General features: G+C 42.0%; 1 protein-coding gene across 1 annotated transcript; it reads right to left on the bottom strand.

Moving 5' to 3' along the window:
• Nucleotides 1–56973: 56973 nt before the first annotated feature.
• Nucleotides 56974–184213, bottom strand: LOC126092554 (vesicular inhibitory amino acid transporter). The gene is made up of 2 exons (XM_049908213.1): nt 184122–184213; nt 56974–59946 (listed from the first exon to the last, which is right to left on the bottom strand). The coding sequence occupies exon 2, from the start codon at nt 59941–59943 to the stop codon at nt 58780–58782; it is 1164 nt and encodes a 387-aa protein (XP_049764170.1). The 5' UTR covers nt 59944–59946; nt 184122–184213; the 3' UTR covers nt 56974–58779.
• Nucleotides 184214–246504: the final 62291 nt, after the last annotated feature.

Raw genomic sequence — 246504 nt, forward strand, 5'->3', positions numbered from 1 at the left:
GATTGGAACATAAACAAGACTGTTTGCTATCTTTCAGAGGAAGAGGCGGCAGGCACACAGGATAAAAATGCATGTTTTTTAATGTGCTATCATTTTCACACAAAAAAGTGTGTCGTAGTCTGGGCACCCATGATCAACGAATCTACAGTGGCAGTTAATTCCTTCCCCACTATGCTGAGGGTCTCACTAAGATCTCCATAGACAGGCATTAGGCACCCAAACCTAGTCCACAAACAGCTGTCAAGGAGAATACCCCACCCCCTCCTCCTCCTCCAACCATTGTAACCCCAGGCTGGGATTTGCCAAAGCTTCAACTACTTATCATCATGCCCAGAACTGAGGGGTAATGGAAATGCCATGTGGCTAGGGCCTCCCGTCGGGTAGACCATTTGCCTGGTGCAGGTCGAGTTGACGCCACTTCGGCGACTTGCGTGTCGATGAGGGTGAAATGAGGGTGATAAGGACAACACAACGCCCAGTTCCTGAGTGGAGAAAATCTCCAACTCAGCCGGGAATCGAACCAGGGCCGTTAGGTATGACATTCCGTCACGCTGACCACTCAGCTACCAGGGGCGGACAACTGAGGGGTGTCCGACACCAATCATTTCCACCCATCACAAAGTTGTATTCCGCCACCCAGCCAATCTTCATACCTGGGTCCATCCTGCCACACCTATTCTCAAAAACGCCTTGCCACATGGGTCGTATCTCTGTGCATGCCCCATATGCAAGATTTGTTGATACACGCTCACAGCATGTCATATGCGAATTCCATCACAAGATATCCTATCCTACCAGAGGCGAAACATAATCAGTACCTTCACTGCATGATAGCAGTGGTTATGTTACTGATGACAGTGCCACTAAAACAAATTTAGTAACAAGGTTTTCTGAAATTCCTCCACCAAAGAACATGAAGTAAATGTTCCAGAATTCTAATCAAGAACACTGCCAAAGTGAATAACTAGAAGATATTCTCAGTGTAGTGAAGCAGCTCATATCACTTGATAAAGGCAATACGTTTGGCCCAGATCCTGTAACAATTAGGCTCCTTTCAGAGTATGCTGACACTATAGGTCCATACTTAGCAATCATATATGACTGCTCATTCGGCAAAATATCCATACTTAAAGGCTGGGAAGTTGTGCAGGTCACACCAATACTCAAGAAAGGAAATAGAAGTAATCCACTGAGTTATGGACCCATATCACTGGCTTAGATTTTCAGTAGGATTTTGGAACATATACTGTGTTGGAACATCATGAATTACCTTGAAGAAAATGATCTATTGACAAATAGTCAGCATGGATACAGAAAATTATCATTCTTGTCGAACACAACTAGCTCTTTATTACAAGAAGTAATGAGTGATATTGAAAAGGGATCTCAAATTGATCCCATAGTTTTAGATTTCCAGATGACTTATGAAACCTTTCCTCACAAGCAACTTTTAATCAGATTGCATGCCTACAGAGCATTGTGTCAGTTGTTCAACTGGATTCATAATTTCCTGTTAGAAACATCTCAGATCATAATAATTTTCAGGTCATTGAGTAAATCTGAAATGATATCTGACGTTGCCAAAGGAAATTTTATAGGCCAGCTGCTGTTCTTAATCTATATCATTGATCTAGAAGACAATCTGAGGAGCTGACTTAGATTGTTAGCAGATGATTCTGTCATTTATCATCTTGTAATGTCATCAGAAGGTCAAAATCAATTGCAAAATGGTGTAGACAAAATATCTTTGTGGTGCAAAAGTTGCCAATTGACTCTAAACAGTAAAAATTGTGAGGCCATCCGTGTGTGTACTAAAATGAATCAGTTAAATTTTGTTTGCACACAAAATCAGGGAAATTTAAAAGGTTGGAGCAAACAGTGGTAACTCCATGTTGGAATATCAACAATATTGCAAAAAGGATAGATTGCTAATGGTGATCATGTGTACCTGAGGTGTACTTTGTGTGTGTGTGTGTGTGTGTGTGTGTGTGTGTGTGTGTGCGCTTGTGCTTTTCTGAAAAAGGCTTTGACCAAAAGCTAAATGTGTAACAGTCTTCTATTTTGTGTGCTTACAACTCAATGTGTTGTCTCTAGGGTTAGTAGAAGTTTGAAGGTTGTAAATTGAACTAAATACCTAGGGATTACTATTACGAACAACTTGAACTGGAATGATTACACGGATAATGGTGAGGGGAAAGTGAACGAAGAAACCGTTTTTTTTTTGTAGAACACTTAGAAGATGCAACAGGTCTACTAGACTGCCAGCACTACAGTTGACCATCTTCCTACATAGTACAGTTGCAATTTATGGGATCTGCATCAGATCAGATTGACAGACAACATCAAAAAAGTTCAAAGAAGGGCAGCTCGTTTTGTGTTATTCTGAAATATGGAAGAATTTGTTGTGGATATGACATGTGAGTTGGTGTGACAATCATTAAAACAAAGGCATTTATCATTGTGACAAGATTTTTTCACAAAATGTGAAATAGGGAGGAATGATCTTGGAAGTAAAAGAAAAGAAATCAGAAGCCGTACAGAAAGATTTAAGTGTTCATTTTTCCTGTGAGCTTTTTGAGAGCAGAATGGTAGAGAAATAGTTTGAAGGTGCTTTAATGAACCCTCTCCAGGCACTTAGTTGTGAATTGCAGAGTAGCTATGTAGATGAGGCAGGGCTATTTGTGAAAGTAGTCACATATCAGCTTTCTGTAATTTGTGCACAGCATTTTGTGTGAGAATGGCCATCACCCAGGTGTCAGCTCAAATGAACAGCCACCCAGAAGCTGTGACCAAGAGCAGAGTTTACTGACCAGTAGTGCAACACACTGCTGAACACAATGTTCTAGATGTCAGTAACTGCTTCAAAAAATCGTGTCATTTGGTTTCTTTAGCCACCACCCAACGCCAGCTCGTGTGAGTTACATAGATGGGAATTGTACTTGCAACACATCATTTGATCCTCCAACCCTACTTGCTCATTGGTGCCAGATTCCTGTGTCGTACACCTTGTTGCCTCTCCATCTCCATCTGCTCAGCTGCAGTGCTGGCAATATGTGATCAGCTGGAATAATTTAGCTGTACAGGTGCTCATTCAATTGATGTGTCACTAGTGAATTACAGATTTTCTTTGTAGTACTTGTCAAACTTCAGACTAGATAAAATCTTCTTAAATATTGATTCGATAGTATTGTCTACTAAATCAGCATTTGTTGGGAGTTACTGTCAGAATTTATTGTAAATTGACTATACATCAAACAAGAGATTAGTAGTTAGTGTGTCTTTATGTTAGGCTGACATCCAGTTCAGAGTCTGACATTCAGTCACCTAGACAAGATCCTTTTTCAAACATAGTCAATATACACTGACATTATTGTAATACGAGGATTGACTGAAAAGTAATGCCTCCGCCTTTGTAACTCTTCAGCTGTTGGCAGCATTGGTATGCAGCAGGTACTGGCTTGTTCCGTAGCCTCTTCTCTACAGCTCCTGTTGGCAGGAAGCCTTAGCATAGAACGGTTGTGTTGTTACAATGTAAGGTATGGAAACTTGCGCAGACGTTCAGTCAATGCGATTTAAGCAACAAGCAGTCACTGAATTCTTGACAGCAGAAGGTATCACTCCAAAGGAGATTCATCAGAGAATGAAAGCAGTTTGTGATGATTGTGTTGATGTGAGTCCCGTGCATCTGCATTCTCATAATACGAGACGAGTTCCTGGCAAATTTCAAGTCTGTGCACTTTCATTTCAGGAGTCAGCGTCCGGCGTACCCATCGTGCACAGATCTTGCGATAGCCAAGCAAAGCAATAATGTGACCCACACGTTCGTGTGAAATGCTGATTGTGCTTACAATTTCTCTCTGAGTGATACGACGATCATCCTGAATCAATCCGTCAACATTTTGCTTGTGAAACTCGGTGGTTGCTGTCACAGGCCGTCCAACTCTGTGTTTGTCATGCAGGTCAGATGTTCCTGCCTCAACATCTTAAAACTTAATCACCCAATGACATACAGTACTCACATCAACACAATCACCACAAACTACTTTCATTCTTTGATGAATCTCCTTTGGGGTGACACCTTCTGCTGTCAACAATTCAATGACTGCATGTTCCTTAAATCGCATTGACTGATGTCTGCGCAGGGTTCCATACTTTACACTGTAACAACACAACTGTTCAATGCTAAGGCTTCCTGCCAACTGGAGCTATAGGTAAGAGGCTATGGAACAAGCCACATACCAATGCTGCCAACTGCTGAAGAGTTACTTAGGTAGAGGCAGTACTTTTCAGTCAACCCTCATATAAAGTTCGAGTCATTGATATTCCTTGGAGTTGTGTATGACACAACATTCTCTTTGCTGCACTTGTGATGACAGTCAAGCACAGTGCCAGAGCTCTCATTGCCACATTGAAGCCCATAAGTAATACCTCAGACAGATAAATAGAACAACCACAACAGAACATGACCTAATAAAGATAGTTCCAGCTCTCGAAATGATTTTCCTACTCAACTTTACCCAAACATATTTATTTTTTATTTGTTTACATTTTAGCCTTCATTGTACCACTCTAACCAACTTTATACAAAGAATTTTTCAGTTTCCTGTCAGCCCAGTACTACTTCATTCTCTTGGATCTCATCCTTCTTTCTTCATCAAAAATCACCCTTCCTGTTTCCAGAATGAGATTTTCACTCTGCAGCGGAGTGTGCGCTGATATGAAACTTCCTGGCAGATTAAAACTGTGTGCCCGACCGAGACTCGAACTCGGGACCTTTGCCTTTCGCGGGCAAGTGCTCTACCAACTGAGCTACCGAAGCACGACTCACGCCCGGTACTCACAGCTTTACTTCTGCCAGTCTCGGTCGGGCACACAGTTTTAATCTGCCAGGAAGTTTCACCCTTCCTGTTGTCTGTCTGTTGATTCTCATTGACAGTCTGGTTTGTTTGTCTGTGTGTTTCCTGATTTTGTCAGTTTTGTTTCTTAGGTCTCCCAAAGTGATCTGTAGCTCATCCATATCTTCCTTGATTTCTGTAATCCACTTAATGTTGCACTTACTATTCCACAATTTTTCTATTATTCTCTTTACGATCCTGTTCTCTGGTGTTATGATTAGATATCCAAAAAAGGAAATGCATTTCTTCCTGATTGTACTCATTACCGGTTCTATTTCCTTGTAGACTGTTTCATTTGTAGCTACTCTCCACTGTCCATCTTTCTGGTACAATTTGTTGATGCACATTCTGATGAGTCTGCTCTCTGTTTTGAGTATTTTGTCTATTTGTGCAGTGTTAGTTGTTTTGAAGATGGTTTACCTTGCATATGTTATTTCTGGTTAAGTGACTATTTTGTAGTGTTTTAATTTTGTTGCTATTGACAGGCTCTTTTTGTTGTAGATGTTCTAGGTGATATATTGTGCTCTAGTCAATTTGTTTATTCTGTTATCCCATGTTTGCTTTTCATTGAGGTTATATGTTATGATTTCTCCCAGATATTTAGATTTATCTACAATTTTCATTTCTCGGTTTCCTATGGCAATTTTGTTTATGGGTGGTGGGTCAGTTAACATGATGACTGTTTTTTCACAGGATATTCCAAGACCAATTTTCTGAGCTATTTGCTGTAGTGAGATAACTTGTTGTTTGGTTTCCTGAACACTGTTGGACAAGAGAGCAAGTTCATCAGCAAATCCTAGACAATTTAAACTTATGTTGTCTTTGGGTCTTCCAATTTGGATGTTCTTTGGGTTAATCTTGTACCATTCCATCATTATGTATTCTAAAGCACAATTGAACTGCAGGGGTGCCAAGCAATCTTCTTGTCTTAAACCTGTTTTTATGATGAATGGCTCAGAGTTTTCCTCCCTGAACCTTACTTTTGATACAGTATTGGTTGAGGTGAGTTCCATCAATTTGATTAATTTTGTATGGAGCCCAAAATTTCTTAAGATTTTTAACATTGAAGGTCTATTGGATAAACTCATATGCTTTTTTTAAAGTCCACAAAGGTTATTACAAGAGGTTTATTTAGTTTCTTGTAATATGCTATGGCTAATTTTAAAGTGATGATCTGTTCTGCACAGCTTCTCCTAGGTCTGAAGCCTCCTTCGTATTCACCTAATTCTTCCTCTACTTGCTCTTTGATCTTCTTGTATAGGATTATGGAGAAAATCTTGTATGTGCAGTCTAAGAGAGAGATACCTCTGTAATTATCTGGGTTGCTTTTATCTCTCTTCTGGAGTGGGTGGTTTATGATGGTGGTTCAATGTTCGGGAAACTTTTCTGTTGGTCTTCTCTGCATGCCTTATAATTTTTCATCTCTCTGAGTGCCATTTCCACCTCTTGCATTGTTGGACGATTTATGAGATCAGGTGGAGTCTTGATAGGTGTGTGTGTATTAATTGCTAAAAGTTCCTGGGGTTCTTCACAATTCAAAAGTTTACTAAATGCTTTTGCCATGATTTCAGTATTTTCCTTGTCATTATGTGCCATTTTTCCATCTTCCCTTTTCAGCATTAACGTGGGTGGAGCAAATTTTGTAATTGGCTTCCAAACATTTTGTAAAAGTCTCTGGAATTGGTTTTATGGTAATTTTCTTCTATTGAGTCGATTAGATCTTTCTGTGATTGTCTCTTGGTTTCCCTGATAATTTGTGTGAACTTTTTCCTGATATTTTTGAGGTTAGTTGCATTTTCTTCTGTCTTGTGTGTTTGAAACTTTTAACCATGCATGATTTCTTTTGTCATGATTTTTTTCACTTTCTGAGTTCCACCAGACATGTCTTTTACATGGGTTCAATGGGACTAAATTTTCTGCTTGTTGCCTGAGAATTTGAACCAGATCTTCTAAATTATCTGTCAGTTTTATGTTTTGTGTGACTTCTCTATATTTATCATTTCTAATTAAATGGTGAGGAGCGAAGTTTCTTTTTCATTTATTGCATTTTGGTTTCTTTTTTAATGGTGTGAACTTAATTTTGATTTTGACAATGTAATGATCTGAACCTGTATCTACCCCTCTTAATACTTTAACATTGTAGATTTGTCTGTGGAAATACATGATCCAGCTACAATTCTCCTTTTCTCCAATCAGGATGTTTCCAAGTTTTATGTTTGTTTGGCCTCCTTTTGAAGTATGTGGACTTTGAGATTAGTTTGTGTTCCCTACAGAGTTCAACAAGTCTTTGGCCACTCTTATTTGTTTTTGTTACTGTATGCTTGTTCATTTATACATCAGACTAGTGTGGGATCTTCATTGTAATCGTTTTTCTTTTCTTACCAATAAAATAGCAGAAAAGCTCATATTCTGTGACCTGCCACCCACATATAAATGAACAAGCAACAGACTAATTAACCAAATTTAATTAGTAATAAATTAATGTGAAAACACCATCAGTTATCTACATTACAACTGTTCACTGTAGTCCAGTACATCTTCTCTTTACAACTATATGTTACAGTTGTTTACATTAATTTTTTTTCCTGGGTCAACATAAGTCTGTATGTTTTACACACAAAAATGTATATCTATGTAATTTGTTTTGTTATCACACAACCTTCATCAGTAAAAGAGAGACACACACCATTCGTACACAGAAGCAAGTGTACCTCATGCACACATGACCACCAACTCCAGCATCTCTGGCCAGAATGCAACTATCATGTAGGATGCAAACAGCAGCCTGGACGGTGTGGGGAAGGGGAAGAGATGGGTAATGTGCAGGTGGGAAGAGAGATGAATGCTGTCTAGTAGTGTGTGCAGGGACTAGAATGCCAACAGGTGCAGTCAGAAGGTTATTGGGAAGGGAGCTGGGAAAAAAGGAGAGGAGCAGGGAGAGACAGGTGGATGTGTTGGCAGAGAGTGACAAATAAATAGATTGGGAGATGAGAATGAGGAGGAGATAATAAGACAGAGGGGGTGGAAACTGTTGTGTGGAGTGTGTGGGGACAGTATGTTACTGCAGGTTGAGGCTGGGATAATTACAGGAGCAGAGAATGTGTTTTAAGGATAACTCATATCTGTGCAGTTCAGAAAAGCTGGCAGTGAAGGGAGGATTCCAGATGGCTCGGGTAGTGAAGCAGCCATTGAAATCAAGTATGTTCTCTTCAGCTGCATGCTGTGCCACAGGGTGGTCTACTTTGTTCTTGGCCACAGTTTGGCTGGGCCGTTTATCCTGGTGGACAGCTGATTGGTAGTGATACCAATATAAAAAGCTGTCTAAGGGTTGCAGCATAGCTGGTAAATGACATGGCTGCTTTCACAGGTGGCCCGGATCGTGATGGGATAGGATGAATGTGACAGGACTGGAATGGGAAGTGCTGGCAGGGTGGATTGGGCAGGTTTTGCATTTGTGTCTTCCACCGGGATATGATCCTTGTGAGAAGGGGTTGGGAGTGGGAATGGCATAGGGATGGACTAGGATGTTGAGTGGACAACAGAACACCACTGGAGGGGTGGGAAGTATATCAGGGTGGGAAGTACCTCGAGTAGGATGTCTGCCATTTCAGGGCATGATGATAAGTAAGCAAAACTGTGGCTAAGGATGTGGTTCACTTGTTCCAGTCTGGAGTGGTACTCATTTTGTGGCTGGTTCTTGGGGGTGGTGGGAAGATTGGCGGTGTGAGAGGAAATGGCTTGGGAGATCTGTTTGCGGACTAGGTGTGGTGGGCAGTGCCTGTCTGTGAAGGCCCTAGGGAGACCCTCAGCATATGAGCAAGGGTGTTTTTAAAACTTCCTGGCAGATTAAAACTGTGTGCCCGACCGAGACTCGAACTCGGGACCTTTGCCTTTCGCGGGCAAGTGCTCTACCATCTGAGCTACCGAAGCACGACTCTCGCCCGGTACTCACAGCTTTACTTCTGCCAGTACCTCGTCTCCTACCTTCCAAACTTTACAGAAGCTCTCCTGCGAACCTTGCAGAACTAGCACTCCTGAAAGAAAGGATATTACGGAGACTTGGCTTAGCCACAGCCTGGGGGATGTTTCCAGAATGAGATTTTCACTCTGCAGTGGAGTGTGCGCTGATACGAAACTTCCTGGCAGATTAAAACTGTGTGCCCGACCGAGACTAGAACTCGGGACCTTTGCCTTTCACGGGCAAGTGCTCTACCATCTGAGCTACCGAAGCACGACTCTCGCCCGGTACTCACAGCTTTACTTCTGCCAGTACCTCGTCTCCTACCTTCCAAACTTTACAGAAGCTCTCCTGCGACCTTGCAGAACTAGCACTCCTGAAAGAAAGGATATTGCGGAGACTTGGCTTAGCCACAGCCTGGGGGATGTTTCCAGAATGAGATTTTCACTCTGCAGTGGAGTGTGCGCTGATACGAAACTTCCTGGCAGATTAAAACTGTGTGCCCGACCGAGACTCGAACTCGGAACCTTTGCCTTTTGCGGGCAAGTGCTCTACCATCTGAGCTACCGAAGCACGACTCTCGCCCGGTACTCACAGCTTTACTTCTGCCAGTACCTCGTCTCCTACCTTCCAAACTTTACAGAAGCTCTCCTGCGAACCTTGCAGAACTAGCACTCCTGAAAGAAAGGATATTGTGGAGACTTGCCTTAGCCACAGCCTGGGGGATGTTTCCAGAATTCTCATTCTGGAAAGGGTGTTTTTGTCACTGCAGATATGCATCCCTTGGTGGCCAGGCTGTATGGGAGGGATTTTTTGGTGTGAAAGGGATGACAGTTGTCAAAGTGGAGGTACTGATGGCAGTTGGTGGGTTTAACGTAGGCAGATGCGTGGATGGAGTCATTGGAGAGGAGGAGGTCAACATCACCACATGAAGTGGATGGGGGAAAAGGTGTTGACATTGTGAAGGAACGAAGAGGAGGTGTCTTGGCTCTGAGTTTTATCCTACCTCACCATGGGCCGGGCGACCTGTGACAGCAGCCATGTCATTTAACAGCTCTGCTGCAATCATTGCACATCTTTTTATACTGGTGTGACTACCAACCAGCTGTCCACCAGGATGAACAGCCACTGCCAAACTGTGATCAAGAGCAAAGTGGACCAACCTGTGGCACAGCACGCAGCTGAACATTATGCAATTGATTTCAATGGCTGCTTCACTACCCTTGCCATCTGGATCCTTCCGTTCACCACCAGTTTTCTGTACTGCACAGATGGGAGTTATCCTTAAAACATATTCTCCGCTCCCATAACTATCCCAGCCTCAACTTTGGTAACATACTGTCCCTACACCCTCCAGCCAGCATTTTCCACCCCATCTGCCCTGTCATTTCATTCTCATCCCCCATCCTGTTTATCTGAAACCGTCTGCCAACGCATGTGCCCAGCTTTCCCCACTCCTCTCCTTTTTTTCTCCAGCTCCCTGCCCCAAAAGCTCCTGACACTGTGCGTGTTGGCATTCTAGTCCCTGCACATTCCACCAGACAGCGTTTGTCTCTCTCTCCCCCCACCCATACTCTGATATCCATTCCCCTTCCCTGCCCCATCCAGATTGGTGCATGTATCCCACAAGATAGTTGCATTCTGGCCTGAGAGGCTGGAGTTGGTGGTCATGTGTGCATGTGGTGTGCTTGCTTGTGTGTATCAATGTTATGTCTCTCTCTTTACTTATAAAGACTGTGGCTAAGAGCTTTATGTAAGTGTCTTTCAATTCTGCCTGTATGTAACTTAGCGCACCAGTCTTTAAATGTTTGAATTTAAGACTAGTACGGTAAATCAACATGTATCATTCTAATCTTATTATGGTATGTAGCAGTTCCGCCTGCTTTTTTTATTTCGTTTGTTGTCCTCGGTGTCGATGTACTGCGTTGCTACACTGGCTTAAAAATTGGTTGTGGATTCTGACACTGACTATCATAAATCATGTAGCTGATAGGTGCACAGTTGCGTTTCACAGTACTTTAATTTCACTGTTCACAACCCCCTAATAATACACAGTTATATGGCTAGTGCACTACTGTTTAACTTTCAATAAGCTTCATTAATAGTGTGCAGGCAAACCTCCACATACTGCTACAATAGTCCACTATTGAACGTCTACGAGCAGTAAAAACCTAACCACAAAGTTCACAGTTCTTGAAGAATAGAAAGGTACGTATGGAGCAGACACTGTTCTTGTTTTTGCACATGGCCTAATTGTTTAACAATTATTCCACAGTTAAGTTGAAGCATTGTTGTTCGAACCAACAATGGTTTCTCGTCTGAAACTCAGCTGTGGAGTGACTGTCTCGTGAGCAAAAACCAGGCCCTTATATATCCTCACAATAATAGGTACTGAACTTACATATTGTTGGAAGTTAAAATTACAGGAATTACAATTAAAACTTACTTCAAAAGATTAACTGAATGCATCAAAAATTGGTTCTTTTTAACAGTTTCTTCTACTGTAAGTGTTAAGCCAAATTATTTGTTTAAGTCATGAAATTAACAAATATTATTACGCAAACAATACTTTTGACAAAAACTATTAATTACTTTGGAATTAATTCAGGGTTGGTTTTGCTAACATGTTTTCGAATAGAGCTAAATAGATACTTTAAGATTACTAGTATTTCATCTTCCAAATGTTTATGATTAGTACAGAATTTATATTTGTTTATAGATCAACAATAGAATTTAAGTTATGAAACAATTACTGATTGTGAATGAAAGATGGTAACTAGGAATAGTTGAAATAAATTAGAAAATCAAACAATACATAAAACTAGATCTGGTGTTAAACTCTTTAAAACTAAGGGCCAATCTTTCTCTTTTATGAAAATGCAGATTCTATTCACGTATGTTAATGGTAATCGGCTAAAATTGAAAAAACGAATTTAAGGAGGCAGATGGCAAAACACAAGGGGAATTAAAATCATCCCAGCTTGCTTTGTGACAGTTAGTGACCACCTATAGAAAGTAGCTACCTATTGAAAGTTATCTATTTGTGTTAGACTGCCTTGGGCAAGTCTTGTTATAACAGCTTGTATAGAGTGGGTATAAGGAAGGGTTCACACAATGGAACTATTGCATATGATAGAGAGAGGATAGAATTTGCACCCCAGTAGGACAAGAAAGGAAGGGCTATTTCATCCGTTATGTATATTCTCATACAGGTCAGACGTTGCACTTGAAAGTCGCTTGCCCGGTATCTGCAGAGAAATATGATATTGCAGTACCCATGTTATTCTAATTATAATGCAAAGTTCCTTTGGATATGCATGCATGTCCAAAAGAGCAGGCACTGCAGCAACTACAGCTGTTATGAAATACATTAAATGTATTCGCAACTGCTGTAGAATGGAATGATGACAATGAAAATTTATGCCGCACTGGGCTCAAACCCGCATTTCCTGCTTATTGCGAGAAGTCGCCTTACCATTTGGCTATCCATGCACGACTCATGGCCAGACCCAAATGCATGGTTGACGACACATGGAAGGTTGGGTCTGGCTGTGTCATGCACAGATAGCCAAATGGTAAGGTGACCACTCATGAAGGTTGTCATTATTCACAATTGTGAATACATTTAACATATTTCATATCAGCTGTAGTTGGCACAGTGCAGAACATTGCATCTTGATTAGAATAACACAGTCACTGCAGTATCATATTTCCTTCGATGCACTGACACTGTGTGAAACTTATTCATTGTGGAGCAGAGCGGTATGTTTTGCTGTTCACATCCGACACATTGCACTGCACTGAATCTCTTGTTGGTTTTGTACAGTGCAGTCGGTGTGGACACCTTGCTCAAACTCACAATTATGCAACCTTCTTGTCAATTTGACAATGCTACACCAGGCGCGCTGGCCGTGTAACCACAAGGATCAAGGTGCAGCACTCAGCAACCAGTCACATTCATAGCTAATAATGTGGATACTTTTCTCTATGCAGCTATATTTTTTAAGTAAATTTGTGATTGCTGCTCATGTCCTGACAGTTAAGATGTTATCTAAGAACCATGAATATGAAGAAGAGAATGGTGTGTTTAATAAAGAGTGAGAGGAGCAATTCCTTTTTGTAGAGTTAAATGGTAAACCAATGTGTCTTTGCGTCAAATGACATTGTCACTGTACAATGGCAGTAATCTCAAATGACGTCATAACACTAACTACAGTTGTTTCTGGAAAGAATTTCATCTAGGTTCTCAGTTAAGGAAAGCTAAGTTGACATTAAAGGAAAAATTTAAAAGGCAGAGCAGGGTTATGACCTGTCTACCAGGAAAGCAGATTTAACGACCAAATCTAGCTTTGTCTTGGCTTTTAATATTGCAAAATCAAAGAAACCTTACAAAGAGGGGGAGTTTTTCAAGCTCAGTACTGTGCAAGTTGTTTCTATTCTAGATCCCAAAAATAAGATACTACAAAAACTGCCCACTTCTGGACATAGAACAGAGAGGCTAGTTTGTGCTATTAGAGATGATACTGTAAGCAACATGTAAAAACTGTAGCTGACTACTAAGCGAAGAGTCTGGCTTCGGACAAGTCTACAGATATCCAAAATAAACCACAACTTTCCATATTTGTAAGATATGTATCAAATGATTGGGAGGTGGTGGAAAAGCTCTTAAACTTTGTTACACTGAAAGATACTACATTAAAGAAGTACTCGTGAAACGCTCAATGCCTACTGGAAAAATTGACGGTATTGCTACTGATGATGTACTGTCTATGACAAGTAAAAAAAGCCCTTGTGGGGCTTTCCAATGCTGTCACTTCATATGCTGAATCCTTATCAGTCCATTGGATAGAGAACATCTGTCATCTTAATATTTTCAATATCAACAGGTTATGCTAGGAGTGCTAAAAATTGTGAATTACATTCGCTCAAATGCCAAAACACGCTGACAGTTCAAATCCTTCGTAGGAGAAACCAGCAATGATGACCTTCCTTACAATGTGCCTTGGTACTGTTTAGTGAGAAGGCAATCAGTAGGTAATGGTCTAGGTTGATTTTTTCTAGTTACTGGATCCAATCAAGAAATTTCTATAAGAAAAAGGAAAATCTTTCCCTCAACTTGATGAGTTTCAGTGGCTGTTAGAGTCGGCCTTTTTTACTTACGTTCACCATTTACAAACCCAAAATGCATCATTAGAAGGAAGAGAGAAACTTATTTCTGACTCAGCACAGGCTACATTTTTTCATAACAAATTAAGACTCTTTTGGAGAGACTGTGACTAAAACATTTGCTCATTTCATATGCCCAAAGAAAATTACTGGTAGCATTCTTTTAGTTCATGTGCATATACAAGATTATTTAAGTAGAATGTATGCCCTTTCTGAAGAAATAAATGTCAGGTTTAGTGATCTGAGGGCACTAAAACTTTCATTTTCATTCTTCAAAAATCCTTTTCTTGTTGATTATGTGGAAGATGGCTATCCTGTTTCGCTGCTAGTTACTAAGGATTCAGCAGCTATACGGCTGGAACTGCTGGAACTTCAAGAAGTTGAAGAATGACCTGAAATATACCAGTTGTGCAACTGTTGAATTTTGGAAGAAGATTCCAAAAGAAAAATATCTTCTAACAAGAGAGTGTGCCAAGATACTGATCTCTATTTTTGGGACCATTTGCATTTGTAAATCACTCTACTCAACACTCAGATCTAAATATTGATGTGTTCCATTTGATGAACATTTAAGTGGACTTCTGCAAATTGTGGGCACCAATTATCAGGCAGATTTCAGACAGTCTCACAGCATAATAAACACTTGGAAAAGTGTAATACAAATATAACTTCAATCTCGTGTTGTGTGATAAATTAGTTCAATAATGTAATTTTTAAAGTAGTGTTTCTTCCGTGATGTTAATTATTAGCCTCTAATAAATTTGACATGCTTTAAAAGGTCTGTATTTTGCAGCTCCCAAAGATGAGGTAAGTTGCCACCATGCTACATAAGATTTAATATTTTAGGAGGTTCGAGATGGAGTTTAATTGCATCAAATATGTGTGGATCAAGTTTAATTTCTACTGTATTTATAATGTGTCCACAAAACTTGGCTGCGTGGAGTGGCCACGTTGTTTGAGGTGCCATGTCATGGAATGCACGGGACCCCCGCTGGAGGTTCGAGTCCTCCCTTGGACAGGGGTGTGTGGTTGTTCTTAGCGTAAGTTAGTTTAAATAGTGTGTACGTCTAGGGACTGATGTCCTCAGCAGTTTGGTCCCTTATGAATTCACACACATTTGAACATTTTGTACCAAACTTAACTTTGTTTCTTCCAAATATTGATTTAAACTGTTTAACTGCAATACCTTGGGAACTTAATCTAAAGGAAAATTCATTCACTATTTTGAGATGTTCCTTCCATGTTGTGAATACCATTACTATACTGTCCTTGTATAATAACATTTTATTCCTTAATTGATTTCCTAGTACTCTTATGAATACTGATATGGAAATATTTAAAACAAAGGGTAGTACTTGCAGTTGGTATGATTATCCTTCAAATAAAAACACCATATATTTTCTTGAATCATTGTGTAGTGGGATTTTCTAATATCCTGCATTAGATCCATTGTGCTTGTGTAACTTGCCCCTGCAAACTTCATTAACTCTTCATCTGCACTGGACTCGTAGTCAGTAGGACGATGGTTCAAACCCGCACCAAGCCATCCTTATTCAGGTTTTCCATGATTTTCCTAAATCGCTTCAGGCAAATGCCAGGATGGTTCCTTTGAAAGGGCACAGCCGCCTTCCTTCCTCATTCCTCCCTAGTCCTAGACCTTGCTGTTTGCTCCCTTCCCCCAGATCAACCAACCAATTAACATTTCATCTATTGTGGTTGGCCTGTCCCTTTCTAGTTCAATTATTTCATTGTCAATGCGTGCTTCTAATACCAATCCCATAGTTCTGTCTGTTTCTTTAATGACTTCTAAAGTATTGTTGTAACAACTATCAGATGACTCAGTTATATTCCATTGTAACATTCTATTAACTTCCTTTTGTGCCAATGGCTTTCTGGACACCAGTATAGAGTATAGTCTCATGTAGAATGGGCTGTGAGGTTTAATCTTTAAAGTCTGTTAGAAAAGTATCTGACCCCCCTCCCTCCCCAAACACCTGATGGATTTGATTCTAGTTTTTCCTACTTGTCAATAGCATCAGTTCCTGGAAAGTAGCAGTTGAGTGACATAGTGTGTAGTGCTCATGTCAGTTTTCATTGCAAGGGAAATGATGGAATGACTGGAGCAGCAGTACTGCATCAAATTTTGGCAGAAACTGGGTGACAGGCTGGTAGAAACCATTCCGAAGATTCAGACACCTTTTGGTGACAGTGCTATGGGCATCACACAGATCAAGGAGTGGTACAACCGCTTTAAAGATAGCTATCATCAGTGGAGAGTGAGCCACACTACAGTCAGCCATTAACTCTATCAGAGAAATGGCAGAAGAGGTGGGCATCATCGCTTTTTCAGCAAATTCCATTGTGACCGAAGAGTTGAGTATGAAGAGAGTGTCGGTGAAATTCGTGCTGAAGTTGCTGATAGTGGAGCAAAAGCAACTTTATGTTGAAGTCTCACAGAACCTGGAAACCAAATCCCAATCATCACAGTGGAAGCCGTCCCCATTACCAAGACCAAAGAAGGCCCACCAAGTGCGCAGCAATGTCAAAGTGATGCTGGCTGCTTTCTTTGACTCTCACTGTGTGATACACTATGAGTACACACCGCACGGTCAAACAATCACCAAAGAATACTACAGGCTTGCCCTCCATTGCCTATGTGATGCTGTGTGGCGCAAGAGACCAGATATGTGGTCAACCTCCATCATGACACAGCTCCAGCATATTCCTTGCACTTGATTCAGATTCTTTTGGCAGGAAACCAGATTCCTGTGCTTCAACGGGCTCTTTACTTTCCAGATATAGCCCCCTGCAACTTCTGGCTGTCCCTTAACTAAAGACACCGTTGAAAGGAACGTGATTTCCGAAAAGAGAGGACATTACAGCAGTGACGACAGCTGACCTAAACTCCATTTTGAAAGCGGCTTATTCAGCATGCTTCTGACAATGGCAGCACCACTGGCAGAAGTGTGTGAAGTTCTGACAGAACTACTTTGAGGGTGATTAGGTATCCAACGCTCCAGGTAGCCAGTTTTTCTTTTCACTGCCAAAGGTCGGATGCTTTTCTGACAGACCTCATACATGCAAAATCTTTAATAATTCCTTCTCTCATTGAAAAGAAATTTATGTGTTTGCATAATAAAATAATCAGATCCTCTTTTTTTGTTTGCATTAAGGTCTTTTGATTTAATTATATTCTTGATTATATAATTTTTGTCTACCTGTACATCATACAGGGTGTTTGGTATTTTGTCCTCATTCAGCTTATTTTGTAAGAGTTAAACTTAATCTATGTGCCGTTATCTGTTCCAAGTACATCAGAACTTGATTGAAGTTTCTTATAATGAGAAAGAGTGATCTGTATGTAATCTAAAGAAATTTTTTATAGCCTTGATCACATTGAAAACTATTTTTTATTGACTGGTTTTGACAGGTAAGACTGTCATACTTCAGAACTGTACCATTATGCATTTATATATACTTCATCTACCATCATTAATTTTGTTAGACATTACAATAAACAAGTATACATTTACATACATTTAAAAACTTTTTTGGCTGCATGTCATGCTCCATTGTATGTTCATTACTCATGCCACGTTAACATTTTAGTGGAGAGTATGTTGTACATTCCACACAGGTTTGTCAAAAATAAAATTACAAACAGGTTTGTCACAAATAAAAATAAACACAGCTAATATGCACCTTGTGAAACTTGTCATGTCTACATATTTAGTGCTCCGTTGATGCTTATCAGTTTTTAAAAACCACAATATATTGTAAAAGTGGACAATTATGCCAGTGTTTACATTTATGTGACAAATGAAGCACATCTTCAAATCTTCTCATTTGAAATACATAGTGCAACTATGCTGTTCAGTTTATATATATATATATATGTGTGGACAAATATGCCAGTGTTTACATTTATGTGACAAATGATGCACATCTTCAAATCTTCTCATTTGAAATACGTAGTGCAACTATGCTGTTCAGTTTAGAGAGAAGAAATAAGCTTGAATTTTGTGCGTATGTTTGTGTTTGTGTGTCTATCGACCTGCCAGTGCTTTTGTTTGGTAAGTGTCATCATCTTTGTTTTTAGATATATTTTTTCCCACGTGGAATGTTCCCCTCTATTATATATAAAAAAAACAAAGATGATGTGACTTACCAAACGAAAGTGCTGGCACGTCGATAGACACACAAACATACAAACAAAATTCTAGCTTTCGCAACCAACGGTTGCTTCATCAGGAAAGAGGGAAGGAGAGGGAAAGAGGAAAGGATTTGGGTTTTAAGGGAGAGGGTAAGGAGTCGTTCCAATCCCGGGAGCGAAAAGACTTACCTTAGGGGGAAAAAAGGACGGGTATACACTCGCACACACACGCATATCCATCCACACATATACAGACACAAGCAGACATATAAAGAGGCAACGACTTTGGGCAGAGATGTCAGTCGAGGCGGAAGTGCAGAGGCAAAAATCTTGTTGAATGACAGGTGAGGTATGAGTGGCGGCAACTTGAAACTAGCGGAGATTGAGGCCTGGTGGATAACGGGAAGAGAGGATATGTTGAAGAGCAAGTTCCCATCTCCGGAGTTCAGATAGGTTGGTGTTAGTGGGAAGTATCCAGATAACCCGGACGGTGTAACACTGTGCCAAGATGTGCTGGCCGTGCACCAAGGCATGTTTAGCCACAGGGTGATCCTCATTACCAACAAACACTGTCTGCCTGTGTCCATTCTTGCAAATGGACAGTTTGTTGCTGGTCATTCCTACATAGAATGCGTCACAGTGTAGGCAGGTCAGTTGGTAAATCACGTGGGTGCTTTCACACATGGCTCTGCCTTTGATCGTGTACACCTTCCGGGTTACAGGGCTGGAGCAGGTGGTGGTGGGAGGGTGCATGGGACAGGTTTTACACTGGGGGCGGTTACAAGGGTAGGAGCCAGAGGGTAGGGAAGGTGGTTTGGGGATTTCATAGGGATGAACTAAGAGGTTACGAAGGTTAGGTGGACGGCGGAAAGACACTCTTGGTAGAGTGGGGAGGATTTCATGAAGGATGGATCTCATTTCAGGGCAGGATTTGAGGAAGTCGTATCCCTGCTGGAGAGCCACATTCAGAGTATGATCCAGTCCCGGAAAGTATCCTGGTACAAGTGGGGCACTTTTGTGGTTCTTCTGTGGGAGGTTCTGATTTTGAGATGATGAGGAAGTGGCTCTGGTTATTTGCTTCTGTACCAGGTCGGGAGGGTAGTTGCGCGATGCAAAAGCTGTTGTCATGTTGTTGGTGTAATGGTTCAGGGATCCCAGACTGGAGCAGATTCGTTTGCCACGAAGACCTAGGCTGTAGGCAAGGGACCGTTTGATGTGGAATGGGTGGCAGCTGTCATAATGGAGGTACTGTTGCTTGTTGGTGGGTTTGATGTGGACGGACGTGTGAAGCTGGCCATTGGACAGGTGGATGTCAACATCAAGGAAAGTGGCATGGGATTTGGAGTAGGATCAGGTGAATCTGATGGAACCAAAGGAGTTGAGGTTGGAGAGGAAATTCTGGAGTTCTTCTTCACTGTGAGTCCAGATCATGAAGATGTCATCAATAAATCTGTACCAAACTTTGGGTTGGCAGGCCTGGGTAACCAAGAAGGCTTCCTCTAAGTGACCCATGAATAGGTTGGCGTACGAGGGGGCCATCCTGGTACCCATGGCTGTTCCCTTTAATTGTTGGTATGTCTGCCCTTCAAAAGTGAAGAAGTTGTGGGTCAGGATGAAGCTGGCTAAGGTAATGAGGAAAGAGGTTTTAGGTAGGGTGGCAGGTGATTGGCGTGAAAGGAAGTGCTCCATCGCAGCGAGGCCCTGGACGTGCGGGATATTTGTGTATAAAGAAGTGGCATCAATGGTTACGAGGATGGTTTCCAGGGGTAACGGATTGGGTAAAGATTCCAGGCGTTCGAGAAAGTGGTTGGTGTCTTTGATTAAGGATGGGAGACTGCATGTAATGGGTTGAAGGTGTTGAACAGACATATATGTCTATATATGTCTGCTTGTGTCTGTATATGTGTGGATGGATATGTGTGTGTGTGCGCGAGTGTATACCTGTCCTTTTTTCCCCGTAAGGTAAGTCTTTCCGCTCCCGGGATTGGAATGACTCCTTACCCTCTCCCTTAAAACCTAAATCCTTTCGTCTTTCCCTCTTCTTCCTTCTTTCCTGATGAAGCAACCGTTGGTTGTGGTTGTGAAAGCTAGAATTTTGTGTGTATGTTTGTGTTTGTTTGTGTGTCTATCGACGTGCCAGCGCTTTCGTTTGGTAAGTCACATCATCTTTGTTTTTAGATATATTTTTTCCCACGTGGAATGTTTCCCTCTATATATATATATATGTGTGTGTGTGCGAGTGTGTACCCGTCCTTTTTTCCCCCTAAGGTAAGTCTTTCCGCTCCCGGGACTGGAATGACTCCTTACCCTCTCCCTTAAAACCCACATCCTTTCGTCTTTCCCTCTCCTTCCCTCTTTCCTGATGAGGCAACAGTTTGTTGCGAAAGCTTGAATTTTGTGTGTATGTTTGTGTTCGTTTGTGTGTCTGTCGACCTGCCAGCACTTTCATTTGGTAAGTCACATCATCGTTGTTTTTATATATATATATATATATATATATATATATATATATATATATATATATATATATATGGGATGTAATCAAATTAAATTAGGAGATGCTGAGGGAATTAGATTAGGAAAGGCTACAGTTTGTGGCAGTGTAACATCTCTAACTGTGTAAATGAGGATCACTGCCCCGTGGGGCAGTAGAAGTTAGTATGCTCTGTAAATTCAAAATGCTTACATGTGTTATGTTTATGTGCTTAAAAATAGATAATGTGGAAATTATATCTCTATGCTGTGTCAGTATTCTGCTACCACACTGCCAGTATCCCATTTCCCACAATGATGACCCCAAATTTTCACGTTGTGCCACATTTTGCTGTTAAATCAAAAACCTGCCATGCTGGTTACACCATGGAGAATGCTGTTTTACAAATGGTACAACCCCACTGTTTCTTTGGCACTGTCATCAACTTCTCTCATACATGTGCTCATGAGTTCCATGAACATCCCATTTGCAAAATCGCTAAATATCAACCCAGATTTGGATACCACTACAGTGCCAAATGACATAACAACAATGCCTTCATTGTTTGTCATATCTATGGATCAGTCTCACATTGCCACCAAGCAGTGAACTGTGCCATGATGAGTGTTGAATTTACTGAGTGAATTCATGATAAACATTCCAGATTTGACACTGACTGAATCTATTCCTGGCATTTCAGGTAAAAGGGCAGCAGAGAGTCGTAATAAACAATGACCACCCACCTCCACATCAAATGTTAATCTAAGTGCCTTCAACTTTAGCACAGGACAAATCATCATGTGTTCCAGGGCTAGTGATTATGAGTGTTATGACACTCGGATTAATGACTAGAAGATGCCTTCCACAGTGCCATTACAGTTAAACAACAATGGCCTGTGCCATACCACTCCATAATTCTGTTTTGTCATCCATCTGCTGACGGACCATGGTATCAAGATTTACATCATGTTTCAGTATCTTTGCATTCCAATTTTCCAAATCCCGTTCAGACCATTGTGTCTAAACACAAGTTCTGCAAGACAGACTATCATGTCACTCGTATACTAGCCACACCAACTGTACCAGGCATCACAATGAATTTGTTTCCAGTCCAGCACCTTGCTTCGCATTTGTATCCCCCACACCCAGCAGCAAAACCAAATGTGGACTTCAAGAGTGCGTTTTTGCGACCCTGCCCTGGCAAAATCAGATATCACTGCCTCCCAGTTTGTGTGACATCACACTCACCATCAACCATGCCACAAACGACTGCACGTCCTCATGAACTCCAAGGGACACAGACAATGCCATTGTGTAATAAATGGACTAAAGGACTATGCCTTCCTTCTTTATAGTGCCAAGACCTCATGTGAACTCTCACCTGCATTTTAGGTCACCTTGGACATCTGACAATGGGAAAGTTGTACCTACTGCACCTTCCCCAGAACTTCATTCACATTCATGGCCATTCTTTGAACAGCCACTCAAGTTCTGTGCACATTGCTGTGTGATGCTGACACCACCTGCATTATGGCATGACCCGTCTCATTACATGCAGCCCTACATTGAGCTGCATTTCCTTCTCATTATACAATGAAACCACTGACGGCCATCACACTGTCAACCACCATGTGAAACTAACATTGTTCTGCACGGATTCTCCGATGATGTGGTTTGTCCTCAGTGAGTATTTGATGTCACCCAGTGGCATCATTAGGGATGACGGAATCACCTTGTAGGCAGTGCAGAATTTATTAGGGACTTGCTTTGGACATTCCAGTTCCTTACAAGACACGACTGGTACAATGACTAACATGCACACCTGAGCATCAGCCACATCTCATCATCAATGGGTTTACTTTGGGCAACAGCATGCTTTCTTTGCTCTGGCACCACCTGTGACTTCTAAATTGACCCAATGCCCGGCCTGATTGCTTGCTATGGATGCTTTGTCCCCTGAAACTGCCAGAGAACATCCAAACAGCGATGCTATCACATAAGAAGACTCCACTGGAGTTTAAATTTTGACTCATTGACAATGCAGGCACTATTGCAACACCACATTCTAATCAACAACTAACAGTGCTACTCTGCAGTCAAGGCCCAGTACACGTACGCTGAAACCGATTTTGCATGATTCCATCTGAGCTGCACCGTCATTCCGTGCAGCTGCAGACTACCTGACAACAGCTGAATCAAACCAACCCGAACTGGGCCGTGCACCCCACTTCCGCCATCCTGAGTGTCTTTCATGGCTCCGATGGACAATAGTCACTTACCACAACAGTACTGTTGTCACCCTCACAGCTGGCCACTGCCCTGACTCTGTTTATAAACAAAAGCGATGCCGACCAAGTGTGTCACCTGCTTCCACACCTAACACACAACAACACTACTGCTAGTTTCACACCAAATTTGAGCAGGACGAACAGTGCTGCAGACAACATTGTGCCTACCAAAACTAGTAGACAACTTGATGCAGGTTCACCAGGCCACTCTTCATTGACAAGATGCCTCTGCACATCACAACAAAGCAGCACCGATGCAGTGTTGCAACAGGCAGGAACATGTACTATTCACACATGACAAGCACCTGTGCACATATTTCCCCAGTGATACTGCAGCCTACGTGAGCACTCCACTGCCTACTCTTGAGCCTGCTACACTGTTGCCATCGCCGCTGCATCTGCGCACAGCTAATGACACTGTAATTGCAGTTGCTGAAACTGCTTACATCACGCTTGACCTCAGCACAGATATGGAAATGCCTTGGACATTTCCAGTGGGAGAGACAGTTGAACCAGTCCTGGGAGCCAACTTCATCCAGCACTACCAAGTACTGCCAGATTTAAATCGTGCCTTCCTATTATGACAGGATGACCATCAGTTGATCCATGATGTGGTTAGCGATACACTATCTAGCAGCATTGCAATGCCCTCAGTCATGCTGCCACCACTCAACATGGAGCTACAAAGCATAGCACATTTCAACCACTTACACCTAAAGGCAGCTGAGTATTCATCATCACATCATGACAACAAGGTCACGTGTTTCACTAATGAACAACTACGGAGATGAATCTGGGATGTCACCACATCGCTACATGCAGCACAACAGCATCTCAACACCAATCACTACTGTGGCACCGCTACTATCGACACTTCTCAGGTAAGTGAAGCATCACAACCCCCACTCGAGTGTGCTACTGAGACAATGCTGTATGACGTTAACAGTGACAGAAAATCATCTCACACACCGCTTTGTGGACTCACTCCATGCTCCCCCATTAGACCACATACAATCTTTGCTGTGCAGGACGGTACAGTCCACCACACTACAACCACACCAGGTCCATCTTTCCATTGTCTAGCTTCCCATAAACTTAATGTGACTAAGGCTGTGTTAGATGAACTTTTGCATGCCAGCATAGTCAGGCCATCAGAGTGTCCTTGGGCCTCCCCAATTAAACTAGTTCATAAAAAGAATGGTACTTGGTGGGTATGCAGTGATTACTGCTGCCTCAGCAGCCATACAATCATTGGCTGCTACCACATTCCATGATTGCATGATTTTACCCCCATCTTGGCTGGGGCAAGAATTTTCAGTATTTTTGATTGCAAAACAGCTTACCTACAAATTCAGATGGCAAACAAAGACGTACCAAAAACTGTGGTAATCACATCATTTGGTCTTTTTGAATTCCTCTACATGCTATATGGACTAAATAACATGACACAGACATGGCAAAGATTTATTGATAGCTCACTGTTCAATTTGTCTTTTTATGACATCTTTGTAGATGATGTCATAATCTTTAAGCAAAACGAGTGAGACCACGATGACTATATTGTCCTCGATAAGCTGGTCTCTCATGGGGTTGTGATGTCCACCTGCTTTGTTTCTTCACGATAGTCCTCAATGTCAATGTACTGCATTGTTATACTGGCTGAAAAATGATGGGTGGAAGTTCAACACTGACTACGTACTGTAAATAATGAAGCCGGCAGTTCACAGTTCACAGTTCTTTACTTACACTGTTCACAACCCCCCAATATTACACAGTTATATGGCCAGTTCACTATTGGTAAATGTAGATATTGCCTCGTTAATAGGATGCAGGCAAACATCAGCATACTGCTACAATAGTTTGCTGTTGAACATCTATGAGCAGCAAAACCTAACCAGACAGTTCTTGCAGAATAATATGGTATGTGTGACACTATTTCTCAAATAAATTGAACAGACATTGTCATTAATTGTTTTAACACACGGCCTATTTGTGTTGCACATATTCCACTGTTAAGTTGATACATTGTTCATAATTTAACCAATACATAATTCCCGTCTGAAAATCAGCCGTGGACTGACTGCCTCAGGACCAAAAATCAGTCCTTTATAAGTCCTCACAATAGCAGGCACTGAAACTATACATTGTTCAATATTTAAGTTACAGAAATTACAATTAAAACATAGCTCAGTCAATTAACTGAATACATCAAAAAATTCCTTCTTTTTAACAGTCCCTTCTACCATAAAGGCTAAGCTGAATTACTTGTTTAAATAATGAAATTATCAGATATAGTTATACAAAAAATATTTTGACAAACCTGGTAATTATTTTGGAATTAAGTAATGGCTGGCCTTGCTAATATGTTTGCAAATAGAGCCAAATAAATATGTTAAGAATCCTAGTAGTTCTTCTTCCAAATTTTTATAATTAGTACAGAATTTATATTTGTTTATAAGTCAACAATAGAATCTAAGTCATGAAACAATTACTGATTTCACCCTATAACAAAACTGTTAACTAGGAATGGTCAAAATAAATTAGGAAATTAATTACATACACAAAACTAAGCACAAAATTAAACCTGGTGCTATATTCCTTAAGTCTGAGGGCCAACCTTTCTCTTTTATGGACATACAGATTATACTCATGCATGTTAATGGTAATTAGGCAAAAATGAAAATAAAGTGAATTTAAGGAGGCAGATGGCAAAACAAGAGAGAAAGTAAAGAGATCCAAGCTTGCTTCATCACAGGGTCATGATAAACGATGAAAAGTGCCAGTTTTGGCAAACCTGTGTGACTTTCGTCGGACAACAAGTTGACACATCTGAGGTGCATCCTACTCCTGAGAAAACTGACAACGTACACCTCCTTCCACTCCCAACAACTACCAACAGCTGTGTAGATTTTTGGGGGTCATAAATTTCTACAGCAACTAATTGGCACACGCTGGTTAGACTTTGCTACCACTCACGCAAGTGTTCCATTGCAAGAATATATGTGGTAAACAACCACTCGATTGGACACCACTAATGCAGGCAGCCTTCAAGAAAATAAAAGAATACCTATTATGTGGCACAACTCTTGCCCACCAATCACCTAACACACATCTAATTATCATGTCTCATGCTATCAACCATGCGATCAGGACTGCTTCACATCAAGAGAGTGGTGGACTCACTCAGCTGCTCAGGTTTTTCTTGTGCAAACTTACTGACACCCAGAAAAAATGGTCCAGATTTGACTGCAAACTGCTAGCCATATGTGAAGCAGTTCACCACCTTCAGGATGATGTTGAGGGGAGACCCCTTACCATATATACAGACCATTTCCCATTGGCAGATGCATTTCACAAACTGTCAGTGGATTCTGCACCCAGGAGATTCTGCCACCTAGATTTTGTGATACAGTTCACTACTGGTATGCAATATGGTAAAGGTGCTGATAATATTGTGGCAGACTATCTTTCCCATACTGCAGCTACCTCTGTCCAGTTGGACTTTTATAGAATCGCAGATGGACAAGTGACAGATTCCAATCTCCACAGTTTGTTTAACAAACCAGACACCAGATTACAATTGTAAGAATGCACACTACGAGGTGTGACCAAACAAGTTTGGTGTGATGTTTCAAATGGATGGGTCTGACCGATCATCCCAGATCTGTATCGCAGGACAATTTTTGACCTTCTCCAACACCTTGCACATCTGGGTATGTGCTCTACCATATGCTTCATCAAGGAACTGTTTGTTTGGCCTGACATTAGAAAGGATTGTGCCATGTGGGCTAGGATGTGCATTCCATGCCAGCAGGCAGAAACTGGCTGCCACGCACAGTCCCCCTTTGGTAAATTGCCAGTTCCAAAACGTTGGTTCCAGCATGTCCACATTGACATTGTAGAGCCACTCTCCAAATCATGTGGTTACAGTTATATTCTGTCAATGATAGATCACGTGACATGATGGGTGGAGGCCACGCCAATTTCCAACATATGAGCAGAGACAGTAGCAAAAACTTGTCAACAGTAGGATTGCCAGATTCAGCAGCCAAGCCTCCTTAATGTCAAACCAGGGTCGGCAGTTTGAATCCCAATTGTTCAGCAACTTATGCCATCTATGCGGATGCCACCATTTCCACACAACCATTCACCTCTCACAATCCAATGACCTTGTGGAATAGTGGCATCAGACAAGGAAAGCTGCTCCCATTTTCCACTCAGAATCATTGGTGGAGGCCGTTCTATGGCTTCTCCTAGGTATTTTCATGGCACATATAGATGACCTTGATGCGCTGCTCACTGAAATACTATACAGCAAGCCCCTCACTCTACCCACTGAATTTGTAGCATATGAAACAGTCCCCACAGAGCAGGACTTACTGGAATTAGTGATGCGCATGCACGCACATATACAAAACATCTGTGTGCCATCCCCCTCCCATCACATGGCTCGAATTTTTATTCATAAAAACCTAATGATGTGTTCTCATGTGATGTTACATACAGACACAGTGAACCACATCCTACAATCACCATTTACACAATACAAACACTTCTGATATAGCAATTTCTGGAAAAAAACCAACAGTATTGGTGACCAGCTTAAACTGGCATGAACTTTAGTGGACTTGCTACAACAGATGCTCCCTACCCCGCTGTCTCCTATGCATCCATTAGTCAATTTCCAAATATGTGCGAATCTCCACAATTTTCTGCCTGATGACGTATCTGTCATGTTACATGATACCAACCTCATGTTTGCCGCTACCTACATGAATTGGTGGTCAGGAGCAAGCACTATCACACACAGTTTCACGCATACCACTCCCACCAGAAATTAACATGAGAGAACTCACCTTCCATTTTTCACCAGGCAATGCTCTCACCGTCACCATCCCAGCTTACACCACCACCAGTCTCGCTATGCCTCCTGTGGATACAAAAATGCAAGGCAACATCGCCAACAAGGCTCCCTCTTCAAATGCCTCTGCCAAGCCAGCAACAATTAAAGATGCCACTGAGACTACTTCCTTATGTGCTAATGCCACAGTTGGCATCCCATTAATTGCACCACTGATATTGTGCTTTGGGCGTGCCCTGTGCCCCTGGTGCACCTTGCTGACTACAACGTGTCTTCCATAACATCCCGCATCATTCACCCACCTACATCTTCAGACAGACGATGCCCCACTGCAGCCTCTCCTCACATGTGGGTTGGCGGTGTAACATCTCTCACTTTGTAAATTAGGATCATTGCCCTGCGAGGCAGTAGGAGTCAGTATCCTCTGAATGCTCATAATGCTTATTCTTGTTATGTGTATGTGCTTACTAATAAATAGCATGGATATCATATCTCTATGCTGCATAATAAGTCACAGCTGCAAAATACTAACGTGAATTTTTTACAGATGAATGGAAAAACTGGTAGAAGCCGACCTCGGGGAAGATCAGTTTGGATTCTGCAGAAATGTTGGAACACGTGAGGCAATACTGACCCTACGACTTATCTTAGAAAATAGATTAAGGAAAGGCAAACCTACATTTCTAGCATTTGTAGACGTACAGAAATCTTTCGACAATGTTGACTGGAATACTCTCTTTCAAATTCTAAAGGTGGCAGGGGTAAAATACAGGGAGCAAAAGGCTATTTACAATTTGTACAGAAACCAGATGGCAGTTATAAAAGTCGAGGGGCATGAAAGGGAAGCAGCGGTTGGGAAGGGAGTGAGACAGGGTTGTAGCCTATCCCCGATGTTATTCAATCTGTATATTGAGCAAGCAGTAAAGGAAACAAAAGAAAAGTTCGGAGTAGGTATTAAAATCCATGGAGAAGAAATAAAAACTTTGAGGTTCGCCGATGACATTGTAATTATGCCAGAGACAGCAAAGGACCTGGAAGAGCAGTTGAACGGAATGGACAGTGTCTTGAAAGGAGGGCATAAGATGAACATCAACAAAAGCAAAACGAGGATAATGAAATGTAGTCGAATTAAGTCGGGTGATGCTGAGGGAATTAGATTAGGAAATCAGACTCTTAAAGTGGTAAAGGAGTTTTGCTATTTGGGGAGCAAAATAACTGATGATGGTCGAATTAGAGTGGATATAAAATGTAGACTGGTAATGGCACGGAAAGTGTTTCTGAAGAAGAGAAATTAGTTAACATCGAGTATAGATTTAAGTGTCAGGAAGTCGTTTCTGAAACTATTTGTATGGAGTTTAGCCATGTATGGAAGTGAAACATGGACGATAAATAGTTTGGACAAGAAGCGAATAGAAGCTTTTGAAATGTGGTGCTACAGAAGAATGCTGAAGATTAGATGGGTAGATCACATAACTAATGAGGAGGTTTTGAATAGAATTGGGTAGAAGAGGAGTTTGTGGCACAACTTGACAAGAAGAAGGGACCAGTTGGTAGGACATGAGCTGAGGCATGAAGGTATCACAAATTTAGCATTGGAGGGCAGTGTGGAGGGTAAAAATCGTAGAGGGAGACCAAGAGATGAATACACTAAGCAGATTCAGAAGGATGTAGGTTGCAGTAAGTACTGGGAGATGAAGAAGCTTTCATAGGGTAGAGTAGCATGGAGAGCTGCGTCAAACCAGTCTCAGGACTGAAGACAACAACAACAACATGCTGCATCACTATTCTGCTATCACAGCACTGATACCCCATTTCCCACAAGTTAAAGCAGTAGATGAGTTTGGCTATTTGGGCAGCAAAATAAGTGAGGATGCCTGAAGTAAAGAGGATGCAAAATGTAGACTGGTAATAGGAAGAAAAGCATTTTTGAAAAAGAGCAATTCCTTAACATATAATATAAATTTCAGTGGTATGAAGTCTTTTCTGAAGGTATTTGTCTGGAGTGTAAGCTTGTGTGGAAATGGAGGGGGGAGGTTGTAAAAAATTGTAAAGGGAGATTAAGGGATGAATACAGTATGCAAGTCCAAGTGAATGTAGGTTATAGCAGTTATTCAGAGATGAAGAGGCTTGCACAGGGTATACAAGTGTGGAGAGCTGCATCAAGTCAGGGTTAGATAAACCATTAATCATTCGTGCTGTTCTTTTTTGTGCTACCCTTGTTAGACCTATTTGGAACAGGTCCCACACAACTAAGCATCATTCTAGAGTGGGTTGCATGAGTGCTCTTAAGACCAACTGCTTTCTCCCAGTACCCTACTAATGATCTGAAATCTGCCACATGCTTTTCCTGAGGATAAGCAAACATTTCATTTCATATACCCAAGAAGTGTTAAACTCAGGACTGTTTCCAGTTGTTCCTCATTGTTATTGTAATCAAGGAAATTACATATGTGCATTTTGAGAAGTTCACAATTTTACATTTCTGAACATTTTAAGCAAATGTTAAAGCTAATTGCCAATATTTTCTCAACTTTGAACTCTTATATAAAGATCTGACATTTGTGGAATTACAACATTGCATTATCAGAAGAGTTAATAACTGTATTCTATCTTATTTTGCCTTTATTATTTTATCTCAGGTGCAATGACAACATGAATTAATGGTGACTAGTTTCGAACATGTCTGTCCTTGACTGAACCATTACATTAACATTCTAAAATGAGTAGTGAAATAACATTTGTATATTTTGAGATATTCACAGCTTTTCAACTTAGAAAATTCTGTTTCCTGTATGCAGTGTAGTAGTCACTTGTATTAAGGACACAGAATGTACCAATGTTATTTCATTAATAATTTCAGAACCACTCTGGTAGTGGTTCAGTTGCGAATGGACATGTTCATAACTAGTCACCATTAACCCAAATTGTCAGTGCAACTGAGACATATAAATGAAGAAATAATAAGACTGAAAATTTGTGCAGATTTCTTCAGATAGTAGTTCATTGTAGATACCTGCATCATCTGCAGAAATATCTGAGATGGCTTTTAATGTTGTCTGCCAGAGTATTAAAATACTACAATTTATTGGAGAAGCAAATAAAATGCAAATATCATTTGTTCTGAAAATTTTAGATGCACTTGATTTATTTCCTTAAATTTACTTATCAGTTGAGATATCCATGTTTTTATGATACACAGGGGTGCAGAAACCAAAGAGAAATTATTTTACTCCATACTGAGGTTGTGTACATCGACAGTATTACCTAACTAACAAAGAGTGTCATTGTGAAATACTTGTGGGGTAAGCTACCAGTCTTCATCTGATTGCAAATTAATTACCTGTGGTGTTCCTCGAGGCTGCATCTTGGGTCTGTTGCTCTTTCTTGTGTTACATTGCCAGATGCTAAGATTGTTTTGTTTGCAGATGATACAAACATATCAATAAATATCAAGTCAAGTACAGATTTAGAAATGGCTGCTGATCAAATTTTCACTGACATTATTAAATAGTTAAAGATAACATGCTGTCATTAAACCTTGAAAAGGCCCACTACATGCAGTTCAGATCCTGTAAGAGATTTCCTTCCACTATATGTATAACATATCAAGGCAAGTAGAGAGAAGAAGTTGACAGTGTTACCTAACTTTCTGGGATTACAGCTCAATAATAACTTCAGTTGGGAAGGACATACCACAGAATTGCTGAAGTGCCTAAACAAGTCTATATTTGTAATGTGAATTATGTCAGATTAGGAGATATAAACATAAAAAAGACTTGCATACTTTGCTTACTTTAATTCTATTTACACTCCTGGAAATGGAAAAAAGAACACATTGACACCGGTGTGTCAGACCCACCATACTTGCTCCGGACACTGCGAGAGGGCAGTACAAGCAATGATCACACGCACGGCACAGCGGACACACCAGGAACCGCGGTGTTGGCCGTCGAATGGCGCTAGCTGCGCAGCATTTGCGCACCGCCGCCGTCAGTGTCAGCCAGTTTGCCGTGGCATACGGAGCTCCATCACAGTCTTTAACACTGGTAGCATGCCGCGACAGCGTGGACGTGAACCGTATGTGCAGTTGACGGACTTTGAGCGAGGGCGTATAGTGGGCATGCGGGAGGCCGGGTGGACGTACCGCCGAATTCCTCAACACGTGGGGCGTGAGGTCTCCACAGTGCATCGATGTTGTCGCCAGTGGTCGGCGGAAGGTGCACGTGCCCGTCGACCTGGGACCGGACCGCAGCGACGCACGGATGCACGCCAAGACCGTAGGATCCTACGCAGTGCCGTAGGGGACCGCACCGCCACTTCCCAGCAAATTAGGGACACTGTTGCTCCTGGGGTATCGGCGAGGACCATTCGCAACCGTCTCCATGAAGCTGGGCTACGGTCCCGCACACCGTTAGGCTGTCTTCCGCTCACGCCCCAACATCGTGCAGCCCGCCTCCAGTGGTGTCACGACAGGTGTGAATGGAGGGACGAATGGAGATGTGTCGTCTTCAGCGATGAGAGTCGCTTCTGCCTTGGTGCCAATGATGGTCGTATGCGTGTTTGGTGCCGTGCAGGTGAGCGCCACAATCAGGACTGCATACGACCGAGGCACGCAGGGCCAACACCCGGCATCATGGTGTGGGGAGCGATCTCCTACACTGGCCGTACACCACTGGTGATCGTCGAGGGGACACTGAATAGTGCACGGTACATCCAAACCGTCATCGAACCCATCGTTCTACCATTCCTAGACCGGCAAGGGAACTTGCTGGTCCAACAGGACAATGCACGTCCGCATGTATCCCGTGCCACCCAATGTGCTCTAGAAGGTGTAAGTCAACTACCCTGGCCAGCAAGATCTCCAGATCTGTCCCCCATTGAGCATGTTTGGGACTGGATGAAGCGTCGTCTCACACGGTCTGCACGTCCAGCACGAACGCTGGTCCAACTGAGGCGCCAGGTGGAAATGGCATGGCAAGCCATTCCACAGGACTACATCCAGCATCTCTACGATCGTCTCCATGGGAGAATAGCAGCCTGCATTGCTGCGAAAGGTGGATATACACTGTACTAGTGCCGACATTGTGCATGCTCTGTTGCCTGTGCCTATGTGCCTGTGGTTCTGTCAGTGTGATCATGTGATGTATCTGACCCCAGGAATGTGTCAATAAAGTTTCCCCTTCCTGGGACAATGAATTCACGGTGTTGTTATTTCAATTTCCAGGAGTGTATATTACATGGGATCATATTCTGGGGTAACTTGTCAAACCGAACAAAAGTTTTTAGAGTGCAAAAGTGTATAATAAGACAAGTAAGACACATTTGTGGTGTAAATTCAAGAGCATCATGTAGAAACCTGTTCTAGGAACTGGGTATTCTAAACTCGGCTTTTCAGTATATTTATTCCTTAATAAAATTTGTTACAAAAATATGTCTCTATTTCCTACCAATAGCTCAGTAAATATTACCAATACAAGGAATAAGAACAATCCACTTAAAGACTTAAAATCACTTCCTTTGTCCAAGAAGAGGTCCAAGATTCAGGAATGTGCATTTTCAATAAATGTATAGCAACCATTAAAAACTTGGTTGCAGATAAAGCACAGTTTAAACAGAGTTTGAAAGACTTTTTGGTAGACAACTCCTACTTTAAAGAGTAGGATATGTTAACAGGGACTGTTAGACCAGCTTAAGTAAAAATTTCTGTTAGATTTCAGTTTTTACTGCACTTGGTCACAGTAGTCAAGATTATGTGTTTTGTGTATGATAAATTTATTAAAACTGCATAACTAAATTTCATGCTGGCAGTGTATTAATTCTGTAAATATTAGCAGTTCCAGTTTACTGTAATGTTCTCATGTATCTTTATAATCTCCCAACAAATGATCATGGAAGTGAGTATTACATTCAAATGTTCTACATTTTTTATGTTATACTTTCAGACATGTTCTGCACCCACAAGAATCATCTCAATTTTTGGCCTATGGAATGAAAACTGAATCTTATTTAATCTAAGATCTAAGTGTTTTTGTTTTCAGATGACATAAACGTTGCAACGAATAGTAAATCAAGTATAGTTTTAAAATGAATGGTTAATGAAATTTTCACGGACATTGATAACTGACTTACAGCCAGTTCTTTGTCAGTAGACCATGAAAAGACACTATGTCCAAAGGAAATTTCAGTTTAAAAACTATAAAATTGTGAAGCACTTTTGCTAGTAATCACTTGCTTTCAGGAGCAAAATATTCAGTACTGCCTATACACACCTCTAGACTCTTTATTTCTGTCCCCAGGGGATACTGTCTGATGTGACTGCTTCATTGTTGTCTCCCACCACCCTCAACCTCACAACAGGTGGGTCCATCTCATCCTGAAATTTGAGTGACCCACTCTTCATTTCAATCTTCCCCTTCATTTCAATCTTCACCTCCTCGTGAACTAATAGTTCTGAAAACTAGAAGAAGTGTCCATTATTCAGGAATACATATTTTCAATAACTTTCTAGCACCCATGTCAAGTTTAGCTACTCTCTCTCTCCCCTTTTGTAAATATGCATTGTGTATTCTCATTTTATGATGTGTTCTATATTCATGAGAAAATCCTCACTGTGGACCTATGGAACAAAAAGTGTAGGTAATCTAATCTTGCAGTGCATTTGAAAGTAATCTTATTTTTCACTGAATATGGTTAAAAGTAAATGAACTGACCCATAATCATCAGAATACTATGGACTTTCAAGAGCCCCTGCAAATAATTCATTTACCACCCCTCATCACTGTTGACACCAGCTCCCTATACACCAACATCCCTCATGCCCATTGTCTTACCACTACTGAACACTTCCCGTCCCAATGTCCTTCAGATTTCAAACTCACTACCACATTCCTCATACACCCCACTAACTTTATCCTAACCCAAAACTACTTCCCCTTTGAAGAGAAGGTATACAGATATTGCACCCACATGGCATCATCCTATGCCGATCTGTTTATGAGCCATTTAGAGGAGACCCGCCCAAAATGCTAAACCCCTAGTCTGTTTCAGATTCATCAATGATGTCCTCATGATCTGCACTCAGGACCAAGACACTCTATCTTCAATCCTTTACAACCTCAGTACCTGCTCTCCCATCCATTTCACTTGGTCTTCCTCAACCAAGCATGTCATCTTCCCAGACATTGACCTCCTTCTCTCTGATGGCTCCATCTACACCTCTGTCCACATTAAACACACCAACTACCAACAGTACCTGCATTTTGACAACTGTCATCTCCTTCACACCAAAAAAATCCTCCCATACAGCCTGGCCACCCAGGGATGGCATATCTGTAGTGACAAGAGCTCCCGTGCCCTGTAAGCTGATGGTCTCATCAAGGTCTTCATAGGAAGGCGGCACTACCCCCAGACCTAGTGTACAAACAGATCTCCCACACCATTTTCCCTCAAACCCCCAATCTTCCGACATCCCCAAGAAACAGCCACAAAGGAGTTCTGCCCTCATCACCCAGTACCATCCTAAAACTGGAAAAACTGAAACACATGGTAACATACTGCCCCACACCCTCCACCCAATAGTTTCCACCCTCTCTGTCCTGTCATCTCCTCCCCATTCTCATCTTCCACCCTCTATGTTTGCCACCCTCTGCCAACAAATCCATCCATCTTTCCCTGTTCCTCTCTCATTTTGCTCCTTTTCTCCACACCTCCCTGCCACACAACCCCTGCATACTTCGCCTGGTGGCATTCTAGTCCCTGTATACTCCACCAGACAGCATCCCTCACTCCCCTCATCCATACACTTCTACATCTTCCCCTTCTCTAACCCCTCCAGATTGCTGCTTCCATACCACGTTATAATTGTTGGAGTTGTCAGTCATGTGTACATGCGAAGTGCTTTCATGAGCATACGACCAGGGTGTGTTTCTCTTTTGTTGATGAAGCCTCTGGCTGTAAGGTTTGTGTAAGTGTCTTTAATTGTGCCTTTCTGCATCTTAACATGCCTTCTTTATGGTAAGTAGCAATGGATCTTTTCCTAAATTGTTGATATTCCTACATGGAGGTTCCATTGTGTTACTTTGCCAATCAGCTTTTCTTCCATTATACAGTTCTGTTATGTTGTCCTTTGTTACTCTGCTTTATGGCATTATTCTTCTCAGTGTCCATTCTTTCTCTTCTCTTCTGTGTTTATTCACTGTCTTTGAAACTGCATGTACTTCGAGTCACACTGTATCAATGATTGTCCATACACAACACAGGATTTGTGACCCCACCGATTTGTGGATGTAACACCTGACACACCAGATTCTTTCTTCCAATAGTTATAATTATATTTATTCCTATTGATCCCACTACATCCCTCTTCCTAACGTACTTCAGCATTTTATTTTCCACACCTGCCTGTGCCACACAGACGTCTGATCCTCAACCTAGCCCATCCCCCCTCCCCATCTCTTCCCTTATTGCAACATGCACACACTCCAATACCTCATCCATTCCTTTTCTCCTATATCTCTGTAAGTCTTTAAAATATATGTGCATATTTTTACGTGGTTTCACACAGTTTCACCTATTTTTGCATATTTTAACATATCTGTGCATGCATTTGCATATCTGTGTGTGTTTATGCATGTCTTTATGTATTTTTTAGATTTTTTTCTTTTATCCATCTCATCTCACAGCCTTTGACACCTGTTTTGCCCATTTCTGCATCATTCCTGTTTCCTTATATCATTTCTGGTGCAATGGATCCCTATTCTGTTTTTCTGCACCAGTTCAGAAAAGTATCCCTTTCCCATCCTGTTTCTCAAATGCTGCATAAACCATGGAATCCCTACAAAAGACCTACCATAAAAATTCCTTTCTCTAGATCCCATCCCTCCTTTCAGAGTGATCTTCACTGTTCCAGAATCTGCCGGTTCCTGGCCCTTACAAACCAAAAACCTGATATCGCAAAAACATGTCTCCATGGCACAGGCATCCCAGAATCACCTCTGCTCTCTCTCCAAAATATCACTACTGTTCAGTACCTGTTTCATACATCACATCTCTGAAACTGAATCCCTTGCTCTATAACACCTGGAGAAGCATTCCAGCCACCACTTTCTTAAGTTATCCAACCTACTGACATCCTACTGGCACGTTGGGGCACCACAAACCAACCCCTATCCTACCCACAGTGTTCCTCCTCATTCACCCCTCATAGCACTGAAACTCTGCCTAGCTAACCTTTCCAACTTGCCACATCCTCCAGAACTCCCTACCAACACTCCACCAAATCCAGAGCCAAAGCATTCCCATAACACTGTTGCTAACCTTTCCACCAAAACTGTAGCTCCACAGAAGTTTCAGTCCTATCCAAAGGCCTCACCTTCAGTCCTATACCCAGATTTAACCATGATGGACTTGTAAAAGACCTATTCCACTTCTTCCAATCGCTGCAATGGAAGCACTTTTTTGCTGCCAATCCCTCAAACCAAAATCAACCTAATTCCAACATTGAATCTGCCTCACCAAGTTCATACCACCATCCAACCATGATACTAGCCACTCCCACCTAATCACCCACTGGTCACCTTCCAGGAATTCTGTACCTCCAACTTAGCCTCACCATACTTGCCACGGTCGTTTCTCCAGGTCATCAACCTTTCAACAAAAGGAAGAACAGCCATATACAACCTCAAAACAAATCTTGACATAATCATCCCACCTGCAGACAAAGGTTCAACCAATGTTGTTATGAACTGCAGTGACTGTCTGGCAGAAGGCCTCCATCAATTATCTGACTCCACCACCTATTAACTCTGCCATAGTAATCCCATCCCAGAAGTCCAAGACAACCTCCAACCCCCACTTAAAGGCTTAGGCCCTTCCCAGAACCTCTCCCCTGAATCCATTCCTCTCCTCACTCCTATGACACCCCACACACCCACCTCCTAAATGCCCCCCAAAATCCACAAACCAAATATTTCTATACTCCCCATTGTGGTTGGCAATTGTGGCCCCACTGAAAGAATTTCGGCCATCATTGACCAACGTTTCCAATTACCTGTAATCTAGCCTCCCAAGTCAACAATATCAACCACTTCCTTCAACAACTCTCCACCGCCCCCTTCCCCCACTGCCCCTTCACCTCCTGGATCCATACTTATTACTGTTGATGTCACCTTCCTATACACCAAGATCCCTCATGCCCATGGTGTTACCCCTGTCAAATACTATGTACCAAATGTCTTTCAGATTCCAAACCCACTACCTCATTCTTCATACACCTCACTAACTTTATCCTAACCCACAACTACTTCTCCTTTGAAGAGAAGGTATACAGAGAAATCTGAAGCACAGCCGTGGGCACCCGCATGGCACCATCCTGTGCCAATCTGTTTATGAGCCATCTAGAGGAGCCTTTGTCAGCAGTAGACACACAGACACACACACACACACACACACACACACACACACACACACACACACACACACACACACACATTCATGCAATCGCAACTAGCACACATGTCTGCAGTCTCAGAGAACTGAAACCACACTCCAAGCAGCAAATCCAGAGCACGATGGGAGTGATGACTGGGTGGGGGTAAGGAGAAGGCTGGGGTGTTGAGGGGAAGGGATAGTATTGTAGGAGTGGCGGCCAGTGAAGTGTTGCAGTTTAGACGGAGGGCAGGACAGAAGATGTGGAGGGGGGAGGGGGGTAAGTAGCGGAAAGGAGAGAAATAAAAAGAAGAGAAATAAAAAGAATTAATCAAAAGACTGGGTGTAGCAGTTAAATGATGGCTGCGCAGTGCTGGAATGGAAACAGGGAGGGGGCTGGATTGGTGATGAAAGCGACTAACGAAGGTTGAGGCCAGGAGGGTTACAGGAATGTAGGATGTATTGAAGGGAGAGTTCCCACCTGCGCAATTCAGAAAAGCTGGTGTTGGTGGGAAGGATCCATATGGCACAGGCTGTGAAGCAGTCATTGAGATGAGGGATATTATGTTCGGCAGTGTGTTCAGCAACAGGGTGGTCCACTTGTTTTTTGGCCACAGTTAGTCAGTGGCCATTCATGTGGACAGACAGCTTATTGGTTGTCATGCCTACATGGAATGCAGCACAGTGGTTGCAGCTTAGCTTGTAAATCACATGACTGGTTTCACAGGTAGCCATGCCTTTGATGGGATAGGTGATGTTAGTGACCGGACTGGAGTAGGTGGTAGTAGGAGATTGTATGGAGCAGGTCTTGCATCTAGGTCTATTAACAGGAGTATGAGCCATGAGGTAAGGGATTGGGAGCAGGGTTGTGTAAGGATGGATGAGTATAATGTGTAGGTTTGGTGGACAGCGGAATACCATGGTAGGAGGGATGGGAAGGATAGCAGGTAGGATATTTCTCATTTCAGGGCACGACCAGAGGTAATCGAAACCCTAGCAGAGAATGTAATTCAGTATGCTCCAGTCCCGAATGGTACAGAGTTACAAGGGGAATGCTCCTCTGTGGCCAGACTGTGGGACTTTGGGAGGTGGTGGGAGACTGGAAAGATAAAGTACGGGAGATTTGTTTTTGTACAAGGATGGGAGGATAATTACTGTCAGAGAAGGCTGCAGTGGGACACTCGGTATATTTAGAGAGGGACTGCTCATCACTGCAGATACAACGACCACGGATGGCTAGGCTGTACAGAATGGACTTCTGGGTATGGAATGGGTGGCAGTTGTTGAAGTGGAGATATTGCTGGTGGTTAGTAGGTTTGATATGAACAGAGGTACTGATGTAGCCATCTCTGAGGTGGAGGTCAACATCTAGGAAGGTGGATAGTTGAGTTGAGTTGGACCAGGTGAAGCAAATGGGGGAGAAGTTGTTGAGGCTCTGGAGGAATGTGAATAAGTTGTCCTCACCTTCAATCCAGATAGCAAAGATGTCATCAATGAATGTGAACCAGGGGAGGGGTTTAGGATTCCGGGTTTTTAGGAAGGATTCCTCTAGATGGCCCATGAATAGGTTAGCATAAGATGGTGCCATGCAGGTGCCTACAGCCATACCTTTGATTTGTTTGTAGGCAATGCCTTCAAAGGAGAAGTAATTGTGAGTGAGGATATAGTTAGTCATGGAGACTAGGAAGGAGGTTGTTGGTATGGAATCCATAGGGCATTTGGAAAGGTAGTGTTCGATAGCAGTAAGGTCATGGGCATTAGAAATGTTAGGGTAGAGGGAGATGGCATCAATAGTGACCGTGTGGTAAAGGGACAGGAACTGTGAAGAGTCAGTCAAGTAAATGGTTGGTATCTTTTATATAGGAGGGTAGGTACAGGGTAATAGGTTGAAGGTGTTGGTCTATGAGAGCAGAGATTCTCTCAGTGATGGCACAGTAACCGGCCACAATGGGGCGTTCTGGGTGGTTGGGTTTATGGACTTTAGGGAGCATGTAGAAGGTGGGAGTGCGGGCAGTGGTAGGGGTAAGTAGAGAGGTGGACTCTGGGGAGAGGTTCTGGGATGGGCCTAAGGATTTGAGTAGTGACTGGAGATCCTGCTGGATTACTGGAATGGGATCACTGTGGCATGGTTTGTAGGTAGAAGGACCTGACAGCTGATGGAGTCCTTCTGCCACGTAATCCTTGTGTTTCAAAACAACGGTGGTGGAGCCTTTGTCTCCATGTAGGATTATAAGGTCGGGATCAGTTTTTAGATGGTGTACTGCAGTTCTTTCTGCGGATGTAAGGTTAGTTTGCATGTTGCGGGATTTAGGGAATGATGTGAGGCAAGGTTCAAGGTTAAGAAATTCTGGAAAGTCAACACGGGGTGGTTTGAAGGCAGTGAGGGTGGAGGAGTGAACTGAGTTAGGCAAGGTTCAATATTGGTCTTTGGTTGAGTATGATTGGGCAGGTTGGTGGCAGAAAAGTGTTTCCACTGTAGGGACTGGGAGAATGAGAGAAGTTCTTTAACTAGTCCTGCATGGTGGAATTTGGGAGTGGGGCAAAAGGTGAGGCCTTTGGAAAGGACTGATATTTTTGTGGGACTAAGGCATCTGGAGGAAAGGTTCATAACTGTGTTTTGGATCTGTTCAGATTATGGGTTCTGTGTGGTTATGGGAGGGAGCTTTGGAGGGTGGGGTAAGTGTAGAAAGTCTGTGAGACAGGGTTTGTCAGCTATGAGGGGGTGTGGGGGAGGTTTGGAGGTTGTTGTGGAATTGGTGGACAGTGGTATTCTGAGGCGGGAGTAGGAAGTGAGCAGGATGGAGAGCTTTTTGAGGTGGCATTGTGCATGTTGCTCAAGTTCCTGCAGGGCAAGAGTTTTAATGTGTGTTGTGGTTTCCAGGAATTTGGGAATACATAGCAGAAGAATTTTGCGGATGGAGAGAAGGTACTGCAAGGAGGATTGGGCTTGGTTGATATGGTTTTGTAGGACTATGTTGGTGAGGGCTAAGTATTGGTGGAATCTGAACAGGTGGAGGTCATTGTGAAAGGAGGGGTGGCAACCAGAGATGGGTAATTTGATGGTAAGGCCATTAGGGGCGATTACATGAGCCAAGCAACAATGCAGGAACAGTATGTGGGAGTGGGATCTGGCTAGGGATAAGGAAACTTTCCTGTATTGACTCAGATTGAAGGAGTAAGGATCCATGGTGGTGCATAAAATGCGATGGATTTTCCACTGTTTCATTTAAGCATATTTTAGACAATCAGGAAATGTTCCAGCATTAAATGGATGTTTACATAAATAATGTATTGTGTTATTAAGACTCATAGAAACATTATTTAATTAGCTTGTTGATGTGTTTTCATTATGATAGAATGCTTTGGCTTTTAATATTTAATGGGAAATGTTACTTCTTAGTGAATTTATTTGTGAAGTTTGGCCTCAGATATTCCAAAGCATTACTTGTTGAACCTGAAAATTACTTCATCAGTAATGTTAAAGAGATTTATCACACTAAATACTCATGTTATCAAGGGGACATTTAATTTTTAACCTATGTGTTTCTCTTACCTTCTGGGTGTAGCAGCCTCCAACTTCATACCTTTTTTTTAATTTTGTTACTCGCTTATATGCCTGAATTACTTCCTTCAGGGTTTTACAGTACACCTTGCAATGAACTGCAACATCAGAGCTGTTCCTGGTTGACAGATACAATTTTGTTTCTGTGCTATAAGATACCCTTGATTTATTCATAACTTTTTTATTCAGTTATTTTTTATAACTGTCTCTTTACTTCTAGTTACTTTTAGTAGAAAATCTTTAAACAGTATGTTAACATTTTTAATTAATGCACTGTATTTTTCATTTAAACTGAGAGTTGTGTAAACATCTTTCCAGTTTATTTCTTTGAGCTCTCATCTAAAAAGGGTTTTTAAACTTCACTCAAACTCATAGTTAATAGACTTTACATCCTGGTGTTTATTACTGTATGACTTTTGAAACTGTGTATCATGGTGATTGATAGTTGGTTTTGTGATTTGGTTTTGTTCATTAGACAGTGTTACTGATGCTAATAAATGTTAAAAACAAAGTACCAGCATTTAAGAAAATCTGTATTAACATTATTAGCAGCCACATGTGACATAGTTTTTATCGCTAAACATAACATTAGAGCTTCAAGATGATTTATGACCAGGTTAAAATGTCCTCCACATGTTCTGTATACAGTTTGTATTACAAAAAATTTGTCATTAAATTCTGCTTTTGTTGTACATGTTTCTGGATGCTGTTACAAGTGAATTTTGTTAATGTCAGTGTTCTTGAATTTGTGACATTGTATAATAAATCTGCTATCTCCTATTTTTATCATATTATTCTACAGGACTAGGATACTAAATTAATTTTTGTTGCACTCAACATGTCTATACCAGTAATCACATGACGACAGAGGTCAAATTGTCTCAAGTGGGTTAGATGAATCTAATTCATCTACAATGATAGTTACTTCACTTGTTTTACTCTTCAGTTTAAGACTTTTATGATGCAATAAGGATATTGCTTTTATACTGTGTACAACTTTAATTGGTTGTACAAAATGCAACTCTAAGGGGAAAAAATGAGCCATCATGAAGGAGTTATCAGAATCGGGCAGAAATCAGTAAATGTGATGTACAACACTGTCCAGGGTGTCTCCAGGTGCATCTTTGCTGGGCATTGGGAGTCAGTTTGAAGCAGGACACATCATTGAAGACATTTCTACTCCAGTCAATGAGATTCCAGGCTGAAGCTGTGTCTGGAGATGCCCCAGATAATGGTGGGGTACCACCTTAAGTGTCACCCACTATACAGCTCGGCAGCCAGGAGTGATGGTCTGGGGTGCAATATCTTTTCATGGCAGTAGCCCTTTGGCTGTCATCTGCATTACCCTTACAGCACAGTGGTACATCAATAACATTCTGCATCCTATTTTCTTGCCCTTCATGGCAAGCCATCCTGGGGTTACATTTCAGCAAGATAATGCCTACCTGGACATTCAGTGTTTTTACTGTTTGTCTTCAGGTTTGCCAAACCCTTCTTGGCCAGCAAGGTCATCAGATCTCTCCCAAAATGAGAATTTTTGGAGCATTATGAGCAGTGTCCTCCAACCAGCTCAGGGTTTTGATGATCAAACTCATCATCAACTGGTCAAAATTTGGCATGATATCCCTCAATTGGACACCCAACAACTCTATCAATCAATGCCAAGCTTAATAACTGCTTGAATAAGGGCCAGAGATGGACCAATGTGTTACAGACTTGCACAGTTTGTGAAGCTCTTCCCCTTGAATAAATCATCCAATTTTTCTGAAGTTGTAATCATTTGTTTATCTGTATATGTACATCACATCTACCAGTTTCCATCCCATTCAGATAATTCGTTTGTTGTGTACCCAGACTTTTTTTTGTCTTAGAGTGTATCCTCTCACAATTTCTGAATGTTTTGCAATTAAGAGCTATTGGCACAAATTGTTTAAACTATAACCTGCCTGAGATTTGCGTATTGTTTGGTACTGAATTTTTTCCTTCAGTTATAATACCTACTAATATTGTTGTGTTAATGCCCACATACCACCAGTATTTAGTACCACCAGCAATTCTGACAAATCCCTTTTCTGAGTTTTCTGGTACAAGCCCTTAAAAGCTTCCTTCTTCTTTCCACCCAAGGTAAACTGGTGCTTAAGTTAAATCTCAGGACATAAATCAAGAAGCAGCATGGTTCAAATCCTTACTTGGCAATCAAAATTTAACTTTCCTGTGGTTACTCTACATTGAGGTGACAAAAGTCATGGTATACCTCAAAAACTTGTGTCGGACCTTCTTTTGTGGCAACTCGATGTGGCATTGACACAACAAGTTGCTTTAAGTCCTCTGCAGGAATATTGAAACATGCTGCCTCTAAAGCTATTCATAATTGTGAAAGGGTTGCCAGTGCAGGATTTTGTGCACAAACTGATCTCTCAATTATGTCCCATAAATAATCATTGGGATTCATGTTGGATGATCTGCATTGCCAATGGCTGGAATTGTCGAGAATATTCTTCAAACCAGTCATAAACAATTGTTACCTTGTGACATGGTGAATTGTCCTCCACAACATGAAGTCCATGAATGGCTGCAAATGGTCTCTGAGTAGTGGAACATAATACTTTCCAGTCAATGATCAGTTCAGTTGGACCAGAGGTCCATTCCATGTAAGCACAGCTACACCACTATGGAGCCACAACCCGCTTGCACAGTGCCGTGTTGACAACTTGGATCCATGGCTTTGTGGTGTGTGCACCACACTTGAATCATAACATCAGCTCTTACCAACTGAAATCAGGATTCATCTGACCAAACCATGGTTCAACTGATATAGTCACAAGCCCAGAAGAAATGCTGCACACAACGTCATGCTGTTAGCAAAGGCATTCACAACAGCCATCTGCTCTCATAGCCCATTAATGCCAGATTTTGCCGCACTACATTCGTCATATGGCCAAATTGATTTCTGCAGTTATTTCATGCAGTTTTGCTTGTCAATTAGCACTGACAACTGTATGCAAATGCTTCTACTGTTGGTCATTAAGTTTCTTGTCTGTGGTGAGAGGCAATGCCTGAAATTTGGTACCTTTGGCACATTCTTTACACTGTGTATCTTGGAACACTGAATTTCCTAACAATTTCTGGAATGGAATGTCCTATGCATCTAGCTCCAACTACCATTCCATGGTCAAAGTCTGTTAATTCCTGTTGTGTGGCCACAGTTATGACAGAAACCTTTTCACATGAATCACCTGAGTAAAAATGACAGCTCCACCAATGCACTAACCTTTCATACTTTGCGTATGTGATACTACCGCCATCTGTATTTGTGCATATTTCTATCCCATGGCTTTTGTCACGTCAGTGTAAACTGCTTCTATGTTGAATTCCAGAATTTGTCATTTGAAAGGAATACAGCTAGCTAAGACTGTAATGATTTTGTCATAAACAGAATTTTCTTCTGTATTTTCCTTTACTCTTAAGATGAAGGCCATACCTAGTGTATTTCCAGCTACTGATAGAATATCCAAAAACTACACTAATGTGAGACTCCTCAACCAGTTTCAGCAGCTGTTACATTTCAAAGCTACTTCTCCTGACAAAGGAGTTAAAATGAGGTCAATCATGGTGATTCCAAACAGGTGCAAATTCCACACTGCTATGCCTTGATACTGATGCTGTCTTTAGTGGGCTGCTCTTAAGGACTCAAAGGGTAGCTGTCAGTAATGTTAATGGTACACATGCTACACTCACAGTATGAGCATGGTTCTTTGTGAAATCTATCACATGACTCAGATCTACATAAGGTTTTAAAAAATTTGTTACCTTCAGCTGTTGGTAAATACTTCTAGCTTGAGAACTATGCAATAATGTTTTATTTCTCTTTACAAATTTGTTTATATTCCTACATCTCAATTTTTTTTTAGAAAGAAGGAGGCTCATCTAGGGAATTGTAAAAGAACACTGTTTGTATTTTGAATTGTAATTTATCCATCTCATAACATACAGGTGCTAATTATTTGATACAGGAAACAACTCATAAATGGGTAATATAACTTCACTGATATAAAACTGTTATGAGTAAGACAGAGTGATATTTCAACATTAATGTATCTTTTCTTGTGAAAAGATAGCATAGCAAAACTGTTGATGTTCTACCCTGTACATCCTGCTGAAATATTCAGTTAATCCTTCATGAAGTCTTTAAATTAGTAGTGGCAATGCTGGAGGGCAATATAATGTAGCCTTTCTTTTTTCTCCCAGTGAATCCAACTTCATATTCAGAGTGTTCTTGCCTTTTTGGTTTGTTGTAAATATTCATTCCCATATACTGGGGAGTCTGATTATATAAGCTTAAACAATGGGCACAGAGCATCAAATAATCTTTATTCTTATATTATATGAATTTTCCTTGAATAATTCTAAATTGTTATGTAAAAAGATGATCATGTCATGGATATATAGGGAGGGAACAGTTAATAAATGCAGATATTTAATTAATGGGCTATTTAATTTTCCTGGGTGTATAGGATTTGTTTCTGACAATACTTTTCTGTAGTTTCAGTATATTCTGTAGGTATATCTTTATATATTGCCAGGTACTGTGGTAACAGTAATCAAATTTGTTTGATAAAAAATACATATTTTTCATCAGTTTAATTCTTTTTTGAAATATTTTATTTGAGTTTCTAGTCCCTGATCCCTTTATTTTTTCAGTTTAGATGGCTGATAGTACTCTCTGAAACTGGCAAGTTATAGAGAAACAGATATAAACAGCAGTTAAGAATTCTAAGAGAAAAATAAGTGTTTTTCTTCTTTTTCCAGTAACTGTTTTTCTGCTGACATTCATAATCTCTTATTACAAAGAGACAGTAGTTACTTCAAAAGGTAAAATTCTTGTACTGCTGAGATACACATTTAAAAGTAAATAAACCTAATCCTATCTATGGGAGCTGTTAGTTCCTTCTTCAGAAAGAAAAGAGGGATAGGCTGGGGAAGTTTAGAAAGGAGGGCACGTCACACAGACTACAGGGTGACAGGAAAGGGACCCACCAGTAGTGAGAATCAGGAGAGACAAAGATGAAGGCAGAGGCATCTGAGGGTGTGGGGGATTTAAGACAGTACACTGGTAAACACTGTTCCAGATACAGAGATCTTGTAAGTACAGACTGAAGAATAAAGAGAGAGAAACAAGATGTGAAATGAATAGTACAGTTAAAAACCAAGAAGAAGGTAGAGAAAAACCAAAGATAGAGGTGACATGGAGGAGGGGAGAAGAGGAGTGAATAAAATAATTCAGAAAGTAAATATATAAATAATGATAATAATAATGGATGCGAGGAAATTGTCTGGTAATGGAAGCTAATTGCAGGAAGGTGGCAGGATGTGAGGATATGCTGGAGGGAAAATTCAGGAAAATAAGTAACAAGAGGGAGGATCCAAATGGCCTGTGTGGTGTAATAGGCAATTTAAGACCCTTGAGTCATGCTGCAGAGTATGGAGAACAAATAGGTAGTGTAAGGTGGAAGGCACCATTTACAACCACTAGTCATTTCCTTTCCTGTTCCACTCACAAATAGAGCAAGGGAAAAATGACTGTCTATAAGCAGCCGTATGAACCCCAATTTCTCTTGTCTTGTTTTCACAGATATTAGATGAACTATGCAGTGATGGCAGTAGAATTGTTCTGCAGTCAGGCACAAATACTGGCTCTCTAAATTTTCTGAATTGTGCTTCACAAAAAGAAAATTTGTCTTACCTCCAAGGGTTCCAATTTGAATACATGAAGCATCCCTATAGTAATTCCTCAAGTAACTGCTTTAATACCCACACAAGATTGACTGAAAACCATTTCAGTCTTTCTGCCAAGGGATAATCCTTGTCAATACTAGGGATCAAATTTAGGTCCTCTATGTGGCAGGTGGACTTGTTTATTGAAGAATCTTTTTGTAAAATGTATAATAAGTTAATAAAATATGAATGGGACTTAAAAGTGAGTGAAATGAAGTAATTTAGAAAGAGTCCAAAGAGATGTGGTCTTTTCCAAGTAAAATCTTTCCAGTTATGCTCACTTGGATCAAGATATATGTCATTAAAGCAAGAAATGGTACAGTTCGTTATTTGGTATTGCTCTCAGAATAATAATACCAAATATTTCATTGTTCTGATTTCAGATTAGAAAAATGTCTGTTTCACTCACACAGCACAGTTCATTGCACACTTTGACTGAATTTAGGTAAGCTAACTTGTGGATGAGCATTATTGTAATTTTAGTACATCTAATGTTATCTCTGTTAGTCATATCCCTCCAGGTATTGCATATAATATGAACAAGATTCTATTTTTTATGGAAGTACTGAATGTCAGTATAACATTCTATGACAGCTGAAAGAAAAAAATTCATTTCCTTTTCCACAGAAACTCTTTGGAACTCATTTCCATGCAAAGTAAACGCCTGCTCTCCTGTGGATTTAGGAGTCTGCCTTATATCATCCATCACATTTACAAACTGTTTTCATATAAAAGTTATGGAACAATATCTTGTTCGTATCAAATATATGGTTGGAGAAAAGAAGTCATACATTCTCATTCGTTGTAATAATTTAACAACAAATTATTTTAATGGGAGAATATAATTTTTTCTTCGACTAGTGAATATGTTGATTACTTTGCTCATGATGGCTTGAAATTCATCTGCAAATGAATAAAAATAGAACAAAGAGAAGAAACTAATCTTGAATGGCTAATGGATTTTTTGATAAGTTACTTTTTGCCTAAATCTGTCTATAAACATTCTAGTAGCAGTGCCTTCTCTCATTATCACAGTATACTGTTACCTCAAATGTATCATGTACCAAGTGCAAGGGAAACCTGAATGACTACTGCAGTAATACATCAAGGAACCAATGAACTGACATATTAAAACATACCTTCAAGCTTTATTCATGAAACTGGAGGAGGTGGCATTGTGACTGAGATGCCACTTGTTTCCTTCAACTCCTGTCTGAGTTTATGGTTTCTCTCTGATAGGATATTAAATCCTAATCCTTGTTTCTTTTTAATCTAGCAATTAAATGAAGTTGGCAGTAATAAGCCTTCTACAACATCAGTTTCTGTACATTATGCAGTTGCCATCATTCAATGTTTATGGCATGCAATTCTTTAATTTCAGAGATTCTAGTGAATTATTAATGTGAATAATCTTCAAAATATTGTCTTTAACTTTTTATTTGGATTGTGTTGTACTAGGATCCACAGGATTTTTAGCTGTTACGTTTCATTTCCTAAAATTTACTCTGCTGTCACAGAGCTGGTTGGCAGAAGAACAAAATGCAAACATGATAAACAACAGAAAATTTCTTAATGGAACAATACATAAAAATAAAGGAATGGCATATACTCACCTTTAGGAGACTGATTGATGTGTAGACCAATCCATAAAAAACGCAAAGGCAACCATTCACCTTTAGCAGCCATCTGGTGCACAGGCATGATAGTATGTGTTCAAGTGTCTGTGTGGTTGTATGTGTGAATGTGTGTATTTTCTGCCAGAAGAAGAACCAGGACTAAAAAGCTAGTTAATACTGTGTATTGTTATGTGAGTTTATGTGTCACACATCAGTCTGATAAAGGTGAGTCATTGCCTTTCCTGTATTTTACGTAAAACACGAACTTGAGTCTTAAGTTTAAAATGCTCTTTTGGTAATTGGTACAATTTTGTAATTTAATTGGTGACAATGTGACTGTGAAAATGCAGCAGAAGCAGCAGTCAAGTTATAAAATTTTTATCTTCCTTTTTCAAAGTTGTTCACAAGCAAATTAAGGCTTTTGCTAGCATAAACTTACATGACCATATATGTATGGGTTATTTGCATGTAATAATCACAATTTGTATAATCAACAACTCTGTATTTATTTCAAAATTCTAACTACACATCAATCTTTCATGTCATGTAAATGGGATCTAAAAAAAAGAGGTACACAACAACATAAAACTTAAAGCTTATGGCTGCTTCTAATACAGGAAACAGTTAGTATAACTCACTGTAGAAACTACAGTTGGAAGACATTTAAAAGTCTGTAAGTTTAATATTATTGCTTTTAGAGTCCAGTACATACAACATACAGATATAATCTCAGTTCCTTATACTTAAGTACACACACAAATTATCAAGCAATGTAGCAGTGTTGCACATGTACATCTCTGCTGTGTTTCAGCTCTTTTGGTAATTAGTACAATTTTGTAACTTAAATGCTGATCACTGTCAACAGCAAACATAAACTACCCATAATTGATGTCAATCTAAATAAAAAGAAACGTGTTTTTAGTAATGGCAGTCATGTTATTTTCACGTCATTGTAACTGAAAGAAACTGAAAGAAAAATAATGCCTTCTATTTTATGCAACATTTAAATATAGTGATATGAATTCAGTAGCATATTTTTGGATAGGAAGGAGAAATATGTACTAAGAAAGCTGAAATAGATTATTAGTCTTTTAGTTTGCTACCACATGAAAAATAATTTTATTTTTGTTAATGTATTTTGAAAATTGTTTAAGTTCAAAATTAACTCATTTAGATTTAATATCAAAGCTATTCCTTTTATGTTAGTAATACCTTTCTCTGTGTAGCTAGTAAAAACTACACATAAATTAAAAGAAATTTGTAACTGACATTTAAAATAACACATAATTCTTCGGTATTTCCAAATAAAAGATGCATTGCTCCCATTTCATTGCAATAAATATATACATATATCTGGTAACTTTGTGTAAAATAACTTTGAATGGTGTGTGAAAAATAAGTGCGTATCAACTGTATATTGTCTTATTTATGAAACTACCACACTTGCTTTTTATTGGAAGACAGTGGATTCATCACTTACTAAGAAATGTGTATAAAATTACATTTTCCAATAGAAGGCTCATAATAGATATCTTTTCAGTTAATATTTAAAATAGTATGATTCATTTTTGTTCACAAGAATATAAAATATAAAAAAGTATGTTTTACACAATAATGGGGAACATATATCTGTAAATAAATTCAAATGTAAAACAGTATTTTTGAAGTGTGTATCAAATGACTGTTTTGTAAGACACAAAGGTGTCCTTAACAGTACCAATGTTATGGTCAAACAACAGTTCCAGCTGCATGTTGGTTTGATCCTACAAGTGGTATCAGCTAATTATTAGCTGTCATTAGGTCATATAAGGAACTGCACCTGCATTACAAATAAAGTAGTCCCTGCTTCTATTCACAGTGTACAACAAATGTAAGAAATTATGTGTAGCAAATACACACCTGCATAAAATTTACTTGTAATCCATGCATCTATTCAGCATTGCTCATCAACACAATGATACATCTTTACACACTTTAAAAATGACTATTTAAACACTGATTATGAAATAATTCTTTGAGGGTTCCATCTGCCTGTTATAAGTTTTTGTTAAAAATTTTTTTTTTCTATGATGTGGCAATGAACAATGAATCTATCACACAAACTATTATCTGTTTTTGGGCAACATAAGCAGACCTTGGTAATGGTGTAAACTGTTTGGTCATTGACTACAATATGGAACTGTTCTGGCTACAGTGATGGTACAGAAGTTATATGTAAACTTCATACATAATGTATACTTGTTACATGTATTTTGTTTTATCTTTAGTTAACTGTGAACATAAATAATGACATTGTATTTCCAATGCAAGTGCAGCTTATTATACAAGCTAATGATAATGAGCCATTAGCTGAAACCATTCATGGAAATAAACAAGTGCACTATGGAGTTGTTGGTTGTTACAATGTAAATAAACTTCAGTTTGTGTGTTATTACCATTGCAAAGAAAAGAGAATTGATGCACAGAAGTACAGGAAATCAAAATCTGATAATTCTTAACTTCTTATCATGAGTCTGGTGGTATACAAATGATTATAGTAGTAGCAACAATTTTTAACCATTAGAAAATTTGGTACTGTATAACAAAGAAATTATGGGAGAGAAATTAGATCAAATTTGTCCCCAAAATTGTGCTGTGATATTGGAAACACAAATATCTCCCACATTTATTCTCAAATAAATGGCTACAGATTGTGTAAAAGATAGGCCTACAGGGCATTAATAAGTTGCTTTAAATTATAGTTTCAAAAGTACAATGATCTTGTGAAAATAAGCAAAACAAATGAAAGCTACGGGAGTGATAATTAAGAGAAAAATGTCATGGAGATGCTTTTCCTTTAAGAATGGACAGTCATAGCCTTTTTTAAATTCTTTTCTTCAGCTTTGCACTCCATAGTTGTGAACTAACAGGAGACGTCAAGCAGGATGTGTTTGCAATGTTTTCACAACCTTTGCAATAAACTATGCAGTGGGAGCCTTAATCCAGTTATTGTGTAATGGTGTTTGACTTTTTATTGTGTTGCATGGTAATATTTGGTGGCAGAAAGTATTCCAGCCAACACAATTTTTTTTTATGTTAATTGCCTATTGAGAGCAGTTTTAAGTTGACTGTTGGTCAAAACAAAGAAAATGAAGTAATTATTTATTAGGTTTCCACCTCTCCATGAGAGAAATGGCACTTGCTATGTTCCTCTCTCTTACCTTTAGGAACCAGTGACATGTGGTGCATGATGAAGATGATGTGATAGTGTGGATTGAGAGGGGCTGACATGACGGAGAAAATGGAAATTGTCCCCATAAACTCTAAAAAAAAACAGTTTTCCCTTCCTCTGTCCTGTCACTCCTTCCCAGTTCATGCCTCTATGTCATTTTCATTGTGTATAACACCTCACTGGCTCCAGTACCCATGTGCCACATCCATAACTCATGAGCTGGCCACCCCTCCCTTTTGTGTGCTTATCCTGCACACCTGCTGTCTCCCTCCAAGATGCTAATTACCTCCCCCCACCCCCTCTCCCTGCTTACCGCTTCTTTCTCCATCTACCCACCTCATCTGACACAACCCTCAGCCCAGTTCACCTGTCAGACTACAATCCCAGCACTCCATATGTACAGCCAACACAATGTAGATGCACAGATGTGTGTGTGTGTGTGTGTGTGTGTGTGTGTGTGTGTGTGTGTGTAGTTATATGGAGGAAGACAATAACTCACTATCCCCTCACACACACCTATCCATGATTTGCTCTCATTCCCAAAACTTCCTCTCTCTCTGATGAAGAACACAAGACTTTTATAGCTGAGTTACTGTGTACAATTTTTTATGTACCTGTCCAATGTCCAGTGCCTTGTCTATGTGATTAGATGATTATTTCCATATTACATTGCTTATATTCCTCCCAGATTTATCTGACATTGTATTAAACATATTTACATATACCCCCTAGCAGAAAATTATATATATGTTTGAGTCTCAGTTTTAAGTTCTGTTATAACATTCAGGTTAGATTGATGTAGTTTATCCACAAAGAGGTTTATCTGAAAATGTCCATTTCACCAATTCTCAGTAGATTTTTCAAAAGAAGCTGTTGCTGTAATAGCAGCTTGCATTATATTTGATTTAAAACCAGTCTGGATGTAATATGATGACTTGTTTGAGAGTATTTAAATGGATTAGGAAAGAATATAAATGCTGTAACATAGAAAGAGAGTTTAGTACAACTTCAGAATATAAATATGACATATCAAATCAGACCTAATTTCTTTCTTACATTAATAAAGGTTTTGTGAGAAATATTCAAGATAAAAAATGGGGAAATAAAAAAAAGACTGCATTCCCAATATCACAGCTTTCCTCCTACACCTTAAATGAATCAGAATACAAGTATTTTCTGTCCTAGAGTAGGCCGTAACTCAAATTTCCTATTACCCCAATTAGCCTCCAAAATACACAAAGCAAACAAAGTTTTTGAACATTCACAACATCCAAGGGATCTTATTTTCTTTTGCTGTTTAGTGTGTGTTTGTGGTTGCTAGTAAACCTTCTCCTATATACTTATAAGATATCAGACTGTAATATAAGCAGACTGTCAAATCAATTTCCATTACAATTATTTTCCAAATATAATAAACAATTTGTTTTATCTTTGGATAATGAGTTTGGTAACTGTCTTCATCTGAATGTAGTATTCACAATGTAGTCCACTCATCAAATGACAAGTTTAGCATTTTTTGCATACAAACCATTATTTTGACTGTATCGGTTCTTTTAAATTTAATGTTATACTCATGATTTGATTGGAATGGTTAATCTGGAATGAAAATAATAGCTGTGCATTTGACACATGTGCAAGTATGACACCTGCTGATATTATCATTATGAGCACATCAAGAAATCTATAGACAATAGAAAACAGAAGTCCTAATAAAACTAACGACATGGTGCAGAGACAGCACTGCAATTGCTGCAAGATTTCAGAAAGTTCTCCTTTTCAGTAGCAGGCAGTTTCAGCAAATAATGAGACTAAAGTAACAATAACTCGAAGCCACCTGCTTTGTTTCATTTTCCCTTTATAGTGAAAATTGGAATCATAAAATGTTCACAATGGCTATTTTTATCAGTTTGTTACTTTGATCTTCAATCAGTCATTGCTGTTAATAATGAATGTTTGCAGTAATTATTTTGGATTAATTTCAGTAATTGTCAATGGAATATTGCTTCAATAGTCTCCCCCAATAGACGCAAATTAAAGTACAATGTAACTTCACAACAATATAAAAATATACAGTCCATTTTCATTGGATATAACTATAACACATGAATGGATAAAGTATCATTTTTAAACATTTTACCCCCTTGCTTTAGCTCAAATACAATAACATCAATTCCATCCACATAAACAGATTAGTACTAATAGCTCAGTCTATGTATGTAATACTTAGCTCAACATGGATTACATCTCACTGTCATTACATTGTTATTTACATGGAAATACTATCAACCACTTTCTTTCTGCATTCTATTGCACTTAACAACACCAATAATTTCATGAAAACTTTTGCAGCAACAACTGGAAAGGAAGCTCTACATGCAAGCTGTGCTTCCAAAACTCTCATCATGTGGAGAGACATGCTGTAATATTTAATACAGAAATCTATTTTAATTCTAACATTAAATTCTATGTACATTATACCACTTCATCTTAAAATAAGTGCTATTCAGTATGTTAGGATTTTTACCCAGGCAGAGTAGAAGGTGCACCCTCATTTTATGTTTGCTGGAAACACAGTTGTTATATATCTGATGACTTTTACAGAATTACACACATTATATTATTTGTCTGCTGTGTTAAAAAATGTTTATGTATTAAAATCGATGTCTGTCACACGAATTCATCCTGAGCACTATTCTTTCTTTCACATAACACAAAAAATATCATATCATTATATGAAATATGGCACAGTTTAAATGGAAGACAATGTGACATAGGCTATTGTTCATTTTGTAACACTTCACTATATCTACAAAAACAAGCTATTTTCTTTGTAAATATTTTAACAGCATATGGAAGACATCATCAGTCACTGCAAACAACAAATTGACCATATTCTGGAAGACTTACAAGTGAAAGATATATCACATATATTTGTAATAATTTGATCACACAATATTAATGGCATAATATGATATACATCTATCACACATTGGTTGATGGAATATATTATGTATGCATTATGAAATGTAAACATTGCAATGGAAGACTAGATTTTTTATGGGCAGTCATACATAGTCTTAATTTTATTGCTTCTGCAGAAGCTGTTATATCCTAACAATAGGAAGACATATCACACCTGACATTTTAGCAAAATTTGTTTTTTTTGTACAGATTATAGAATATTATTTTAAAAGAAACATGGAGTGATCCTAAAGATCTACATTTACATTACTGTTTTGTTTTGTATCATTCCTGGTGAAAGTCAATAACAACAAATAATTTCAGATTCGTGTGAGGCCAATTCCAAGAAATGTAGCAAAATTGAAAAGATACCTATACATGTGAAAGTTCCTCGAGTGTTCATGTTATCACTAACTAGGTTCTAGTTTCACATGACAAGAGCAGTTCCCTGATGTAAGAATTCTGTGATCAAACGAGTCTCTATATTACTACAAATGTTATGGAAAGGATCTTTTCGTGAATTCCTCTGTTGAAAATGAAGTTCTTATTGCAATAAAAAATAAGCCAGCTGTTAGAACTGAATATTATCTACAAAAGCACAACCAGAATGTATTAAAACTGTGTACTGTATATAGCCACATTCACAGTCCAGATTATACACAAATGTATTCTTAATTAAATAAAAGAGAAAGAAATTGAGTTAGAAAATATATGATTTGGAAATAAAAGTATGTATTCATGCAAGTAAGAGGGTGGACTGCATGGGTTTTTTTTTATTAGTTAGTAATTCATGTCAACTGTAATTCTAAAATACAGAAGAAAGTATGTCTGTCAGTAAGTGTACATTTCAAAGAAAGTGATGAAGGCATTCATGATTATTATTTACAGAACTAAGAATTTCATGCACAGTATGTAGGGAAATAAAGTGTTCATTGAGAAAGAATGAAAAAAATCATGAAATACCTTTCTTTGCAGTTAAGTGGTATGTAATCTTCCAAATTACTGTCAGTGAAAACTTACATAATTTTTTAATAATGAGGCCAAAAGAGGATAAAAACTGGAGACTAGATTTCTTTGTCACTTCTTGATATACCTATTGGAGTGTTTTTTATATTATGGCACTGTCATATCATGCATGCAAGATAGAGATGAAAAAGGAAATTGAAGAAATTCCATTGAAATCATAAAGCAGCAAAAACTTCAACTTACATAATAACTGTGTGTAATTTCTGTGAGAAACAATAAGATAAAAGCAAAATAAAAAAGAAAAACAATGACATTGAAAATCAGGAAAGATTTATTTTAGAGGAATCACTATCCTTTAAGAATAATTCAACTCTTCTGTGTGTGTCCATCTGTCAAATAATTCAAAAACTTCTCTTAGTACACTTCTTTTCCTACAACCGCATTTCACATGTGTTACATAATCTGCCCAAATAGCTGTTAAATTAAAATTAAATATCAAAATTTTTGCCTATTCCAATTCATTTTAGAAACACAACTGTTAAATAACTTATTGAACCTAGAACCATAAACATTTAGCACAAATGTGAAAATTATTTAAAAGACTGAATTGTTATTAACAGAAGATACATTAGAATGTTCAACATATACATTATCAGTTGCTTGCTATGTTCTGCAAAAGAACTGAAGCCAAACCATTCTAAAATGAACACATTATATCTTGGTTTTTATTTTATTTATACTGCGAAGAACATCTATATTATCTTATTATTTTGCATGACATTTACTTCAATGTATCACACCTTGTTTGCTCGAGGTTATCAGCATGTTTTTTGTCCATCTGAAAAATACTCTTAAAAGGTATTATACACCAAAAATGCATATAACCATACAACACTCCAACCGTTATCTAATAGCCACAATTATTGAAATTGTATTACTTTTTTTTTCATCGCAGTTCATCAGATAATGGCTTCCTGCATAAAATGCTATAATATATTCTTTTATCAAAGCAGTTGTATACATTCACCTACTTATTTATCATAAATAGTCACTTATAGCGTAACTGCTAATAAAATGGAAGACTTGAGATAATACTGAAGACCTGTACTGGCAATCTGACATTTGCAAAGTAGACTTATATAATTATACAATGGCGAAGTTAGAAATCTGTTCTCCTTTTCTCTCTGGTAAGTCTTTTTCAAGGTATGTAGTCAGTCATATTGTATCTCTGCTGGAATAAAAACAAGCAAATAACATGTAGATATATGGAGGTGAATGTGGAGTCAGCTTAATTGAAAAGATACAAATTGTTCCATGGAGCTGTCTTACTGTTTCCCCTTCAAGTAAATTATGTGCACACAATGACAACAGATAAAGAGCTGGTGGCTGATCTATGAAATATGATTTAGATCTTTAACTTGTTATCTGCATAGACTTAACTACCTTATTCAAGAAAGAAACAGAAATGAGAAAGTATGGTCGATGTAATTAGGAACATGGAATATGGAAAAGAAGAAATATGTCCCTTAGAGCTCAAAATTGAGGTATATATAGTGAGCAAGTGGAGAGAAACATGAAAAAAATGTCCACATTCGAATAAACATCTCCTGTGAATAACCATGTAAGCACGTAATTTCTGAGTATTGTCTTCCTGCTTCAGCAAAAACATGTGTTATGGATACTGTAGTTTATTTTGCCATCTATGGCAGACCTTGTAAATTTCTTGACTTAGATGGAAAATAGTGCAGAGGTGTTATCGAAAATGCACTAATGTTGGATTAGTAGTTAAGTAAATTCATAGCTGTGGGAACATGACGTGATAAAATTTAAACCAATGCCTCAGCTACAAGAGACTAACTCTGATGAAAGCTGTCTGCAACAGTATCAAAAGTGCCTCTTCCATTTGCGTAGTGATGCAGTTATATTCACAGAAGAATTTCATTGAATTTAACTCTGGCTGAAAATGTGGTGTTCATAAATTGGAACAATGGATTATATTTTCATTTTGCTCCACAGGAAAAGAAAATGAAATAGTGGGTAACCCGTATATGAAGCATAACCTGTAAAATGCAGTATGAAAAATATTAATCACTACTACATTTGCTCTCTTATGTTTTATCAAAATTTCTCCCAGGTTTTTTTTTGTATGCCTTAACAAATTGGGTTGAATGTCTCCACTTCAATGTGATAAGATGCAAAAAGCAACACACAAAATGTGCCACATTCAGCTTACAATATTGTGTCTTCAGTTCTGCTTTCCAAATGTCAGATTCCACAGGTAGCCCAACATATATCTTTATTATTGTCAACAGCACTCAGTGACTCCTGTTTTCAGGCTTTGTATTAAAATTACAACTTGTTAATTAAATACATTAAAATTAGTGCATATACATATTTATATGTATAATATATTATACAATATTTTCGGCAGACCACATTTAGCTGGCTACTGACAGACTCACTACAACTTCAGAATGGCAGGCCTATTTCAAAGGCCTTGATGAGAGCAGAGCCAGAATCATATACTCCAATAATACCAAAGAGGACCCCAAGGAAAATGACAAAGCAGTCATAGGCAACTGTACCCCAGTCTAGCATCGGCCTCTTCAGTTTCAGATGGAAGTAGCATGGCCAGATGAAAGACAACATTGTGCCTGTGAAGCTGCCAATGAAACCCATTAGTATGGCAAAGTGTGGAATGGAGATGGCCATAAGAATAGTGAAGGTGACAACACCAACACGGAAGGCCAAGCCCCAAACCTTGAGTTCACCATCAAGTGCCCAGATGGTCGGGAACAGAGTCTCGGGTCGGCCGCGGAAGAAGGCACGTTCCAGGAGCTCACAAGCAGCATAGTATGGCAGTGGGTAAGATAGCACTGCCTTCACCACCAAAAAGAAGTTAACAAAGCCCTTGAAGCCCTGGGAATGTAAGTTATTGGTGATGACCTGCTGCGTATTATTCTGGAAGGTCAGAAAGCACACATAACCAAACAGGGACTTGAAGATGGCAGCAGCAATATGGCTCCAGTTGAGCATCCAGTTGAACTTGGAGGGGTCTATGAGGTTGCCCTCAAGTGTTGGCAGGAAGATCTGTGACGTGTAACTGAACACGATGACACCCAGGGAGATGGGGAAGTTTTCGAAGTCAATGCTCCACTTGACCTTGGACCATCCCCAGTCTCCGATGTACAGCAGGCAGTAACCGAGGATGACAGCATTGATAACAAGATGGGACATAGTGCACCAGAAGCTGAGCATGGAGACGTGGTGCAGAGACTTGAGGAAGCCGAGCGGCACGAGCAGTATGCCGATCAGCATCATCCAGCTACGCGTGTCGATGGCACCCTCAGGAAAGGTGCCCACCATAAGGTCGCCGCAGACCACCACATACAGGATGCATGTCATCAGCAGCTCGATGATCTGTGCCACATTGACAGCTCGTGCCCCCCACTTGGGCCCAAAGCACTCACTCGCGATTGAGACGTAGGAGTCCCGCACGCGCACCCCGTCCTCGTACAGGCAGTCCACCAGGATCTTGCCCGTGTAGCAGCAGATATATGCGATGCCTATCATGGCAACAATTGCCCAGTAGCCACCACGGAGCACTGCGAATGGTAGTGACACGATGAACATTCCCTGAAAAATAACATTGTTTTATGGTGATTATGTTCTCCATCATCATTTCAAAATACTTGGTAATGTGTAAGTTAGTTAAAGGTAAATATTTAAAAGAATGGATATCATTAGCAGAATGTATATAAATTGTTGGTACTACTAAGTGAACTATTATGTGCTTTTCTCGAGTTCCAAAATTTATGTATATTCTGCTCATTGTACTCAAATGGCATACAGCAGAAAGAGGGAGAAACACATGTTACTTTAAAATGGTTCAGCTCATATCATACAAATAGGAAACAGAAACTAACAATAAACTGCAGTTATAGAGGGTATACCAAAACTTTTTATTATAATTAGTTAGTTATGTGTTCTGCAGATCATTTGAATAATTTTTTTGTTGGAATGATGTAGAATGAGTCAGTTTACAGGATATGTATATGTGATTAGTATTAACATTAATGTACATATAATTTTTGAGTCCCTGGGATAGAAGGCATTGTTCAGGAGAAATGACTATAGGTTAGATTTAAAACTTACTTTGCTACCTGTCAGACATTTTCTGGTACTGGGCAAATCATCAGAACTTTTTGTTGGTGTATGTTGAACTCTTTCTGAGCCACTGACAGTTTTAGTAATGGATAATAAATGTTATTTTTTTCCTCTTGTGTTGTAGGTATGGACATTACTGTTCTCAAATTGTGATGGAATATTGTGATGAATTTCCTTAGCAAACATTTGTACCATGATGGTTCGCCTGCCCAGCTAGCCATGCGGTCTAACGCACTGCTTCCTGAGCAGGGATGCGTGCCGGTCCCCAGCACGAATCCACCTGGTGGATTAGTGTCGAGTTCCAGTGTCCAGTGTGCCGGCCAGCCTGTGGATGGCTTTTTAAGGTGGTTTTCCATCTGCATCAGATAATGTGGGCTGGTTCCCCTTATTCTGCCTCAGTTCCACTATGTCAGTGATAACTGTGCAAACACTGTCTCCATGTATGTGCCTACACCATCATTACTCTACCACTCAAACATTGGGGTTACACTCATCTGGAATGAGATGTTCCCAGGGGCAGGGGGGGGGGGGCTGAACCTCAAAATAACCCTGGGTTCAGTGTGGGGCAGCAGTGGGGTGAGTGGAATGCTGTAGCCTTTTGTGGGGTTGTGTACCATAACACCTTGGCAAACAATTTGATGAAATGACATTCACTGATGCACTGATGCAAGATTACCAGAAACGTTGTGGTGGGATTTAATACATGGACCTGACGATTGTCTTGAACAATTTTTACGATATGTTGACAGGCTAGATAGGGCAGTAGGAAGAAGTATGTACCACAATAATTGGAAGGATAGAAATCACAATGGGAATAATTACAGAAACGGAGATAATAGTAACTTCTACCAGGATCAAAGTGTAAATAGAGAGAGAAATTTTGAACATTAGTGGGATGGGAATAATGGGAATAACCATTGGCATTTTGGTAGAAGAAACAGCAGTTCACCTCAATGAAGGTCCACAGTTTTGGGGCAAGGAAACACAACACGCACAGGACCTCCAAGTTATATTTGCAATTAGACAGTAATAACAGTGTTAATGATATGGCACCTATATCTAAAACTGAAGAAATATCAGATTTCTCATTTATGTTTTGATCAAAAGTTTTGGGATACTATGTTTAATTATGGTGATGTAGGTACTAATCACAAAACAGAATGTGAGAAGAGTGAGAATTTTGATGTAGTATGTACTATTGATTTCTTCTCTTGGTCGGAAAACAGTGCCATTGATTTATGTAAAGCAGGCGATGACTGTATTGGATCTGAACTAGGTGATATTTTTAATGCAGATGTGAGTGAGAGCTGTGAAATAAATGACATTGGTAACTCCAAGACTGGTAGTTTATTGCAAATGAATGTAGGTCAGGTAAGTGATTAGCATTCCTTGTAGACATGACATTATCCCCACTTTGTGTATAAACGCTGAAATTAGGGAAGCCAACTCACAATTTCAGGAAATATGCAAAATGTATCCAAATACAAACTTTCTTTGTACATATTTTCTTAAGAGAGACTGCTTCGCGAAACATGGGATGCATCTGAACAAAAAGGGCAAGAAAGTTTTGTGTGGGAAAATCAGTGAAATGTTACAGAGACTGAACAAACATAGTGACAGCATGTCATTACCATTAGCTCCAACAGTTTTAAAGCAAGCACAAGCAGAAGTATTTCCACAAAAAATGCTAAAAGCATCAGAAAAAATCACAGCAACAACAACAACAAAAGCAGCAACAGCAGCTACATCAACAGCAGAGCCACCTCTGCTACCAGCAACGGCAACAGAATCAATGGCAGCTGGACCCACTCCGCCAAAAGTAGTAAAAGCATCAAGAACGGTTACACTAACAACAACAAATGCAGTAACAGCTCCATCAACTGCAGAGCCATCCCTAATACCAGCAGGAAAATCAACAGCAAAAGCAACAGAACCATCATTAGCTACAGCAGAACCATCCACAATAGCAGCAGAATCAACGCCAACATTAGCAGGACCAGTACTTTCAACTAAAAAAACTTCAGACAGCAGACGGAAGCCAGTGCCTCCATCTCATCTAAATGATTTTTTAGTGGAAACCAGAAAGAGGAGGAAGCCCACAAGAGAAACAGAGATTTGACCTTATTTAAGTCAGTGAAGCAGAGAAATCTACAACAAGATGTTTACAACTTTAAAATAATTCACCAGAATGTACAGGGCTTGAGCAAGAAATATGAACAATTAGACGTGTTTGTAAATGAAACTATGCCTGATGTGCTTGGCATTAGTGAACACTGGCTATCTGATGCCAAATTAAAACTTTTTAAACCTCTAAACATGGTACTAGCTAATAAGTTTTGCAGATCTACTATCCATGGTGGGGGTGTATCAATGTATGTAAAGAGCACATTTGATTTTAATTCTGTAAATGTAAGTAAATATTCATTAGAAGGAACAACTGAATTATGTGCAGCACGTATAAAGATACCAAATAATGAAATTTATGTTACATGGTTATATAGACTGCCAGGTGGAAACTTTGAAGTTTTCTTAACAAAGTTTTGTGACATGATAGAGAATGTTTTTATATCACACCTGAACAAGTTAGTAACTATAGGAGATTTCAACATAAATGTATTAGCAGATAAGTTACACACTAGACTATTCAAGAATACTCTGCTTGAATATAATGTCAGATACCTGATAAACACTGCAACCAGGGAGACTGAAACATGCCAGTCTGCATAGATAACATAATCACTGGTATTCATCTTTACGATCTTACATCTTCTGTTATTATAAGTGCTTTGTCAGACCACCATGCAGTAGAACTAAGTGTGCACATAAAAAAGGTTCCTACACACAGTTGCTATAGATATATTAGGATGAATACAGACCAAAATATAACTCAGTTGAATAATATGCTAAGGAATGTCGATTGGAACAGTGTTCTAACGACACTTCATAGTTATGGCAAATTCTCAACTACATTCTTAACCAAGCCTGCCCATTAATAAAAAAGAGAATTCAGTCACATGCTGTAACCCGAAACTGGATATCAAGTTCAGTCACTGAGGGTAGAGAAAAACTAAGATGGTATGAGTATGCTATGTTAAATGAAAAATTAAAATAAAAAATTAAAAGAAGAGTTCAAAAAGTATCAAAAATTCTATGTAAACCTCCTAATTTCATAAAAACAGAAACATTTTGAAAGCGTCATTCAGAACTCAAATAATATCTCCAAAACATCATGGTCACTAGTAAATAGAGAAATAGGTAAATCTGGGAACCATACAACTGAAAATCACTTGCTGATAAACGGCACAATATAAACTGATCAGAATAAGATAGCAGATCCATTTAACAATTACTTTGCTTCTGTTGGCTCCAACATAAACAATCAGCTTAAAAATCATAAATACAAATGCAGAGGAACACCAGTGTCAGGAAGTATATTTGTGATGCCAACAAGTAAAGGAGAAATAATTAAAATAGTGAGTAGCTTAAAGAATTCCCATGTTGCAGGATATTATGGTCTTAGTCTGGACACTCTTAAGAAATGTATACATAAAATTGCATCACCTTTATCAACAGTTATCAATTCTCATATGGAAGATGGTCTATTTCCAGATGAGTTGAAAATTGCCCGAGTTGTGCCTATTTTCAAAAAAGGAAACAGGAATTTAGTAGAAAACTTTTGACCCATTTCTGTTCTTCCAATAATATCCAAAATCTTTGAGAAAGTAATATACATAAGAATCTGGAACTTCCTGGTATGCAAAAAAGTGATTTCTAAGGGGCAGTATGGGTTTGTCAAGGAGTTATCCACCATTACAGCAGCATCCAACTTAATCAAAGGTGTCACTCAAGCAATAGATAATAAAGAACATGTATGTGGCATCTTTCTAGACTTACAAAAAGCATTTGAATGTGTTGATACGACCATATTGCTGGACAAACTGTGGAACTATGGCATTCGAGGCACAGCCCATAATCTGATGAGGTCCTACTTGACAAATAGGAAGCAGTTTGTGTCTATTAGCACTACAGAGGGAGCATACAAATCAAACACCACTGATAAATTTTGGTATTCCACAGGGGTCAATATTAGGACCACTTCTTTTTATTATCTACACTCCTGGAAATGGAAAAAAGAACACATTGACACCGGTGTGTCAGACCCACCATACTTGCTCCGGACACTGCGAGAGGGCTGTACAAGCAATGATCACACGCACGGCACAGCGGACACACCAGGAACCGCGGTGTTGGCCGTCGAATGGCGCTAGCTGCGCAGCATTTGTGCACCGCCGCCGTCAGTGTCAGCCAGTTTGCCATGGCATACGGAGCTCCATCGCAGTCTTTAACACTGGTAGCATGCCGCGACAGCGTGGATGTGAACCGTATGTGCAGTTGACGGACTTTGAGCGAGGGCGTATAGTGGGCATGCGGGAGGCCGGGTGGACGTACCGCCGAATTGCTCAACGCGTGGGGCGTGAGGTCTCCACAGTACATCGATGTTGTCGCCAGTGGTCGGCGGAAGGTGCACGTGCCCGTCGACCTGGGAATGGACCGCAGCGACGCACGGATGCACGCCAAGACCGTAGGATCCTACGCAGTGCCGTAGGGGACCGCACCGCCACTTCCCAGCAAATTAGGGACACTGTTGCTCCTGGGGTATCGGCGAGGACCATTTGCAACCGTCTCCATGAAGCTGGGCTACGGTCCCGCACACCGTTAGGCCGTCTTCCGCTCACGCCCCAACATCGTGCAGCCCGCCTCCAGTGGTGTCGCGACAGGCGAGAATAGAGGGACGAATGGAGACGTGTCGTCTTCAGCGATGAGAGTCGCTTCTGCCTTGGTGCCAATGATGGTCGTATGCGTGTTTGGTGCCGTGCAGGTGAGCGCCACAATCAGGACTGCATACGACCGAGGCACACAGGGCCAACACCCGGCATCATGGTGTGGGGAGCGATCTCCTACACTGGCCGTACACCACTGGTGATCGTCGAGGGGACACTGAATAGTGCACGGTACATCCAAACCGTCATCGAACCCATCGTTCTACCATTCCTAGACCGGCAAGGGAACTTGCTGTTCCAACAGGACAATGCACGTCCGCATGTATCCCGTGCCACCCAACGTGCTCTAGAAGGTGTAAGTCAACTACCCTGGCCAGCAAGATCTCCGGATCTGTCCCCCATTGAGCATGTTTGGGACTGGATGAAGCGTCGTCTCACTCGGTCTGCACGTCCAGCACGAACGCTGGTCCAACTGAGGTGCCAGGTGGAAATGGCAAGGCAAGCCGTTCCACAGGACTACATCCAGCATCTCTACGATCGTCTCCATGGGAGAATAGCAGCCTGCATTGCTGCGAAAGGTGGATATACACTGTACTAGTGCCGACATTGTGCATGCTCTGTTGCCTGTGTCTATGTGCCTGTGGTTCTGTCAGTGTGATCATGTGATGTATCTGACCCCAGGAATGTGTCAATAAAGTTTCCCCTTCCTGGGACAATGAATTCACGGTGTTCTTATTTCAATTTCCAGGAGTGTATGTAAATGATATTCAGTCCATAACAAACCATGCAACAGCTATCTTATATGCAGACGATACCACGTTAATATGCAGCAATCCAAGCTATTCACAGCTGGAAGTGGAATCCAATACTGCAGCAGGCTTAATTCTGCAGTATTTTAATGAAAACAAACTAAAATTAAACACAAATAAATCTGTCTATATTGAATTTGATCTTGGGAGGCAAAAAACTCATGAAACCCAAATCTTAATGGGTGACGAATACATTAAAAAACAATACTTGACCAAATTTCTTGACCTGACACTAGATGCAGAGTTAAACTGGTCTGATCATGTGAATGATATTTGCAAAAAGCTATGTACTACCATATATGTCCTAAGAAAACTGACACCTTTTTGTAACATCACCACTCTGAGGCAAATATATTTTGCACTATTTGAATCCCATCTAAGATATGGGATAGAGGTATGGGGATCCAGCAGTAAAGGTAATATGAAAAGTGTACTTACCTTACAAAAGAAGGCACTTAGAATTATGGGAAAGAAATGTGCCAGGGAGTCCTGCAGAAATTTGTTTAAGGAATTTAAAATACTAACTGTTCATAACCTGTATGTGCTGAAGATAATCATTATGGCAGTAAACAGTAACAAAACACTTAATAAAGAAATACACGATCATAACACTAGAGGTAGAGAGAGACCCCACATCATCTCTCATAGAACAACACTTTATGAGAAAAGCCCTCACTATGCAGGCATAAAACTACTGAACTGCTTCCATGCTAGTATCTCCAAATTGCCCATCACAAAACTAAAAATGAAATTAAAATTATGCTCCTAAACAATCCTGTATATTCAATAGATGAGTTTCTAGATTTAGTACACTCGTATGATGGAAGACCATCTATCTACAAATATATGTAATCTCAGATCTTAGACTGTGTCACAAACTGTAAATATTTGAATGTCAGATATGAATACTGTGTTACAAACAGTAGATTCCTTAATCTAAGTATGGCAATAACAATTTTTTATGTATAGTCCATATATGTAACTCTGTTCTCTCAACTAAATTTAGAAAAACTTGTGTAGATAAAAGTGCCAGCCAATAATATGTAACCCTAGTAAGTAAGGCTCTGACTTATCCAGAAGACTGGAACAAAAACAAAAAAAAAAAAAACCTTTTTTTGTAATCAGTTGATGTTGGATCAAAATGAAATAAATAAATAAATGATGGAGATGAGACCTGTATTATTAGTAATGTTTCTGATGAAGTAATTTTGGAGAAATATGATGATGACGAGTATCAGGTATTTGTGGAGTTCAAGAATAAGGAAGTTTCAGAGTTATCTGTGAATGATGTGGGCAATAAAGGTAAGATAAGTGACTTATGTGATATTGTAAATGTGAGTCGTGGAATACCAGTCCAGTCAAAACAGTTTTTCATTAATGTCATGCAGAGTAAACATCCAAACAGTAAAGTTGAGTTATCCGTGAGCCTAGAGAATAAAGGTGAAAACTTTTTGAAGTTTGTTTCAGACCAGATTGATGATAACATAGATAAATGTGCATTCTGGAATAAGTTAGCTATGGTTAGTCAGAATTTGTGAAAATTGGTGGAATGAAGTGAAAGAAGATCTAAGCAGGAAGTGTAATTTTGACAGTAATATATTTTGTGTTCCTAATGTAACAAGTGATATTGGCTGTGCCATGGAATCCATTCATTGTGTTCAATCTTTACCTGATAACATGAGTAATCAAAGTTGTGCTATGATACCAGTAAAGTTGATAAAACCAAGTAAATACAGTGTGGATGTATCATTTGATGAAATTGAAAGTGATCTTTTGCCTGAAGTATTGGAAAACAGAAAAGATGATTCAGATTTTGGGTGTCTTTACATTGAGATTAAGACTGATCAGTGGGAAGATAACTATTTGACTGATACAGGAAGCCCAATTTGTGGTATTTGTGAACAATTTAGAGACAAGATCAAGAATAGTAAGAATTTTTTGGAAATGTCCATCGTACATGTAAAGTTAAGAGGAGCTACTGGTAAGCAAAGCAAATTGGTAAAATGTCAAGCACTGCTAACATTTAGTACAGAAGACAAGACCTTTGAACATGGCTATATAATGATCCCTAGTCTGGAATAAAATATACATTATGTTTGCAGATTTATACGGCTATATAATTGTTTTTTTGTTTGTCAGGAATGTAGTATGTAAGATCATGTGATTTCTCAAGTTCTGTCTTATCTATTGACTGAGTTTAATTCTATGATACACTATGTTTGGAGGTTCATACAACTATACAAATTGTTTTGCAATAGATTTGTGCTTTATCACCTTACTAGTTCATTTTTTTCATTGCATTTAACTCTGTTTATTAAAGTTTAATATGTGAACAATTTTTAATTATATCTTATGTAAATCCTATATACTTGCTTTTGTAATATAAATAGGGAGAGCGCATGCTGTGTGATGTGAGGAAGGTATTGAACAGCATATTTAGTACACAAAATAATGTTTCAGGATTTGATGTGAATGCTAGACAAGAAGCTACCTATCCATTGGACTGTGTGATGAGAAATGGATGGATCCACTTCCACACTGCTGTACCCTGCTGACCCAGTCGGCTTACAAGAGATCATTGGGTGCTGGGTAACGTACTCAAGCATCTGTCAACTACAGAACTAGGGTTCAGAAAAGACCCTTTTATAGGGTAGGGAGGACAGAGAGAAACCAAGTTTTAAGAGAAGTTAGGTTTGACACAAACCTTCAGTTTGAGAAAGAAACCAAAAAACGTAATTCTAGCTTATTACATCAGCATAAACAGTTATTGGTTAAGAATCTTCAACAATCAGCAGATATTTCAACTCTACCCAATTTTAACTCAGTCAATGTGAAATGCCAGCTATCTTTATTGCATCAAAATATTCGAGGACTGAGAAATTATATTAATGACTTAATTATCTGCATAGATGCATTAGTGTCCTCAAACCCAGCTGACATAATCTGCCTCTCTGAACATCATGTGACCACTGGTATAGAACTTACAGGATTTAGGCTAGCATCTCACTTGTGTAGAGCAGAAATGGAGAAAGGAGGAGTTGCCACATTCATCAGGAACTGTCATAAATTTAAGAACATAGACATTCATAAATTTTGCCTAGAACAGCATATAGAAAACTGTGCAACAGAAGTAGAATTTCACAAAAAATCCATCATAATATTAAGTGTATATCGAACTCCTGCGGGTAACTTTAATCTGTTCGTAAACCACCTTGAAGCTGTACTGGCCCATTTAACAACCAAAAACAAAGAAATAGTGGTTGCTGGCAATTTCAATGTAGATTTCCTTGAAGACTCTCCCAATAAGAACTTATTTGAGTTAGTAACACTATCATTCAACTTAACTCCCACTGTAAAGTTCCCCATGTGGGTAGCCAATTGCTCACAAACAGCCATTGATAATATCTGTACAGAAAAGTCGAATGAACAAAATTAAATTACAAAATCAATAGTGAATACCCTCTCAAACCATGACATGCAGTTCCTTCTGTTAAATGTTAATACTGAACAGGGTATAAGATCTGTTAAATCTGAGCTCAAGAGGGTAATCAATAAGCAAAAAATTGATTATTTTAGGACACTCCTCAGAGACCTTCACTGGAGTGATGTTTACAGTGCTCCTGGCATGAAAGAAAAATATAACACTTTTGCTAATAAAGTGCTTACCTTAGCTGTTTTCCCCCAAAAATAACCAAGGTTAGAGCAAAGTCTACAAAAAAGCCATTGATTACTCAAGGAATAGGGGTATCTTGTAAAACAAAAAGAAAACTGTATCTGTCAATCCGAAACAGTTCTGATGTTGATGCTATAGCACATTAGAAGAAACACTGCAAAATATTAAAGAATGTAATATGGACATCAAAGCAAATATATTACAAGGAAAAGATAGTCATATCAGATAACAAAATAAAGACAATATGGGATATAGTGAAGGAGGAGACCAGTAGAACCAGACATGAAGAGGGACAAATAGCATTAAGAGTAAATGATTCATTGGTGACCGATGTGTATAGTGTTGCAGAACTTTTTAACAAACATTTTATAGCTGTTACTGTAAAGATGGGGTTGTCAGGTTCTGTAGATGCTGCTATGGAATACCTCAGACCAGACATTTCAAGTAACTTCCATAATATGAATTTGACCCTCACTACCTCAGCAGAAATAACGTCCATCATAAAATCTTTAAAATCAAAAACATCTAGTGGGTATGATGAAATATCAACAAAGTAATTAAAGAATGTGATTCTGGGTTAAGTAACATATTAAGCTATCTGTGTAACCAGTCATTTATCAATGGAATATTTCCTGAATGGTTGAAATATGTTGAAATTAAGACACTGTTTAAGAAGGGAGATAAAGAAATAGCATCAAATTTCCATCCAGTTTCATTTTTGCCAGGATTCTCAAAAATTTTAGAAAAGGTAATGTACAATTGGCTTTATAACCGTCTTATCACAAATAACATACTGTCAAAGTCACAGTTTGGATTTCTAAAGGGTTCTGATATTGAAAAGGCTACCTACACTTACAGTGAAAATGTACTTAATTCATTGCAGGCAACTGATATATTTTGTGATCTATCAAAGGCATTTGACTGTGTAAATCACAATATCCTTTTAAGTAAATTTGAATATTGTGGTGTAACAGGAAATGCTGCAAAATGGTTCAAATCTTATATCTCTGGCAGGAAACAAAGGGTGTTATTAGGAAAGAGACATGTATTAAGCTATCAGATATCATCCAACTGGGAACTAATTACATGTGGGGTCCCACAAGGTTTCATGTTAGGGCCCTTATTTTTTCTTGTGTGTATCAATGACCTTTCACCAGTAACATTACCAGATGCCAAGTTCGTTTTGTTTGCCAATGATACAAACATTGCAATAAATAGTAAATCAAGTGTAGTCTTAGAAAGATCAGCTAATAAAATATTTGTGGACATTAATCACTGTTTCATAGCCAATTCTTTGTCACTAAACTTTGAAAAAACACACTACATGCAGTTTAGAACTTGTAAGCGGTGTTGCATGAGTATATGCCTAACATACAATGACAAGCAGATAGAAGAAGTAGACAGTGTTAAATTCTTAGGATTACAGCTTGATAATAAATTCAACTGGGAGGAGCACACCACAGAACTGCTGAAGCATCTTGACAAATCTCTATTTGCAATGCAAATTGTGTCAGACAAAGGGGATATAAAAATGAAAAATCTAGCATACTATGCTTACTTTCATTCCGTAATGTCATATGGGATTATTTTTTGGGGTAATTCATCAAGCCAAACTAAAGTTTTCTGGGCACAAAAATGTGCAATAAGAGTTAAATGTGGTGTGAACTCAAGAACATCCTGCAGAAGCCTGTGTAGGGAACTAGGGATACTTCCCAATGTATTTATTCCTTAATGAAATTTGTCATTAAAAATTTATCACTTCTTCAAACCAATAGCTCAATTCATGGAATCAATACTAGAAATAAGAATAATGTTCACAAGGATTTAAAGTAACTTACTCTTGTACAACTTGTACAAAAAGGTGTGTATTATTCAGGAACACACATTTTCAATAACTTGCCAGCAGCCACAAAAAGCTTAACAACCAATGAAATTCAGTTTAAGAGAAGCCTAAAGGATTTATTGGTGGCCAATTCCTTCTACTCCACTGATGAATTTCTAAAAACAAAGATTCTGTAACCTACCAAACGAAATCATTGGTACGTTGATAGAGACAAAAAACACACAAACACACACACAAATTTCAAGCTTTCGCAACCCACGGTTGCTTCATCAGGAAAGAGGGAAGGAGAGGGAAAGACAAAAGGATGTGAGTTTTAAGGGAGAGGGTAAGGAGTCATTCCAATCCTGGGAGCGGAAAGACTTACCTTGGGGGGGAAAAAGGGACAGGTATACACTCGCACACACACACATATCCATCCACACGTATACAGACACAAGCAGACATATATGTCTGCTTATATATACACACAAATCAGTGCAATCTAACCTCTGCACCATTTCAGTGCAGTAACGTGTTCATAGTAAATAAGTGTGTGTGTGTGTGTGTGTGTGTGTGTGTGTGTGTGTGTGTGTGTGTGTGTGTAAGTACAATCTAACTTCTGTACCATTTCAGTGCAGTTATGTGTTCATTGCAAATATGTATTGTAGTAGTTCTACTATATGTTTATTACCTTATAAATAAATAAAACATTTTTTTAAATTATAAATTCAGTGCATTAATGTGATATTAGTAAATGAATGTTTGTAAAATGATTCCTTGTATAGTGTTCATTAAACAAAAATGATGATCATTCCACTTAGGACCTGTGGAAGGTACATTAGCTTATTTGTTTCAGTTGTAAATATTTGTCATGTATTATTGTTTTACTAACATGTTCTACATCCTGGAGGACATCCTCACTATGGATCAATTGGAATGTAAGTAAATCTAATCAAATCGAATCATGAGTGTTGTGACTGAGATTTGTAAATTATTAGGCAAGAAATCATCCTATATTAAGAATTCATGAAACTGTTTGTTTAGAAAAACAGTTACTGGCATGGACAGTGTTAATCAACATAAATGCATGTTTTTTCAAGTAGGGGGATTCTTCCCAATACATTGTGTAATTTTTTATCAATTGTAAATTAATCTTCTAGACCACTTTGTACTATGTTTGTATGAACAATTAGCAAATAGTGTAGAAAACATTTACTAGTATAGATAGTATAACAAAATGTACACAGTTCTGATTTCATACACTGATTGTGGTCCTCGAGCTACTCAATTATGTCATCATTCAAAGCTGTTTATTACTCTGATTACCTGTATTTATCCTGAGTACTACAATATTGTATTTCATTGGAACTAGAGTTGCGGGCAAACTCATGCTGCACTCTGTTTTGAGTACCCCCAGTCATCGCGATTGTGTAACTATTGATTGAGGTTAGATGCTTCTTATAATTACTCTTTACATATGACTGAACTTATTGATATGGTTATGAACTTTATTCATTTTGTTGTGTCAAAACATTTTACCTGATCTGTACCCAGTGTGGTTTGGATTCATGGGTCAGTCCCCACATCGTAAGCTTAGGTCCTAATATTTTTTCATTATTTTGTCCTTTCATGAGTCAACATATCCTTGAATACTCTGGTTTATGTGGCTGACTGATTTTGTACTATATTCCTACTCATGATTGAGTATATTCTTCTGGCCTGTACACATCATTGTGAGTTTATCAGGTCAGCTCACTCCTCAGACATTTAGGCTCAGAATTTTGTTCTGTTCTCTTTTGGAGATTTTGAAGGTGTGACTTTATAGATGTAAACTTGAAATCTGTAATTCTAGTAATTTACATTGCCTCTGCACTTATTTCTATAGTTTAGTGTTGTAATGTCGTAGTTTTGACTTTGTATTATTTGTCTGGTGACAGAATGTTGCACACTTCTGAAAATCTGAATGCCATGTTCTGATATACAGGGTTATTACAAATGATTGAAGCTATTTCACAGCTCTACAATAACTTTATTATTTGAGATGTTTTCACAATGCTTTGCACACACATACAAAAACTCAAAAAGTTTTTTTAGGGATTCACAAATGTTTGATATGTGCCCCTTTAGTGATTCGGCAGACATCAAGCCGCTAATCAAGTTCCTCCCACACTCGACGCAGCACGTCCTCATCAATGAGTTCAAAAGCATCATTGATGTGAGCTTGCAGTTCTGGCACGTTTATTGGTAGAGGAGGTTTAAACACTGAATCTTTCACATAACCCCACAGAAAGAAATCGCATGGGGTTAAGTCGGGAGAGTGTGGAGGCCATGACATGAATTGCTGATCATGATCTCCACCACGACCGATCCATCGGTTTTCCAATCTCCTGTTTAAGAAATGCCTTTTCCGTAAGATTTTCCGAACCGTCGGCTGTGGTACGTTTAGCTCCCTGCTTTCTTTATTCGTCGACTTCCGCGGGCTACGCATGAAACTTGCCCGCACGCGTTCAACCGTTTCTTCGCTCACTGCAGGCCAACCCGTTGATTTCCCCTTACAGAGGCATCCAGAAGCTTTAAACTGCGCATACCATCGCCGAATGGAGTTAGCAGTTGGTGGATCTTTGTTGAACTTCGTCCTGAAGTGTTGTTGAACTGTTATGACTGACTGATGTGAGTGCATTTCAAGCACGACATACGCTTTCTCGGCTCCTGTCGCCATTTTGCCTCACTGCGCTCTCGAGTGCTCTGGCGGCAGAAACCTGAAGTGCGGCTTCAGCCGAACAAAACTTTATGAGTTCTTCTACGTATCTGTAGTGTGCCGTGACCATATGTCAATGAATGGAGCTACAGTGAATTTATGAAATCGCTTCAATCATTTGTAATAGCCCTGTATTTATAAATTATGACTTTTATAGTAGATATTTTTCGAATGTTTTCTGTAATACACTGTGTATAAGATACTTCTATACTTCTGAATTCCATCTTTTGGCATCGATTTGTACACTGTTTGGCAAACTCTATAGTAAGACACAAAATATTGTAAACACGTTGTTTCCAAATTTTGTGAGGGGGGTATTGCAAAGGGACACCCTCCTCTAGCATTACTTTTCCTCGGCAGAAGTAGTTGATACCAGAAATATCTTCGAATTTTGAACAGATTAATATTATCTCAGCTGTTTTTCTAAAAGAATTTCATATGATTTTGTAGACGATGTGTTATATTTCAGGCGAAAATCTGTAAAAAGAAATTACTTTATTTCCTTTGTTACAGTTGATATGTACTAGCTCTGAATGTACATTTGAAATTATTTTTTATTTTATTTTATTTTTTTTATTTTTTAGAAATATTTAAAATTATGAAATATTTGGCACACTTAAAATTTCTGTTATTAATACACAATTTAGTACTATTTATTATGTTTATTTCTGGATTCATTTATAAAATTATAATATAAATTAATAGAAAGTCATTTGTCAAGAGTATTTGTAAATGCTTTGGAATACTGTTAGTACCACAGAGGGAAGCAGTAGTGGGCATGCCTCTGATTTGATCAGACGTGTTTTTTTAATTTTGAATAACAATGTAATTTTGCCTTTGTAAATGTGAAAATTCAAAAGACAGCCTGATATAAAAAAATGTGAGAGAATAAAATATTCACAAAAAAATGCAGCACAGGCAATTCATCAGAATTATTAACATCAACTGAAACCATGAGATCCTAAAATATGAAAATTTCAGCTTCATGAATCAGCCCCTAGACATGAAGAACTGGAGCCAACTACAAGGAAAGAAGATAAGTAAAAAATTTATTGTAAATCTTACGCCTAGTGAAACTTAAAAAGAGTTAACCATAAAGACAGCGACAATCAACAAATGATGTGAGGGAAGGGGAGATTACAAGTGGTGGCATTGTCTGGGATCAATTGTCTAATAATGAAGTTTTGTCTGTTGCAGAAAAAGGAAGAGTGATTTGTGTGATTTTCAGTTTATGTATGATGGATTTCCGATCACAAGAAGAAAGAAGACCAGGTGGCTGCCCAACGTGGTAAATAGTATCAACAGTGACAATTTACTACCAACAATGATGGACTGGATCAAATGAAAGAGGGCTTTATAACTATAACCAAGGACACAAAAAAAGAAAGATAACTACAAACTATTTGTGAAATTAATTTGTTTGTGGACTTGTGTGCTTGTTAACAAAATGAATAGAAACAAGAGTAGGAGCAAGGTAGAAGTGAAAGCTACAGTATCCAATCAGGGCATGTCTGAGCTGAGGGAATTCATAGTCAGGAAAGAAACAGTAAAAACTAATATTTTGTAGTTAATTTTGGCAAACTAGCGGAAATGAAGACAGATAACAATAGCAAATTTAGTGCACTTAATGATCAGTTGACTAAAATAAGAACTGGAAACAATAGTAAAATGGACAGGGTAAAGGGGGAGATTACAATTTGCATAAGAATGTATTAATGGTCCAGATAAATAAAAGTGGGTAAATGCAGTAGAAGAAGAAGAAGAAGAAGCAATAAGGAACTTTTTTTTTATTTATTTATTTCTTACTCCATCAATCCAATTGTGATAAACTCACTAGGATATGGAGTGTATCAGTAAACAACATATACATAGGTAGTATTAAAGCAGTCAATCACACAAAAGTAATATTCCGTGTTTGTGTTGCACATATGTGGTAAGAATGGCAGCTTACAGCAAACATTAGAGACAGAAAGTGAAAAACAAATACAACAGTGAAAATAACTATGAATATTACATGAGTACGGCACCTATATCATTGCTAAGACTTACACTATGGTATATAATGCTCAAGCTTTCTGGTCCACAGATCTTTTAGGTTTTTTCATTGTGGCTAAAAAAACTCTTCCAAAGTGTAAAATGACCTTTCAAGTAGAAATTGCTTCAGATGCTTCCTAAAAGAGGACTGGTTATCGAATTTACTTTTAATATCTGCAGGAAGAGCATTAAAAACTTTAGTACTGGAGAACTGCACATACTTTTGCACCATAGTCAGGTTTTAATTATAATTGTGGAAATCATGTTTTCTCCTAGTATCATATCTTTTGTAAAGCTCTTTATTTTTGCGATGAAACAAATAAGAGAAAATATGTACCAGGAAGTAACAGTAAGTATGTTTACTTTCTGGAAAAAATTTCTACACTGAAGTGCCAAAGAAACTAGTATAAGCATTCATATTCAAATACAGAGGTATGTAAACAGGGAGAATATGGTGCTGCAGTCAGCAACAACTATATAAGACAACAAGTGTATGGCGCTGTTGTTAGATCAGTTATTGCTGCTACAATGGCAGGTTATCAAGATTTAAGTGAGTTTGAGTGATGTTATAGTCAGCCCACGAGTGATGGGACACAACATCTCCAAGGTAGTGATGAAGTGGGGATTTTCCCATACAATAATTTCATGAGTGTACAGTGAATATCAGGAATCTGGTAAAACATCAAATCTCTGACATCACTGTGGCTGGAAAACAATTCTGCAAAAACCAATGACAACTGAAGAGAATCTTTCAATGTCACAGAAGTGCAATCCTTCTGCAAATTGCTGCAGATTTCAATGCTGGGACGTCAACAAGTGTCAGCATGTGAACCATTCAATGAAACATCATCAATACGGGCTTTTGGAGCTTCATGCCTCGCCTGAGCCCATCAACACTGACACTGGGCTGTTGGTGGCTGTAAACATGTAGCCTGGTCAGAGGAGTCTCATTTCAAATTGTATTGAATGGATTGATGTGTATGAGTATGGAGACAACCTCATGAATCCATGGACCCTGTATGTCAGCAAGTGACTGTCCAAGCTGGTGGAGACTCTGCATGTGCAGGTGGAGTGATATGGGACTCCTGATACGTTTGGATACAACTCTGACAGGTGACATATACATAACCATCCTGTCTAATCGCCTGCATTCATTCATGTCCATTGTGCATTCTGACAGACTTTGGCAATTCCAGCAGGATAGTGCAACACCCCACTAGTGCAGAACTGCTACAGAGTGGCTCCAGGAACAATATTCTGAGATTAAACACTTCCACTGGCCACCAAGCTCCCCAGACATGACCATTATTGAGCATGTCTGGGATGCCTTGCAACATGCTGTTCAGAAGAGATCTCGACCCCCTCATACTCTTGCAGATTTATGGACAGCCCTACAGGATTCGTGGTGTCATTTCCCTTTAGCACCACTTCAGCCATTAGTCAAGTCCATGCCACATTGTGTTGTGGCACTTGTAAGTGCTTGTCGTGTGCCTGTTTCTTTGGATATTGTGTACAACTATATCTAGAGTCTATACCGCTTATTATTCTTACAACACATTTTTGGGCCAAGATTATTTTCTGTGTAGCTTTGTAGATTTAGGTAGGCCATTTATAAATATGAGTAACAGTAAAGTATCAAGAATGGATTCTTGGAGCGCTCCACATTTAATGGTTCTCCATTTACATGAAACCAGGCCAGTATGAATCTCACCAGCACTATCTGCTACTACTTTCTGCTTTGTATCTTTGAGGTATAATTCTCACCACTCATTTGCCACAGCACTAATCCCTTTTAGGTCTGCTTTCTGTAACAGGGTTTGGTGGTTCACAATGTCAAAGGCTTTTGACAAGTAACTAAAGAATCCTATTGTTATCATTTTGTCATTAATTGAATCTAGAACTTTATTTGTGAAAGTGTTGATTGTTGTTTAGTTGACAGATCCTTTCAGAAACCAAACTGACTTTTGCTGAGGATGTTATATTTATCTAGATGTTACAAAATTCTTGTATACATTTTCCAGAAACTTTGAAGAAGCAGGTAGGAGGGAAACTGGCCTGTAATTTGTGAATTCAGTTTAGTCACCTTTCTTGAAATGGGGTTTTATGACAGCAACAGTTTCTTGTTGTAATGATGCATTGAAGATGTGGCTATGTACATCACTATAGAATCACAGCTCTGTTTTAGTAAATTATTAGTGACATTATCTACCCCAGTGGAACAGTATTCTTTAGAGAGATGACTGTTGTTTTAATTTCAGATCCTGTGATAGGTCTGATATGAAGTTTATTTGTATGTTTGGGTATAGTCTTTTGCATATGACTCAGAACTTCATTAACAGAGCCCTTGCAGCCTACTTGTTTTGCAACTGACAAGAAGTGGTTGTTGAAAGTATTAACTATGTTTTCATTATCATGTAATACATTTCCTTCATGTTTAATTTTGAGTTCTTAATAATCAAACGGATCTGTAGAGTCAAAGATGATGGTCAGTGTAAGACCATGTTAGTTGCCAGTGTGTGTCAACAAGAAAAGGATATAGATTTCAAGGATTATTTAGCCCAGTACTAGATATCTGTTCACTAAGACTTTGCCCTGGCAGCAGAGAAAAGTTTCTAGATGAGAGTGTTTAGAAAAGTCTATATGGACATAAACAAGCTCCATACAGATGGAATAAATCTCTGACAGATTTCCTAAAAATGGAAGGACTAATTAAGTGGAAGTCAGATCAGTGCATATTTAAAATTGTAACTGAAGAAACATACATGGCTACACATGCCAATTGTGAAATCATAATAGGAAAAGACAGAGAAAATTGAAAAACATGCTGAGAAATTTAAGAAGGATTTTGAAATGTCTGTTACACAGTATCCACATATGCACATAAAGATACAAATATTGAAGCTTGATGATGGAATATTTCTGCATCAAGAACAGTATGTGAAGTAAGTCCTGGGAACATTCAACGTGAGTGTAAGAGGGGAAGACAAGTATTGTATGGATGTTGTTCAAATGCCCATGTAAATGAATGTGAAACCATTGCAAAGAAATGGAACATACAAATATATACATAAAAAAGTACAAGCAAAATAATGCATGGTCACACAATACATTTTAACAAATTTTATATACTTGTATGCTTTGGTGTTACAAAACCTCAGTCTGTTTTTCACAAGGCATTACTCTGGGTGATATGATAGTGTTCTGCCACCCACCTGTCTAGGAAATATTCTTGTCCATCCCTTCTCCAGTCCTGCTCCCAATACTGCACCCTTGCGGTCGACCCAGGTGCGACACCTGTCCCATATGCAAGACCTGTCCCATACATTCGCCCAAGATCTCCTACCACAGTCCAGTCACAGGCATCTACTACCCAATAAAAGTCAGGACCACATGTGAAGGTAGCGGTGCTATGTATCAGTTATTCTGCAATTATTGTACAGCATTCTGTGTGGGCATGACAAGTAATCAACTGTCCACTCACATAAACAGCCATCTCCAAAGTGTGCTAAACAACAAATGTGACCACCAAGTAGCAGAACATGCTGCACACAACAACTCTAATGACTTCAACAGCTGCTTCACTAAATGGACCATTTGGTTACTTCCTTCCAGCATAAGTTTCTCTAAACTACATAGATGGGGTTGTCTCTCCAGCGTATCTTGCACTCTTGCAATCACCCTGGCCTAAATTTCTGCTAACTTGTTTCCCACTGCCTCCCTTACCTCTCCTCTTCCCTTTTCTGTCCACATCATTCCTCCCCCATCCATATAGTTCACTGACTTCTCCCACCACTCTTCCTCCTCCCCTTCCCCCTTCCTCCCCCATGCAGGCATGTTCTTTCTTTATTTCTCAAATTCCACTGCTCCCCCATTTCTTCCATCCCTCTCCCTTACTCTCTCTCCTCCCTGCCTCCCTCTTCACCACAATCTTCCTCTCTTTTCCTCCCCTCCCCCCCTCCTCTCACCTCTATCCCTTATATGCTCAACCCTCTGAACTTTTTTCTTTTTCTTGTTCTGCAGCCAAGAAATCATCTAGCAAAAGACCTGCTTCACTCTGCCCTGCTACCCACACCCTACCTTATGCATCCTTCCCTATCCCCTTGCCACCAGGCAACTACTTTTGGTAATCAATTCTTCACTAATCAGTTTACTGCTAGTGTGAGCTTGTACATTTGGGTATCTGTGGTTGTGTTTGTGTGTACTCCTACTAGAGGGCTTGAGCCTGAAAGCTTGTGTTAACTATGGTTGCCTCTTTTCCTATTATACGTATTATTCTAAATCAGTATTAGTTACCTCTACTTATGCAGATTTGTCATTTGAAAATACAGTGTCCATGGGATTGTTTGTGTCATATGTTATAATTGTGGGTTCATGTATGTGAGGAAATAGTTTAAAACTACACAACAGATTTAAGAATTGATATTTTAGTCTTACTTCATTCATTACATTTATAGTGAAGTCCCCAAACTCATCTACAATGGGTCTTTCAGTAAGTAGAATGTTAAATAGTGCTTCTAGTTGATTAGTCAATGTATCTGTATTCTCAGTAGGTGGTCTGTATATTGCTATGATTATGACTTTTCCCTGTATTTTATACAACAATATAGTTGCTGCTTCAAAATGATTTTCCACACTCAATGATTCATCTTCACACCTTCTTTTACACCCAATACTTGATTTGGTAAAGATATATGTACTTACATTTTTGGCATTTTTTTTCCTACAAAACTGACTTGCCAACTCATATGGATGAATGTTAATGCTACGTAGTTCAAAATTTCTATACTTATGCTTCAAAATGCACATGCAGTCAATATTTACACCATTCACTGTTACTTCAATTTCTAATGATTTATTTCTAAGACATTGAATGTTTAGGCTTAAAGTCTGCAGATGACTAGGAAGAGAACTGGATGCAGCTGTATTCACATTTTGTGATGTCATATTCTACTCTGTGTACTGGTAAGGTACCAAAAATCCTTGTGAAGGATAGGTTTCCTGCACCTCACAGGTCATTCACTTGGCTGTGGTGAGTTGCCAGAAATAATTCTGAGGTATCTACATGACTTCAAGAATTATATCTTTTCTATAAGAAACAGGACTTGAGAGACAGGAAGAGTTCAAGTGCACACATTATTCTTTATAATGCTCCCATTAGTCAGTGTTCCAAGATACAAAGTGTTATAGTTACTTCATTGACTGAAACAGAACTCATTTCAACAGCAGAATGTACCAAAGATAAAAAAAAAAAGAAACACACAGCAAGGCCCTATTACAAGAGCTATCCAGAAGAGAAGTGAAGACCATTCATTCATCATGTAGACAGTCAAAGTGCTATCCAGATAATCAAATCAGGACAGTAATTAGATGAAGCAAATATATAGATGTGAAATTCCACTGTATCAGGGAGCAATACAGAGAAGGTTTGTTTGGTTTAAAGTATTGTAGTACAGAAGAACAATTGGCAGATGTATGAACCAAAGCACTACCAAGGTCAAAGTTTGAGAAACTTAGAAAAGCTGTTATGAAACAATTACTGTAGCTTCTTATTTGAAACAATATTAAATAATAACTGTTTACTATGTGATTAACTAAAAATGTAAAACTTTTGACTTAGATTTATTGAAAACAGATACTTTATTTTAAGGAGACTGTTAAAAATGTTGAAGTGTTGGTAAAAGACAATCTTTGCTGTATGTTTTGTTAAAAGTTGCCAACCAGAATAAGAACCAAAACATGAGTTATTGGTGAGAGTGAATAACACATATATGTAGTCTGTGTTGAACAAAGCTGGCCCTAAAATAAGTTATGGAGTTTATTCTGTGTGTATCTTACAATATTTTTAATAAAGTGTGCACAGAAAACTAAACATTTTGACAGGAAGTTAAATGTAAATCTGCTGTTTATTACTGACAGTCAGCTTAAACATTAGATTACCTCAGCATCCGTCCAGATCTATCCCAAACCTTCAGTTTCACTAATGTTCCCTATAATTACTTCCAAATGCAAGAACCAGGGGCTCTCCCAAAGGGTATACACACAGCAGGAGCACAGATGTGGTGAATGACTCTGGCTTTTCCTTCCATAGGGAGATATATCAGTTGAATTAAATTCACTGAAATGAAATTAATGGACCCAGTACAGGTGAAATCAGTGACAATGCACTGACATGGAATGGTACAGGTGAAGACCTTTCAGAAATGCTGAACTTGGAATGAAATGAGTAAGTCAACAAATGCTGTCAATTTTCTTTTAGAAGGTGTCATTCAAACAAGAAGACGTAATTTTTACAGCCACATTCAGGAGCCCTTAAAAGAAATGTCATTAGATGATGCTTGCCATGATTCATAATGAACTAGATGGGGAGAAATCATGTGGAATGTGTTTAATGTGAAGTTTATTACTACCCAGGAGATGGTGGTTTCACTTCTTTGATTGAGGACCATAGAATAGTGGGGTGGAAACTGCACTGAGATTAATGCATTGATCATCACATTGAGTCTGTTGTTGACTTATTTTTGTATTTTTTTTTTACTGGCAGATTTCCAACTCAAAAAAATTCAAAAAATGTATGAATTCATGGAAGTATTCACTGTAGGGAACTAAATTGGTGTTCCAGTTGTTGTTACTGTTTCAAAACCATAACTGAATGGGATAGTCCAGTAACCTACTGTTGTGGAAGAACTCTGCTACAGACAGTGCAACAGCAGTAAGTAATCTGTGGAGTTGATGAATGCCCAATGAGAACCTATAATAACCTGAATAAGAGTTCAAAGTGGTGTAAAGGGGGCATATGTCCTTAAAATGTGCATAAATGTCAAATTGTACACTTCCAAAAAGGAATTAAACATAATATCCTATTGGAGACGAATTACACCTTATTCAAGATATAGTTTTGTAATTTTGTTTTCACCCAGACACATTTCAGCTTTTTTTGTGCTGTAACTGGTTTGTTTTCTTTCTCGTATGGAGCTACTGTTGATTATGCTGGGAGCTTTAGATCTGCTATACAATTTACGGCTTACATAGTTTTTTCTTGAGGTAAAATGCTTATTTCTTTCGCAGTGATTTTTACACATGAATCTTTTAAGATTTGTTTTTCAAGCACAGAGTTTTTGCATCTGTTATAACAACATTTAATGGAGGTGGAAACTCTATGCTTGGCAAACAAACCTTAGGTAATGCATGTGTAATAACCACAGTGAAAGAAATAAGTGTGTTACCTTGACACAAACGAAGAAAAAACACCACTGCACCAAAACCTGCAATAAGCTGTGGACTGTGTAGTGCAGCTAACGCTACCAGCACAAACAAGCAGTAGCCTCAAGTGAGAAAGAAAATAAGCAACTAAACCCAATGAAGATGGCACAAAAAGTGCTGAAATGTGTCTGAGAAAAAACAAAACTACAAAACAGTGTATTGCATAAAGTGGTATTCTTCTGCAATTTTCTTAGCAGCCATGGAAATAAGAACTGCAACATTTGCAAGATGATCCTATGACTACAATATCAATGAGTCACAGTGACAAAGCTTGGTCTTCACCCATCTTTGTTCTGCATCTACTAGTTACATAATATAAAGACTATCCTACAGTTTGCAGCAATATGATCTTTCTTTTTTTCTTAAAATAAAGACTCATTTGAAAGTACCAGATATCAATGGGCACACATTAAATACAACATTGAGAATTTTTTAGGCCTCCAGATGGATGACAAACTGAGAGGGTAGCAGCACATGGATACATCAACCAAAAAGCTCAGTTCTGCCTGATTTGCACTACACATCCCTCTGACAGTGGACAACTTGATTTTTTGTATACTTGACATTCTTGCACTCAGTGCTGTCTTATAGCACAGTCTTGGGAAAATGCACCTAAGATAAAAAAGTATTATTCTACAGAAGCAAACAACAATAATGTTGTATTAAGTCAATAACCAAACCTTTTGCAGAATGCTCTACAGAGACCTGGGATACTTGCACTTACATGCCAATACATGTACCCCTAACAGCATTTGTGTTAATAATGACAAGGAACTTAGAATGAGCTGTAAAATTAACAACAACTATATTAGAAGCAAGAATAATTTTGATATAAACTATGAATCTCTAATTAGGGGTTTTTAACAGGTTGACGGTAGATGCTAGGTAGGACATTGGAAATACCCAGGTATCTGAAAAGAAATGTACAAGCATAACTCATTAGGCACTCTTTCAACAAATTTATCAGAATATTTGGTCTCGTGAATGTAAATCCCAGTTAACATCAATGTTTACTTTGAACGCGCTTTGACTTAACCAGTATACAGATAACTGATAGTGTTCTATGTAATGTTACACTTGTGCCTTGTTTGATTCATCAGCTGAAAACAGAAGCTTAGTGGTATAAGAGAAAAACCAGTAGCTCTTTTTCAAAGTAACTGTTTTTCTCCTAATATACAGGGTGAGTCACCTAACGTTACCACTGGATATATTTCATAAACCACATCAAATACTGACGAACCGATTCCACAGACCGAACGTGAGGAGAGGGGCTAGTGTATTTGTTTAATACAAACCATACAAAAATGCACGGAAGTATGTTTTTTAACACAAACCTACGTTTTTTTAAATGGAACCACGTTAGTTTTGTTAGCACATCTGAACATATAAACAAATACGTAATCAGTGCCATTTGTTGCACTGTAAAATGTTAACTACATCCGGAGATATTGTAACATAAAGTTGACGCTTGAAACATTGTCCTCACTTCACTGCAGGGGCACAAACATCTGAAACATACATCACGTTTTTACAGAATGATCTGCCAATGTTGCTCGAAAATGTCCCACTGGAAACACGTCAACGTATGTGGTATCAGCATGATGGTGCACCTGCACATTCCGCAATTAACACTAGGCTGACCCTTGACAGGATGTACGATGGGCGTTTCATAGGACGTGGAGGACGCATAAATTGGCCAGCCCGTTCTCCTGATCTTACACCTCTGGACTTCTTTCTGTGGGGTACGTTAAAGGAGAATGTGTACTGTGATGTGCCTACAACCCCAGAGGATATGAAACAACGTATTGTGGCAGCCTGCGGCGACGTTACACCAGATGTACTGCGGCGTGTACGACATTCATTACGCCAGAGATTGCAATTGTGTGCAGCAAATGATGGCCACCACATTGAACATCTATTGGCCTGACATGTCGGGACACACTCTATTCCACTCCGTAATTGAAAATGGAAACCACATGTGTACGTGTACCTCACCCCTCATGGTAATGTACATGTGCGTCAGTGGAAAAGACCAATAAAAAGGTGTTAGCATATGGACGTAATGTGCTGTTCAAGTCTCTTCTGTACCTAAGGACCATCACCGTTCCCTTTGGATCCCTACGTAATTCGATGCTCTCCGATACACACGATCGAACAGCGGAGGAGTGGTACTCAAGCGTCAACTTTAGGTTACAATATCTCCGGATGTAATTAACATTTTACAATGCAACAAACGGCTCTGATTACGTATTTGTTTATATGTTCAGATGTGCTAACAAAACTAACAGGGTTCTATTTAAAAAAAACGTAGGTTTGTGTTAAAAAACATACTTCCGTGCATTTTTTTATGGTTTGTAGTAACCAATTACACTAGCCCCTCTCCTCACGTTCAGTCTGTGGAATCGATTCGTCAGTATTTGATGTGGTTTACGAAATATATCCAGTGGTAATGTTAGGTGACTCACCCTGTACATATCAATAATCTAGCAGTGAATCCCATAACTATCAAACAAATAGAGTAGGACAAACTGTAATTGGCTGTTTTTAGAGAAGTGGTTTGTCTTGGCTGATCCTGCCAATTATGTATGATTTGACACATTCCACACCCATGAAGGCTGCCATTTGTGATGGGATTTACAGAATGTGGTGTGTGAATAAATGAATGAGTCACATAATGAGTAATTACAACCAAAAATTTCAAATACAGGCACAAAATTCTCTTTGACAATGTGTTGAAAGGTGTGGAACAAACGTACCATTTAAATCTGCAAAATAACTCCAACTGTTAGGCTACCCACTTGCTATGCTCATACCCAGGAGAAGAACATCCAACTATTACATTTTATTTGTCTCTTTTAAGGTCTGATCTTCAAACCCTTCTCACATCCACTAGAAAATGAAGTTTCATTGTGATGATATTTTGCTTAAGCTCTGAACTGTTGAGATAAAACATAATCTCAGATGACAAAATATAAGTCACACCCTTGAAACAGCACATAAGTCACTTCAGAGCACTGTAGGTGGTGTTGAACTGCAGGCAATCATGTGACCTACCACTGTTGACTTAATTCATGGTGGTGAAATGGTGTTATGTCTGCTGGTCAGTTGTATGGGATCAGTGCATTAAGATAGGTTGGTGCAGAGATATGACAGACTGGTTACAAGGATCTGTCATATTTGAAACTGCCCATGACCACACAGTTGATGATTTTTTTAGTGTATCAATGAGGCCTTTGCACCATGTCTACAAGGAATCCTATATTACTTCCAGCCATGTAACAAAGTGTAAGAACAGTGGTTGTAAACAGATGCTAATCAACAGAGATGGAGGTGATTGTCATGTCTCCACTCCATCCATTTCAGAATAAAAAGTAATGTACATGAATGATTTGAGAAAATCATCCAACTAGCTGCTGGTATAAAGTTTTATTAACAACCTTTGACCATGGTTTCAATGACTGTAAAATTGTCTTTTTCAGAAGTACATGAACACAAAAAACCACTTACTGGTGACAACAAGTTTCAGAGCAAAGCAGCTCATGGTAAGTAAAGTGGTATGTGTGGTCATCAGTAAAACCAAATCAAATCCATTAAAAACATTCCCATTGGAACCTGATTAGATGTAAAAGTCATCACATTAAAATATACATGGAGCTAAAAGACACTGAAACGGCCCATATGTAGCTAATGCAATGCTGCAACTGACCAAATTTTTAAAGTATCATAGCATGTGCCCCATGGAGAGCATAATAAGACTTTGTTTTTTTTTCATTGTGTGTAAAAGATTTATCACATAAGATCAGCAGAGCTACAAGGTTGTTTGTTGATGATGTTGTTCATAGGAAAGTATCATCATTGGATGTTCGTAAGGAAATGCAAAAACATATGGACAAAATTTCCGCTTGGTGTAGCAAATGTTAGCTGTCTTTAAATGTGGACAGATATAAGACAGTGCCATAACAAGGAGGAAGAACCTGATAGTATCTGATTACAAGATTAGTGGCGACGTGAACATCCTGAGCATGAAAGTATTTAGAGATAATACTAAGCAGCAATATAAAGTGGGACAATCCTGTAAAATCAATATGGGAGCATTAGAATTGTTGGAAAAGGTCTATGGAAATGCAATAGACGCATAAACTATAATGTAACAGACCGAGTAATGCAAACTGAAGTTTGTGATACCAACGTCTAGTATACTTGTCGATCCATTTTTTTTTTTTTTTTTTAATTTAATTTAATTTTAGTTTTTAATACTCACTCAGATTCCTAACTCCTTTTACTCACTAATGTTAATTACTGATGATTATGTTATTTACAAGTACATGCAATGTAATTATTGTTCGACTTTGCCAAAGACCCATTTGTTTGGTAATGTAAACACAGTCACATTTTCAATACTTACATAATTTCAAACAAAAGTAAAAACACTACATAAATCTATCCAGTGTTAAATTATCTCATAAATTTTAGCATTTAAAATAATTATATAAAAATAATGTAATGTTAATTGCAGCTAAGTGTTTGCAAATTAAGTTTTCCAAAATATGTATTGAAAACTAAATTTCAACAAAATTCTTTTCATATCACACACATTTTCTGCTGATTTTTAAAGCTTAACATTATACCAAAACTTTTGTGAACTTGTAACATTAGTTATAAGGTTATTTGTGTAAACATTTTAACAATACCTTGTAAATTTTTATTATTATATCTTTACACTAAGTCAGATGGCTGTGTCTGCATCTGAGCTTATTTCTTAGTCTGAAATAGTCTTTGACTATCAGTAAATCCAGTTTCATAAAAGCTTGCTGAAAATTATTTGGAGTTCATCACACCAAAGAGAAAATAAGAAGTTTTGAGTATAGCTTTCCTTTATAAGAATGCTAACGTTTTGGCCATTCATAAAAACTCAGGCTATTGAAAGATACACCAAGCAGAAACTCATATGCAACGTTGATGAGGGAATGGACAAATAAGATAAGTAAAAATTTTACACCTCTGTATCATTCAACAACCACAGTTACAGAATTTTCAAGCAGTACTAAGCAGATAAAAATAATATTTTGATCAATACTTATGGAAGTAGAATGGTTCCAAAATGAATCACGCACAAGAGCAATTGCAGAGTGTTGTTGCAGTGTCTGGAGTGCTTATCAATTAGGCACAACAATATAGTGTAGGTCCAAATAATTCAGAGACAAGCTGCTAGAATGGTATTAGGTTGAGCTGCTACTGCTCTGCCATCTTACACTTTTCGACAACTGCCCTCCTAAGGTCATGCAGCATGAGAGGAGGGTTTCTGTGATGACACACTGCATGTCTAAACTGGTCCCAGGAGCACGGAATCGGATTCACATCATCAGATACTGCAACCCATTGCATTTTGTTGGTTGCTGTCTCCCAGAGGAAGATACTATTGGAATGGCTGCTGTATGATTATTCATTATCATCCTGAGAGATGAACATATCATCAAAATGCTGGCTGCAGGTCTGAACTGCAGGTTGGAGTGTACAGCCCTCAAGTTGTCCTGAAGAGTGATGGGAGGCATCCAACACCAATATGTGATGTTGGCCCAAAACGTGATTGACTGCTGAACACGTGGGACCACACACCTGACATGAAGATTGGCTGTAGCCACCACCACAGCCTTGTATAATGCTCATCAGCCATCAGGCAAACCCTACACTCATCGGTGAAGAGAACATGATGCCATGCTGCAGATCTCATTCCAGGTCTTCCCTTGCCCACCTTTCTCGCACAAAAAAGTGCTGCTGTGATTGTACCATTACTTGTGGTGGACACCTAGTGGTTAAATTGATTGCATTGGAGGTGGTCGCATACTGTCTGGGCTGCAATGGCTGCCAGAGTTGCCCCCAAAAATCATACTACAGTTCTGTTACAGTCTCCTCACGGCACCTACAAGGCATAATTTATAGGCATCAGTCAACAGCTGCTGTTGTTGACCATAGGAGATCATTAATGAACATATCTTAAATATTTTGTGTCTTGCAATAGTAGTTGAATCTTTGAATGACATCACTGTGGTGTACATCAAATTCGCAGGCAACTTCCCGTACCAGCAACTCTTCTTGCCATAAAGTGACATTGTGCACATGGTTTAAGTTCAAACAGATCATTCAAGGAATATTTGCAAACTGAGCAGCAGTCTACACAAGCCTCATTGTTGTTGTTGTTGTTGTGGTCTTCAGTGCTGAGACTAGTTTGATGCAGCTCTCCATGCTACTGTATCCTGTGCAAGCTGCTTCATCTCGCAGTACATACTGCAACCTACATCCTTAGTGTATTCATCTCTTGGTCTCCCTCTACAATTTTTACCCTCCACGCTGCCCTCTAATACTAAATTGGTGATCCCTTGATGCCTCAGAACATGTCCTACCAACCAATCCCTTCTTCTAGTCAAGTTGTGCCACAAACTCCTCTTCTCTCAAATTCTATTCAATACCTCCTCATTAGTTATGTGATCTACCCATCTAATATTCAGCATTCTTCTGCAGCACCACATTTTGAAAGCTTCTATTCTCTTCTTGTCCGAACTTCCATACATGGCTACACTCCATACAAATACTTCCAGAAATGGTTTCCTGACACTTAAATCTATACTCGATGTTAACAAAGTTCTCTTCTTCAGAAACGCTTTCCTTGCCATTGTCAGTCTACATTTTATATGCTCTCTACTTCGACCATCATCAGTTATTTTGCTCCCCAAATAGCAAAACTCCTTTAGTACTTTAAGTGTCTCTTCCCTAATCTAATTCCCTCAGCATCACCCGAGTTAACTCAACTACATTCCATTATCTTCGTTTTGCTTTTGTTGATGTTCATCTTATATCCTCCTGTTAAGACACTGTCCATTCTGTTCAACTGCTCTTCCAAGTCCTTTGCTGTCTCTGACAGAATTACAATGTCATTGGCTAACCTCAAAGTTTTTATTTCTTCTCCATGGATTTTAAAACCTTAGATACTGAGTGCTGTACTGAACTGCTTTACACAGGTGGCTGCATGCAACGATTCCCTGTGGTCAATAGGTTGTTGTGAAAGAGATTTCCTGTGAAACAATAAACACAAACAATCATGAGTATTCGAGGAATGACAGCACTCTCGCCAGGTGACAGTCTGCAGTGTGACAGTCAGTTCAGCCTGCAACAATTCTCAAGTGGTTCTGAAGTGCTTTAGCAAGGGTTGTTCGGAGAGCATTGGAATGACAGGTGGACTTCTAAGAGAGACACAAAGACAAACAAATCTATTTTGGGAACAGACTAGAGTGGTAAATGAAATTATGATCACAGTGAAAATGAAGTGAAGAGTGGCGGCATATGTAACTGGGTAAATGGATCATGAATGGACCTACATCTGCATATACATATAGAAGGTGTTTCAAAGTCTTTGCATCAAACATCTAGGAGTGACAGATCACGTCATGGGGAACAACATTTATTAGAAGCAAAATGATTGCTGAAGCTAGAGGGGTCCTTTTATTGAATTCACTGGTCCTGGGACGACAAGATTTCACCAAACTAACAGGTTCTACTAACTAAACGTTGTGCATCTGCGTACCACTTGCCCCAGTAAACTGATGGAGTGATTTTTATCAGTGAACCTTAAGATTTAATGCTTCTAAGTGGAGGAAGATATTGTAGAAGCGAATGAATAACTTTACTTTTGCTCTTTCACTTAGAAGTGTTTTTAACTCACTTCTTTTGTGGATGAATTACTTTTACTAAAGATTCGTCCAATGAATCTCAGCCTATCACCTGCTTTTCCTACAGTTAGTTTTGTGTAGTAAATCCAAAAATGTCACTCAGGACAGTTACGTCTAGATAAGAAGGCCATTCCCGAATTCTAGAAATTAAGGGAAGATCAAGACGATGACCTAATGGAAGATAAGCAGATGGAGAGCTTGCACCAGGAAAGGGGATGGGTACAGCTCAAGTCCGTAAAGAGACCACTGGATGACTTTATCCACCAATGGGTGTCAAATAACACTGATGATGAGAGTGCCCAAAACTGACTGATGTTTTTCCTGTTTCATGCTAATTGTAGTATTCTCATGAATGGAACTGAGATGGATTTATCTTCACCCTGGGGCCACATGATGAATGTTCCTATGAATGTGAGACTGAAGTGTCTCATTTATTTGTTGTGTGTCATGCTGGGAAACTTCAGAATTCGTTCTCCCATTTCTTTGTTTAGCTCAGTAGACACAATATCACTATCAGCACCAAAGAAAATGCTTCTAAAATTTCAGTTACAGATCTGATCGCTTAGCTACATTTGTGCGGCAAAATATGTTGAAATGTTTTGCTTTTCGGAAGCTGAAAGACTACATTATTATACTTTTCAGCCGCCTGGAAGTAGAGCCATTGCGGTAATATTAAGAAGACAAAGGGTGCAGCCGAAAACGGATGCAAGTCTCGTCATTACAAAGAACGAGAAAAACAATGGAAAGGCTCTGGAGACAGGCGACAGAAACAAAAAGAACTTCGCAAATGTGTACATTTATTGAAACGGCGCGCCAGCAAGCATTGTCTAGGGAATAATGCGAATCGACCCCTCGGACTTGGCTTTCCAGCAGAAGACGTGGACTTGGCTGAAGGCAAGGGAGGGGAAATGCAGTACAGAGAGAGCTGCATACATACCCGTGTAATGGCTGCGATTTCACCGAACAAGTTAGTGCTGCTCTTGAGATAGGAGATACCTGTTGGTGAAGAAGGGGACTCTAAACTCCGTCCAGCCGTTTATGTTCTTCGTGACTTGTCTGTAGTGCTCGAGATGTATGCCTGTATAGTTCGGAAAAAAAAAACATCGCGGCCGAAATATTGCCCAATGCAAATTATGCTCTGTGTGACTGTGTGTGATTATCTCGCATTAAGTTCCATCCCTGTGCAAATCCAGTTATTTTGAAGGAGGAGAGACTGGATTTTATAGCCGCGTTGACATCAGATTTAATAACAGAGTGCAATTAAGGAAATTTTAATAGCTGTGTTTGCTGGTGGCACAAGCATACTAATCAAGGGTTAAAGTGCAACCATACCTGGCACAGCTTACAGACGTGCTGCACAGGCCAATATCTGTTTCACAGCAACTAGTTTTTAACATACTATTTTCTTGCCTCGCCTGTGTGCTTGTCTTGTTCGCCACTGTAAATTCCACTTTCAGTTTATGGTATCTAGGGGGCGGGACGTAACTCTGGCTGGAGGCAGGGGATGAATGGGGTGTACCCAGTGCTGGCACCCGGGAAAACGACAAACGGTCATCGCGGAGCTCAGTGCAGTATTCTGCTGGGGAGTCACCATCAACATGGCCTCACCCTGTGCTTCTTGAGTACTTTGGAAGGGTCCTGGAACTAAACCAGAGTGTCGAGGACAACCTGACAGTAGAAACTATAGCCATCACAGAGGCAGTCACTACACACCACAAGTCGATTCGAAAGTCAGAGAGAGTATTACGTTTACACTGCGTGTGCTAATTCTTTAGGGTTACAATTACACGTGCACAATAGGAGGTCCTTTGAAACAGGCAAGCACAGTTGGAAATGAATATGTCAAGAGACATGGGGTCTTGAACGAACAAGTGGTGCCTGTTGGTAAGTCACTTAGTGTGCCGACAGCCTGCCACATCGACGTTAGTAGAGCTACCTAGATAGACAATACGCAACTGTGTGTCATGTGTCCAAGGTGGACTTTGCCAATGTTTGTAGTCCATGACTGGTTGTCGAACATGGATCATTACTTGTCACACGAAATTACAGACTAATGTGTGGTGTAGCAGGAAATCAAACAGAAGTACCAAAAACAAAACAAAAAAACAAAAAAAAAAGAAAATCTCAACACATATCACCTACCTTGAAGAAATCTATCGCCATTGACAGAATCTTATGGGAAATGGAATCCTTCAAGCCACAGACCAGTGGCTAACACACTCTAGCAACAATAGTTCACACAGTAGAATTTGACAAGATGGCAATGGCTCATTTGGGAGAAGATTCATCTATAAGTGCCCGCCATCTTACAGCGAAGCGTGCAGTGGGAAGAAGTGGCGAGGCCATGTGATTTTGAACCCATTCAGCACGATACTGCTATGCAGAACTTGTTAACAGGCTGCACTGTTCATGGATGATGATGTTTCCAACTTTTCTTCTGCCAACGCTGGAGTGCTGCATACACTCATGTCGTGCTCATCCCAGGTCGCCAGCAACGATTTTCTATCAATGCCTGATCTGGAGTTGTACAAGATCAGCTGATACAACCAGACATGCTGCTGCAGCTGATGTAAATGATACACATAATGGAATGTTCATCGAGACATGCTGGCACAGTTGTTGGCGATTGTACTTTATATTGTCCACGAGGAGTTGTAGTTTCAACAGGATGGTGCAACCATCGCATTTCAGTATTACCGTCCATGGTCAAACAACTTAGTAGAATCAGAAGTGACTCGAAAAACAAATGTAGATACGACCATATGGCATTAACTGCTGTAGAGAGAAAAATACGACTGGAACAGTTTAGCCGGTCGAAGTGGCCGAGCGGTTCTAGGCGCTACAGTCTGGAACCGTGCGACCGCTACGGTCGCAGGTTCGAATCCTGCCTCGGGCATGGATGTGTGTGATGTCCTTAGGTTAGTTAGGTTTAAGTAGTTCTAAGTTCTAGGGGACTGATGACCTCAGAAGTTAAGTCCCATAGTGCTCCGAGCCATTTTTTTGGAACAGTTTAGGGAGGTGAAGTGACAATACAAGTACCTGCTATTGCAAACAAAGCAACGCAATTGGGACTAATACTTTGAAACACAGTTAAATGGCTATTTATGCACAGGGCCATAAAAACTGATGACCTTGAGGGAAAAAACACCTTTTGTTCTAGCTACATTTAGGAGGGAAGACGGAAACTTCACACAGGAATGGATAAGTACAGTGTAATTTTGCTTTGCAAGCTCCTTCCTGATGACAAACACAACACAGACGATCCACACCATACCAGTTTAAGAGCTCTAATACAGACAGAATACACAATGCAGACCATCACCTACCCCTTGGGATGGGAAGAGGTGGCGATAGCCACAGCAAAACTAAAAGTTACAAAAGCACCAGGCCCAGACAGCATTCACTCTCAGACACTTAATCAAATACACTATGTGATCAAAAGTATCCTGACACCTGGCTGAAAATGACTTACAAGTTCATGGCACCCTCCACCGGTAATGCTGGAATTCAGCATGGTTATGGCCCACCCTTAGCCTTGATGACAGCTTCCACTCTCGCAGGCATACGTTCAATCAGGTGCTGGAAGGTTTCTTGGAGAATGGCAGCCCATTCTTCACGGATTGCTGAACTGGGGAGAGGTATCGATGTTGGTTGGTGAGGCCTGGCACGAAGTTTGCGTTCCAAACCATTCCAAAGATGTTGTATAGGATCAGGTCAGGACTCTGTGCAGGCTAGTCCATTACAGGCTTGTTATTTGTCGTGTAACCACTCCACCACAGGCCGTGAGTTATGAACAGGTGCCAGCCCCGGATTGCTCTTCGAGAGTGGGAAGCAAGAAGGTGCTTGAAACATCAATGTAGGTCTGTGCTGTGATAGTGCAACGCAAAACAACAAGGGGTGCAAGTCCCATTCATGAAAAAGATGACCGCACCATAACACCACCGCCTCCAAATTTTACTGTTGGCACTACACACGCTGGCAGATTACATTCACCGGGCATTCGCCATACCCACACCCTGCCATTGGATCGTCACATTGTGTACCGTTATTCATCACTTCACATAACGTTTTTCCACTGTTCAGTCGTCCAATGTTTATGCTCCTTATACCAAGCGAGGTGTCATTTGGCATTTACTGGTGTGATGTGTGGCTTGTGAACAACTGTTCGACCATGAAATCCAAGTTTTCTCACCTCCCACTTAACTGTCATAATACTTGCAGTGGATCGTGATGCAGTTTGGAATTCTTGTGTGATGGCGTGGATAGATGTCTGCCTATTACACATTACACACCCTCTTTAACTGTTGGCAGTCTCTGTCAGTCAACAGACAAGGTCGGCTTGCACGCTTTTGTGCTGTATGTGTCCCTTCACGCTTCCACTTCACTATCACATCGCAAACAGTGGAACTAGGGATGTTTAGGAGCGTGGAAATCTCGCGTTCAGACGTATAACACAAGTGACACCCAAACACCTGATCATGTTCGAAGTCCGTGAGTTCTGTGGAGCGCCCCCTTCTGCTCTCTCACGATGTCTAATGACTCCTGAGGTCGCTGATATGGAGTACCTGGCAGTAGGTGGCAGCACAATGCACCTAATATGTAAAACGTATGTTTCTGGAGGTGCCCAGATACTTTTAATCACATAATGTAGCGCCAAAGGTTATCCAGTTTCTAACTGAGACAATAAATGAAGAGTACCTGCAGTCTGGAAGTTATTAAGTACAGTAATCACCAAGAAATCAGAAGACAAAGACCTGGCCATTCTGAAGCCATACATACGAGGTGCGGCTAGAAAAAAACCGGACTGATGCTGGAAAAAACATTTATTTACAATTTCATGTTATCTCCTTCAATGTACTCTCCTCCTCGGTCTCTACACCGCTCCATACGAATTTTCCAGTGTTCATAGCAATGCTGCAGATCATTTTCGGTAAGTCCATACATTACTTCCGTCGCTTTTTCTTTTACTGCTTCAACAGTCTCAAATCTAGTTCCTTTCAAAGCTGACTTGACTTTAGGGAAAAGAAAAAAGTCACAGGGGGCCAAATCAGGTGAGTAGGGTGGATGATCTAAGATGGGAATGTTGTGTTTTACCAAAAACGTCTTCACTGACAACGCACTGTGAGCTGGGGCATTGTCTTGGTGAAGGATCCATGACTTTTTTCTCCACAAATCGTTCCGTTTTCTCCGTACTCGCTCACGTAGGGTAGCCAGGACGCTAATGTAGTAATGCTGATTCACTGTTTGTCCCTCTGGTACCCAATCAATGTGCACAATCCCTTTGATGTCAAAAAAAGCAATCATCATTGCCTTGAATTTCGATTTTGACATTCGTGCTTTTCTTTGTCGTGGAGAACCAGGAGTTTTCCAATGCATCGATTGGCGTTTAGTTTCGGGATCGTAATTAAAAAACCACGATTCATCGCAAGTAATAACATTTTGTAAGAAGGTGGGATCACTTTCAATGTTTTCCAGTATGTCAGAACAAATCATTCTTCGGCGTTCCTTCTGTTCAATTGTGAGACACTTTGGAACCATTTTTGAACACACTTTGTTCATGTTGAAACTTTCATGAAGAATCTGCCTAACACTTTCCTTGTCAACTCCTGTTAACTCAGACACTGCTCTGATTGTTAAACGGCGATCTTGTCGAACAAGTTTACCGATTTTTTCAATGTTTGCATCAGTTTTTGCTGACAATGGTCTGCCAGTGCGAGTGTCATCACTGGTGTCTTCGCGGCCATCTTTAAATCGTTTAAACCACTCAAACACTTGTGTTCGCGATAAACAATCATCGCCGTACACTTGTTGTAACATTACAAACGTTTCACTTGCAGATTTTCCTAGTTTGAAACAAAATTTGATGTTAACACGCTGTTCTTTCTGTACACTCAACATTTTCCGACGCACAGACAAAACGTCAACTACTTAAAACAGACGCCACGGGCAGACTGAGTGCAGGAGGCAGATGAAACTCGAGCAGTAGGCGGAGCGAGAGTCACATGACAGGCCACGCGACTTTCAGCCTTATTGCATTCGTTTTATTGTTTCACCAGTACTAGTCCGGTTTTTTTCTAGCCACACCTCGTATGTTTGCTTGACCAACACCTTGGCCAAGGTCCATCGGTGTAAAAGAATACAGAATCACAGATGGCTCCTGAGGCTCAGTCCACACCAGTTCAGGTTCTGTGAAAATAAGTTGATTGATGGTGCAGCTAAACAGGCACTTGCGCAGAAACTAATGCGTAATTATTGTCTATGAATGAAAGTGTCACTTCCATTCGTCCCAATGCATATTTGCTTCAGTTACCTTCTGTACTATACTGTAGCAGCTCTTTCTATGTACAGTCCAAGTCCCATAAAGCTATGGTATTTGGCAGTGATACATCATATGATAGTTGCTTTCATCCTTAAGATTAGCACATCAGTATACAGATCACATCATGGGAACAATTTTTTTTTTTTTTTTCCAGACAAAATGTTAGCTGGTGCTTCCAGCGATGCTATGCCTCCCTTAGTGCTTAGTATACGGTAACCTAGGGATGACCAATTGTTACCAAATCAATAGGGTCTGCTAGCCAGGTGTGCTGCATTCTACTTACACCAATAGACTGATGTTGCGATTTTTAATAAGAAAGCCATAAGAATGAGTGTCAGTATGTGGAGAGAGATATTTCGGAAGTGGATCAGGAACTTCAATTTTCCGAAGTCTACTGTTTTTCACGAGTCTTCTCTTTAATTGATATATTTCTAGTTTGCTAGTGACAGAGAAAATACCATTTTCATGAATTTTAAGGCGGTCAGAAGTCCAAAGAATCTAATGTAAAACTGCATGGCCAATTTCAAAGCATGTTACAGAGCAGATAACTCAAGTTATAGGCATCACACATCACATATGAACGCCACAGAGTGCCTATGCCCCGGTGGAGGATACAGAAAAACCTCAAGGAGAGGGCGCTACAGATATCTTTAGCTACGTTTATTTTTACCGTAATAAAAAATAATCAAGTCACGTGCAAAGTTTAAGGAAGTTTTATTTTAACTGATTAATTATTTTCAATACTTTTCACAATTATTATTAATACTTCACAATCAACTGATCACTATCACTCTTGACTAATCTTCACACTTGCACTTGCTACAACTAGGACTTTTTACTTATTCATTCTTCAGTCTTAATATTTCTGCTTCTGAATGTAAACTAACTTCCTATTCGGCGAATAGTCCGTATTTATAACGCTACGTATCGAAGATTATGTGTACAAGAAAACAGTAGCATATTCGCGACTTTTCTGGAACAAATGCCAGATTGAATAACGTATCGAGATCGCTACAATGGCCGCGACTTTTCTCGAGGGTATGTGTTAACTATCTATGTGCCAGAGAGAAATGTATAATATACGATGACGCGGACGCACGTGCTACATAGGAAAGTACAACTACTCGATAATTCGATTCGGTCGAGTCGACTGACGAAAGAAACGAAGGAATGGCGTGCGGGCTGACTGACTGGGGCGGCGTGGGTGGTAATGCGGGTGGCCCCGCAAGGGGGAGGGGTCGCCCCTCATATGTCTCCGCCACTGCTGTGCCCCGCCACTTCTCAGGGTCATAACCAATCTTAAAAGACACCTTATGTCGCTGGGAAGCATTAGCAGAAATGTTGTCTGTAACAAAAGTTCTTCACCCCACCGTGATCCACGAAGATGAAGGATGATTCATGAAGGATGCTGTGGTGTCACCGCCAGACACCACACTTGCTAGGTGGTAGCCTTTAAATCGGCCGCGGTCCGTTAGTATACGTCGGACCCGCGTGTCGCCACTATCAGTGATTGCAGACCGAGCGCCGCCACACGGCAGGTCTAGAGACACTTCCTAGCACTCGCCCCAGTTGTACAGCCTACTTTGCTAGCGATGGTTCACTGACAAATTACGCTCTCATTTGCCAAGACGATAGTTAGCATAGCCTTCAGCTACGCCATTTGCTACGAACTAGCAAGGCGCCATTACCAGTTGCTATTGATGCTGTAAAACATGTACCGTCAAGAGCGATGTTCACCAATTATGGATTAAAGTTAAGTATTCCAGAAGATACGTACGTTTTTTGCTAGTCTCAATTCCTTGTCCTGTTCCAGACCTCACGCCAGCCTGCGTGAGCTTGAACGCGTGCCTTTCGGCTTCCTCATAGTGGGTTGGCTGTCTTGCCAATCCACAACAGATGCCACACAACTTGTGGAGCGATTCTACAAGTGACAATAAATCGAAAAAATAGTATGAACATGTGTCCGATTTTCGATCGTTATAGAACTGGAATGGGTCAAAGACTACACACATGGATGAATATGAAGACATGTGTGACTATTCATGACCAAAATGCTGTGTAGGCGCTTTGGTGGACAGAACACTGGCGGGACAGATGACTGATCCATCCTACAAGAGATGCGAGTGTTCTCCAACAGATGGCAGCACTGTGACATCGCACTGGTGCAACAGCTGCAGGCATACCTAGTGCGCAGTCGTGCGTTGGATCAGTGAGCAGTCGTGTGGTCATGTGCGTGTCGTGCTTGACTGTTGTTTAATTGAGCAAGTCCACTGTGTCTGCATACTTCACCCTTGTAGAATACACAGACATGTTGTTTACGTAGGGTGCTGTAATGGCAGTGCCTGTGTGGCTGCGACAAAGTCCAGAGACGTTTCCTTGATCAACGAACCCCCTGTGCCAGGGTTTTTAAAACATCACATGAATCTTAAACACTACTCAGTATATACATAACATTGGAACGTGAGGCCATCCAGTCAAATGAGAAAAGGAAAAATATCATTGCAATTGTAAAACAGAGTCCCACCACCAGTACATGGTGCATTAGCCGTCACCTCGATATTCCACAAAAGCAAGTGTGGTGTGCATTACCTTCTGAGGGCTTGTACCCACTCCATGTGCAGCCCATGCAACGTCTGCATCCAGAAGACTCAGTAAAAAGATAATAATTTTGTGAATAGTTGGTTGTACACATAAATGTTGTGCAATGCACGTTATTTACAGATGATGCGGCTACATTTACGTGCAATGGTATTATGAAAATCTGCAATTTTCATACATGGGCGATGGAGAATCCACGTGATATTACAGAATCAAGATTCTAAGTTAGGTTCTCAGTGAACATCTGATGTGGTATGACTGATGACCTGATGATAGGGCCTGTGTTACTTCCAAATCGCATAACAGCCACAGCATACGTACATTTCCTGATAGAAACCTGTCTCCATTTTTGGAAGACGTTACATTAGAGCAATGACAGCAAATGTACCTGCAACACGATAGAGCAATGTACCAGACAAGTATCCCAGTATCCGAAGAACAATTTCCTCAACGGTGGACTGGCCGTGGCAGACCCGTTAACTAGCCTGCCAGATCACCCGAAGTAGCCCCATTAGACTTCTGTTTATGGGGCTGGTTAAAGGGGGATGTGTACACTACGAAGGTGGATACACACGAAGAACGTGTCGCTCGCATCATCGACGCTACTGTCCGCATTAAAGCCAGCCGAGTTGATGTTCGATATCAACACAGCATACCGTCCCTCATTGACATGTGCATTGAGATTGGTGGGGGACTTTTTGAACACCTCTTGTAGGATGGATAAGACATCTGTCCCACCATTATTCTGTTCACCACAGCGCCTACACAGCATTATGGTAAGTAATATTCACACCTGTCTTCATAATCATTCATGGATATGTGTAGTCTTCTACATGCTCCAGTTTCGTAACGATCGAAAATCGGACACATTTTCATAGGACTTTTTCGGTTTATTTTCGCACGTAGAATCACCTCACAAATTATGTGAGATTCCTCTTGAATCACTCTGTGTAGCCAACAAAACCTCATCCTCTACCTCCTGGTGTTGCCTTTAGTATTGTTAACAACGTAACCGAAACACTTTCAGTATGCTACATCAGGTATGATTTTATTCATCTTTATCGATAGACAGATTGTACAGATTTTTTGTGTTCTGTAAAATATTCTGAGAATCTGAAGATGATCACTGGCTGGTGGAAACCTGGCTGTAACTGCATTGAAAAATGTTCATTTGATTGTGTCGTAAAAAATATAAAAATAAAAACGTAAGTCGTCACTTTATTTCCAAAACAGTGTGCATTTGTTCCCATATTTACGATTTTCGATAGTTATTGAACCTACTGTAACTGTGTACCTAAACCTACTGTAATTAATGGACATTGTTACCCAGATTCTAGCATGTTTCTTAATCTACATTGGCGGCACAACTGCTGGCCACTAATATTTTTTGTCGCGCTTTCAACTGAAACACGAAACTTGCAGTTTTATCGTCATTTTTTCAGTTTTCCGTCTTTCCTTAGTTGCTTTATATTCGTGGAGGTATGTTCCGTCTATGCAACTAATTGAAGGCAGTTTGTTTATTGCCATACGCGTTTCGCTTCCTTTATTTGGGAAGCATCTTCAGTGGCCTTTCTTTTTATACGTATCATAAACGTATTATGTGCTAGATACAATATGCTGCTATATTACGTTTTGTCGTGTATTGCTCATGTTTTTTTAGGTTAGAATGAATTCTGTAGCACAAATTTCGAGGTTTCCAGCGCAGTTTTGTCTTCTTGAAGAGAATGCCAACTTGTCCAATTTGTCGTCATATCTGGAGTAAAGCTCTTTTGGGAATGTCGAATGCTCCTCTATACCACAAAAAACACGTAGTTCATCAAAATGCTGTCTGAGTTTCCATTGCATCTAGTGCACAAGAAACGTATTATCTTCCTGAGGTCTGATTATAATAAATCACAAGCAGTAATATTTTAATTTATGACTTATTTATTCAATAGCATGTCTGTTACTCACCCATCCTCACCTGGGTACGCATGCCTTTTCTTATAGACTTTCGGCATAAATATTGTGACGATCACGTAGTTACGTTTTCCTCTTGCTATATAGAAAGCATAGCTCACGTGCTGTCTGGAATGAGGACACGGATTCGCACTCTGCGATAATGACCTCGAACTTTACAGCGTGGATACACAATGGACTCGCTTTTTTGTTGTAACGCTGAAACGATGTCACGAAGTGCACTGACTCCTTCATGCTCCGTAGCTACCTCATTAGCCACCATTCACTTAGCGAACGTACAAGCCGTGAGCCGTCGTGTATGCACGTGACGCATATGAAAGGCATTCCTGATTCACTTAATGAATCTCACTCGTTCAACACTTTCTCTTCACTTAAAACATTCTGTTCGGGTTGTTTTAGTCGTCTTCAGTCAAAATGGAATGTTTGGGAAACGGTCACGTAATTTTACGTTAGATTCTTCGGACTTTTGAGTGCCTTAAAAAGTCGTGAAAATGGTACTCTGGACATCGATAGCAAACTAGAAATGTATTATTGAAAAGAAGGTTATTTAGGGAATCTGTTTGGCAGGAGCTATAAAGAAATTCCTTGTGTCGTGTTAGATAACGGTGCGCTGTAGTAAAACCGCTGTTCAGTTGTACTTGAATGTTAACTTTACAGAATCTGGTTTAAAGTTTTAACTTTATAATGAACTTCCACTGTCAAGACCAGTGGCGGCTGCTGTGTAAGAACATGTGAACACCCTACTGTTAAACGTAACACAGATGCGGTAATCTGAAATCATGACACTTAAATCTACACTGATTTGCTTCGTGAAACTTGGCATCAGGGCCGCGAGCACACCTTCAGTTGCGCATGTTTTAAGGAGCTTTTGCGCTTGCGCAACTGGTATGATGTAATTCTCTTACAGGTCAAATACGTACGGAAGTGATAAACAATGTGCATAGTTCATGGCGTGCACAGCCTTTCTTCGAAATACAATGACAGAGATTAGGCTTTCGACATTGTTAATGCTTGCATTTGAGAAAAAGGCTGAGTGATACTAAATATTTCAATCATAGTGTGATTGAGACATTTGCACGATTTAAGAATGGACGCTTGGCTTTTCTTTACAAACATGCAGTGTTAGTCGTGCTGCAATATGGATTTCTCTATTTAACTTGTACCTGCAGTGCAGTGTGACGTGTATTAACATTAACTTTTGTGTGCACTACATGGAATGGCAGGAAATTTCATAAGAGGAAATTATACTATTTTCCTGCTTCAAAAAGTGAGACTTTGTGAGAGGCAACACTTCGCTAATACGTTGTTAATGTTTGGCTGACGAAACTGAGAGCAGCGAAAGCTTCACAATATGTCATTCTTGCCTTAAACTGTACCGAATCATGTACAAACCAACAAAATTCCACAAAACCAATTCTTTCTTTCGTGAAACAAGTTGTGCATATCATTATTATCTTCTTTCCTTTGGTTAAAAATGGAAAGTGACGCAGACCTTGATCAAGCGTGACTTCCTTTTAACTGTACGGTATATGTTATATTGCATTTAGGAACTTTCGGGTGATTGAACATGTATCAATAATTACGGATTTCTGTAGTTGTATATATACAGGGTGTTTCAAAAATGACCAGTATATTTGAAACAGCAATAAAAACTAAACGAGCAGCGATAGAAATACACCGTTTGTTGCAATATGCTTGGGACAACAGTACATTTTCAGGCGGACAAACTTTCGAAATTACAGTAGTTACAATTTTCAACAACAGATGGCGCTGCAAGTGATGTGAAAGATATAGAAGACAACGCAGTCTGTGGGTGCGCCATTCTGTACGTCGTCTTTCTGCTGTAAGCGTGTGCTGTCCACAACGTGCAAGTGTGCTGTGGACAACATGGTTTATTCCTTAGAACAGAGGATTTTTCTGGTGTTGGAATTCCACCGCCTAGAACACAGTGTTGTTGCAACAAGACGAAGTTTTCAACGGAGGTTTAATGTAACCAAAGGACCGAAAAGCGATACAATAAAGGATCTGTTTGAAAAATTTCAACGGACTGGGAACGTGACGGATGAACGTGCTGGAAAGGTAGGGCGACCGCATATGGCAACCACAGAGGGCAACGCGCAGCTAGTGCAGCAGGTGATCCAACAGCGGCCACGGGTTTCCGTTCGCCGTGTTGCAGCTGCGGTCCAAGTGACGCCAACGTCCACGTATCGTCTCATGTGCCAGAGTTTACACCTCTATCCATACAAAATTCAAACGCGGCAACCCCTCAGCGCCGCTACCATTGCTGCACGAGAGACATTCACTAACGATATAGTGCACAGGATTGATGACGGCGATATGCATGTGGGCAGCATTTGGTTTACTGACAAAGCTTATTTTTACCTGGACAGCTTCGTCAATAAACAGAACTGGCGCATATGGGGAACCGAAAAGCCCCATGGTGCAGTCCCCTCGTCCCTGCATCCTGAAAAAGTACTGGTCTGGGCCACCATTTCTTCCAAAGGAATCATTGGTCCATTTTTCAGATCCGAAACGATTACTGCATCACGCTATCTGGACATTCTTCGTGAATTTGTGGCGGTACAAACTGCCTTAGACGACACTGCGAACACCTCGTGGTTTATGCAAGATGGTGCCCGGCCACATCGCACGGCCGACGTCTTTAATTTCCTGAATGAATATTTCGATGATCGTGTGATTGCTTTGGGCTATCCGAAACATACAGGAGGCGGCGTGGATTGGCCTCCCTATTCGCCAGACATGAACCCCTGTGACTTCTTTCTGTGGGGACACTTGAAAGACCAGGTGTACCGCCAGAATCCAGAAACAATTGAACAGCTGAAGCAGTACATCTCATCTGCATGTGAAGCCATTCCGCCAGACACGTTGTCAAAGGTTTCGGGTGATTTCATTCAGAGACTACGCCATATTATTGCTACGCATGGTGGATATGTGGAAAATATCGTACTATAGAGTTTCCCAGACCGCAGCGCCATCTGTTGTTGATAATTGTAACTACTGTAATTTCGAAAGTTTGTCTGCCTGAAAATGTACTGTTGTCCCAAGCATATTGCAACAAACGGTGTATTTCTATCGCTGCTCGTTTAGTTTGTATTGCCGTTTCAAATATACCGGTCATTTTTGAAACACCCTGTAAATTTGGATGTAACTGTAGTGCATTGATGTACTGGTGGATATTGTGTGGTATGACTCCTGTTGTTGATAGTATAATTGGTATAATGTCAACTTTATCCTGATGCCACATGTCCTTGACTTCCTCAGCCAGTTGGATGTATTTTTCAATTTTTTCTCCTGTTTTCTTTTGTATATTTGTTGTATTGAGTATGGATATTTCGACTAGTTGTGTTAATTTCTTCTTTTTATTGGTGAGTATGATGTCAGGTTTGTTATGTGGTGTTGTTTTATCTGTTATAATGGTTCTGTTCCAGTACAGTTTGTATTCATCATTCTCCAGTACATTTTGTGGTGCATACTTGTATGTGGGAACGTGTTGTTTTATAAGTTTATGTTGTAAGGCAAGCTGTTGGTGTATTATTTTTGCTACATTGTCATGTCTTCTGGGGTATTCTGTATTTGCTAGTATTGTACATCCGCTTGTGATGTGATCTACTGTTTCTATTTGTTGTTTGCAAAGTCTGCATTTATCTGTTGTGGTATTGGGATCATTAATAATATGCTTGCTGTAATATCTGGTGTTTATTGATTGATCCTGTATTGCAATCATGAATCCTTCCATCTCACTGTATATATTGCCTTTTCTTAGCCATGTGTTGGATGCGTCTTGATCGATGTGTGGCTGTGTTAGATGATACGGGTGCTTGCCATGTAGTGTTTTCTTTTTCCAATTTACTTTCTTCGTATCTGTTGATGTTATGTGATCTAGAGGGTTGTAGAAGTGGTTATGAAATTGCAGTGGTGTAGCCGATGTATTTATATGCGTGATTGCTTTGTGTATTTTGCTAGTTTCTGCTCGTTCTAGAAAGAATTTTCTTAAATTGTCTACCTGTCCATAATGTAGGTTTTTTATGTCGATAAATCCCCTTCCTCCTTACTTTCTGCTTAATGTGAATCTTTCTGTTGCTGAATGTATGTGATGTATTCTATATTTGTGGCATTGTGATCGTGTAAGTGTATTGAGTGCTTCTAGGTCTGTGTTACTCCATTTCACTACTCCAAATGAGTAGGTCAATATTGGTATAGCATAAGTATTTATAGCTTTTGTCTTGTTTCTTGCTGTCAATTCTGTTTTCAGTATTTTTGTTAGTCTTTGTCTATATTTTTCTTTTAGTTCTTCTTTAATATTTGTATTATCTATTCCGATTTTTTGTCTGTATCCTAGATATTTATAGGCATCTGTTTTTTCCATCGCTTCTATGCAGTCGCTGTGGTTATCCAATATGTAATCTTCTTGTCTAGTGTGTTTTCCCTTGACTATGCTAATTTTCTTACATTTGTCTGTTCCAAAAGCCATATTTATATCATTGCTGAATACTTCTGTTATCTTTAGTAATTGGTTGAGTTGTTGATTTGTTGCTGCCAGTAGTTTTAGATCATCCATGTATAGCAAATCTGTGATTTTGTGTGGGTATGTTCTAGTAATATTGTATCCATAATTTGTATTATTTAGCATGTTGGATAGTGGGTTCAGAGCAAGGCAGAACCAGAAAGGACTTAATGAGTCTCCTTGGTATATTCCGCGCTTAATCTGTATTGGCTGTGATGTGATATTATTAGAATTTGTTTGGATATTAAGTGTGGTTTCCCAGTTTTTCATTACTATGTTTAGGAACTGTAGCAATTTAGGATCTACTTTGTATATTTCCAATATCTGTAGTTACCATGAGTGGGGTACACTATCAAAAGCTTTTTGGTAATCAATGTGTGCATAGTGTAGCGACCTTTGTATAGTTTTAGCTTGATATGTCACCTCTACATCTATCATCAGTTGCTCTTTACATCCTTGTGCTCCTTTGCAGCAGCCTTTTTGTTCTTCATTTATAATTTTGTTCTGTGTTGTATGTGTCATTAATTTCTGTGTTATTATTATTATTATTATTATTATTATTGACAGCAGCTGCAGTTTTATAAACTTGTTCAAACCATAACTGTTATACAGCATGTGATATTTCACACATCCGAGTTAACTTTAATGTAAAAAATTTGTGAACATCCAAAATGTATACTAACGAGCTGCCACTGGTCAAGTTATTGGCAATTACTGTGACTTGCTTTAGGTCATGTAGAAGTTACGCATAATCGTAATCACCCCAAAACATACAAGAATGATAGTAAATAAGGGAAATATATACCCATCCCTATAAGCACTAAATAACTAGTTTGCCCTTTGAAAGAGACCGTTTAAAAAAAAATAGTAAAACCGAAAAATCAATCGTAAAGATAAAAAAGGGTAACAGGTAACTTAGTTGCCGGCGGTTGCCACAAATGTTTGCCAGCGAAGTCACAACTTCCAACTACAGTCGATCCCATTGCTAAGAAACACCCGAAGCACAATCGTATAAAATTATCGATAGGACGAAATGCTTCCGCCGTCGATTATAACCGCTATTAATATTTGCTACTGGCCAATTGCTCCTGTTACGTCATTGTCAATCAGCACTTGTGCATGCGCGCCTCCACCTAGCCGCCTAGAGGCGGCAGGAAAAATACGCATAAAAAGTAAGGACCAACAGTCGCGTGTGTAGTCCATACGAAGTATGATCAGAAAGTAACGGAAATTTTTGTTTTTCTTAAAGAATTTTTATTTATTCATCAACATCAACTTTTTTCCCTTCCAAGTAATCACCCTCAGATACAAAAAAATTGTGGCAGCGCTTTTTACGAGGGTTGGAACTTAAATAGTGACAATTATTTATTTACAGCTCGTACAAAATAGATATGTTTCAAAGTTTTACTGACCTCCAAAGTAGTCACCAGCATTGTGTATAACCCGTTGCCAGCGATGTGGAAGTCGTAGGATAATCTTAGCAGTGCCAGTGATGTTGACAGTTCGAGCGGCGCGGTCTATTGCCCGACGAATTTGTAGCAGTTCTGAAGAGAATGCCGTGAAGTGTTTCCTTCAGTTTAGAAATCGAGTTGAATTTACGAGGGCTTACGTAAGCCGGGGGAGTGCAGTAGGCGGTATAGCACTTAGCAGCCCCATCGGTCAAACAAATCAGTAATAGCTTGCACTGTACGTGCTTGAGCATTGTCCCGCAAACTGATGGTCAGGTCCTGAAGAAAGTGTCATCATTTCTGTCTCTATGCTGTTCATTTTTGGAACACAACCTACGACCAGCTTAGAAGTGATGACACTTTCTGCAGAACCTGACTATCATTTTGCAGGACAATGGCGAAGCACGTACAGTGCAAGCTGTCAGTGATTTGTTTGACTGATGGGGCTGCTAAGTGCTATACTACCTACTGCACTCCCCTGTCTTAAGCCCTCGTGAGTTCAACTCGATTTCTAAACTGAAGAAAACACTTCACGGCATTCTCTTCAGAACTGCTACAAATTCGTCGGGCAATAGACCGCGCCGCTCGAGCTGTCAACACCACTGGCACTGCTAAGATTATCCTACGACTTCCACATCGGTGGCAACGGGTTATACACAATGCTGGTGACTACTTTGAAGGTCAGTAAAACTTTGAAACACATATCTATTTTGTACGAGCTGTAAATAAATAGTTGCCACTATTAAAGTTCCAACCCACGTACAATCTTGCAAGCACTCCTGGTAGTGTGGTAGCGTTCTCGCTTCCCGTTCCCGGGTTCGATTCCCGGCGGGGTTAGGGATTTTCTCTGCCTCGTGATGACTGGGTTTTGTGTGATGTCCTTAGGTTAGTTAGGTTTAAGTAGTTCTAAGTTCTAGGGGACTGATGACCATAGATGTTAAGTCCCATAGTGCTCAGAGCCATTTGAACTCCTGGTACTCACTTTTCGTTATGGTATTCAGCTCCTTCAGTGATTCTGTTTTTATCTCATCAATAGTGGCAAAACGATGTCCTTTCACGGTTTTTTTCAGCCTCGGGAATAGAGTGAAATCACAAGGGGCCAAATCCGGCAAATACGATGGCTGAGGGAACATAACGACTTTGTTTTTTGCCAAAAAACCACGAACAAGCATTGAGGTGTTAGTGGAACCATTATCGCAATAGAATTTCCACGAGTGGTTTTGCCACAGTCCTGGTCGTTTACATCGGACTGCTGCAAAAAAACAGCGGATATCTTCTAGGCAACAGCTCTTATTGATCTGACGACCATAAGGCAGGAACTCATTATGCAATGTCTCAGTGAAAGCGAACAAAATAGTGAGAAAAACCTTCATATGTGATCGAACTTGTCGAATTTTTTTCGGTCTTGGCTCTCCAGGCAGTTTCAATTGGGAGTTGCTTTCGATGTTATACCTGTATATCCATGTTTCGTCGCCTGTTGTAAACTTCATCAGAAGTTCAGGATTGTTGTCAACTTCATTCAGCTATTCCTGAGCGGTGTCTGCGCGACGTCGTTTTTGGTCGAAATTCAACAGTTTAGCATCAAACTTTGTTGCTACACATCTTATGCCCGATGCGTTCGAAGAACTTGCTTGGCATGAGCGAACCTCTCTGATGGTCATTCTACGATTTTCCAAAACCATTTTCTTTACTTCTTCCACGCTGTCATCAGTAAATGATGTGCTACAGCGTCCAGGGTGGTCGTCGACTTCAACGTCTTCTCGATCCTCTTATCCACTGGTAAACCCTTGTCTTACTCGTAGGAGATACGCCAAAAGCCACCGCCCACATTTCAAATGCGGTGCTGCACTTTATTCCATTTTTCGAGAAGAAATTAATACAAATTCTTATCTATCTCTTTGGAAAATAAAAATTCGGAGATCACTCGAAATCACATATAACCTTTTCGAGTGTCAACAGTAAAGTAAATATTAAAAACAGCTGAAAATGCAAACGTACATCAGGAACGTGTGAATCAACAGGCTCAAAAAAATTGAAAATCGGATGTATAAAGCCCGCGAAATTAAAAAAAATCTCGCTACTTTTTGATCACACCTAGTATAACTGCACTTTAAAATCATAACAGCGATGCGAACACCACTCGCTGTGAGTCGTCTTCCGTAAAACGAGAGCTAAAAGCGACATCAGTCATGCAACACACAATATAATCGTCACTGAGTGTACACCTGCCATTTTGTCTGTTGGTTCGCCACACCGTTCGTACTAGAAATAACAAACTCTTTTCCTTCCAAAATGGTCCTAATATTTCATTAACTGACCTTTCCGCTGTAGACGAACAGGCGAGGAGAATCATTCGGCAAACATTACCAGCACGTTCCACCATTCCCTCGTTGCTTAATCTAGCTGTTGACTCCACAACAAATATGGCCGCCTGTACATTGCCTCACTGATACGGGTATATGCGATAATCCATGATGACCATTAAACGATCCGTAAATGTATTAGAGAGACAAAGCTGCTGGCTGTGGTACGTTAATCAAAAGGTTCAACAATACAATTGCAGTTACAGTTAGCATTAGAGGAGAGTACTTCAATCAATCAAATAAGCTATAAGCTCACCGGACAAGAAATTATTCACCGCCTTGGAAAGTCCACTGGCCGGTTTGCGGCGCCATAGGCGGTGCAAGACTGGCGCCGGGAACTCATGTCAGCCTCCACGGCTGACGTAAGCCTTGGCAGTCAAATGGTGAGTACGTGCCAGCCGGTTGTATGGAATCAAGGCAATAAGATGGGTCGATTTGGAGACGTGATAGAATGACAGAAAGGAGATACTGCGTTAAGACATGGCCATGACCACACCGTGAATCAAGTTACCGTATTCGTTGATGTATCAACGCAGACTGTCCAACGTGTGTACAGGGCATGATGTACCACTTGCAGCCATGTAATACGGACTAAGAACAGTGATTTCAATGGCGGATGGTACCTAAATTGAATTGGAATTCGCTACTTTTACTGCATTACGAACTTTACCTTTCCAAAAAATTTAATATTCTAAATTACTTTACATATTCCTGTAACCCTAAAATTACCTTAAAGTGAGCCTGAAGACATTCATGGGGTTGAATCTCCTGTAGGGGTACGAAGGGCATTCGCCAATTTCAGTTGCAAAACTCCAGAATTTCTTATGGACCGTCGTGGAATATTTCCGCTTCAGCCGCTATATTTTCATAAAGTTCCCACAGGCTATACGTAGCCTTCAAAATGGCGTCTGGAACGGAGGTGTATTCCAGACAGAGAGCATTCATTCATTCATTCATTAGTCCTTGTTCCATAGATCATGAATACGACATTTCGTAATGACGTGGAACGTGTCACTTTAACATGTTTTCTTTACACAAAATAATTAACTAATTAATTTTTATTACAGGTACTACTTCATATCTAAGAATTCATCTATTGAGTAGAAGGAGTTGTCATTCAAAAAGCCTTTTAATTTGCTTTTAAATGTTGGTTGGCTATCTGTCAGACTTTTAATACTATTTGGTAAATGACCAAAGATTTTTGTGGCAGCATAATTCACCCCTTTCTGTGCCGAAGTGAGATTTAATCCAGAATAGTGAATATCATCCTTTCTTCTAGTGTTGTAGCTATGCACTACGCTGTTATTTTTGAAATGGGATGGGTTATTAATGACAAATTTCATAAATGAATATATGTATTGCGAAGGTACTGTGAATATCCCGAGTTCCTTAAATAAATGGCTGCAAACAGGCATAGTAGGCTAATTTACTGATATGTTTATCACCAAATTTGCAATAACCCTGAAGCATAAGTAGCTGAGCCTAACCGTTTCAGCATATCATCGATGTGTTTCTTCCAATTCAATTTCTCATCAATGCACAAATTTTGAGTCTTCTACCTACGCAACAGACTTATCAATGGTGTTATGCCATTTACTATACAGAATTCTATAAACTGTGTTTTCTCAAAATTTAGTGAGAGTCCATTTGCAAAGAACCACTTCATAATTTTCTGAAAGACATTATTTGCAATTTCCTCAGCTGATGCTCGCTTCTTGGGTGTGATTACTATACTTGTCACACCAGAAAAAAGAACTAAGTTTACATCTTCATGAATATAGAGTGGCAAGTCGTTAATATATATTAAGAACAATAAGGGATCCAAGGCTGAACCCTGTGGGACACCATGTTTGATCCTCTCCAGTTAGAGGACTCTGCTGGTTTTTGTAGACTATCTTTACTGTTATTGAGCTCCTTCAGGTGAAAAACCGAGGCATCGCAGATATTTGGTGACGTTTGCATAATGTCTACGGAGAGCTGGCAGTGAACAAAAGCACTGTGAGTCGTTGGGTGATGCGTCGGTTATCATCGCAAAGAGGTCGTGCAAACCTGTTCGATCTCCTGCGTGCTGTCCGGCCGCATACAGCTGCGATTCCTGCAAATGTTGGAACGTGCGGAAACTCTCATTCTAGGTGATGGACGGATCACAATCAAACATCTCGATGCACAACTGAATGTCTCTTTTGGTAGTTCTGACTCACTCGTCCACCAATTGGGTTACTGAAAGATGTGAGCTCACTGGGTCCCTCACCGCCTAACAGAGGATCTTAAAGAGTAACAAAGGATCATCTGTGCAGAATTGTTTGCGCGTTACGAGGCTGATCGTGAAAATGTTTTGTCGAACATCTCACAGGCGGTGAAACATGGGTTCATCCATTCGAACAGGGAGTGGCCCAAACCTCTTCTCCCCCGAAGAAAAAGTTCAGAGCCGCATCCTCAGTTGGTAAAATCATGGCGACAGTCTTCTGGAACTCTTACGTCCGCATGGTGCAACAATCAACTCCGAAATGTTTTGTGCTACCCTCAAGAAACTGAAGAACGAACTTCAGCGTGTTCGTCGCCACAGATCTTCTGACCCATGACAACGTAAGACCTCACACAACTCTGTGGACCTGAGAGAAGCCAACAAAACTTCATTGGACAGTTCTTCCTCATCCACCCTGCAGTCCTGACCCCGGACCTCCCGACTTCCATTTGTTTGGCCCAGTGAAAGATGCATTCCGTGGGAAGCAGTACATGGATGATGGGGAAGTTATTGATGCAGCGAGACGTTGGCTCAGACGTCGACCAGTAGAGTGGTACCATGCGGGCATACAGTAAGGTGGTGAAAGGCCGTCGCACTGAACGAAGATAATCTTGAAATATAGGGTTTCGTAACGAAAAGAGTAGAGAATAATATGGTGTATTGGAATCCTGAATAAAACCAACTTGCTGTATGAGAAAAAATGTACTGCGTTACTTTTTGAAACCCCCTCATAATACGGTGTAAGAACAGTGATTGCAATGGCAGGAGGTGCCTAAAATGAATGATGGTTCACTATTTTTACTGCATCATATTCTTTACCATTCCACATAATTAAATTGTCTACACTACTTAAAATATTTCTGTGGTTCTAACGTTACCTTAAAATGAGCCTGACGGCGTTCATGGGTTATATTTGTTCATGGGCTATATTATTGGATGAAATCCATCCACCTTCCCTTTTTCGTGGATAATATGTTGATGACTGTCTCGTCGAAATCTGGAGGCCTGTGGATCATTTCTGTTTCGATAGGTGGCATGGCAAGAGCAGAAAGCGTATCTTCGCCCATGGTTCTTCTAAGAAGCGTTTTGATCCGTGACAGAATGGAGAAACACCTCTATGCTTCACGCTTTACCACTGGGATGGTAGCTACCAATTTCAAAAATTTCATAACGTCAACCAAAGGTTCTTGCAGGTTATTTTCAATTAAAAACTTCGGAAGGACTGTTGCATTTTTCATGCCTTGAAAATCGTTTTGAGAATAAATGATCTGTGGTTCTGTTTCTAGCTTGGCTTTATTTAAATATCGATAGGACTGCACAACGGCGGAAATAATTTTTTCAAGAAATTTGTTTTTCAGTCAAGGAAAGAAGTGCAGGTAAAGTAAACTAGAGGCCGATAAGTGGCTGGAGAATTCAAACCTCTGTTCGCTCTGCTGAATTATTATGTCACATACTGTCTTCGCTGCTACATTCCTTGTTGTGTATATGCTCTCGCATCTTCTTTTTGCTACATTTGGGTCTTCCTCGATTATGATATAATAAACATTCTCTCTAATTTTCAAAATTTTGTTTTCGGTTTATTGTGATGGGATCAGTACAAGGTTTCCAGGTGGGGATTTATTTTATAAAATACCTCTAACCGAGAGGAAAATTTTCGGTGTTGCAGTTTCAACCTTACACCATATGCCTGATTCACAGTTGTCGTCTGGTTGCATGTATGTTCACTGTGTTGAAGACATTCTAGAATGGCCTCTTTATTCTCATGAAATGAAATGATCATATGGCATTTATTGGCCGGGATAGCCCCTTCGGGGTTCGGTCGCCGTATTCCAAGTCCTTTTAGTTGACACCACTTCGGCGACTTGCGTGCCAATGACGATGAAAGACATATAACACCCAGTCCCCCGCCGGGAATCGAACCCGGGCCACTTTGCGTGGTTGGCGGTAACGCTACCGCTGCTCTACGGAAGCGGACAAGATAATATGCTGCTAAGGAGGAAGTATCATTACCAGATGCATTTAAAAATGTTCAGAATCTTTCATCAGGCTCTCTGGTAGATGACAGCTAACGAAATACCACAACCAAATCAAATTTATAAGATACATTGTAAGGTGTCAGGCAAATCCAACACCTTCCATGAAAACCCTGACATGATAAGCAAATCCAGTAGTATGTCACATAGCTCCAAATAAAACGTGACATTAAATTAACCAAAGTAATACGAGTAACGAGTGAGCAAATGGAATACCACAGACTAACACAAGAATGCCTAAATGCATGTCATACCTTCCCACCGTGAGACAGACGCAGTTCCGAGGGGAGAAACGAGAACAGAAGCCTAGAGCAGGACCGTGTTAAGCTAGAAGGCCCTACGATAAGGGACGGACACCCACGTCGCCAGCTAACCACCAGGACCACCCCCCCACCCCATGTTAAAAGCTAGAGCCCTCCAGAAGAACAGTATAGATCTTACGATAACACTAAAAGGGCCACACCAGCCGCAAGTTTTAGCGTGAGACTTTTTCGCGTCTCTGTTACGTTGCAAACTTTAAAAACATTGCCCCACCACGAAAAGTATAACGTTTCTCATTGGATAGACAGAATTTTTGTAGGCGGAGCTTAAGGTTAACATTGAGACCCTGATTGGTCAGATGAAAACACAGCCAGATAGTTTTTTTAAAACCAACTTCGGTAAATTGTAGTAAGGAGAAGTTAGGAGAGAGTTGCATCGGAGACGGCGAGCTGTATGGAGCTGCGTCGTCCGCCACCCCCTGACGAACACCGACAAGGTAATGAACGCACGCGATGCCGCATTTTTGAGCGCATAAGGCTTCACTCAGAACTGCAGAAGTCTCATCTGTTACATCCCCTTTTTACGTAATACTAGTGTCGATCGTCAATTAAATCTCAAGGTATTAACATTTGCTACGTAAGTTAAAATCTGAAACGCGACGATTTTTCTGTTATATAATTATTGAGAAGCCACATTAGCCACTGTAATTTATGACAAGTTAGATAAGTAATTAAAGATAATTGAGGGTCACTGTAGACCATTTTGATAGTTTTCTCTTTTGTGAAACTTAATTTAAACCTAGATTATAGATGTGATATGGCATAGGTCATCCATCGATCTATTGTAGAACTTGGAAACCCATTCAGGGAATATTCGTTCACATTTTTGTTGAACGCAGTTGGTTTTTATCATCTTGTATTAAAACATTTCCTTTTATCAATAGTGCAATTTATAAACAATGTTTTGTGAGTAGAATAAAATTTCCAATGGTAAACTTAACTGCTTTTTCGACGTTATTTTACCAGCTAACTAAAAATAGGAAAGCCTTGAACCCCTTCCACTAAATTTAGTTATTATTAAGATTCTTTTACAGGGAGTGCAGTGGAGCTGACGCTGAAATCATTAAGTATTTGGTTATATCATCGCTAGTCTCACTGAACTCTTCTGAACTCTACATGTCATGTGTGGTCTGGCGTATCCTTACCAGCAGCAGGTCCCAGGTTCAAACTAGTCAATTCCCTAAAAAACACGCTCAGAGCGTCGTTGCGCGAAAGTGGTAGGGAGACACGACATAGAACAAACAGAAACCACGCAGGATGTTAGAACATGAGAAGCTTCATCTGCTATCATAGACACAAAATCTGCCTTATTTATTTCTGCATTAAATTCCTCATGACACGCTCTAGTAAATAGTTTTATATATCCTTGGATGTATTCTTAAAGACAGTATCTTTGTTCACGTGCTCTTTTACAACTGCATCTAAAGCTGAAGTGAAATTTATTAGCCCTCTGATTGTTCCTGTACTGTTACATTCGTCATGTCCACGTAAGGCAACTTCATACTGGCCCCAGAACTTAATAGAGTCGATTGTTTTGAAAAGAACGTAACGATTTTTCCTTACGTTGTTATTGAGTGTTTCTATATTCTGTCTGAAAGCTGAGCTAAGCTGTTGCCTAATTTCTGTTTTTCCGAAGACTGATAAGTCTAAATAAACCTAAATGCAACAGATTCCTCATGCTTCTTCACCTTCTGTGTTTATGCCTTAGATATGAGACGCCAATGCATGTCCAGCTTGTATCTTTACTGTTAGCAAACAGCAAACACGGAGAACAGACTAGTTTATTTGTAGAAATGTAACCTCAAATCCAGCTATATCTTTTATATATATTTTACCTGCATAATGTCTTACATTTCTCTACCAACCATAAAGCTGAGAAATTTGTTTCTAAAAGATACTGAACGTTGTTCATTCTTCTTTGCAAACACACTCCAAGAACAGATGAATATGCACACGAACACTAATGCACAATAAATAACTGAACACGCTGTTACGCGGCTGGAAGAAAACCACTCCATTACGATGGAGACACATGTGCTAACTGCTTCAGTTGTTAGCTGCAGCCTTCCAATTCTGGTCAATTCGTGCGTTTTCGTCAGAGTCCTACTCGCATTTGAGCTGGTCTTTCCACCAGCGCAAATGCACGTGTTACTACCGACTTTCGCATTGCCCTTCCCTGCCGAAGGAACGCCTTGAAGCTTACTCACGGATATTCAGAAGAAAAAAATGGCTATGAGCACTATGTGACTTAACATCTGTGGTCATCAGTCCCCTAGAACTTAGAACTACTTGAACCTAACTAACCTAAGGACATCACACACATCCATGCCCGAGGCAGGATTGGAACCTGCGACCGTAGCGGTCACGCGGTTCCAGACTGAAGCGCCTTAGAACCGCACGGCCACACCAGCTGGCTTCAGAAGAAAAACTGGACCTCGGCAATGCCTGGGCATGTTGCGTGCTATCTGAACGACTTAAATGTATCTTGTATGATAAAAACACTTTGAAAATGCATGTAAAATGATCTAATAAGAGAAAGAAACGAAGAATGATTGTTTAAATATAGACGAGGGCTATTCGGAAAGAAAGTTCCGATCGGTCGCGAAATGAAAACCACAATCAAAATCAAAAATGTTTTATTTGCAACAGTTAGCTACAGATTCCAGCTACTTGTCTATGTAGGCATCCGCTTTCTAATAATCTCGTTATACAAGGAAAAATGTTCAAATGTGTGTGAAATATTATGGGACTTAACTGCTAAGGTCGTCAGTCCCTAAGCTTACACGCTGGAACCGTATGGGGCCTCCCGGCCAACAATACCATCATTTCATTTTTTTTCATCCTAACGACAAACACACACACCCATGCCCGAGGGAGGACTCGAACCTCCGCCGGGATCAGCCGCACATCGTCATAGAAGACAGTCGCATGTATTTTCCTCCACAGTGTGTTGCCTGTGCCAAAATGTTGTCCTAGCCAGCACTTCATGTTAGCAGAGATAAACTCAGGGGAGCCAATTACGAACTGTATTGTACAGGGTGTCCACAAAGTCTGGGCAGATAGAGAATTCTAATAAATATTCTATAAATATAAATAAATGAATAATAATAATAAAATAAGTTCTAATGATTCTAATAAATTTTGTTTTTCCCAGATTGAATGTCTAAAGAAGATCGAGTGGAGCTGGTACTTTGTGGACAAGGGTGGTCGTGTCGCAAAACTGCGGAAGTATTTAACCTTCGACACCCTCATCGCCAACCGATTTTTTTTATTTCCGTCGGGAAATAATCACTGTGCTTAAAGAAATAGGCAGCGTGTTGTACAAATCCCGTTCCTGAGGACCAGAGACTTCAGATAAAACCGAAGAGGCTGTCTTGGCCAAGGTTTATGATAGCCCAAATAAATCGCTTCGTTGGACATCCACGGACTTGGGTGTTCCAAGATCAATCATCCACAAAATCCTGGCAGAGTAGAGATTTCATTCGTTAAAGTTACATGTGTTGCATCACTTAAATGAAGATGACACCGATAGACGCATACAGATGTGTAATTGGTTTGCAGATAAATTGGATGAAAATGTCAATTTGACTAAAGACTGTGTGTTGTTCAGTGAGGAAGCTGTGTTTTATGTCAGTGGTAAAGTGAACAAATAAAATCTTCGATACTGGCCTCAAGGCAATCCACATTGGATGAGTCCGTCCGAACAGCAGGGCTCCCAAAAGGTGATGGTGTGGTGTGGTTTGTCGAGAGCTCATATGCTTTCTTCTTTGATGAACATGTCAAGTGTGAGACTTATTTGAACATGCTAAGAGACAAATTAATGCTTAAAATTGAGCGTTTGGGTGAGGGACTTCCAGACTGATTTCAGCAGAATGAAGCACCTGCTCAGTTTAGTGCAGCTGTTATAGATTGGTTGAACGACAATGTTCCTCACTGGATTAGGAGAAGAGGTCACGTGGAGAGATCCCCTCGTTCGCCGGATTCTCCAATTGATTTCTTTTTCTGGGGTATGCTAAAAGAGAAAGTTTACTAGATGAAGTTTAAAAAATTAAACCACCTGACAGAACGCATTGCCAGTCATTGTACTGAAAACGAAATCAGGTCAGACATATTCCATCGAGTTCATCTTAACCTTGCAAAGCGCATCAAATTATGCATTCAAAAGCATGGAGATCTATCTATCTATTCTATCGCTTGAGCCTTGTCCCGCAGTTACACAGGGTCAGCGATTGTTAATCGGATTTGGCATGTTAATGTTTAAGGGGTGGCCGGATGCCCTTCCTGCCACCACCCCGTACCCCCCGGGATGGAATTAGTGTACCCCAATTGTCTGCGTCGAGTGTAATCCATGGAATAGTGCAGAAGTCTTCAAATGTCTGCGAGCCGTGTAACTGAGGCGGAACATGGGGACCAGCCCGGGTATTCACCTAGCGGGATGTGGAAAACCGCTTAAAAACCACATCCAGGCTGGCCGGCACATCGGCCCTCGTCGTGAATCCGCTGGGCGGATTCGATCCGGGACCGGCGTGCCTACCCGAGTCCAGGAAGCAGCGCGTTAGTGTTCTCGGCTACCCTGGTGGGTTATTCAAAAGCGTGGAGATCATGTTGAAAATATTATTTATTAACATTAAAGTGAGTAAAATGTGCTTTATTATTATTTCTTAGAATTCCCTATGTACCCATTCATGGGAACTTTCCATTGAAAACGGTGCAGGAGCATCTTCATTATTTCTGCAGAGTGCGGCCGAGAATTGTCACGAAAAAGAAATTGCATGACAGTCATGTTGTGTGGGCTGCATGACACCAGGCGAAATCTCTCACCAGGCTCTCACACTTGGCGGGAGACACTATTTTCTAGAAATCTTCAGAAGGTCACTGTGAGCTCGATGTCGTGTGACTAGGGCCTCCCGTCGGGTAGACTGTTCGCCGGCTGCAAGTCTTTCGATTTGACGCCACTTCGGCGACTTGCTCGTCGATGGGGATGAAATGATGATGATTAGGACAACACAACACGCAGTCCCTGAGCGGAGAAAATCTCCGACCCAGCCGGGAATCGAACCCAGACCCCTAGGATTGACATTCTGTCTCACTGACCTCTCAGCTACCGGGGTCGGACACTGTGAGCTCAGAACTGAAAAGAGCTACGTGACGCCATCGACGGGCGTACAAAAGACACTGACCAACACATCTAGGGTTTCCATTTCGTGCCGATCGGGCGTTACTTTCCGAATAGTCCTCGTACATGTATAATCTGCACAGTACACTTTTCTTTCCAAGGGCTCACTGAACAACTAATGTGTAGCCACTGAGCGGCTGCAGAAATATTCTTACCAGTGAGGACTGCAGACGAGTGTCACACTTTATCAATAACGATCCCTTACAAACCCGATAGGAATTGCCGCTATCAGTGAATGCAGGTATTCTTCAACTAATTCTCTAGCGAGGACTGCAAAGGTAACTCTAGCGAGGACTGCGAAGGTAATTGCATGCGGTAGAAAATTGGATGCGGGTACCTCGAAAAAGCCCATTGTACGCACCGACACATAAAGTTGCACGTCTTCAATGGATCAATCAGAGCAGAAACTCGACACTAGATGACTGGAGCATGTGGTGTTGTCCGTGAGTCGCAATTTTGCATCTTTTCAAATGAGGGGAGGTGACGACTAAAGCGACTGTGCAACACTGGGGACAGTCCCGTTCTCCTAGCTACCAACAGCCGTGTTTACGGGGCTAGAAATACAGGCTCCAGGCTGCGCGAGATGTACCTCGTCTGGACTGCTAAATCATCCGATCTCAGTCCCATAAAAAAAGTCTGGGATTATTTGGAACAGCGGGTGGAATCTAGCGATCACCGTCTCCCCCGACTGAAAGCGCTGTGGGATCTGATCATCAATTAGCTTCATCTGGATAGGGCATACCTGAAGTATCTCATGAGCTCTTTTCCTCACTCATCTGACGCGACTGTCAAGACTGGATGGAGGTGTTGCTGCAGGGTACTAGCGTCAACAATTTCACCTGGTATGCAAGATAGATCAGACAGGCGAAATACTATCAGACTTAAAGATGAGTGTAGTAATTCCAACTGAAAAGAAGGCAGATGCTGATAGGTGTGAATACCACGGAACCATCAGTTTAATAACTCATTGTTACAAAATTTTGATACGGATTATTTGCAGAAGAATGGAAAAATTGGTAGAAGCCGACTTCGGGAAAGATTAGTTTGGGTTCTGCCGAAATTTAGGAACACGCAAGGCAATACTGACCGTACGATATATTTCAGGACGCAGACTGAGTAGAGGCAAACCTACGCTTAGAGCATTTGTAGTTTTAGCGAAAGCTTTTCACGATGTTGACTCGAACACATTCTTTGAAATTCTGAAGGTAGCAGGGATAACATTCAGAGAGTTAGAATTTATCTTCAACTTGGACAGACACCAGACAGCGGCTATAAGAGTGGAACGTCATGAAAGGAAAGCATTAGTTGAAAAGGAAGTAAGATGAGTTGTAAGAGGGCGAGTCAAATATAGACCGGAACTTCTTTTTATAAGTTTATTTAAGCTTCAGAAAAATTCATAAGCATGACCTTATTTTTCTACATCGTTTCCTGTAGGGAAAACACATTTTTCCTAGAGGATAGGCAGTTTCTTGATGCCGTTTTCGTAAAATAAACGTGAATTTGACAGCAGCAGCAGTTACACACGAACACTGTGATAGCGCCATCGTCGTCAAATCTGTGTCCTCCGACTGATTCCTTTAGGGCTCCAAACAAATGAAAATCGCTGGGTGGTAAGTACCGGATTTTCTAGTGTGGTCAAGAACAACTCCTGAATCTTTGTTGAGTCCGGGCAGCTGTGTGGTGTCGAGCGTCGTCATGAAGCAGGACCAGGTCGCAGATTGGGAATGCGCGCCTTTTCTGACGATATGTGAGTTTTGTTTGGTCCGAAAGTTGGCAGTAGTATGCAGCGTTCACAGTACGGCGTTCGCGCAGAAAATGTATGAGAAGAACTGCTTTAAAACAAAGAAAGATTACGGCGAATATTTACCTCAGTCATGCTGGTCCTGGGGCGACATCGCTGAGCTGCATTCTCAGCTGCTGCCTGTCTTCGTAAAAATTGTGTGTGTCATGTATACTCATCAGTCCTTCTCGGGGTGTGGCCCCCGAACTGTGCCACATGTCTGTTCAAAATTTCAGACGGTTTTACGTCTGTTCTGAGAAACTTGATTGTAATGCATTGCACAGCAGATGACGATGCATCTTGCCCTGGCATGGCGATTCTGACTAAAGAAACGGTAAGACAATATTTTAGCTGTGGAGAACAATCACCGGAAACGAAAACAACAATGAGCAGAGATTACATCGCTCTCCGTTTACAAAAAGGCGTGTGAAACATTCATTTTACGAAAACGGCATCAAAAAACTGCCTATCCTCTAGGAAAACTGTGTTTCCCATTCAGGAAACGATGTAGAAAAGTAAGGTCATACCTATGAATTTTTCTGGGGCTTAAATAAACTTATAAAATTAAGTTCCGGTCTATATTTGACTCACCCTCTTACAACCCATCTTACTTCCTTCTCAGCTAATGCTTCCCTTTCATGACGTTCCACTCTCATAGCCGCTGTCTGGCGTCTGTCCAAGTTGAAGATAAATGTTAACTCTCTGTATGTTATCCCTGCTATCTTCAGAATTTCAAAGAATGTGTTCGGGTCAACATTGTGAAAAGCTTTCGCTAAATCTACAAACGTTGTAAACGTAGGTTTACCTCTACTCAGTCTGCGTCCTAAAATATATCGTACGGTCAGTACTGCCTTGCATGTTTCTAAATTTCGGCAGAACCGACAGTGATCTTTCCCGAGGTCGGCTCCTTCCAATTTTCCCATACTTAAGCAAATAATCCGTGTCAAAATTTTGTAACAATGAGTTATTAAACTGATGGTTCCGTGGTATTCACACCTATCAGCAACTGCCTTCTTTTCATTTGGAATTACTGCACTCACCTTTAAGTCTGATAGTATTTCGCCTGTCTGATCTATCTTGCATATCAGGTGAAATTGTTCAATTATGGTATGTTATCTTCAAAATCTCCGTAATTCTGAGGAGCCGGCCGGTGTGGCCGTGCGGTTCTAAGCGCTTCAGTCTGGAACCGCGTAACCGCTACGGTCGCAGGTTCGAATCCTGCCTCGGGCATGGATGTGTGTGATGTCCTTAGGTTAGTCAGGTTTAATTAGTTCTAAGTTCTAGGCGACTGATGACCTCAGAAGTTAAGTCGCATAGTGCTCAGAGCCATTTGAACCAATTCTTAGGGAATGTCGTCTACTCCAGGTGCCTTGTTCCAACTTGGGTATTTTCACTGCTCTGCCAAGTTCTTGTCCCGTTTATATTTCATTCACTCCCGTAATCTGTTCAGAAACGTATTTAATCTGTACAAATGTATTTAATCTGTACGCTGAGTAAGAAGTGAAGGAAACCAAGGATAATTTTGGAGGGGGGAATTAAAGTTTACGGACTAAAAACATTAGGATTGCCGATGACATTGTAATTCTGTCAGAGACGCCAAAGGTCTTGGAAACAAGGGCGCCCATACCCAGGGGTAGGGAGCGGAGCGGCCCCTCTAGCTCTCAAGGAATCGCAAAACTTAAGTGTAATCGGTCGTTTATCGTTGGTATTATGTAGGTTGTAACAGGAACAGAATTGGAACTTTTTGTGGGTATTTACAAATTGCCATTCGTCTTCCAAAATATTAAAAATACTCCAAACCCCCAGGTCTAGGCCCCGCCTTCAGACTGTCGTAAGGGCCTCTTTGCTTGGAAGAGGGGTTAAACGAAATGGGCTGCATCTCGAAAGACGTTAAAAGACGAACATTAACGAAACCAAATGAAATACAATGAAATATAGTCGAATTAATTTAAGTGATGCTGAGAGATTTAGATTAGGAAATAAGACACTTGCTACTTGGCAGAAAAATAACTGACGATTTTTGAAGTAAAGAGAAAGTAAAATTCAGAGAAATTTGTTAACATCGAATATAAATTTGAGTGTTAAGAAGTCTTTTCCGAAGGTATTTATATGAGATGTAGCCTTGTACGGACGTGAAACGTGGACAACGAACAGTTGAGACAAGAAGAGAATGATGATGATGAAGTCCCCCACTCCTTCACAGAGAGTAGGGGAACGATGCGGGAGACCCGCACCGCCGCACTAGGCAAGGTCCTAATGGAGGTGGTTTACCATTGCCTTCCTCCGACTGTAATGGGGATGAATGATGGAGATGATGAAGACGACACAACAACACTCAGTCATCTCGAAGCAGGTGATACTCCCTGACCCCGCCGGGAATCGAATCCGGGACCCCGCGCTCGGGAAGCGAGAACGCTACCGCGAGACCACGAGTTGCGGACAGAAGAGTATAAAAGGTTTCGATATGTTGAGCAACAACAAAAATCCTGAAGATTAGATGGGTAGATGAATAATTAGTGAAATGTTAGTGAACAAAGAGGGAAGAAACAAGGCATCGATTGATAGGATACGTAACGAGGCATCAAGGAATAGTCACCTTGCTAACGGAAGGAAGTGTGTGAGTTTGGGTCGGGGGTGGGGAGAAACCAAGGAATGAATTGGGTAAGCTGGCTGAAATGGGTATTGGTTGCAGTAGTTATTCAGAGATGAAGAGGCTTGCAATCGATATACTAACTTGGAGAGCTGCATCAAACCAGTCTTAGGACTGAAGACCACAACAACAAATACCTGTATTAAGTTAAACTGAGTGTCTTTCACAAAATGTGAATATATGATTTTAAATTAAAAATGAGGATATTATGAGTTTAGCCTGTAAATGTTAGTGATGCAATTTTAGTGATGAAACTTCCTGGCAGATTAAAACTGTGTGCCCGACCGAGACTGGAACTCGGGACCTTTGCCTTTCGCGGGCAAGTGCTCTACCATCTGAGCTACCGAAGCACGACTCACGCCCGGTACTCACAGCTTTACTTCTGCCAGTACCTCGTCTCCTACCTTCCAAACTTTACAGAAGCTCTCCTGCGAACCTTGCAGAACTAGCACTTCTGAAAGAAAGGATATTGCGGAGACATGGCTTAGCCACAGCCTGGGGGATGTTTCCAGAATGAGATTTTCACTCTGCAGCGGAGTGTGCGCTGATATCAAACTTCCTGGCAGATTAAAACTGTGTGCCCGACCGACACTCGTACTCGGGACCTTTGCCTTTCGCGGGCAAGTGCTCTACCATCTGAGCTACCGAAGCACGACTCACGCCCGGTACTCAGAGCTTTACTTCTGCCAGTACCTCGTCTCCTACCTTCCAAACTTTACAGAAGCTCTTCTGCGAACCTTGCAGAACTAGCACTCCTAAAAGAAAGGGTATTGCGGAGACATGGCTTAGCCACAGCCTGGGGGATCCCCCAGGCTGTGGCTAAGCCATGTCTCCGCAATATCCTTTCTTTCAGAAGTGCTAGTTCTGCAAGGTTCGCAGGAGAGCTTCTGTAAAGTTTGGAAGGTAGGAGACGAGGTACTGGCAGAAGTAAAGCTCTGAGTACCGGGCGTGAGTCGTGCTTCGGTAGCTCAGATGGTAGAGCACTTGCCCGCGAAAGGCAAAGGTCCTGAGTTCGAGTCTCGGTCGGGCACACAGTTTTAATCTGCCAGGAAGTTTGATATCAGCGCACACTCCGTTGCAGAGTGAAAATCTCATTCTGGAATTTTAGTGATGTTTTACTAGCAGTAATGGTGTGGCTTGCCTGTTATTGCGAAAGATGAAAATGATGGTGATCTAATATTTCTTGATTTGCCACAAAGAACTTACAGTACACGTGTGGGAACCTTACAAGCAAAGTGTGAGGGAGGCTACATAACGTTGAGGATCATGTTTGTAGAATAGTAGGGGTGGTTTGGAATGGACTCGAGGATTTTATGCGTAGTATTTCGTTGGACTGCAAGGATTTTTCACTCAATCCTGATTTCGTTCCGACATCCCTCATGGCACACAGTGTCACTCTTCGCACAAAAGAGTTCCAAAAGAAATACAAGTTTCAAATACTGTAAGAAAGGGATAAATGTTTTAATGTAAACGAAGTGATTATAGAGACGGTGCGTCAAAAACTCATGGTGGCAGTGTTGTCTTTTGAAACAAAGTACGAGGTCAATTCAAGTTCTAAGGCCTCCGATTTTTTTTTGTCCGGACTGGGAAGAGATAGAAACATGTGCATTGTTTTAAAATGAGGCCACGTTCATTGTCAATACGTTCCAGAAATGGCAGCACCGTATGGCAGATGGAATTTTACCGCCAGCGGCGAGAATGAGAACTGTTTTAAATACTTAAAATGGCGACGTTTTCCTTACTTGAACAGCGTGCAATCATTGATTTTCTGAATTTGCGCGGTGTGAAACCAATTGAAATACATCGACAGTTGAAGGAGACATGTGGTGATGGAGTTATGGATGTGTCGAAAGTGCGTTCGTGGGTGCGACAGTTTAATGAAGGCAGAACATTGTGTGACAACAACCCGAAACAACCTCGGGCTCGCACAAGCCGGTCTGACGACATGATCGAGAAAGTGAAGAGAATTGTTTTGGGGGATCGCCGAATGACTGTTGAACAGATCGCCTCCAGAGTTGGCATTTCTGTGGGTTCTGTTCACACAATCCTGCATGACGACCTGAAAATGCGAAAAGTGTCATCCAGGTGGGTACTACGAATGCTGACAGACGACCATATGGCTGCCCATGTGGCATGTTGCCGAGCAATGTTGACGCGCAACAACAGCATGAATGGGACTTTCTTTTCGTCGGTTGTGACAATGGATGAGACGTGGATGCCATTTTTCAATCCAGAAACAAAGCGCCAGTCAGCTCAATGGAAGCACACAGATTCACCGCCACCAAAAAGTTTCGGGTAACTGCCAGTGCTGAAAAACTGGTGGTGTCCATGTTCTGGGACAGCGAGGGCGTAATCCTTACCCATTGCGTTCTAAAGGGCACTACGTTAACAGGTGCATCCTACGGAAATGTTTTGAAGAACAAATTCCTTCCTGCACTGCAACAAAAACGTCCAGGAGGGGCTGCGCATGTGCTGTTTCACAAGACAACGCACCCACACATCGAGCTAATGTTACGCAACAGTTTCTTCGTGATAGCAACTTTGAAGTGATTCCTCATGCTCCCTATTCACCTGACCTGGCTCCTAGTGACTTTTGGCTTTTTCCAACAATGAAAGACACTCTCCGTGGCCGCACATTCACCAGCTGTGCTGCTATTGCCTCAGCGATTTTCCCGTGGTCAAAACAGACTCCTAAAGAAGCCTTCGCCGCTGCCATGGAATCATGGCGTCAGCGTTGTGAAAAATGTGTACGTCTGCAGGGCGATTACGTCGAGAAGTATCGCCAGTTTCATCGATTTCGGGTCAGTAGTTAATTAGAAAAAAATCGGAGGCCTTAGAACTTGAATGCACCTCGTAAATAGACAATGGACACAGTGCCACAATGTGTGGGACAGGCAGGGAGAGAGTCGTTAGCTCTAGTGGTTCTGAGGCTGCAGGCGATGTAGGCCAGCAGGTCAGTAGGTGGAATAGGGTGTAACGTAGGGCGGTGTGTGGTCGGAAAGTACACGGGATACGGTTTAACAGCACGGAGGTTGTGCCAAGGCTATTGAGAGAAAGGAAAAGGAAGTGATCGGAGATTTTGTATGGGGAACAGTAGTGGGCAGAGGGGTGGTGGTTACATCTGATGGGGAGGATAATTTTTGGAGAGGATTCTGTGATTTGGAAGTGGGAACCATTGATATTGCTTTGTAAAAGGAGAAAGGGAGGAATATTAGTATTCACGGCTTGTTGATGACAATGGCATTATCATAGGAACCACACCATCACTTTCATCTACGATTTAGAGAAACCAGGGGAAAACTTAAATCAGGATGGTCGGATGGGGATTAGAACCACTGTGTTGTTGAATACGAGTCGCATGTGCTGATCAGTGATTACTGGACCAGACAGCGTGGCAGTAGCACTGGTGAGGACCCAGACTGCGAGCAGGTGAAAAATCTAAAACGTGGGCTCTACAGGTGTTGGTACAGGGTTCTCGTTGGATGGTGTAAGTGGATACAGACAGCAAAGTCGTCGCAGAGGACGATGTGCATTTGGTTTTCTGAGCACTTCTGGCTTCTCTGTGTTTGTGCCGACTTATAATTCATCCGTGTTGTTTCTCAGTGACTGATTTTAGTATTGTTTGAGACATTGTGGAATTGTCTTCACCGATCCGTGTGTATCTTGTGTGGTTTTTAATGTGCAGTTATTTATATGCTGTCTACGTTCTGGGTCATTGTGTGTGCGAGGCAGTTTGGCTTCAGACGGAGCAGCGAGGAGGTCCGCAGCATGAGGGCAGGCCGGGACTGCTGGTGGCGTGCAGGCACTGTCGGACTGAGGGGCTGTAGCCGACGACCGAACCCAGGACGTTTGAGGTTGAGTGAACCGTGTCCAGTACTGAAACCTCCACTGTTTGAGATCTCGCTGTTGTTTTGTGTGTTGCTGCTCCCAGGATCGGCGAGACCAACTGCAGCAAGTGGAGTTTGTCTGGTTGGTGGAATCTATAAGCTGCCTTCTACTCATTGATGTTAATTCGGATTTAGTATTATTCTTATTAGTGAAGTGCAACCAGCGGTATTTTATGCCTTGTGGCCGCTGACGCCCCAGTTACCTGCCCTGAAAGTTAGCGTACTTTTCCGACAGTGTACCTTACCTCATCATGTTGATGCTATCTGGCGCAGCATGTAGTTCGACAGCCTCTTGAATTGTACTGTGCATATGTTTTTGGGAGGTCTACCTTGGTTCTGGTGTTTCCTTCGGCCTTGGCTGTGTTTCTGAAGACGTGGTGCTGTCCGTCTCTTCGCCCTTGCCTAAAAATATTCCATCGTTGTACCGGTGATCGTACGTTAGGCGGATTGGTTAGCTGGTCGGTCAGCGCTTAAGCTACCCCTAGTGTGAGTTGCCGTCCTGTTACGTGAGTACAACTCTTGGCTGCCTTTCTCACCGCTTACACAGCTGTAGTCACCTTCCTCAGGTCGATCCAGGGAGCACTGTCTGTGGATCACTCCGTCTTATTTGGACAAGTTGTCATAATTGTTTAAAACTTACTCTTATGTTTTAACGAGTTATTGGCTTCCCCCCTTGTAATTCCGACCTTCAGCCGTTAATTGTTTGTAACACTGCTTGAGGCCTTCAGCCGACAAATTATTTTCAATTTTCTCTTAATAAGGCCTGCAGCCATCTCTATAGCTTGTTACAGTTCGTTAAGATTATTTTAAAAAGGTATTAGTATTTTAACATGAAACTGTCTTCCTTACTTGTAATTCAGGCCTTCAGCCATTGATATTCTGAAAATTACTTGTGGCCTTCAGCTGACAAATAATTTTCAATCCTGTTTTAGTGAGGCTTTCAGCTGTCACTATAGCTTGTTACAAGTTATTAAGATTATGAGAAAGGGTTTTAGTACTTGTAAAGTGTAATTTCCACCTTATTTGTAATTCAGGCCTTCAGCCCTTGTGTATTCTGAAACTGCTTGTGGCCTTCAGCCCACGATTATTTTCAACCTTCTTAATCAGGCCTTCAGCTGTTGATTGTGTGTAACATCGTGTGTGGCCTTCAGCCGACCAATAATTTGCATTGTAATTCAGGCCTTCAGCCGTTGTGCATTCTGAAATTGCTGCTGGTCTTATGCCGTTAATTGTTTGTAACATTGCTTGTGGCTTTCAGCCGACAAATAGTTTCAGTTCTGTCTTGATAAGGTCTTCAGCTGTCACTATAACCTGTTTTAGTTATTAAGATTGTTAAAAGGGTTTTTGGTATTTTTAACATGTAAATGTCCACCTTATTGGTAATTCAAGCCTTTAGCCGTTGTGTATTTTTGAAATTGCTTCTAGCCTTCAGCCGACGAATAATTTTGAACCTTCCTAATCAGGCCTTCAGCCGTTGATTGCCTGTAACATTGCTTGTGGCTTTCAGCCGGCAATAACTTGCAATTCTTCTAATGAGGCTTTCAGCCGCCAGCGTAGTAAAATCTTTAAAAAAGATTGTTGAGAGTTTTTTTTTAAATAAAGTGTATGTGTTTTCTGTGCAACCAACAGTAACTGATTAGGCCCCGTTCACACATTTCCTGCTTTCCCCGAAGTCCCACGTCTCAAAAACAGAGCATTTATTCACTATAAGGATCGCAATTCAAGCTTTTTGGTGATATCTGATTCGGTTTTCCAGTAAACTACCTTCAGTTCACATTATTCCTTCCATGATGATGTAATGCGTTTATAAACTGAACAGACCACGTGGCATTTTATTTGATAGCATGTGTTAGAGGAGCAGACACAGACATACTGTAATGGAAGGAATATTATCTTCTAAAGACTCTTCACTAAAAAATAAAAAAAACGGAAGTCTCTAAAAACTTGAATTGCGAACCTGACAGTAAATAAATTGTTAGAACAGAAAACTGATCATCAGCTTTTCCAAGACAAGAGTTCCTTTTTGTGTTGAATGTATAATCTACTGCACGGTTTCTATTGGATGTTGAATAGGCGGGAGCTACAGATTACTTCCCGCCGAGAGATAATTGGAGTTATTTTAATGTGTTGATTACAGTATTAAGCTTCGCTGGTGTCAGTATGAAAGGATATTTGTGGTTGGATTAAATGTAGGAACGACGCATCTTTAATTTAGATGAAGTTTCATGATGGGCAAACAAATTCAAGTGCACCCAATGGAAGTATGTTAGGATAATATTTGTTCATGTTGTATATCAGCTATCTGCTAGATAATATTAATAGTAACCTCAGATTTGTCGCGGATAATGCAGTTATCTGTAATGAAGTATTGTCCGAAAAAAGCTGTACAAATATTTACTCAGACATTGATAAAATTTCGAAGTGGTGCAAGGCATGAAAGCTTGTTTTCAATATTCATACATGTAAAATTTTGCTCTTCATAAAACGTACAATCGTACGACTACGTATCAACAAGTCACAATTGAAATCAGATAACTCACAGAAACACCTGGGTGTAACAATTTTTGGGGTGATACAAAATGAACACATCCGCTCAATGGTAGTTAAGGTAGGTGGTTTATTTCGGTTCATTGGTAGGATACTCTGAAAATCCTCTGTTAACAAGGGGAGTTGCTTAAAGTTAACTAGTGTGCCTCAGAATACTGCTCAAGTATGTCAGGCCCAAACTGTCAATGCTTGAAGAAAAACCCAAAACTATACATCGCAAGCCTGCTAACACATTTTCAAGAAGTATTAAATGAGGAATCTAGGAGGGTACAACAATGTCTCACTAACGGTCCCGTTGGGACTCCGAAGACAAGACTGGTCAGACTTCAGCATGCACGGAGTAGGAACGGGAAAACCGACTGGTTAAAGCCGACACCACTATTTTAGTTCTGAATAACAGGTATTTTTCGATATTTGTTTTATCTCCGTTATAACTGTTTTTTTTTTCAGTTTTTACTAATAACTAGCTTAAAAAAAGGGATCTCAATTTTCCATAGCAGCAGTGCTAAATTTTTTTTGTTTCTAAATAATTTTTTTTTAAAAAAACCGAGTAATCTTTATTCGTGAAATTTGTATTGCTTTGCAATATTGGGTTATTACAGAAATTGTCCGCTCCGGTAGTTGAATGGTCAGCGCGACAGAATGTCAATCCTAAGGGTCTAGGTTCGATTCCCGGCTGGGTCGGAGATTTTCTCCGCCCAGGGACTGGGTGTTGTGTTGTCCTAATCATCATCATTACATCCCCATCGACGCGCAAGTCGCCGAAGTGGCGTCAAATCGAAAGACCTGCACCTGGCGAACGGTCTATCCGACGGGAGGCCCTTGTCAAAAATGGTTCAAATGGCTCTGAGCACTATGGGACTTAACAACTGAGGTCATCAGTCCCCTAGAACTTAGAACTACTTAAACCTAAGTAACCTAAGGACATCACACACATCCATGCCCGAGGTAGGATTCGAACCTGCGACCGTAGCAGCAGCGCGGTTCAGGAATGAAGTGACTAGAACCGCTCGGCCACTCCGGCCGGCTGAGGCCGTAGTCACACGACATTTATTTATTATAGAAATTTGGAAAAGCGACCAGTACTGTTTTACTAGCAACGCCTACAGCTTTAAATTAGCAACAAACACATTACATAAGAATCCGTACAACATTGCTGAGACAATAGCGCAGCATTGTAACGGTGTGGCGTATTAGACGGTACACGTGTGCTTGCAATGCGCAAGACCTCGGCCTCGTCCTCGGCCATCTGGTGCATTGCGCAATGGCACCATCCCTAGTTTGGATGTGTTATACAGAGTGCGGTAGCAGAGAACTACAATGCTCCATTTGCTTTAAAAGATTAAAGGGATAACACGAGCAACAAGAAACTTGCGACATATATAAGGCTAAAAAAAAAAAGACAGTCAGATTTCCTTGGAAGTTGATGTACCTAAAATTTAATTGACGTGCTATAAACTTGATATAATGACTGAACCCTTGATTGCTTTAGGTTGAAAAATTGATACCATCCAAAAGTTACGATGCAGGGAAGCTGCTGCCGCACCCGGTTCATTCACTTTCGCAATCTTTGCTGCAGACAGTAAGACAGATTTATGTTGCTGCCTCAGCCCCATATCGATCGAGATCTCGTACTCCATCAGCGTCATTAGAAGTTTTAAATGTTTGTTCGAAGTTTACGTTTCTTGCTGAAAGTGATACCAATTAAAATCGAAAATCTGTTATTTCAGAAACAGGTTATAGTGAGCGGTTTTAACAGTCAGGTTACACTGGAGACGAAGAGTACCGGTGTAACTGAAACCCGGTTGTTCCGGCGATAGACGCCCTCCATAGCGCAGAGGCGCTTATGCAGCTATTCTTCCCGCGATCCACACTCGAATGGTACGGGAAGAAACTCTAGTACATAGAACAATGAGAAGTACATCTACTACCCACATTACATTTACTTGCAGAGTGTTGATGTACGAGGGGGTACGCAAAAAGGCCGGAATTACTTTTTTAAAGTTATATATTTTCAAACCGTCTACAAAACAATCTTATCCCTTTCATAATATTCTCCATTAAAACTAATACAATTGTCCCACCGGTGCTTACACTGCTTGAAGCAATTTTATAGTCATCTTTAGAAATGGCCGACGTCTTCTACCTCGTTTTTTTTTTTTACTTCTTCAATGTTGTCAAATCGGTGCCCTTTCATGCCCCTTTTCATGCGTGGGAATAAAAAAAATACGCACAGAGTCAAGTCAGACGAGTAAGGCGCGAGGGGCACCGGAAACATGCCATTTTTAGCCAAAAACTGTCTAACAGAGATGGTTATGTGTGCAGATGTATTGTCGTGGTGGAAGAACCAGTCTCATGTCTGCCACAAATCAGGTCTTTTTTGACGATAACTGTTGTGCAATCTTTTTAAACCTTCCAAATAAAAGGTTTGATTGGCGATCTGACCTGGGGGAACAAACTCCGAATGAACTACGCCCGTGGCATGAAAAAAGCAAATCAGCATTGTTTTGATATTTGATTTGGCCTGACGACGTTTTTCTGGATGAGGTGTCGATGACGTCTTCCATTGGCTTGACTGTTGCTTTCGTAACCAGAGCACAATGACTCATCACTAGTAACAACCTTTGGCAGAAAATATGAATCAGTTACTAGCTGTTATTTCAAAGCACGACGTATTTCAACTCGACGTTCCTTTTGATTGTCAGTCACAACCTGATGAAGAAACTTGGCAGCAGCCCTTTTCATTCCCAAATCGTCCGTTAAAATCCGCTGAACAGAGCTCCAAGATAACCCACTAATCTCTGAGAGTTGATCAATTGTCTGTCGACGGTCTGTGAGCACAATGTCTGGAATCTTTTCAACATGTTCATCGATTCAGGCAGGTGACAGACCTCCAGAACGACGTGTGCCATCAACCGACAAGCCGCCATTTTTAAATCGACCAAACCAGTGATACGCTTGAGTTTTTCCCATAGCGTCGTCTTGGTAAGTTGTTTTCAACATTAAAAGTTTCAGCAGCATTTTTACCGAGTAGAAAACAAAATTTCACAGCTGCACGCTGTTCGCTTAAACTTGCCTTCGTAAAAAACGAAACAAGAACAAAAGAGCGCTAGCAAAAACGCTCACTGCAGATTAGCAGCACAAGCCAGGTCCACAATACAGGCGGCACTGAACTGGCAACGAGTTGCGCTACACACGCCTAGCGGCAGAAAAGCGTACTACACAAGCTCCGCCCACGGCCATGTTATTCCGGTCCTTTTGGGTACCCCCTCGTAAATGTAGACAGTGGTTGTTAATGTTGAGGGCGACGTCACCTGGCAGAGGCTGCGTGCGGGCTATTGAGCTTTTAGTTATAGCCCGGATTTGGGAGGGATACGCTTAAAAGAACCACCAGTTGCACAATATGGCCGTCTGTTAAAGACAGAGATGCTGCGAATGTTCTGAGGACGTCCTAAAAATCGTTCGCAACGCGAATAAATTTATCGAGCACCCGATCAGGTGCTAGGGGATTTACTGCACTGGCGGAGGAGTAGTAACTTGCGGCTGTGCCGTGTCGTGTGTTGGGCGCTGCTAGCTGGCTGGCATTTTGCCGGCGGCTCGCTAATCGATACCCGCAGGCGCGCCCCGAGCCTCGCGCTTGAGCATCTGACAGCGTGGCGCGTTCGCTGCCATACTGCATATGGCCGCACAGCCGCCGATAATGCGGCCTCGTCTCCACAATTACGGGAATAGATTTATCACAAATTTTACACACATTCCTATCGCAATTACAATACCGACTTACTAAGTTGCATCGATAGGCAAGGGAATAATTTCCGGTATACCTCAGGGAAGTGTACTGTTACCACATTTATTATACGGGGTGTACGAGCTGAGCAAGAAAAGTAATGAGAGCGATAATACCGCGAGTGGTCTGGCAACGCTGTGTTGTTCCACTTGTATAGACCGTTGCATTCATCCCTTCTAGATGCTCAGTCCATCAACTGATTTCTGAAAGCGCTGAGAGTATACTACAACCCCTTACGAATCGCTCGCATAGGAATCGTGAATATAAGATTAGAATAATTACTGCAGGCACAGAGGCGTGCAAACGATCATTCTTCCTACGCTTCATGCGTGGATGGAAAGGGAAGAAACCCTAATGACTGGTACGTACCTTCTGCCATGCACCTCACGGTGGTATGCAGAGTGTAGACGTAGATGTAGAACTGAGCAAAAGGGTAATCAAAGAAACGTATGCGTTGATCTTCTTGAGAGGACTGCCAATGAGCACGAATGGTTCAGACGTGTGATCACAGGTGATGAATAATAGATTCCTGAGACAAAGCGCCAAAGTGAGGAATGGCACAACGAGACATTTTCTCGAACGAAAAAAGCTCGAATGAGCAAATCAAAGATCAAAACAACGCTGATTTCCTTTTTTGACGGTAGGGGTATCGTGCATAAAGAATTTGTTCCTCCAGGACAAACTGTCAAACCAGTATTTTACGAAGATGTCCTTGAAAGGGTCAGGCAAAGGGCGAATCGAGTGAAACTAGACGCCCCTCCCCAACATTCACCTGATCTGAGTCCTTGTGACCTTTTCTTTTCCCGAAACTGAAAAATTTCTACATCTACGTGATCACTCCGCTATTCATAATTACGTGCCTGGCGGAGGATTCAATGAACGACCTTCAAGCATTCTCTCTAGCGTTCCACTCTCGAACAGCGCGCGGGAAAAACGAGCACTTAAATTTTTCTGTGCGAGCCCTGCTTCCTCTTATTTTACCGTGATGATCATTTCTCCCTATGTAGGTGGGTGCCAACAGTATGGCCGGCCAGAGTGGCCGTGCGGTTCTAGGCGCTACAGTCTGGAACCGTGCGACCGCTACGGTCGCAGATTCGAATCCTGCCTCGGGCATGGATGTGTGTGATGTCCTTAGGTTAGTTAGGTTTAATTAGTTCTAAGTTCTAGGCGACTGATGACCTCAGCAGTTAAGTCGCATAGTGCTCAGAGCCATTTGAACCATTTGAACCATTTGAACCAACAGATTTTTTTCGCAATCGGAGGAGAAGACTAGTGATTGAAATTTCATGAGAAGATCCCGTCGCAACGAAAAAGTCTTTGTTTTAATGATAGCCACTCCAATTCACGTATCATGTCTGTGACACTATCTCCCCTATTTCTCGATAATAAAAAGCGAGCCGCCCTTCTTTGAACTCTTTCGATATCATCCGTCAGTTCCACCTGATACGGATCCCACACCGTACAGCAATACTCCAGAATATGGCGGACAACTGTAGTGTAAGCAATCTCTTTAGTAGATCTGTTGCAACTTCTAACTCCAATGAATCGCAGTCTTTGGTTTGCTCTACCCACAACATTACCTATGTGATCGTTCCAATTAAGGTTATCTATAATTGTAATCCCTAAGTATTTAGTTGAATTTACAGCCTACAGATTTGTGTGACTTATCACGTAATCGAAATTTAGCGGATCTTTAAGTACTCATGTGAATAACTTCACTTTTTTCTTTATTCAGGGTCAAATGATCTTAAGCACTATAGGCCTTAACATCTGCGTCATCAGTCCCCTAGATTAGAACTACTTAAACCTAAGGACATCACACACATCCATGCCCGAGCCAGGATTCGAACCTGCGACCGTAGCAGCCACGTGGTTCCGGACTGAAGCGCCTAGAACCGCTCGGCCACAGCGGCCGGCTGTTCAGGGTCAATTGCCACTTTTCGCACCATACAGATATCTTATCTAAATCATTTTACAGTTCGTTTATCTGATTACTTTACAAGACGGTAAATGACAGCATCATCTGCAAATAATCTAAGAGGGCTACGCAGATTGTCTCCTATGTCTTTAATATAGATCAGGAACAATAAAGGGCCCACAACACTTCCTTAGGGAACGCCGGATATTACTTCTGTTTTATTCGATGACTTTCCGTATTAAAAGGACGTAATTTTGGAGCTCCAGAGAACATTCAGAAGAATGTGACTGACATTTTAAAGACCCCATCAGGCGAAGCCTCTCACTGCTGCTACCAAGACTGGGAACAACGACTCCCACGTTGTATAGCTGCCGAAGGGGACTGCTTTGAATAAATAAAAAAAAAAACATTGGTAGGTAAGTAATTAGTCTCATTGCTTTCTCACGCACTTCGTATTTTTATTTATTTCTTGCTACTAAAATCAGCTCTGTCGTTTTATAATTCTAAAGTGAGTAGTTACAATCTAAACATTTCATATTTTCTTCCAATACGACACTGTATAGTATTGAACGTTTACAGGTAAACTGCACAGCTTTACTGACAGAAAAATGCGGAAATAAAAGAAGAGGAAGAAGAGTAAAGTAGAACTGAAAGAAAAAACTACCACCAGAACAGCCTCTGCCTTGTTCTGCAACAGCAGTCCTGGGATTCCTCAAGCTTGGGGATCGTGCAGTTCTCTACATCTACGTTTATTGCTACACTAAACTACTGTAAAGTGATTCTACGTAATTCGGCAGCACTCGAGTCTTCGAATTACCACTTCGGTTCTTATATCTGAAGTTTTGTTGATGTGCTATTTAAACAGCTGTATAACCGAACTGAATACGTTGTAGCAGTATTCGAGGTGTGGCTGGACTGATGCTGTCACAGAGTAAGAACGTATGCCCCAAAGACGAACGACCAATATCTGTGAAGTGTGAAGCCTTCTCAGGCGAATGTGACATCTCTGGTCTTAGAATGCTGCTGCAGAAGCAAAGATAGCTCCATCACAGATTTCAGGGAACTCAATGTCTAGTTGACAAACAAAATCTGTGCTAACTGAGCCGGCCGGGGTGGCTGAGCGGTTCTAGGCGCTACAGTCTGAAACTGCGCGACCGCTGCGGTCGCAGGTTCGAATCCTGCCTCGGGCATGGATGTGTGTGATGTCCTTAGGTTAGTTAGGTTTAAGTAGTTCTAAGCTCTAGGGGACTGATGACCTCAACAGGTAAGTCCCATAGTGCTCAGAGCCATTTTTTTGTGCTAAGTGAAAATTAGAGTTAGAGGAACAATATGAGAGGCTATCAGTGGATATGAGAGTAACATTTTGCCAAAAATAGGACCCTAAGAAATACTGCCCTCATGTAAAATCATTAAGTATATCATCTATTCAGTCACTCGGTAACCATACTGGTACCAGAACAGAATCGAAACCCGAAACTGTTTCAGCGCGGAAGATTTTAATAGGGCCCCTTGTTTCAATCAAAGCACGAACACCAAATTGGCATATATTAAGTTATCGCTAAATAGAAAAGCAACTACAATCGCTTTGTAGTGGAAAGGCATCTGGAGCAGATCAGATACCTGTAAGATTCTGCAGATATTATGCCTAAGCACTTGCTGCTCTTCTAGTAGCATTTTATCGTAGGTTGCTGGAGCAGCGAAGGGTGACTAGCGACCAAAAAGCGAAGATCATTCCCGTTTTCAAGACGGGTCGTAGGACAGACGCGCGTAATTAAATATCTATACCGCTGACATCAATCTGTTGTAGAATTTTGGGACATGTTTTATGCTCAAGAATTAAGATGTTTCTGGAGAAAGAAAATCTCCTCCATAAAAATCAACATGGATTCCGCAACTTGCGAATCTCAGCTCGCTCTGTCCCTTCATGAGATCCACAGCGCTGTAGACAAAGGCGCTCAGGTTGATGTCGTGTTCCTTGACTTCAGAGAGGCATTCGCTACATTTTCGCACTACCGTTTAGTGAAAAAAAAAACGAGCTTATAGAGTACTGGACTAGATTTTCGGCTCCATTCAAGACCTCCTCGCGGGCAGAACTCAGTATGTCGTCCTTAACGGAACTAAATCGATAGATATAAAGGTAATTTCCGGATTATCCCAAGGAAGTGCGATAGGGCAGTTACTGTTTACAATTTTTGTGTACATAGTTCCGCGTAGTCAGCGCGTACACAACTTTCCCACTAGAGCGCGCCCCGCTAAGCACAACAGCGCAGGCGCAGCGCTCGTCCGTCTCCGCACTACGAGATGGCACTGTCTTAGAGACGGACCAAATTCTGCTTCCGCCGATCCGCGTATTAATATGTGATACCTGAACGCTCGAGGTATTATAACGAGTGTACAGACCTCCGATTTGTCAGTCTGCATCAGTCTGCATTAGTCTTCATTTATCTGTACCAGTCTATAGTCAAGTTTCAGTCTGCGCCTAATAAGATTACCATATTCCTGTACATAGCCATGAAGATAAATGACTAGAAACTTTGTCAAGTATCAGAGATATGTGAGAATAAGATTAACGTACCAAGACCAAAGGAACTTCAGATTGTCAATTGTGAACAGCATCCAGAATCAAGTTACGTAATGTCTATGATTTTTATTATTTTAATAAATGTGTGTGAAAATTAGTCAAATTCTGTTTAAAGTTGGTCACCGTCAATCTGCTACTCTAAGCGTGCAAGTGGCATTTCTATCGTCTGACCTAACGGCAGAAGATAAACACGCGACGATAAGACCACGAGACATATTGCTGACACTCGCCTACTTCGCTAGAGCGACAAGTCAAATAATCTGATGGTGTGTGTACCGAAGGTCTTACAGTACGCACACCACAACAATATACATAAATTATCTACTAGACAATGTCCAGGCTCTTTAAAACTGTTCGCAGATGATGTGGTTGTATGCAAGAAGATGGCAGCGCCAGAAGTTTGTAGCGAACCGCATGGAGACCTGCAGAAGATCGATGAATGGTGCAGGGGCTGGCAGTTGACCTTGAACTTAAATAGATACAAAGTATTGCGCATACATACGAGAAGAAATCCACTGTTGTACAGTTACGCTATTGGTGACAAATTGCTGGAAACAGTAGCTACCGTAAAATACCTAGGAGTAATCGTCTAGAGTGACCTGAAGCGGAATGACCACTTAAGACAAATACTAGAAAAAGCACATCCCAGACCGAGATTCATAGGACGAGTCTTAAGATAATGTAATTCATTCACGAAAGAAGTGGCTTACAAAACACTTGTTCGACCGATTCTTGAGTATTACTCATCACTCTGGGGTCGTTACTTAGTAGAATTAATAGAAGAAAGAAAGAGAAAGACAGAGAGAGAGAGAGAGAGAGAGAGAGAGAGAGAGAGAGAGAGAGAGATAGAAGAACCAGCGAAGAGCAGTGCCTTCCGTCACGGGATCGATAAGTCAGTAATGGATGCAATGGAGTGTAGTGGTGTGTGTCTGAGGAGGGTAGTTAAAAATTGTAGAGACAGACCACATATTGACTACAGAAAGCAGATTGAAATTGATTTAGGTCGCAGTATCTCTTTGATTTGGCTTCCAGGCAATGCCCTTTGAGTCATCTCAATTGTAATGTCAATTATGACGACACAATAGTAAGGAGAACACAACAAAAATCTCCGACCCGGCCGGGAATCTAACGCAGGTTCAGTCGCTTAGCTAGGCCGCAGTAGGTATGCAGCGATGAAGTGGCCTGCACAAGATAGACTAGCGTGCACAGCTCATCAAACCAGTCTTAGGACTGGAGTCCACAACAACAACGCGTGCAAAATTTGTAAAACACTTTTCCTGTCACGTATATACAACTGTATTGCAAGAATCTCGGAAAATATGTCAGATTAAACACAGTTCGCGGATAAACACGCTCTGCTTGCAGGTGCAACCACAGTAGTACTTAACACTGTTTGGTATATGAGAAGTATCCACTGTTGTGTCCGTCGCAGGTATCTGCAGAGAACAGATACAAGCGCAGATGCATTTGTGGCATTTTTGTTGCTAAATGTTTGAGGCTAAAACAAACAAGACAAAGCAGCACGAGAGTGGAAATCCGGAAGATTGTTGACTTCACAGTGATCAAAGATCTATCACAAACTTCATCAGCGACAGTTGCATTAGTAGCAGGCGACAACTGAGATACGTTTTAAGTGCCGTATTTCGCTGCATGATATTAATTTCAGTCGACTGTTCAAGGTAAGTAATCGATGGTTCAGGAAGATCTCACTACTTCTTTGAAATTACCTACGAAGATGGAGATGGAAGCATTACCCTCGGGAACGTGACTTTCATAAATTTTCTTGGTAATCCATGTAGAGAACATTTTACTGAGTTTAATCAAAACGTTCCTCTGCCCTTTCAAAGTTAAGCCTCAGGTTCAATCGTGATTTTTACCTTGTTTCCAGTCTCATTACATACCGTGCATTTAATATCGTGGCAAAAATTATGAGTTTTCTACAGAATAAAACTTAGGAAGTGTGGTAAAAATATCTGTGTTTCGAGTAATGATTATACCTACGAGCGGTGATTTTCTTTGTAGTATCGCCCTCTCATAGAGAAAAAGGAGTTAGAGAGGGAGGCTGGTGAATCACAGATCAGAGAGCGAAACCTCAATTAGCACGACAGAGAACACTACCTGGAAGTAGTTGGTCACTAACGAATCCTCAGCAAAACTACTATAGTTACGGCATGTCACCTCGAGCTGGACTCGTTGATAATTATTTGTTTTAGACACATACAATAAATTAAGAATCTTGCATTCCCGCAAGATAACGCAAGACCTCGCTCAAACATAGAACCGCTGTGGCTCCCGTCCTTTGGCCGGCATGTCCAGATACATCGCTAGTAGGTAAAACAACAGATCCATACATCGTCCAACAACCATCACCCATTAATTACGGCTAGAGGAAATAAAGTATCAAGCGCGTCTTTTATTCGTTGTAACAAGGCAAGACGTACCTAAAAACTTCTATTAATAAACTATAACTAAGAGTCGGAGGCCAAAGGAGAAGTGCTCAGATTAAAAACGGCGTGAGGTACGGATGAAGTCCGTCTCCCGCGCTGTTCAGTCTACACATCAAAGAAGTGGCAAAGGAAATAAAAGAAAGTGTTCAGAGGAGCGATTAAAATTCAGGGTGGACGGACATTAGCGATGAGATTACCTGACGATCCTGTTATCTTTCGTGAAAATGAGGAGAAATAACAGAACCTTGTAAGTAGGCTGTTTATGTTTTCTTATTGGCAACGTTACGTAGCGCTCTGTACGAAAATCACTGGCTGTGCTGTGTGCAGTCTGTGGCTAGTTTGCATTGTTGTCTGCCATTGTAGTGTTGGGCAGCGGCAGCTGGATGTGAACAGCGCGTAGCGTTGCGCAGTTGGAGGTGAGCCGCCAGCAGTGGTGGATGTGGGGAGAGAGATGGCGAAGTTTGGAAATTTGTAAGACTGGATGTCATGAATATGTATTATGATTGTTAGGGTAGATACATTGTTTGTTCTCTATTGGAATCTTTCATTTGCTAACTATGCCTATCAGAGTTGGTGCCTTCAGTAGTTTGAATCTTTTATTTGGCTGGCAGTGGTGGCGCTCGCTGTATTGCAGTGGTTTGGGTAACGAGGATTTTTGTGAGGTGAGTGATTTGCGAAAGGTATAGGTTGATGTTAGTCAAGGCCATTCTTTTGTAGGGATTTTTGAAAGTCAGATCGCGTTGCGCTAAAAATATTGTGTGTCAGGTTAAGCACAGTCTTGTATAAATTTTTCTAAAGGGACGTTTCAACCTGTTCAGAAGAACGAACTATGTAATGAGAGTAAATCAAAGAAAGACGAAAGTAATGAAAATGGCAGAAATGAGATTAGCGATAAACTTAGCATCAACATTGTGCACTAGGTAGTAGACGGAGTGAGGGAATTCTGCTGGCGTGGAAGCTAAGTAATACGCTGCAGGCGTTACAAGGAGAATATCAGAAGCAGACTTGCGCAGGCAAAGAAGCCATTATTTGCCAAAAGAAGTCATCTAATATCAAACAATGGAATTAGTTGAGTAAGAAATTTCTGAGAAAGTACGTATGGATCACAGCACTGATTGGGGTGTGAAGGTGGGGGTGAATCACAGAGAGTGGGAAAACATCGCAAGAAGAGAATCGAAGCGTTTATGGTGTGGTTTGCAGAACACTGCTGAAACTGAAGTGCTCACTGAAAACACTGACTATAAGACAAAGCAGCACGAGAGTGGAAATCCGGAAGATTGTTGACTTCACAGTGATCAAACTTCATCAGCGACAGTTGCAAATTCTTGTAGAAGCGTTTACATCTTTATATGTGTGGTGTGTTCAAGGAATAATGGAAATTTTTGTTTTTTGGTCTATATTAATGTTATCCCCTTTCAAATAGTGCCCATTACGTAGGCCTATTATACACTTACGCCAGAAATTTCCTGTCCATGAAACACCTCTGGAACTCGATCTTTGGGATAGCTTTAGCTCTCTCTGCTATGCGTTTTTAATCCCTCCTCTATTTGTAAAACGACGGGCCTCAAAGATTTTCTTTCTTTTTGAAGTCAGAAAGTGCTCATATGGAGCCAACTCTGGCGAATATGGAGGCTGGGGCAACATTATGGTATTGTTTTTGACCAAAAAATGACAAACAAGCAACGACGTGTGAGAAGTCCAGTATCGTGGCACGAAAGCAACGGTTTGTTTCGTCACAAATCCGGGATTTTTTTAATTGCTCCATGCAAATAGTGTCGAACTTCTAATCAGTGCTCCTTGCTGATCTTTCAGCGTAGTGGTGAGAACTCATGATGTACTATGCCGATAAAATCGAAGAACACAGTGAGTACAACCTTCACTTTCGACCGCACTTGTCAGATTCTTTCCGCAATTGTCGATCTAGAATTCTTCCACTGGGACGACTGAACCTTAGTTTCGATATCACATCCGTAAATTCATATTTCATCAGCCCTTATGACACGTTTCAGCCATTCTACATCGCTGTTTATCTAGTAAGTCCTGGGCAAGCTGTACTCCCCGCGGCTTTTGTTCGAAATTCATCTGTTTTGGAACAGGCTTTGCTGTCACTCGCTACATATCCAAAACATCCGAAAAGACCCATGGCGTGAGCGAACTGATATGCTATAAGCAGAGACATCTCTGATTGTGATTCGTCTATTATTCATAATCATTTCTTTCACTTTTTCCACGTTTTCATCGGTTGATGTACTGCGCCGTCCAGGGCGCTCGCCATATTCAACGTCTTCACGGCCATCTTTGAAACGCTTGTACCATTCTTAAACCCTTGTTTACCTCATAGTAGACACACCAAAAGAGCATAATTTTATATAAATTTTCTAATCCATTTTTATGCAAAATAAATAACCCAGCCGTTGCTACCAAAATAAAAGTACAAATAACACTTTTGGCAACTGATAGCAGACTAATTAAACCGAATGGCTAAAGGCCGGTCCACACACTACGATTCGCCTGAGAAAATGTTTGCGGACATCACGTCTGCACAGCCAAATCATAGCGTGTGGCTCTGAAATCTGCACAGACGTACGATGTACGCAAACCTGGCAGTTGAAGTTGGAGGTTTCAGCAAAAACGCTAAAAATCTGTGGGCGCAAATCACACCAGCGCAGACAAATCGTAATGTGCAGACAGGGTGGGGGGGGGGGGGGGGAGGGTGCCGCATATCTGGCGCGCGGAACGTGCCTAACTGAGTTGTTGTTCGGTCTGACGTTTCTCGTCTTTTATACACACTGAATTCCAGAATGCCAGTCAGTACTCCAGAGAGCGTGAAAGGGGTCTACCTTATTTGACATGCCGATTTTCAAGAAGTGTTGACCATAAATGTAAAGGAAGTTATGAATTTGATAAATATACTCAACCTCCGCAGTATCGTTATAACCATATTCTCTCTATGTCTGAGAGCACAGATGTTGGTCAGAGGGGTTACCTCTTTTGAAGAGAGTGGCAGGCAGTGTGTGTTAGACAGTCTGGTAATGTATTCGGTTTGAAAAGAATGGAAGCGTGGCCCGCCATTTAGAGGAGGCAGCATGATTTAAGGAGGATTTTGTATTAATATGTTTTGAGTAAAGATAACGAGATTATATCGGTAGAAGAATGCTAAAAGGGAAAATTCAAGATTATATATATATATATATATATATATATATATATATATATATATATATATATATATATATATATATATCCCAAACGACGGGAAAAAGAACAGGTAACTTCTCTCTATAACAGAGGTAAAAGAACGGACCCGCATAATTACTGGCCGATGACACTAACATCGATTTGCTGCAAAATTCTTGAACACATTTTGAGTTCGAATGTTATGAATTTCATTGCCACATAAAAGCTTACGTCCAAAAATATGCACGGCGTTATAAAGCATCGTTCGTGCCACATTCAGCTTTCCCTTTTCTCACGTAATATCCTGCGAACCATGGATGGTTCAAATGGCTCTGAGCACTATGGGACTCAACTGCTGAGGTCTTTAGTCCCCTAGAACTTAGAACTAGTTAAACCTAACTAACCTAAGGACATCACAAACATCCATGCCCGAGGCAGGATTCGAACCTGCGACCGTAGCGGTCTTGCGGTTCCAGACTGCAGCGCCTTTAACCGCACGGCCACTTCGGCCGGCGCGAACCATGGATGAAGTACAACAGGCACATTCCGTATCGTTAGATTTCCGAAAAGCGTTTGACACGGTGCCCCACTGCAGATTGCTGACGAAGATCCGAGCATAAGGACTGGAATCTTAGATTGTGAGTGGCTGGAAGACTTGTTAAGTAATAGCACATAGTACTTGTTGACGACGGCTAGTGTTCATCAGAGACAAGGATATTGACAAGAGTGCCGCGGTGAAATGTGATAGAACCGCTATTATTCTCTGTATACATAAAAGATTTGGCGAACAAGAAGGGCAGCAATCTGCAGTTATTTGCTAATGATGCTGTGCTGTACAGTGAGGCGTCGAAATTGAGTAACTGGAGGACGATACAAGATGACTTGCACAAAATTTCTAGTTGGTGTGACGAATGGCAGCTAGCTCTAAACGTAGAAAAATGTAAGTTAACGCCGGTGAGTAGGAAAAATATTTCCGTAATTTTCGAATATAGCATTAGTGGTGTGCTGCATGACACAGCCACGTCGATTAAATATCTAGACGTAACGTTGTGAAGCGACATGAAATGGAATGAGCACGTCAGATTGGTACTAGGAAAGGTGTGTGTTCGACTTCGTTTTATTGTGAGCATTTTGTGAAAGTGTAGCTCATCCATAAGGAGACGGCGCGTGGAACGCTAGTACGAGCCATTCGTGAGTACTGTTCGAGTATTTGAGATCCCAACTATGTCCGATTAAAAGATGACATCGAAGCAATTCACAGGCGTGCTGCTAGATTCGTTACCGGTACGTTTGATCAGCACTCAAGTATTACGGAAATGCTTCCTGAAATAAAATGGGAATCCCTGGAGGGAAGAAAACCTTCTTTTCGAGAGGCACTATTAACGAAATTTAGGGAACTGGCATTTGAGGCTGACTGCAGAACGATTCTATTGCCTCCAACGTATATTTCACTTAAGGGCCACGAAGATAAGATGACAGAAATTAGGGTATGTACAGACGCTTAGAAACAGTCTTTTTCCAATGCTCTATTTGAGAGTGGTAGAGGAAAGTAAATGACTATTAGTGGTACAAAGCAGCCTTCACCGTACGGTGGCTTGCCGACTATGTATGCATATGTCCATACTACGTTACCACGTTCAGTGTTACATTTCTGAACACGAAACAAGTTTGCACCACTTCGAAATATTTTCAAGAGCTGACTGGATATTTGTGCAGGTTTCTTCAGGCAATACTTCATTACAGAAAGTTGCATCATCTGCAAAAAGCCCTAGGTTCCCATTCATATTGCCTACCCGGTCATAAGTAAACCGAGTGAACAGCACAGGTGCCAACACACGTCTCTGGGGCACGCCTTAAGTTGCCTACCCGGTCATAAGTAAACCGAGTGAACAGCAAAGGTGCCAACACACTTCTCTGGGGCACGCCTTAAGTTACTTCTATTCTGTCAAAGATTCTCCATCCAAGGTTACTTACTGCTCGCTTCTTGCCAAGTAGTCCTGTCACAAATTTCGTTTTACACCGCAATGATCGCACTTTTGTTATTGTCGTGGTATCGAGTCAAATGCTTGTTGGAAGTCAAGATGCCTAGATGCATGGACTTCAGCGCACCGCGCGAGACAAGTGCTAGATTATTTTCGCATGACTGATGTTTTCGTAATCCTTGCTGACTAGAATGGAGGAGATCATTCTATTATACTCATTATATCAATGAGACGTTAAACTGATTTATTTTGACGGTGTGGGATGATCAAAAGCAATTGTAAGGTGGAAAGTGCTGTTTGGGGTAAAGTAAATCATAAATAAACAAACTCTTCATGTTGCATATTAAAAATAAAACTGCAAATACTTTGATGTTTTTCCAAATAGTCTTGTGTCGAAGTGCAACACTTACTGCAAAAAATATAAGTTTTGTCGAAAAGATACTTTGATATTTTGAGTTTTCGAAGGACATTAAAAGTCTAATTGACTGGAAAGGGAACAAATACTATATGGCCTCAAAATAAAGCACTTTCCAGAATTCAAAATAACGCTTAACGCACTTTTGGTACACCACTAGAAATAAAGATCCTTGAGAGAAAAATTTTATGGCATTGAAAACGGAACACAAGCTCGGAAAGCGGAAGGACAGGGAAGCAGATCGACGGCGTCCTTATTAAAGGAACTTTACTGGCATTAAGGCATTTAAGGAAATAACAGAAAACCTAAATCTGGAATACTGGATGAGGATTTGAACAGTCGTCCTCTCGAATGAGAGTCCCGTGCTTTACCTTGCGTTATCCATATCCATGTTAATAGTGATAATGAGTAACAAATGCGTGTAATATGAATTCACCGAGCTACAGGAAAGCATCATGATGTTTCCAACGCCTGCTGGTAATGATACGGCCCAGCGGTGCTGCTCTGTGTTACGGGTTGCCGCACTGGCAGTTTGTAGGCGTCTCATTTGGGGATGATGATGTTTGGTTTGTGGGCCGCTCAACTGCGTGGTTATCAGCGCCCGTACAATTACCCAATCTTTGCTCAGTCCAATTTCGCCACTGTCCTGGATGATGATGAAATGATGAGGACAACACAAACACCCAGTCATCTCGAGGCAGGTGAAAATCCCTGACCCCGCCGGGAATCGAACCCGGGACCCCGTGCTCGGGAAGCGAGAACGCTACCGCGAGACCACGAGCGGCGGACAGCGTCGGCGTCTCATTTGGGATTTAGGATAAAGCTAGCTCGATAACTTGCCCACCAATTGCCGTGAAGGCTGAGTCTCCAGCCTTGGCGACGTGAAAATCATTATTCCTGGCCCTTACGATACATGTCACTTGTGTCCCCTGGTACTCCCATAATACAGGACTCAACGGTGTACAGAAAAATATCGGTGCATTTGGCTTACAAGAGAAACAAACATTGAGAACTAAAGCAACTATACTAACAAAATTATAGTCCTTGTACTCAAATTCAGTTACTTAGTACACAATGTTTCTTATTGCGAGAGAATAGGGATTAGCTGCGTGTTGTTGTTGTAGTCTACAGTCCGAAGACTGTGCGGCTCTCCACGCTACTCTTATTCTGTACAAGCCCCTTAATCTCCGAATAACTTCTGCAACCTACATCTGTTTGCACCTGTTCAGTGTACTCATGTCTTGGGCTTCCTCTACAATTTTTATCCCTCATACTTTCCTCCAGTAATAAATTGGTGAATCATCAATGTCTCAGAATGTGTCCTATCAACCGATTCCTTCTTTTAGTATATCTGAGCCATAAATTTCTTTTCCCCCCAATTCTATTCAGTACTTCCTTACATGATAACCTGTGCAATCTTCAGCATTCTTCTGCAGCACTATATTTCAAGCGCTTCTATTCTCTTCTTGTCTGAACTGGCTACATCCATGTTTCGCCTCCATACAAGGCTACATTCCGGACAAACACCTTCAGAAAAGACTTTTTAACACTTAAATCTATATCCAAAGTTAACAAATTTCTCTCCTTCATAAATGCTTTTCTTGCCATTACTAATTTTTATTTATATCCCCTCTACTTCAGCCATCACCAGTTTTTTGCTGCCCAAATAGTAAAACTCATCCACTACTTTATGTGTCCATTTTTCTAATCCAATTCCTCCAGCATCGCCTGATTTAATTCGACTGTTTTCCATTCTCCTTGTTTTGTTTTTATTGATGTTCATTTATATCTTCCTTGCAAGACACTGTCCATTCCGTTCAATTGTTCTTCAGAGTCCTTTGTTGCCTCTCACAGAACTCCAATGCCATTGGCAAATCTCAAATTTTTTGTTTTATTTTTCTTCGCTTTCTTTCAGTGCTTGCTCAGTGTGCGTATCGAATAACATCAAGGATGGGCTGCAAACCTCTCTCACTCCCTTCTCAGCCACCGCTTCCCTTCCAAGCCCCTCAAGTTGTAGGTAATCTATGGCTCCAAATATTTTACACCTGCTATCATCAGAATTTAAGGTGATGGGACCTGGATAAACTGAAAGAACCAGAGGTTGTAGAGAGTTTCAGGGAGAGCATAAGGGAACAATTGACAAGAATGGGGGAAAGAAATACAGTAGAAGAGGAATGGGTAGCTCTGAGGGATGAAGTAGTGAAGGCAGCAGAGGATCAAGTAGGTAAAAAGACGAGGGCTAATAGAAATCCTTCGGTAACAGAAGAAATATTGAATTTAATTGATGAAAGGAGAAAATATAAAAATGCAGTAAATGAAGCAGGCAAAAAGGAATACAAACGTCTCAAAAATGATATCGACAGGAAGTGCAAAATGGCTAAGCAGGATGGCTAGAGGACAAATGTAAGGATGTAGAGGCTTGTCTCACTAGGGGTAAGATAGATACTGCCTACAGGAAAATTAAAGAGACCTTTGGAGAGAAGAGAACCACTTGTATGAATATCAAGAGCTCAGATGGAAACCCAGTTCTAAGCAAAGAAGGGAAGGCAGAAAGGTGGAAGGAGTATATAGAGGGTTTATACAAGGGCGATGTACTTGAGGACAATATTATGGAAATGGAAGAGGATGTAGATGAAGACGAAATGGGAGATAAGATACTGCGTGAAGAGTTTGACAGAGCACTGAAAGACCTGAGTCGAAACAAGGCCCCGGGAGTAGACAACATTCCATTTGAACTACTGATGGCCTCGGGAGAGCCAGTCATGACAAAACTCTACCATCTGGTGAGCACGATGTATGAGACAGGCGAAATACCCTCAGACTTCAAGAAGAATATAATAATTCCAATCCCAAAGAAAGCAGGTGTTGACAGATGTGAAAATTACCGAACTATCAGTTTAATAAGTCACAGCTGCAAAATACTAACGCGAATTCTTTACAGACGAATGGAAAAACTGGTAGAAGCCGACCTCGGGGAAGATCAGTTTGGATTCCGTAGAAATGTTGGAACACGTGAGGCAATATTGACCTTACGACTTATCTTAGAAGAAAGATTAAGAAAAGGCAAACCTACGTTTCTAGCATTTGTAGACTTAGAGAAAGCTTTTGACAATGTTAACTGGAATACTCTCTTTCAAATTCTGAAGGTGGCAGGGGTAAAATACAGGGAGCGAAAGGCTATTTACAGTTTGTACAGAAACCAGATGGCAGTTATAAGAGTCGAGAGGCATGAAAGGGAAGCAGTGGTTGGGAAAGGAGTAAGACAGGGTTGTAGCCTCTCCCCGATGTTATTCAATCTGTATATTGAGCAAGCAGTAAAGGAAACAAAAGAAAAATTCGGAGTAGGTATTAAAATTCATGGAGAAGAAGTAAAAACTTTGAGGTTCGCCGATGACATTGTAATTCTGTCAGAGACAGCAAAGGACTTGGAAGAGCAGTTGAACGGAATGGACAGTGTCTTGAAAGGAGGATGTAAGATGAACATCAACAAAAGCAAAACGAGGATAATGGAATGTAGTCAAATTAAGTCGGGTGATGCTGAGGGAATTAGATTAGGAAATGAGACACTTAAAGTAGTAAAGGAGTTTTGCTATTTAGGGAGTAAAATAACCGATGATGGTCGAAGTAGAGAGGATATAAAATGTAGACTGGCAATGGCAAGGAAAGCGTTTCTCAAGAAGAGGAATTTGTTAACATCGAGCCTAGATTTAAGTGTCAGGAAGTCGTTTCTGAAAGTATTTGTATGGAGTGTAGCCATGTATGGAAGTGAAACATGGACGATAACTAGTTTGGACAAGAAAAGAATAGAAGCTTTCGAAATGTGGTGCTACAGAAGAATGCTGAAGATAAGGTGGGTAGATCACGTAACTAATGAGGAGGTATTGAATAGGATTGGGGAGAAGAGAAGTTTGTGGCACAACTTGACTAGAAGAAGGGATCGGTTGGTAGGACATGTTTTGAGGCATCAAGGGATAACAAATTTAGCATTGGAGGGCAGTGTGGAGGGTAAAAATCGTAGAGGGAGACCAAGAGATGAATACACTAAGCAGATTCAGAAGGATGTAGGTTGCAGTAGATACTGGGAGATGAAGAAGCTTGCACAGGATAGAGTAGCATGGAGAGCTGCATCAAACCAGTCTCAGGACTGAAGACCACAACAACAACAATCATCAGAATTTCAAAGAGCGTGTTCCAGTCGCCACTGTCCAAAGCATTCTCCAAATCTACAAAAGCTATAAACGTAGGTTTGGCTTTGTTTAATCTACCTTCTAAGAAGATCAGAACTGCCTCACGTGTTCGTACATTTCTTCGAAACCAAACCAATCTTCCCCGATGTCGGCTTAGAGCAGTTTTTCCTTACAAATAAAATAAACAAATTTCAAAGAATGGACATTAGAAGCCTCGACTGATATTTGGGACCCTGATGAAAAAACTTTTTCTCTGAAATAGGCATCGGAAATAAAAACCTGAAAACCAAAATACTAATCTTTAGCGGTAAAATACAATATGATTTAAAATTAAGATACAGGTTTTAAGGCTTTGTAGCATTTAGTACATTCAGATTACAAGTGTTCAATGTGAACATCATTCGTCACACGTCGAGTCGGTAGGCGAGTTCTTCTCAAACCTTGATCAGTGTGTCTGGAGTAACTTTTGCAACAATGCTGTTTCCTAAAGTCAGGCAGATCAGCTGGCACCGGAGGCACAGTCACATGATCCTTTATGAAGCCATAAAGGCGAAAATCACATGGCATCAGATTGTGTGTGAACGAGGAAGTCATGCAAAACAAGCTCTGACATCCGACCCCTAGCGGCCAATCCAGCGGTCGCGTAAAACGTCGTTTAGCCAGTCGCATACTGATTTATGCCAGCGAGGCGGCGCTCCATCTTGTTACCAAATAAGTTCTGATGTTTAGCTTCTTCCAATTAAGGTTCAAATGGCTCTGAGCACTATGCGACTTAACTGCTGAGGTCATCAGTCCTCTATAACTTAGAACTAATTAAACCTAACTAACCTAAGGACATCACACACATCCATGCCCGAGGCAGGATTCGAACCTGCGACCGTAGCGGTAGCGCGGTTCCAAACTGTAGCGCCTAGAACCGCTCGGCCACTCCAATTAAGGAAAGATCCATATTTCTAGCGCATCGAGATAAGAAATAATATAAATGATTCACCGAGAAAGAAAGGTTCATGAACTTTCCAAAGGGATATTGCACAAAAAGTTTTTGATTTGATTTCTCGCTGCAACTGCACCATCTCGGGGGAATTTTCTGACACCCAGATGAGCATATTATGTGTGTTCACATTCAAAAATGGTTCAAATGGCTCTGAGCACTATGGGACTTAACATCTATGGTCAACAGTCCCCTAGAACTTAGAACTACTTAAACCTAACTAACCTAAGGACAGCACACAACACCCAGCCATCACGAGGCAGAGAAAATCCCTGACCCCGCCGGGAATCGAACCCGGGAACCCGGGCTGTTCACATTCCCATTTAGATGAAATGCCGATACATTACTGAAGACGACACGATCTTCATCCTCATGCAGCGACATTTCCTTTGCAAAGTTGGCACGTAAACCGTAGTCTCTAGGCATTAGAGCTTGTAAAAGCTGAAAATAAGAACGTAATTGTAAGCGACTTCCTAAAAGTCTTACACAGACGTAATTGGAGTTGCTAATTCAGAACTGACCTCCCGAACTGATTTCTTGGGCTACGCATGAAAGACGCTTGGTCATTCCATACTCTAACATTTGCGCCAGGTATTCAAACAAAACTGTTTGAGTTGCTCTTCCAGTTGCTGTATTGCTCATAATTGTAAGTCGTATGTAATAAATGTACAAAGCTCTAAAATCCGTATATTCATTTTTAAACACCATTTCTATACGGCAAGAACACACTGAATGAATTTGCAGCAGGATTTCAAGGAGTTTAATGGAGTTAATGTCCAGAGGAGAACGGAACGAAGAAGGAACACTCAGTACATGGGAGGATAGCTTCCCTCGACGAAGGAACGGGCCTATTGGCCTATGACTGGAAAATTATGAAGGTGATGATGATGGTGGTAGGGAGTTGGGGCATGAAACATTAAATGTTATTATAATCTATGCTACGTGACTTCGCATTGTAAACTAAGTCAATTGTACAAGGACTAATTATTTTGGTTGGTAAACGAATAGAAATCCCACACATGTGAGAAAGCTAGTGATCTTGGGAAAGTCATAATCGCTCACTACTGTGTCCTGTACAGCTTGAAATTATATTACACTACTGGCCATTAAAATTGCTACACCAAGAAGAAATGCAGATGATAAACGGATATTCATTGGACAAATATATTATACTACAACTGACATGTGATTACATTTTCACGCAATTTGAGTGCATAGATCCTGAGAAATCAGTACCCAGAACAACCACCTCTGGCCGTAATAACGGCCTTCATACGCCTGGGCATTGAGTCAAATAGAGCTCGGATGGCGTGTACAGGTACAGCTGCCCATGCAGCTTCAACACGATACCACAGTTCATCAAGAGTAGTGACTGGCGTATTGTGACGAGCGAGTTGCTCGGCCACCATTGATTAGACGTTTTCAATTGGTGAGAGATCTGGAGAATGTGCTGGCCAGGGCAGCAGTCGAACATTTTCTGTATCCAGATAGGCCCGTACAGGACCTGCAAATGCGGTCGTGCATTATCCTGCTGTAATGTAGGGTTTCGCAGGGATCGAATGAAGGGTAGAGCCACGGGTCGTAACACATCTTAAATGTAACGTCCACTGTTCAATGAGCCGTCAATGTGAACAAGAGGTGACCGAGACGTGTAACCAATGGCACCCCATACCATCACGCCGGGTGATACGCCAGTATGGCGATGACGAATACACGCTTCCAATGTGCGTTCACCGCGATGTCGCCAAACGCGGATGTGACCATCATGATGCTGTAAACAGAACCTGGATTCATCCGAAAAAATGACGTTTTGCAATTCGTGCACCGAGATTCGTCGTCGAGTACACCATCGCAGGCGCATTTGTCTATGATGCAGCGTCAAGGGTAACCGCAGCCACGGTCTCGAGCTGATAGTCCATGCTGCTGCAAACGTCGTCGAGCTGTTCGTGCAGATGGTTGTTATCTCGCAAACGTCCCCATCTGTTGACTCAGGGATCGAGACGTGGCTGCACGATCCGTTATAGCCATACGGATGAGATGGCTGTCATCTCGACTGCTAGTGATACGAGACCGTTGGGATCCAGCACGGCGTTCTGTATTACCCTCCTGAACCCACCGATTCCATATTCTGCTAACAGTCATTGGATCTCGACCAACGCGTGCAGCAATGTCGCGATTCGATAAACCGTAATCGCGACAGGCTACAATCCGACCTTTTATCAAAGTTGGAAACGTGATGGTACGCATTTCTCCTCCTTACACGAGGCATCACAACAACGTTTCACCAGGCAACGCCGGTCATCTGCTGTTTGTGTATGAGAAATCGGTTGGAAACTTTCCTCATGTCAGCACGTTGTGGGTGTCGCCACCTTGTGTGAATGCTCTGAAAAGCTACTCATTTGTATATCACAGCATTTTCTTCCTGTCGATTAAATTTCGCGTCTGTAGCACGTCATCTTCGTGGTGTAGCAATTTTAGTGGCCAGTAGTGTACCTGCGGACACAGACTGGACGCTTGTATTAAGCGTAGTATGAGTTGAGGGATGAAGGGTGAGCGCTTGAGAGACAGTGGCCGCGGGTGGATCAATACGGAGGGATGCGACCGGAGACAGCGGCGCAGTTGTAGCTGTAGCTGCGCTCTACATGGCGCGACACGGAGCGCCCCCCGTCTGCAGACCAGCAGACGTCGCCATAACGACGCAGCCTTGGGGGCGGGACCGCGCGCCCAGGTGTCGGCCCACACTTGTTACAGGCCGCTAGCACGGCCAGAAGGGAAAGAAGCACAGCTGTACACAGTACCACAGATGTAGACAGCCCTGCACCTCCTTCATACACAGTCTCGGCCTCCCAAACTTTGGCGATTATTGTGGACGAGACATCCCTGCCTCACAGTATTCTGAGCATGTTTTAAGCTCGTCGTACATTGAGTTACTCTTAGGATGTGTTCTGTTATCGACCCGTGCCACGACTTCCCTGTAAAATCATCTTCCTCTTAAGCAATATGCGTCAAAGATAAGAAAATTTTCAGATGTATTGACAGAGAAATAAACTGACGGAAGCGAAAATGTTAGATCAAAAAGCATTATCAGACTTTGTCTACATGCTCACCACGTAAACGAGTATTACGAGGGCTTTTCCGAAAGTAAGGTCCGATCGGTCCATCCAACTCTTGTCATAGGAGGCAGCCGCCAGTGCTTTTTGCCAATTTCTACGCTGATCACCAGCTTGTTGTCTATACCAAAATGTTATCTTCATAGCCAGCGGTTCATTTGAGTAGAGATGAAAATCAGAGGGACCGAAATTCTGGCTGTATGGTAGGCGATCAAACACTGCACATCGAAAACGCTGCAGGAGCGTCCACATTGTCCCTGCAGTGTGTGGTCGACAACTGCGCTGAAGGAGGAAATGCATGACAGTTATGTTGTGTGGGCTGCATGAAATCGGGTGAAAACTATTACAGACTCTCATACTTGGCGGGAGATACTGCTTTCTAGGCATCCTTACATGCTCACTGCGCGCTCAGAACTAAAAAGGGCAATATGCTACTATCGACAGGCATACTAAAGACACTGTCCAACACATCCATGCAAAGCTTCATCGGATTTTCACTATGGTTTCCATTCCGCGATCGATCGAATCTTACTTTGTGAATAGCCCTCGTGAATGGCTAAACTTTCATTCCATTCGCGACTGTCGTCTGTCACCAAGATCAGTATGAGGTGTGACCCCAACGGGCAAGAACACTCTGGCAAGAACACTCTCCATTGTATTCCTTTTGGCATGGAAACTAACAGCTCTGGGGCATCCTGTCTTAGCTGCCTCACACTCTATACACTTAGTACAGTAAAAGAGACACTGGCAATGAATTTGGCTTTCAAAAGTTACAGTCAACTGAGTAGGCTGCATTTACCTTCGCAGGCGATATTTTAGGTTAAACAAATCAGGAGTTAATTGTATGTTGAACATTTTGCGACTAAGTTGTTAGTGTGAACTTTGATATCTTCATGCAAAAGGTAAAATATTGATGAACTAGTAGACACAGCAGGTTTCTCGTCTTTGTCTTATCTACATCTACGTCTATACTCCGCAAGCCACTGTGAAGTACATGATAGACGGCATTTGGCGTGCTACCACAGGATAAGGTTTGTTTCCATTCCATTCGCTTATGGAAATCTGAAAGTAAGGTCGATTGTAAGCATGCTCTAATTAATCTTATCTTGTCTTTGCGCTCCCTGTGGAGTGATGTGTACGAGATGCAATACATTTCTAAACACCTCACTTAAAATTGCATCTTGTAACTTTCAAATTACGCTTTGACAGGATAATTGGTGTCTTTCTTCAGTATCCAACCAATTCAGCTCTTTCAACATTTCCGTGTCCCTCTCTCGTGATCGGGAGGACGACGGTTCAATCCCGCGTCCGGCCATCCTGATTTAGGTTTTCCGTGATTTCCCTAAAATCACTCCAGGCAAATGCCGGGATGGTTCCTCTGAAAGGGCACGGCCGACTTCCTTCCCAATCCTTCCCTAATCCGATGAGACCGATGACCACGCTGTCTGGTCTCCTTCCTCAACCCAACCAACCAACCTCTCTCGTGAGTCAAACAAACCAGTGACCATTCACAGTGCCCTTCTCTGTATATGTTCAATATCCTTTGCTCATCCTGCAAACTTGAGCAATATTAACGATTTTTCGTACGAGTATCTTGTAAAGAATCTCCTATGGAGATTCACTGCAATTTCCCTTCTGTGCATTTTAACGACACTGTAGTTAAAGTATACAATATTTTTTCGTTTTAAGAAGAGCACTGTCTTATATTTTTGAACATTTAACGCAAGTTATCAGTCTTTGCCCTAATTTAAAATATTAACAAGATCTGACTAGATATTTGTGCAGCTTTTCTTCATACAGAACTTCATTCCAGGCAACTGCATCATTTGCAAAGTGTTTGAAGTTATTATTAATATTGTGCGGCAGGTCATTACAACATGAGCATCGAGAGTTCCAATAAACTTTCTTGGCGCACACCTGAAGTTACTTCCACGTTTGTGAAAAATCGAAAATAACATGCTGCGTCGTCCATACTACGAAATCCACATCTAGTCACGAATTTCGTTTGAAAGCCCAATATAATCGTTCTTTCGTTAGTAACGGTTGTCATGGTGCTGAGCCAGATGCTCTTCAAATTCAAATAATACTATATCTACCGGACTGCCTTGACATGCAGCTTTGCAGTCAGGGAAAGCATAATGTATTAGTTCCATGTCGATCACATAGCAATGGGCACTTATTATTTGAAGCAAACTCACATTGTGTACCACAGAGTTCCAATTCGGGTCCTCTGTTGTTCTGACATACATTAATGTTCTTCAGTTTGCACTGACAGAAAGTTTAACTTTCATTCTTCTCGCAAATTATACAAGTGTAGGAGCAATAAAGAAGTAAAAGTGCTTTACTGCAAACGCAGCTAACGAAGTAGATGAATACGTCAAAAGTTTGTTCAAGGCAAGTGGATTGTCATTGGAGTTTGACAAAACTCTGCACAATCTACAAAAATCGTCCACTCAAAGAATGGAAGACAAGAAACAGAAGAGTTAAGCATTTCGAATCTAATTAGAAAACACACATCCTGCAATTAATGAAGGACGTTATTTCAGACACATTTACAGTACACATTATTACTGATACATGCGATTAAAAAATGGAAAAATCTAATTTATTCTTCATATTTCCATTTACAAATGAGTTACAGAATAAGTTTTTGGGGAAACACAGCTTACACTGATAATACTTTCAGAACACCAAGGAGTACTACAAGAACTATGTCTAGCGTTATTTTAGAACATCCTCCAGACACATTATCAAATAACTTGACGTATTGGTAGCTGCCAACATTGGATTTTCTAAAACAGTACTGCAAAGCGTGAATATAGCTCTAGGGTCAGAAACAATCTCTACAATGACTTCAGTGGATCGTCATGCGTATAGAAAAGAGTAACTTTGGCGCACATGTATTCAACAACTTGCCTGGTAATAATAAATATGTCGTGAGAAATGTGGTGGAGCTTTAAGACGGAATTAACGATTTTTCTGTTGAATAACTGCTTCTACTTCACTGAAAAATCTCTTCACAGAATCTGTTAAATTTAATGTTTTCACTTATTTCATAACTGTAATACATTAATATTTCATAATGTTAAGTAATTTTACTGTAGTGGACCAGCAAAATGTACTATCATGAGTTCTTCCCCTCTCCATTGGAGTCAGGGAATACAACATAGCGTGTTGGAGAATTTTGTGACTGCTTCTGTCGAAGTTTTAGCCTCCGTTTTACGGGCCACAGAAGAAGGTGGTCAATACAAAAGTAAAAGAATGATTGTCGTTCGCTAAATAAAAGAACGAGAAAAGATTAGACTAACGTAAGGTAACGCTTAAATCATTCTACATATCAGCTTGAGATTTGGGATATATTGCTGAAAAATATTTTTGGCTTTTTGAAGCGGAATCTTGCATTTTAGTTTGATGCTACCTTTCATTGCCAAAAATTTAAAAATGTCGCTTTGCTAGGTTTTCTTGTCTCCTAAAAGTACTTCGCCTACTTGATGCTCGTAATTGTATACTGCAAAAATGATGAATGAAAAGAAAATTATAGTTTCATTTACCCATTCGGACGATATCGGAAATGCCATTTTGTTACTTTAAATTGTTATCTTCTAGTTCAATAAATTCAGTTGCTTGCCTTGTGCACATTGAAAAATTAAGCTTCATTTCTGACACGATCATACGCATCACCGTTAAGTGTTAGTTTTGTGTTTCGACCGGAGTTTCAAGCGCATGCAATACATCTGAATTGCTGGCAGCAATGGCGTGTCACCTTGCAGTATAAGATAGCTGATTTTGTTTCTTAATTTTCGGTGTCAATTCCCGTTCTAGTGCACCATGAGGAAGTTCTCCGTATCTTGCATGAGTGACCCAGCTTCTTCAAATTCCAAACTCGAGTTGTTGAAGACTCCGGTATTCATTACTGCAAAGCTTGTGTAACAGTGTTACCGAGATGCAGACTTGAAAAACTACCTGTCTGCAACTTGGCGCTAAATATTGTCATCCACTCTCGAACGATTTTGGTTGCCGTTTCTGGATGAAGGATGAAATTATTGCTGTTGCATTGTTTTCTACTTTCAGTCCGCATGTCTCCTACGACCTTAGCATGAACCATCTTAGCAAACATCTTTCCGTTATCTGAAAGTCAGGCGGAGAAATATATTGGCTGTTGATGGTATTTACTGAGGAGAGAAAAGGGAGTTACGCTTATCAATGCGTCAATGAACGTCATCGTGGATAAACTCATGCTCATATTTCTAATACACTAAAACGTGTATTTCGAGATATTTTTAAAAATAGCGGATTAATTTATAATCGTAGCGTATAATCTTATATTGTCTTCCGATGCTATACCAATATTTCGGCCAGTGTTGGACAAGTGGTGGACCACAGCCCGTAAATATTTGCAAAGCAAAGCTGCGTTTTGGCTCTGATGCATCATTTGGGACCGACCGAACGCCGTGTCATCATCTGCCAACGGCATCACTGGATGCAGTATGGAGGGGCGTGGTGTCAGCACACTGCTCGGCCAGTCGTTGTCTGCTTTCTTGACTTTCAACCCGCTACTTTTCACTGAGTTTGCATCACGAGGCAAACTTCGTTCCAACCCTCTCACCGAGGAAAAAATCCCTGGAAGTGCAGGAAATCGAACCCGCGTCCTGTGCGTAGCAGCCAGATATGCTGACAACAGAGCTGCGAACGCGGACCAGTAAATATTTGAAGAAGGTCATATCACAAGAGATGCTGATAAAATTATTCTATACTTGGTACCTGTGAGTAGATTCCGTCGCAACGAAAACGCCTTTCTTTTAATGATTTCCAGCCCAAATCCTGTATCATTTCTGTGACACTCTCCCATATTTCGCGATAATACAAAACGTGCTGCCTTCACTTTTTCGATGTACTCTGTCAGTCCTATCTGATAAGCACCTCACACGTCGCATCAGTATTCTAAAAGAGGACGGACAAGCGTAGTGTAGGCAGTCTCCTTAGTAGGTCTGTTACAGTTTCTGACTGTCCTGCCAATAAAACGCACTCTTTGGTTAGCCTTCCCCACAACATTTTCTATGTGCTCTTTCCAATGAAAGTTGTTCGTAATTGTAATACCTAGGTGTTTAGTTGAATTTACGGCTTTTAGATTAGCCTTTTTTTGTCGTGTTAACGAAGTTTAACGAGTTCCTTTTAGCACTCATGTGGATGACCTCAGACTTTTCTTTATTTAGGGTCAACTGCCACTTTTCGCACCATTCAGATATCTTTTCTAAATCGTTTTGCAATTTGTTTTGATCTTCTGATGACTTTATTAGTCGATAAACGACAGCGTCATCTGCAAACAACCTAAGACGGCTGCTCAGATTGTCTCCCAAATCGTTTATATAGATAAAGAAAAGCAAAGGGCCTATAACACTACCTTGGGGAACGCCAGAAATCACTTCTGTTTTACTCGATGACTTTCCGTCAATTACTACGAACTGTGACCTCTCTGACAGGAAATCGCAAATCCAGTCACATAACTGAGACGATATTCCTTAAGCACGCAATTTCACTACGAGCCGCTTGTGTCGTTTGTGTGGTACAGTGTCAAAAGCCTTCCGGAAATCCAGAAATACGGAATCGATCTGAATTCCCTTGTCAATAGCACTCAAAACTTCATGTGCATAAAGAGCTAGTTGTGTTTCACAGGAACGATGTTTTCTAAACTCATGTTGACTGTGTGTCAATAGACCGTTTCCTTCGAGGTAATTCATAATGTTTGAACACAATATATGCTCTAAATCCTGCTGCATATCGACGTTAACGATATTGGCCTGTAATTTAGTCGATTACTCCCACTACATTTCTTGAATATTGGTGTAACCTGTGCAACTTTCCAGTCTTTGGGTACGGATATTTCGTCGAGCGAACGGTTGTATATGATTGTTAAGTATGGAGCTAATGCATCAGCATATTCCGAAAGGAATCTAATTGGTATACAGTCTGCACCAGAAGACTTGCTTTTATTAAGTGATTTAAGTTGCTTCACTACTCCGAGGACATGCACTTCTACGTTACTCATGTTGGCAGCTGTTCTCGACTCGAATTCTGGAATATTTACTTCGTCTTCTTTTGTGAAGGCATTTCGGAAGGCTGTGTTTAGTAACTCTACTTTGGCTGCACTGTCTTCGATAGTATCTCCATTGCTATCGCGCAGAGAAGGCATTGATTGTTTCTTGCCGCTAACATACTTAACATACCACCAGAATCTCTTTGGACTTTCTGCCAGGTTTCGAGACAAAGTTTCGTTGTGGAAACTGTTATAGGCATCTGGCATTGAAGTCCGCGCAAAATTTCGAGCTTCTGTAAAAGATCCCCAATCTTGGCGATTTTGCGTCTGTTTAAATTTGGCATGTTTGTTTCGTTGTTTCTGCAATAGTGTTCTAACCCGTTTTGTGTACCAAGGAGGATAAGATCCGTCGTTTTTTAATGTATTTGGTATAAATCTCTCAATTGCTGCCGATACTATTTCTATGAATTTAAGCCACATCTGGTCTGCACTTAAATTGTTAATTTGGAATGAGTGGAGATTGTCTCTCAGGAAGGCGTCAAGTGAATTTTTATCTGCTTTTTTGAATAGGTATATTTTTCGCTTATTTTTCGAGGATTTGGGGATTAAATATTGAATCTCGCTACGACAACACTGTGTTCACTAATCCCTGAATCGGTTTTGATGCTCGTTGACAGAATGTCAATCCTAAGGGCCCGGGTTCGATTCCCGGCTAGGTCGGAGATTTTCTCCACTCATGGACTGGGCGTTGTGTTGTCGTAATCATTATCATTTCATCCCCATCGACGCGCAAGTCGCCGAAGTGGCGTCACAGCGAAATACTTGCACCCGGCGAACGGTCTACCCGACGGGAGGCCCTAGTCACACGACATTACATTATAGTAGTATATGAAGATTGACTAACATGACTCAGGATGGCTTGGACGGGCAAATTGAATAATTAGTAAATGGAATTGAGGAGAAAAGAACTTTATGGCACAACTTTAGTAAAAGATGGATGAGACATTTTGGAATCAGTTGACATTTCACATCCTGAAACATTTTTAACAGAGGGAAGTGTGTGTGTGTGTGTGTGTGTGTGTGTGTGTGTGTGTGTGTGTGTGTATGGCAGGGAGCTGGGGGAGGGGGGAGGAAGGAGGCTCGAAAAACATTCACATGAATGCAGGTTCCAGCTGCTATGTAGAGTTGATGAGGCCCGTACAGGATAGATCAGCTGCATCAAACCAGCCTCTGGACTGACGACCGCTACAACACCGACACTGCCCTCTAGGGATTTTCGTTCTCTGCCACACTGACCCAACCCTGGCAGACACACAGAGCCAGCAGCAGCAGCAGCAGCAGGTCCCTTGCGGCGCCAGTGGAGGTCGGGCGGCCACCTGTTGTCCCCTGTTCTGAGGCCCCACCAGACCGGACGAATCGCGCTGGCGGCTGCCCTCGTAATCCCTGGCTGATTCCGCTCAGCCGTTCAAGGCTCGCACAGGGTGAGTACCTCTCGCCGCCGACCCAGATGTTCTCCTCGGGACTTACGTTGTATGACGGGGCGGGGCAGGCTAGTACGAGAAGGGCGAACGCAAACAAGCTCTCCCAAACATTTCGCGTCGCACTCTCTTGTCTAGAGTACAGCACTCTACTGGCGTACAGTAGCTGAAGAAAGAGGAGCAGCTCCACCTGCCCGCAGGTCTGCCGATCTGTCGCCCGCCTACCAGTGACAGCTGCACACTTACCGGCAGTTCCTCTCCAATAGGGTCATACGTAGGTAAAGTAGATGGCAGAAACCGGTTCCGTGGTAGAATACTGGAAAAGTGCAGTCAGTCTACAAATGAGGCCGCTCGGGAAAATCTCATACGGCTTATCCTTGTACCAAATAGGACTAACAAGGGACGTAGAAACTGCACAAACAAGGATACATGGAATGGTCGCCTGTTTGTTTAACTCACGGCATTGGATCAGGAAAGTTCTACAAACTGGCAGACGCTTTAAGAGTGGTGTCAAATATCCTGTGAAATCCGTCTTACAAAGTCATAAGAACGAGTATTAACAGAATTAAATGAGGAATCAGGAATGTTAATACAGCACGACCGTGAGGAGAAGAACAGACTACTTACAGCGTGCAATAAGGCATTTAAGCAGTCATTCCTCACACTGGTCCACGGCCAAGCGAACGGGAAGAAACCCTCACATGCGGGAAAATGTGAAATATGCACTTCATTGGGGTTTTCAGAGTGCGGATGTACACTCATGCTCATAAATTAAGGATAATGCTGATACATGGTGAAACAATGCTCTGATGGGCAGTTTCCGGGTTTAAATCACCTCGGGTATGACCATGCGGTGCATCTGACCTGCCGTCGTCGCACGGTGGCGCTGGCAGCAGTCCACATACACAGAGGTATGTTGGTGCATGTCAGAGTACGGTGCAGCGACTAAGTGTGCAGACGTTTTCAGACGTGCTAATGGTGACTGTGTGTTGAAAATGGCTCAAAGAACACATATTGATGACGTTATGAGGGGTAGAATCCTAGGGCGAGTGGAGCTGGTCAAACAAAGCAGGTGCCACAAAGTGTGATCTCAAGATTATGGCAACGATTCCAGCAGACAGGAAACGTGTCCAGGCGCTACAGTGCGGGACGTCCACAGTGTACAACACCACAAGAAGACCGTTATCTCACGATCCGTGCCCGCAGACGGCCACGGAGTACTGCAGGTAACTTTGCTTGGGACATCACCATGAGTGCCCGCAGACGGCCACGGAGTACTGCAGGTAGCTTTGCTTGGGTCCTTACGGCAGTCACTGGAACAGTTGTCTCCAGACGCACAGTCTACAGACGACTGAACAAACATGGTTTACTCGCTCGGAGACCTGCAAGATGTATTCCACTGACCCCTGGTCACAGGAGAGCCCGTAAAGCCTGGTGTCAAGAACACAGTACATGGTCATTGGAACAGTGGCCCAGGTTATGTTCACGCACAAGTCCAGGTATAGTCTGAACTGTGATTCTCGCCGGGTTTTCATCTGGCGTGAACCAGGAACCAGATACCAACCCCTTAATGTCCTTGAAAGGGACCTGTATGGAGGTCGTGGTTTGATGGTGTTGAGTGGGATTATGATTGGTGCACGTACACGCCTACATGTCTTTGACAGAGGAACTGTAACAGGTCAGGTGTATCGGGACGTTATTTTGCACCAGTATGTCCGCCTTTTCAGGAGTGCGGTGGGTCCCACCTTCTTCCTCATGGATGATAACGCACGGCCCCACCGAGCTGCCATCGTGGAGGAGTACCTTGAAACAGAAGATATCAGGCGAATGGAATGGCCTGCCTGTTCTCCAGACCTAAACCCCATCGAGCACATCTGGGATGCTCTCGGTCGACGAATCGCTGCACTTGCTCAAACCCCTACGACACTTCAGGAGCTCCGACAGGCTTTGCTGCAAGAATGGGAGCCTATACCCCAGCAGCTGCTCGACCACCTGATCCAGAGTATGCTAACCCGTTGTGCGGCCTGTGTACGTGTGCATGGTGGCATGGTGATCATATCCCATATTGATGCCGGGGTACATGGGCAGGAAAATAGTGGCGTTTTGTAGCACGTGTGTTTCGGGACGGTTTTCTCAACTTATCACCAATACCGTGGACTTACAGAACTGTGTCGTGTGTGTTCCCTATGTGCCTATGCTATTAGCGCCAGTTTTGTTTAGTGCCACGTTGTGTGGCCCCACATTCTGCAATTATTGTTAATTTATGAGCATGAGTGTAGATGCAGTCGCCACGTACACATTCTCCTTACGAGCATACTCATAATTCCTGGCAATTTGGATGCGTTTCTGGCAGGAGGAATGGAGAATGTGGGGTGACATTCAACACACGTACTCCTCCATCACAGGGTTTCATCGGTCGACGTGATTTTTCCCACTACTCATCCTTTAGAAGGCGGAGGGGGAGTGGCGCAAGCATTCGGCAAAGAAGAAAGATTAGGCTTTAGCCTCGCGCCGAGGTCATGACACATGGGGCTTTGGATTGGGAAAGTAAGGGAAAGGTACTACCCCAGTCTCTGCCTTAAGCGGTTTCAAGTAACCACAGGATTCCCAAATTCCATGGCATGATGGGAATCTAAATGACTCCCCGAATAAGGCTCAAATGGCTCTGAGCACTATGGGACTTAACATCTGAGGTCATCAGTCCCCTAGAACTACTTAGACCTAACTAACCTAAGGACATCACACACATCCATGCCCGAGGCAGGATTCGAACCTGCGACCGTAGCGGTCGCGCGGTTCCAAACTGAATCGCCTAGAACCGCTCGGCCACACCGGCCGGCGCCCGAATAAGGGTCCAGTGGTTCCAGGAGCCATCTGCAAATCCTTTAACGTGTAGCTAGCAGATGAAATCGAATACTGTATACCTCTCCTATACTCTGGAGGGAGGAGGTGTCAACCGGGCCACTACTTACCTGTTATCGCTGTTCTGCACTGAAATGACGAGTCGCCTTTCTACACTGTGCCACATCGATCCTATGTGGAATCTGAACCACCCAGTACCGAGCTCTTCCATGCAGAGTTCCCCAAGTACTGTAGTCATTCTTGGTCTTGTTGCCCAAGCCAACAACAGGCGGTCGAGTTGTCTTGTAACCTCAGGACATGGACACGACTGGAAGCACGTAGTATATACCTCAAGTGCCGGGTCGTTGCGACCTGGCCGGACCTGGTCACGTTACTCCAAGACCACCGACTACTGCATCACCACATCCTGTTCAAAGCAACGGTTGTCTGCGATTCAGCGGCTTACCAGTGTACCGCAGACCCGTCGAGAGAGTGGGGCAGGGACGGGGGGGTGGGGGGTGGGGGGTGGCAATCCCCAGGGCCCAAGCCTCCTGCGGAAGTCTCTCAATGGTTCGGATCCCTCAGGGTGCTAAGTTGGTAAATATCAACATGCACCTGTAAAACCATTTTTTTGCATCATGTTATAAATAAAAGAACATTATCCCAGCACCAGCATAACCATTCCAGCTTCTCCTTTCCACTTCAGTTTTATGACTCACATAGGCCAACTGCATACAACTCTATTTCATGTTCAATCTTGAATGTACAATATAGTCTTTTGACTGGTGTACTAAGACTACTGACTGATGGATTCGAAAATGCGCTATCTTTAAATGTCGCTGGGAACCCTATCAAAATGTTTCCCCACAAAATGTTCACGGAAACAGCTGTGGAACGTTGTTATAATTTGGTAGGTTTGCCAACAACATTCAAACATAACGTACTTCCGATTCCAACACATGATGATTTTATAGCAGTACACAGAAAGTATTCTGCCTTCAAGAGTAAACATTTCTGGTTGTAAATAGTTCTCCTGAATGAACCGTGCCCTGGACTGTGCGGCTGGTCCCGGCGGAGGTTCGAGTCCTCCCTCTGGCATGGGTGTGAGTGTTTGTCCTTAGGATATTTTAGGTTAAGTAGCTTAGGAACTGATGACCTTAGCAGTTAAGTCCCATAAGATTTCGCACACATTTTTGAACAATGAGCCGTGAAACTGAAGAAATGAAATGACATGAAAGATGTCGATTGGCCATGTTGATGCTCGGGATAAAAGGGGTACCGGTAATCTTCTTCTTTTGTTATTCCGTAGAATAGCCAGCTGATATGGGCGCTCTCATGTGACTTGGTGTGAGATTATCTCTTGGTCGAAGAGCCTTGGCCTTCAGATGTTCAGCTCAGAAAACTGTGTGCTTGTTGTAGCATTACGTGGAGTACGTGCAGCCCAGAGTTGTCGTGAGGCAGATACCTTCCTCGGAATAATTCAACTTCTTTACAATCTGTTTGGTAGCAGTCCATATGTTCCGAAACAGTGTTGAAGTTCTTTATATTCCATGTCTGATATCCGATGGAGTGCTTGGGTTGATGCAGCAATACCAATTGCAGCTCATTTGGATAAGATTGCCACCGCCGCTGAAACTCATAGTATGTGGTAAGGAGTGTTTTGGATCATTTGATCTCATTCAAGTGTTTAATCATGGCATCAGTTTTGCTGAAGTTGTTGATATCAATTGACTACAGAAGCATGTTAATATAAGGTCGAAATACTACCGTTCTTGTTGAGGGTAAGACTTTTGAGAGCTTATTAAATGACTTAAATGTCTCTGATCTAAAGTTGTTGCCAATGCAATTAACATCGATCAGGTGCGCACTAAGAACAGAAAGTCATTTCATATTGAAGCCAGGAATGAAGTGTCAGATGTGAATCCAGAGAATATATTCAAGATAAATGTATTTTATGCCATTATTGACAATATAGTCTCTATCTTGAAAGCCCGATATGAAACAGTAAAGATTTTAGGTGAAGATTTTAGATGAAAGATTTGGGCTTCATGAAAATGCTTAAAGACAATGGACGATCAGGTCGCTGAGGCATGCAAGTTATTTATCAGTGAATAGCATTATGTCACAAGAGACTCAGAAGAGGAAATTATACATTTGAAAACAACTCACGCTTCAAACTCTGAATACTTTACTTTGGAACCATTCTCGTCAATGAAAGCCGGTTGCATTTACGACAGGAATTTCTGCTGTCAGCTGATGCGGATCCATCTAAGCCAGTTTCTGAACGAGTATTGCGAAGGGAGCTGCATGCAGCGGACAATTGGAGACGGGTGTAGTGGCACAGTTCGCCTTCAGAGGACCAAACAACACAGACACCGTCGTTGGCTGACTGGAGGCCTGGACTGTCCTCCAAAGAGTCCCGATTTTCCTTCTTTTTCAAATGATGTTTTGTGGTTGGGCTCACTCATTCATGTTACCGTGAACATGGACCAGGATGTTCTCAGTCTGACGAACGCCCAGGCACCCCAACGCCCTTCGAGTATTCGGCTGACTAATCCGTCACATGGAATATATCTGGGAGTATTCTGAACAGAGGGAGAAACATAACAATCAACATCCCCAGAATTTGGTGGCTGTACAATATCTAATCGTCAGTGAACAGATTCAGCTGGATGTGGCATACCAGAGGAAAGTAGTCTGTTCTCTTTCTCGTCCAACTGATGCCATTATGAAAGCTAGAGGCGGCGTTACATGGTATTAGCTGCAATTCTCTTGGGGGTGCTACAACGTCCTCAGTAAAATGAAAGTGCTGCCGGTATTTTCCATTAACATGCATTTCTTCTTCGTTCTTGCAATTTAAGAACGTAAAAAGTCCCTGTACATCTTCTCAGAATAGTTGTGATGATATGGTACCTCCTTGCGTGACTTCTGTTTGAATTCTGCATTTCCTACTTTCCAGATTCAGCACTGCCATATATGGAGTGAACATTAATAAAACCCGACACATTGCAGAGACGAATTTCTGACTGGAAACGGAAGAAAAAAGGTCCTATGAACGTAGATCCGGACATGTATCGTTGCCACGGTAGATAAAAATGTAAATGTCGTGTAACTAGGACCTCCCGTCACGTAGACCGTTTGCCAGGTGCGAAAAATCTTTCGATTTGTCGCCACTTCGGCGGCTTGCGCGTCGATGGGGATGAAATTATGATGATTAGGACATCACAACACCCAGTCCCTGAACGGAGAAAATATCTGACCCAGCCGGGAATCGAACCCGGGCCCTTAGGATTGAGAGTCTGTCGCGCTGACCACTTTTTTTTTTTTTTGCCTTCGTTTTGTTTGTAGTTGATCGTTGTGTTTGGTCGTTACGGACGTCACATGACATCCGTCAAAATTCGTTTGTCGATCCTTCCACTCAGTTTTTTTATTGCAGAGGCCAACCAACTCTGACCGAACACGCTGATCTACCATGCCGGAGAGCACTCAGCTACCGGGAGTGGACGCCACGGTAGATAACGCTGACGGATCAAATTTCCTCTGACTACGTGCCCTGTGTTCCTTGTATGTTGCAGACTGTGTGATTGATGCAGCGTACTGTAAGCAGCCAAATGGTCTGGTATTCGCGTCGGGAACAAGCCGAGATGGGGTCTGTGTATGGCCAAGCAGTTGGAAACGATCGAAATGCAGCAAAGCTACACCTAAACAAGTACTCGCACAGACACCAACCACATCACACAACATTTCAAGTCGTTTTTAGGCGTTTGTGTGATCATGGGTCCTTTCAGACAGACAAACGTGCAGGGAGGCGGATTGTACAGCATATTGAGATGAACACTCGTACAAGCTCCAGGAAAGTGGCCCGCTGGTGTAAGTCAAATTACGATTATGTGCCTATGTGAAAGGACCCATGGTCACACAAACGCCTGGAATGGTGTGTGATTTGGTTGGTGTCCTGAGCATACTTTTTTTGGTCTAGCCATGCTGCCTCTCGACTATTTCCATCTGCCTGGCCGCACACAAACCTCTTCTTGGCATGTTCCCGACACAAATAGCGGACCAGCCTACTGTTTACAGTACGCTGCGTCAATCCACACAGCCTGCAGCACACAAGCAAAACACGGCACGCGGTCAGAGGAACTTTCACTCGTCAACGCCATCTACCGTGGTAACGATGCATTTATGAACACATGTTCGTACGACATTTTGTCCTCCATTTCCAGTCATGGATGCTGGTACAGACTTAGTTGACACTGAGTCCAAATGATTTCTCAAAACCTATAAATCCCTGCCAAAGTGGTGATTGACGATCATTTCTTTCGTTCTGTAATTTTATTCCCAACTTTCACATGGTATAGTACGCTACATTTACGTGTAAAGTCGACCTGTTATTTTGGCTGAATAAAATCCAACGTGTTTCCTGCGCGGCCGGTGGTAATTTCGTTTACGTTGCGGAGGCTATCGGGTGTCCAGTTATTCTGCGCCTCGTATTTTTTCTTTCTTGTGAAGTAGGAGAATTACAGAACTCTTCCTGCTTTAGCGGATTATCTTTCTCCTATGAAATTCTAGAAACAGATTAACAAGTTCCTTTTGCGTTACTTTTGCTTCCAGATTTAACCATTTTTATTCAAGCACCTTTATTTACATCTGAAATGGCTTTATAGTCTCATCTGTCATTACTTCTGGAAAGTCGTTATTTTCATTATTAATTATCTGTTTTTTTATTCATCTATTGAACTACACAAATATCTACAGAACATTTGGAATATTTGCACAGTTTTATCTTTAATGTTACTTACTGTGCTATGTTGAGTTGTATCTGCAAGGAGGTCTTGAATCCAGTCTCAGAACTGTTCCGATACTCGGTAAGCTCGTATTTCTTTCACAAAACGGCAGTGCGGGACGGTGTCAAATGCTTTCATGAAATCAAGGAACACGGCACCTACATCAGCGCCCTTGTCTACGTGGCTCTTGATCTCACTGAGCAGCCGAGTAAGCTGAGTTTCGCAAGCTTTCTGTTTCCGGAATCCATGATGACTTTTACAGGGGAAATTTTCGTTCTCCAAAAACATTACTGTACGTGAGCATAAAACATGTTCCATAATTCTGCAGCAGACTGAACGCAATGAACAGTCCTATGAGCATAGAGTATGGGCTGAGAGCAAACTGAAGAAATACGAAAGTAATCAAGATTAGTAAAAGAGAGATTACAGACAAACTTAACATCAAAATTGGGGACTACTTAGAACGAACTGAAGAAACTCTGCTACCTCTAAAGCAGGTGGCATACAAAACTAGCACTGGCAGAGAGGGAATTCTTCGCCAAAAGGCATTTGCTGGTGTCAAACATAGGCGTTCACCCGAGGAAGAAATTTCTAAAAATACGGAGCTCACCGCTGTGTCGAAATGATTCATGGACTGTGGGAAAACTGGGAAGTAAGAGGCTAGAAGATTTGAGACTTTGTGTAACAGAAAGACGTTGAACACCTAATATCACAGCGATGGACGGGGTGAAGTATGTCACGTGGTCGCAACCATCCAGTAGTGGATACATCTCCAAAGATGAAGTAACAAACATATACTGAAAATTAAATGAACTTATTAAATGAAAAATGAGTAGGGTATTTGCAGAATAGACGAGGAAAGAAATGTGTAGGAAACACTGATTACGGGTAGAGGCAGGAGGATTGGGGGGGAGGGAAACAGAAATTGGTATATATACAACAAACAATTGAGGGCTTCCTATCCAAGTATTACACTGAGATGAAGAGGCTGGAAAAACCTCTCATTGTATTCGGTTACTTCTCTTACCAAATTCTCCTCATTACACCTTCTTGCGTTCTTTCGAAGGCACTACCAAATAGTTCTTCTTAAGTTAGCATGTTCTTCCGTGTTCCTCTTATGGACTGCTCTAAACTCTCACCTTCTCTTCAGTCGTTGCCTTTATTCTATTCCAGATTATCTGTTCTTTACTCATGTAACATCTTTCACTGCCTTCATAAATAATTTCCCTAAATAACTGCTGCTTTTGTCTGTGTATAGCCTTCATTTCCTAAGATGCTGAGGTTTTTGCTTAACTGAATCTTGCATACCTCCCTGCTCCTAAATAAATTCTTATTATCACCATCTCTTTCTTCCTGCCAGATGAATGTATTACTTTTATCTGTTGTTGTTCTGTTGTTTACGACTCTATTATTACATTATATTTGAAAACGGGTTAGGATCAGCGCATCCTTTACGATTTCCTATTTTATCTAATACAAACAAGTTAATTTCATTTTAACTTCCGTTTGTTCCCTGACGAGCCTAATATGTTGCTCCTCTTGGCAACTTTTACAAACGTAAGGCCGGCGTCACTTCGCATAACATATTCGAATTATTCGCCTGAAGAATCTTACTTTCTGATTACAATCTTCCATTGTGATTTTATTGAGGGATTTTCTGCTATTTGTAAGTTTCTGTAACTCTCCGTAGACAATTTTTACCTTCTTTTCAGAGTCCAGCACATAGATTTGAATGATTTCCATTTTTTGTTTATTTTTAATGAAGGTCTCTTTATTTTGTCTGATATTACTTCAGAATCTGTAAAAATGGTTCTGATTTTGTTTACAGTAAAGCCTCCACCTGAACTGGCTCTGAGCACTATGGGACTTAACATCTGTGGTCATCAGTCCCCTAGAACTTAGAACTAATTAAACCTAACTAACCTAAGGACATCACACACATCCATGCCCGAGGCAGGATTCGAACCTGCGACCGTAGCAGTCTCGCGGTTCCGGACTGAGCGACTAGAATCGCTAGACCACCACGGCCGGCCCACCTGAACTGACCAAGACTTGTTCCTCTGCAGTATAACACACTGTCCACTCACAGTAATGTGAACACCTGTCCAAAACTTAATAACCACCTTTTGCAGTGCGAAGCGCTGCGAAACATGTGGGAAGAATGTCAAGAGGTTCTGGAAGGTATCGTCAGGGATTTGGGGCCTTCCCGACTCCAATGCGGTGGCCAGCTGCGCCAGATTCTCGGTCGAGGACTCTCGGTGCGAACAGCCCGAGCGAGGTGATCCCAACAGATTCTCGATTGGGTTTAAATATGAGGAGTTTGGTGATCAGGAGAATACGGCAAACTCATTGTGGTGCTCTTACAAGGGAACCTCCCCATCGTACCCCCCTCAGATTTAGTTATAAGTTGGCATAGTGGATAGGCCTTGAAAAACGGAACACAGATCAATCGAGAAAACAGGAAGAAGTTGTGTGGAACTATGAAAAAAATAAGCAAAATATACAAACTGAGTAGTCCATGCGCAAGATAAGCAACATTAAGGACAATGTGAGCTAAGGAGCGCCGTGGTCCCGTGGTTAGCGTGAGCAGCTGCGGAACGGAGAGGTCCTTGGTTCAAGCCTTCCATTGAATGAAAAGTTTAATTTATTTTATTTAATTTATGATAATCACAACCACAAGAAAACCTAAATCTGGCAAGATAGAAGAATCTTTTTACCCATTCGCCAAGTGTACAAGTTAGGTGGGTCGACAACATATTCCTGTCATGTGACACACATGCCGTCACCAGTGTCGTATAGAATATATCAGAAGTGTTTTCTTGTGGAGGAATCGGTTGACCTATGACCTTGCGATCAAATGTTTTCGGTTCCCATTGGAGAGGCACGTCCTTTCGTCTACTAATCGCACGGTTTTGCTGTGCGGTCGCAAAACACAGGCACTAAACTTATTACAGTGAACAGAGACGTAATGAACGAACGGACAGATCATAACTTTGCGAAAATAAAATTTTCACTGCAGGGAAGGGTTGAATCAAGGACCTCTCAGTCGGCAGCTGCTCACGCTAACCACGGGACCACGGCGCTCCTGAGCTTGCGCTTTCCTGATGTTGCCTATCTTGCACATGGACTACTCAGTTTGTATATTTTACTTATTTTTTTCATAGTTCCACACAACTTCTTCCTGTTTTCTCGATTGATCTGTGTTCAGTTTTTCAAGGCCTATCCACTGTGCCAAATTATAACTAAATCTGAGGGGGGTGGGGTGCGATGGGGAGGTTCCCTTCTTAGAAGCAGGCACATACACTGTGATCTGTGTGAGACTTTGGACTGTCCTGTTGGTAGATGCCATCGCGCTGAAGGAAAAAAAATCTGCATGTAGGGATGGACATGGTCCCCAGTGACAGACCATACATTTATTGATCCACTGTGCCTTCCAGTATGACGAAATCACCCAGGGAATGCCACGAAAACATTTCCCAGACTATAACGCTCCGCCGGCCACTGTGGCCGAGTGGTTCTAGCGGTCTGAAACCGCGCTGCTGCAACGGTCGCAGGTTCGAATCCTGCCTCTGGCATGGATGTGTGTTATGTTCTTAGGTTGGATAGATTTAAGTTGTTCGAAGTCTAGGGGACTGATGACCTCAGATGTTAAGACCCATAGTGCTCAGAGCCATTTGAACTATAACGCTCCCTCCTCTGTCTGGGATCATTCAGACGATTGTTGCAGATGATTGCATTCAGACGTTTCATACCGTACACGCCAATGGCTATCTGTCACCCTAAAAGGCAGCCTGTCGCACTTAATGGACGTCCAGTTGCAAAACTGGCGTGCAAATGCCAGCCTTCATCGCCAATGAACATCAGTGAGCATGGGCGCTGAACAACAGTTGAGGAAACGCTGTTGTTAGCCCCTTGGTTCACCTGCCGAGTCAGTTACTCAACAGTTGCACGTTTACTCGAGCGAAAAATGGTTCAAATGGCTCTGAGCACTATGGGACTCAACTGCTGTGGTCATAAGTCCCCTAGAACTTAGAACTACTTAAACCTAACTAACCTGAGGACAGCACACAACACCCAGCCATCACGAGGCAGAGAAAATCCCTGACTCCGCCGGGAATCGAACCCGGGAACCCGGGTGTGGGAAGCGAGAACGTTACCACACGACCACGAGATGCGGGCTTACTCGTGCGTATACATCTCCGTTGGGGTCATTCTCCCCTGTCATCTATGACCAGTAATGTTCCGCAGTTGCCTCGGTTCCGGTTTTGCTTAGCGCCATTTTACCATGCACGGTACACTTTAACCATGACGACACGAGAACAGTTTACAAAATTGGCCGTTTCCGAAATACTTCCACCCATGGCTCGAAAGCCAATCATCATGCCCTTTTGGACGTCAGATAAAACGCTCCATTTCCTCATTACAATAACGACTGCGCTGTTTTCCGTGTTTCCCCGACACGCTTTATATACCCTCCACTGCTGGTGCTGCCAGATGCCGCCTGTGAGTGGTTATTGCACGTTGTCGCTGAACAAAGACGTTGGTCACATTGGTGTGACTGTGTATATTCCTCTTGAAGTCTGAGGGTATTCTGCCTATCTCATGTATCTCGCTCACTAGGTGAAACAGTTTTGTCATGGCTGGCTCTCCCATGGATATCGATAATTCTTGTGGAATGTCGTCTATTCCAGTGACTTTTTTCGAGTTGGCTCTTTCAGTACCCTGTCAAATTCTTCTCGCAGTATCATATCCCTCATCTTCGTCTACTTTCTCTTTTCTTTCCACAACATTGTCTTCAAATTTATTTCCCATATATAGACCCCTGATTTACTTCTTCCATCTTTCAGCCTTCCTTTCTTTGCTTAGTACTGATTTTCCGTCTGATCTTTTAAGGGGACATTGTATGTCCTATGCCGCCAATGTTAAATTATCTTGGAAACGTTGTAAGACACCACCTTACATTTTTCCATAATTATTGAATACACCTTTCTAGATACACTGAAATAGAATTATTACTAAAATTGTATTGTGGAGCATGTTATCTTTTTTTCAGACACTCAATTTTTTGAAACTTCCTGGCAGATTAAAACTGTGTGCACGGACTGAGACTCGAACTCGGGACCTTTGCCTTTCGTGGGCAAGTGCTCTACCAACTGAGCTACCCAAGCACGACTCACGCCGCGCCCTCACAGCTTTACTTCTGCCAGTGTCTCGTCTCCTACCTTCCAAACTTTACAGGAGCTCTCCTGCGAACCCTGCAGCACTCCTGTGGAGACATGGCTTAGCCACAGAATGGGGGATGTTTCCAGAATGAGATTTTTACTCTGCAGCGGAGTGAAAATCACATTCTGGACTCAATTTTTTGACAGAATTTTGTACATAAATGAACATAAAAACAAAGCAACTCAGGATATTTTAATTATTCTAGTTTCATATGTGTTGAATCTCACACTTGGCATGCTGTGAAAATTTCATGTCTCTACCATCAGAACTTTTTTAGAAAACGGGTAATTTATTGCAAAAAATGTAGTTCAGAGACATTGAGGTTTAATACTTTTTTATTACAAATTCTTATACCCATAGTCTATGTCTTCTTCAGGTCCCAACAGCCCAGTGCTTGCCTCCTCCTTTTCTTTCTTGCTTCTTTTGTCATTTGCTGAGAAGTTAACTCTGCTTCACATATACGAAGCTCATCCAGTTCCCGCAGTCCTTTAGCTGTGTTCTTTCCAAAGCTTACCCCTAACTTCTCCAGAACCTTAAGTCTTTCATAGTTCCCACCCTAAAAGTTATTACAGCATCAGACACTGCTAACTTTAGATTCATAAGGCCAACAAATACATTTTTAGGTACACGGCATCACACAAAATTATTGAGGGACTCATTCACATTCTGCGTCTTCCCCTGCAAACACTTCTTGAGTAGCTCAGGATTTGCCAAATCTCTGTAAATAGGTTTGATTGCCTACATTACTGCCAAAGGAAGAGAATGTTTATGTGTAAATTCATACAGGGGACCAGAAAGTTCAGCTTGCCTATATTTATACCAGGTGTTTGGTGGAGGTGGACACACAGCATGAAATCGTTTTTCATCGGTTGATATTCGATGAAAGAAGTGCTCCACACAGCTCTTTTCATCTTTTCTAAATTGTCACAGTTATCTCTAATGGCCTTCCCGTAATATTCCTGTAATTCATCAATTACTTTGTCCGTTAGTCTTCCAGTACATTTTATTGTCTTGCCATGACACAGTTTTGTGTTACCCAGCTTGGTTTTTAGGTTACGCAGACGTGCTCCCGTCCTTGTCTTGACATGTCCTACACACTCAAGTTTTTGTATAGGGACATCATATGGCTTACTGTTTTGTACTGCAATGAAAGCCTTGCTGTCACCATCACCTGTAATTCACATATCTGACACCTCTCTCCTTCTGCGAACGCTGGAAAATGTTAACTGCTCCTTTTACCTCCATTCCTCCACTTGCGCCATCATAATTTTTATACACTGCTGCTTATGAAGTCATCTGTTCTCCTGGTTCACTGTACAATCTTGGCAGTACTTACTGGGAACTTCAAAATCCAAAACTTTTCCAGTGTCAATACTTATTGCAGATGTAAAACCATTTTTAGAACTAAACCCACGCTTTTGCCAGGACCCAATCACAGCAGTGCTGATGCCTGTGTCACCCTCATTTTTTTCAACAGCTTCTGATGTAGCAGCAACCATTGAATCTTCAGCCACAGCATTTACAGAGTCCCCAATTGCTGTTACATACACTCCTGGAAATTGAAATAAGAACACCGTGAATTCATTGTCCCAGGAAGAGGAAACTTTATTGACACATTCCTGGGGTCAGATACATCACATGATCACACTGACAGAACCACAGGCATATAGACACAGGCAACAGAGCATGCACAATGTCGGCACTAGTACAGTGTATATCCACCTTTCGCAGCAATGCAGGCTGCTATTCTCCCATGGAGACGATCGTAGAGATGCTGGATGTAGTCCTGTGGAACGGCTTGCCACGCCATTTCCACCTGGCGCCTCAGTTGGACCAGCGTTCGTGCTGGACGTGCAGACCGCGTGAGACGACGCTTCATGCAGTCCCAAACATGCTCAATGGGGGACAGATCCGGAGATCTTGCTGGCCAGGGTAGTTGACTTACACCTTCTAGAGCACGTTGGGTGGCACGGGATACATGCGGACGTGCATTGTCCTGTTGGAACAGCAAGTTCCCTTGCCGGTCTAGGAATGGTAGAACGATGGGTTCGATGACGGTTTGGATGTACCGTGCACTATTCAGTGTCCCCTCGACGATCACCAGTGGTGTACGGCCAGTGTAGGAGATCGCTCCCCACACCATGATGCCGGGTGTTGGCCCTGTGTGCCTCGGTCGTATGCAGTCCTGATTGTGGCGCTCACCTGCACGGCGCCAAACACGCATACGACCATCATTGGCACCAAGGCAGAAGCGACTCTCATCGCTGAAGACGACACGTCTCCATTCGTCCCTCCATTCACGCCTGTCGCGACACCACTGGAGGCGGGCTGCACGATGTTGGGGCGTGAGCGGAAGACGGCCTAACGGTGTGCGGGACCGTAGCCCAGCTTCATGGAGACGGTTGCGAATGGTCCTCGCCGATACCCCAGGAGCAACAGTGTCCCTAATTTGCTGGGAAGTGGCGGTGCGGTCCCCTACGGCACTGCGTAGGATCCTACGGTCTTGGCGTGCATCCGTGCGTCGCTGCGGTCCGGTCCCAGGTCGACGGGCACGTGCACCTTCCGCCGACCACTGGCGACAACATCGATGTACTGTGGAGACCTCACGCCCCACGTGTTGAGCAATTCGGCGGTACGTCCACCCGGCCTCCCGCATGCCCACTATACGCCCTCGCTCAAAGTCCGTCAACTGCACATACGGTTCACGTCCACGCTGTCGCGGCATGCTACCAGTGTTAAAGACTGCGATGGAGCTCCGTATGCCACGGCAAACTGGCTGACACTGACGGCGGCGGTGCACAAATGCTGCGCAGCTAGCGCCATTCGACGGCCAACACCGCGGTTCCTGGTGTGTCCGCTGTGCCGTGCGTGTGATCATTGCTTGTACAGCCCTCTCGCAGTGTCCGGAGCAAGTATGGTGGGTCTGACACACCGGTGTCAATGTGTTCTTTTTTCCATTTCCAGGAGTGTATTTCGTGTACCTAGAAGGTGGTTTTGGCAAATTCAACACAGTGCAGAGAACATTACCAGCCCTTGCACCTTTACCAATGTTTCTTCGGCCATAAACAGTCTCACATTGGTTTCATACAATTCATTACCTGAACGCTTTGTTGAAGTATGAAATGATTTTTCGTTTTTGCGCTTCTGACATTTAATAATTAATTTAGACAACACTTGTTCTAGCTCCAATTCCTCATAAAGTGTAACTCAACCACCACAAAGATAGCAAGAGACAGCTTCAACAAGAACTTGTGCAAGGATTTGCAGATCAATAATGACGCTGTCGATAATATCATTACTTTTACCACTGTCACCCGTTTCTAAAGTTACTTTCCTTTACGATGCACTAGGGGGCGTGATCACTTCAGAAACAGTATTGTGGTTTCCTTCACTGCTAGCACCCATGTTTTCAAGTACTTCAGAAGAAAATGCAGGTCTCACATATCTGTCACCCGCAAATTTGCTTATCTTGAAGTTACTTTTTCGCTTAGTCATTTTATTGACGCATAAAAAGCAATAGAAGTTAGCTTACTGCAAAAATAGCTGATAATCACGCTACTTTCAACGAAAACTAGTATCAGAAACAAAGGACTGATTTGTTTACTCGCAATGCCAACTTCTGGGACGTAGCAGTAGGCACAAGACAAAGCAATTCACAGCCTTCTAGACTGTGTAGTTCCCAAGACATGACCGCTCAACTGTGGCAGTATATGCGTAGCCGCGAAATTTGAGTCACACGTCAACATTCAAGATATTATTTGAAGGTTTCACAATTGTCTGAGTTTAATGTACACTACTGGTCATTAAAATGGCTACACCAAGAAGAAATGCAGATGATAAACGGGTATTCACTGGACAGATATATTATACTAGAACTGACATGTGATAACATTTTCACGCAATTTGGGTGCATAGATCCTGAGAAATCAGTACCCAGAACAACCACCTCTGGCTGTAATAACGACCTTGATACGCCTGAACATTGACTCAAACAGAGCTTGGATGGCGTGTACAGGTACAGCTGCCGATGCAGCTTCAAAACGATACCACAGTTCATCAAGAGTAGTGACTGGCGTATTGTGACGAGCCAGTTGCTCGGCCACCATTGACCAGACGTTTTCAATTGGCGAGAGATCTGGAAAATGTGCTAGCCAGAGCAGCAGTCGAACATTTTCTGTATCCAGAAAGACCCGTACAGGACCTGCAACATGCGGTCGTGCATTATCCTGCTGAAATGTAGGGTTTCGCAGGGATCGAATGAAGGATAGGCCTTAACACATCTGAAATATAGCGACCAGTGTTCAAAGTGCCGTCAATGCGAACAAGAGGTGACAGAGACGTTTAACCAATGGCGCCCCATACCATCACGCCGGGTGATACGCCAGTATGGCGATGACGAATACACACTTCCAATGTGCGTTCACCGCGATGTCGCCAAACACGGATGTGACCATCATGATGCTGTAAACAGAACCTGGATTCATTGGAAAAAATGACGTTTTGCCATTTGTGCACCCAGGTTCGTCGTTGAGTACACCATCGAAGGCGCTCCTGTCTGTGATGCAGCGTCAAGGGTAACCACAGCTATGGTCTCCGAGCTGATAGTCCATGCTGTTGAAAACATCGTCGAACTGTTCGTGCAGATGGTTGTTGCCTTGCAAACGTCCCCATCTGTTGACTCAGGGATCGAGACGTGGCTGCACGATCCGTTACAGCCATGCGGATAAGATGCCTGTCATCTCGACTGCTAGTGATACGAGGCCATTGAGATCCAGCACGGCGTTCCGTATTACCCTCCTGAACCCACCGATACCATATTCTGCTAACAGTCATTGGATCTCGACCAACACGAGCAGCAATGTCGCGATACGATAAACCGCAATCGCGATAGGCTACAAATCCGACCTTTATCAAAGTCGGAAACGTGATGGTACGCATTTCTCCTCCTTACACGAGGCATCACAACAACGTTTCACCGGGTAACGCCGGTCAACTGCTGTTTGTGTATGAGAAATCGGTTGGAAACTTTTCTCATGTCAGTACGTTGTAGGTATCGCCACCGGCTCCAACCTAGTGTGAATGCTCTGAAAAGCTAATCATTTGCATATCACAGCATCTTCTTCCTGTCGGCTAAATTTCGCGTCTTTAACACGTCATCTTCGTGGTGTAGCAATTTTAATGGCCAGTAGTGTATTATATACCAAAATGTTTAGGAAAGTCCAAAGTACATTATGGAGTAGAAAACATAAAATGTCAAATTTCCACGAATTTCACGTACAATGTCCCCTTAATGTGCACAATATTCTAAACGACTCTTTACCCCTTAACTTTCCTACTGGCAGCACCTATGTTTCCGCTAGTCATTCATGCCTTTCGTTATTCTTCCAGTCTATTTTCCTTTTCCATTTTGCACTTTCTGGCAGTCTCATTTTTGTAAACATCTGTACCTATTTGTTTTTCCATGCTCAGTTTGCTGCATTTTTATAATTTCACCTTTCGACATTGGGTTTAATACCTAGTGTCTTATCCAAAGATGTCTATTGGGCCTTGTCTTATTGCTTATTTGATCCTGTGTTCCCTTCACTGTTTCATTTCTCAAAAGTTATCCATTCGTTTTCTATTGAATTCCTTTTTCCTGTTTCAGTCAATAGTTGCCAAATGTTTCCTCTGAAACTCTCAAAAACCTCTGCTTCTTTCAACCTATCCTCCCCTTTCTGCGATTTGTTCAGTTTTATTCTGCAGCTCATGAGCGATAAATTATGGTCAGAATCTACGTACCAGTGTCCTCAAGTCTCTTTCACTTATACATCCTTCTCTCATGATTCTGAAAGTAAGTGATAACGTTGATTATCTTGTACTCAGCGCTGCATTTTACCAAGCGATTTTGTCTCTCATTCCGTTCCCCTAGTCCATATTCACCTACAACTTTTCCTTCTCTTCCTTTTCCTAGTATCGAATTCCAGTCCCCAATCTCAATTAAATTTTCTTCTCCCTTCTAATCCCTATCTGGCTGATTTCTGTTATCGAAGCATACATTTTTTTCAATCTCATCATCAACTGTGGATCTACTTAGCATACAGACTTTCACAATTATTGTGGGTGTTGGCTTTGTATCTATCTTGGTCACGATAAAGCGTTTACTATGCTATTCTTAGTGGGTTATCTGCATTACAATTTTCTTATTCGTTATTAGAGTCACTTCTGGAACACCCTCTTTTGACCAGAAGTGCTACAGATTTTGATAGGTCACTTCACTAATTTCCATTACGTCTGTCTTTTTTTTATTAAATTCTGAAATCTACCAATCCAATTAGCGAAATTGATATTCCATGCTCCGATACATAGAGTGCTATTTTTGTTTCTCCTGATGAAGACTCCCCCTGAGTAGTACCTACCCAGAGACTCGAATGGAGGGTATTATTTTACCTCTGGAATATTTTACTCAAGACGATTCATTCATGTTTTGTCCACATAGAAGATCTGCATGTTCTCGGGAAAAGTAAACGCTGCAGTTTCCCTCGCTCTCAGCGGTGGACAGTAGCAGCACAGCAAGGCCATGTTGGTTGGTGTTACAAGCCCAGATCAGCCCAATCAACCAAACTGTTGTCTCTGCAACTTCTGAAAAGTCTGCTGTCTCTCGTTCAAGGAGCACGTGTTTGTCTCCACAGATACTCCTCCAATGCTGTTGCATTTGCTGTACGGCTGTGTGTATAGTGAGGCACACGACCCACCTAATCAAAGTCCATGGTTCATGGGAACAAGAGAGGAGATTGCCAATTTCGACATCAAAAACCTATAAATAAAAATTTCAGAAGTAATTTATACAAGGAGAAATTAATCGCGACGAAGTGTTGTGTAATAAGAAAGTACCATTATTCAGTCAGGTTAAAAAATTAACGAGAATGTTCTGGCCAATAATGGAGTATGAACAAACAGTTGTGGTTCTGCATCACACAGAGAGGATGACACAAGAGAAAATGAATTCGGCGGACGTGTACAACATTGTGTTAGTAATGAAATGAAGGAGAGAATTATGCGAGGGCCTTTCAATAAGTAATGCAACATATCTGTTTCTGGAAGCAGAGTCGTTTTCATTGGGATTCCATCAAACCATATTATTCTCCAATCTTTTCGCTACAAAAATCTTATTTAACATAATCTCTGTTCAATGCGACAGCCTTATGCCACCTTACAGAGAGGCCTGTACCACTCTGCTGGTCGACGTCGCAGCTAACGTTTTTCTGCATCATTAACCTCCCCAGTTGCGCAGCGCGGTGTTTGATTGTGATCTGTTGACAACCTCGAATGAGAGTGTCCGCACGTTTCAACATTACAGGAGTCACAGCTGTGCATGATTAACCTCCGCAGTTGCGCAGCGCGGTGTTTGATTGTGATCTGTCGATCATCTTGAATGAAAGTGTCCACACGTTCCAACATTACAGGAGTCACAGCTGTGTTTGGCCCGCCGGAAAGCGGGAGATCGGACGGGCACGCGGAAAATCATACAGGTTTGTGCGAGCTCGCTGCGATGAAAATAGACACTCGCCCAATGACTTACTGTGCTTCTGTTCACTGCCAGGTCTCCGTAGACGTTCTGCAAGTGTCTGTGAATATCTGTGATGCTCCGGTTTTGCGCCAAAAGAAAGTCAATGCTGGTAATGCACCTCCGTTACAGACGCCATTTTGAAATCTGCGTACAGCGGCGCGACCTATCCGAACTTCATGAAACTAAGGGGGCTGAAGCGGGAATATTCCACGATGTCCCACAACTAATTCAGCACTTTTTCAACCGAAATTGGCCAAGAAAAAAATGTGTTGCATTACTTATTGAACGTCGCTCGTAGATGTGGATGTAGGGATCTGAAGTAAAAGTGTATTGTGTTGGTGGTATAAACCAGGCTGTCAGAGCCAGAGACAAGCTGTATTGTGACTTCCAGGGCAGAGACGGGTACGCCGGCAGTGGCAGCGGCCTACCTACCTGTATGGCGTTGGTGACGTTCCAGGCGGCCTGCCACTCGTCGATCCTGTGCTTCCCGCCGCCGCCCTCGTAGCCGCTCTCGCCGCCCCCGCCGCCGCCCTCGGCGAAGTCGACGCTGGCGAAGCTGTCGGCGCGCTGGTAGCCGAAGCCGTCCTCGGCGACGGCAGGCGCGGCGCCGTCGGCCTGGGGCCCGCCGGACATGGTGGCCAGCTCCGTCGTCTCGGCGCCGGCCGCCGCCCCCGGGCCGCCGAACTGCGCGAACCGCACGCGCTCGCCGCCCCCGCCGCCGCCCCCGCCGCCGCCCCTCCGGTCGGCGCCCCCGCCGCCCCCGGCGCCGCCGCCCCCGCCGCGGATCAGGTCGAGGCACGGGCTCGACTCGGGCACCGTCGCCTTGAGCGTCTCCCATGCCACGTTGACGGCCGCCCCCAGCGTCGGGATGCGGAATCTGCCGAACTGCGCCATCCTGCCGCGTAACGCTCACCGGTCTCTCTCGGGCAGTCTACGTCAGCATCTGCCCGCTCCGCTACCTCTCTGCACCTGTCTTCTCGGCCGTTCTCTTCGCTCCCAGCTCCTCCTCTTACAGACGCGTCGGTCGCTTCCCGCGAGGTTCAGACGACGTGCGGCATACGGCCCTCTTGTCGCTACTGCTCCTGCCGGCTGTCACTGTTGTGGGGCCGCCTCCCTGTCAGTGCCTGCTACTTGCGGCGCGGCTGACGAGATCTTAAACGCGCCGCTGCTCCTCCTCCGCTGCCGATACATCGATTTGTCGAGGGTTAGCGGGAGGAAACTCGAACGGCAAGCCCTGCGGCGCCGTGGCCTCGACAAACGGTAGCGGTGCAGGCTTCCTTTTTCAGATCGATAGGCCTCTGCCGCTCCTCGCTCTCGCACGCTCCTCACTGCTGCTCGACGGCCGAGGACAGCGCGCGGCTAGGCCTCATTCTGTCCGCCACACCGGGACCCATTTCTACGCGGCTGCGGCGGCGCTCGGGGGGCGGTTAAGCGGCGGAGGCAGCCGTTAGCGCGCACCGGGGGCCGACGGCGGCGCCGGCACTGTTGCGTTGCTACTCACTGTCTGCGTTCGCCTGCGGCAGGGGCGACCCCTGGACGATTCCCCGACCACCGGCAGGCCGAGGTGACGGCTCGAGGTGACGGGTGGCGCGAATGGCGGGGGCGGCCGGCGGCGGAGCTCGCGGACGTCGGGACGGCACTGCGGCTGCAGCTGGTCTCGCGCCTCGCAGCCTCTCGCCTCTCCTGTGGAGCCGGGCCGGCCGATCAATGGCGCCGCCGCCGCGCCGCCAGCGCCGCCTGGCCGCTTGACTGGCAACTTGCGTCCCCCCCCCCCCCCGCTTTCTCCCTGTTTCCGCCGCCTCCACACAACCCCGTCGCCTCCTACGCCGCCCCTTTCTCTTACTTCCTCTCCCTCCGAGCCTCCTTCCCCCTCGCCGCCCCTTTCTCTCATCGCCAGCGCCACCAAAACCCACAATCTCTGTCGCCGTTAATCGTCCGCGGACGCCCACGCGCCCTTGCTAGTCCCATTTAGTGGCGTAGCTCCGCCCCCTTCTCCCGGTCTGCGTCACCCTTATGACGCGTCAAGCCACCCTCGATGCTTGCCCGAAACGCACACACTGCCCTTTTCGGGAGCGGGCATTACACCCTGTACCAGAGCCGGCCGAGCGTGCAGCGCGCGCGGGCCGCGTGCGGACCCACGCCCGGCGTGTCACTCGACTTTGCTCTGTCGTCTCCCAAGTATCGGGTAATCAAAAAGTCAGTATAAATTTGAAAACTGAATAAATCACGGAATAATGTAGGTAGAGACGTACAAATTGACACACATGCTTGGAATGACATGGGGTTTTAAAGAACAAAAAAAAAATACAAACGTTCAAAAAATGTCCGACACATGGCGCTTCATCTGATCAGAATAGCAATAATTAGTATAACAAAGTAAGACAAAGCAAAGATGATATTCTTCACAGGAAATGCTCAATATGTCCACCATCATTCCTCAACAGTAACTGTAGTCGAGGAATAATGTTGTGAACAGCACTGTAAAGCATGTCCGGAGTTATGGCGAGGCATTGGCCTTGGATGTTGTCTTTCAGCATCCCTAGAGATGTCGGTCAATCACGATACACTTGCAACTTCAGGTAACCCCAAAGCCAATAATCGCACAGACTGAGGTCTGGGGACCTGGGAGGCCAAGCATGACGAACGTGGCGGCTGAGCACACGACCGTCACCAAACGACGCGCGCAAGAGATCTTTCACGCGTCTAGCAATATGGGGTGTTTTTTTTTTGTTCTAATAAAACCCCATGCCATTCCAAGCATGTGTGTCAATTTTTACCTCTCTATATACATTATTCCGTGGTTTATTAAGTTTTCAAATTTATACTGATTTTTGATCACCCACTACATTTCATTTAGCAATCCGGTGCGGCATTTTTCGCTCGGCACAACTCTCTAAACACGGTAGAATTCTGGTGTCAGCGCTGTTTACCGTACACTATTTGTTCGTGGTATGAAGGACGTTCACAGCTCCAGTGTCGCGTTCTACAAAAACAGCAGTTTAGCGATCTATCGTCACAATTATTTACAATACTTGGGAACGACGGAAGAGAGGGATGAGAATTCTCAGTTTGCATAAGGGGTGGGTACTGCATATTTGCTATGAAACGACAATACAATATCATGCATTTAAAGATTTAGCTGTCAATGAAAGATCGACAGATGGGATTCATTGTTCTGTGCGTCAAAAAGTACTTTGTGTTAAATTTGCAGTCATGGAGTACATAACTTCAATGGCGTTAAAGAAAACGCGATGTTTGAAGAATTTTGGCCTTAAACAATAACAAGGATAGTTTTATGAAAGATTTGAGGACACTGTCAAATGGTTCAAATGGCTCTGAGCACTATGGGACTTAACATCTATGGTCATCAGTCCCCTACAACTTAGAACTACTTAAACCTAACTAACCTAAGGACATCACACAGCACCCAGTCATCACGAGGCAGAGAAAATCGCTGACCCTGCCGGGAATCGAACCCGGGAACCCGGGCGCGGGAAGCGAGAACGCCACCGCACGACCACGAGCTGCGGACAAGAGGACACTGTCAATCTTACATCTGAAACTTCCTGGCAGATTAAAACTGTGTGCTGGACCGAGACTCGAATTCGGGACCTTTGCCTTTTGCGTGCAAGTGCTCTACCAACTGAGCTACCCAAGCACGACTCAAGGCCCGTCCTCAAAGCTCTACTTCCGCCAGTACCTCGTCTCCTAGTTTTAATCTGACAGGAAGTTTCTTATCAGCGCACACTCCGCTGCAGAGCGAAAATCTCATTCTGGAATCTTACATCTGTTTTCGGGCTGTTTTCCAGACCATTCGCCGTTTCGGTTGAAAGCACGCAGTGCATGTGCAGATGGAAGTGATTGACATTCAATGTAATTCCAGTTTTAATGATAAATCTTTTTACTTTAAAACTACCCAGGACGTCGACGTTACTTTCCTCAGGTAGATTTTCCAATTCTCCATAATGAAGTTGCAAAAGTGCTACAATATTTCTATCGACATATTCGTGTGAGAGGCCTTTTCTCGGTTATGAAACTAACTAAGACACCATTACGTGGGTACTTGGGGGGGAATCTCTGAAATTGTCTGTGTCTGTCTGTATTCCGGTAGTTTGAGCCAAATAAAAATTATACCATGACTTCAGTGTGTGGTGTCTAGGAAGCCTGCATACTCCGTTCGCTAGACAAACAATCAAATAGTCGTATTAATGAGTTTTATGACAAAAAGTAAATTCCAACACTTAACTTTTGCAACTACGCAGATGTGTCGGAAGCAAAGGGCGACATACGAAATAAGCAATCTTCTTCAGTTTAGACAATTCCTAGTTTGTGCTACGTAGAGTGTACAAGTGAAGTGATTTAGAGTTGACGCTGCTATCCGAATTCGCTAATCTTGAAGCCGCTATTGAACTGGGCCGTCACTGCTCGGTCGTGGCACTTATATTCTCTTCACATAGGGGTCACTGCTGTCGCGTCGTCGTCCTGGAGAGGGGTTGGTCAGCGTACAATTGGCTGACGTCTTCTCACAGCCATCTCTTCTCTATCGTTCCCGACTGGCGTGCCAGTGCATGACTTTACGCCGTAATACAGTGCACCTAAAATAAATAATACTAAAATTTTTGTCACCTGTGTTGTTGAGAAATAACATATGTTAGAAAGAGAGAATGGTGTCAGTATATAGTGCAACAAATGTACCAAAATGTCAACATCATTGGTTCTGCAAATCCCTCTGGCTTTACGTTACCACTTCGAGTCACAATAAACAACCATTCTATTTTTAATTCTATTAGAGGTTATTTAACAAATTATTTTCTGACTTCAATGGTATCAATGTCTCGGCAGTGGAATTGTTGCATTTGAAAGATACATATGGGTTTAAGTGCTTGTTCACCGTGCTCGACTATGTTTTTTTATTTGAATCGTCTTTATTTGTATTGCTTTGTTTGTATTTAATAATGTACTGAGCTATAGAAAAAGCATACAGTGAAACTAAAGCCGAATATAAATAGCTGACAAGTTTACTTTTTTGGGAACCTCATACCACGTTTTATCTGTAAAATCTCTCCTTGAATATTCTTGGAGGGTGTAATGGTACATCTTAGGGCGTTTCTCCACTTCTCCCACAAATCTGATGTTGAACAATTAGAAGAAGTTCATTTCTATTGCTATGACCCTGTAATTCCGCGGTTCTGAAACACTGTGTGGAGAAACTTCATGGTAATTGTTGAATCACCGTGGGATCTAACTTTGTTGGCACATACTCTGTGAAATTATTGCTTGTTGATTCTGAGGAAATTTGTGCTTTTGCATCATGACATTATATATTACATACGTACTTATTTAGTTATTTATTAAATGTTCATTTCAGTCATTGCACGTAGATCTCGTGACCTATTAAGTGTTCTACGCATTCGAAATACAAAGAAAATTATGGGCAAATACAAGGTAAATTACATTCATGACGTGCGATCCGCTTGTCACGCTCGAACTTTCCCTTGCACTTCAGGACGCAACAGACGAGCGTCGCCCACAACGACTTCGAGACGATTACGAGACGATTGCAAGGGGACCTGCTAGCAGCCACCCATTCACTTACAAGGGTAGTCGAATGGAACGGAATCGCATCATGAACGAGCCACGTCCACACCGAGTGCGAACCGACCAGTGTGCGGACGGACTTCAGTTCCCTGGGAGTATTACAGTCATTAACATTTTTATAATAACAGTTTGTATTATATTCTAATTTCTATTCAATATCTATTAATTAACATTCGTTTAAGTGGTTCCAAAGACAGTAGCATCACCCGTCATGACAATATCGATATTTTTCTATGTATAGTTTCATCAAAAATTTTAAATTTTTTATAGTTTAATTACGTTCAGTATAGTTGGTACGTTATAAACTGTCCGTCTCACAAAACCAGAATCATGCTACAGTGGTTTGAGGAACATGACAGTGAAATCACGACGATGTCCTGGTCACCAAATTCCCCCGATCAAAACCCGACGGAAAATATCTGGGATCATATAGGGCACCAGCATCTGCACTCTCAAAGCACCGGCCCGTAATGTACGGGAATTTTGTGACCTATTGACAGACATCTGGGACCACATACTGTCGGAAACCTACCAAGGACTAGGTCGAATCCCATGTCAAGTGGAATCGCTGCTATATTGTGTTCCGAAGGTGGACAAACATCCAATGATGCAGGCGGTCATAATGTTTCGGCACATCATTACAAGTCTGCACAATTTCGTTGCCATGAGTACAATCTTCTGGAAGATTAGACCGCGTCGTGTATCTCTTCAATCTTTTGCTTTTGTACGCGACGTTTAGACTCCACTGCTGGGATATTCTTCAGGAGTCTTATGGTTCGCCCGATTGGTTAGGGAGTTAAGTTAATTATACACCAGAAGCTTCCTGTAAAAATATCCCAAAAGAGGAGTCGTATCGCCGAGTACCGTGTCAGATGTCTGAACAGGAACATGTCGCCGGCTGCCTACAAGATTTGGTACCAGTGTTTCTCCCAGAGCTAACCTACGAGAGCGTTTGCTGGAAGTTTGGCCGCCAGTTACATCGCTGCTCAGCTGATCAGCAGCATTCCTCTCACACCAGCCGTGCTGCCCTCCTCCAGTGGCCAGAGAAAGGCGAACTGGAAGGATGACTGGCGCAAAGCTGTGTTTAGTGATGACCTGCCTTCGTGGAACTGATAGTATTTTTCCCAGGCGGGATGAAGAGGAGAACGCCAACTACTGAAGTGTAACAGTCAGTACCACAAATGGAGTCAGCTTCATTCATTTCATTTTATTTAAGTTCGTATGGTTCTACTACTACTCTCTCTCTCTCTCTCTCTTTCTCTCCCTGCCTATCTATCTATCCGTCTGTCTGTGCATTTATCTCTGTCACTCAGTCGTGCCGTATAACATCGCTGTCGATTGTGGCCACCAGATACGTTTGACAAACTGGAATATGCTCTGCAGAGTTTTCACTGAGGTCAAGGAGGCGCTCAGAACCTGAATTATCTATCCGGAACCGGTGGTTGAGCGCAGCTGGGCGAGAAGTGGTGGCGCTTGTCGTTTGCAAGTAGTACCAATGTAGTCTGTCCGGTCTGTCTCCCATACTTCTGATGATTCTTGATTTTTCCTTCTTTTTTCACCCTTAGTCATATTATTCATCCCATATTTACGTCCCATAGTTGGTTCCACTTTTTACCCTATTTTAAAATGTTTTGTTTGTGATGTGGCTTAGAAATACGCGTGGCATGCTTGAGTATACCTTTTGGATCAAACCAACTGTATTCACTTGATCTTCCAATAAATATTTGTCTAGTTTATACAGACTGTAGCTCCTAAGAGCCGTCAGGTGCATTTTCTCTGGTGTTTCAGCAGATATTTGGACTCCTGCTTTTGCGCTGTGTGTCTGGAGTCAACCCAAAGAAATAGTGCTGATCACGTCTTTCATGCGACGCCCCGTTATCAACGAGAAGCGCCGGCTTGTTTCCCATCACAAACAAAATTATTTTTAAAACGGAATTTTATTTGTCCGTTCGATGGAGCGGTCCCTTGTTAGTTGAATGTGATATTTGTTTTATCGATGTGTATTAACAGGACGAGTAAGATGCAAAGAATAATCAGCACTCCAGCAGCGACAACACTGCGCTGGTCCGCACTGGCCGCTGCCGCCAGACACGCAGTTGTGGAGAGCCGTTGCTGAAATGTTGTTTATTCTTTGTGTTTTACTGTCTCTCTTAACACATATGGACAAACCGAATATCAGAAGAGACGAATCTGAAAGCGCTCTATCCAATGGGCATGCAAAATTCCGCTTTAAAACTCATTTTGCTTGTAACGGGAAACAAACCGACGCTTTCCGTCCACTTGGTGTCGCATGGATGACGTGATGACTACTATTTATTCTGGCTGACTACAGCTACACCATGCAAAAACGAAACTGTAAAATAACTCCAAAAACACCAGAGAAAATGCGCCTGACGACTGTTAGGAGAGACAACTGGTATATAACATTTCTCTTAAATGGGTTCCCACTTTGTCTTGAGACTTTCCTTTATTCCTTTGTTAGGAATGACTGAGCAACAACATGATCGATAGGAGAAAGAGAATTTGTCTATTATTGTTATGGTCACTGGGATTGTAATCTCAAACATAGTAAAACTTCTGTTGTAAAATTGAATGAGTTCGTGATTTTTGTTGCAAAATTGTGCCGAGTGTACGTATTTGTTTCGTGGCGTTGACCAGCCGCGTAGTACGTGCTAGCGAATGAAGTTCTCTCACAGTTACTGCCGCAATTGGCATTAGCCGTTCTGGGAGTTTTTCCATTGTTTTCAAATAGTCAGACTGCTGTTTATCAGACGTAATTTACTGGCCTGTCTGATCCATGTTATCAGTATGTGACTGTGCAGTGTGTGCATCAGAAAATTTGTAATAAATCGCCGGCCGGGGTGGCCGAGCGGTTCTAGGCGCTACAGTCTGGAACCGCGCGACCGCTATGGTCGCAGATTCGAATCCTGCCTAGGGCATGGATGTGTGTGATGTCCTTAGGTTAGTTAGGTTTAATTAGTTTTAAGTTCTAGGGGACTGATGACCTTAGAAGTTAAGTCCCATAGTGCTCAGAGCCATTTGAACCATTTTTTGTAATAAAGCATTTTCCTATATTATGTGAAAGAGAAAGAAAGAGTCGTGCCGTTTTTGGGATGGACGATGGGACGATGCGGTGGTTTTGCTCAGCAGTCTAACGGGAAATATCTATCTTCCTCAAAACGCACTGTCCCCTTTCCACGTGGTGTACGAGGGTTGTGTATTACGTGAAAGTGTTGAAAGTGAGCGTAATGGATGTGTGTGTGGAGTGAGCTGTCATGTTTGTGTTAAATGACGACGAGAGCAGGGAAAGCCTCTCGAAGAGCACCAAGGATAGCGCCACACATAAGGTTCCCATCCGATGGGCGGACTGCTATCAACAGTTTTAACGAAATTAGAATTATGTTAATACATTCAGCTGCTAACGGGTGTTGATCTGTATCAACGGGGACAGGTGAAAATGTGTGCCCCGACCAGGACTCGAATCCGGGATCTCCTGCTCACATGGCAGACGATCTATGCATCCGAGCCACCGAGGGCCACAGAGGACAGTGCGACTGCAGGGACTATCTCGCGCACGCCTCCCGCGAGACTCACATCCTCACCTTGTATGTACACACACTACATTCGTAGTGTCCCACCCCAACACACTCATTACTCGTGGAAGACATTCTTACCAAGTCCCGTAAGAGTTCGGGGAATATGTGTGCATCCTGCAGAAGAAGAAGGTCATGGCCGGTATTGTCAGAGCTATATACTTATATGGGTATGGTGTCTGTTCTTACGGACATGTCCGAAAGAACACAGGCCATATCCATATAAGCTATCAACAGTGTCGCGTTTCCTCACTCCACGACGCACTGCAGAGATGTTTGGAATTTACATTGAGGTCACAAAAGTCATGGGGCAGCGAAATGCAGATGGAGGTAGTATTGCTTAAACGAGGTGTAAAAGGGCAGTGCTTTGCCGGAGCTGTCGTTTGTACTCAGGTGTGATGTCCTTAGGTTAGTTAGGTTTAAGTAGTTCTAAGTTCTAGGCGACTGATGACCTCAGAAGTTAAGTCCCATGGTGCTCAGAGCCATTTGAACCATTTTGTGCTCAGGTGATTCATTAGGTTTCCCATGTGATTATGACCGCACGACAGGAATTAGCTGACTTTCAACGTGAAATGGTAGTTGGAGCTAGACGCATGGGACACTGCATTTCGAATATCGTTAGGCAACTCAATATTCCGAGATTCACAGCACAGGGTCAAGAGTGTCCCGAGGCTACCAAATTTCAGGTATTACCTCTCACCACGGATAACGCAGTGGTCGACGGCTTTCACTGAACGACCAAGAACAGTGGCGTTTCCGTAGAGTTGTCAGTGCTAACAGACAAGCAACACTGCGTGAAATAACCGCAGAAACCAATGTGGGACGTACGACGAACGTATCGGTTAGAACAGTGTGGCGAAATTTGGCGTTTATGGGCTATGGCAGCAGACGGCCGACGCAAGTGCCTTTGCTAATAGCACGACATCGTCTACAACATCGCAGTAGGGTCTTGGAACATATACTGTATTCGAACATTATGAAGTACCTCGAAGAAAACGTATTATTGACACGTAGTCAACACGGGTTCAGAAAATATCGTTCTTGTGAAACACAATTAGCACTTTTATACCCATGAAGTAATGAGTGATATCGACAGGGGATGTCAAATTGATTCCATATTTTTAGATTCCCAGAAGGCTTTCGACACCGTTCCTCACACGCGTCTTCTAACCAAATTGCGAGCCTATGGAATATCGCCTCAGTTATGCGACTGCATTCGTGATTTCCTGTCAGATAGGCAACAGTTCGTAGTAATAGAGGGAAAGTCATCGAGTAAAACAGAAATAATATCCGGCATACCTCAAGGAAGTGTTGTAGATCCTATTTTGTTCCCGATCTATTTTAAAGACATAGGAGACAATCTTAGTAGCCGTCTTAGATTGTTTACAGATGACGTTGTCATTTACCGTCTTGTAAAGTCATCAGATGACCAAAACGAATTGCAAAATGATTTAGGTAAGATATCTGTATGGTGCGAAAAGTGGCAGTTGACCCTGAATAAGGAAAAGTGTGAAGTTATTCGCATGAATACTAAATGAAATCAGCTAAATTTCGATTACGCGGTAAGTCACACAAATCTGAAGGCTGTAAATTCAACTAAATACTTAGGGATTACATTTACAAATACCCTAAAATAGAACGATCACATAGATAATATTGTGGGTAGAGCAAACCAAAGACTGTGATTCACTGGCAGGACACATAGAAGATGCAACAGGTCTACTAAAGAGAACTACGCTTGTCCGCCCTATTCTGGATTATTGCTGTGCGGTGTGGGATCCTCATCAGATGGGACTGACAGATGACAGCGAAAAAGTACAAAGAAGGGCAGCTCGTTTTGTACTATGGCGAAGTAGGGGAAATAGTGCCACAGACATGATACGTGAATTGGATTGACAATCATTTTTAAAAAGGCGTTTTACGTTGCGACGGGATCTTCTCATAAAAGTTCATCCACCAGTTTTCTCCTCCGATTGCGAAAACATTCTGTTGGCACCTATCTACATAGGCAGAAATGATCATCACGATAAAATAGAGAAGTCAGGGCTCGCACAGAAAAATTTAAGTGCTCGTTTTTCCCGAGCGCCGTTCTAGAGTGGAACGGTAGAGAGACAGTTTGAAGGTGGTTCATTGAACACTATACCAGGAACTTTATTGTGAATAGCAGAGTAATCACGTAGATGTGGATGCAGAACGCCTCTCCTGGGCTCGTGACCTTATCAATTGGACCCTAGACGACTGGAAAACCTTGGCCTGATCAGTTGAGTCCCGATATCAGTTGGTAAGAGCTCGAGTGTGACGCAGACCAAACGAAGCCATCGGCCCAAGTTGTCAACACAGCACTGTGCAAGCTGGTGCTGGCTTCATAATGGTGTGAGTTGTGTCTACATGGAATGAACTGAGTCCTCTGGTCGAACTGAACCGATCATTGACTGGAAGTGGCTACATTCGGGTACTTGGGTACCTTTTGCAGCCATTCATGGACTTCTGGTCTCCTACATGGCATGGTGTGGGACACGATGCGGCAGTGGAAAGCTCGTCCAAGGCGTCGGAAACATCACGTGTCCGACTGTCACAACAGGTGGACATACGAGATTCAAAACCTCTCTGAGCTGTCCTATACACGACTCCATGAACACCTTGTAGCTGGAGTGATCTACAAGATACTGAAGTTCTTGACCGAGACTGTATTTTCACAGGTCAAATAGGGGAGAGCCGGGCAAAGTGGCCAAGCTATGGTAATCCTGTTTTTAAGCTGAGCAGCAATAGACGGAAATGCATAAAATCGGTGATTATAAACTACAACTACTAAAGCATAATACAGAATATTTTACTCATTTTAGGGTCAAGTAAGTACTTTGAACAATTCAATGGGAAAAACGGCCACTCAGCTTTTAACTCAAAAATAAGGGATAAAAAAACTGTTTTAACAAATAAATAAATATATTTACTTGTGACACAGGATTCAAATTACATTTTCCACAAATATAAGTCAAACTGCATACCTCGACTCCCGTACAGAGTTCTTGAGCACAGAGGGAGCACTATCGGTACTTAATCCACTGCCCTTCTGGCCTTGAATTTAAGAATTTTTCTCCGCAATACATGCGCTCTCTTGCTTCGTCATTGTCGTCAAAAGGCTTCTTCTAAGGTTGGATTTCCTGCTCTTCGCAGTTGAAACAAGACCCTGGGAGTAGACAACATTCCATTAGAATTACTGACAGCCTAGGGAGAGCTAGCCATGACAAAACTTACCATCTGTTGAGCAAGATGTATGAGACAGGCGAAATACCCTAAGACTTCAAGAAGAATATAATAATTCCAATCCCAAAGAAAGCAGATGTTGACAGGTGTGAAAATTAGCAAATTATCAGTTTCATAAGTTGCGGCTCCAATATACTAACACGAATTCTTCAGAGAGGAATGGAAAAACTGGTAGAAGCCGACGTCGGGGAAGATCAGGTTGGATTCCGTAGAAATGTTGGAACACGGGAGGCAATACTGACTCTACGACTTACCTTAGAAGATAAATTAAGGAAAGGTAAAGCTACGTTTCTATCATTTGTAGTCTAAGAGAAAGCTTTTGACAATGCTGACTGAAATAGTATCCTTCAAATTCTGAACGTGGCAGGGGTAGATACAGGGAGCGAAAGGCTATTTACAATTTGTACAGAAACCAGATGGCAGTTATAAGAGTCGAGGGGCATGAAAGGGAAGCAGTGGTTGGGAAGGGAGTGAGACAGGGTTGTAGCCTATCCCCGGTGTTATTCAATCTACATATCGAGCAAGCAGTAAAGGAAACAAAAGAAAAATTTGGAGTAGGAATTAAAATCCATGGAGTAGAAATGAAAACTTTGAGGTTTGCCTACGACATTGTAATTCTGTCAGAGACAGCAAAGGACCTGGAAGAGCAGTTGAACGAAATGGACAGTGAAAGGACGGTATAAGATGAACGTCAACAAAAGCTAAACGAGGATAATGGAATGTAGTGGAATTAAGTCGGGTGATGCTGAGGGAATTAGATTAGGAAATGAGACTCTTAAAGTAGTAGATCAGTTTTGTTATTTGGGGAGCAAAACAACTGATGATGGTCAAAGTAGAGAGGAGATAAAATGCAGACTGGCTACGGCAAGGAAAGCGTTTCTGAAGAAGAGAAGTTTATTAACATCGAGTATACATTTAAGTGTCAGGAAGTCTTTTCGAAAGTATTTTTTAGGAACGTAGCCATGTATGGAAGTGAAACATGGACGATAAGTAGTTTAGACAAGAAGAGAGAATAGAAGCTTTCGAAACGTGGTGCTACAGAAGAATGCTGAAGATTAGATGGTTAGATCACGTAACTAATAAGGAGGTACTGAACAGAACTGGAGAGAAGAGATATTTGTGGCATAACTTGACTAGAAGAACGATCGGTTGGTAGGACACGTTCTGAGGCATCAAGGGATCACCAATTTAGTATTGGAGGGCAGCGTGGAGGGTAAAAATCGTAGAGGGAGACTAAATGAATACACTAAGCAGATTCAGAAGGATGTAGGTTTGCAGTAGGTACTTGGAGATGAAGAAGCTTACACAGGATAGAATAGCATGGAGAGTTGCATCAAACCAGTCTTAGGACTGAAGACCACAACACACACCTTTCCTCTCTACGGCTGCTTTCCGTTGTTCCTTCTTTTTGCTTTCTTTTTCTTCTCTTTTTTACTTTACAACTTCTAGATTACTCTTATAAGGGCTTTCGTATAATTATCACCGCGGAGTCCTTCTTTCGGCCGCTGCTGTTACGTTTTCCCCCTACACAAAGTGGCCACAAGCTACCGCCCATATCGCCATTTTCCTCTTATTGACGCCGTTACACAAAAGCTGTATACCCTCTAATAGCATGACCGGACTTTCAATAAATAATAATGAAGTCAAGATAGGACACTTCCGTCATAATTTCATTAAAAAGTCATAAGGGACATGCCCTCTCAATAATAAATACACAGTGACCACTTATCTTACATCAGGATAGCTCAAGTTCACAGAAATTATTATAATTCCGAGTAGCGATACAGCACACAGATTGGGCTTCACGAAGTGACTGAGACCTCCAGGTGGAATAAGTTGAGGTATTTCCCACGCTACACTGGCTCCTCATAGCGCCCGGGACCCCAATTGCCGCTTTGCCCTCCATCACCACGTTTCCCTGCTCTCTCCTAAGATGGGATGTATAAATGAATGTATGTCTGCGTATGCTCCAGAACGCCTGGAGCAATTAAAAACCACACTTGGTACACATATAAGGAGAAATATAATGTTGAAAGTAAATAACCGCTAACACCGTTAGGGATAGACTGGAGATGTAAAATCAATCGGCAACTAACTACATTAGTGTCTAATTTTAATGTTCAAACAGCTGTAGTGTCTGCAGACTACATTATGGCAGTTCAGCTCTGCCTATTACACAAGCAAATAATATTAATCAACAAAAACAATTGTCGTTTGCATAACAGGAGCGCCGAAAGTCCCATACTTTAGGCCGGCCACGGTGGCCGAGCGGTTCTAGGCGCTTCAGTCCGGAACCGCGCGATTGCTACGGTCACAGGTTCGAATCCTGCCTCGGGCATGGATGTGTGTGACGTCCTTAGGTTAGTTAGGTTTAAGTAGTTCTAAGTTCTAGGGGACTGGTGACCTCAGATGTTAAGTCCCATAGTGCTCAGAGCCATTTTTTGAACCCATACTTCAAGCACATTAGTTTCGAATCCATAGCTTTCAGGTGCGCTGGGTTGTTTGAAGACAGCCCCGACATCATCCCCTATGGGTATTAGCGGCTTTTGGAAAGGGTATCATGTAAAGTATAGCTCTTGAACACGTGGAGCAATGTCAGCCAAACTTGGACTGGGCTAGATAAGTAACACACTACCACCGGGTATTTTGCTATCATACTAATCAAACTTCGTGTGAAGTTGTTCCTTCAAAGTGCTCAAATGGAGTTTCTCTCGTGAATAATGAATCAGACTTGCCTCATAACTGCGCAAGGATTACACTGATGAGACAAAACGTCATGAGCACCTGTTTAATAGTGTGTTGGTTCGTCACTGGAATGCAATACAAGTCCGTGGGAAGTTCTCAGGGGCACGACATGGCTAAGGTAAGCTCATGCAGCTCCCGTAAGTTGTGGGCCGGTCGTTTGTGGGTGCAGACGGAGCTGGCACCCGGCAGTGTCCCATACGTGTCAGACAACTTTGGTGGGGAAGACGCCAATGCATATTTACTATCATGCTCCTCGAAGCATTGTAGCACGATTCACTCCGTGTGATATGGATAGTGATCCTGCCACATCGCCTCCGGGAAAGATATCAGGTGAATGTTTCCATAGTGTAAAACTGCTCCCACCAGCCTTCATCTGTGGTGAAGGCCGTCCACCTGGATAATAGCGTATCTGGAAGCAGTCATCGACCTGGTATAACAAGAAACGTGATTCATTGACGAGGCGACACGTTTCCATTGAGCCACAGACCAGTCTCGGTGACCCCATGCACTCGGCAGTCGTAACTAACAATACTGATGAGTCAATATGGATTCCCTTGTCCTGTTTGCAGTATCAGGCATTTACGCCTACTCTGCCTGCAACCCACGTTACTTCCAAGTTACGCAGGCATCCGGCTTTCTTACAATTGATCCTCTGGGATCGCCATGCTACACACGGTCATCATACAGTGATCGAAGCACCAGCAGAGGTTGCTGGCCCCACAAATCTCTTTCCTACGCCTGCCACGTGACAGGAAGCAAGACCGACTGTATCCTGAAGCCGAGGTCTGTACTTAGGCTAGCACACTGGCCCTGAGAAGGCAGTTCACTTCGCGTGGCCTTCCTGGACCAGGCGTAAAGTGCTTATGCATTTCTTCAATTATGAGCTCACCGCTGAACGATGGCTGCCCTGTCACCGCCGTCGGAGCCAGTCCTTTCGTGATGGATACTGCAAAGTGACCTGGCCGGCCAGTGTGGCCACGCGGTTAAAGCCCTTCAGTCTGGAACCGCGCGACCGCTACGGTCGCAGGTTCGAATCCTGCCTCGGGCATGGATGTGTGTGACGTCCTTAGGTTAGTTAGGTTTAAGTAGTTCTAAGTTCTAGGGGACTGGTGACCTCAGATGTTAAGTCCCATAGTGCTCAGAGCCATTTTTTGAACCCATACTTCAAGCACATTAGTTTCGAATCCATAGCTTTCAGGTGCGCTGGGTTGTTTGAAGACAGCCCCGACATCATCCCCTATGGGTATTAGCGGCTTTTGGAAAGGGTATCATGTAAAGTATAGCTCTTGAACACGTGGAGCAATGTCAGCCAAACTTGGACTGGGCTAGATAAGTAACACACTACCACCGGGTATTTTGCTATCATACTAATCAAACTTCGTGTGAAGTTGTTCCTTCAAAGTGCTCAAATGGAGTTTCTCTCGTGAATAATGAATCAGACTTGCCTCATAACTGCGCAAGGATTACACTGATGAGACAAAACGTCATGAGCACCTGTTTAATAGTGTGTTGGTTCGTCACTGGAATGCAATACAAGTCCGTGGGAAGTTCTCAGGGGCACGACATGGCTAAGGTAAGCTCATGCAGCTCCCGTAAGTTGTGGGCCGGTCGTTTGTGGGTGCAGACGGAGCTGGCACCCGGCAGTGTCCCATACGTGTCAGACAACTTTGGTGGGGAAGACGCCAATGCATATTTACTATCATGCTCCTCGAAGCATTGTAGCACGATTCACTCCGTGTGATATGGATAGTGATCCTGCCACATCGCCTCCGGGAAAGATATCAGGTGAATGTTTCCATAGTGTAAAACTGCTCCCACCAGCCTTCATCTGTGGTGAAGGCCGTCCACCTGGATAATAGCGTATCTGGAAGCAGTCATCGACCTGGTATAACAAGAAACGTGATTCATTGACGAGGCGACACGTTTCCATTGAGCCACAGACCAGTCTCGGTGACCCCATGCACTCGGCAGTCGTAACTAACAATACTGATGAGTCAATATGGATTCCCTTGTCCTGTTTGCAGTATCAGGCATTTACGCCTACTCTGCCTGCAACCCACGTTACTTCCAAGTTACGCAGGCATCCGGCTTTCTTACAATTGATCCTCTGGGATCGCCATGCTACACACGGTCATCATACAGTGATCGAAGCACCAGCAGAGGTTGCTGGCCCCACAAATCTCTTTCCTACGCCTGCCACGTGACAGGAAGCAAGACCGACTGTATCCTGAAGCCGAGGTCTGTACTTAGGCTAGCACACTGGCCCTGAGAAGGCAGTTCACTTCGCGTGGCCTTCCTGGACCAGGCGTAAAGTGCTTATGCATTTCTTCAATTATGAGCTCACCGCTGAACGATGGCTGCCCTGTCACCGCCGTCGGAGCCAGTCCTTTCGTGATGGATACTGCAAAGTGACCTGGCCGGCCAGTGTGGCCACGCGGTTAAAGCCCTTCAGTCTGGAACCGCGCGACCGCTACGGTCGCAGGTTCGAATCCTGCCTCGGGCATGGATGTGTGTGATGTCCTTAGGTTAGTTAGGTTTAAGTAGTTCTAAGTTCTAGGGGACTGATGACCTCAGATGTTAAGTCCCATAGTGCTCAGACCCATTTGACCCATTTTTTTCCAAAATGACCGTCCAGAAGAAGATGCGGCCCCAGCATAGTGACAGACCAGCAGACTTGTAACATTTCAGTGTTTGTTTTAATTCACCTCCAAAAGACTCAGAATATTTTATCACAGTGAACTTTGACTCAAACTAATTCCTTCCGGACTTTGTTTCTGCACTAAGTGCACCAGTCACTTAATTCAGAGCTTTTGTTTTCTGCAATAAAAAATGGTTCAAATGGCTCTGAGCACTATGGGACTTAACTTCTGAGGTCATCAGTCCCCTAGAACTTAGAACTACTTAAACCTAATTAACCTAAGAACGTCACACACATCCATGCCCGAGGCAGGATTCGATCGCGCGGTTCCAGACTGTAGCGCCTAGAGCCGCTCGGCCACTCCGGCCGGCTTTCTCCAATACCAGGCCTTCTGCCTGCAGTACTATTTTGTGTTCAAACAAGCAGAATTTATTTTGTTCGTGAATACTTAAGAGTTGTTCCCAAGACGAAAAATTGCATACTCTTAATTGTATTTTCTTAATTTAAATAAACCTGGTGTACATTGAATACCAGGGCCTTTATTTTACCATCAGTCCAAAACGTCTTGAGATTCGATTAATTTAACAGATATCAGTTATGGGATATTATAGGATTAATTAAATAGTGAAAAGTTAACCGTTCGTTACAGTGTTGGCGTTTGGCAACAAATCGTAAATTTACCTATAATGTTAAGGAAACCATCCCGTATACCTGATGTTGCAACACACACTGTCTGGCTGCATCGAGCTAGACTGTGTTTAGCGTTATGATGTTGACATAAACAGTTTAGAATCGACTAGCGTTGTTGCAGGTCGAGTGTACGTAAATACACGCGAAAACAGCTGAAAGAGTGAATTATTTCTGCCACTTAGGTCACATCTTTTTAAACTTGTAAGGTGTGTAAAATGTGCTAAATGATAGCACAGATTATGTTTCCATGTCTCTGTAACTGAACGGTTAAAATTAATCAATATTTTTGGTTTGTTGTCGTATGGCAATAAATCTAAAACACTGAATGAAACAAAATTTTTATGTTCAATCTATTACATAGTATTTTGTGTGTCAGACACTACCCCAGATATATATATATATATATATATATATATATATATATATATATATATATATATATACTATCCCAGATAATCTAAAACATTGAATGAAACAAAATTTTTATGTTCAACCTATTACATATATTTTGTTGAACATAAAAATTTTGTTTTATTCAATGTTTTAGATTTATTGCCATATATATATATATATATATATATCTCTGGGGTAGTGTCTGACACACAAAATACTATGTAATAGGTTGAACATAAAAATTTTGTTTTATTCAATGTTTTAGATTTATTGCCATACGACAACAAACCAAAAATATTGATTAATTTTTAACCGTTTAGTTACAGAGACATGGAAACATAATCTTTGCTATCATTTAGCAGCGTCTTAACTCTCTATTGCATGACTTTTTTATGGAACGCATTTTCAGTGATATATATATATATATATATATATATATATATATATATATATATATATATATATATCACTGAAAATGCGTTCCATAAAAAAGTCATGCAATAGAGAGTTAAGACGCTGATTTTTAATGTTTTAGGTGTCTTTCAGTTTCTACACTGTCTCCTCCCTTTCCCCCTCCTCATTAGAGTACAACCGCATAGAACTTTCATGCGATCGAGCAAAACTGCAGAAAGATCTTTCGCGATGTTGTTCATATCGAGCGTCACATTGGCTTGACTGTCAGTTAAGACGTCAAAGCGTTAACCCATCGTGTGAATTTCTGCACTTTTTCGTTTTGTGGTAGGTTCGTGTCGGTAACTCCAAATTTTTTTGCAGAAAAGAATTGCCCGTGATTTGCATTTGAATCAAGTCGCGGAAAGCGTCCATGAATTGTTGATTTTGTTCGGGAGTCAAGGCATATGGGGCAAGCTTTGCCCACACTTATCTCTTCTTCAAAACATTCTGGAGAACGTGTCGAACACTTGATTGACAGATGTTACTCCGCTGCGATTTGTAGCACAACGTTGACACAGTCGGCCGCACGTCCACTACTGAACACTTCTAGCACGCAACTGACTGGTCTGATGCACATCTGTTGTCTACAGTCTACAGTCGTTGGTTCTAGCTGCTCCTGGAGTTAGTGCGCTGATTTCGCTTAAACGCTAGGAATGAAATAAGTCTTGGAATGTTTTGGATGGGCAATGTGGGGGTTGCCTGTTACGGAGTCTATATTCAATCTTGTGCACTGAGCACTGTGCTTCGAAACACAGAATAACAATATTTTCCGTCCTTCGTGCACAATATTTTCGCGAAGAGTGAGAGTTGTACCTTAAGTGAAACTACCTTTTCTTGGTGACTGCAACGGGCGTGCGTACAGTGGAGAGCACAGCTTGTGTTCTTCATGATGATGGGAAAAGGCAGAGGGTGAAAACCGGTGCCGGTGTGTAGCCTTCTGCTCTCGAATAGCACCAGGGTGGCCGCTGGGCTTAACAGTCCCATCTGACGCTCGTCACCGCCAACCGTGTCGCATGCTCAGACTCCGTGAGCTACTCCCGAGAGGTGTTGTAATTTAATAACTGGCGTTGGCGCCAAACCTGAAGATCAAGAAATTTAAGGCATCGCACTTCCTTCCCCTGATGACGAAAAGATGACTGAAAAATTCTTCCACCTCAAGCCAGACGCGTGTTAGCTACCTTGCGGGTGAAGAAACTGTATATACGAGAATGAAAGCTTGTTTTCGTTGTAGTTTGTAGGTGTGTAAGTCAGATATCGTGTGGTCATCAAGCACGGTACATTAGTTTAGATGCCGGCCGCGGTAGCCGAGCGGTTCTAGGCGCGTCATTCCGGAACCGCGCGACGGCTACGGTCGCAGGTTCGAATCCTGCCTCGAGCATGGATGTGTGTGATGTCCTTAGGTTAGTTAGGTTTAACTAGTTCTAAGTTCTAGGGGACTGATGACCTCAGATGTTAAGTCCCATAGTGCTCAGAGCCATTTGAACCATGAAATGGCTTAGGGAAACTGAGCACCTAAATCAGGACAGAAAGACATTCATGTGGATTTCAGCTCCCTTCCTCCAGAATGTGAGTCCACCATCAGAATTAGAATCGAGCTATTGAAAACTGGCTGCTGATTCAGAATGTAAATCCCCTCTATATTTTCGAATAATAACAACATTCACTCGATTTTGCGGCACTCAGATGAATGAAAGGGATTCATTACATCAGATATGTATAAAAGTGAACCGAGTACCTCTGCACTGCATTGTATGCCTATTGGGAACTGTATTTAACGATTGGTCTGAAACGGTAAAAGTCAATCCACGTAAACATGGTTTTATTTCTCACAGAGACCAAGTCTATGGGCCTTGATTAGTCTCAATTAGTGCAACATAACTGATTCTGCTTAACCACGCAATTTTGTTTCTTTCATTTAGCTCGTGTTAGGAATGTTTCAGTTATTTAGTTACTTTGCCCGAAATCGTTTACGACTCCTTACAATAGCCAAGTTTTATATAGGGTCAAAAATAAAGACATTAGTTTGCCATGTTGTACTAATGGCTTCAGTACACAATCACTTTTGAATCTTCAACCTGCTCATAACTCACATTTCTTCGGAATTAGCTTCACAAAATTATTTCCCATGAATATTCAATTACTATCACGTCTCAAATGTTTCTTCTCATCACTTTCAAAATACACACATCAAAAAAACGTTTTTCATCGCCCCGGTTCCTAGAACTCCTGAAGATACACTTTGACTGTGGATTATGTATCACAGACACAGTCCCTTTGACAGTTCAGAGATGTCACTAAACCCGCCCTAAGATGTAAACAACAGTGCTTGAGCAGCGCCTGTTAGACGGAGGGGGTCCGACAGTCAATCAGTTCCAGTCATTCCACCAGGAAGAACGTACACAGCTCTTGTTGTCTGTAGTTCAATCATGCCTAGGCGGTCAATACCGCGGTCCACATTCTTACTTTGTGCCAGGAAGGGCTCTCAACAAGGGAAGTGTCCAGGCGTCTCGGAATGAACCAAAGCGATGTTCTGACATGGAGGAGATATAGAGAGACAGGAAATGTCGATTACATGTCTCGTCAGGCCGCCCAAAGGCTACTACTGCAGTGGATGACCGCTACCTACGGATTATGGCTCGGAGGAACCCTGCCAGCAACGCCACCATGTTGAATAATGCTTTTCGTGCAGCCACAGGACATCGCGTTACGTCTAAACTGTGCGCAATAGGCTACATAATGCGCAACTTCATTCCCGACGTCCGTGGCGAGGTCCATCTTCGCAACCACGACACCAATGCAGCGCGGTACAGATGGGCCCAACAACATGTCGAATGGCGCGTTCAGGATTGCCATCACGTTCTCTTCACCGATGAGTGTCGCATATGCCTTCAACCAGACAATCGTCGGAGACGTGTTTGGAGGCAACCCGCAACGAGTGCAGCAAGGTGGAGGTTCCCTGCTGTTTTGGGGTGGCATTATGTGGGGCCGACGTACGCCGCTGATGGTCATGGAAGACGCCGTAACGGCTGTACGATACGTGAATGCCCGTCCTCCGACCGATAGAGAAGCCATATCGGCAGCATATTGGCAAGGCATTCGTCTTCATGTACGACAATTCGCGTCCCCATCGTGCACATTCTGTGAATGACTTCCTTCAGGATAACGACATCGCTCAACTAGAGTGACCAGCATGTTCTCCAGATATTAACCCTATCGAATATGCCTGGGATAGATTGAAAAGGACTTTTTATTTCTGACGTGGCCTGTGGTGTCACCGCCAGACACCACACTTGCTAGGTGGTAGCCTTTAAATCGGCCGCGGTCCGTTAGTATACGTCGAACCCGCGTGTCGCCACTGTCAGTGATTGCAGACCGAGCGCCGCCACACGTCAGGTCTAGTTTAGACAGACTCCCTAGCACTCGCCCCAGTTGTACAGCCGACTTTGCTAGCGATGGTTCACTGTCTACATATGCTCTCATTTGCCGAGACGACAGTTTAGCATGGCCTTCAGCTACGTCATTTGCCACAACCTAGCAAGGCGCCATATTCAGTAATTAGAATGAATTCTGAAGAGACAATATTGTGAACCATGTACCGTGAAGAGCGACGTTCATCAAAAATGGATTAAAGTTAAGTATGAAACTAATTACGTCTGCTTTCTGAATTCTCATTCCTTGTCATGTTCCAGACCTCACGTCAGTATAGTTCTTCCCTCTTCACGCCAGCCTGCGTGAGGTAAACGCGTGCATTTCGGCCTCCTCTAGTAACACGGTGTTGGCTCTTCTGCAACACCACATTTGGCGACGAGTCAAAACGGTGTTCTTATCTATACTTCCCTGCTTTCATTGTGTCATGGCTTCGCCACAATCTCCAGATGTACTGTCCAAATTTTATCGCTTACAGAATCAGCAGACGCGGCAGCCCCCGCTCCACCGCTAACGCAGCCACAACACGCAGTTGCACAGCCCTTCCGACCTTTTGATGCTGCACTGGAAAGCTGGACAGAGTGGTTCACGCCAATTTGGATTTCATCTCGCCGCCTACAGAATTCAAGGTAACGAGCGGCAGCCTTTTCTTTTGTCGTCCGTCGGTGTGCAAACCTACCGGGTGATAGTCAAATTATTTCCCCAACGCGACATAGCAACTCTGTCCTACGACGAAATTTTGTCTCATTAGATGCATATTTCAAACAATCAGTCAATGTAGTTGCGAAACGGTATACCTTCTTTCGTACAAAACGTACGGCAGGTACGACTAATCGGGAGTGGGTTGCAACCTTGGAAGGCCTTACTAGGGATTGTGCTATTGAGTGTCAACGTGCACTCCCATATTCAGATACTATGGTACGTGGTGCAATTGCACAGAACGTTTCTGATGTTCGTATAAGGGAACGGATTTTGAAACTAGTCAATCCCTCACTTCAACAAGTGATAGACTTTTTGGATCGGCAGGACACACTTGACTTTGCTCAGGAATCATTTGAAACTTCGCCAACAGTGTGTCAGGTTAACCAGCCCGCCGGGCGAGCTGCATGGAACAGTAAACAACCCTCGCACCCGGTCGCGCCGCTGCCGCCAGGCTCTCAGCCACGTGTGCCACGCCGCAAGCAAATACAGTGCTCAAATCATGCCCGCGGTGCGCTACTAAACATTCGCGTGAGAATTGCCCGACACGCCAAGCTATTTGCTTTTACTGTAATAAAAAAGGACATGTTCAGTGTGTATGCCAGGAAAAGCCCAGATTGGAAACTCAAAACCATTCCAGGCTCTTTGCTTCGCGCCGGAATCGGAATCAAACCAAGGATACTGAGGCTCGCGAAACTTCGCCCATGGAAATTCATGTCGTTCATTCCACTCCATCCAGTGCCACTCTCTCTAACGGTGACTGTGTTCGTCCCACTAATAGTGTGTGTCGACATCGCCAGAACTCCCGTCAAATTGCAAGTGACTTTGTACCAGTGTCAGTTCCCGTTGCACGAGACAGTCGCTCTTGTCGTCAGCAGGACAATAAACTTTTTGTAGACTTGGACATTAACGGCAAAGTGATACCATTCCAGCTCGATACTGGAGCTGCAGTTTCACTGATCAATCAAGACACTTACAAACTGCTGGGCACACCCCCGTTGCGTGCTGCAAATGTTAAGTTAACTAGCTATTCAGCCTTCTTGCAACATGCAAAATACAAACACAACTTGTGTCATTTTACGTCCTTCGTTCTTCTTCTGCAGTGAACTTGTTTGGTTTCGATTTATTTCAGTTGTTTAACTTGTCTATAGTAAATCAGATGCTATCAGTGAACCAGACTGCGCATTCAGACAGTGTTTCTCGTCTATGTGAAGAATTTGCAGACTTTTTGCACCGGGCCTCGATTGCGCTAAGAACTATAAAGCACATTTGGAACTGAAAGTAACTGCGCAACCGAAATTTTTCAGAGCACGCAATGTTCCCTACGCATTGCATGATGAGGTTGCAAAAACGTTACGCAATTTGAAATCACAAGGTGTAATTGAACGTGTGCAGGCTACTCTCTGGGCATCACTCTTAGTAATTTTGCTAAAACCTTCGGGAAAATTGAGACTTTGTGTGGACTTCAAGGCAACAGTGAATCCACAACTGGTGATTGCAACTTTTCCTTTACCCCGTCCAGAAGATCTTTTTGACAAGCTGTGCCCAGGTAAATATTTTTCGAAGTTGGACCTAGCAGATGCGCACTTGCAAATACCGATGGACGAAGAATCCCAGCGTGTTTTGGTGGTTAAGACGCATCTTGGTTTGTATCAATTCAAACGACTGCCATTCAGGTGTGCATCCGCCCCTGCATTGTTTCAGCAATATCTACAAACTGTTTGTGCGTTGGTCCCTAGTGCAGCAAACTATCTGGACGATATTATGATCTCTGGAAAGACGGAAGAAGAACATTTAGCCAATCTCAGAACATTGTTTCAGGTCTTGCGACAAAATGGTCTTCGCTTACAGAAGGACAAATGTGTGATTTTTGCTCGTGACTTGCCATACCTGGGACATGTACTCAATGCCCAAGGCATACATCCCAGTCCCACACACCTCTGTGCCATACAAGACTTGCCTTTGCCGCAGAATTTGAAGCAGCTACAGAGTGTGTTGGGAAAAATCAACTATTATCGCAGATACGTGCCGCATGCCTCTTCCATTTCAGCTCCGCTTCACCGCCTACACCGTAAAGGTGTTCCGTTCGTCTGGACGACGGAATGCGAACGCGCCTTTCGCCAGTTGAAATCGGCGTTGCTTTCCAATACTTGCCTTACGCCATTCGATCCCCAGAAGCCCCTTTTGTTGATGGTGGATGCGTCGGATTTCGGGATCGGTGCTGTGCTTGCGCACAAAGATGGCTCGCACGATCGCCCTATTGCCTTTGCGTCCAAATTGCTCTCGTCTGCGCAAAGAAACTATTCACAGATCGAGAGAGAAGCATTGGCTCTCGTATTTGGTGTTACAAAGTTTCATTACTTCTTGTATGGTCGTCACTTTACCATAGTCACACACTACAAACCTTTCACATCACTTTTTCATCCGAACAAGCCTGTACCTCCACGTACAGCGCAGAAATTCATTCGCTGGTCTATTTTCCTCTCGCAGTATCGCTCCGATATCTTGTATCGGTCCACTGCTAAGCACGGAAACGCCGATGCGTTGTCCCGTTTGCCTGTTGCCGAGGATAGGGCATTCGATTCCTTCGAACTTGCTTGCATGTTCATTGATTCGGAAACCGATGTTGTGGTCGAATCGTTTCCGATTGATTTTCGTCGTGTAGCTACGTCGTGTAGCTACGGCCACAACTGCCGACCCTGTCCTTGCTACCGTTCTGCGTTTTGTTGCTACGCAATGGCCCTTGTCAAAGTCACGGATCGGGGACCCGTTGGTTCGCCGATTTTTTGCTCACAAAGAGAGACTTTTTGTTCGACGTGGTGTTTTGCTGTTGCTTTCTGATAATGATCAGTCCAGGGTCGTGGTCCCACGTTCGTTAAAGTCCTCTGTTTTAAAGCTTCTCCACCAAGGACATTAGGGTATAGTGAGAACGAAACAACTTGCTCGTCAGCACTGTACTTGGTTCGGAATCGATGCTGCGATTACGAATATGTGCTCTTCTTGCATGGTGTGTGCCGAACAACAATCAGCACCACTGCGGGCATTCTTTGCATGGCCACAAGCCACTTTCCCTTGGCAACGCTTACACATCGATTTTGCTGGCCATTCTGGAATGCTCGATGGTTGGTTGTGATAGATTCATTCAATAATTTTCCTTTTGTTGTCCGGATGTCTTCCACATCATCTGCCACCATCCAAGCGTTATCTGCTATCTTTTGCATTGAAGGTCTTCCACAGACAGTTGTTTCCGAAAATGGCCCACTATTCATGTCCGCAGAATTTTAGTCATTCTGCAAGGCCAATGGTATTCAACATCTTACGTCCGCGCCGTTTTCGCCACAGTCAAACGGTGCCGCTGAACGATTGGTCAGGACTTTCAAGTCACAGATGTTGAAGTTGAAAGAGTCGCATTCTCGGGAGGACGCGTTATTGCTCTTTCTGTCCTCGTATCGCTCTCAGCCCCGAGATGGTCGCTCGCCGGCTGAGTTGCTCCGCGGTCGCCCTCATCGAACCTTGATGTCTTTGCTACATCCGCCGCATCAGGTTTCTGTGCAGCGGCAGACACCTGCTTTTGCCCCAGGCGACGTACTCTACTACCGCCACTATCGAGATTCACGGCGTTGGCTCGAAGGGCGCATTCTTCGCTGCCTCGGACGCGCTATGTATCTGGTTTTGGGGGCCTCTGGTGAGGTGCGCCGGCATCTCAATCAGCTACACCTCTGTCGTCGCACGTGATCTGCCGCTCCCCGTCTGCTTTCAGCGACTGTGCCGTCCGGTCAGCGCCCCGGAGACCCGTCTACTGGCTCGCCTCATACCCAGGTGTTACCGACGCTGCCTTCCATTTTGCCCCATGGCGACGCGCCGCCGCCGCCGCCTGTTCTCCCGCCGGCGACGCCCGCAGTGGACGCGTCGCTGCAGCCGTCGGGCGCCTCCCTGGGTCACGCGCCGCCGATCGCTTCCCGGGACCAGTTGTCCTCCGACATGGAACTCTTGCCCGCTCCGGACCATATGTCGTCTTCGTCCGTCGGGTGCCCCGGCCCGATGGAGGTCGACCCTTCGGCCCCTCCTGTCTCTTTACGGGCGCATACACCGCATGTTGGCGTGCATCCTGGAGTAAGTTCTCAGGCGTTCCCTAGCTCCCCGCGGTCCGAATGGCAGGGTGTGGGTGGCACAGCCTCGCCTATTGTTAGGCTCCCCACCACGTCGCATACGTCAACATGCGGTGCTCCCCATGGCGGGCGGACGCCTTATACCACAACCGTCCGCCGATTTGTGGGGGAGGAATGTGGTGTCACCGCCAGACACCACACTTGCTAGGTGGTAGCCTTTAAATCGGCCGCGGTCCGTTAGTATACGTCGGACCCGCGTGTCGCCACTATCAGTGATTGCAGACCGAGCGCCGCCACACGGCAGGTCTAGTCTAGACAGACTCCCTAGCACTCGCCCCAGTTGTACAGCCGACTTTGCTAGCGATGGTTCACTGTCTACATATGCTCTCATTTGCCAAGACGACAGTTTAGCATAGCCTTCAGCTACGTCATTTGCTACAACCTAGCAAGGCGCCATATTCAGTAATTAGAATGAATTCTGAAGAGACAATATTGTGAATCATGTACCGTCAAGAGCAACGTTCATCATTAATGGATTAAAGTTAAGTATGAAACTTAATTACGTCCGCTTTCTGAATTCTCATTCCTTGTCATGTTCCAGACCTCACGTCAGTATAGTTCTTCCCTCTTCACGCCAGCCTGTGTGAGGTAAACGCGTGCATTTCGGCCTCCTCTAGTAACACGGTGTTAGCTCTTCTGCAACACCACATGGCCCACCAACCACTCTGAGGGATCCACGCCGAATCGCCGTTGAGGAGTGGTACAATCTGGACCAAAAATGCCTTGACGACCTTGTAGATAGTATGCCATGACGAATACAGACATGCATCAATGCAAGAGGATGTGTTACTGGGTATTAGAGGTACCGGTGTGTGCAGCAATCTGGACCACCACCTCTGTGGGTCTCACTGTATGGTGGTACAACATGCAATGTGTGGTTTTCATGAGCAATAAAAAGGGTGGAAATGATGTTTATGTTGATCTCTATTCCAATTTGCTGTACAGGTTCCGGAACTCTCGAAACCGAAGTGATGCAAAACGTTTTTTGATGTGTGTATTTAGTCTTGATAATTAATCCTTCGTTCTCGTTTCTGGGCCGCAGCTCGATCATCACTCTTGACCACCACAGATTGACTCAGTCCTTGGCCTCTGTATGCAACCTACTTTGGATTTCCCGACAGTTGGCACGACACGGTGACTTCCAAAAATTTCTAGCACGTCAGCGTTACTGCAACCATCGGAAATGAGCTGTTCATATCGACCTTCGATAAGGCTATCGATAGCTGCAGTAGAGGTAGTCTATGACGCAACTGGAATAATACTCAAGCATGCAACTGGGCAGGTTTCGGAAAATCACTGATAACCTAAATCGAGACAGGCAAACTGTACTTATAACCGAATCATCCCAAAAACTAATTCGGTGTTTCATTGAAGCATTACTACACCCGCTAAGAGATCATCCGTCTATTCGGAGGAGCTCAAGTCACACGTACGAAATAATCACGAGCGACGGTGTCTCGCCGTGCTCGAAATGGCTGTGCGGTGTGTCTGACGCCTGGTCTTTCCGACCTCGCGCGTTTTGTTAACGGTGCCGGTCTGGTCCTCCTGGAAGGGGTGAATTATTCAGGTAGCCCACATCCCATCGGCAGAGCTCGCCAAAATCGGATCGGCAGCACATCCATTATTCAGAGCTTCAACAGGTGAATTACGAAAGGTCGACATTTGGCTCCGGAACCCGCAAACGGCTTGGCGGGCCGCGATTACGCGGTCGAAGACGCCAGCAGCAGCCGGAGCAGAGAGACCCCTTAACTTAGGCGTTCGAAGGCGATCCGAGAAAAGCGACGTCCCGCGTCTTCGACAGCAGAGAGAGGCAGACAGTCCACGCGCCGTGTTAGCGAGAAGTGCCGGTTATAACCGGCTATAGGAAAGACTGTTTCTTAAATACTTGTCTAGAATTTTCTTGGACTTTACGAAGGGGCAGAATTTTGTGCGTGGAGTATTGGAGAGTAAATCGACTAATCGCGGCAGATAAATTTCGCACCAATACATGGACCAAATGCAAAATACGAGGGTGAGTCAAATGAAAACCTTAAATTTGTAATAACAAATCGAAATTTCGCGTCGTTATCCTGTAAGTTGGTAAGCGTGCTACAAACAGCGAGCAGAATGGCCTGTAGGTGGCCGCATAGTGCAGATGCACACATACCGTCGCAGTTTCAGTATGAAGATGGCCGCCCCACTTGCGACTTGCACCAGGGAAGAACAGCGTTCTGGTATTAGGTTTTTTTGCGTGATTAATGTGTGAACCCTATCGAAATTCATCGACGAATGAAGGTTCAGTACGGTGATTCATGTTTGTCACAGCAGCAAGTCTACGAATGGAATAGGAAGTTCGCAAATGTTGTGACTTCAGTGAAAGATGCTCCTCGTCCAGGTCAGGCACAACGAGTTGTGACTTCACAGAACATTGCAGCAGTTGAAGCTATAGTGAAGGAAAACCGCCGAGTGACACTGAAATGCAGCATGTTTACAGATTAGTGATGCATCAGCACACCACATTATGCATGATGTGCTCCAGTTTCACAAAGTGTCTGCAAGATGGGTGCCACGGCAGCTGACTCCTGGAATGAGAGAACGACGTGTTGATGCTTGTGAAGAACTTCTTCGGCGTTTTGAACGAGAAGGTGATGGCTTCTTTGCAAGAATCTTTACTGGGGACGAAACCTGGGTTCACTTCCACCAACTGGAAACGAAGAGAGCGAATAATGGCGCCATTCCTCATCACCAAAACCAAAGAAGTTTCGAACAGAACCATCAGCAGGAAAGGTTATGCTGACTCTCTTTTGGGACGAAAAAGGCGTCATTTTGGAGCATTACATGCCTAGAGGGACCACTGTCACCAGTGCATCATACACAGATCTCCTAAAAAATCATCTGCGGCCTGCAATCAAATCAAAGCGACGTGGATTGCTGTCAGCAGGTGTCCATTTGAAACATGACAATTCAAGGCCCCACACTGCAAAAGAAAATGTTCAAATGTGTGTGAAATCTTATGGCACTTAACTGCTAAGGTCATCACGCCCTAAGCTTACACACCACTCAACCTAAATTATCCTAAGGACAAACACACACACACCCATGCCCGAGGGAGGACTCGAACCTCCGCCGGGCCCCACACTGCCCGTACAACAGTTGCAACAATTGCAGACCTGCATTTTGAGTGTCTTCCTCATCCACCATACTCACCAAACCTTGCCCCAAGTGATTTCCATATGTTTGGACCACTCAAAGACGCAATGGGAGGAAAGAAGTTCCGTTCTGATAAAAAGGTACCCACGCGGTGCATGAGTGGTTGCGCGGACTACCGAAAGAATTTTTTTCTAAAGGAATTTATGCAGTTTGTAAGCGCTGGAGGACTTGTATTGAGCGTGGGGGAGATTATGTTGAAAAGTGATACAGCTGTGTACCACTTCTGCACAATAAATAATATTTTAAAAAATACTTAAGGTTTTCATTTGATTCACCCTCGTACACTGCGGAAAATATTTAGTACATCTTGAAATATCCAATTCAAAAATGGTTCAAATGGCTCTGAGCACTATGCGACTTAACTTCTGAGGTCATCAGTCGCCTAGAACTAATTAAACCTAACTAACCTAAGGACATCACACACATCCATGCCCGAGGCAGGATTCGAACCTGCGACCGTAGCAGTCGCTTGGCTCCAGACTGTAGCACCTAGAACCGTACGGCCACTCCGGCCGGCGAAAGATCCTATGATGTCATATGGTATCTTCGGGACAGTAGATGTACTGACAATGGTTTCAACGTCGTCCACCAACAGATAGCGTAGTGGCGTACCTACCAGAGCGCCATCTGTGTCTACACTTTGATATGCAATGCTCACAGCCAGAAGGCTCAGTGTGGAGAAAACGTGTGAAGCAAGCAGACAACCACGCCACAGAGGCGAATTCGTGCTTCCTTCAGCCAAATGAGCGAGTTTGAAAGGGGTCAAACTGTCGCCTTCCGAGTGGCAGGATGGTCCTTTCGGAGAATTGCCACACAAGTTGTGCTGCATCTATTGTGCAACGAGTCTTGCATCAGTGATCACGTGAACGTTCTCACACCCGTAGACGAGGTTCTGCACCTCCACATAGCACAGACGCTGTAACATTATGTGATTGTCTTATCATTTTAAATCATTCACTAATCGAGCAGTCGCTCGGCAACAGCTACAGTTAGCAAATAATGTTGCGAGAATGTAAAAGGTGAACGACCTGTGACGTAACTTGTTTATTGTCGAAGCGCCGTCAGAGATGCAGTGAGTTATTGACTTTGAAAACCGCGGCGCGAAAAACGGACAGAAGAAGAACACTTTTACACATTTTTTTTTTTTTTTGAGGTACCAGATATTCTCGATGAACAGTTACTCTTTCTTCTCTTGTCTCCTGTAACTTGTGTCGGACGCGCATGTCTTGCCGCCGTATTATTATTGTCAAAATTAATATTGTTCTAGTGTAAAGTAAATGTGTAATATTAAAAGTGCCTAGCAGTAGATTTATTGTGCGACGTGTATGTGAAAACGTCAGAGGAATTGTTTTCATTAAGAGAAGTGCCAGTCAAAACGGCATCCATGTTAAATCCGTCATTGCAGTGTAAGTTTGTCTATTACTTGCCATAAATTCAGAGTTAAATGGAACTGGTGTATGGACTATTCATTTACTATAGAATCTATGTCGCACTTCTTCATGAAATTATTTAATTTTCTATATGTTTCTGCCAAATAGAGAGTTCACAGTCACGAATTCTTTCGTCGAGTTCGGACGGAAGTTGCATGCGGCGAAATATTTTCTCCGCGCCATATTCTACTGGTAAATGCATGATAAACTACGGTCCCTTAGGAAATTCATGTTGAGCTATCCAAAATAATTATATTTTGAATAGGCATTTACTCTCCTCTGCAATGCAACTTCCGACTGATCAGACGATCCAACAAGAAACAGCCGCACACGGTCGGCGTTCGCAAATATGTTTCCACCGCTGATTATAGCTATATGTTACAGCACAAAAGTAACATATTGTTATAATTAGAGACTACGAACGGGGACATTTATAACTGTATGTTTATGTATACACATTACGTAAACATATCGTTATAACGCCCACCGGGATCGTCATATTGTAAGGGTAGCAGTGGCAGATTGTAGAGATACCACAGCACTGATAAGAGGGCTTGTCAACACGACTTGTTGCGAGTAGGTTATTGGCAGTGGAGTACGGGCACGCACCCCTCCAGGCGGTCTTCCAGTCACACCATAACATCGACGTGCAGGACTCGACTGGTGACATAAGTGGATCACTTGGTAAGAGGCGCCTTGCTTCAGCGACGAAAACAGATTCTGTCCGCATGCAGGTGATGGCCGTTTGGGCGTACAACGTGGACCTGGTAAAGCCGTCGGCACACGTACCGTGCATCCGAACGTTGAGCGTGCCGAGTTTCTGACGTCATAGTGTGGAATAGCACGTTCGGTAGTCTTCCCGAACGTGCAGGGCAATACCTAGCAGGTCAGACATTCTGAGCGTCCGTCTGAGCGTTGACCAATGAGATGTCACAAAGCCGCCTACGTCACATGCATGCAACTCTCCCTTCAGCACAGAGTTGTGAGGCGCCATATTGGCATTCATTTCAAGCCTATATGTATATATGCCGTTTCTGAGCATCAGCAAATTGAGACTCACTCGAAAACCTGTTGTTAACTGTCTGATTCGTTGCAAACAAATAATGAGAAACATCTTATTCGTGACAAAAGTATTATTGGAGCTTGCGTGTTATGAGACTATGCCATTTGAAGGCAACGACACACTGAGGATCCACCAAAAACACATTTTTCTTGGTTCAATTTGTTATAATAAAATTTCAATTAGTAACATAGCTACGATTAAACCTTTTAGCAAGTGGTAATATATTAGGATTGGCTGTGGGAGGTTTGTTGTCAGTTTAGTGTAGTGAGTAACATTACCGACTTTCAGGCACGGTAGCTCAGAGTGTTCGGACAGAGAGCCGATTGTCCTCTGTAATAAAAAAAACTGAGTAAAGGAATCAACGATCTACTTGAACGGACGCCACGTGACATCCACACAGACCAAAAGCAACGAACTGTACTGAAAAAAAACTACATAAAATACAGATGGTTCGCGTCTCGCCACGTCTAAATTTTTTCCCCCTAACATTCGCGTAATAGGTTATGACGCATTATTATAAGTTTAATACAAGTATATACTATAGTATTCGATGTTATGTTATTATAAGTTCACCCTTTGTTGAGAAGTGAGTTTGTTCGATTGGCTTAATCTACAGGACAGCTTGCGCTACTTGATTAACGATATTTTACTCCTTTTCCTTTTACTCTTCGTAATTCACATGTTGCGAAAATTCTGCTACTGGGTAGGAGCAGTGATCAAGTGAGGATGACCTTAGGGTATTACTAAAATGTGGGAATGGGGAAATAATGCTTATCTTATGTGGAGAACTATTGCAAATTTGTATCGCACTGTTTGTAATAGAACTTTTATAAGCCTGTGTTCTTACTTATTGGACATGATACTTTCCTTTTCATCTTAAAACATGTACATGGATATTGAAGTTTTTATTTGTCCAAATGGCTCTGAGCACTACGGGGCTTAACTTCGGAGGTCATCAGTCCCCTGGAACTTAGAACTACTTAAGCCTAACTAAGCTAAGGACATCACACACATCCATGCCCAAGGCAGGATTCGAACCTGCGACCATAGCGGTCACGCGGTTCCAGACTGTAGCGTCTAGAACCGCTCGGCCACCCCGGCCGGCTTTTATTTGTGTATATTACATATAGAACAAGGTGACTAGCCTATGGGCAATGGAGGAATGTGCGTTCTGACAGAGTTAATGTGGTAATTGTACGCGCACCCGTTTAGTAAAGAGTGTGATTTACGAGCTAGAAACATTCCGCAACTACCGCTGGAGTGCGATGTGATCGAGTATAGTACGTTGGGGCCCACGCACTGTATGCACAAGTCGCATCGCTCCCGAGCGTTCAGCAACACGTTGAACTCAGCACGCTCAATGTTGACGTTCGACAGCACGGTTCGTGTGTGACGACTTAAGCACTGTCTCGTAGAGCGCATTCGTCCAAGACACACTGGCACCACCCCAGGCTGTATGGCCTTGTGTGCGATAATCTACAACTCTCAGCTTTGGTGCTTGTGGAGGGGACGCTAACCAGCAATCGGTACGTGCAGAGTAATTTTAGACTCGTTCTTTTCCCTTTCTTGCAACAGTAAGGTGATGTGTTGTTGCAACAGGATAATGGTCGCTCACACACTGGCCGTTCAACTCAACGTGCTCTGCAAGACGTTCACCAACTTCCCTGGCCAACACAATCACCAGACTTGTCTCCAATCGAGCACCTGATGGATATGATGGGACGAGAAGTGACTCGTGCGACTCGTCAACCAACAATTGTTACAGAACTACGTGAAAAGGTAAAGCAGAAGTGGCATAAGCTATTCCAGAACGGTGTTCCCCTTCTATACGATCGGCTGGACGCCAGAGGCAGCACCTGCATTACCATCCATGGAAGCTATACTACGAGGGGCGTTTGAAAAGTCCGTGCAAAGTCCTAGAGATGGCACCACCGGCGCGTATCAAGGCCATGTTTAGTTAGTAGCATCTTTGGAAAAACGCACACCAACTTTCAGCCGTATTGGTCTATTTCTTTGTGTTTGGCATTCGTCTGAATCAAGGAAGTTGAGTGATTGTCAAAAAATGGACGAAAAAGAATTTCGTGTGGTGATTAAACGTTACTTTATGAAAGGCAAAACGCCTCAGGAGACTAAAGAGAAGCTTGATAATCATTACAGTGACCCTGCACCTTCGATTAGAACAGTTTATAAGTGGTTTCAAAATTTTCGGAGTGGTCATATGGGCACAAGTGATGCTGACTTTCTGGACGCCCTGTGAAGGTTACAACTCCAGAAATCATTGATAAAATGCATGATATGGTGATGGATGACAGAAGAGTTAAGGTGCGTGAGATTGCTAGTGCTGTTGACATCTCGACTGAAAGGGTACATAATATTTTGCATAAACATTTGGACATGAGAAAGCTATCGGCAAGATTGGTTCCGCGATTGCTCACGCCTGATCAAAAACGGAATCGTGCGAAGTGTTGCAAGGATGGTTTGCAGCTGTTCAGGAAGAATCCGCAGGACTTTAAGCATCGTTTCGTCACTGTGGATGAAACATGGATACATTACTACACTCCTGAGACCAAACAACAATGTAAACAATCTCCACCAAAAAAGGCGAAGACCATTCTTCGGCCAGAAAGGTTACGGCGACTGTCGTTAGGGCTTTGCAACGGATAATCCTCATCGACTATCTGAAAAATGGTAAAACTATTACAGGGATAATTTATCAATATAAAGAGAGTCTCTTTGCTACGAACTCTAGATTACAAACGTTGACAACACAAGATGTTACTCTCCTAAAACCGCTCTGCTCTTCCAGGGTCTTAAATTTAATATACGAGGTGCATTCAAGTTCTAAGGCCTCCGATTTTTTTTCTCTGGACTGGAAAGAGATAGAAACATGTGCATTGTTTTAAAATGAGGCCGCGTTCATTGTCAATACGTCCCAGAGATGGCAGCACCGTACGGCAGATGGAACTTTACCGCCAGCGGCGAGAATGAGAACTGTTTTAAATACTTAAAATGGCGACGTTTTCCTTACTTGAACAGCGTGCAATCATTCGTTTTCTGAATTTGCGTGGTGTGAAACCAATTGAAATTCATTGACAGTTGAAGGAGACATGTGGTGATGGAGTTATGGATGTGTCGAAAGTGCGTTCGTGGGTGCAACAGTTTAATGAAGGCAGAACATTGTGTGACAACAAACCGAAACAACCTTGGGCTCGCACAAGCCAGTCTGATGACATGATCGAGAAAGTGGAGAGAATTGTTTTGGGGGATCGCCGAATGACTGTTGAACAGATCGCCTCCAGGGTTGACATTTCTGTGGGTTCTGTGCACACAATCCTGCATGACGACCTGAAAATGCGAAAAGTGTCATCCAGGTGGGTGCCACGAATGCTGACGGACGACCACATGGCTGCCCGTGTGGCATGTTGCCAAGCAATGTTGACGCGCAACGACAGCATGAATGGGACTTTCTTTTCGTCGGTTGTGACAATGGATGAGACGTGCATGCCATTTTTCAATCCAGAAACAAAGCGCCAGTCAGCTCAATGGAAGCACACAGATTCACCGCCACCAAAAAAATTTCGGGTAACCGCCAGTGCTGAAAAAATGATGGTGTCCATGTCCTGGGACAGCGAGGGCGTAATCCTTACCCATTGCGTTCCAAATTGCACTACGGTAACAGGTGCATCCTACGAAAATGTTTTGAAGAACAAATTCCTTCCTGCACTGCAACAGAAACGTCCGGGAAGGGCTGCGCGTGTGCTGTTTCACCAAGTAAACGCACCCGCACATCGAGCTAACGTTACGCAGCAGTTTCTTCGTGATAACAACTTTGAAGTGATTCCTCATGCTCCCTACTCACCTGACCTGGCTCCTAGTGACTTTTGGCTTTTTCCAACAATGGAAGACACTCTCCGTGGCTGCACATTCACCAGCCATGCTGCTATTGCCTCAGCGATTTTCCAGTGGTCAAAACAGACTCCTAAAGAAGCCTTCGCCGCTGCCATGGAATCATGGCGTCAGCGTTGTGAAAAATGTGTACGTCTGCAGGGCGATTACGTCGAGAAGTAACGCAAGTTTCATCGATTTCGGGTGAGTAGTTAATTAAAAAAAATATCGGAGGCCTCAGAACTTGAATGCACCTCGTAATACACTACCGAAAAAAATTAGAACACCCTTTTAGGGATTTCCAATTCACTCAAGATTTATTGTTGCAACAATGCATATGGAGTACATGACACGATCATATTTACAGATCAATAAAATAAGCGGTTCTGAGGTACCAGGTACCCACAAATGCTGAAACACCCATATTAGTACGTATGAGGGGCATTTGAACAGTCCGTGCAAAAATAAAAACTACTGCTGTATTTGGGATAAACCTTTTTCCTTTTTTGACATAGTCTCCTTTTATCCTTATACAATCTGTCCAACGCTGTTCTGATTTGTTGATTCCTTCCGAATAATAGGAATTGTCCAAGTTTACAAAATAGCTATTAATTGCTGCAGTCACCTCCTCTTTGTCCCGCCAGCCATTTCTTGAAATTGGGGAACAAATAGTAGTCTGAGGGAGTTTGGACAGTTTGAAAACTGAGCTGCAAGAAAAACGCCGGCGATTGGACCGCAAAAAAGTCTTTCTCCATGACGACAATGCACCAGCACACACCTCAGCAGTTGTGATAGCAAAATTAATGGAAATAGGATTCCAACTCGTTTCACATCCCCCCCTCTTCTCCAGACTTGGCTCCCTCGGACTACTGTTTGTTCCGCAATTTGAAGAAATGGCTGGGGGGGGACAAAGATTTTATACAAAGATTACCTAAATTTACTTAGCTTTCATTTAAAAACACAATCAAAAGAATCTGTTAATGTGTCGAGGCTCTAGAGCGCTTCGCGCTCTTCAAAAGTATTATTTCGATAAAAAAAAGCCTTTAAAGTTTGTAGTAACAAAAAACCTTGTTTCAAAACTGGTTGATTTGCGATCCAAGGACCATAGAGGCAATCTTCTTATTCTTCAAACAAGCTGTCGTTCAGAATTTGGTGCTGTATCTTTTCAATCCGGTATCTTCTAACAAACTGAAACGTCTCTTACTCCGCAACAACCATGCGCTTCCTGTCATATAACTCCACGAAGTTTTCGCTGTCCGTCCCTGTGACGATTCCTGGCACGTTCATGGTCCTCAGAATAGACGATTAACCTTCCCTGAATATACCGGCAGCTATATATGCTGCTCTTTCAATAGTTTTTGCCCCACAATGAAGATATCTCGGCACCACTTCCCAAATGCAAGCGCTGAAGTTTTCGTCGTCATTTTGAGTAGAACCGGTGCACCTTTTAAACAAATCTCCATTGGACAGAAATTCGTACACTGATCGAATCATTCCTCGAACTAAATCATAGAGCGCCTATAGCTGTTTATATTTTAGTCGACACACCATTCCATTCAACACGCTGTAACTTTTAAAATAGTTTCACGTTCAAAAAATCCTTTTGCAAGCATAATCTATGCACTCCAGGGATGCAAATTATGTAAAAAATCCATTTCCATCGCTCTCGATCGGTATCTCATCTTAACTAATATTCAGCACAACTCTCTTCACTCAAGATTGTGCCTACCTCCACACCCCACACGATCCACTAATTCACTCGACTTACACTGCCTTAGAAAGTTGCACGCATGCTCAGATCCTAAAACTCGTATATTCAGCTCCACGGTGCCCAAATAATGTACCGTGCTACTCCGAAGCTCCGGTGGGTATCATACGCTTGCAGCTGATATATGTGTGTGGTTGGTGTGGTGTTGCAAATCCTCCCAAACATATTGCTTTAGTACTTCACACGGAACAAAACATTTGTTAACGCGAGCATGAAAACGTCTGTGCAGCGACAGTGGCAGCAGTAATACATGGTGAGATGATATTACACAGTTTCTCCAATGAATATACACTACTGGCCATTAAAATTGCTACACCACGAAGATGTGCTACAGGCATGAAATTTAACCGACAGGAAGAAGATGCTGTGATATGCAAATGATTCGCTTTTCAGAGCATTCACACAAGGTAGGCGCCGGTGGCGACACCTACAACGTGCTGACATGAGGAAATTTTCCAACCGATTCCTCATACACAAACAGCAGTTGACGGGCGTTGCCTGGTGAAACCTTGTTGTGATGCCTCGTGTAAGGAGGAGAAATGCGTACGTATCGCAACATTGCTGCTCGTGTTGGTCGAGATCCAATGACTGTTAGCAGAATATGGAATCGGTGGGTTCAGGACCGTAATACGAAACGCCGTGCTGGATCCCAATGGCCTCGTATCACTAGCAGTCGAGATGACAGGCATCTTATCCGCATGGCTGTAACGGATCGTGCAGCCACGTCTCGATCCCTGAGTCAACAGATGGGGACGTTTGCAAGGCAACAACCATCTGCACGAACAGTTCGACGATGTTTGCAACAGCATGGACTATCAGCTCGGAGACCATGGCTGTGGTTACCCTTGACGCTGCATCACAGACAGGAGCGCCTTCGATGGTGTACTCAACGACGAACCTGGGTGCACGAATGGCAAAACGTCATTTTTTCGGATGAATCCAGGTTCTGTTTACAGCATCATGATGATCGCATCCGTGTCTGGCGACGTCGCGGTGAACGCACATTGGAAGCGTGTATTCGTCATCTCCATACTGGCGTATCGCCCGGCGTGATGGTATGGGGTGCCATTGGTTACACGTCTCGGTCACCTCTTGTTCACATTGACGGCACTTTGAACAGTGGACGCTACATTTCAGATGTGTTACGACCCGTGGTTCTACCCTTCATTCGATCCCTGCGAAACCCTACATTTCAGCAGGATAATGCACGACCGCATGTTGCAGGTCCTGTTCGGGCCTTTCTGGGTACAGAAAATGTTCGACTGCTGCCCCGGCCAGCACATTCTCCAGGTCTGCCACCAATTGGAAACATCTGGTCTATGGTGGCCGAGCAACTGTCTCGTCACAATACGCCAGTCACTACTCTTGATGAACTGTGGTATCGTGTTGAAGCTGCATGGGCAGCTGTACCTGTACACGCCATCCAAGCTCTGTTTGAGTCAATGTTCAGGCGTATCAAGACCGTTATTACGGCCAGAGGTGGTTGTTCTGGGTACTGATTTCTCAGGATCTATGCACCCAAATTGTGTGAAAATGTAATCACATGTCAGTTGTAGTATAATATAGTTGTCAAATGAATATACGTTTATCATCTGCATTTCTTCTTGGTGTAGCAATTTTAATGGCCAGTAGTGTACATCTGTCAAGGTACACATCTTGCACTTCGTGCAGTAAGTGCTTTTTCTTAGAAGTTCCATACTACCACCTGAGGCTAAACAAATAATTAGGAGCACCTTTGTCGATTTCTGCGCAGTAGACTTGCTGCCAATCGAAACATTCAAAGGACAGTATTAAGTATTGGCGCTGCTTCTGGAAACTGCTAGCCAATCCCACAACAGTACCCAGTACCCCGTGCAGCCAGTAGCGAACTGTCGTAGAGCCAGAGGTATGCGGTTCCTAAGGGCCGAAGAGGAAGCGCTGGGACAGATCGACGCTGTGGAGCCTGCACTAGCGCGCTGACAGGTACCGCAGATGCTGGTGCTTCCTCCCCGTCTAATAGGCCTGATGGACCTCATTTCCCTACAGGAAGCTCTGGCGGATGGATAATGCTCGGATCCATGGCCCCCACCTCGTAAATACCCTCCTCCGCGGTGCAAGAATCAAATCATATGCTCAAATGGCTCTGAGCACTATGGGACTTAACATTTGAGGTCATCAGTCCCCTAGACTTAGAACTACTTAAACCTAACTAACCTAAGGACATGACACACATCCATGCTCGAGGCAGGATTCGAACCTGCGACCGTAGCAGACACGCGGTTCCAGACTGAAGCGCCTAGAACCTCTCGGCCACGACGGCCGGCTCAGTGCATATGCTGTTTGTATGGACTCACCCAACATGCCTGGAACCAGCCGAATCTTGTTGTACGTTGTCAGCCTCACACTGTATGACGTCAGGTGGGCCGCAGTTCAATAGAGGGGCAGCCTTGACCACTTAGTAAAGAAGTGAGCCTAGGAGGATCGAAGCATGTTACAAGGCTCGCTGAGGAGCAACACGGTACTCAGTGTTACCCAGGCAGAAGATTCTGATTACTCATATGCCCAAAGAATCTCTGCTGATCCGTTGTGGATGAGGGACAGCGACTAGTCAAATATTTAACAAGGAAAATCGCCAAACAGCCCTGCGTTTTTGAAGTTATTTTATTTTATTTTCACAATTAGTTTCGGCAATCCAGTATGCCACCTTCAGACTTTGTCTTCTCTTCGAAGGAATCATTTGAAATACGAATTCACGGCCATCAGATACCGATGGACCCAGCATGTCAACATAGACACGTTTGAATGTCCAAACATGGGACCTGACGCCTGTTTGGCTATTTTCCTTGTTAAATATGCCCAAACACTTGCACTTTCGAAAAGACGATCTGCATACTGGCTGTTGTTTGGTTTTTATTTCAAAGGTCTTCATTTTATCTATTTTTCCATATAGGTTATTCATTCTTTGCTGCCCTTGAACGTAGGCTCACGAACGTTCGTAGAGGTTGTGCAAAACTATTTTTGAACAGTTTAGTTCTTTACTAATGCCAGCAGCCTCATTTCTCTTTTTGCTCGCAAATGTCACTCACTGACTTCATCATATTTAGCACCCTTCTTTGTCAGTGTATGTAAGTGACGCTAAGAAATGTGTATGTTTTTTTGAATGACAATTTTCAATTGTGAAGGATTAGCCAAGCCGGCCGACCAACCCTCGATAGTGCACGTCGCCAAAGACAGACAACGTTGTTCGAATGAACCCTGACAGAATAGTCCGGCAGCTATATTATCCGATGGCGAGCTCAAGACTCTCTGGACGACCATAAACTAGACGGGAAGATGAAGTGACCTGAGACAGCAGACTGATGGGTGTCACCGAATGGAATTTCGCAGCACGAGACAGGGAGAACGGGATGTAGATAGTGAGTTTGGTGAAGCATCGCCACATCCCGAAGCAACGCACGGAGTGAGTGAATGTTTTGCTTTAATTATACCTAAAACTATCAAATTTAGTATCCTAGAAATAAGGTACTAATTTACATATATACTATATTTTGTCCCGAGTAAATGTGTTTACCTCTGCATTTACTACACTGGAGCGCCAAAGAAACTGATATAAGCATGCGTATTCAAATACAGAGATATATAAACAGGCAGAATACGGCTTGCGGTCGGCAACGCCTATACAAGACAAGTGTCTGAGGCAGTTGTTAGATCGGTTACTGCTCCTACAATGGCAGGTTATCAATATTTATATGAGTTTGAATGTGTTGTCATAGTGCACGAGCGATGGGACACAGCATCTCCGGGAATTTTCGCATACGAGCACTTCACGAGTGTACCGTGAATATCAGGAATCCGGTAAAACATCAAATCTCCGACATTGTTGCGGTCGGAAAAAGATCCTGCAAGAACGGGACCAACGACGACTGAAGAGTACCGTTCAAGTGACAGAAGTGCAACCGTTCCGCAAATTGCTGCAGATTTCAATGCTGAGCCATCAACAAGTGTCTGCGCGCGAACCATTCAACGAAACATCATCGATATGGGCTTTCGACCCGAAGACCCACTCGTGTACTCTTGATGACTGCACGACACAAAGCTTTACGCCTCGTCTGGGCCCGTCAAAACAGACATTGGACTGTTGATGACTGGAAACACGTTGCCGGGTCGGACGAGTCTCGTTTCAAATTGTATCGAGCGGATGGGCGTGTACGGGTATGGAGACAACCTCATAAATCCATGGACCCTGCACGTCAGCAGGGGACTGTTCAAGCTGGTTGGTGTGGGGCCCCTGATACGTCTAGATACGACTCTGACAGGTGACACGTACGTAAGCATCTGGTCTGATCACCTGCATCCATTCATGTCCATTGTGCATTCCGACGGACTTGGACAATTCCAGCAGGACAATGCCACACCCCACACGTCCAGAATTGCTACAGAGTGGCTCCAGGAACAGTCTCCTGAATTTAGACACTTTCGCTGGCCACCAAGCTCCCCAGACATGTACATCATTGAGCATATATGGGATGCCTTGCAACGTGCTGTTCAGAAGAGATCTCCACCCTGTCGTACTCTTACAGATTTAAGGACAGCGTTGCAGGATTCACGATGTCAGTTCCCTCCAGCACTACTTGCAACATTAGTTGCGGCATTTCTGTGTGCTAGCGGGGACCCTATATGACATCAGGCAGGTGTACCTGCAGTCTGGAATCGCGGGACTGCTACGGTCGCAGGTTCGAATCCTGCCTCGGGCATGGGTGTGTGTGATGTCCTTTGGTTAGTTAGGTTTAAGTAGTTCTAAGTTCTAGGGAACTTATGACCTAAGATGTTGAGTCCCATAGTACTCAGAGCCACTTGAACCATTTTTTGAGCAGGTGTACCAGTTTATTTGGCTCTTCAATGTATTTTCATCGTTTGCATGCACCCGAAACGATTTAAATGGTTTGCATTTTACTTACGCCCGTTAATGTTTCAAGAGTACTATGAGAATCTGTTTGGGTTGTATTTTTCGTCTTCTACCTGTTCCGCAGCGCACTTGGTTGACTTCTCCCGAAACACGGATATGTCATGAACAAAGAGAAACAGAGAGAAAGAGTGAGTGAGAGAGAGAGAGAGAGTTTGTCTTGCATTTCGCCAACTTCGCACCGCCTTCCTCGTCTCATTGTCGTCGCTAACTTCCGACGTTGGAAGTGTTCATTCAGTGGCACAGGTAAGTGAAAGTTCGACAGACCAACTCAGAACAGCGTGGTGGATGGCAGAGAACTTCAGATTACGGAGCACAGAGCAGAGCAGGCGTGAGTAGGCATTGTTCTCACTTCTACTTTTTCCAGAAGTTTACAGTGTATACGCCATATCATGTACTTGCTTTTCACTGCCAAATCTCCTTATGTACACTTCTAATCATAGATACATCTTGTTCCTCGATTTAAACTGAAAGACGTGACTTTTAACCTTGCGAAAAGAAAAATCCCTTCATCTGTTTTTTCAAGCCCAAAGAAGGCAGATAGGCAACTTCCACTGCAGTATTTATGTCTTACAAAACATGTGACTCATTGGTTCACAACTGGGCTCGCCGTTCAAATTCCACATTTATGTTTTCTGCGGTTTCCCCAAATCACTAAAGGCAAGGGGTGGGATGGTTGCTTTGAAAAGATACGGCTGATTTCCCTCCCCTTCAAAGTTTGCGCTCCGGCTCGAATGACCTCGTCGTTGAAGGAAGGTTACTCTCTAATCTTCGTACGTTCTTTTCTTCGTTCTCTGGTGCGCAACAGTGACCCCGGCGCCTTCTCCTCAGGCGCTTGGATAGGAAAAGCTACCAGCAGTACAAATGAAAAAAGGAACAGGTTTACAGGCTAATGTCTTGTCGATATTGGTGTTATCAGAGACAGAGAACTAACTGTGATCTTGCATTACAACTCATCTACTCATTTAGTGTGGAAGCTGCACTCAGCTTTCTTGTCTGCAATTTGTACGTGCTGTCGGTCTCGAGTGGCGCACGTCGAAATCCTTTTCTGCAAGATTGCTGGGTGGCCACAGATGGGAATAAAATTTGGTGCACATCTTTTGGTGCCTTGTTTTCTTCAAGATTCTGTTTTTCGCCCAGCTTCTGTGCGTTTAATTTTCTATGTTGTTTCTTCAAAATGGCTCTGAGCACTATGGAATTAAACATGTTGTTTCTTAATCAGATAATAAATGCTTTTATCCTGGTAGACATCAGTATTTATTAGTTGATAGGTTGATTGCTACCCAGTGTATACATAGGATCACATCCACCAGTGTTGCGCAGTAGTAAATTTTACACGGCAATTTTTGCATACATTTGACCGCTAGCAAGTACACACTTCTAGTGTCTTTTGGTTCAGAAAGGTTTGAGGTCTTAGGAAACCGTTCATTGTCAAACCATCTCTGACAATATTACTTTCAGAGATAGGTATTTAGAAAAACAGTATAGGCGTTAAAAATAGGACAATGGCTCTGAGCACTATGGGACTTAACATCTGAGGTCATCAGTCCCCTAGAACTTAGAACTGCTTAAACCTAACTAACCTAAGGACATCACCCACATCCATGCCTGAGGCTGGATTCGAACCTGCGACCGTAGCGGTCGCGCGGTTCCAGACTGTAGCGCCTAGAACCGCTCGGTCACTCCAGCCGGCAGGACGGGTATTAATGTTTCCTTAACATATATTGAATGTTGTAATATCGGTGCTTAAGCATGGAAATATGATCTTACGAATTCGGTTGTTAACAGTACATGTAATCTGACTAGAATGTGGAATTTTGTGCGAGCTCGTCAATATTATACATTTATTATAGGTTTCTCATATCTGTGGTATTTCTCGTGCTATTTAATTCATTTGAAATCATAAAATTATAAGTGGAGTTTTGGTCTTGACATCTAGATGAATTTTATTTACGACGCAATATAATACTTATTTCGAATAATCCCCAAACCAGCAAGTCTGATGGAAAATGGAAGTGTTTCCGGATTCTCCGTCGTCTGGGCTTTCTACTGAGGTATAAATTTCAGAATAGGTAAATAGTTCTGTCATATTAAATTTCGCAAATTAAGTGTTCTAGAATTTCAATGTTGTTTCCAGGGTTTGGTACTTTTGAAGGTTGTTTGCGAATTGTGGTTTGTAAAAGACTAGATTGAGAATCGAAGCGCTTTTAATTGTTTCGCTGTTAGTTAGTACTGTTTTATTATGTAGTTTTAGTCATCGTAGGAATTTTGCTTTGTGGTCAAGCCCCACTAATCGGAAGCGTTTATTTCGTCTATACGTCAATAAGTACCTGTCATCATACCAGATAATACAGAAAATGTTATTACTCCAATTTCGAGTGTTAATCATTACCTCATAGAAAAACTTTCAAGTGAAAGTATTGATTTCAAATCTGATGAGTTTTGTTGCTCTGCTGCCGATTTGGTTATTAAGTTTATATGAATGGATTGTGTCAATTCTTTCGGACATGTTCGAAAGGACAGATACCACGCGTAATCCGCAGCTGTCATAAATATTATGTAATTGAAGGTAGAAGGGGGAGAAAGGGAAGGAAAGGAAAGGCACTTCGAAACTTCGTGTGTGATCAGCGAGAACGAGCGAAAATGTGTTCCTGCTTGCTAGGCAGATGCATTAACCACTACGCCACCCGGGCACAGTGTTTATAGCAGATGCACGGGATATCCCGGTACGCAACCCGGCCGACTCATACAGAGATTATAGATGGGCAAATATTTGAAAATAAGTGTCGCAGAAAGGACAAAAATAAGCACTTCAGCACCATGCACTAAAAAAACACTGATACGGTAGTATACGCATCTGCTAAGTCATGGAAAGAAGAACTGATACGTAACCGCTAACTTAAGGAATAGTTTCGTGATGTACGAGACGCCAACTGTCGCCGGTTGATAACTAATTTAAGATACCTTAATTTTCATAACGTCACCTATTGTAAACTCTCCTGCTAAGGAGATGGCAGCTCTCCAGATATATAAGAGAGAAACTTTCTGTGTGAGGCCCAAGCAGTTCCAGCCGAGGTCTGCTGAGCCACAAGACGTTGTCGAAGCCGTCCACCACAGCAAGGACCAAATCGGACGAACTAAAAGTAAGCCCCCCTCTCCCCTTCCAATTTTACGATAAAAAATAGTTTCAAGACGGAAAAGCCGTTGTTATCAATGGGGGTCCAGTGGAGGGCGCTCTCTACTTGTACGATTTCTCCCTTGATGAGAGAGAAACCAAAAAAAAAAAAAGATATTAAGAAAAAGAATGTAAATCCAGTTATTTCACCTGTGTAGCGGAGGCGCGCGGAAGCGCACGTATCAGTGGTAGTATTGACTTTGCAGATAACATTCAAGCTGATGCAGACATCAGTGGGTACTTCTGTAAAATATTAGACAGTTACAATATTTCGATATTCGTGTATTTGCATTAAGTGCATATAAATAATGTTTGGTACAAAATCTGGGAACCTATCCATGTTTTTCTTTTAATGTATTTACAAATACACAGCACAACGGTTATTATATTGGGGGATGTAGCATGTGAACTGATGTAACGTTACGATGCATCAACGAAAATTTTATAAATGTACTATATGACTCACAGTACGCCAGTATGCAAGATGTGACGACAGTTTGTAACTCGACTTAATTTGTCTTCCCTGTTTTGAGGAAATGTTCCACGAAAATTTAATGAAATTGGTTTCAGAAATTACGATTGAAAGTTGAAACTTACAGCGCATATCAAGTGTATGACAGGTCATATTATATTAAAACGTGTTCATGATCACACTCTATTTTCTCCGTTAAGGGACTAAATTACGAGACCTGACTTAAGCAGCAAGAAATTGGCCAGGGCTAAGCTTACCGTCAGAGCTAGATAAAGTGCTTTACAATATTTTAATTCTTGCTGACGCAGGTAAAAGACTTGAGGATGCGGTGCGAACAGCTCTTATCCGTCCATACCTGTAAAGTAAGTAGTCGTGTTATTAAATGGAGTCGGAACTCCTGCATGATAGACTTCCCACCAGCCGTAGTAGTTGAACCGCAGTCTACAGACCAGGCGGCGTGAGTCAGCCAAGCAAATTCTAGCCGACCACTGTACAGGTCGCCAGGAGAGAAGTGACTATGTTTCACGTCAAGCATCACGTGAAATAAATATTTCGGAGCTTAGTATCACTGTGCACCAAGGTATTAGTCAGGTACTGCAACCTAACAGGCCGAGTTCCAGAGAGGGTCAGTCGGAGTTCCAGTTACTAAGCTCCAGTTCATCATTCCACTCGCTATCGAGTCCGACATGGGACCAGCCGCATCACCATCAATGCATAACACTGCCATAGAGCAAGATCTACGCCAGAAAGAAGACTACAGTGGCCATCGATCTGTACTTAGTCCCTGAACTACGACATTATTGTCCAACCACCTCCTGAAGATGTGTGTTCTTGTTATTGAATAAACGAGTGTTTTGGAAGAAGAATTTGTAGTCATTTCAGTAGCTGTGCCTGATACTATTGGTTGGGAGTAGCGCCCCTGTTCACAATGACATAGCAGCGGCACGTCGGGATTTGTTACAACATATACAGGTTACAACACACTGATCTACCGTTCGTTCATATCTGGACTTGGAACCCACAAACCACGATTGCACAGCCAAAACAACAAGCTATTTTCACGAATAACAGTAGAAGACCTCTTGCATTTGCTGAAACGTACAAAAGGCAACACAAAAACTGCGTGACAGAAAAATATTTTACGTATTGTTTTTCCCATATGCGGCAATTGTTGCAGTGACAGGTAAACTATTTCTGGATTCTCTTATTATTGTTGTTGTTATTGCAGTAGTTAGACAGACATGGAGAGGCTTGAACAGATATAGTAGTGTGGAGAACTGCTTCAAACCGGTCTTCGGAATTAAGACCGCAACAACACTGACAATAGAAGTTCGTCCGAAGCTGATGGGTGTTTACTCTGGGGCTGCTGCTTAGTTTTTAACAGTTACGTAATGGTAAACGAATTCAAAAACGGTTCAAATGGCTCTGAGCACTATGGGACTGAACTTCTGAGGTCATCAGTCCCCTAGAACTTAGAACTACTTAAACCTAACTAACATAAGGACATCACACACATCCATGCCCGAGGCAGGATTCGAACCTGCGACCGTAGCGGTCGCGCGGTTCCAGACTGTAGCCTAGAACCGCTCGACCACTCCGACCGGCAAACGAATTCAACTGGGGCAGATTTCCTCTGAATGATAACACACGCGAGGAACATCCCCAAACTGGACTACGAGTGATAACGTCAAGAAAGTGCACAGTGAGGTACTCTACTGGCTGACAGATGATTAAAGGAATAAGATTTATCGAATATTCCGTCGGTTCTTGGAGGAATATAGACATATTAATAACTTGAATACAATATATTATTGTTCCACAATAATATTTATTAGTTCGTTATGAACCGGCTGTCGGCTTCTTAGGCCATTATCAGACAACTTAACACTGAATAAATAGTGCACACAACTTCAGCGAGAATTTATAGCTATACAAACAATGCTGTACGAAGATACGTGACATTTTATGACCATATCGATACAAAAAACAAGCAAGGTGTAATACCTAAAGAGGCACTGAACAAATAAATGTTATATTACAGTATATTCAAATATTAAAACTACGTGGGTGTATCAAACAGAAATGTTCTACAAGCGACTAAGGTCACAGGCAACTATGTCACACGGACAAACTGATTAATGCAACGAACATACCGAATAAAGGGAGGAGAAGAAAGACGTCTATGGAGAGTTGGTGTGAAACAGTTACAAGCTTATTACCCAATGGTGAGAGGAATTACAACGGCTGCTACTTTAATAAGGGTTTGTAATGTCATTCATGTAATGTGAAATGCGATGTTCTCCATAAAGGAACTAAAGCGAGAAAAGTAACGTTACCTTTAATTCGGTCCATTAATAAACACCAATCAAAGAATCCTGAACTGGTCCTTAATGACCAAACACAGTTCCATTACTCACCCTTATTAAAGCAGCAGCCAATTATAATTCCTCTCACCGTTAGCTAATAAGCTTGTCATAACTGTTTCACACCCACATTCCATAGACGTCTTTCTTCCCCTCCTGTTTATCACATTCACTAGTTTTTCCATATGGCATAGTAGCCTGTGCTATTACTCACTTGTAGGGCATTTCTGTTTTACACTCTTACATAGTTTGAATATACTGTAATACAAGATTTATTTGTTCAGAGTCTCTTTAGGTATTACATCATGTTCGTGTTTTGTATCGATATAATCATAAAACGTAACATATCTTTGTGCTGCATTCTTTGTACAGATATGAATTCTCGATGAAGTTGTGTGGACTGTGGACTATCTGTTCAGCGTTTAGTTGTCTGACGATGACCTAAGAAGCCGAAAGTCGGTTCATAACGAACTAATAAATATTATTGTGGAACATTAATACACTGTCTTCAAGTCATTAATAAAGAAATAAGAAACAGTTGACACCACAGACATTTGCTGACTACTGATCAAAATGCAACCTTAAAAGCTGTTTCTTCACCAGTTTTAGGGATCGTTTTTGGTGAGAATCAGTGGATTAAATCATATTTGGAATATCGCTCTCAGGTAATTGAAATTAAGTTCATGGAGGAAATGAAGTCCAGGTACACCTTTCAGAATCATGTGGACTAAGTCATGGTGTTCCACAGGGCTCCATTTTAGGTCCCTTTCTTTTTTTTAGTCTACATTAATGATTTCCCATCAGACATTAGGGATTCTGAACTGGTACTGTTTGCAGATGACACCAGTCTATTGATTGAAGAGAATAAAGGAGAAAATATTACTGCAGCTGCAAAAGATATTACAAAAGGAGTGTCTGAATGGTTTACCAAAAACAGGCTAATAGTTAATCCCCAAAAAACGGTACTCATGATTTTCCACACTGACCAAAATCAAAATCCAGCACAACCTATAATATGAATAGATAACCAAAACATTAGTGCTGTCAATGAAACTAAATTTCTTGGGATTAATATCCAGGAAAATCTTAAATGGAGATTCTCATATCACATCCCTAAATTCAAAACTAGCAAAAATGAGCTATGTAGTAAGAAGTCTCTGCAACAATACTAGTGCAGAAACAGTTAGGGCTGTATACTTTGCTCGTGTACATTCAGTACTGAAGTACGGTATCATTTTCTGGGGAAATGTACACCAGACCATAACAGTTTTCAGGAAACGAAAGGCAATTATAAGAACAATGAAACGAGTGAGCAGCAGAAAACCATGCAAACCTCTCTTTAAAGATCTAATGATCCTACCCCTTCCCTGCATTTATATACTGGAAGTAGTCATGCATGTCACAAAAAGCATACTGAGAAAAGAAAATCTTTTTCCTCAAAACAAAAGTGTCCATGATTATAGTACCAGGTCAGACAGTGACATACATGTTAACCATTGTAACACCACATTATGCCAAAAAGGGGTATATCATGCAGGAACAAAACTTTACAACAGATTACCAAGACATATAAAATCGCTTCCTGAACTACAAAGCTTTAAAAAGTCTGTGACAGACTACCTTCTGAAAAACTGCTACTATTCAATCTCACAGTATCTTATGCAAGAAAAAATGTAATTTGTATCTTTAATTGTAGAAATAAGTTATAAATATACAGTATTTAAAAATTTGTAATTATTAACTGTATAGATCCAATTTGTCATAAAAATTTAAGTAATGTATGTTTGATGTTTGAAAAACCAATATCTAAAAAGGTTTTCTGTCTGATATCCTGTGTACAATATATGTACTGAAAAAGAGATTTATATGGAGCAATAAATAAATAAATAAATAAAAGAATGTAACAAGCTTCGTTATTGATTTGTTGTTATCATCGAGATTTGATTCTAGTATTTCAGGAATCAAACAGCAATCAACATGAGGAGCTACTTGATTGAAAAGTAGCTGCAATGAGATACTAAGTATTTCATAGAAAGATGATAAAAATTTTATGACTAAAAAAAATATTAAAGTAACTCAAAAAGTGAAAAAGATTTCCAATAGCATTTAAAATAAACAACACATTTGCAAAACGATCCTGTCACCAGCGTCCTCCCAGCTGACAAGGGCATTGCTGCCGTTCTAATGGAACAAGCCGACTATGATGTGAAAATCCGTCGGATACTGGAGGAAATACATACCAAAACCTGCCTCGGAGCTCAACATCCAGAATAATGAGGAAGACTTTGCAGCTTGTCAAATGGTCATAGTTACTAAAAATCTCCTCCCTCATTCACCGAGACCAGCCACATTCTACAGTCTGTCTAAGATACTTAAGAAAGAGACACCTTTAAGACCTACAGTGAGCAACCTATAGACTTGCAAAGCATTTGGCCAGCCTCCTCTCGATGCACATTGGACACTGTGCGCGCCACATACAGGGTGTTACAAAGAGGTACGGCCAAACTTTCAGGAAACATTCCTCACACACAAAGAAAGAAAATATGTTATGTGGACATGTGTCCGGAAACACTTACTTTCCATGTTAGAGCTCATTTTATTACTTCTCTTCAAATCACATTAATCATGGAATGGAAACACACAGCAACAGAACGTACCAGCATGACTTCAAACACTTTGTTACAGGAAATGTTCAAAATGTCCTCCATTAGTGAGGATACATGTATCCACCCTCCGTCGCGTGGAATCCCTGATGCAGCCCTGGAGAATGGCGTATTGTATCACAGCCGTCCACAATACGAGCACAAAGAGTCTCTACATTTGGTACCAGGGTTGCGTAGACAAGAGCTTTCAAATGCCCCCATAAATGAAAGTCAAGAGGGTTGAGGTCAGGAGAGTGTGGAGGCCATGGAATTGGTCCGCCTCTACCAATCCATCGGTCACCGAATCTGTTGTTGAGAAGCGTACGAACACTTCGACTGAAATGTGCAGGAGCTCCATCGTGCATGAACCACATGTTGTGTCATACTTGTAAAGGCACATGTTCTAGCAGCACAGGTAGAGTATCCTGTATGAAATCATGATAACGTGCTCCATTGAGCGTAGGTGGAAGAACGAAACTAAAATGAGCTCTAACATGGAAATTAAGCATTTCCGGACACATGTCCACATAACATCTTTTCTTTATTTGTGTGTGAGGAATGTTTCCTGAAAGTTTGGCCGTACCTTTTTGTAACACCCTGTATATAATACAGCAGACTTCATCGATCAAATTAAACGTCTACACCTTGGTGATGGAGAAATGGTTAGTTTTTATGTGGTTTCCCTGTTCACGTGTGTGCCCATCACAGACTCTATAGACTTGCTGTCTCTCCTCTTTGACAACACCATAGTGGATGTATTTAAACATATTCTGACATCAACATATATTTTACATAGTGAAGAATACTTTAACCAGATGGACGGTTTGCGATGGAGAGCCCATTAGCTCCAGTTGCAGCCAACCTCTTTATGGAGCATTTCGAGAACATCACCTTGGTTCTTGCAAAGCCTAGTTTTTTTTGTCGCCATGCCCAATACCTTGGTCATATGGCCTCATGGGCATGAAAAGCTGGATGAGTTCCTGGAACACAAGAACATCCATGAGCACATAAAAGTTCACGATGGAAGTAGAGAAGGTTGGTTCCTTGCCGTTCCTGAACGTCCTTGACTGCTGTAAACCCAATGAGTGTCTCAGTCATAGCATTTACCGCAAACCCCTCCCCCCCCCCCCCCCCCCAGATCTGTATCTACACGTCACCAGCTACCACCACACAGCACAGAAATGGTCTGTTCTGAGGACCTTGGTACATCGAGCTGAAACCATCTCAGATGCCGAAAACCTGCCGAAGGAATTGAGCCACTTACATAAAGATTTCAAGGACAACGGTTACAACAACAGACAAATTTCGCAAGCAGGCTACCAAAGAGACATAAAACTGACACAGTCTGCTGGCCTGCAGTGAAGATCCGGCAACTGATGAAGCCTGTGAAATACGATATAGGCCTCAGAATATCTGGCCTCTGGAATGTACAAAATACCGTGTGGGAGTGGGCAGTTTTATGTCAGTCAGATTGTCCGTACTATTGAACAGCGCCGCATAGAATATGAAAGGTGTTCCTGCCTACTCTATATCGAAATATCGGCTGTAGCAGAACATGCACTGGAAAATAGACATTGAATTGCATTCGTCAAGATTTCTGCTTTCAAATGGACCAACGGCTTCAGAGAAATCCAAATATTGGATAACAACCTCAGTAAAGATGGTGGATTGCAGCTGAGTACGGCCTGTGACTAGCCACTTGAAGCAGGCGCCACCAAAATCTTACTAAACATGGTACGAGATTGAGCACCAGTGACGTCATTGATGGCGTATAAGCAGGGCTGCGGCATTCACACAACAGTCAATCACTTGACAGTGGCAGAGGTTATCTCTGCCGACAGCTCCCGGGCAGTTAATCACTTGACGCGGCTTGAATATCGAGAATATTTTATTAATGGTTATTGCAGCAAAAGTGTGGATTCGTACAATAAATTACAGTCTAAACTACTGTGAGGAACTTCTGTACCAAACCAAAGGGGACAGTCATAAAAATGCTTTTCAAAATAGTTTTAAGAAGTGAGGCACAGCAATCAAATTTCCAGTTCTGTTGGAAGGCAACTGAAAATGAAACTTGCAGAATAGTCCACACCCGTCTGTATAATATTTAACGAGATGTTGTACAAGTGCAAATCTTTTTTATAAGTCTAGTGTTCAGAATGGAAAATCAACAACTAACACTCAACAGCAAGAAGGTGGTGAGCCTATCAGGATATCTAAACCATTCTGCAAAAAACAGGCTCTGAGCACTATGGGACTTAACATCTGAGGTCATCAGTCCCCTAGAACTTAGAACTACTTAAACCTAACTAACTTAAGAACATCACACACAACCATGCCCTAGGCAGGATTCGAACCTGCGACCGTAGCGGTCATGTGGCTCCAGATCGAAGCACCTAGAACCGCTCGGCCACATCAGCCGGCAACAAAGAGTGTACGAAATAACTTGGTCCTCTTCGGCAGCAGTGTACTGCAAATCGCTGAAAAAATGAAATGATCCTACTGGCTACTAAAACTTGCACGTTATTCCTGTTAGTAGTCGAGCAGGTGAAAACATTGATAGTGCTATATAGCTGATGTCAATCTTATGCAGGATACCTGTATACACCTTATGCTCACATGTTGTGTCCGTCATGGACTCCGAAAATCTTCTCTGTTGGTATCAACATGGGATCGGTAAATAACAATCTTGTGGGAGCTCACACTGTTTGTACACAGAACCTGGGAGGCAGCAGATATCGACACCCACGGTGATGTCGTGTACCTTGACTTCGGAAAGTGTCTAACACTTTTCCACAAAATTTAGTTACAGAGTTCCTAGCAAACAGAACAATCATGTGCTTTGGATGTACCCCAATGGAGTGTTATTGGACAATTGTGTGTGTGTGTGTGTGTGTGTGTGTGTGTGTGTGTGTGTGACCCACTGGGTAACGTCGGAAAGTCCATGATGCTGTTGTATATCAAGAAGTCACAATGTTCGAAAATTTCAGTGAAATGCAGGAAGATATGCCGAGGATAGACACTTGATGCAGAGAGTGATAGTTGACCCTCAACATGAACAAAAGTAATGTATCATGCATAAATAGGCAGAAGGGCCTGTTATACAAATATATGAATATTGAATAATCACTGGAAATAGTCGCATCCATTACATATGCAGTATTACGCATACAAAGTGATTTAAAGGGGAATCAGAACATAAACCTAAGCAAGGGAAAGGCAGATGCCACACACATTCGTTGGCAGAATCCCCAGAAAGTGTAGTCCACCCACGATGGAGATACCTTACAAAACTCACAGTCGTTCAATACTTGTGGTCCTAACAAGTCTGGCACTTTTGCCAGTTAACATTAATCGAGGAAATAGAAAAGGCATAAAGAAAAGCAACGTGTTTCGTCATGGCATAATTTAGTCAGATGAATGCGTCACAGAGAAACTCATCCAGTTCCAGCGACAGATGCTACAAAGGAGGCACCGTACATCACAGTGTGGTTTACTGTTAAAATTCCAAGTGCATTCATTCCTATGTCTGTCAACATTTTGCTGCCTGCTACATAAATCTCACAAGGAAGTGGTGAAGGTGACTCAGAGAGATTACTGCTCACATCTAAGTTTAGCAACAATCGTTCTTCGAAGAAAGGAGATAGTAACAGTGGTTCACAAACTGCCATCTGCCATGAACCAATTGCTTTAGATAGCTGTAGATGTAGAGTCAATAAGGAAATGCCGTTGGCTAACTAGGGTTTAGGTCTGGGGAGGGAAGATCAAAATTTGTTACTGCCTCTCCCTGAGTCCTTCAAATATAAAGTGTCATCCACATCACTTCTAACAAGTCACACGTGCAAAGATTTTAAAAATAATAACAATATATTATTGTTGTTGTATTAAAACATTTAATTTAATTTACTTTGTTTACATGAATGCTTAGTGCACCACTCCAGTGCACCTTTGTTGTTTTAAGAACTACACTGAAGTGCCAAAGAAACTGGTGTAGGCATGCGTATTCAAATACAGAGATACATAAGTAGGCAGAATACGGCGCTGCAGTCGGCAATGCCTATATAAGACAACAAGTGTCTATCGCAGTTGTTAAATCGGTTACTGCTTTACAATGGCACATTGCCATGATTCAAGTGAGTTTGAACGTGGTGTTATAGTCAGCGCAAAAGCGATGGGACACAGCATCTCCGAGGTAGTGATGAAGTTGGGATTTTCCCGTAAGACCATTTCACGAGTGTACCGTGAATATCAGGAATCCGGCAAAACATCAAATCTCCGACATCGCTGCAACTGGAAAAAGATCCTGCAAGAATGGGACCAACGACGACTGAAAAGAGTTGTTCAAAGTGGCAGAAGTGCAACCTTTTGCAAATTGCTGCAGATTTCAATACTGGGCCATCAACAAGTGTCAGCGTGCAAATCATTCAACGAAACATCAACGATATGGGCTTTCGGAGCTGAAAGCCCACTCGTGAACCCTTGGTGACCGCACAACACAAGGGTTTACGCCTCTCCTGGGATCGTCAATGCCGACATTGGACTGTTGGTGACTGGAAACATGTTGCCTGATCAAACGAGTCTCGCTTCAAATTGTATCGAGCAGATGGATGTGTACTGATGTGGAGACAACCTCATGAATCCATGGACCCTGCATGTCAGCAGAGGGCTGTTCAAGCTTGTAAGGCTCTGTAATTATGTGGGGCGTGTGCAGTTGCAATGATGTGGGACCCCTGATATGTCTACATATGCCTCTGACAGGTGGCATGTACGTAAGCATCCTGACTGATCACCTACATCCATTCATATCCATTGTGCATTCCGACGTACTTAAGCAATTCCAGCAGGACAATGCGCAACCCTACACATCCGGAATTGCTACAGACTGGCTCCAGGAACACTCTTCTGGGTTTAAAAACTCCCACTGGCCACCAAACTCCCCAGACATGAACATTATTGAACATATCTGGGATGCCTTGCAACGTGCTGTTCAGAAGAGATCTCTGCCCCCTCATACTCTTCGGGATTTCTGGACAGGATTCATGGTGTCAGTTCCCTTCAGCACTACTTCAGACATTAGTTGAGTCCATGCCATGTCGTGTTGTGACATTTCTGCGCCCTTGCGGATGCCCTACACAATATTAGGCAGGTGTACAAGTTTCTTTGGCTCTTCACTGTATAATAGCAACAAGCTCACAGCTTTGACTTCTTATGTATGCAATCACCACTATCAGCATTTGAATTGGCTCTAAGACTACAAACACAAGTGTGCAGGCTACGGCTGAGCGAGCGAAAGAATGGAGAGAGATGCTGTTTCTTTCTCTCGTTTACATCTGCATTTAGGGCAGCTAGTCATCCTTTACCTTTTCTTAGTGCAGCAACTGTCCCCTTCTGTCCTTCCTCCCTTCAGCTTGCTGTAATTTGCTGGTTCCACCTGTGGACACGCGAAATGTGTCAGTTTTGTTGTTGGCAGCACCTACCATCAGCCTGTGAATGGGCGCCTTTACCTGCCTGGAATGTATGCAGCCAGTCAGGCCACAAACCAATCCACCAGGGCTAACCCTCAAGAAAAAGGTCCTGTGTTATATGAAGTTTGCAGTTTTTAGTATCTCTTGGCATTTTAGAGGCTCTTAGTTCTCACGATACTGTATTCATCTGCATCTACATGGCTACGCTGCAAATGACATTTAAGTGCCTGGTAGAGGGTTCATCGACTTGCTTTCACAACAATTCTCTGTTATTCCACTCTAGAAGAGCATGTGGAAAAAACAAACACCTGTATCTTTCCGTGTGAGCTCCGATTTCCCTTATTGTATTACGATGATAATTTGTCCCTATGTAGGTCGGCATCAACAAAATACTTTCGCATACAGAGGAGAAAGTTTCTCTAATTGAAATTTCATGCAAAGATCGTGCCACAGTGAGAAACAACTTTGTTTTAGTGATGTCCACCCAAATCCTGTATCGTGTCCGTGACACTCTCTCCCCTAATTCTCGATAATATAAAACGTGCTGCCCTTTTTGAACTTTCTCAATGCACTCAGATAATCCTGTCTGGTAAGGATTCCGGACCACACAGCAGTACTGCAAAACCGTGCAGACAAGCATAGTATGAGAAGTCTCTTTAGTAGATTCGTTGCATCTTCTAAGTCTTCTGCCAGTAAAACGCAGTCATTGGTTCACCTTCCCCACAATATTTTCTGTGATTACTTTCCAGTTTAAGTTGTTTGTAATTGTAATTCCTAGGTATTTAGTTGAGTTTACGGCCTTTAGATTTGACTGATTTATCGTGTAGCCGAAGTTTAATGTGGATGGCCTCCCAGTTTTCATTACGGTATGTATGGTGTATTATGGTTGAATGAAAGTGGTGCTAGCTAACCAAGCACACTGCAAGCACTCTGCAGTTACCATTGCAGAGTTGTTAGTTTGGATATTAGTTTGTAGGAACAACCACAACAACAGATACTGCCATGTGCCTGTTGAAAGTAAAAAAACTGTTTATCAATGATGAATCCACAAGAACTGTGATTGATGAGATATTGCTGTCAATATCACTGTAGAGAGAATGTGTGTGTGTGTGTGTGTGTGTGTGTGTGTGTGTGTATGTGCAAAACGGGGCCTGCAGCATGAAATCTTGTTCTTCCTTGATTACATATGCTTTAAAAGGCTGCTCAGCTTCACCATAAAATAGGAACATTGATACACAGTCTGTACCAATAGCAATGAAAAAATTATCTCTCTGTCATGAAGCAAAATACAGCCATCGTCAGTCACAGCCATGCAGGAAAGACCTACAGTTGTACAGATTTTTGTCACTACCAAGACTGTAACACCTGGCATGGTGGAAGACGTAATGTGGTGAAGGAAACTTCAGTAAGCTGTCCGGTAATAAGTCACATGATGTTGAGAAACAGTCAGTGGTAGTGTACAGGCAAGTACTCACATGCTTCGTTGGGATGAGTGATTATGAGAAATATGTATATGCTTGCAATGTTTTGTGCTTCCGGTATGCCCAAAATGAAGAAAGTAAATGAATAAACATTGTGCTTGACCACAGCTTTCATCTTGGTGCAGTGAACAAGCACAAAACCCTTTACAGGCAGATGTAGAAAATGACCACCTGTTCTGTGTGTTTGATTCTCATGAGTAGGGCCTTGTTTACTATTTCTCGCTTGTATTATGCAGGAAAATAATTGTGAGGGCCAGATAAGTTGTGGCTGAAAATTAGTTGAGCCAACAGTGTGTGACAAGTTTCAGGATCTTATGACAGAGAGAATCATTGGCTATTACATGCAAGATGTGGACAGCCATGACAGGAACCTCCTCAGAATCCATGCACTGACCGGCGGACAGGCCATATTTTGAGGATAAAAGTCAGGCTCAGTACCCATGGGAAGGTGAAAAAGAGAAGCTACATTCGTATATTGGGAGGTCAGTTAAAAATGAATTTCATTATTGTATCTGCTTAAAAACAATGCCTAAAGCTGCAACTCTGAATCAACTCCTCAGACATGTGAACTCCTCAGACATGTGGGCTCAGACCTGAATTTGGTGAACAATGGCTTCTTGTGCCAGAGAGATAAACATAAAACGTGAGGGCCACATAGATTCTAGCCAGGCATCTTTCTTCTATTTCTGTGTGGTTGATCTGAGTGGAGATGTAGACTATAGAACACAAGTGTAGAGTTCTGAAATCATGTTGAAATGCAAGTGTCCTAAAGGCAGATTTGCTCAGCATATAGGTGGCTAGGCAGAGCACAGAACTGAGCTTTTCTTTCAATAACTCAAAAGTACATTATCATTTTCTTTATCCATTACAGCTATGCTGCTGCTTGAGATGTACAACCTCTGAGCTCAAAATGAACACAAGTTTCGAGGTATGAAAAAAGTTTGCATAACAACAGACAACAGGTTGCATTTCAGTTGCAGTTGTGAAAAAGAGGCATGAAAATTTCATGTGTGTTCTCCCAAAGCCCATAACCATAATGTTATCACAATTCACTCAAGTTAATTGGAAAGGATGAGTGATTCTCTGCTGGAGGTGGTTGTTGATGATGAAATCAGCCAAATGTCAAAATTCTTTACTGTTACTCATACACAGACTTAGTGCAGTGTGCCTACAGTAACCACACAACAGGTGACGAGCATCGAACCCCGCAACCAGGCGCATTGGTGAGGACGTGCCACTCTAACCATTTCTTGAAGAGGCAGACCAATAGTGAGTGGCCTTGGCTACCATCAAGTCCCAAATGGCTGGCTGCCAAGTCAGGATGGCTTGACAGTGTTCCAGCTCGGGTGGCTGGAGCGAATTTCGCTGGTGGCCAGCATAGCGGGAGATGGCAGTGACATATAGATGATGAGCCCTGGACCAGTGGCTGGGGTTCTGGATCTTGTGGGGCGGGCCCCAGTGGCACAGAGCAGGCAGGACCTCAGTTTGTACCTCAGACCATCAGGTCATTGGTTCACAGCCCAGTTGTGTCAACAGCTGCATCAGAAGAGTGTCAGCAACACCACAGCAGACAACAACACATTGCAGCCATTGACATATTGTTGACGTATTGCCCAGTTGCTCTGATGACCCGCTCCTCTCGCACAGGAGCTTGCTAATGCAGAGGAAAAGGACTGTGCACACTTCAGTGCTGCTGAAACTTCCTGAAGGCTGGGCGTTGTCCAGAGAACTGGATCACTAATTTAGAAGCTGTCGGTATAACGGAATGCTGCATTAGCTGCCTGCAACCTGCACCACGAATTTGGCACCAGGCTCCTGGCTGGGTTTGTACCATTATGAAAGTGAGTTGTGTTGTGCAAGTTGTTTATGAAAAATGTTTAAAAATGCAAGGTGCACTAACCACATCCTGACAGCTAAGCGAATACCGATATAGGTCAAAAGGCACAGTTATAACTTTGACTTCTTCAGTTACTCGTCTATGAGAGCATTCACCTCCAACTACACTAGTCAACAATTTATCAGTTGTCAAATTAGGACAAGAGCAGATCATTGTCCATGCATTACATTATAGCCTTGAAGTCACTGCACAGTAACAAGGTCCTGTTGGGTTTTCATTAACAATAATAGGAGTGGCACACATGCCACAGAAAATAAGCTCGATTACTCAGAGGGAAGAGCCAAATTCAGTGGTTCTAGTGTGATGCAAGCTTTAAAAGACATTATTTGAGCAATGAAATCTCTGCAAATTTGTGACACAGATTATCCAACGTATGCAAAGATACTGTTTCTCAAACCAGGCTGACTTGTTCCAATATGAAAAAATGAAAGGATTAAATGTCTCCATGACTAAATTATTTTCAGTCACTGAGCCTGACAAGGGAACGGTCCAATCCGACATGCCGAAACCTGCCCGGAATATAACTAAATAATATATTGTCAAAATTTTAGCTGCTGAGATGCATTGAAAGTATCTTTTAAAAAATACCGAAAACTGCAAAATTTGCAGCCTGCCAGGCGACTTACAAAATCTAGAGCTTGTAATTTTTTAATGTGCTTGAGGTTAATTGTCCAGGTCTCCGTTCCATATAGAACCACACTCTCTAATATGGATTTGTATATTAATTTTTTAGTTCTGCTCGTTACATTCCTGCTCCATAAGACTGAGTTAAGCATCCCAATGACCTTCTGTCTGCTACTAATTTTTTATTGATTTCTGACTCTGATTTTCCCTCAATTTCTAAAACAACAGAAAGTGTTTATCTTTTTGAATTTCTTTCCTTCAATGTCTAAGAGCTCATCTGAATCATTAGTCAAGTATTCTGTTTTTTGGTAATTAATCTTCAAACCCCAAGTTCTGTATGCTACTGCTAGTTGATTGCACAAAGGAAAATATTTTTCAGGAAATTTCTGGTAAGTGTAATATCTGATAGCTCTGTGTCATTTCAGGTTTATCTTCAGAACAGTATTCTTAAACTTCAGTCATTTGTGCATTATCAGTTTTCATCAACCTGTTTAACAAATTTGATCAACTACACCTGGTACAAAGTGCAACCTGCAGACCTACAGAATCCATCCTCACTCTTTCTAAACACAACCAGTAATTACTGTGAAGTGTCTGAATGCATTAATTTTTCTTTTTTCTGATGAGTCTGGTGTAAGGAAACTGTTTGTTTTCATTATTCAATAAACCCTTCACAGTTTTGTGACAACTACTGGGAATAAACAAGGAACTGTTTCACTGTTAGTAAAATACATATTATTCAGATATTATCATA

The sequence above is a fragment of the Schistocerca cancellata genome, chromosome 7 (assembly GCF_023864275.1).
Source record: "Schistocerca cancellata isolate TAMUIC-IGC-003103 chromosome 7, iqSchCanc2.1, whole genome shotgun sequence".
Taxonomy (NCBI): domain Eukaryota; kingdom Metazoa; phylum Arthropoda; class Insecta; order Orthoptera; family Acrididae; genus Schistocerca; species Schistocerca cancellata.

Coding starts and splice junctions, on each gene's coding strand:
- LOC126092554 (XM_049908213.1), bottom strand. CDS start 59,943: ATGTTCATCGTGTCACTACCATTCGCAGTGCTCCGTGGTGGCTACTGG.